Source organism: Bactrocera oleae, chromosome 6, assembly GCF_042242935.1.
Source record: "Bactrocera oleae isolate idBacOlea1 chromosome 6, idBacOlea1, whole genome shotgun sequence".
Classification (NCBI taxonomy): domain Eukaryota; kingdom Metazoa; phylum Arthropoda; class Insecta; order Diptera; family Tephritidae; genus Bactrocera; species Bactrocera oleae.
Window position 1 is genome coordinate 18,451,337 of NC_091540.1, and position 288,358 is coordinate 18,739,694.

At 34.2% G+C, this 288,358-nt stretch overlaps 5 protein-coding genes, 2 long non-coding RNA genes and 2 other non-coding genes across 12 annotated transcripts; 6 read left to right on the forward strand and 3 right to left on the reverse strand.

The window, feature by feature from the left end:
• Positions 1–23,117: 23,117 nt before the first annotated feature.
• Positions 23,118–24,780, forward strand: LOC106616272 (uncharacterized). The gene is made up of 2 exons (XM_014232848.3): positions 23,118–23,542; positions 23,615–24,780. The coding sequence occupies exons 1-2, from the start codon at positions 23,155–23,157 to the stop codon at positions 24,739–24,741; spliced, it is 1,515 nt and encodes a 504-aa protein (XP_014088323.2). The 5' UTR covers positions 23,118–23,154; the 3' UTR covers positions 24,742–24,780.
• LOC118680520 (uncharacterized) lies at positions 24,542–25,246 on the reverse strand. Its single transcript, XR_004976090.2, has 2 exons — positions 25,114–25,246; positions 24,542–25,051 (listed from the first exon to the last, which is right to left on the reverse strand). It is a non-coding gene; the product is annotated as an uncharacterized lncRNA (long non-coding RNA).
• Positions 25,247–28,977: 3,731 nt separating this feature from the next.
• LOC106616276 (uncharacterized) lies at positions 28,978–159,695 on the reverse strand. Of its 4 annotated transcripts, XM_014232855.3 has the most exons (9): positions 159,297–159,695; positions 99,644–99,704; positions 76,739–77,499; positions 73,437–73,524; positions 69,238–69,323; positions 62,663–62,770; positions 56,631–56,690; positions 35,146–35,217; positions 28,978–35,046 (listed from the first exon to the last, which is right to left on the reverse strand). In XM_014232855.3, the coding sequence occupies exons 3-9, from the start codon at positions 76,925–76,927 to the stop codon at positions 34,528–34,530; spliced, it is 1,122 nt and encodes a 373-aa protein (XP_014088330.2). In that variant the 5' UTR covers positions 76,928–77,499; positions 99,644–99,704; positions 159,297–159,695; the 3' UTR covers positions 28,978–34,527. The 4 variants fall into 4 exon arrangements, with proteins under 4 accessions (XP_014088330.2, XP_036216343.1, XP_036216344.1 ...); XM_036360450.2 differs by having other exon boundaries at positions 28,978–35,217; XM_036360451.2 differs by having other exon boundaries at positions 28,978–35,217; positions 158,843–159,695.
• On the forward strand, positions 44,222–51,048 carry LOC106616277 (uncharacterized). The gene is made up of 3 exons (XM_014232856.3): positions 44,222–44,711; positions 44,773–44,946; positions 50,458–51,048. The coding sequence occupies exons 1-3, from the start codon at positions 44,493–44,495 to the stop codon at positions 50,698–50,700; spliced, it is 636 nt and encodes a 211-aa protein (XP_014088331.1). The 5' UTR covers positions 44,222–44,492; the 3' UTR covers positions 50,701–51,048.
• LOC118680602 (U5 spliceosomal RNA) lies at positions 88,777–88,890 on the forward strand. Its single transcript, XR_004976183.2, has one exon. It is a non-coding gene; the product is annotated as a U5 spliceosomal RNA (small nuclear RNA).
• Positions 159,696–175,194: 15,499 nt separating the features above from the next.
• LOC106616274 (organic solute transporter alpha-like protein) lies at positions 175,195–212,839 on the forward strand. The gene is made up of 6 exons (XM_014232850.3): positions 175,195–175,636; positions 208,623–208,894; positions 208,953–209,434; positions 211,893–212,018; positions 212,097–212,223; positions 212,324–212,839. The coding sequence occupies exons 2-6, from the start codon at positions 208,717–208,719 to the stop codon at positions 212,416–212,418; spliced, it is 1,008 nt and encodes a 335-aa protein (XP_014088325.2). The 5' UTR covers positions 175,195–175,636; positions 208,623–208,716; the 3' UTR covers positions 212,419–212,839.
• TRNAM-CAU (transfer RNA methionine (anticodon CAU)) lies at positions 211,712–211,784 on the forward strand. The gene has a single exon. It is a non-coding gene; the product is annotated as a tRNA-Met (tRNA).
• A 38,196-nt stretch (positions 212,840–251,035) lies between the features above and the next one.
• LOC118680523 (uncharacterized) lies at positions 251,036–257,886 on the reverse strand. Its single transcript, XR_004976093.2, has 3 exons — positions 257,676–257,886; positions 251,796–253,447; positions 251,036–251,738 (listed from the first exon to the last, which is right to left on the reverse strand). It is a non-coding gene; the product is annotated as an uncharacterized lncRNA (long non-coding RNA).
• Positions 257,887–277,789: 19,903 nt separating this feature from the next.
• Positions 277,790–279,479, forward strand: LOC106616278 (uncharacterized). The gene has a single exon (XM_014232857.3). It carries the CDS (start codon positions 277,821–277,823, stop codon positions 279,276–279,278), a length of 1,458 nt encoding a protein of 485 aa, XP_014088332.2. The 5' UTR covers positions 277,790–277,820; the 3' UTR covers positions 279,279–279,479.
• Positions 279,480–288,358: the final 8,879 nt, after the last annotated feature.

The following is a 288,358-nucleotide window of genomic DNA, read 5'->3' on the forward strand; positions in this document are numbered from 1 at the left end:
GTTGATTAATAACGGTAATATGTATATAAATATTTAAAGGTGTGAAGATATAGGTGCATATTTCTACAAATATATATATTTGTTTTGTTGGGCGCAGCTGTTTGTTCGAAGCGAAATGTTGCTGATTATTGTTTACCGGGAAGTTTAATCACCAGAGGTGGGTACTGCGTCGAGAAGTGGGGGAAATTTGTACAAGTATATTATGTATACAGCAAGAACTTCATGAACAGCTGAAATGGCTAATTTAGAGAAAGTAGAGAGACAGTATACAGTATGCAGCTAGTCAGTAGACGAATCATCATTGCATTTTGGAAAATAAACAGCATGCACTAGGCCTACATAAAGTCAGAACTTAAATCCAGGTCAAATTAATGAATGAAAAGTCTAACTTGTTTCTCCCAGAGCTAAGCTTCAGTATATGTATGTTTCCCAGCGAGGTTTCCAGAATCTCAAAATATTTCCTGAAATCCTCGAGTTGGAAGCACTTCTAAAATTGATTTGAAAATAATTAATAATAATTAACACTATTACCGATCTCTTCCAGGTTCGTTCAGAAGATGTCACTAAGCTTTTATGAAAGCTTTCTAGCTTATTCTTCTGGCCGTATGAATATACAACCAATGTAAAAGTTGATGAATTAGAAATGTTTGGACCATCTTTCGAGAAATAGAAGATTCCACGTGAAGTATTTCATACACAAACTCGTGGCGCCAATCGCGCCACAATCGTCTTTTGGAGAACATGCCTGCCACTTTTAAACCATTCATGACATTGCGATAAACCAGTTCTCATCTTTTAATATCTCGTACAAAAGATTCTAGATTGCCACCATATACAATAATGTGGAAAAAACGATTATCGGAACGTACCAAATGGTGAAGACACCGGAAATGTACCTAGAGCATGATGGATGGTTATCCAAAGAGATCTCATGTGGTAAAGTAAGCTTTAGAGAGTGCTTATTTTAAGTTATTGTATTGAGGTGGAGTAAGCCACCTAACGAAGGATTACTATGTAAATGAAATGAAAAGAGTTAGTTTCAGAACCTTCAGAACTACTACTACGCTTTGTTTTCATTCTACTAACTGAGAAGCATTTAGTACATTTGGAATAGGCAATTTATATCAACACAGCCAAGATACTTAATTGATTTATGGAAAAAAATGCTCAATTGATGCTTTATAACTTCTTAAGAATACCTACGGTTCACTTTTAAAGCATTTTTTAAAATCAAATTCAGTTCCATTGATACCTGGAAAAATCAAATATCTAAAGCTTTTTCTTTTAGGTCAAAACAATGATACAGGTTTATCTTCCATATTTTCTTAAGTTTTACTACCATTTCAAAGTAACACTTCACTATACCATTGCATATACTCGTATGGCCTATTTTCATGAGGCTTTAGGGTTAAATTAATCCATCTGAGACTAGCAAAATTAGTAGAAAGAGAAATAAACATAAAACGGTGAGACATATATAAATGTGCTTTCTATGCAGGCAGTCGAGCAGGTGAGCAGGCAATGTCTACAACCGCAGGCAATTGCCAAGCCCTAACAACCGTTAGTTTCACCCGACGCCGGCTGTGTCATTAGCAAGCACTAGCCGAAGCGCAAAGTAGTCATGGCTGCCACCACGAGCTTACCAAGATGGAGCATAAATTGCGATTTACTTTTATAGGCAATTCGCCTGATTAAGTTTCGAATTTATGACGCTTTTGGTATGCATTAAGGAAATTTAATGAAATTAAGTGTGCTGCGCGAAAGTATGAATATGTACACACCGAGGAGGAAGGAAAAAAGATATGCTGCACAAATAAAGCACACTTAATAAAAACAGATATGTCGGGAAAAATGTGAGCGTAATAACTTTTGCATGATATTGCAAAGCCATCAATTCAATTGTGATAAAAGTTAATGAAGTGTCATTCACTTAAACGATTTAAGGCGCTTCAATATACATTCGAACGTATTTAAGTAATTCCCTGTGTGAGAATGCAGGAAATTCATGCGGAGTTTTTCAACTGTCAGCAGAAAGGAAAAATAGTAATTACTTGGAAAATAAGTGAGAATCATATTTATATCTACATATATTGTATATACCAATAAAATTTTTGAAAAAATTGGCGCAAATTTTTTAATGAAAGTTTCTTAAGAAGATTACGTATAAAAATTTAGAAGAAGCTGAAATTTTTTGAGGATGATCATCCCATCATATTATATATGACGCGGACCGACAAAAAAACTTCATTTTCACGAATTTTAATACAAAACTTTACTATCGCCTTCGGAATAGGCTGATACGACTTTCAGTGCCAGACAGGTAAAATTTTATGAGACGGTACATTTGAAATTTTTCTGTTGTACATTTCATCTCGTCTACAATTTTTTGTAATTCTATTCAAGTATTCCGTAAAACGACTCAAACGTGAAGATTTGTTCTTTGTCCGATCAGTGGCTAGTTCTTTAGGCTGATTACATGCTCGAAAGCCGATTTATGAATCGCGCTATACGCGGGTTGCCTTTTATATTCTGTGATTAGAGAACAAAAACAAATATTAACCATCGAGAAACGCTCTATTGATTTTTAAAATATTCTCCATTAAGATCTATACACTTTTTCATGCGTTTGAAGCAATGGTCGAAGCATTTGGCACTCTGTTGGAAATATCTCCAAAACATGCGTTCTGAACGTTTCAACCGCCTCTTCAGGTGTCGAAAAACCTTCACCTCTTAGTTTACTTTTTACGTACTGGAATAAAAGGAAGTCATTCGGTGCCAAGTGAAGACTATACGTGGATGACTGGTCAATTCAATGTTTGCAGTTCTCAAAAATGCAGTTATTTCAGTCGATGTGTGAGAGCTAGCATTGTCGTGATGAGGATGATCCATCTCCAACGGTTGGTTTTCCTAATTTCTTGAAAGACCTCTGACAATCATATAGTTATGCACCACTCAGAATTTACTACTCTGCGACGTTCGAGTGGCATGATTGCGACACGTCCAGTTTTTCCAAAAAGCAGGCAACGATGGATTGAATTAAGTTAATCCACCGCGAAATTTGCAAAAGTTATCGCGTGGGGCCGAGATGAATATTTTAAGTTACAGTAAACAGCACATATAACACTCGCATATCAGAATGTTCTGAGTATGTACATCATCAAAAATTAAAAATGTTGTGAGTTGCCAGACTGCAACACAAGGGTTTGCCACATCCCGACATATAAAAAGGCAACCTACGTAGCCTTATTGCGACTATGTTTCAGAAATCGTTCCATTTGAACCGGTTTAGTGCCATCGAAATTTTGAATACGATCTAGTACTATTTAAAAACAAAATTGAATAGAATAAATAGATTATTGATTTTGAGTTCATAAACTAGCTTGGTGATGACGACCAAACTGTTATAATTACTACAGTGTCGTGGCATTGACATCAAAATCTAACGAAAGACCTGAATTTATTTTAAACAATTTTTATTGTCAATTATTGTATATATATTTTTTTATCAAACTAAAAGGAATAGTACTTTCGAAATTGTAATTATCCTATCTGCAATCAATAATAACATACTTTATATATATACAAGTATATTTTTCTTCCAGCTTCGATTTGGACACACAACTAGTACCATATATGCTTGTATATATATATTGACCATAGTTAATAGGACACGCCAAAAACCATTTAGGATGACTATATAACCTATTAATTAACAAAATCAAATATGTCTACGAGAGATAAAGACTTGCTTCTCACACTTTTTTTCTTTCATATAATTGCAAAAGTTCAGCATCAGTTTTTCCGAACACAGCCAGTATTATATTATTGTTACGTGTACTATCACCTTTTGGATTGCATAGTCATCAATAATGACCTACTCACCAGAACTTATTTTACTACGAATTCGCATAATACTCAGTGGACTCAGCAAATTTCACATACAATATATAATATATACATATGTATATATACTTGTATATACATTTAGTATTTATTGCTTTTGTGTGAACTGGAGACTGAGAAGGAGACACTTCCTGCAGAAAATTGATAAAATAAGCAAAATTAAAGAAAAGCTGCAAAAGAAAAGATGAAAATGCTCATAGTATTTCTGCTTGTACTTATTATATTTCCCTGTCGGAAAAATATGCCTGGGAAAAATAGATTTGTAATACAAGGAAGTAAGAACTGACTCGCTGTGAAAAGCTTTTTACGAACTGGGTTTTCCTCGCGAAGAGTAAATAATGTCTACTAATGTCTGAATGGCGTCGCTCTGTCCATTAAGTTCACTGACAGCTGATATCCCGTAGCTTATCAATGATTTGAAGCTACACCTTAAATTTGAAAGTGGTATTTCGTTAATGTAAGTTCTATTTTCTTCAAATCAGCCATTGAGTTGTCAATATTTTGAAGACCTTTAAAGAATTACTGATTTACTGCAACCTAACAGTATAAAATAATTATAAGCCGGTTTGTTATTTCGCGCTTCATTTAGCTTCTATTCTTTTAAACAGAATAAGTGCTGACATCCGAAGACCTGAAAAGTATGTAGCTTCAGCTTCAGCCTTAATGAACAAGTGGAAAGGATCCAAGTGTGAAATATAATAAACAAACCAGTAAACCAGAAACATTACCAGATAAGATTTGGGTCTCCTCGATATGTATGCACCCCACAAGCAAAAAAGCAAAAGATTTTGAAAAAAGAAAAAAAATTAATATATACAATAAGGGTACTTTTTGCCAATGTATAAATATTCCAGTTACTGGAAAATTGAAACGTAATATTATTTTCTAAGAAAATAGTCATCATGGCTCGTATACCTTCCTAACTGTAGGTTACATGTTTATTGGACCATCCAGGTATTGCTCTTTTAAAATCGGTAGAGAATATTTGCGGAAATGATATTGAGCAGTAATGGAGTGATCAACGTTAAGACTAAAAAAATAAATTTATAGAAAAAGTGATATCTTAGAGTCAGAAAAACGGTAACCAAAAGTTCGATTAACACTCTAAATAGTGTTTCATTCTCAATAGTAACTATTTTGAATAATAAAATCAAATTTCAGTATTCGAAAAATTTAATTTAAAATTCGAAAAAATTTTCTGTTATTCAATTGACTAATTTACATTTATGCATATACCAGATATACTTTCTGTGCATGTAAATGGGTAGACAGCAACAATACTCATATAATGCAACGCTGTGCCCTACTAACCAAGCAGAAAATGAACGATGCGGCGCATGAATGGAAATGAAATGAACAATCAATTGCATTCATATGTTTTAAATTTATATGCAGATTTATGTATCTATATGTGTGTAAGTATGGTATCAAGTCATGCCACATTTGGGCCAAGCTTCTCTCCATCTTGTGGTATATAACTATTTTCTTTTCTTTCTTTTCAGAGTTCATGTCCACACAAGTGATTTTCAGACTCGTTTTAGATCTCAATTTGTTTTAAATTTGAAGGAAGAAATTTTTTTAACATGTTTTATAAGTTGAATAGCGAAAATTGAGCGACCTATTGTTGGGTAGTGTAATGTCAGCAACAAGAATGCTCGGCAACGTAGGCCGCTCGGTCTCTCTGTACGGAATTGCACTCTCACGCCGGATGACAATTGCTTTTATCGATACAAGTTGCAGCAACAACAAAAAGAAAGATTAAAAGAATATTGCAGTCATTTTAATTGATTTGCGACACGTGCAAGCAATAATTACTTTCAAGCTGCAATTAAACTTCAAGAAAGTAATTTATTTTCCAATAATTACAAGTGAAATGGAAAAATTAAAAATGTATTATGTTAAAATCTACCTTAATAAAAAAAAAAAACAGAAAAAAGTATTCTTCTTCTTTCTTACGAAAACTTCTAATAGCTCGCTGCCATCACTTGTCATATCAACATATCTATTTTATTTTGCAATTAAGCGAGTACAGCCGATGTCCAGACACAGCTGTGGTGTTTCTTTCACTAGTTTGCTACTTACTTAGTGTTGACACTTCAACAGCTTTTTCAATCATTTGCTAAGGTAGTTGAGCAAATAGACACATCGCCCAAACAATACTTATGATTTTCGTGAATATTTGGCTACTGGAAAATCTTTTTTAAGTCTCCAAAAGTCTCGATTAGGGAAATGTCCTAATAGAGTCTATCGCCTTGTTCGTCACTCACAGCACCAAAATTTGCCTGAAAGTATACCAGAAGAGAGTCCAGTATACGTATTTTTAAGGACATATTACCCCCGAAACTTTATATGACATTAAAAATTTATTTATCAAGTCTATGTCTATTTTCGATTTCTGGTTTCCTAGAGGATTTTGGACAACGTTCACAAAACATTTTGAGGCAAGTTTTTCTTGATCGTTCAGTTTTTCCTCAAAGCTCTTATCCTTAACCAGTTGCCGTATTTGTGGACTTACAAATATTTCCTCTTTAATTTTTGCCTTGTTAAGTTTTGAGAATTTCACTTTGAGATATACACACCTAGGATCCTGGTTATGTGGTCGATTTGGAAGCATTGGCACAGGCAGTTCGGCGCTATGTAGGATAGCCGACGACAAATTTGGATACTGAGTTGTGTTATGGCTTTTTTTTGAATTGATAGTAATGGCTTTTTTTTGAATCAAACAAAATAACATTCACTCACATGATTCTTTGGTTCGGTACATTTATGTGGAGCCCAAGATTTCTCTTGACTCCTCATAGGAAATCCAAAATAATTCAAATATTGCTGTTAAATTAATGACCTAAAATTACGACGCTGAGATTTAAAATTTAACTCTCTCCACACACATAACAAAAATTTTCGGTGACGTTAGAACACTTTCGTAGAATGTTTCCGATAGAACCTAACCTACATATATGTATATGATGTAAGTTAGACGAATGCAATAGTTATACAGTCGTATAAATTAAGTTATACGACAAGACACGTATTTGAGGTCAGAAATGAATAAGTAAAATAATACTGTAACGATGCCCTAGCCTCCATATTCGTCAGATATGGATCCGTGTGATGTTTTCCTATTTCCAAAAATGAAGCCTACCTTGAAGAGCAGTCATTTTACAAGCATAGATGACATTAAAAGCACATCGCTAAAAGAGACGAGTTTGAGAAGTGTTTCGAGGTATGGAAGAAGCGCTGTCATAAGTGCATATTATCGGACTATTTTGAAGGCGACAATATATTAATGAAATGACAAATTAATAAATGAATAAAACGAAAGTTCCCATCATTTTTTGAACACACCTCGTAAGCTACAAATTAATCTCTAAAATTTAATTTTGGTACAATGGATTAGGGAAGAGAGGAGTAAAATACTGTTTTGGAAAATGGTCGTGGTCCTATTGGGTTTTATGTATACAGCTCACAAACTGCAATGCCAATAATAGCCGAACTCGTTGATATTATTTCCCTCTAGCACTTGATCATGCAGCGTGAAAATGAGTGATAACGAATAATACCCACCCCCCATGCCAATTTCATGTTGCAAACTATTAAAAGTTCGAAATTTCTCTTAATAAGTACGTAAAACGCATGAACTGTTACCATAAAGACAGTACCGAAAAGTTGCATGTAAATAACAATGGACATGTCACTGCCCATATGGTGAAATTCCATATCTGAGCAACTGGCCAAAAAATATAATGCATAACATTGTCCACACATCCTCCCGCTACATTTTAAAAACGGCCGAAATCAGATTAAATCACGCCTACTTCTCCTATAAAATATTGAATTCCATGTGATGCTTTCACTTGGTATTTTATATATAAATGAGCAATGAAAGCGTTGTAATGAAACTTTGCAGAAATAATTTCATCAATTCGTATACCTCATGCCTAAAAACGGCTGACATTGAATAACAATTTTTCAAGGCCCCCAAACTTATTTTGAGATACATATCTCAACGAAATCGAAAGCAAATTATGTCTTAGCATTGTACTGAGTAAGCATTTTACTAGTTCTATATATCCGTTTCCGGCACAAAGTATTAATTCTACGTTGAGAGAAGCAAGTAAAGAAGGGCTAAGTTTGGGTGTAAGACAATATTTTATACTCTTGCAACTTGCAAAACCGGCTACCGTTATAATCAAAGTTCGAAAATCTTTCATTTTATTTCAATATATTCATTAGTGCTTGATTTGAATACTAAAAAGTAAGGACGTTCTAAGTTCGGGTGTAACCGAACATTTTACACACTCGCAACTTGCAAGGATCAAAGCCCGGAAATTACTTCAGGTATTGGCAAAATTTTATATTTATGGAAGTATTGATCTGAAGGTTTCATTTATTTATTTTATTATATGAATTTCAATTATATATCTTACACATTGACCGATAATTTCGGTAAAAAGTCAACTATAGATACTGAGGTCCACATATTCAGTACCCAGGTTTGTAATAGTGTAATGGGTTTTCATGAACAATTTGTGGATTTTCTTCTCACCTGATATGACAGTTGTGTTTAATTACGGGACCACTCAAATGAAAGTGAGCCTCATCGGAGAAGATGATTTTCTTAAAAATATCGTTATCCTTTCAAGTTGCTCCAATGCAAAATCAGAAAATTCGCAACGTTATATATGTACGATATGATATAATTATAGTGCTTATAATTGGCATATTAATATTTAATACTCTTTAATATTTACAATTTAGTCGACTATTTGATGTCCGGTTCCAATCGGAACTTACTTTCCGTAAGTGTTCAATATATTGTTTAATTTTTATTCTTTATACAACATGGTGCTACAGAGTATAATAGTTTTGTTTCCCTAATGGTACTATATATATATATATATGATCAGGATGACGAGACGAGTTGAATTTTGGTTGACTATCTGTCTGTCCGTCCATTTCTCTGTGCCAGCTGTAACTTGAGCCGTTATCTTCTGCAAAACAGAAAGGACGAGTTCGTAGATGGGCGTAATCGGACCGCTGCCACGCCTACAAAACGCCATTAAATAAAAATCTATAAAGTGCCATAACTAAGCACTTAATTGAAATATAGAAGTAGAATTTGCCCCAGGGGATCCTAGTAACAAGGGGCACCTGGGTACTGAAAATGGCCGTGGCCCCGCCCTCTAAGAGGTTTGATGTAATTATCTTTACCGACGCTGTAAAAATGGATAAAATCCGATGATAACTGCGCACAACGCCTACTTCTTATATAACACAATTTTATAATCCGTCGGATGCATTTACTTTTCAATATACAAATTAAGCACTAATGAATGTATCGGGATAAAACTTTGCACGGATACTGCCTTTGAAGTGTACCGGTCAATCTGTGAGATATTATAGAAACTGAGAGAGCATGTTTATCTGATATTGATATGACCTTGTGCCTAAAATGTGCTGAATCGGATTAATAACTCCATTAGTACCCATAATAGAAAAATTTTCGAATTTCCGGCAGACTTTATACCTCAAATATTGCGTGATTTATCTTAATCAATTTAACTTAACGGATAATATTAAACATAGTATAGTTTAATGCCGAAAATATGTGATATTGGTCTACTTATTACCCAAAGCCCCATAATAATATTCATTATTCTAATAAACCCTATGTTGAATATGTCGGTCAGTGTATGAGTTATATATTTATAAAATTAATTAGTTGAAGGAATTTCCCGGAATTTGATCTTTGAAAGTTGCAAGAGTCTGAAATGTTCGGTTATAGCGGAACTTAGCCCTTCCTTACTTGTTATATAATACTTTAACAATAATTATTCTTGAATAACTTTCGGGAGTAATGGGGATTATTTAAGTGGATGGTCGTTTATAACTTTTTACAATATGATCAATAAAAATTAAAAATGTGACCGTAAAGTGTATGAACTACTTAGTTTTACCCAAATTTTGCATAAATTGAAAATATGCCGTTCTGTAAGCTCCTCGCCGCCTCAGCAAATTATATTGTAGTTTAGCTTAGCTTTTTACACGAAACTCACATATGATATATCCCACCCCACTAGCCTGTCGAGCGTACAATGCTCTGTTTGCTGAAGCGTAAAATGGCTGATAATTGCAGGATACGCCGCCAAGGATGTGCTGCTCTAAGAAAAAAACGTAAGAGTTAACCGAAAAAGGCCGTAAGCAGCCAATGCTCGAGCTAGAAGAAAAGGTCAAAAAGTCAGTGAACGCTTGACTCATCGGTCTTCTCTTTACGTCACACACACAGACCTAAAAGGATTTGCTGGAAATTTGACATGCATTATGAATAAGACTAAGTAGTGTGCGCGAACGGACACTAAGCCACTGCTTGTGTAACAGTACATATGCATATACATCTCTACATAAGTGGAGTAGTGGATCTGCTGTATGTTTAGCTAGCTGATTGAAGATATGAAGCGCTTTTTTATTCAGCCCATTTTTACATACTTTTTGGAGCTTTCATTGATTTTTATGTTAAAGTAGCGAACCAGACTGTTGCTCATTGAACGTTTTCAGTAAGACAAAGGATAAAAGTATAATACGCCGGCTTAGGTAACATACTACTCAAGTGATACGGTAGAACAGTTATTATGCAAACGAGCCAAAATCCCATTGTTATAAAAACTTATGAGGAATTTAGGGCGTTCGTTAAAGCAATCAGCTCATAAGTAAATCCAGAAAGCAGAATAGAATTTTATTGATGTGTTTTGACATATTTACAATGTTGTTTAGAAAAAAAGTAAGCTGCGGTTGTTAAAAAATAAACTGTAGAATTTATGTGTGAAGTTGGATAACGGCGACACTTTGCTGAGGAATTCCTTTGATATTGTGAAGCTACAGTTAAAAGTTCAGCTTGCTGCTTTTGTTGAGTGCTTATGCATTCGGTTGTTCGAATTTGCCTTTGGAAGGAAAATTAGACATAGATGCTCTTCTTCGATAGTCTATACATAGGTATCCTGAAATGTGGAGGTTTCCGCTGCATCGGAAGTTTTATCGAGCTAAAATAATAAAGAGCATTTGAGCAATATTTTCCATCCAGTATATCATGGAAGTAAAGACTAAGGATAAATGGTGTAAAGTACGAGTTTATTTAAAATAAAATATGTATCTGTAAAATTGCATTGGGATCTGATAACCACTACAATTTTTTCAAATTAGCTTTACACCCGCCCTGCTCAACGGTACACAAATTTTATGCCGGTGGCATTACTGATACCTGCGAAATAATTAAATCTTGAAATCATAAATTATTTGGATTCAAATAAAAAAAATGTGGGTACTCCAAACGTAAATGTTACTCATCCGCTCTGACACACGATAAATTGCTTAAAAGTAAATCAACGTTTACTGGCGTTTCAAACTTTTTGGAAGCCTAAAACCAAACATTTGATTTTAATTTAAACCGTTATATGTTGGCTCATCGTTGCAGCTTGTGAAGTGTAAAATAAGCGCATTAAAACAACTCAGGTTTTAATTAAGTAAAAGTGGCGCAAAAACCGCCAACCAAATTAAGCGCTCGCGCTGTAAATTTAACAATTTGAGGCAAAAATTATATTCACACACACAAAAGCGAACAAATAAAAATGTCTGAGATTATTTGCACTTGAGCATTTTTTGTCCCATTTAGTTTTGCTGCTTTTTTGCCGTTAACATTTTCGCTATTCTACCGCTAATTTACATAGTTGTTCTTGTCATTTTTGGTTTGTGTACTTCTTTTTGGCAGTTATTGTGTCTCATAAGACTAAAAGAAAGATTGGAATAAACATGTGTTGAAAACTGTATCTCTGCTATGGGTTGTATTTAGTTGCATATATGTTTTTCTTTAGTGACTGAAAATTTATGCAAGATTTAATAAAAGCAGTCTTCTTTTTAACCTTGTCCTATCTTTATGTTAAACAAAAGTATGTAAAGTATAAAATTTTCAATTTTTAACTCTTGCAACATGTTGCCATAGAGTATAAAAGCTTTGCTCACCTAACGGTTGATTGTATCACCTAAAACTAATCGAGATAGATATAACGTTATATATATATAAATGAGCAAGATGACGAGACAAGTTGAAATCCGGGTGACTATCTGCCTATGAGTCCATCCGTCCGTGCAAGCTGTAACTTGAGTAAAAAATAATATATATGAAATTGCTTGGCACCATAAGAAGTCCGGTATTGTAGATAAGCGTAATCGGACCACTGCCACGTCTACAAAACGCCTTTGAACCTATAAAGTGCAATATATAAACTCCACAATTAGATACAAAAAAAATAAATAAAAACAAGTACGGAAGTTCTAAGTTGGGGTGCAACTGAACATTTCATACTCTCGCACCTTGCAAGGATCAAAGCCGGGAAATTACTTCAGGTATTGGCAAAATTTTATATTAAAGGAAGTATAGATCCGATCGCTTGAACAGTTTTGGTTCGATTTAGACAATTTAGTCACCAGGTGGCTCACTTTAAACGCATTATTTACAAGTTTTACCCCGTTACAATCATTAATGCTTGATTTGCATAGTGGAAAGTGAAAGAATCAGATGGAGTTTAAAATGGTATTATATGGCAAATAGGCGTGGTTGTAATCCGATTTCGCCCATTTTCGCAATATAACATAGAAATACAAAAAAATTAATTTTATGTGCCCAATTTGGTTGAATCGGATAAGCAGATCCCAATATGGGTTTTTACCTAAAATTAATTTTGAAGATTTTTTTTGAATAAAGTCAGCTCATACCATCCCAGAGATAAAATTTAATGTCTCTGGCGTGTTTAGTGCTTGATTTATCGCACTTTTAGTAGTTTTTAACAGTACTGTTATAAGGGGAGTGGACGGGGTTGTCACCCGATTTCACCCATTTTAACACTGTCGAAAGCATTTGTTCTCGGTTAATTTAATTATTATAGCTTTAGCAGTTTGGGAGATGTGCACATTAAACCTATTAGGGGGCGGGACCGTATTTTATCTTATTGTGGAGTAAAGTTATGGCAATTTATTTGTTTTTGATCAATGGCGTTTTGTGGGCGTGGCAGTGGTCCGACTAGGCCCATCTGCAATACCAACCGTCTTACGGTACGAAGAAACATGGGCATTAAGTTTTATAAAGATATCTCAATTTTTACTCAAGTTACAGCTTGCACAGACGGACGGACAGACAGTCACCCGGATTTCAACTCGTGTCTTCATCCTGATCATTTATATACTTTTATGTATAACCCTATATCTATTATACTCTGTAGCAACAGGTTGCGAGAGTATAAAAAGACATAGAGCTTCTGTATAAGGTATAAGTGGAGTTTGGTGACCAATATTGGAAAGAAACGTGGCCTTTCAAACACGATAACGGCTTTTTGGTAAGAAAAAACATTGATGTATTGGAATGTCAGCAGTAAATACGGATCTAAGTCCCATCAAATCTGTAGGCCGTTTTATCCATGTAAGTATAGTCCAATGGGACTCAATAACAACTATTATTGTAATTAAAAAGAGAAAACAAAAAATGAAAAGCAAATTTATGTTTGTCTTTATTGCAAAATTTAATTAGCTCGATTACATTTCGTATATATTCAGTAATAAATAACAATAAATTTCGCGCAAAATTTAAAACAATATGCTTTAGACCACCACATAACACATTTAATTTTGAAAAAATGCTTCTTCTTTATGATATCAGAATTCATAATAACTTTCTCTCACTTGTTTAGTAGAAGAGAAGCATATTCTAAACAGTAATAGCATCCTTCAACTTTTCCAACTATTTATCATATTATGTTAAACTTTTTTCTTTCATTATGCTAAATTGAGTGCATGGCAGTCATACATTGTTATAAAGCCAATCACGCATATCCTTACTGCCAGCACCACTGGCGAAAGGAGTCATGTATTTAAGAGGATAAGGCCGCTCATAGCTCAGGGCTTCATGCATATGCTGACGGCTCGTCGTCACGCAATGAATTTCCCATTACCTACTAAGTCAATACTTACATGTGTATTTGCATGCATTTTTCGCGTACGCACGAGCATACATATCCTGATTATCCTTAATCCAGCCACTCGTTCAGTGCGACGCATAAAATTCTTAGAAGCCTCGTTAGCATTTTGCTCAGTGAGAAATAATGTGCGAGCGCATAAAGAAAAAATATAAAAGGCGTATGAATCGTAAATGGCGTCAAAGTCGAATTGCAAGCTCTTGGCTTGGTGTGTGTGTGTGGTGGTTGAAGGACGAATGGATTTACAAATTGATGAAGCCTACGGGCGCTCTTCAGAAAATTTGCATCCTGTTACATAAGTATATATGTATGTTGAAATGTATTAAAAGTAAGGAAGCGCTACTTTCGAATGGAGCCTAATATTAGATTCATAGAATGGTTCATTAATTTTATTAAAATCACTCAAAAATTGGTAGTCATTATACTGAGTATATAGGGGCTAAAAGTGCTTGAATTATATACATATCTCTGGTTAAATAGTCTGAAGGGGACGTGGATGTATTCCAAATCCGCTCATTCACAGACTGCAACATAAGAGGGTAAAGAAAATGTCATGCACCAAACACCAGGATTCAAATTGATCAGGTATTTGCTGTGATATGGATTAACCTTAAACCTGAAGTGCCACGCGCCTTATGAGAGCTTATTGTATTTTCGTAATTTCATGAAATAGAAGATTTGAACCAAATTTTATCAAGACATCGATTCCTCACATATTCTGGTCTTTTGATATATATAACTTTATATCTATACAGTTTAATTTGTGATCGTACAAACAACTGTTAGACGAATAAAGCCCCTATACTCTGTGCAACATCTTGCGAGAGTACACAAATACGGTTAAGTACGCAAAGAGAAGTTGCGGCAAAGATAAAGTGTCGGATGCGCTGGTGACACGCGCTTCTCGTTTGGTGACTTTCATCGCGCAGCTTTCAATAATCGTGCACAAGCAAAGGACCGTTGCCTGCAAGTAGTCATTTATTTGCCTAGATCATGCAGTTGTTGAACGGCCAAAGTGCCAATACACGCCCAAACTCTGTGTGTGTGTACGTGTAGAAAGCTTACTTATAATCTTACCTTCTTGCAAGCATTATTCTACTTGTGGACCTTTGTACGCGACCGAGGCTGGCGATGCTGCCAATTTGTTGGTGATTGAACGGCTTACTCATAGAAAACGCGTCGCACAAAAGTGTTATGGCAAATGAAAACTTATGGCATGGGAAAACGACGTTATGCATGGATATTACAGGAAATGGAAATGAAAAGCGGATAACCAACGAAATCGCTTGTTGAATTGCGAATGTAAAAGGATATGATTGAAAAGGTGCATAATAACGCGAACATTCGAAAATCATGCCAAGTGATAAAGGATGTTTGAAATTACATTTACCGTATTCGCGAATGCGAAATATGATTTTTAAAGTCATTCTTATTGATTTTTGTAGAACTGCATTTTTTGGCAATATATCTTAAATTCATAATGTTTTAAATAAAAAAAAGTTATGAATAAATTTATTAAAATTTATTATTGTATACTTGTATATAATATCCACAGATAATCAGTTTAGATGATTTGAGTTGTCAATAATGTACTTTAAAGAGCAAACTGCTTATTTAGTTTAAAAAAAAAACAAAAAAAAAATGCTCAATATTAAGATATGAGAAATTAATTCAAATTCAATCAAATAATCTGATATATTTATGAAGTAAGGTAAAAATTTTAGGATGTTATAGTTGGCGAAGTTGTTTGTAGAAGGAAGACGAAGAGAATCGAGGTCACGTTTTTTGGCAACACAAAATACTTGCCTTAAATATTTCAAGTGTAAATTCTGTCGCAAGAATCAACCATGGAACCTAATCTAACTTTCCTTGGGATTTAAACCATATAAAATCAAAATACTAACGTCAGAAAAATGTTGCGATAAAAGATAAATAGAACTGTGTTAACATCTTGCTTGACGATTTCGCTCTCATGGTGATCCGAAAATCAAGTATACTTGAATAAACCTCCCAGCTCATCGCATTTACCGGAGCCCGAAATTGTATTATGATCTTTAAAAATTTGTATATGAAGTCGAATTAAGGTTACTTAATAAGGAAAAAGTATCTTTTGGGAAGATTAAATACTTGATTTGTCAGTTTGTATGCCAGCTTTATGCTACAGTGGTCCAATCTGACCACCTTGTTCGAAAATTTTGGTTTGTTTTGGACAATAAGCTATGGTTAAATTCGTGAAGATATCTTGTCAAATAAAAAATTTGTCCACACTTTTTTCAGAACTTTTTTTGTTTTGAGCGGTCAGCTATTATATATTATATAGCTATATTATATAGTTGTTGTCCGATATCTGCGGTTCCGACAAATGAGCGGCTTCATAAGATACGGACGTGTGCGAAGTTTTAAATCGATGTCACAAAACTTGAGGGGCTAGTTTCTAAATCAATTTATACATGTCGTTTAAGGGTATTTTCGACTTTCTTTTGGGTGTTATAAACTTTGTGGCGATAAACCTGGAAACATCTCTTATGACGCACCTCACCCCATTTTATATCGCCCCACATATCTTTCAAAGCTTATGGAAAAAAATTTTGCTAAGCATCTCAACAACATAGTTGAAGAGAGCAAGCTGTTGGCCATGCATCAGTTTGTAAAAAACACTCCACTATTGTTCAAGTGCATAGAATTACTCAAATTCTTGAAAGACCGTTTCAAGAACAAAAAGTTTGCTCGGCCGTCTTCCTCGACGTTTCCAAACCTTTTGATAGAGGTAGGTATTGGCTATCTATATTTAAGAAAATTCTTCATACAAGCAGGTGCTTAGCCCAGTTTGCGCTTTAACTCCGGAATTTAACTTTGGAAGTGCTCAAGTCCTAGCACTGTCGCACGAATCTAGCAATTTTTTCACAATCCATACTACTTTTTCGAAATTCACTGTGATCTATGCAGCTCTTCAGTTTATTTAAGTTTCAATTGGTGGCGGTTTTTGCCTTTGAAACTCCAGCTACAGTTGACCCATTAGATCGTCGAACAATGAATACATAAATTACATGTTCGATAAAGCTGCAAAAATATCGATAATCGGATCACTCGATAGTTTCTATAGTTTCAAAAAATACTATCGATACTTTTTCATCTTGAAATCTACATAGTTTCCAATGGTTTAAATTAAGAGATCTTGATTTTGTAAAATTATTTAATTATTCTGAAATAATCTTTGAATTTATTTATAAAACAAATCATGAATAATAACGGAAAAAGGAAAAATTAATTAAAATAATATTCGTTGATATGCACTATGAGTGAGTACAATTTGTGAAATTTAATAACAACCGCATGTTCACATAATATGCTTTCATTTCATAATTTTATTCTCCAAAACCGTTAGTACTAACTAAAACGGATGTTTATTTTACAATTTTTATTTTTCCACGGTTCTTAATTTTCCAGAAGTTTAAGCAAAATCGTAGCGGCGAAAATTCTGAGTTGCGCTGCAGGTATGAACGAGTGAGATTATGTGCAACGGGCATTTCAGAACACTAGAAATTATTACCTAATTGTAAATATTTTCGCAACATTTCTTCTAACGCATCTAATAAGTTATTAAATTGTACAAAATAGTTAAATTAGTAACATAATATATTGTATTATATTAAAAATATTCTGTATTTTTTAAATTTAATTTAATTTTAATGAAAAATGATTTTGAGGCTACCATGTTATCTAAAATTAGACTTCGCCCCTGCTATTACTAAACTATATCGTTATTTAGCTATATTAAGTGGAATTAGTTGGTAAGTCTAATTAAGGCATAAATCATCGATAGTCAAAATAAACTATCGATAATGAGACGAAAATAAAACTATCGATAGTCCCAACGACTGTTTTCCAGCTCTAGTTCGCGAATCTTGTTGATATTTTCCGAAATTAGGATTTCTTCATTTACATAAATTAGTTCACAAGATTTTCATGAATTATTCTTATATTACCACTTCCTTGATAACTAATTTGTTTCGAATAAAAAACGGTACAAATTGTATCAAAGTGATCACTTTGTTAAGTTGGAACTCTTATTATTGAGTACGACTCTACGTGATCCTGAATTTAATGCAGCTTCGAAAAGAAAATACCCATATTTCAGATATTTAGACCACCCGAGACAGAATTCAAATATTCTTAATGAGCACATTTGCTCATCTATACTACACATACAGTGATGTCTGAAAATAGTTGATACCAATAAGCACCAACATGCAATTTTCGCATTCGCTCATTCGTTTATTCACCATCAATTAATCATTTTGACTTTTCACACTTTCTTCTTCGTTGCATTTACTTAATTTGCACACTTAATGAACTTCCGTTTCTTTTACAGTTTTGTTTTTTATTTTTGCGCCTTTTAAATAATTTCTTTGACTTTCCAAGTAATTTCAACTCACAACTTTTCCACTGAAAGACCGCATATATTGATTGGCTTTACTCTCTCTCCCCATCGATATTGAAGGCAAATTTATTGTTGTTGTTGTTGACATTTTCCCCTTCACTTTGAGTTACCTAATTAAATTAATTATGCTCACAGTTGGTTTGACTTACTGGATCTCACCTCATTACTGAATTACAGTTACGGGTATTGTTGTTGCTGCATCGGTGGCTCTTCACGTGCCACTGCGACCGCATTTGCTGATTCGGCGTTTTAAATCGTTTAAGCGAACTCGTTCACTACAATTTCCGTATTGTTGTGTGTTCCTTCTCAGCTCCATGTTTGCGTTTTTGGGTTTATATAATTTATTTTTACTTTTTAAGTTTTTTTGCTTCGGCACCTGGGTTGCTCGTTGCCACTTCGAACATCATTAGTAGCGCCTAAGTAATGCTTCCCCATCGTTGTTGCTAATTTGAGCTCGACGTTTTCGTATCTTCTATCTCTTATTTCCTTTTCCACTGCTTTCTCAATCCTCTTAACAATTCATCAATTTTCGCAAATTATACAAAATCTGTTGCGGAGCTTACATTTTTTCACCATTCGCTTGTTGACCGTCAGCTAAAATTAATTTATTGCTGTTGCTACTTTTCCAAGGGGCTCCGCCATGTTCCGACAAATATTCTGTGTAGTTTCCTCCATCGTTCTCAATTAGTATTCCGATTGTTGCTGGCCTTTCGCATTTGATGAATTGCATTTTGGTCCTCTTCGAAGGTTTACTCAAAGTATTCTTTTTTCAAGTTTTCCGCGCTTGTAATTTACGTAGCACCATGTTTTTGCTGTGGCTCTACCTTTTTATCTAAACATTGTCCATTTTACTTTTCATTAATTAATGTCAATGTCCATTCCTTGACATATTGAGCGCCATTGCCGTTAACGCTGCCGAACAGCTGGCTCTTGGCCATATCACAGCGCCCCATTTCCTAATGCCAGAAACTGAGCAAATCATGGGAAGTTCATTTATAACCGTTTTTGCTGCGCCTCACTGTAATCTTCGCAATCTTCTGTCGCGCATCTGAAAATCCACTGCTTAAATCTTACCTGTTTTTCTCCCCACTTAGCCCGGCCGGTTAGATGCTATTACAAATTAATGTTAAAGTGGGTAATTGTTTACAAGTGGTACAGATTATAGGGCTGCAACACGACCTTAAACTAAATAGGTTATTGTTACTGGGAAAACATTTCCGCAGCATAATGAAGAATGCAAAAATATGTCTACCATATGGCATTATTTAATAGAAATTTTGTAATTACAGCAGGTTTGCTTATAAAGTGCTTTAAGTGTTTTTAAAAAAGGACTCCCGCTAGAAAAAATGAAAGAAATTGTGTGCCTAACATAGAATTTATTTATTTATTATATAGGTCATTGAATTGGAGGCTATCTATACGATTCTACACTATACATTTTGCAACAACATTTTGGAGAAATCCTAATTTATTGGAATCAATTAATTTGATTATTGGCAACGCTTCATGAAAACATATTCTTTTGCAACTCTTTTTAAAACCGTTTTGGTTAAAAACGTAAATTATAATAGTTAGCTAATATTATAAAATGTTTGTATTGTTTGATATACCAGTATATGTGTTATATATATGTATAGCTGGAGAAAGGGTTATATTATATATCTGTAAATGATTAGGATGACGAGACTAGTTAAATTCGGAATGTTCGTTCGCCCGCGAGTCTGTACAAGTATCTGTGGGCGATACCATCCATCGGACGATAACATCGCACATTCCTTATATAACGGTTATGTTGAAAACTACTAAAGGTGCGATAACTTTTTTTTTACAGTCTAAATAGTTCGGAAAGGATTTTTACTAGCAGCATCAAAATTTGACAATGAGCGTGGCACCGGCCACCTTTACGTGACAGTCTATATCTTAGGAACTACCTGACCAATTTCAACCAAACAGCGTCACATTACTCCGACATTCTTATGGTTAATTTTGAAATTGTCATCGGATTATAAACACGTTTACTCCTTTATATCACAATTTAAATTTATTATGATTCATCGCAATAAAACCTTTCAGAAATAACGCCTTTAAAGTGCGCCATTTCACATTAAAATCTGACTATATATATATACCATATATATGATGTATATCGCCTAATATGTGAGTTATCTCACTGGAAGGCAGAGACCGCCTCTTTCTAATAAAGGCTCTATGTGACTAAAATTAATAAAATCGGGCCAAAACTTTCCCCCGCTCGCGTATATTTAATATTATAAAAGGATTTTCAAGCCTACGGTTGACTTTATACCATACGCTCGTATGTATAACGGTCAGTCTGTGAGGTGATTAATGAAACTCAGAGAGCATGTTTTTCGGGTAATAATATGTCTTCATGCCAAAATGGGATAAAATCCTACCAACATTACCTCCAACTAACATATGAATTTTAAACTTGGCATTATATGTAAGATATCTTACCAAAATCAAATGAATACTAAAAACTTGTGAAATCGGGTTCAAGCTAGATGCAGTGATTTCCACTTTACCTAAACCATTTTTGTTGGTCAAAATGTGTAAAATTTTGATTAAATGGACTTATTTTTTTAAACGTAATTTGGTTGAGGGCTGCATATAAATCAAATTAATAAAGTATACTAAGGAAACTACTTGAGAATACGCTACTTTCGGGCTTTCAAGTCTAAAGAACTAACAAAATTCATATAAATATGAAATGGATTCAGAAGCCGAATTTTGAGGCGTCGACATACCCAGCCAGTGTCTGAAGTAGGGTTTGAAATCTAGAAAAGTTGCTGCATGGGTGGGAAACCTGAATTTCATTTAATGATTTGAAATGAATTTAATTTAGGGGAAAACACTTTTACCGATATGAGTGGTAATATTCTCTGAAGGAGGCCTGTTTAAAATTTACTGGACTGACTAATGGCTTTAAAATTGATTGGGCTTTCTTACTTACTTTCTTCTAAAAATTTTCATTATTTATCGATAAAGCTCGCAGTTGGTACGTATGGCACATTTGCTATTATGTTATCGAGTAATTTTTTCAGTTCTACTTATATTTATATACTATGTAAGTACAGAGGTACAAATATAAATGTTATGTGTATTTGTACGTATACTTCTAAAACAAAATATAGTGATACGTGTACAGTTGAAAAATATGTATGGATATATATTTCTGATGTTTATATATGTGATAGATAAAAAAAAGAAATAAATATATATTTTATAAGTGGTAGCTCAGGTAGTGTTATAAAAATCACAAAGCTTCTGTGTATATTAGTATGTAGGTACGTATATTTAGTAACGAAAATACTTCAACGATAACATAATTTAGTATTAAAAGATAATATTTTGCTTTATTCACTTGTATACAAATATACATATATATCAGCTGGCAGCCGTAGTTCTGCCTTAAGTAATGCAATTTATGTACAAGGTTTGTTCAAAAACTAACGGGAATTTACATTTTTTTAAACAAATTTTTATTCATTAATGTTCGTATTATGACTTACGCCAGCGATTCTTCCAATCGTCGAAACACTTCCTCACGAACAAGTTCTTTGATCCACTTCTGTTAACAAACGGAAATCGCCAAGTTCATAAAAACACATCTAAGCTTAGGGGCTGCTGCAGACATAGTATTTTTCCATGGGATACAAATCCATTCTTAAATTTGCCTACATTAATTTTTAACTGATTTTTTCCAAAATTTCAAAATCATCTTCATTTTATTTCTCTTATATACCTTCTGCTCAAATATAAACGAGACTTTATCCATAACTCGACAAGGACATAACATATGGCCATACTTTATTTAGCTTAGGTTGGCAGGACTGTTATATGTTTACATGTCAAATTATATATAGGTATATTCTATAAATACTAAAGCATTCAAATTTGGAATCATATAACATCAAATACGAGCCGTTTGGGATAGTCGGAAGAAAGCAGAGGCTCTCAAGTACTATTACAGATTAATCCAAATATCTTCTTTGCTGTGACATGAATCTATTGACGTAGCACAGATCTGAGACTTTACAAGACTATGCAGGTTGGTCACACTGACAACGTAGAAATCAGTTGTTCTCTTTTGTTTTCATTTGAGCAATGTTGCCAAATTTCGCGTATATCCCATGTTACGGACGGTAGAAGCGGTGGGGCGTGTTCATTTGCATTGCGCTCTCATAAGATAGGTCGTACCAGCTGATACGGGTGACGGTTTTGCGTCGGTCACTAACTGAAGCATAAGCGATAAATTACGCCTACATACATATATATACACCATCATAGAGTATTAATTTCGTTTGTTTATCAGAAAAGGTTAGATAATGCTAATAAACAAACCACCAAATGAGACAAAATCGAGCAAATAAGGCCGACAACTAATCACAGATATATTATAAACAATTCATTATATTATATTACTTTTTAAGTACGCCGAACTTATTCGACGCAAATTGCTTCGGCAATTAAAAAATGATAAACGAAACTGATAACAGAGCAAAAAGCTCAACTAAATTGGCAGAACTTGCGAAGTGTCGCAGAAAGAAATCGTTCAGAAATACTCTTCAGTAATATATGTCAAACGCTTAAAAAAAACCTCATATATTTATGGTCAAGATTTAATCAAAACAATAGATGTCAAAATTTTAGACCATTATTATCAGTGCAGCGGGAACACGGAGGAGAAGATATGGTTTTACCATTACTTGTCTACTTGGTATTTAAGACGAGTGCAAAGAGGCTTTGCTGACCAAACTCAAATTGGTTAAAATGAAGTTAGCTTCGACATTATTGCTGCTGGTCGCTGGCAGTTTCTGCCTCTTCCATGGATGTATAGCTAGTGTGATTGCTACACCACAGCATGTGAACGATGAGTCGAAGGCTGATGATCAGCTGTCAGAACCGATCGCACCAATTAGTGCGATAAATGAAGAAGATAAATTAGAGGGTCTTGAAACACTATTTGAACGCAACTTATATGTGGAGCCAATCAAAGGTGCTGATTACCAGTATATAAAGTCTGCGGCAGTTAGTGTTGATGAGAAGCCTGCTGAAGTTGAAGAAGATTATGTTGAACCCGAACCCATCAGTGAGGTGGAAGATGAGTTAGTTCAACCGGAAGCTGATGTAAATGGAAAGCCAGAAGGACGTGCTAACGGTAATAATAGGCATATTTCACAAATAGTAATTGCAGAACACTTATTTCCCTCCGTAATTTTTTTGTTTTTAGAGTGCAAAGTGACCATCCGTGGTGGTCTGCCTACCCCTCAGCCCATTTATTTGAAGAGCGGCTCCGAGGAATTCTATCCATACGACACCCGCGGTGTAATGGTTGTCGATTCAGGTAAAACTTTAGAGATGTGGTGCCCCGGAAAGTTTACCACAATTGATAAGACACTCCTTACCGCTTCTTGCGTTAGTGGTACCAACTTCAGAGTGGATGGTACTACGTACTCAGTTAAGGAATTGACTTGCAAATCTTGGCCGGGTTTCGTGGCTGAAAAGACCGGCGCTTCGTGCAATGGTGGCATTATGGTACGCGTTGGCTTCAAAATCTCGTCAAGACGTTTCGTCGAGCAGTATCAAGTTTGCTTCAATGAAGACGAAGAAGTTACACGTTATGTACATCACGATTTGAACCCTGGCAGCAATTACTATCAGACAGGAGTGGACCGTATCACCTTCCAGACTGGTGGTTTCTTTGATAGCAAAAATGTCGATAAACTGTACACTCAAGTCACACAGCAGGCGACTATCAACGCACATTTGGGCGGCGATGCCAGCAAATACTTCACAAGTAACAAGAATATTTACTTAGCACGCGGTCATATGGCCGCCAAGGCTGATTTTGATTATGGTAGCGAACAGCGTGCCACTTTCCTCTTTATCAACGTCGCTCCACAGTGGCAGGTCTTCAATGCCGGCAATTGGGCTCGCATCGAAGATGGTGTACGCGCAAAGGTTTCCAGTGCAAAGTGGTATGTTGATTGCTACACTGGTGTGTACGGTGTGACCACTTTGCCCAATAGCGACGGTGTGCAGACTCCACTGTACTTGTCATATGATAGTAACAATAACGGACAGATTCCCGTACCCAAACTGTATTTCCGTGTTATAATTGAGCGCAGTAGCCAAAAGGGTATTGTTTTCATTGGTGTAAATAATCCACATTTGACATTGAATGAAATCAAGAAGGACTATATCATTTGCAATGATATTAGCGACAGGGTTAACTATGTTAACTGGAAACGTACCGATATAACTGCTGGATATTCTTATGCTTGCGAGGTCTCTGATTTCAGAAGGAAAGTAACCCATCTGCCAACGCTTTCAGCGCCAGGTGGTTTGTTGTTGTAAATATGCAATTCGAGTGTTGTAAATAAAATATAAAGTATATATTTTTTTCGAATTTCTATAAAAGGTTCGCTGTATGTTCGAATTAGTTATTTATTGCAGGAATATTGTATTTTAAGAAAAAAAGGACGAAACTTTGTTTGTTGCCCATTTTGAAAGAATTTTTCTTTCCTTTCTTTGCTTCGTTCCATTTTCTTTACAAACTCCAGACAACGTGAGAGTCTTTCAGATGCAATTAATTTCTCATCAGGTGTTCCGCAAGGTAGTCAACTTGGCCAGATTCTGTTGTTGTTATTTATTAACGATATCCCTTCTGTAATAGAATACCCAAAAATTTTATTATGAACGGCGACGTAAAGCTGTTAAATCACATACTTCTACTGAAAAAGTGTATGTAGCAAACCGACATAAACAATTTGGTTGCTTGGTGTGATAGAAATTATTTGCCATTGAAATAAATCAATAAAATGTATGACGATGTGGTTTTCCCGTAGATCTGTGTACTCTTCTTCCTATATAATAAAAAACTATACAATAGAGCAAGTTTTAAACTTTACTGTAGGCTTTAAGCTTAATATAAGTTTTCATTTTTTTCCATGTTTTTGAAAGCAAAAGGTGTTCTTAGTTTTGCAATACGCTGGTCTAAATAATTTTGAGATCTGTATTCTACTAAAACTATTATACAACTCTGGTAAGGCCTTAGGCCTGTATTGGAATATAGCTCTGTGATATGGAGCCTTAGTCACCAAATCTATTCTGACAAGTTAGAAGCTGTTCAAAAACAAGTTTTACTTTTCCCCTGGGGTCATTTCCGATGGCATTCTAGGTTAAGCTTACCTCCATAGTTAAAGTTAATATCCCGGCTCGATGCACCTAAAACCCTTCCTACTCTGCTTCCATTATCTATACATTTTTCAAACATTCTATTGTTGTTCTATTAACCGCCTATCTGACCACAAAATTGTAAATTTTATTCTGAGTTTCTCAAACTGGAGACATTTAGCTTGACGTATGGTATTTAGTGTTAAAAACATTATTGTGCATATAAAGCAAAGGCATCCGTTCCAACTTTCTAACCATAGGTTTCCTCTCAAGGTAGAATTTTTCAATATGGTTTCCCTTAACGTTATACCATAAAAGTTGTCGATACGAGTAATAGCTCCAACGACTTTTACAGAATTGTCTCTCTACATACCTTTCTATGACTCTATTTAGTTCTCTCTATCTCATCTTTTTACTCTCTCTACATATCTTTCTCCATTTTTATTTTTCTCTTTTCATATCTCGCACTCAAGGGGCACTGCAATTAAACTATATTCCTTCAATATGGAGGGAAGTCAAGGTGATATATATACCAAAGGCTGGCAAAAGCTCACACATTAATCCAAAGGATTTTAGACCAATTAGTTTTTCATCATTTCTTTTAAAAACACTGGAGATACTAATAGAAATACATTTAAGGGACAAACTAAACCCAGGAAAAATGGCAGTTTCGTAGCATGCGTACTCTAAGGGTAAATCCACAGAAACGGCATTAAGCTCAGTGGTAACAGAGATTGAAAAGTCTCTGGAAATAAAAGAATACACCCTCGTAGCCTTCCTAGACATAGAAGGTGCCTTCAACAACATCCAGCCGAAGGCCATATTGAGCGCGCTTTAAGATCTGGACATCTCTGAGCCTCTCCGGAAATGAATTGAACAGATGCTCTTGGGCAGGTCAATTATTTCAACGTTGGGAGCTTCAACGATGCGCAGATCTGTCCAAAGGGGTACACCCCAAAGAGACGTGTTGTCCCCACTTCTCTGGATCCTGGCAATGAACAAAATGTTTATGGGTCTAGAAAGGAAGGGAGTACATGTTGTGGCCTACGGTGATGATGTGGCAGTCTCGGTTAGAGGCAAGTTCCCGGACACCCTCGCTAGCCTTATGCAGACAATATTAAACGATATTAATCGATGGGCCGTATCATGCGGACTGAATTTAAATGCTAGCAAGACAGAACTAGTATTGTTCACTAAGAAACACAGTACTCCAGCAATCACGCCGCCATTTTTAAATGGGACCAGGCTAACGATAGGAGCTAAAGCAAGCTACTTGGGACTAATTTTTGACAGGAAGCTTTCTTGGAAACAAAGCTTGGAAGTGAGGCTAAAGAAAGCAGCTACAGCGGTTTACATGTGTAAAAGAATGGTGGGGCCCAGATTGGGACTGACACCTCGGGTAGCTCACTGGCTGTACACAGCAATTGTAAGGCCGATCATGACTTACAGTATATTAGTATGGTGGCCAATTACAGAAAAGAAATATGCGATTAGAAGCATGGAAAGTATACAAAGAGCAGCCAGTATTTGCATCAGTGGAGCTCTCAGAACTACGACAAGCCAGGCACTCAACATAATTTTACACTTACTGCCAACAGATCTGTATTGCAAGCAAATGGCAGCGAAGTCAGCTCTGAGACTGAGGGAGTCCTCCCTATAAGTCGCCAGTAACAAGGGGCATTCTATGATACTCAGAAAGTTCCCGTTTCTTCCCATAACCACGGATTTTCCCAATCCTATGGAACTGAACCTAAATCCGGTCCTCAATATTGCCTTCCCCTCCAGAGAGGAGTGGGAAAGGGGCGTAGTGGACAAGGAAGCAGGGATAAGCTTCAATATGGATGGTTCCAAACTGGATAACCGAGTAGGCGGCGGTATCTTCTCGGCTAAACTAGATACCAAAATCGCCTTCCTGTTACCAGACCACTGCAGTGTCTTCCAAGCGGAGGTCACTGCAATTAAAGAAAGTCTTCTTGTACTAACAAGAAGTGTGATCACAACAAGAAATATATTTATATACACAGCCAGCCAGGCGGCTTTGAAATTTGATTTCGTCGAAGACAGTGAAAGAATGCCATGATCTTCTAGCGGATCTGTCATCCTATTTCACGGTAAATATGCAATGGGTCCCAGGACACAGTGACATCCCCGGGAACTGTGTAGCAGATGAACTAGCCAGAACAGGCACCACCCTACAACTAGATCCTGGTAAGAAGGACATAAATATGCTTCTGGCTACTTGTAGATACTTAATCGACAAACATGTCATAAACATAGCCGAGTGTCAGTATAATCAGTCCCTGACCTGCTCAACTAGCAGGCAAACGTGGCAAGAATGGAATATGATCCGCACATGCATAAGAACTCTAGTAGGAGTAGACTTGGCACGGCATATAACGACTATTGTAAAAGCTGTCAGGAAGTAGAAGAGGAGGAGACCATTAAACATCTTCTATGTGATTGCGCAGCTCTATATAGGAGAAGAATCCCAACCATCGGTCGTCGGTTTCCTGACGACGTCTCGGAGGTCGCACGGATAAAACTTTTCTTACTGGTGAAGTTCATCAGAAGTACGGTGTGGTTCAGAGAGGAGCCAATAGAGTGAGGGGACCACAGTCCCAGTGGTATCACAATGGGCCTCCTAAAGGCCTAGGTGTGTCGCATGACAGCCACTTTACCTACCTACCTACCTATCTCGCACTCTTTATGAAAGTATATCTTTTTTCTTCCTCAAATTCGACAATGCATTTAATAATACTTTTTTCTCGCAAGATTAAGTCCAAATAAGTTTACCAACTTTAATTTCCTTATTATAAAATAGTTTAGCTATGCATTAAGAGTTTGAAGTCAAAGTTGATTTTCGAAACGATAGCTCCGCATTGCTGGTTTAATTCAAAACGATTTCTTTACAAAAGCCACGTTGACTCGCATCTGTTAAAGATCTGTAATAAATATATTTTAACACTAACTTTAACCTATATTTAGGTGTTCTCTATTACCAAAAAATAAATATAAAATATATCAAAGTATGAATAGAGACTTCTAAAACTTCAATTTCGTTTATCTTGTGGAATTAGTTTCTAAAAATTTGTTTCGTCGTCTACTGTGGTTATTAGTTGTTGGTTCATTTAGCGACTATCTAGGTGATATCTCTGTTATGTCTATACAAAGAGTTGGAGCTAAATTTGCCGCAAGTGTTTGATTATTTGCAATTACTTATTCTTTTTCCAACTTAGGCATATATAATATAATATATAATATATTACTTATAAAGATAAGTGTCACTAACCACTTTACTTTGTCAGCAATGGTGGCAACTTTAGTGTTCTTTATCATAGCAAATTTTATCATCTTAAGCAAGTATTGTTGTAAATTGTTAGCGAAATTTCCACGTGATAATATAGACACTAAAACACGTTGTTTTAATAATATATGGTACATGTTTTATTTATTTCTATTAATGTTGCACTGTCTACACATTTTATTGCCATTTGATTATTGGGATTAAATATTTCTTGATTTATTTACAAAGCATTTGTCTTTTACTGTTGTTATTAACATTAGTATATGTTAATAATTTTTAATCAGACGCATATTCTGGTACTTATATAATTCTATTATATAAATATATATATATTTACATTTGAACGTCCTATTCGCAAAAACAAGATTTTGCTAAGAATAAGCCTCCCTACTCTTAAGCTATGGCTATTATACTTCTTTGATACAAATTCTCTTTTGCGCAAATTTTTTTAGCCTACTTATTAATTACTCTATTTATATTTTTTTACGTGTATTTATTTTTTTATTTATGTGGATGTACATATACCATATACTACCCACGATTATTTGCCGTTATGAAGACTTGAGTGGAAGAAAGGTATGCATGATTAGTTAGTATTAACTACAATAAAGTATTTTACTTTCATAAATTTATCTAAGGTAGAATTAATTGGAGTAAAATTGATTTAATTCACATTTTCAGATAGTTTAAAAAATTAGATATTTCTTTACAAAGCGATTTAATTACTGTGATTTCGTTAGCGAAATATAATAAAATTTTAAATAATTAATATTTTTTAAACCGAGAATAGGCAGATATTACCATGAGTACTAATTGCGAAACTCGAGTAGCCAAGGAATTGGTCAACGAAATTACAAAAACAACATCTTTAGATAGTAGTATAAGATTTTCTAGAGAGATAGCACTCAAAACAGCGGTCAAAATAAACGCATGGCTTTGAAATTTGTGTTCAGTATATTTTGATAAATTAACAAGCGAAGAGTGAAACAACTGCCTTTCTTTAGCGAAGAGTCATACGAGATGTGTTCAGAAAGCAACGTAGATTTACAAATTTCGCGAAGGGTTTTGGAAAGCCCATTAGTCGATGTGAAATTTTGTAACCGCCCTTTTCTTACCAAAAAGCCGCTCGTTTGTCGGAACTGGCGATATCGGACCATCATAGCATATAGCTGCCATACAAACTGGCCGATTAAAATCAAGTTCTTGTAAGGAATCTTAAAGGTATAACCCATCAAAATAGAAAAAAATTAACGAAGTTTTAAAAATTTCAAACTTGGTGTGTATTTGAAAATTTTGAGTAATCTTTATGAATATACTTGTAATAATAATACTTTTTAAATACTGTTTCAAACTTTTCTAACATTAGGGCATGTCTAATTGATAGAATACAAAAATCATTATTTTGTGGCCATTTTGAAAATTAAATTTAGCCACGGAATACTTTTTCGACCGCCGCGACACATATAATAGCAAAGCTTCAAAATGAAATCAAAGTAACTTAGCTTATAACTTAGTTTATATACAATTGAAGCTAACTAAATTTAGATTTCTAGTATGTATGACTATCTTCAAGTATTTTTTAGCCACTGCAACTGACTTAACATTTGTTATATGCTTTGAATTATATATTTTATATATAAACGTATAACATTATATTTACATATGTACATGCAAGTACAGCTATAAAGCTTTTGCTTAATTAATTATTACATAAGCTACAATTATAACTATAATATTACATGGTGTCAATGCTTATTTGTTTTTCTGCTATTGTCCTGCTAAAATACATTTTGGTTCTCCTTTTTTGAATCTCACATAAAGGTATGTACGCATGTATACGAGTATTTATTTATTGTGTCTTAATCTAGAAACTATTTTGTTTGATAACTTTTTCTGTTTTTTCTTAGTTTTGCGTCAACAATTCATAACGGTATAATAATGCTCAAAAAATAATAGTAATGTGACTCTCGATACTTTCGCTTGGTTTTGCTCGATTTCGTAGATTTCGTTCTTGCTTTGGTTCGCTATATATAACTAGAGCCATAAAAGCAAGCTGCTTGTAATCACCATTCTCGCTGCGCGATTTGACTGAGTTCAGCCCGACAACATTAAGCAGCTAAAGCTGCAAATTTTTTGAACACAGTAATACGGCTCATTGAAATTCATGCAACACTTTCGAATATCGGCAATTAAAGCGCTGCTTTTCGCCCTTACAAAAACAATCCACACAGCAGGATATAAGGTTATGACAAATAATTTCTTCCTCTCGCTTGTTGGCCGCAGCCAATATATCTACATACTAAAGCCCTTAATGGAGAGTTGGAGAGGGGGAAAGATTTGATGCAAGCATTTCCAGAGGTTAAAAGCTAATGATATAGTTTAAAAAACCATAAATTGGTAACTCCTCATATTTAAAGTGGTAAATTCCATATTAATTTATTATGATATAAATTGCATACACTTCACATATGTAAAGGTTTAACAAAAAGGTATACAACGATCCACTCGTTGAATAATCTTTAGATTTCATTTTGGAATAAGACAATACTTTGATAACCAGAAACAAATGGTGCAGAGATCAATGGATGTATTTATTCCCTTATTTGATTAATTTAACTCTTCAGTGTTATTAATTACTCTTTAATATACGGCCAGAAAACCACTCCCTGAAATTTAGTAACAGGTCACAGCCAATAAACACTTTTAGATTAGCTAATCTAACGTTTCGTTCAGCATAAGTATGAATTATGCTCAATTCAGCCACAATAAGGCAATGTTACCAGCTAATGGTTAAACTAAAAGGGAGTTTTTTTTTTATTTCAATAGAATGGCATGAGTGATGATTTGAAAAGCCACCAGGTAACGATGAACATTTTTAAAGGGGTTTATAAGTGGAAAACATTTTAGGATTGATTCCAACTTTGTTGACAACGGCAGCACTGCTTAAATGGAGATTTTAAAATATGTAAATTTTTTTGTGGACAACGAATGAAAGTTTAATAACGAAGAAATTCATTATAGCAAACACCTGAACAACTTGCTGGATAAGTATAGAACTCGTAATGATTTGGATACACCTTGACAAAGTGGAATAAGATTATTGGCCCTAGTTTAGGCGAGATTACTTCCAAATACATATTTTAAGGCTTTAATTTGCGTGCGAAAGATGGTGGTATTGCTATGTTTTCGAAATATCAAAAAAAGTTTGGATATATACATTATCATTGTTGAAATCATTTTGTGAAGTAATTTGGGTCGCAAAAACGTAGATCTGAACTTACGCCTTTTATTTCCTGATCTAAATATGGTTGCACTGAATTATTCCCAAATCTAAAAAGAAGATAAATCTTGGCGTGACTTTCTATTTTTACCGCTCTAAACATTCAACAACAAAACAAAGGTAAGATCTTACAAAAGATCTACTGAAGGAACCTTAAATAACACTTAACCAAGCAAAGCTTCTACCACAAGGCAATAATAGGATTCTTACTCCATTTTAGGCTTCTCGTTCATCACATACCATATATTTATATATAATATCGGTAATTATCAGCCATAAAACTGAAAATGGTTATATTGATATTGAGGTTAATTATACTGATTATAGTACAGAATGTAATTGTATGAAGGGGTTGTGTTTTACTTTTTATTACAGAAATATATTAAAAATAGAAATAAAAATGTAATTTTACACCATCAGAATATATTGCTTTTGTGCGTGTTTAGCAGGATTTTGCTTCATATTACCATTAAACTGTTAAAATAAGAACTTTCTTAACTCAACTCTACTTTAATAACTTAATATTTGCGGATTTATGTATATGAGCAAATAATATGTATGTATAACTGTGCGCAGTCCTGTAGTGTGGTATAAAACCAGTGCCAAGTAAAGCCATTAAAGTTGTGAGGGAAATCCGAAAAGCTTGCAGCGGAAGTAAGCAAAAGTTTGCCGTGTTGCCAATAGCCCTTAGCTTATCTTTTTTTAGTTATGAAATTTAATAATAGTTAGAAAACAAATAAGCTGTTTAGAAAATTACACTTTTACTTTAAGCTACGTTAAATAAGTGTTTAATTTTCGATATTTAAAAAATGTTGCGGCTAATAAAGCTTAAATTTACCTAATTTATTTTTTCACTTGTTTTGACTTAATATTTGTATGCTATCAAGTAGTAAATAGCATTTTGTAATTAAGCTTTCTGCCAGTTAAATACACAAAGCCTCTCGCCTAAGAGACCTACTTTCTAAAAACTCTTTGATTTATCCCAGGGAGATTAATTTGAATGACTCGAAAGATAGCTCTCTAAAAAAAATATAATAACATGTTTTGTTAAAGACTACAGATAGGAGAAGTATCAATAAAATAATAAAGTATCCGAAGGTTTTCAAGTCTGTAATTGCGCTTGATGTCGCAAAGGCTTCTTTATGAAACATTTTATTTTTGCGGCTATGCCCAACTAAAAAGCCTGCTTAGTTTTGTGTCTAAAGAGCTACTTAGACCTGCTGCTCTTTATCTAAAACTTCTGTAAATTACAGTTGTTTTCGGATTATAAAATTATTTGGTTAACTCAGATTTTCGCTAACTAAAAATATTAAAATGTGACTTGAATGTCGCCGAATAAATGCCCTAAAAAGTCGGTCGACACCGTTGACTTTGTTTCAGAGTAAGGGAAAGAAGTTTCGTGCACGAAACGGCAATTGGGTTAAAAATATTTGAGCGAACATTTCTGGTTTCTCAACTAAGAAACTACAATATATTACGTAGCATTACGAGTAGAGCATTAAGCGAACTTTTACTTGAACTCAACAGTTTGGTCCTTTTGTCCACTTTGCTCACATGTTCTGTCTGATACACTAAAAGACCTTTTATTTTCTTACACTACATGTTAGAACGGTCAGTTAATCTGACGAAAATTTAGGTTAGAGCTTTTAAGAAAGAGGGGACCAAGCAATATAGTAGAGGTCATTATAGGGCATCTTTGAGGTAGATTTCCATCAGAAATTTGGTAAAGTAGAGTTGGGAGAATGCATAGCATAATGATGAGACGCTATTGTATGATTTCCTAATACGGATCGCTCGGACGGAAAGTGATACCTATCCTTCATTGCAATTTGCCCAAATACCTCGTTTTAGTAAACAGCCGCAGGAACGTTACAGAACAGAGATAACCCAGAGTCAACCGGAGCTTTACTTGATTACTTTTATTAAGCCTATCAATTTCGGCCGAAGAATGGTAATTACAAGGTTATCCATGATTACAAATGTGTATAAGTATATCATGACTAAATGTAAGCTCGCCAACTTTTAAACTCATTAAATAAAGAACGCGCAACACATTTTACAGAAGTACCGAAACTTGTGCGTATATCTCAACTACTACCAGCAATATCATTATCGCTATATTCAAAGCGCTGTTGACTCGTCGTAATGGACATCGGCGCTGACGCTGAAGCTTGCGTTGCCACTTGCGTTGACCCCGCTGCTGTCGTCGTAACCATTGCTGCTGCCAAATTTGCAACTGTAATTGCTGCAATTCGGCCGCTTCGCCGTCGGCTGTCGCGATTGCCGGTTCATTATGCCCGACGCCGTCAGCTCTATCGCCGTTGCCGCTTCCATCGTTATTTCGCGCATTTCCAAAGCAACTACAAGCGCACGCCGGCCAATGTCAAACCGACGCCAACGACGATGTGCTATCATAAGCGACCAACAAGGAATCGTTCTCATCACTACCACTGCCCGCACTACGCTCCGACTCGTTGATCACCTCGAGTCGTGTCTGCGGCTGTGTGATTTTGTACTTATGATGCCGTTTGTTAATCAACACAGTGCGTATGTTGTTGTTGCGCGGTCGCGATGAGTGCGTGTGTACGTGCAGGTGTGACGGTCGCAGTGTGCGGTGGCACTGACGTTTCTGATGCATTGATATGGCGCCGAGCATCGTGCAATCGGAACTATCCTCATCGTCATCGTCATAGTAGTAATCATCATAATCGTAATCGTCATCGCCGCATTCCAGTTCTTCGTCATCGTCATCTTCATCGTAATCGTCGAAGTCGAAGAAGCAACAGCCGGTCGGTTTGCGCTCAACATCGGGTATGTAGTTGAGGCGACGCTGTTTGCTTTCGCTGCCGCCGTTACAGTGATGATATGCCGTCGTCGCTGCTGCCGACGAAGTGGTTTTTGCCTGCGATTGGTAATGGGAGGAGAGGTGATATGTGTGACTACTTGGTAAGCGTGTTTCGACTTGGTGAGAGTCGTTGCCGTTATATCTTAGTTCAATTACCTCAGGACCCTTCCATGTGATACCAGAACGTACCAAATTGTAGAATCGCAAAACGCCCCACATGGCGAGCACCTGCAAGGCAAAAATAAGTGAAAACCTCTTGAGATCTATTGAAAATATATATGCATTGAAAGTATAATGTTAATGTATTTATATGTATAGGTGAGTATATCCATTATTCTACACTTCAATTGAAAGAAGAGATCTGATTCGTCTTCGTCCTTAATTAATCAAATGTGTATGATTGTGCCGACAAAGTCAAAGTTCATTGGCCACATCGACACTATTTGTAAGTTTGACATCTCGGTTGTCATTTGTTGAAGCCCTATTGCTCTGTTCGATGACTTGCGGTACGTTAAATATCTTTAACCCATATTTCCAACTAATATCTTAATAGAATATATTTATAGAATTTTTAGAACTTATATTCCGCTCTAGTATGAAAATTCTCTTGAATAAGAGCTTAAATTTGACAGCTTGACGTCAAGAGCTGAACGGTAAAGAACTGTACACATGTACCAGATAGCATGTATAAATTATATAGTTTTAAGAAAAGCATATCCTTTGCGGTTTCATTATTCAACTTATGTAGGTACTATTGGGGACGATATGTCTATATCGATTATAATTTACCTTCAAACTTTCTAACTCCTTTTGTAGAACGGTATCACTTTCTCTGCTTCCAAATGGGCTTTCGCTTCGACGACTACTCCTAAAAATTTTTTCCAGCAAGTAGCTATTGTAGTCTGTGCGCAAGGTGTTGGGGCCAAATCCAGAGAATGAGCTGAATGACACATGGTGAATAAGTCATGAGTTAACGTGGCACATAGTTTACATAAAATTTTGAGTACCTAAAAATTCATGACCTATAGACTCATATATGTCCATTACGTTCCTCTAATATCTTGGTAAACGTGTTTTTCACATTTTGAATGCTTTTGAAATGTTCATTCAACTCATTTGGAGGTTAGGTTAATTTTGATATTGGTCAGACCGACATATCGGGACAATACATGTTAGAATAACGAAAATCATTATAAGTAGTATATGAGAGTTGGGGGGTAGTATGGACCCGATTTGATAAGTTTTTGCCAATACCACATACCGTTAACTAGACTAATGAAATGCTCCCAGGGCTCTTATAAAGTCTTCTCATACCATTTCGGGGGTAAAATTTCATGTCTCTGGCGTATTTAGTTACTGCTTTATAGGGCTTTACGTAGTTTTTAACAGTACCGTTATATGGGGAGTAAGAAGGTCCATCATCGGATTTCATCCATTTTCACACTATCGATAGCAGCGGTGCCACGCCTAATTTTTTTTAATTTTTAGTATACAGGTGTCCTTGCTACTAAGATCCCTTGTGCCAAATTACAGTTCTATATCTTAATTTAGTGCTTAGTGCTAACAATTTATAAATTTTCGGTTAATGGTGTTCTGTGGACACGGCAGCTGTTTGATTAGGCCCATCAACGAACTCGTCCTTACTTTTGTTTGCCAAAAAACATGTGTACTAAGTTTCATAATGATATCTCAATTTTTACTCAAATTACAGCTTACACAGAGAGATGGACGGACGGACAGACAGACAACCGGATTTCAATTCGTTTCGTCATACTGACTATTTATATATGTATAAATCTATATCTTTCTCGATGAGTTTTTGGTGATGCAACAACCGTTAGGAGAACAAAACCTTTTTTTTTTAAATTCTTTTAAATGATTTCAAGATTTATGTATGCTGTTATCTCTAAGTTTGGATAAAAATGTATGATGACCAAAAAGTCAAGGGCATTTATAACGCACGCTTATTTACTTCAATTTGGGCTAGAGTTGTTGTACATATATTTATATATATGAGTATTAACACCGTAATAATATATTGTCATACATACATATATCATCATTCATACAAATCATTAATCAATATAAAAATTACACCCTCTTTGCACAGTTGGTGAATATCACAGTAACAAACACAGTAAAGAACGATTAGTTATTTCATGACACTGTACATATATATTTGTACGAGTATGTTACATTAAATGTATCCATTCTTCTCCGATAGATTCGTATCTTGATACAATAAATAATCCCAATATTTGCGCAGTAAAGGGCAAATCACTAGTGGCTGCAACAGGTGCCGCTGGCATCAACTGCTGTCAACAACATAATTTTTCAAAGCAACAGCTTTTTCTTTTCTACAATTTTTTTCTTGAAATATCCTGTGTAACTGGGCTATGAGTATATTTATGTACATTCCTTATATATATGTTCATATGTGTCAGAGGTTTTCCTTTTATCTGTGATGACACGTGCGTGGCTTGGAATATGGCAACTACCTTGTAGGGAAAGTAGTCAGTTTTACAAGTGAGCGCTTATAAAGAATGACAATTAAAAAGGCATAGTACTGTTTTGTAATTTTTTAAATAAATTTATGAGACCGGTAGAACCGTGTGCCGTCCGTCTGCTAATAGAGACTTAGATACAACCAATAAAAGTCCTAAAAAAAAAGAAATGTTTGCCGGTCAATTTGTTTGACCATATAAGGATCTACATTTATTTTAAGAATTTAACTAGTGCACCTTTTTCCTACAGGGTATTTCCATAATCTTTGTGCATTTGAGCAAGCTGGTTTCTGTACATGTCAGCTACATTTTACGCCACACTACACAATATTCCACCGGAGCGTTCATTTCTGACCTCAGCCCATTTGCCGACTTGACATCACTCAACTAAATCTTACTGAATATATGTATAGGTAAGTGTGTGCGAAAGTGGATGTGTGCAAACGCAAATCCTCGTGACCAACAAAGCATTTCATAAGCAGCACCAGACATGCATAACTCCCAGTGGAAGGTAAATATGTACTTGTAGTACCGAAGAATGTGAGGCAGAGAAACAAGAGCGAAAGAATGGACGCGCTCATGCTTGATACATAAATAAAATAAAATACGGTGTACAGCAATGTATGCGGTACTTATGAATAAAAGTGGATATACAAATAAACCACAAGTGACCTATGACAATTGCATTTGTCCTAGTGCCGCGAGCGAAATCAACATTATTACGCGGAATGTGAGGTTAGGAATACGTATGAATTTCAAAGGCACCTGACCAAAAACCGCATATGAATCAAATGGAGAATTTACTATAGTGACACCAACAATGAATTTTCTTAGTTATTAATATTCTGAGCGTAGAACCTTTTCGGATTTCTTCTCAGCGTTATAGTTTTACCTCTCTTAACACATTTCTGCCCGATTTGCATTTATATATCCACGCAACAGTGGTCATATCTTGAAAGTTGCTGGCGATTTTGATTAGGTTTTTTTTTATAAATCATAAAGGAAAGATTTTATCCATTTTAGGCAAAAAGATACGCTGTTATAATGAAAAATACGCTCTATATTTTGCTAATATATGCGGTATAAAGTCAACTGGAAGCTCGAAAATCTTTATATTAGTTACATGGAGGCTAAGGGAAGTATTGACCCGGTTCAACCCACTTTTAACACAAGGGTATATTATTAACAATGAAACATTTTCTCAGAATTTCAATAACATATCTTACAGATTGACCGAATTTTCGGCAAGAAGTCAGCCATACGCATTTGGATCCGCATATTAGGTATGTGGGGACTTTAACAGGTATAGTCGTATTTTGACAATTTGCCAGCCACTGAAAAGTGAAAGAATCAGATGAAATTTATAAATGTGTTACATGAGAAGTAGGCGTGGTTGCAGTCAGATTGCGTGCAACAAACTTGGTTGAAATTGGTCGAGTAGGTCCGGAGATATGTGATTTCATATAAATGTGGGCGTTGCCATGCCCATCGTCAAATTTTGACCCCGGCTCCTATAATTAATATAATTTTATCATCGTAAGTGTAAAATTTAAAGTCTCCGAGTTTTTTATTTAAAGAGTTATCGCAATTTTTGTAGTATTAATCCAAACCGTTATATGCGAAGTAGGCGGGGTTATCAGCAGATTTCACCCATTTATACACTGTCGGTAGGGGTGCTAAAAATATTTGTCCTCTGGTTAATATAGCTTTAGCGGTTTAGGAGACATGCACATTAAACCTATTAGAAGACGAGGCTATGCACACTTTTTCAACAAATTTTAAACTGCAGATGCCCCTCCTTAATGCAATTAATTATACAGAACAACTGTCCTGTATCTTATGGTGGAGTAAGTTATGACAATATATTGGTATTGGAGAAATGGCGTTTGTGGGCGTGGCAGTGGTTCGATTACGACCATCTACAATATCCCCCTTCCTACGGTGCTAAGAAACTCGACTATTTTTTGATAATACAATCAACCGTTAGATTAACAAAGCTATTATACTTTGTGGTAACATGTTGCTAAAGTATACAAATGATTTTGTTTGCACGCCGTCCAGGTACATTATCGTCGCTCCAGCTGTCTACCTCCTCCAGCAGTTCCTTGAATGTTACAAACTTCCGTTTCTATACATTTTAAGAGTTTTTACAAAATGTCAACACCCGCAGTATTTCAAAATTGCCATTTCAATAGCATACACTTCGTAACACAGCTGATTTTGTTTGACACTTGACGATCAAAAAGTTGCCATAGAAATTAATTACAGGACGCGTTGCATTTAGAACCCTTATCATTGGGTGCTTTATAACCCATCGAATATCTCAGGTATGTAGAAAGTTACAAACCTGAAATTTCGCAAAGCACCTTCTATGGCCTATATAAACTTTCCCATACATTTTCGTACGGCGGGAGTACTTTTATCTTCTTTGAAATACTTTTCATATATTATATGTGCAATAAAGTTTTAAGATTTCCTTTTTTAAATGTTGGAAGAGATTTGCCGAATGGTTCTATAACCGTCGAAACAATTTTATTTCGAAAGTTGCGAACCCTCGAATCGGCTAACATCCAAGAAAGGAATTCACTAAAGGTAGCACCAAGGGATCGAAGTTTTTATTATTTGGTGTTTCTTGTGTGTTCCTACATTTAAATGTCATCAAGGACTTAATTCCGATCGTTTAGTTTGTATAGCAGATTTATGCTATATTGTTTAGATAACAACGGTATCGACAAATGAGCTTTTTGGGAAAAAAGTACGTGCACAAAATAGAAAATCGATAACTGAAAAACTGAGGGACTAGTTCGAGTATGTACAGACAGACTGACGGACATGCCTAAATCGACTCAGCTCATCACGCTAATCATTTATATATATAGTTATATATGTTATATGGTATCTGACGTTTCCTTCTGAGTGTTACAAACTTCGTGGCAAACTTAATATGCCCTGTTCAGGGTATAAAAGATCAACTGGGAAAATAACGAGCATCATAGTATACATAACTATATACTCGTACATAAGTTTATATATATGGAGTAGGTGTGAACCACTTCATCCAAATGAGCGACGAGTAACTGTATATTTAATAAAATTGCATTTGCATACGTAAACAACGTTGTTAAGCAGCCTGGGAATATACAAATGTACTATACGAGTATACTCGTATAAGAGCTGAGTACTCGTGTTACTACTAAGTAGTTATAAATGACAGCGTATACAAAAAAAGGATTTTTTATTTAAAAGTGTTACATTTAGAATATTTTATCATTCAGATTAGCGCAAAGTACTCCTTTCGGCAAGTATATAGAAAGAGTGGAAAATTTAGGTCATATTTAGTGAATTATTTAAAGAGTTGCCATGATAAAGTGACAAAAATAAAATTAAAGCTTCTTTTTGTTGAACCGCCGGCATTTTAGTTCACATTGCAACCACAGAAACAACAAAATATTTTTATATTTCACTTTTTTCCAACTTAATTTACTTGAATATCGTGGCTTCCTTCCATATTATTAAAGAAATGGATGAAATTTATGTATTTTATTAATTTTAGACACACACACAAACGTCAACAATAAAAAAAGTAAAGAGATACAGCTGATAGAATAGCAAACTCAAAAAACATACCACGCCGTGTTGTATTTGTCGTATTCCAATTTTGGATGGGAAACAACAACAGTGCTGGTATGACAGTCATAAGAAATAAGACAATATGACACTTTGTGAATACCCTAATTATTTTTGATGTCATTTATAGGCATGTTCATCAGAACCTCGTTTATGGCTGCTTGAATGGTTGGGATATCATCATAAAATGCTCCCTTGTGCATGTTGGTTTTCAGTTTCGGAAATAGAAAATAGTTGCAAATTTATTTTTTCCATCAAAAATTCGCTCACTTTTTTGGACATCATTTAAATAATGTGTAACAAAACGGACAGAGACCTTTCTTTTACCCAAATCTTCAGATAATATTCTCCAAATAATGTCTTTACTTGTATTTAATCCCACAGGCAAAATATCAGTTGGTGTTTTCGACAGCTGTTACTTCCCAATGTTCAACGTTTACAAATTGTAATAAGTAAGGAAGCGCTAAGTTCGCGTGTAACTGAACATTTTCTACTCTTGCAACTTGCAAGCATCAAAGCCGGCTACCGTTATATATCGAAGTTCGAAAATCTTTCTGTTAGGTATATGCGGGTTAAGAGATGTATTGATTTGATTCAATCCACTTTTGACATACAGACATAATATTTGCATATTATATAATATTTCGTGGTTGTAGTCCTATTTCGACCACTTTTGCACCGTAACATACACATGTGACGATAATGTTACTTAAATTTAAATTTGGTTAAAATAGGTCAAGTAGATCCCGAGATATGGGTGTTATCCAAAGGTAGGCGTTTCCACGCTCATTGTCCAATTTTTTTATTGACTCCTATAAAGCCTAATTGTACTAAAATTTAATGTCTCTGACTTGTTTATTTATTGAGTTATCGCACTTTAAGTAGTTTTTAATAAAACAATTATATGGCGAGATTTGCAGTCTCGGTATGAGTGCTAAAAAGATTTGTCCAAATTGAATTTGATTATTATTGCTGCAGTTTTGGAGATATGCCCATTAGAAGGCGTCACTCTCACATTTTAAAATTTTTGAAACTGCAGGTAGCTGCCTCTAATGCGATTCATTGTACCAAATAACAAATTTTGATCATATTGTGGAGCTTAGCTTTTTCGATTAAACACGTTTTGTGAGGAGTGATGATAATCCACAAGCTATTGTTGAGACGTTGTTACATCCTCAAAGAGTCAATGTTTGGTGTGCTCTATGGACAGAGGGAATCATTGGTCCATATTTCGTCAAAATTGAAGGTGGCCATAATATTACAGTCGATGGGGAACGCTATAGAGTCATGATTAATGACTTTTTCGTGCCTGAATTGAATTGAGGATGTTAATGTGGACGGCCTTTGGTTCCAACATGACGATGCTACATGTCATATAAAAACGAAACAATAAATTTACTGAAGGAAACTTTTGGTGAGCGGGTTCTCTCGCGTCGTACGCCTGTGACGCTGGCTCCAAGATCGTGGGAATTAACACCGTTGGACTATTTTTTGTGGGGCTATATGAAGTCGCTTGTCAACGCAGATAAGCTCGAGACGATTGACGGGTTGGAAAAGCATATTTGGCGCGTTTTTGCTGACATACGGCCCCAATTGCTGCAAAAAGGGGTCGAAAATTGGGTCACTTGCCCGAAATCATTTTTGAAACATAATCTTTATAATAGAGCTAGTTCCTTGGCCGTAACATTATATTATATGCATTGAATTTCAACTTGAAAATCACATGTCTTAAAATTCCCTTTAAAATACTAAAGTAACAATTTAGTAAAATTTCTAAGAAACATTTAAAGTTTGTGTAAACGAAATGTTGAAATAACTTAAATTGAGGAAGTCAAAGGGTCGCAATTACAGTTATATTTTCTATAACCTACTTTCGCATACCTGCGGCTGCGTACTTAAATCGTGCCAATGCTCCATACTTATACACATATGACTACCCACATATTCAGCCACATATTTTACCCTTTATTTTACCCCTAACCTTTACGATCGTTACTACTGCGATGCGATTCGTTTCTAATGGACTTTTGCTGTAATTAAAGAGTTTAATGCGCCGTTATTGACATTAGCTGTAGCCAAGCCGCCCACTTGGCGTCCTTGGGAGCCATTGTGACTTGTTCAAAAGCAAGCTAAGCGTGTGTTTGTGTGCGTATGTGCACTTGTATGTGCTGACATGAGTATTCGTTCTCTACGCCTACACATACACATGCGTTCTTACAGTAAAACATGCATGTTCAAGCAAATAAAGGTGCACATTGGTGAGCTAATGGCCATTCAGCAAATGGGTGTGGAATGAAAGTGGAAGCTAAACGCGAGAAAATGAATGGCATTTTGATGTTATTGCACATGAGTTTTTTCAAATACACTTTTCAACTTTTAGATTGTTGTTTTTGCTGTCATAGGCTACAGTTCAACAGCCCCGTAAACCTATAGCGCGTGTAACACTGCCCAAGGTTAAAATTCTGAATGGCTTTTAATGAATCTGAAATGTGTTTATGGATATCTAACAATGTAACGATTTAATTGAAGTATTCGAAAAGCTATAAAATGGGTGTACAAAAATTATAGCTCAAATATGTTGCAAATTCGTAAGTGTGTGTTCAATTTGGAAGCTCTAGTTGACTAAATTAGTCAAATTGAGCTTTCACGCGGTCTTTCATCTTTTGTGTCCTCGGGTAGATTTTTACATCTCATTATTTCAAGCATACAAGCTTTCGCTTTGTTCTGATGAAAGCTTTCTAAGCTTTCGAAACTGTCAATTGTCATTCCGATTTTCTTAAACTACAAACACAATAATATATTTATAGTAAAGCGTTCTCTATTTTCACATTTATTTTGGAATTTCGGACTTACATATAATGTATTATATTTGAATTTAATTTTCTATCTTCAATTTTATCATATCGGTTTTTATGGCATCCAATTAAAATAGATTAATATTTCTGGCTAAAACTAGGCTAAACTCTTATTCAATGTTTGGTCACATTTTGTTTCCATTACTGAGTCTGGCAACATCTTTTAGTACAAATATTGTTTATATTTTTCAGTTTTCTATTTTATTCTACTCCTCTTTTTCTCAAATTATCCATCACACAAAAATGTCAGCCATAAAATTTTTTGATTTGAAAAAATAGAAAGGCTTAAATTTTCTTCCAAATTGTTTATATAACGTCAATAATTAGTGCACAATATCAAGAAAAATAAAAGCAAAATTTTATCAAGTCATTGTTAATTCATATATATTTGCATTTTGTCCAGCTTGAAGAAAAAATTGTGAAATATTTGAAGAAATAGAAAAGCCGGTGTAACAGTTTTGAAAAGTTCTTATTTTTCAGATATTTCTTAGTCTTTCCGAAACACCTCCACAGCTCAATGTACAAATTTACACATTTCGACAAAAAGCTTTGTCGATTTCTGCGCCACAAATTCGATCTTGCCGTGGACGATTGCGATGTCTACTCAATTTGGCATTTTTGTCCAGGCGCTCGCTGGAGAGCGATCAAAAACTTTTTGCTGGAAAGTTCGCTGTGTCAAGCTGAGTGGTTTCCCGTCATCTATTGGGTGGTGCTGGCGATCAGCACGCTTGGATCGGTAAGTTTTAGAGGAAAGAGAGTGTTTTGAGAGATAAATTAAATTTAATCACTCTCGACAGTTCTATAGCCTTAGTGAGTTTACCAGCCTTTACTGGGGTGGACGCAAACGTGTTTCTATGTGGCGTTCGCGCAAATACTACGTCATACCCTATTCGGTGTTGCGCAAATGTCGCCTGGTTGGGTCTTTAGTGATGCTCAATGCATGGTTGCTACTTTGGTATGCAGTTATTAATGTAAGTATTGGGATTTGTATACATTTTTTATTTTTCTTGAAATCATAAGTCCATATGAGGTTAGTTGCGATGTTGCCGTCCGTAAAGGTGTTGGATGGAGTATTTATTTTATTAGGGATATGATATTGCTCAGGTATACTCGCGAAAATATAGTTTTCATTAATTTTATAAACACATAAACTCATACACTGACCGACATATTCGGCATAAAACTGTTAGAATAACGAAAAACATTATACGAGTATATATGATATGTAAGTTTGAGTAACTCGTGGACCAACTTCACATATTTTCAGCATTCAACTGTGGTATATCCAATATTATACGCTCATTTTGATTTTGCTAAGATGTCTTACATATTGACCGATATATACGGTATAACGGCAACACGACTTGAATGGAATCGGCCAAAAATACTCCCATTGCCTATATCAAAGTGAAATTTTATTTCTTTGCTTTATATAATTATAATTAGTAATGAAAAAATATTATTATAATTAATTAAAATCTTCAAACTCCTCTCTCACTATCTACGCCGGGTCTCGCCCATTGAAATATGTTTTGTAAAAAATATTAAATATTTTGCTTTGCTTTTTTATTTAAATTGATAAATGAAAAATAAAAAGTTCTAATGTTATTCAATTAACTCAAGAACTGATTTTAATAGAATCGACTTTTTTTGCAAAGTAATTTTCTTTATCAGAGGATCTGAGCAGTTGATTTTCGTTTAAATTGTTTATAGTCATTTTACGCAAACTTATTTGAAATTTTTTCAAGAACTTTGAATTTTGTTTTGTTGCTTTTATTCCATATTTCTTCAATTTTTTTAATTATAGATTCAAGTATTTTTAATAGATTTTTAACCATCAGATTCACTTCTGTGTTTTAGCTCGTTATACTCGTATACTTTTTTAGCTTAATCAGTAAATGAACCTTTTTTTATACACCGCATATCAGAAATATATAGGTGCATATACATAAAAGTTCACATTGATAGGATTTACCTGTATATGGTATATATATGTACATACAAATGTACGAAAAAAACCAAACGTTTGATGAAATTAACATATCGAAGAAAACACAAAAACAAAATATACACGTATGTTTGAACGTACACGTGCATACATACACACGCACATATAGGCAAGACAACATAAAACACAATAATAACACAGAGAGGGACAAAAGGTGGCAGCTGAATTAAATAATATAAACATAAAAATATTAATTAACATTAAAAAAACATGTTTCATTTGAGGGCAAAGCAGGGATCACAACTTTTTGTCTAACTCAAATCAATACATAAAGAACCAGCACTTCGCAGGTCATTGGTGAAACAATTATTTTAAAACAAAAGGTTATTACATAAAAAACACTTAGCTATATGGTCTATAGCTTTATTTTCAATATCCATCATACTTTAAACCAATTAAAAGCGATCTAGTATTAAAATTGTATTGTCAAAAGAGGCCCAAATTTAAGGCTCTGTTCACTGGTTGATTCTGGTGCGAAAAAATCCACAAATTGTTTATGAAAAACTATTCCATTCACCTAAATTGACAGCTTGGTGTGGTTTTTGGTCTGGTGGAATCATCGGTCCGTACTTCTTGCTAAATAAAGCTGATGACACCTTACATTACTGTAAATGGAGAGCGGTTTATATCAATGATAACCAACTTTTTCTGTCAGAGTTTTTTTTTCAACATGGAAAAAACTAAATATCGCGCGGTGATTAGATTCTTTGTTTTGAAAAGTTTCAAAGCAAAAGAAATTTATGAACGATTTTTAGAAGTGCATAAGGAGTCCTCTTCAAAACGCACCGTTTAATTTTGGGCGGGTGTTCAGCTCCGAAGCAGGTTATGACGATCAGCAAAGAAGGTTATGACGTTAGTTTTTTGGGATGCAAAAGGAATTTTGTTGAATGATTATCTGCAGAAAAGTAAAACAATCAACGCTGAATATCACTGCAGCCTTTTGGATAAGCTGGATGAAAAAATTCTTGAGAAAAGACCTGGTACGCAGCACAAAAAATCATTTTTCATCAAGACAATGCACCTGCTCACAAAGATGTTTTAGCAATGAAAAAATTCAACGAATTGCTTTAGCATACACCGTATTCACCAGATTTGGCTCCACGCAACTATTACTTCTTCAGAAACCTGAAACAATTCGTTCGTCGAAAGCGTTTTTTGTTGAATGAAGATGCTATTACAGTTGTAGACGGGTATTTTGCAGAGCTTAAAATTATATAATTAAATAAAAATTATTGGAGGATCATTGAAATAAGTAAAGTTAAGGATTTCGATATTTCGTACCAAAAACAGTATTTTTTCATTTCTAGCGCAGAAATTTTTCAACCAACCTACAAGTATATAACACAATTTTCAACATGCTTCATCTGTACCACTTTTTGACCAAAAATTTACCAAATAGGACCAAAACTATTCAAGCCTTCAGGCACCGAATTATTGACCACATTTCTTGTTGCGAACTTTTTATCTAAAATATTGATTTCGAACTTCCGGCAGTAATTTTAAAAGTTTGTGCAATCAGCCCAGATCTTTTCTGCCTCCAGTATACCCTTAACAAGGATTTCCGACTTTCCACCTGACTTTAAAGAATTTAGGTTGGTCAAATGTGTTATGTTTTAGTGAAATTAAGTGGAAAAGCTTTTTTGTGGTTTAGCGCTCAATCTCTAATGTAATGCATTTCGATTCACTGGATCACGTTTTTACATCACCTCTATGTATTAAATGTAGCCTCTTCGATTGAATTTATGTCAGCTGTGTCTTATTATGTGACGGGAAGTAATATATAGGTATAAAACTAATTTAGTCTATGACCCATAATATAAATAAAATAAAATACAAGTTTTAAATAAAGTTGTGCCAACATATTTGCCTGGCGTTGATGAATGAAATGTTCGGTTACACCCGGAGCTAGCTCTTCTTTACTTGTTTAATATTAAAATTGTATGCCCATTTCAATTTTTGAACATTTTTTCATAATGCGACATCACCTCCATTATTTTTTCATTTGCCAGTTTTGGAAAATTTCAAGAAATGTACATATATAACATACATACATATGTATTTACATCCAAATAAGAAGCAAAATAAATAATTAAGTTTGCAGGCAGAATAGCATTAATTCGCAAAAGTAGACCGAAGAGGTTTTACCTCCAGCTTTGCAAGAACTCAGTGATGAGGTCAGTCTATTATTCTTGTGAAGTGTTAATGGATGATTCGGCGTTCCATAAAATATATAAAAACAGCGTAATCCCATTTCTGGAATCGCTTGACATTGTCAAGACGTCTAATGATATATCATCTTGCTGCCTAATTATCATTCCAAACCCCATAGCTATATAGCCTAATATTTCGAATAATTTAAGCGGTTATGAATTTCGACCCTATTCAATATGAAAAGAATTTCAACAAGTCAACCAACCATGTGTATCTTCGCTCTAAAGTACAAAAAATTATAGGAATTTTAAATTTTATTTCTACTAGAGTACGCTTGGTTTGAGATTCCCCTTGTTTTGTTTCAAAAATTGACTGGATTTATACCAAACTATTATCACACAAAAATTTTCATTTTCGGCCACCTCCATATGTGTATATGAACGTAAATATTGAAACTCTTCTCCACATATGCACACATGACTTATATAGACCGCGATATGAATATTCATTTATTTGACATTTCAACTTGTCAAATGTCATTTGAATTGTAGAACGGAATGCAAATTTGTCAGCAATTTGCAGTCAGAAATGCCAGAACGCCAGCAGCTAACTACGGCACACACTGTTAGTATAGCTGTGACGGTAAGCGGAAAAATGTGTCTGCTTCCTGTTTAATGCCATCAGTGGAGCGCTGCATGTTGCATGCAGTGACGTGAATCACTTTGGACTTTTAACATGATTGATGCGCCTGAATAGTGGTAACATACATAGAAGCACATACTTGTATATAAATGAATATCCAAAAGCAACTCACGTGCGATACCTCTTCACCAACAGCATGCCACCTATCCAGTATATCCAACTAATCAATGACTATCTTCCGACTAAAACCGAGGGAAATAAACCAGATATGTCAAATTTGTGTATTTGTTAGGTATTTGGAAAAAATTTTCCGTTTTTTGTGTTTACTACTGAAAAATTGTTGGTGGATATTTGAAGCCACCGCTGATCTATTTCTGTGTTAAGGGGCAGCGCAAAAATATTCCGAGTTTTTGCAATTTGTCGAATATTTTTGCACAGTAGACCGAAGTTGGTGGCCTTTCCATTTTACTGCTTTTATAGTCGCCACTCACATCCTTACAACCGCGTTAAGTTCGGTTCATATTTATTAAAGGATTAATTATATATATATATTAATTATATACGTGTCAGTGCAATTCAATTTAACGGTACAGACAATACTGCAAGCTTACTTATGATGCGTCCTAAGAATTCGATAACGCCCACTTTCTGATGGGTTATCATACCTCAGCAACTGCTCCACCCATTTCAAGCAAATTTGATACATATTTATGATATTGTTTCAAAATGGGCGAAACCAGTCTAAATTTCCCGCGCACTTCACGTATGATACCATGTGAAACTTCTGCAGATATTTTCATTTTATAATAGATTAATCTAGCGTTAGAGATTATATCAGATTATAACCTAGTACAATTCATGTTTTTTAATTTTCCTTATTCAAAAATGGTTCAAATCGAGTAACGCATGATAATGCGCTCGGCAAAAGTGTTATTCAATAAATTGATTGCTTCGTTGACTGTATAGTCAACTATGTATATGTAGCGGCGTCTTGTTGGAACCAAAGGTCGTCCATAGCAAAATCCTTAATTCCATTCAGGAATGGCCACCTTTATTTTTGAAGAAATATGAACCAATGGCAAAAGTGAACTTTATCGCTGAACAAAATTTTCTTGTGAAAATCTGTTAAATATGGTAGTTGGGAATACATTTTCATGATTTGCAAACGTTGTTCCAGTAAGTCTGTTCATTATGATATGGTAAAGCAAACTGAGTATAAATCAAGCAAAAGCTGTCAAAAAGACCAACTCCGAAAAAAGTATTGCCTCAAACATAAAACTATACGTCTAAAAAAACACACATTATTATCTTGCATTTGTTGCCGAAAATGAGTGAAGTGGGTCCATAGACTATCTTAGCCTCATAAACACATACTAGTTATTGCATCAAATATAATATATCGTGCATCGTAATGTAATTAAAACGAGACTTGAAAATTATTAAAGTATCAAATTTTCAATTACACTGAGTTAGTCCCTTTTTACTTGTTTATAATATGGTTTTTTAATTCGTCTCGAACTAATATACTACACGTTGCCATGATTTTTTGAAATCTGCATAGTTCGGCTTTGACCGAACTTAACACCTCCTTTCTTACATTGAGTTATGTTGCCTTTTGCTATTTTTTATATTTTTCGCATTCATCACTCCATCTTCCGCATTTCTTTTTATCCCCGCACAGGTTTCGCCTGGTCACATGACGCCTTGGCTTACCATCAATATGTTTGTGTTGAGCTTTGAACTGATGGCTTGGCTGGTGGAGGTATTGGTTGGCGCCACTAAATTGGATCTGCACACACTCTTCACCTTTTGCCTTCCGGTCGCGAATTACTTGTTTGTGCGTTGTGTGCGCAATGTATTCCAGAATGCCATCGAAACGAACGATGTCGACGACTTGCGCCTGTGGAAGCGTGGCTTCAAGTGATTTCGTGGTGTTCTATTTATATCCCTACATACAAGTATATTTATACATATAGTCGGGGAAGCAGTGTTACCCCTGTTGATGGCATCCAGCGTATATTTGGTCGTTTTTCGTAACTGCATATTTTATTTTATTATTTGTATGTGTAACTGAGGAGGGTCTGTATGAAAATATTGTGAGCGCTTTTTGCATATTTTTGGTAATAAGTGTAAAAATTTTAATGAAATAAGTGAAGTGTTCAAGAGCGTTGCTCAAGTGGCAGCACTCCAAAGGTGGAGAGTATAAGTTCGTGGTTAATTTTCCGACTTGGATATTTTTCTGCCTTAAATACATGTGATCTTATACCAACTATTTCCTTCTAAATAACATTTTTAAAGAATTTACTTGAATTTGGAAATGGTTTTAAATTAACTGTTCTTAATATACATTGTGTTATCGGGTGTCATCTAGCCTATATATTGACAAGTATGATATCTTTTGCCATGAACACACTCAGAACGTTTGGATTTGCGTCCTATATTAGTGCTGAGTACAGTGTTTTTCCAAAGGTATCTTGGTGGTAAAAGTATTTTCCTGTGCTTACTTACAAGTAAAAAAGAGTTCAGTTCAGGTGTAACCGAACATTTTATACTCTCGCAACTTGAAAAGATCCATAATTAACTCTAATGAGATATAAACTCAATCAACAAGCTAAATTTAATACATTGGATATACGAAGTAAATATCAACCAAGGGATGGAAAGACCCAATTTCATTCTTGACCAATGAAAATCTTTATATATATGTAGTATATGGAAGCTTTGATTCATGGATCGATATAAATATAAAAATATTAGGTATATGGTGACTAGAGGAAGTATTGCCCTGACGTCATCCATTTTAGGCATGAGGATACTCTGTAAAACCATAAAACAGTCTTCTCAATCTTATGAAGTAATTTGTTCTTTTTATAGAAGTAAGGGAGCCAATCATAAAGAAATCCTGAAGAAAGAGAGTTATACCGGATACTGACGGCTTACAATTCGGAAACATATTCGAAGATACTTGCCTATAGACGTGCTATCCTAACAATCTTTTTATATAATTTTCGAGCTTTACTCAGTTGAAATAACAACGCAACTCCACGGATCGTTATCTAATAGAGCGATTCATTTAGTCTGCTTCAAAGTTTTTTGAAAGAATTTTGAGTATATCTTTATCGAGAATGCAAGTTGAGTGACTTCGAGCGTTGAGAGTACGTCGTGAGATCGTAAAAAAATTACTTCAAAAGTCGTACATCAATATCTTTTAAGGACAATAGCAATACCTTACTTTACACTTTACTGATTTTCGGATTTGGAAGAACCTAGGAGACAGAATCTTTCTGAAACATTAAAATATTTTGCAAGTTGAACGTCCAATAGAGTTCGGAAATAATTTACTTTTATGTATAAAACTTCTGACACCAACGTTTTACAAATCGACTCTTTCGCTATTACAATACAGCTGGAAAGTACGTTAATTTTATGCAGATGAATTTTATGGGACGCAAAGACATCGTGTTGATCAGACTTTTATACTCTTGCAACATGTTGCTACAGAGTATAACATTTTTGTTCACTTAACGGTTGTTTGTATCATGTAAAACTAATCGATATAGACGGGTTTTATGAATATAAATGATTAAGATGACGAGACGAGTTGAAATCCGGGTGGCTCTCTGTACGTCCGTCTGTGCGAGCTGTAACTTGATAAAAAATTCAGATATTTTAACGAAACTTGGTACATGTATTCCTTGATTAAAAAAGGGAGTTTGTAGATGGGCGTAATCAGAATCCTGTAATTAAGATATAAACCTGTAATTTGGTACAAGGGATCATAGTAGCAAGAGGCATATAGGTATAACAATTTTGAAAAACTGGGCGTCCTCTCTCCGTATAACGGTTTTATTAGCCAGAGCAGTATATTTTACACCTAAGATGATACCTACGTTACAGTGCGAAAATGGGCTGAATCGGACAAAGACCACGCTTACTTCCCATATATCACAATTTTAAATTCCACCTGATGCTTTGATTTTCGAGTATACAAATCAAGAACCAATCAATGTATCCGGATAAAACTTTGCACAAATATGTAGTGCCCTTGAGGGCCCTGAAAACCAATTTCTTCAATTAAAAACTTTTTCTAATTGATGGTAGTCTTGAGTTGGCTTAAAGCGTGTTAAAGTAGGTAGTCCGTCTAATTTTTAATAAAAAGTAAGATTCGTATAACGAGTGATATGATTTATGTACACGTGCTACCCGAGATATACCATATTACTATTACAATTAGGGATGATTCTACGATAAGTTAGTGTTAAAATTGTTGTTCGTTTGTTTCTGTGACTATGGATTATGACAGTGTCACCATAAGCTAACTTTTTAAAATATTTTATACTGATTCTAACCTAATGACCTGTCTATTATGCCCTTCCGTTATTATTTTAATTGCCGTTGTAAACATTTTAAACTAAAAAGCGACATTTAACAACAAATGTTACTGTAAGGAAAATCTACTCTGCTTCAGTTTCTAACCAAATTAAAAGTTGCAGCCAACTTGTATTGTCGAAAGGTTGTAAAAAGTTTAACTTGTTTATTTGCTCACTATCAGGCAACATATGTATGTACTAATGTTCATATGTACAGTCCAGTAACAGCATCCAACTTTTAACCTTGCAGGAGCTTCCTCCCTTTTTGAGTGGTTGGTCAGTTTGTTAAAACATTTGTAGTCATTTCGAAATAATACTAAACAGCATTTCATCCATCCTCTGTTGCACCATAAAGTGTGGTAGTGGTAGGTATCGAGGCATGGAAGCCACAAGCCTTAATAACGCTTAATGCAGGAAACATTGCTTGGTATTGTGGCAGAAAGGATTTAAAAATAGGAAACAAATGTTTTAAATTTGTGGTTGTAGTTTTTACTGTTGGTAACGAGTGTTACACACTTTTTTATTTCACACACTCAATGACCCATTGAGGGTTTTACGAAATTCGCTACTTTTGGCAACCGGAAATAGAGGAAACTCATAAATATCAGATTTATTATACATGAGAAGTGGAAATGATCCTATTCCTTTAATGAGAGAGGGGCATGGGCGCTGACACTTAGGAGGAAAGCTGGAATTCTTAATCAGCTGAAAACTTTCTAACAAAAAATGTTCTCCTTAAATCTTTTGGCGGTCTAGCCAAATTAACCCTTCTTTTGTTCTATTACGGCATCCCTGGTGTTTCTTGAAAGAACTTGATTTTGATTTGTCAGTTTGAATGGAGCTATATGCTATAGTCATCCGATATCGCCGTTTCCGACAGATGAAAAGTAGTTTCTTGGAGAGAAAAGCGCTATTGCAACATTTTAGATCGATATCTCAAAACTGAGGGAACTACTTGTAGTTCTTGTATATGTCTAAATCGACTCAGCTCGACTTTCTGATTATTCATATATGTATATATTTTATAGGGTTTCTGACGTTTCCTTCTGGGTGTTACAAACTTCTATACTCTTAATCCCAAACTTAATATACTCTGCAAAGGATATAAACATTTGTTGGTCGAACTAAAGTCCAGCCTATTTGCCCCATAGATCTCTTACCACTACTCAATGGATGATGACGTGCGTTCTCATACAAATTTGCGTAGTGAAGTCTCAGGAATACTCGTAAGACTCAATTTATTTCTGAGGGGTTATGACTTCTATTTAAATGTTATCTCTCGAGGTTCAACTTCTATATCTATAAGATAAAACATTTTATATATGATTGGATGTTGTTTCTGCTAGGATAGGTGTAGGAAGGTTAAGGGAAGTATTGACTCGATTTTACCCATTTTTGACACATGGGTATGCTGTTATATTCTTCTCAAATTTCAAAATTAAATTTCATAGACTAACCGATATGTTCGGTAAAAAATCAGGCCTAATGCACTGGGGCCCACATATTTGGTGTGTAGGTCCTTGAAAAGTTACTGTCTGCTTTCGAAAATTTTTGGATGCTAGATGAAATACTTTGAGAGCACTATTTGTGCAAAGTTTTGTTCAAATAACTAAATTGATGTTTGATTTGTATACGGTACTATAAATTGAAAAAGTCAGATGGACTTTAAAAATTTGTTATATGGGAAGTAGGCGTGGGGGGTGCCGCGCTTTTTGTTAAATTTTTATACGTGCTCCTATAAAGCTCTTCTATACCATCTAGTTTTAATGCTTGTGTCTTATTATACCCTGAACAGGATATATTCAGTTTGCCACTAAGTTTGTAACACCAAGAAGGAAACGTCGGAGACCCTATTAAATATATACATAAATGGTCAGCATGATGAGCTCAATTGGTTTAGCCATGTACGTCGGTCTGTCCGTTCCTCCGTTTATCCATCTGTATATATACGAAAACTAGTCCCTCAGTTTTTAAGATATCGATCTGAAATTTTGCACTTGTCCTTCTCTCACCACTATAGCATATAGCTGCCATACAAACTGAACAATCGAAAGAAAGTGCTTGATGGAAAACTCTTTCATTTGACGAGGCATCTTCACGAAATTAGATGGGAATTAAGTTATTGTAAGGAACGTTTGTATCTGTGAAGATGATCTGTGATCTTATTTAGTAAATTATTGCACCTTAAGTAGTTTTCAACATAACCTTTATATGGAGAGTGAGCGTGGTTATTTTCTGATTTCGCCTATTTTCAGAGAGTATGAAAGATACTTCTTGTCAACAAGTTTGGTAGATTTAGCTTAAACGATTTGGAATATATGTTCATTAAACCATTTACGGGGCGAGACCAACCCCAATTTTAAATAACTCTTGGCTTACCCGCGTCCCGCTCTATAGCGATCCCTTGTACCAAATTACAGTTTTATATCTTTATTTAGTGCTTACTTATGGAAATTTATATGTTTTCGCTTATGGGCGTGTTATAATGACTTTCCGGAAGCTCTGCAAAATACCCGTCTACAGCTGTAATAGCTTCTTCATTCGACGAAAAACGTTTCCCACGAAGAATTGTTTCAGGTTCCTCAAGAGGTAGTAGTTTTTTTGTGCTGCAAACTGTCTTTTTTTGCTGCAAGGTCTTTTCTCACGAATATTTTCATCCAGCTGATTCAAAAGGCTGCAATAATATTCAGCGTTGATTGTTTTACTTTTCTGCAGATAATCATTCAACAAAATTCCTTTTGCATCCCAAAAAACTAACGCCACAACATTCTTTGCTGATCGTTGTGACTTCACCTGCTTTGGAGCTGAACAACCAGCTTCAGGCCACTGTAAGCTCTCTGGTTTCAATTAGGAATCATGGTGGTAGATCCAAGTCTTATCCATAGTTATAAAACGACACAAGATATTGGTTTTATGCTGCTTAAAACGCTCCAAATTATGCGGATAAATTTGTTTTCGATCCAGTTTACCCCTTATACTCTTTTAGCAATTGTTCATAAATATCCTTTGGTTTTAAACCTTTCAAAACAAAGAATCATATCACTGCGCGATATTAGATTCTTTCCATAAAAAAAAATACTCCGACACGTCAACTTCAAATTACTTGCAAACAAAAAGTTTATTGACAAAATGACTTGTATCTTGGCAGGTTTTTTACGGCAGATGTACCAATTTGAGAAAACAAATTTGGAGCTAGTAGTGCTATTTCTTGATGAGCACTACCCACTTTTCAACCAAAATGTATGTACCCTCTGCTGAAACATTTTGCGAGAGTATAATAAATTTCGGTCGAAATTAAAATCATATGGTATTTACTTTTCCCTAAAAGAGGAAGAACATATTTTTGTTTTATAAGATCTATTACCTTTCGAAGTTAACGAAATGAAAATACAAAATGGAAGATGGTGAATAAAAGTTACTACTTCATTGACATGTTTGACTTTAAAATGTAGAATTATTATATTATTCATGCGTTCGTACTTACATTAATGACTGCGCGAAGTATGAAGAAGGCCACTTCCGCTTTGCACATTGCATCAAATTGCTAAAAAGAAGATTGGAAACAGCATAATCACTCTTAATAAATATTTTGTACCTAAAAATAAAATCAAGGTTTAGTTTCAAGGTTCACTTCAATGTTCAACTCAATCATGTATGTATGTTAAATCAAACAATTCATTGGTCTACAGTAATACGGCAACAAAAATGCTGAATACGGTGGCACTGATGGGCCTTCTTCAACGAGTTTCCAGTGATATTTACAGATAAAATTGTAGTTAGTTATTTAATAGAGAAGAGAAATACTTAGTAGTAAAATGACCGCCAACAAAAAACGATATCCATATTGATACTATTAATCAGATCAAATTACTCCTAAAAGCATACTCCTAAAGAAACCTAAGGCTATCAACACTAAACTCTGCAACAGTTGACATCCAAGTATAAAACTGGCGAGTAAATTTAAAAATTGAACATTTATTTAAGAAAAACTACACAAAAGTATTACTCAAGGTATTGCCTATCTGAAGCTATAATATCTTCCCATCTTTCTAGCAATTTGAGGATTCCATCCGATAAGAATAAATCACGCCGGTTTTTATACCCTGTTCTGATGTGAACATTAATCCATGAGGGAAATTCCGCATAGACCGGGAGTAATGGTATACAGAAGAAACAAGGTCTGGGCTATAAGACAGATGAGGCGAAATTCCACAACCGCTGTTTTCAAAATAGTTTTTAACCGCTCTTGCAACATGAGTCTGAGCTAGGTCAGGATGGAAAATTATTGCCTCATGTCTGGTCACGACGTTCGATGAGGTTCGCCTCCACCTCCTGGGTAACGTTAAATGACCTGCAGGATTCACAGCCGACTCCTACGGATTTTTGATCCTTTGACGGACATAGCTTGGACGATTAGATGGATCAGTTTGAACCCTGGGCTTGTGGTCGTGGTATTCTGTCACTTGAGTATGCAGGGGGGACACCGTGTAGAAATTACTGATGAGGATAGCGGCTGTGAGAAGTGTCCCTAAAAGCATGAATAGTAACAAACATGCAAGTACAAAAAAGCATGTTGGAACCGTCCGCGGTTAAACTGGTCGGTCTCTCGAGATGAGTTTTTATCGGTGGCGTTCCTCATTACGGGTTTCCCCCGATTTTAGAGGTTCATAATACAGCACGCTCTTCTGATTCTACGTAATAATGCATTATCTTGGCATCATGAATATTCGCCTTTTGCCGTAGATAGCCAGGTTTCAATATGATTTTTTGTATTTAGAGTTTTCGTATCCATTATTCTTCTCCAGTCACAATCCGGTTGAAAAACGACTTCTTTTTACAGTGTTCAAGCAGCATTTCTGACATGCAATATCGTCTTTCAACGTCTCTTGACTTCAATCCATATGGCACCTAATTTCCTTTCTTTTCAATGTCTTCGGCTGCTTTGGAATGTTTTGAAATGGCTGCTTGAGTGACCTCGAAAGATTCTGCGAGCTCTTCTTTTGCTTAGCAACAATCTTTATTAAGTAATGCTTCTTGTTTCTCATTTTTAAACTTCTTTGGCCATCTAGCCTTTCTTCATCTTCCAGACCAAAATCAACATTAAAATACTCTTGGCACGTGCGTTCAGTTAGAGCATATTCACCATAAACTTCTACTAAAATACGATGATTTTCGGCTGAGATTTTCAAAACTTAAAACTTCAATTAAAGTTTGATATATTTGAGTGAAAAAGAAATATTATTTTTCTTTACACTTTAAATGAATGACCTACGTGTATGCTGAAAAAGTAGCACAAGGCCTATAGCTTTCCAACACAAGTTCAAAATATTGAAACTATGGAATCATATTACGCCATCTTGTCAAGCCGCACGAACATTGCTATAGATTCTATGTTATACAAGTATGTTATACAAGTATGATCAATTCGCAGAAAAACCCTTTTTGTCCATTCTTCTCATCAATTGTTATAGATAAGCCAAAGTCTCTAACAAATTTTAAAAAGGCAAATTCGCACGACCTCGTTATCATGTTTGCTTCAAAACATATCGAAGCTTATACACATTATTCTTGCTTGACTGAACGAAAGAAACCCTACCCTACTGACCTAACGAACAGACAGTCGTAGTGAAAGTATGTCGGTAAAAACAAACAAGCCATGTCCCACAATAAGTAAGTTGAAAATATTGTACTTCATATTTATCCAAAAATGTCATTGAAAAAAAGTGGGATATTGTTAATTTGGCTTGTTAATGTCACTGACTAAACCTAGCTATTTTTTAATTCTATGAACCTTTTCTGATTAGGTCAATATTTTTTTTTCAAAACTAGCCGAAATAGCCTCACTTCGTTTGCTTTAGAATTCTGCCCTTCCTTAACCCTTTTACCATATCGTTTCATTTGTTCCATTAGCTTAAGCAAAGCACTTAGTAGCAGTTCCGTTCACTTCGTGTAAACACTTACTGACTCACAAACAACGATTTACTTGAACTTTTCACTTTCTTTGCATTAACACCAAAAATAACTACAACAAAGCAGGTATCAGTATAAAAACAAATTGAACTCGAACAAAAATGTGGAAATTCTGAGTTATGCAGTAAGTTCGCAAGCGACAACAACAACAATAACATGCGCAAACATAACAAACAGTCAATGCCGTGCACTCAATGCAAATTGTTGCAATGCCAGTGGAATACAGTTATTCGGTTGCAGCACCAGTATAAGAGACCGGAACAGAGAAACTTTGCACCAACTTTATGTATTTTAAAATGTTTAAAATTTTCAAGTGACTGAGTGGGTGGAAGGTAAAGTGGAATTCGAAAAACTGTATGTGCCACTACTTGCGGCTGTGACTGTGGGTGTGATTGAAGTCGAAAATTGTTTCTAAGAAACGGAAGAGTGTGACCCAAGGGGTTGCGCACTGTAGTTCCAGGGTTGACTCACAGAGTTGATAGGGACTAAGGTTGACGCACATCAACTGCAATCACAACATTATACAACAAATACGGCAGATAAAATAGAAAAATCCTGCAAAATGCATTTGAATTTCGCACATGAAAAACTTTAAAAATGGTTGACGGCAAATAACAGGTATACATACATACCATACATACTCAAAAGAAATTATGCGCGAACTTTACAGAAATATTGTGGAAGTGACAAAAACGGAAAATGCATGTCAAAAATACTGACAAATCCTGGAAAATTTTATAAAATAGTATGTGAAAATGTATTTTATTTATTGTTACCTGCGGAAGTTTTGTTATGGCGCTGCCAGAACACTGTTGTATACGTACATATGTTCAAAGACAACTTGGTTCAGCGACATACTTATACGAAATATGTGTGAAAAGCTGAGATGGACGACATGCACCTCAATGTCACAGAGGTCACTGCCTGCGGTCTTTAATATTGTTGGCAAAATTGTGTTTCGCCAATTTAAAAAATGCAAAAAATATATGTATGAATACCAGAAACTAGGTGAAAAAGCCAGAGTGACAAGTTTGTATTTGCACCAGAACGGGTATGTCAATAAAGTCAGACTCTCTTGCATACGCAAAATGATATTGATTTTGATTGGAAATTAAGCGATTCGAGAACTATAGCGACAAGTTCTAAAACACACATTTCTGATACCAAATTAATATAATACAATATAGGAGCCTTTTAGAGGTTTTTTAATTGTAAAAGCTCGTAAGTATTGACGAAAATCACATTCCGTCAACGGGTATATTAATTTTGCCACGAAAAAGGAAACGTCAGAGACCCTATAAAGTGTATATATAAATTATCAGTTTGACGAGCTGAGTAGATTTAACCAAGTCCGTCTGTCCCTCCGCCTGTCTGTATATATGCGAACTATTTAGTTCCTCAGTTTTTGTATTTTTCTCACCGTATTTTTCTCACCAAGAAACTATTTATTTGTCGGAACAGCCGATATTAAACCACTATAGCATATAGCTGCCATACAAACTGAACGATCGGAAGCAAGTGCTTGTATAGAAAGCTTTTTCATTTGACAAGATATCTTCAAGAAATTGTACACGGATTATGGCCTAAGGCTATGGTACAATCTCCGAAGAAACTGTTCTGATCAGATCACTGAAGCACATAGCTGCCATACGAACTGACTGATCAAAGTTCTTGTAAGGAATCTTTTGCATTTTTGAAGGGTATTATTAATGCAGGTTGTGAAAAATCAAAGCAAAGGAGTAACTTTAAATTAAAGTGTTAACACAGGGTGTATCGAGTTATAAATGTAATAATGTGGAAGTTTATGTGCCTTGGTAATTGCAATGTTGAAGGTATTGATACCACAAAAGAGCAAAAGAATTAAAATACTTTAATTTTTATTATTTAATTTTTCTTTTGCGATAATTTTTCAAATTTTTTGCTGAATTTTTCTTTGCATGTTGCATTCGTAGTTTTTTGCTACAAAAATTGTTAACTATTCGGCAAAAGAATACAATTATACGCACATTAAAATGAACAACAACTTGTAAAAAGATTTTAAGGCATGTAAATTTATTATTTATAGTGTCGTGCAAAGTGCTTTGTTTGTATGAGAAAAAATTTAAATTTAAAAAATTTGAAATATTCGTTGTCAGCAAGAATTTTAGTTTGCTATTTTAAATTACGGTAATTTAAAAATACTTCAAAGGAAACAATTCGAATATTTTGCACATATTACTAAACAATTTTATTTCGCTTTTTTGTTGAATGTAAATTACACATGCAGTTTACACATGCAATTGGTTTTACAAGAAACAATTTTTTTCCTGCGTTCATTCAGCAAAACTTTGTTGTAACGAAAAAGTACCTACGAGGTGTGTTCAAAAAATAACGATAATTTTCGTTCTTTGAAACAAACATTTATTCATTCATGTTGTCTCATTCAAAATAGTATTCATTCGTTATTATGCACCCATAAATCGCCAAGCACATAAAAACATGTCTAACCTAAGCTGCTGCTACAGAAAAAGTAAGGAAGTGCTAAGTTCGGGTGCAACCGAATATTTCATATTCTTACAACTTGCAAGGATCGAAGCCGGGGAAATATCTTCAGGTATTGGCAAAGCTTTATATTAAGAAATCTAATGAAGAGGTTCAACTATGGGGGATAAGGCAAGTTTTCGCCCGATTTGATAAATTTTAGGCACACAGATACACTGTTATTAGAAAAACAAGACTTCTCACTTTCATTAAAATAACTAGCACATTGGCCGATATATTTGGTTTCTTGTCCAAATTTTTTTTTCGCTCCACCCTAATATGGATCATTTACGGATATATAACCCTATAGCTAACTCGATTATTTTTAGGTGATACAAACAACCGTTGAACTTTCCAAACCCGCGAAATTTTTATTTTAAATTGGCGTAATTTTTTGGACGCACGTCTTATATATATTTCTCTACTGCTTCTTGGCATTTGCACTTTGCTTTGAATTTGTAATTCGCTTAAATCAGACTATAAAAAAAAACGAAAGAAAATATAATCTAAAACATGCAAATGTAACGGCGAATGGCGATTCAAATGCAATGCACGATAGAATCAAGGCCAAAAACATCAAGTACAACAAGAATTCTGCAATAATCAGCAAAACAAAGTGCAAGAAACCATTCACTTCCCTTCTACCCTTCACCCCTGCTACTTCAAAACCCACAGCACCACTTCACCGTTATCAGTTGAATAAGGAAATTTATGCAGTTTTTTTTTTGCACTCATAAAAATCGCTCCTGCTCGCTGGTTGAGAAGCCAGAAAGCCAGAGTACCCCCGCGAATTATTATTATGCAAATTTTTATTTTAAAATCTTCACTGCTTGTTAGCATCAAATTGTTGCATGAATTTGGTGTAGCTTGTTTGCACCGTGGGTTTCGGTCCTCCTCGTGCACATCCGCCGTTGGTCAATAAAAACGAATAAATGAATAAACCAATGAATGAACTCTATAAAAATTATGAATTGTGTTGCATACGTTAAGGCGTGTCAATTGTTGCAGCACCAGTGACTTACTGACCTTATTTACATGATCTCGTAAAACGTTGGAGTAGACCATGGCCACCGCTTCCAGCGCCATAAACGTGATGTAGCCAATTATCCATGGCACAATGAGACCGGGATTCTCCTGCAAGGAAACGGAAACGTGGCAATTTATTATAAAGTGAGCACAATAGTTGCTTACAAATATACATATCTTTATTATACTTTTGCAACATGTTGTTACAGAATGTAATAGTTTTTTCACGTCACAGTTGTTTGTGTCACCTAAAACTAATCGAGATAGATATAGGATTATATATATATATAAATGATCAGGATGAAGAGACGAGTTGAAATCCGAGTGACTGTCTGTCTGTCCGTCCGTCCCTCCGCACATCCATCCGTTAGGTAAAAATTGTTATATCATAATAAAACTTGCAAAAAAAAGAAGGACGAGTTCTTAGAAGGGCGTAATCGGACCACTGCCGCGTCGACACAACGCCATATTATTAAAAATAATATTTAATATTAAATATACATTTTATTTTTAAAAATATTAAGTTGTCATATTAATTAAAAAATAAATTATTTTTATTTGAAATTTTTATATTTTTATCCCATATTTTTTAATCGAAAAATTCGCAAACCTGGTCAGGACCTACTTGACCGATATCGACCAAATATGATACATCATATTAGTTTGACATTGTTTATGCTGCAGTGCGAAAATGTTCGAAATCGAACTACAACCACGCCTATCTACCATTTAACACAATTTTAAATCTAATTATTTTACTTTCCAGTATGCAATTCAGGCACCAATGAATGTATCAGGATAAAACTTTGCCCGAATAGTGCGCTTAAGGTAAGCCACCTTATGAACGAAATTGTCGAAATCGAACTACAACTGCTCAAGCCCTCAGGTACCGAATATGTGAACTCCAGCTCCCACAGCACACATTTTATCGAAAATATCGGTCAAGCTGTGATATATGTTATTGAAATTCGGAGCAAATTGTTTCCTGATAACTGTATGCCGGTGTGTCAAAAATGGGCCAGCCATCAAGGAACGATCGGAAAAGTGAACTTCACGCGGCGAACTAGCTTCGACTAAGACTAAGATTGTCCTTTTGACCGGAAAGAGATGGTGCACCATTTTTCGGGATTCACAAGGTGTTGTCTTCATCGACTAAAATCAAACCGATCATATGGTTCTATGTTATTGGACTGATACGAACTCCGAATTGCAAAAAATTGTCGCATTTGTCGAAGAAAGAATGAATATTTCCAAAATATTTATTGTCATGAAAATTGTAACACATAAATGATCAGCATGGCGTGCTGCATCAATTTAGTCATGTCCACCTGTCCGTTTGTCTGTTTATACGCCAACAAGTTCCTCGGTTTTTAATAAATCGATTTGAAATTTTGCACACGTCCTTTCCTCTCCAACAAGCTGCTCATTTGTCGGAACCGATATCGAACTTTAGCATATAGCGGACGTAGAAGCAAAACGATCAAAATCAAGTATTTTTATGGACCACTTTTTGAGAAACCTGTTATACCCTGAACAGGGTATATTAGGTTTGCCGCGGATGTTTGTAACACTCAATAGGAAACGTCGGAGACCCTACAAAATGTATATATGAGATAAATGATTAGCATGACGAGTTGAGTCGAGCCATTTCCGTCCGCCTGTCTCTATATACGCGAACTAGTAACTCAGGTTTTGAGATATCGATCTAAAATTTTGCGCATGATATTTTTCCTCCAAAAAGCTGCTCATTTGTCGAACCGCACATATCGGACCACCATAGCATATAGTTGCCATTCAAACTGAACGAACAAAATTAAATTATTGTATGCAAAACTTTTTTATTGGACGATATACCTTCATGAAATTCGGAACGATTAATTGTCCAAAGCAACGGTACGATATTGGAAGACATTTTCTAGATCAGACTACTATAGCATATAACTGGAATACAAACTGAACGATCAAATGCATGTCCTTGTATGGAAAAGTTTTTAATATGTTAAGATATCTGCACAAGATTTTGACTGAAGTTTTTTCTGTGCAGCCGAAGTTAAGTTCGAAGTTCTTGTTTCTTTTCTTTGTTTCTTTATTCTAAGACAGATATATACGAATAGCTTTAGTATATCGGCCTGAAGCAGCAACATCAGGATAGTGTTGCAGGTTTTAGTAAAAAAAAAGATTTTAAAGAATAGATAATCTTACATAAATATTATAATTTATTAAAATTTTTAGATTAAATGACTTAAGCTGCTTTGATATACATGGTGGCCATATTTCCCATGATTAGAAAAAACTTTTTTTTCTAAACATCCGATATTTGGTGTTCAATAATCTGCAAATGACACAAATAATTTAGAGAATATTTAAATTTGAGTAGCGGACAAGAAAACCTATTTTGCAAGAGACTCCAGATACGATTTATTGCAGCGACGCTGCAGTTTCATTTAATTAAGAATTAATGAAAAACCTCTAGTGAGGCAAAGTCGTGTTGAAAGACAGACTGCGCTCCTTAGTTTACGCGCGCACATACATATATCATTCCCCAATGCACACACATGAAAATAACACATACGATTATTTATACTCCGCCATTGTCTAACAGCAAATACGCATTTGGAAAAATGTTTATTCCGCTCCTTTACACCAGTCATTGCAGTGCGCACACTTACACAGCCGCACACATGTACGTACATATGTATGTATTAGCGTTTGCACGTTGCGCGTTGATAGCAAAGCAATGCGAGGCGACTTTTATTCATTTAATGATTAGCGCACATACACACACACATTCGCAGAGCTCACCGTGAATCTCGCAGTGACTCGCCGGCATTTAAATATGTGCACATGTATGCATGTGTGTGTATGTGCGCGCATCCTTAACAGCTTTGCTGTTTTCTCATCGTTTACTGGTTATTTTCGTTGGCTCGGTGGCTCAGTGGCTCGTTGACTGCTCGACTATTTGGTTTCCTGCGGATTGCTAATGTTATTGTTGATGCGTGTAAGTGCGCGCATGTATGTATGTGCCTGCGTGTGTGTCGGTAGCCAGCGGTGTAGCTTGTGTGTCTCAGTCTGATGGCGGCGGCTAAAGTGGCGTCTTGTTGATTTACTATACGTGAGCTGTGAGCATGAGTGCGTCTTCTACGAACACGGAAATGTACGCAACACAAGGCTCTAACTGCGCTAGCACGTAGGAATATTGTTACATACACATGCACAGGTACATTTGAATTAATAATTTATATCTACGCCTTTTTTGCTTTAAGACTAGTGCTGAACGTGTGCTGTGAGAATGTCAGCTAACGCACTCATGAAATCTAAAATTATTATAAATGTATTTTATGTCATGACAGGGTATATATGTACTTATGCATTCATATATACATACGTATGTATAGTAAAATATTATAGAATGCAGAAAAAAGCTTGAGAAGAATTTGCATAAATATTATTTAGTAGTAATAAATTTCTAAAAAAAAAATATAATTTTTAAATGAAAAATTAAAAAAATATTAACTTTGGTTGCACCAAATATCTTTTACAAATAAACATTTTAAGTACAAGAACTTGATTTTGTTGGGTTGGTTTGTATAGCCACAATGTGCTACAAAGGTTTTCATCTAAAACATTAGTTTAGATATAGTAGCATTGCCTTAAACAATAATCCATGACGAATCTCCTGAAGATATCTTGTAAAACGAAAGAGTTTTTCATACCAGAGCTTGATTCTGACCGTTCAGTTTCGATGGTGGCTATAAGTATTATAGTAATCCGCTTTGAACATTTTCTACCGACATTGCACCGTTGCCTTGGACAATAATCCATGCCGAATTTCTGGAAGATATCTCATGAAATGAAACAGTTTTTCATACAAGGACTTCATTTATAATTTGTAAAAATTACTGAATGATGAAATATGACCGTAATGCATACCTCAGCACTAGTATCTGATGATAATATTCTTAATTTACTCACACAATTTCAGTGATCAAGCCATCATTAGCACCAATGTTTCTTTCCCCATCATCCAAGAAGGCAATTCATATGCAAAGTAACTTTTTGACGAGCAAGGTTTTTGCTACGTCATGAGTCTCTTTTCCTTTGTAATTCGAAAGGATTTGTGATGTACGAGAAATAATATCCGTTAACGCATTATATGTTTACTCAGATTTAGTCGTGCATTAAACTAAAGGTCCTAGCAACACCAAATATCACCCTGGTTAGGTTAGAAATCGGTTCTTCTATAAAAGCCTGTAAGGATCTCACTTGGATGGCTGAGAGCTGCCGGTTCTTGGTGATACAGAAAACTCCTAAGCATTGTTCGTAAAGATATTCGTAAATCGACAAAGTGGTCTGGGCATGACATCGTATATCTCTCCTCTTTTGTCAAAAGTATTACTGCAAATCTTGGAAAAGGTGGTCAATTGAGCAGTAAATGCCAGGATGTTTCCAACTCAACTTCCTCCATACAACTTTGACAATTTGCGTCCGACAAGATTTTTGCGCTTACTGCATTTACGCCTATTGTACAATGACAAATATGAACTCCTGCGATTGTGGCAAGATCAGCCTTACTAAGTGCAAGTAATTCAGTGGATCTTCCCTGTTCTACTTTAGCCCAAAGGGTCTCGCAGTCGTACAGTAGCTAGTAGTTCACCATTGTGTTAGAACGCAATGGGAAAACAGATACTCAGTTCGCTGGCAATCGATGAACCTAGAATGGAATGATGAACTACACCAATTTTGAGACGACATTGTTGATTTTTTTAATATATATAAAATGTGTTGCAATGTTGATGTTGAATGTATATTTCATTTGATTAGATGCTGAGTTTCCAACTATAACAGTTCTCGCATGCGGAAGCAGTACGCGAAAGAAGTGTATAATAAAAATCTTTACTCGTTCAAAATGCAGCATTTTCTTAATCACCACACATGAGTTCCAATTTACAGACGCCTGTGATGAAAACATTCGGTTTTTATCTTTTGTTTACGTCGAAAGACCGCAAAACAACAACTTTTCAAAATATCATAGTCTATAGAAAAAAAAGTATAAAAAGAGTTTGCTGTAGTCAACTGAAATGTTTTACGGCAAAAATAACCATAAGTGAATGCTGAATACAATAATCCGAAACAGAAGAGCATACCCTGTACTCAATGGAAACAAGAAAGCCATGTTGTTACTTTAGATTGGATGTCACAATCAACAGACGCCATTCCAATAGAGAATGTTTGAGCTTTAATGAAAGCCAAAATATCAAAAAAAAAACATTATACAATTCATTCCGCTACTCCAATAGACCTGGAGGATTTACTTCCAAGTTGCCATTAAAGATGTGAGGCAATAATAGACAACGCCGCTATAAAAAAATAAACAAAGTATTTTCTATAATTGCAACATTATTCGCAATAATCGCTACAATTTGCACTGTACATATTTACGGTAAATAGTTCAAATATTGTATAATTTGTGATTTGAGATGTGTCGTTTTTGCGTTTAGTGCACAGTATACAGTCTTACTTTTATTACAAATTTCTCACAAAATCTGCTTTGCAAAATTTGCATTTTCGTTACCGTCAATAATCATCAACGTTGGCACTTCTTCATAACGAAAGTCATGGCAAAAGCAAAAATGCCAAAGTGTGACAAAATAAATAAAACGCCTTTAGTCACTTTGGTGCTTTTTAAAGTCATACCATATATGTACATATATGTGTGTGTATGTGTATTGGCAGCCATGTAATGCTCACATTTCATTTACGAACTGTTTGTGTTGTGTGAAAGCAAAAGTCATTCATGCAATTTGAATAGCAACATTTGGCATTGCTTTCACATTTTGGGAATTTTCGAAAATCATATAATATCATGTATTTGCTTAGCATACACATGTACACACACACACACACACATTAAATACACTACGCAGCAAACAGCAAAGCCTCATGCAAATTCGCTAGCGTGTGTGGATTAGTGTGACATATTTTGCATTTTGCATGTGTATGTGTGTTGGTCTGTTGACATTGGCATTCAAATAGACTGTCACGCATTTGGCGTTTGCTTGTGACTTTTAGCCAGCCCTTGCTCTTATTTTCTCTCTTATAGCTCACGTTCTTTGGCTTATTCCACATTTTTCTGTGTAGTTGTATTTGTATGTGTGAATGTATGGTATGTAGGAAATGTCCCCGAAGCTGTAAACATTTGCTTGTCTTTCCACATACAAACATATACGCACTCATTTGTAGCGATTATGTGTTGTTGTTGTTGGTAAGCGCGTGTGTGTTGTCTACATGTGTTCCGCTTTATTTGGTCTGATTTTAGGCGTGAAATTCGTGTGAACACACGCTTGTGCGCTGGAATAAATGGGTTATTGTGCTGGGCTTTTGGCGTACAAGAGTCTCAGGTAATTCAGCTGTTCGTTGATGTTGAAAAGTTCTCGGATTTGCTTACAAAATAAAAATTACTTGTTTATCTTAGAGGACTGAGCGCTAAAATGACGCTAGTAAATGCTTCTAGAAAACACTTCACAGTCAATATTATAACTTATACTGATTAAAGGAGCAGAAGCCTTCGCACTTACCTTATAAATTCCGAATATTAACATTACACTCAGCACTATCATGGACATTTGAGTGCCGATAATGGCGAAATAAGCTATTTGAACACCTGAAAAAAAAGAATTGGCAAAAATAGTATTATTTACTCAGAGGATTAATCTATCTATTTTATTTAATATTTTTTTCGAATAAAGAGATTTAATGTATTTTATGTCAATTGATTTTCAAAAAGATTTTATAGAAAGACGTATACATTGTATTAGATGATCGATGCTGATTTATTTAAATAATAATTGTTTGGAGTTGTCCATGCCATTTGTACGTATGCTTTTTTTTAAATATAGATCCCTCTAGTTGCAAGTATTTAAAGGGCACACCACATTAATTTCCAATACATTTTAAGTTGCAGCATTTTTAAGTGTGGTCGCTTAGTTCAATCAGTTTACTTTTAAAAGCTTTTATCGAAAGAGCATTTTTCAAATAAGCAATTCAATTGTAACTTGAAGAAAAATAATGCGGTGGCTTTGTTCTTTTGAATATGTTTCGCTTTACAATGACTTCCCACTTTTTAGATTGTATGAAAAATGTATTTATTTTGGAGCATAATTTAGCTTATATTTCAAAGTCTGTCATATTAATAATATATTTTTATTTTTTTCTAGGGAGCCACGGTGAAGATCGCAATCACTGGAGACCTCTTTTAGTGGAGGACCTTTTTATACTCTCGCAACCTGTTGCTACAGAGTATAATAGTTTTGTTCACCTAACGGTTGTTTGTATCACCTAACACTAATCGAGTTAGATATAGGGTTATATATATATAAATGATCAGGATGAAGAGACGAGTTGAAATCCGGGTGACTGTCTGTCCGTGAGACGGTTGGTATTGCAGATGGGCCAAATCGGACCACTGCCACGCCCACAAAACGCCATTAATCAAAAACAAATAACTTGCCATAACTAAGCTCCGCAATAAGATACAAGACTGTTATTTGGTACACAGGATCAAATTAGGGAGGGGCATCTGCAGTTAAACCTTTTTTTTAAAAAGTGGGCGTGGTCCCGCCTCTAATAGGTTTAATGTGCATATCTCCTAAACCGCTAATGCTATAATAACAAAATTAACTGAAAGCAAATGTTTTTAGCACTTCTATTGACGGTGTGAAAATAGTTGAAATCGGGTGGCAACTCCGCCCACTCCCCATAAAACGGTACTGTTAAAAACTACTAAAAGCCCGATAAATCAAGCATTAAACACGCCAGAGACATTAAATTTTATCTCTGATATGGTATAAATTGGCTTTATAGGAATCGCTTTCAAAATTGGTCAGTGGGCGTGGCACAGCCCACTTTTAGGTGAAAACCCATATCTTGAGATCTGCTCAACCGATTTCAACCAAATTCGGTGCATAACGTTCTTTTCATGTTTTTATGTCATAGTGTGAAAATGGGCGAAATCGGACTACAACCACGCTTACTTCCCATGTAACACCATTTTCAATTTCATCTGATCCTTTCACTTTCCACTATGCAAATCAGGTAACAATGATTATATCGGGGTAAAACTTTGCGTGAATAATGCAATTAAAGTATGCCACCTTGCGGCCAAAAATTGTTTAAATCGAACCAAAACTGTTCAAACCCCTAAGTACTAAATATGTGGACCCCAGTGCCTATAGTTGACCTTCTACCGAAAATATCAGTCAATCCACAAAGAAATCTCAAACGAGTATACCTTTTGACTTTGCGAGAGTATAAAATGTTCGGTTACATCCGAACTTAGCCCTTCCTTACTTGTTTTAATTTGAATTTTTCGCATGACTTCAATAACCTTCCTCGAAAAAGGCAACTTTTTCATCAATGCTTGGTATGTATTTTAAAGTAGAAAAGCCGTTCAATCTTCGTCGTTGTTCGTTACATTTCTTTAAATCAAACGACGAATCAAATTAGGAGCTGATTACATTTATCTGTAAGATGAGATTAGCGCAGATAATAATGTTAGACCTAATGACATAGGACAAATTTGTTATTTTGCCGTCTGCTTTTGTGAACAGTCTCCGTTACATATCTGCATGATTATACTAAAGACGCTTTCACTTATATACGAACTTACGGAAGGCTTAATCTCTTCATAAATTTTAACTGCAATTCTTCGTAGCAAGGTGGAACTAAAAAACTTATGCTTTCGTGGCATTGTTTGTTTTGATTAATTGTAAAATTTTTAAACGTAGTACAAATGAATTTTTTCAATTTTAAAATTGTTTACAAACAATTAAATCTGCCAAAGATATTTTTTGGATATGTAAAATATATATTTTTTTGTACTAATAAGTAGTCTATATTATTTTTTTATAATATGTTGTAAGTTTTTCCGGCGGTGCAAAATTGTGTAAATTTCGAGCATTTGACACTTGCGGGCAGGCTACAAACAGTTTACAGCGAAAGAATAATGGCTGTTATAAATGCACCCATAAAATACACCTGCAAAATTTACACATTTTAGCACTGGACGGAAAAACTTATAATAAAGGATACAAAAATTTGCTGGAATAATACTCCGGTTTAGTAAATAATTCCTTGAAGCCGCGAGTAAAGCTAGTAAAAAATATTTTATTGAAAGTTAAAATTTTTTTACGCGAATGGAGATTTATAAATGTTTGTTATGCGTATGGTTGAATACTAATTGCTTGTTTACTTGGTTAAAAGGGAAGTTGAAAAAATGCCTGGCTTTTGTACCTATTTTTTTCCTCCCTAGCTGTACAATTTCTCTTTCTATAGAACACTTGCGATGTACTTGGAAGATATGCCATTTCCATCGGCTGAAAGCTCACCGTTCGCAGTGTGAATGACCTAATGTTCCTTCTTTTCTAACAGCAGAACTCTATATACTTACTTTTTTCTAAATTTCAGAAACGGAAGTTGGATTTTAATTAAAAAATAAGTTCTTTAAAATTATCAACGAACGTGGAATAACTATCGAAAAATGGTAAAATAAGTGAGCAAATAGTAACTTCATTTGGTGGGAACAAAATTGGAAAATCTAAGACATTATCAACATACAGTAGAAATGCATACATATAGTATGATTAAAAAATAGAATGCTGAATAAAAACTTAACAGTTTGTGTATTAGTACCCTACTATGGCATCGGATGCCAAAAGAGAAGTATAACATACATCAGACCGATGGTCTAGCATTCCTTAGCGGCTTCAAATTTAGCTTAGAGCAGTGGTCTTTACACATATTTATAACGATCTGTAAGGAGCGATACATAATACTCATTTCTACTGAGTGGTATCCTTTGGACAAGTTAGAAATTTGGTGACACTAAATTAATTATAGGTGACTATTATCACGGGACATTTACAACTGCCATTTCTTTTTTAAAAAATGACAGAAAGCGGGGATCATGTCGGAATTGATGTAATATTATTTCTGAACTTGCACAGATTTCTTCCGGTCAAAATCAAGTCTCTCCGAAGTAATACGGTATTATTAACCTCCTCACCATTTAATGTTCTGACAAATCGACTATAATTTTTACATTTTTTATTTACAAAAAGTCTTAAAAAAATATTAAAAAGTTTCATAATACAATAATATTAAGTTGTTTCTTTAACAAAACTGCAAAACAGTGCAATTAAAGAGTTCCTTCGTAATTAAGACTGAAGTGTTAATGGTTTTGCTGTATTTATCGTTAAATCTGCTTAACCTCTCACTTATGTATAAAAAGAATCCTAGATAATAACAGTCACATCCAACTGGGGCGAAGCTTAGCAAGTTTATCAGCCGGCTGTCGGTCAAGTAATGCGGATATTACTTTACCAAAGGACAGTTCGTAAATGCCACATAAATTGACAATCGGCTTACACAACCTTAGGCGGCTGATGTTAAGCTGCCGCTTATCGCATCACTTGTGTGAGAATTGGAGCCTAAAAGACCAAAGGTTCTTAGTGAACAGGTATGTAATATTAAAAAGAGTATGTGTTTATACATATTAGGTATACGCGTATATGTATGTACAATATATGAATGTTCTTAATGTATATTTAAGAGCATAAAACTGCATTAAATTTTTTACTCCGTCAAATGATATGTAAATAAATATGTTTGCAAGGTCAGCCAGGTAATGAAATGAAGTGAATTTTAACATATTTAACACATTAAATTTGTATATACTAACAAATATTTATATAATATATATAACAATTCATATACTCACCATAGTAAACATCCTCCAATGACTCCACCTTGCGCATATTCACATTAATTCGCCAGGAGTAAATCAATACAATCAGTAGTGACATATTCTGCGAATGAAGAAACACAACAAAATAAATATTGACAGCTGTGTGTTGGAAATTGTCAATGCAATAAATAATTGCAGCGCATGATTAATGTACCATTAAAAGCACTCATGTCATAACAGCCATAAAAGTCACTCATACGCCCCACATGCACACTTTTTATCTCATTTTCTGTTCAAGGCACAAAACAGACAAAAGCGAGGGTGAAAAGAGCGCAGAAGTGAGCGGAAAAAATTTCAAAAATTTTATAACTCGCCGTTTTAATACACTTAATTAGTTTAATTGATGTCATTAATGTAATTAACGTATCACAATAAGCCGTAAATTATTGAACACACACACATACACGCTACATAGTAGTGCATATGCCTTTATGAGTACGAAAGTGTGCACATATAATATGTCTCTTTGTACAAGCGGCTACAACTGAGCAGGTCAGCACATAATGGCACATAACAGCGAAACGCCATTTATCTTGGTATTTTGTGGCATGAGAGGTGTAGGACGCTTCGCGACAAATGTGACGCGTGACTGAGTAATTGAAATATTTATTTAAAGTCGGTAGTCAAAGAATAATATAAAAGCCAAAGTGGTGGCATCTACAAGAGGTGAATTAGAGAATATTAGAAAGTACAGGACTTCTGTTTATACTGTTCCTATAATTTGAATTGATAAGAAGTTATTTTATTGTATATCAAAATTTTGATTTAAAATAGCTATTTAGCGCCGCTCATGCAATGGGTTTCTTGTAAAGGTTCCACAGGAGATATATGAGCTTATTTACATAAGGTAGAGTATGCACATAATCTAAGCCACGTGACTTTTCATGAGTAGCTTGAAACAACCAGGTTAAGAAGTCAAAGACAACTATTTCAAATATCACATATTGCTTTTGTACAGCTTCCATCTATGATAGATACAAATGGGCATTTGAAAAACGAGAAGAAATAGTCTATTCTATTGATCCCTATTGTATGCCAAAGGAACAAAGCAAAGTCTCATGATTTTATTACCAAACTCAATTGGAAAATTAGCATCGAAAAACGAATTAATAAAGCGTAGCTGTATGAGGTTAAATACCTATACTCTAATGTATACTGAAAAGACATATCAGTATTGAGTTGTGTCACAAGTTGATCGGTATTATTTTGGTCTGAAACGGTTTAATATTCTGACTAAGTAATATTAAAATATACTTATATCAAATATAACGCTTTCATAGAAAGTTGTGAGATGTTTTACCAGGTGTCAGCAAGCAGATAGTTGTCTTTGAAGGTTGGCAGGAAACCAAACTGGCTCCAAAATTCACAGAACCCAGATCTACTAAAAATTTAAATTATTCCGCAAGTATTCGGCCATACAATAAAAATTTATTTACACATTTTTCTATAATGATATTATAGAACCACAATATTGACTTTTGTGTGCGGCCCCAGTTTAGTTTTTCTGAAATGTCTCATAAATTTAAAGTCCAAACTACTGATTAATTTACACATAAAAACATAATATTATAATAATTAAAACCTTAATGAAAAGTTCAGTATTTTGACTTATTGGATTGCGAAATTGCCGTTATTGAGCGTTTGAATAGAGTTTCGAGAATAAGTCATCGAAACTTGAGACGACCATTGTATTAATGTTTGTTGCAACACTATTACCAGCACAGCCGGCTACATGTTTCAAAATGTTGGCTGTCAACTAATCAGTTTAGCACAAAGAGTTTATAATAGAAAAGTTATATAGTCTTGAAGGACAATAGACCGGAGCACTTCTTAATATGATTTGGTCACCAGAAAAGCATTCTAAAATATGATGGCTTAATGCTTGCCATTGAAATCATTTAGCAGATATAGAGCGGACTGTTACATCAGCTGAGGCATATTTACTATTTACCTATGGTGTTCATCATTTTTCATTTTTAGATGTGAGAGAACCTGGAGCCTTCTTTAAGAATTATTCGTACGCCAAATATGACAAACTGGTTAATCCAGAAATTCAATTAATCAATTTAAACTAAAATAAATATTCTGAAAAAATATTTAGCGCGGATTTAAAAGGCATCAGAAACGAAATAAACTTAGTAGTCGTTACACGCTCTACTTACTACGCCTTAAATAAATACGTCAAAATTATTCACATTTTAAAACAAAGCCCTCCGCAATATGCCTGCCATGTGATGTGTTTTAATAAAATCAAATATTTAATTATAAATAAAATATCAAAATTTACGTATAAAACGCTACAGTTCCATTGTTTTTCGCACACCCTCACATACATACGCGTGTACCATTGTGTTTGCCGCGCCATGTAAGCCTACAAAAAACAAAACACATACATATTTGTCAAATACCATTCATGCCACAAGCCACGTGCCACACGTATTAAAAGCGCACAAATTTAATTTAATTTTTAATGCCATTTACGCGCACTAGTCGGGCCAGCGGGGCGTATGCATGATTTTATTTCGCTGTTTGGCTCTTTGTGAGAAATTCTTTTTTGTTTCGCTTATTTGTGTTGCGGCACATTGACACGCAGAAATTTGTGCTTGCTAAGGTGACACCGATTTATGCTTTTAAGACGAGAAGTATATTTTAAGAGGGATATTATATATTTTTTAACTTATTTAAATCAAAGATTTTAGTACAAATCACAGCAAATGATTTAATCTTAATTATAGCAATTAATTATGTTATCCAGTCCTAACGTTTGAGGTTTCTAAAGGCTAACTGATCATGATACAAAACAAAGTATACTTATTATAAAAAAAAATATTTTTCTACGGATTTTGAAAAAAGTTAAATTGGCAGATATGATTGTTTGTCGAAAAACTTTAAAATCTAGCAAAACACTTCGTATACATTCTATATATTTAGTTACTTGTTTTTGTTAATGATGTTTGATATTTAATTAAGCAATTCAATACGAGCGAAGCCGGTGGTAAAGTTAGTATATGTATATTTAACTATTTATTATTAATGTAAGACATATCACATATAAAATATTCGACCCAACATTTTTTGCGTCGACCCTACTACAGCACTCACAGCACGTTAAGCTTAACGAAATTTTCAACATCCCTTTCATTCGCCCCTTTTCACATATCATTCAAGCGTGCTTAATTTCCTTACGTAGTTTCAGCTGTAATTCAGTTGAGTTTTTATTTTTTGCTCGTGCTGCGCTGCTTTTACTTTTGCATATGCTTTCAAATTATACTCACAATTGTGTAAATCGCACTTGTTAACGCCAAATTTTTCGCATGTAGCATGCGACAACATCCTGTCCCTGTTAGCGGTCCATATGGATACAATATCACCGATTTCATTTTCTCACCAGCGCCGACACCAACGCCGGTCGCCGCCGCCGCGGCCGCCACAACACACGTTTTATGTTTGGCTTTCATTTTCATATGTTGCTCACACTTTTGTTGTTGTTATTATTACTGTTATATTTTAATTTTTTTTTATTTTTTAGTGTCCTTGCTGTCGTTGGTGCGGATATTATGCAATAATAACGGTATTACGGTTGTAGCACGCACGTGTATTACACACCCTTTGCAGCCACTAATAGGTTTTGTGTTTCTGTTGTAATTGTTTTTGCATAACGCAGTTGGAAATAGTGTTGCTGCTAGAAATTTGTGAGCAGTAGCGGGTTTTAGCATGAATCATAAGCCGCAAAATTGCTGTTACTTTTATTTAAGTTTAGTTGTGCTGGTTTGTATTCATCTTAAATTCGCTTCAGTTCCCTTTTCCTTTCTATTTTATTTTATTTGTTCTGCTATATGACATGCTTTTGCAATTCAAAGCTGGCTTACCGCTATTCAGAAACTAAGTAGAGTTACGTATACGCTGTGTCATACCATACATATGATGGCAGTTGGTAGAGTCATATGTGTATGTGCGCGTTCGATATTCAGATCAGGCATATTTTCATGTTAAATTAATGCCAGTAGTTTTTCATAGTTGATAGCAGTTTTAATGACTGTAAATAGAAAAATTTAGAAATTTTAAAATAGTTTATATATCAGTGCCTTTAGCAAATAAAATTAATTTTCATACTAAGAGTTTAAATGTATAAATATAAAAAAAAATTCTGAATATAAAGTAACATCTAATACAACTTTCATGTAAATTTATTTAAGATTTATATATAACAATAATTGCGATTTTCACCGCTTTCTTATGATATTTGCTCTCCAAAGTTGCCTGTAGCAGAAGAATATTTAAGAATTTCAAATGATTTCTCTCAAACAAATAAATTTTGCATTTAGCAATAGCAAATAATTCACGAGAAACTGCAATAAACCAGATCTGCTGCCAACAGCCTCCATATCCACCAGCAGTTATCCAGCATTTCTCCGACGATTTCCAAAGCCTGCCACAGGCGTTGAGGCCACACTTATTACAATTATGTTTGCTTGTTACGACTTATACAAATGCAATAATAGCTGAATTATTTTCTATAAAATAAACAGAACGTGAATGAAAAAGGGCCGCAGCCGGTGTGTGCTTTCAATTTATATATATTATGAGTATTCCTGACTAATTCCGACTAAAAATATATATATTTATATATATTTGTATTAGTACATATGTATATATTAAGAACAAACAGTTTGCTTGGTATGTGTACAAGTAATTTAATGTCAAAAACTTTTGACCTTTGCTGTGCTCTTGATGAAATATTTATATTTCCCCGTCTTGTGTTTTTTCTTTGCAAACAAGCCTGGGGCTTAGCATTTTATTAGAGTTATGAAAAGTCTTCCTAGCTCAATGTTGTTATTTACTTTAAAATCTCAACAATTTATTGTTTTTGTAAAGGTTTTAAGACTGCTAGAACGTTTTAAAATACTTAGGCTTCAATACTGCAATTTTCTCTACTCATTGGCATCATAATTGAGCGCGTTTCTTTTAGGAAGCTCTCCAGCGATGCAATGTTTCAAGCAGATTATCAGCTAACAGTACTTCAACGATTAGAAATACTGCGAAAGTATCAACTTTTGCTCGGAGAACAAGCAAAATTTAAGACTTAACTGTGGAGGTCACTTTAAGAGCCTGTCGATTTGTTTGTCATAAGCTGTTGATGTTGTAGCGTAAAAAAGCAATATTTAAATAATTTTGTCGAATATACACAATTCGAAGAGAAGGAAATGTAATATAAATAATATGCCATAAAAAAGTAATCATCAATCATAATCAATATAATCGACTTGTTGGTCAAAATTGATAGTGCTAACTACTAAGGAGTAGTATCGACCCAACAACAATATAAGCAAACACATTTTTTTAACAGAAACGAAGAAAAGAATGGACGAACTCATATTCATATTGATTTACAAGAAAAAAATTGTATTTAGCTACTTAAGACATACCAGGTCAAAAAACCAAAATTTTAAATCGATTTCTAGAAATTATAAAACTAGATAGACCACTTCTCATTTAAGCAAAAACATATATTTTTGACAGACTCACGGAAAGTGAGGTTAGAATAATTTCTCGAAAAAAAGTATATTCATGAAATGTGATTATTGATGTATCATACTTTGAGCTCCATTTATAGATACCAGATATATAAAAAACGTGTAATAACTAAAGTTTTCAAACTTTTTTTTGATAATTCCCTAGACAATACTTATTCCAATATTTAACCTTTCCTTTAAAAGAGCACTTTTTCTTAGCTTTACTACTTACTTCAAAGCCTGATAATGGCACACTCTTACTAGAGATTCCAAACATTTACAGTTGCTGAATTCCACAACTCACTGCGGAAGTTCCATGTGTTCACACTTCAATTGGCATATTTGCACCCGAATGCGAAACACAAATAGCCACTAAGCTGCACCTTTGCGTCTTAGATTGAGCAACGCATTTTCTATGCAGATCACGAAGCTTTTCAATACGCCTTTATACACGCTTACACTTGCAGATTAACGCTATTAATTCAACCCCACTCAAATACACGTCTGAAATGAAACCCATGAAACATATGCTCTTGAGCCCCGCACGTTGTATAATTGGCCACACAGCTGCCACTTGCAACAATTTGTTTCGAATTCACCTGCGTTTGCTTTACCGAAAACTTGAAATTTTTACACCTTCGCTCGATAAGCTTTGAACTTTCCCACTTTCGCCGTGCGCCCACACACACACATACACGTAAGTACCAGGCGAATGTGGCACGTGTGAATATAGGTTAGGCGAACGTTGAGAATGCATGCATAACAAATTCAAAATATTTCTATAAGGTGTGTGTAGGCGTTATTGAGCATATTTGAATTTGAGTTTCCAATAAAAACTACAGATACACGTGACTGGTGAGCAAAAGACTTTTCGGCAAATTGCTTATACTAGTTATATACCTGTAAGCACATACTTACATACTTGTAGTACATATGTACATATGGTAGTATATTATAACGGGTGATCCAAGTAGAGATACTTTTTTCAATAGCCTTTTTTTAACATATCACGAGTGAGTCGTGTCAAGCTGTCATGTTATTTTGGTTCATTATTGTTTGGCCTTTCATCATGGAATTACTTACGCCTGAATAACGTTTACAAATCGTTCAACTGTATTATGAAAATTCAAGTTCTGTAAAAAATGTGTTCCGCGCGTTTTCAAGCCAAATTTTGTTCAGCGGTGAGGCCCATTTCTGGCTCAATGCGTATGTAAACAAGCAAAATTGCCGCATTTGGAACGCAGAGCAACCTGAAGAGCTTCAAGAGCTGCCATTTCATTCAGAAAAAATTACGGTTTGGTAAGGTTTGTGAGCCAGTGGAATATTGATCCATATTTCTTCAAAAATGATACCGGTGAGAACGTAACCGTCAATGGCGGCCGTTATCGCGCCATGATAGCAGACTATTTGGTGCTCGAAATTGTATCTCGTGTTCTTGGCGACATTTGGTTTCAACAAGACGGCGCCACTTCCCACCCACCGCATCAATCAATGGATTTTTTGAGTAAACACTTCGATGAGCAGATAATTTCAGATTTTTGCCGGTCGATTGGCCATCAAGATCGTATGATATCACATCGTTAGACTTTTTCTTGTGGGGATATGTAAAGCCTTGGAGCAAAACATCACGGGTGTCATTCGCTAGTTACCAGTTGGACTTGCGGCCAACATTTAAAAGAGATAATCTTCAAGAAATAACTGCCAAAGAATGTTCTTTCGTATGATAATAAACTTTCCAATTAAATTTGATTCTTTTCTTTATAAAAGTAGGGAACTTCCAAATGGATTACCCTTCATAAATATTGTATATGTATACTCATTCCATTTTGAGCTCCTGGTCTTACGGTTGACTGCGCAAATGGTGTTGGAAACGAACTGGTCAGACCATTGGCACTGACAGATAAATTGGTCATTTGCACATTGAAAGCTCTCAACTCTTTTTCAAATGCCAACAAACCGTAACGGTAACTAAAATTATTGTTGTAAATATGTAAGCTGTCGGAATGCTGTTGACAAATATAACGGTATCTGTATGGCCGATGAGCGTCGATAATATGGAGGCTTCCATAAGCTTCTACAAACATGTTTGTACCTTTATTCAAAAGCTATTTATTTATTTAGCAATTTAGTGAATATTTGCATTTCATTCCCCATTCGTTCTTCACAAATTAACAGTATTACCTTAACAGCTGCTATATTGGCTGCAGAGAATATGAACATTCATACATTTACGTATATACAATATAACAAGATTGACAAGTCCAGTATGAGTCTTAAAATAACATGTGACTAGTGGCGCATTTGATTTTTTGCAACAAATTTTTCCTTTTTGTACGAGCATGTATCCGAAAGATAACAAAAAGAGACTAATCATTTCTCACAATGGTAACGAAACGGACCAAACAATTAATATCCAATTAGACTCTAAAGATATTACTTTGGAACTATTGAAGTGGAGCACCTAGTGTAACATCGTGAAAAAACATCGATTTTTGGAAATTAAAAAAACTTCGGTATGGATTGTTTTGAAAGGGTATATTAATCCATGTTTCAAGAATACGCAGTGAAATTTATTAAAAAAAATATATATATAATATAAATATATATTATTATATATCAAAAAATTCCACGAAGATCGGATCATTTGTCTTCGAGTTATCACTGCAGCAAATTTGGAAAATTCTATTTCGAGAAAAACGCGTTTAAAGATAATCTGATAGAGGTAATTGAACTGAGTGAACTGAGCGGCTACCCTTTAGAAGGCTGTTACTCAAAAATTATTGGAGATATAAACTTTTTAGTAAGAACTAGGAGTTCCTTTAGGAGTGTTTCTTAACATCTAATTCTTATCAGTGTTGTGCAGTATGTGTTGAATACCTAATACATTTCCAATTCTAAACGAATGGAGAGTAGTCCGGCGCTATTCTCTTTAATGATCACTAGCACAATTTCTTGCAGAGTACACCAACATCCCATATATACAATGCCTACCCATAAGTGTATTAATGTAACTTTGTATTCCCCACTGCTTGAGTAATTACTGTTGCATGTTGTGACAAATTTAAATTTGAATTTCACTAAATAAATTGCGCAAATTGGCTGCAATTGTCAGAAAATAATATATGAATGTGTTTTAATGTAATTTGCAATTCGACGAAATTTAATCGAGCGTGTTCGACAATCTTCAGGGAAGCGTTGTGGTTTTAGCAAACTTTCTACTCATGTAAATACATACTTACTTATATACATTTTGTAATTTTTTCATACAGAAATATACTGGAAATATTTAATAAAAGTAAGTGAGAATTTATTTCGGAAGGATTCAACTCCTCGCATTTTGGAAAAATCATTCGAAAAGTTCATGCAATACACATATATAAATAAATTTCTTTTTATGCATTGAGGTTGCGAGAACTCCATCTTGGAGATATTTCCATATACTCAAAGTTAAAGTTTACAAGGTTACGCCACTCGCCTTGTTGTGACGTAGATAGAAGAAACGGATTGTCTCCAGACACAAGAAAAATAAAGCGCCAAAAAACAAACTTGCTCTTCATGTTAACGTTTTTAATAAGAAATTTTTTAACTTTTATAATTAAAATTTCACTAAAGAGAGCATGACTATATAGTTATATTTTATTTATTGTTAGCCTATAAGAAATCGATTAAAAACCTCATCTTTTTGTATTTTTTTTTTGTTTTTTGCTATAATGCAATCAAAAATGGCAAAATTCTTTTGGCTAAAAAATGCTTAATAATATAGCAGTTTCATTCCTTTCATTTCCGACCTTCGTAGCACTGAAAATCTTTGCATGATGTACAAAACTACATATATATAACTAAGACTCTAGCCAAAGCCTGAAACTTGCTAATGACCAATAAAAACGAGTAAGGAAGGGCTAAGTTCTGATGTAAACGAAGCAATACAAGGATCTAAGTCGGGGAAACATCATCATAGACGTGGTTGTTGTTCGATTTCGCCCATTTTCACAGTATCTAATAGTTAGCAGTTTTCAACAGAATCGTTATATGGGAAGTAGGCGTGGTTGTTATCTGATTTTATATATTTTCCAGTGTATGAAGAAGAGCTAAAGGAACTTTTTCTCAGTTAGTTTGGTTGAGTTAGGTTCAGCAATTTGGAAGACATATACATTTACCAAATGAGGGAGCAAAGCCGCGCCCTCTTTAAAAAACGTTTAGCTCAATAGTGCCACTTGCTGCTGTAATCTCTTGCTTCAAACTTTAGTTTTGTATAAACGATAAATGAGAAGCTTCTTCATAGGAAATGAATATGTGCTAAATTTCAGATCGATATCTTAGAAACTTGTCATCCAAATAAATGACGAGGTAGAAGTACTTAAAAATGTCTTAACATATTTTGTTGAAATAGCGCAGAATAGAATAGAACATTACCTGAAACTAAACGGAGTGTAAATTTTAATGCTCAATTTCAATTGTGGCAGCATTTTGCAACAACTTGATTAACCGGCACAATTTATGCTTTTAACTAGATTGCCAATTTAGCTGACTAAGGTTGTCATTGAATTTGACATAGTGTAAACTCCACATGATAAACTAACTGCAATAATAATATATATATTAATGGCAGTGAAGTATTTAAAAGTTACTTCTTGAACATAAAGATAAATTGATATTGACGTGCAGCCGTTTCTAAACTTGTGTGAAATTTCAACTGCAATAATGACAAAACTATGACACAAATGCGATCTTAATATTTTCTTTATTATAAAACTGACACTACCATACTTCGGATTAATTTCATTTTCAGTTTATTAATACAAATATATATTAACCAATAATACTGGCTTGAAACAAAATAACCTTCGTTCTCATAATTTTGTCAATCTAAGCGGACATGTGAGCATAGAAACTGACTATTGCTACAAGTATTTCTTTACTAATCGAAAGGAAAAATCTGGTCATTAAGAGTATAACTGTCTATATTTTGCATTGTGCATGTGGTTATTAAAATTTGAACTGAATACAACAATTTAATTAAATTTAACCAACACTCTTTATATATAGCAAATTAAACTTTGCACACTTAAAGACTATCGTTTGCTTTCAGAGGCATGCTGCTTCATTCGCCCTTATTGCAATTGTAAATACATATTGAAGTGGTATCTCTTTATCCCTCTTCATTCGGCTTGTAGATATTTAATTTGAAATTTTTGACTGTCTTTCTGAAAGATCACATGGCAATGGGGAATAATATTTGGCTGCAGAAAAGTTGGTCCGCAGACCGGCTGGACTGCGGTGCAGTAATATTTAATTATTTAAAATTGGTGAAATGAGTTTTTGTAAATTTATTTTTTGAGATTTCAAGAAATATTAATTTGGTTTTTAATATAATTATTCTTGCGCACTATAAAAAAGTGAACTAGCAATATTTTTTAGACAATAATTGAACCCACCTTTACTGCACCACTTCTCAGTCAAACTACTGGTAATATTTTAGTTGTCGTATGACAATATTCGTTTGACTATAACTCACATTTTATGACTTTAGGAGAGAGATTGAGAGAGACATTTACAATCTAACGGTATACACTTTTACAAGCCACTATATTACAGATGCATCATGCCACCCTCAATTGTATGTATGTACGTATGGTATGTATGGTAAGATATAGTAGCGCAAATGCAAACAGCGACACAGACTAGCAGAGTATAAAATGCAGCTTAACACCTTCCGTTCCCAAAAAGAAAACAATTCTTAAAACAACATTGCAATTCATACATTTTATGAGCTTTAGTATACGAGTATGAGGTGTGGCATGTACTCACATGTTGTTGTCAATATTTTACTGCTCCGTGGAATTTATGACATCAAATGCATTTGCAATAAAATGTTGCCGCACTGTGGGTGCAGTTGTAATAACTACTTCGAAGTTTTAAATATTATTTTTTCTTTGGAAAATTGGTATTTAAACTGCAATAAAGTATAGATAAAAATAAAATTTGAATTTTCAAAAAAAAAATGTTATTTATTTCAGAGCTTCATATATTTTCATTCTACATGGAAACTAATAAAGAAGCAAGAAATAAATTTACTAGAGATCCGGAATGAATTACTGAGCAATTCTGTTTAATTGGCATGGATTAGGATCTGAATTTAAGGCGTACTAAATTGCAACAATCCCAAACGCATTAAAATCGTATTCACTGCATCTATACTGTAGGGATATATAGAGATATTTTAAACTGCGTTCTATATAGCATTTAATTACCGGTTTTATAGCAGTGCTCGGCAGAATAGAAACTATGACTGTGAAGGTGGGCACGAAATTTAGAAACCGAGTGTGAAATCTGTTAACATATCGTATGGGAATTTCTCTCAGTCTTTCATTAAACGCACTTCTTTAAATTAATACCAACAGAATACCGTATTGTTTTAAAATAACATGCAACACAAATGCATTACATGTCACAAAAAAAAAAGAAACTTCAGAATTTTGAATATTATTATCGACTTTGTGGAAATTTAAGTTTATTATAAGAAAGGCTGGAAGCTTTCAATAGATATGCACTTGTTCTCTTAATGCTTGTGAAATAAAGACTTTTTGTCAGAAGAAGATAGAAAGTCTTGGTGGTCGCAGTCATCTACCTACAGCCTGAAAATGTATATAACATAATGAAATGTCTAACATGATATTCATGTATGATTCCTTTAAAAAAGGCTATATAGCTATGTATGTAGTATGTGTTATTAGGCGACTCTCTTCTATAGTTCACTATTTTTTACTCAATCTATCCAACGATTTTCTGGTCTCTCTCTCTTTTCGTCTTTAAACATCCGTTTAATACTCTGAGAGTTGAAGAATCTTATATAGTTGGACTACTTGTTCGCAACAGTTGTGTGTTGCTATCGCAAATCTACAGCAGTTTTTGAATCTGTATTTCTCGAAGTCTTTCATCTTTTCAAATGTTATCATTGTCTATATTAGGACTCACATGAGGAGAAACTACTGTTGAATTTTTTGCCGAGGAAAGTCTTTTATTTTGCATTAAGTACTCAGTTTAAAGTCGCAACCAATGAGATATATGTTGAATTTTTTCGATTTTTTTTTAAACAAACCATTTTTTTTTCAATTTGGAACTAGTTTTACTCAGTTTTTTTTAATGAAAATATCTCATTAGAAAGCTGAGAAAAAATCGTAAAGAGTCGGCTGGCTTGTTATTTTTATATTGTATAAAGGTACTTAGTTCAAAAGTTGAAATTCTGAAAATTCATCACTTCAAAATTTTTCATATCGAGTCGAAATAAAGAAATATGTCCAATAGTTTGCCTCAAAGAAAATGGTTTTTACGAAAAACAATTTTGAATGTAATTTTTGGATGGATTGACCCATATTCATACATAACCCTATATAAAACTCGATTATTTTTGGGTGATACAACCAACTGTAGGTAAACAAAACTATTATTCCCTGTAATTGACAGTTATAAAATTATTATATTTGTTGTAAATTTATGTAACCTTGAATGTCTATTTAGATAGGACTAATTTTTTTTTATGATGCTATTAGTGTATTGACTTCCTATAATTTCTTGAACAACTATATACATAAATACTATTCCTTTAATGACAAATCGAGCTTCAATAATTTTGTCCCAAAAGGGCACAAATCGTGTTGAGTATTATCTATAGATCATTGCCGTAGAGATGGCCATACATATACATATTTATATATATATTATATATTCTGGTCTGATATACATACACTACCTCACAAAGGTCTTTACTTGAGCATCTGGTTTAAATTTGCTGTTTAATATTTCCCCTGTCTGAAATAGTGTTTGTAATCAAATGGTTTGGTGCATCAAGAAAACCAAATACATAATAAATTAAGGAAAATTGTTCGAACACAACAAAAAAACTTATTTAGAAAACCGAAAACTTCTCACTTCTTACAAATATCAAGAAACTCTGTAACTACGAAAATTAATATGTCGTGAGCCAACTTTTGGAATTTTTGATACGATAATTATAGTCCCACATATGTACATATACCTTTATTAGGTGATGTATATGATATGTATAATTATACGCACACATACACAACTTTACTAACCGAACTATTGCCACATAGTGGTATTTACTTAGTGTATTAGGGTTAGGCGTGCCAACCAAAATTTTCCCTTATGTCAAGTCGTTGTCTATTTATGCCAACAACAATTTTCCCTTATGAACCATGTCAGCTCTTTACGTATTTATCAGAGTGTATATGCGAGATGTCCAATATTAATAATGACCTTTCTGTCAGAAGTAATAAAAAGTTGTCACGGTTGGATGTGTGTGTTCACATAGCATGAATCGAAGATATGCGAACTTAACAGTTTCTAATAAAGTAGTATAAATATATAATATATATAGATATGTATCTAACAAATACAGTAAATAATGTTTATAAGGATATAAGGAAAACATATACTCATAAGTGTGTATGTACCATATATATATGTACTAACATAAATATATAAACCTACCAGTACTAAAGGCATTAGTATGATGGATGCGTCAGTTAGACCGCCCGTTAAGCTTTAGTGGGCACGTGGTAGATTAGAGTGACGTGAGTCTGAGATATTATTTGGAGTTACATTGATTATTTAATCAAAACACAAAATAGACAAATGCATATAGCAGCACATAATGATGACAACTACAACAACCACTACAATACAAAGAACAATTCGACTGAGCAAAGTTGGCTTGGTTTTAATTTTTTGACAAGCTCGCCAGTTCTTTTTTTGTTGTTGTTTACACATCCTTGAACAGCACATTAAAACAAATGTTGCCATAAATGGACACGAAAAATTAAGTGTGTTTTTGTAAATGGGAATTCTTGGCAGTGTATTCCTAAACTAGGCAGATAATCACGGAAGCGGCCTGGGTTAAGCACATCTAATGAAGAATTGAAAAGGAAAACATCATAATGAACAGAATTATGTCAAAGTTGCCACTAGTTACTTGGTAAGTGGAAATTTAAGAGATGGACTTGTACGGCAGAAGGATGTAATACACGCTTTCAACGCTATTAAATAAATGTATTAATTGAGTAATTCTATAGCATTGAGTTATTGTCTTCAAAAAAGTTATGAACCTAATAACTCAGACTAAGCAAACTATTCGCACTTCATTTTACTGATATATCTCCCTTACTCTGTAATAGGCACGGTCTAGTAGAAGGAGGAAATTAATAATAACGGGTATATAAGTCTAAGAAGAAGTCTTAACCGATAACATTTGTTCACAAAAATTTTGTTGCAAGTTTTAACAAAAATGGAATTGACAAGGTTCATTTTATTTTGGTGAGTTGAAAATTTTTAGGTAAATTTCAAGTGCATTGTTTGATAGTTAAATGTTTTACCATTTTTATCCAAGGTTAATTAGCTGGATCTATCGACTTTTGGTAAAAAAATTGTTCTTTAAAAAATACAAACTTTTTAGTCTGTCGAATTTGTATAAATTATAATAATTACATATCAATACTGCCCAATTCATAAATATCAACTTTCTCTGCTTTTATGCTATCGTCTCCTTAGTACACTGTACTCACGCGAGTGTTGACCTGTTGTTGCTTCAGGTATACCGCTGTACGTTGGCAATGCTCAGCTAACAAAAACAACATATTGAGTGCAATTTACACACATGTATATTTGGTTGGGTAGGTTTCATAGCACAGCCAATGTTTTTTGTTTAGTATAATTTAGCTCTATAATTCACAACCGTTTTACGTTGGCGTGTTTACTAATAGCAAATGCATCCAGTATTTTAATTGCCCTGGCTTCTTTTCAGTTATCGAATAAATCTTTCGCCTTTTACTAAAGATTTCCGTGGAGAGGAGCACTTTAATGAGTCCAAAATAAATTTTTGAAAGGTTTGCGAGCCGATTTATGAATACCGTTTAATATTGAAAAGAAAGGATTTATTGGTTATAGTGGGGATGAAAACACTGTATAAAGAATCGATTTATATTCCGGTTTTCTATTTTTCGATCCTAAATGCCCTGGACCGATGCTGGCTGATGGCTTTAACTTTCTTTCTTTCACTTGACTTACATTGCATGTTGTCAAAACAATCAGCTGATTCGTAAATTGAAGAAATGAAGCGGGAAAAACACGTTTGCCACTAGTCAAATATCTCCCTTCCGCTTTTTTGTCTTTTGCGGCTATGTACAAAGCGCTACAGAGCTCGTATCTGGCAACACTATACATAATTTGAAAGGTCTTGACATAACCTACAAAACAACGCTATGCATGATTAGTTTGGATATTGCGTTCAACAGTTATAGACGTGTAAACATGGAGTTCACTAACGCCGAAATTCGCGCTATTTTAAAGTTTTCCTTCGTTAAAGGCAAATCCGCTAGAGAAACGTTCCGTGAGATTAATGGTGTTTTGGGGGATGGTACTCTATCACTTCGAACCGGGGAGGAATGATTTCGACGATTCAGAGCCGGTGAAAACGACACCATGGATAAGCCAGCCGGCGGAAGACCTGTGACGACAAATACCGATCAAATCATGGAATACATCGAGTTAGACCGGCATATGGCATCTCGTGACATCGCCCAGGAGATGGGAGTTAGTCACCAAACCATTTTGAACCATCTGCAGAAAGCTGGATACAAAAAAAAGTTCGATGTTTGGGTGCCGCATAATTTGACGCAAAAAAACCTTCTGGACCGAATCAACGCCTGCGATATGCTGCTGAAACGGAACGAACTCGTCCCATTCTTGAAGCGGATGGTGACTGGCGACGAAAAATGGATCACATACGACAATATCAAGCGAAAACGGTCGTGGTCGAAGGCCGGTGAATCGTCCCAAACAGTGGCCAAGCCGGGATTGACGGCCAGGAAGGTTTTGCTGTGTGTTTGGTGGGATTGGAAGGGAATTATCCACTATGAGCTGCTCCCATATGGCCAGACGCTTAATTCTACCATCTACTGCGAACAACTGGACCGCTTGAAGCAGGCGATCGAACAGAAGCGTCCAGAATTGGCCAACAGGAAGGGTGTAGTGTTCCACCAGGACAACGCCAGACCACACACTTCGTTGATGACTCGTCAGAAGCTACGGGAGCTCGGATGGGAGGTTTTATCGCATCCACCATATAGCCCGGACGGAGCGCCAAGTGATTACCACCTGTTCCTGTCCATGGCGAATGCCCTTGGTGGTGTGAAGTTGAACTCAAAAGAGGCTTGTGAAAAGTGGCTGTCCGAATTCTTCGCAAATAAGGAGGGGGGCTTCTACGAGGAAGGTATTATGAAGTTGCCGTCTAGATGGAAACAGATCATCGAACGAAACGGCGCATATTTTAACTAAATCCGATCACTGTAACACTTTTTATAAAGCATTGAATGAAGAGCAAAAAAGCGGAAGGGAGATATTTGACAACCTTATATATATTTTGCACACAACGCAATTAATCGAAAACTTATAAAACGCCACAACTAAGCACTAAATTTAGATGCATACAAGTATCTGTTATTTGGCACAGAAATTTGTATTGGAGAGGGGCATCTAAAGTTAAAAAAAATGTCGAAGGTGGGCGTGGCCCCGTCTCCTAATAAATTAAATGTTAATTTTTCTTAAACCCTTCAACTCTATAACCCAAATTTGCACAGAATAAATATTTTTGACATTTCCTTCGACAGTGTGAAAATGGATGCAATGGTATGATAACCCCGCCCACTCTCTATATAACGGTTTTGTTAAAAACTACTCAAAGTGCGATAAGTCAGTAACTATATGCGTCAGATACGTTGTCAAAATTGGATGATGGGCTTGGCACCGCCCACATTTAGGCGAAATAAGATATCTCCGGAACTACTTGATCAATTTCTACAAAATTTGGTACATAAAATTGTTTTAACAATCCCATCTCACAGTGAACAAATGAGCGAAACCGGACTACAACCTATCTAGCACAATTTTAAATTCCATATGATTTTTGCACTTTCCAGTATACAAATAGTGCTTTTGAGGTACACCATCTCAAATCCAAAAATTGTTAAAATCGGAGCATACCTGTTCAAGCCCCCAGTTACGGAATATGGGAACCACAGTGAATGGTTCTAACTTTTTACCGGAAATAACGGTCAATCTGCGAGATATATTATTAAAATTCAAAAAGTAATAGTATGCAAGTTCAAGTCAAAAATGGATTAAATCGGGTCAATACTTTCCAACTCGCGATATATCTTATCGAAATATTTTCAAACTTCCGGTTTACTTCATACCGCATATATCAGCTAATATTGAGCTATTTCAATAAAATTAAGTGGATGTATTATCCTTATAATGCTTTATCTTTGTGCCTAAAATGAGTAGAAGCGGGTGAAAACTTGCTCTACCCCTCATATAACAAATCACAACAACACACAATCTCTTAGATAGCTAATATAAGATTTTCAAACTATCTAGATATATGTGATATATATAGATATATGTGAATAAAGTTTGGTGCCGAAAATACTACCTATATTGATTTTCGTTATTCGACCAAACCTTATGCCGAATATGTCGTTCAATGTGTGTATGTTATTATATGTTTATAAAATTGCTTGAAAATGTGACCTCAAGTATATCTCAGCAATGTCAAAATTAATTCAAATAGCCCATCCCTTTCTCTGTCTCCAATATAGCCTGTATAATAATTGCCGACTTGCCACCTAACAAAATGTGTTATACATAAATAAAATTAAATGAATAAGTTTTCTTAAAAATTTCTTGGGAATGTGGATGAAATTAGTCTACAAGAAATAATAAGGAATTTCGATCCTCTGCATGACGTTTTCACATCAACTCATAATATACAATTTAGCTCCTTCAGTTGAGTTTATATCCAATATATCTCATTTGAAGATGATTTCAATACAATTTTCGCTGACGCGAAGTAAAATATAGTAATAAAAGTAAGTGAGTTATGACCCATAATATAAATTAGTAAAATACAAATTTGATTGTAATTCATTGAGGATTTCGTCGAATAATGAATGGTAATTTTTTAATATAAATTTTTACTAAAACCTGAGGGTATTTTCTTGGCTTGATCCTTGCAAGTTGCAAGAGTATAAAATGGTTCGGTTCCACCCGAACTTAGCCTTTCTTACTTGTTTTTCTTTAGCTTTATTCTCTCCTGCATGGTAGAGTAGTTGAAGGCGCAAAGAAAAAAGAATTGGCGCGTGTAACATGCCTATCAACCACCACGTATGTCGTATCCCTGACGTATGTACTCGCTTGAGGCAATGAAATAGTAATTTACTCGTTTGTTCACACATTACACCAACAACAACCGAAACACACAATCTCGCTCGCATATGCACATGCCCGTTCGTACAAATAAGGGCACACTTAATGATGTCTTGTTTTCGCTGACCGCTTTCGTCTTCTCTCCCGTGCTGTTTGAGAATGTCCGATATTTATTGTATTTCCTTTATTTTGTTCGCTTTTATGGTTTTTTTTTTTATATTTGACAATTATACGAGCAGCGGCGATTGTATAAATGTTCACACAGCTGGCCAGCTAGCTGCTTGGCTGGCTTCCTGCGAGCTTTAAAGAGAGATTATAAAAAGGGAAAATAAAAAGAAATAAAAGGAAATAAGTGCATGGCTTTTGGAATGTCAGCAAATGAAAATCTTATTTCGTTTGTAAATGAAAAATAAATTGGACGGCAAAGCTCTCGGACTTAACATAAAACTACTGACAGTACGCTTGGCTTTCTTGTTTGAAATTAAATTGCTTCAGTTAAAGAAATTGCCTAAAGCTTCTAAGGCACAAACCCAAAAAAAAAAAAAAATAGCGAAACTTGGCCTGAGCATTTTGGTAAGGTACAAATACAAAAAAAACAAAAATAGCGAAACTTGGCAAGAGCATTTTGATTATAATTTGTCGTGACGAAGTGTTATTTGTTTGCTTTGCTCTAAGATACTTATTTTAATTTAAAAAAAATTATTATTAAGACAGGCTTAAAATAGTCAAGTTTTTTTAGTAATTTATGGGAATTTATTTAAATCAGATTTTAAACTTTTAATGAGATTTCGATATTTTAGCCTTTAAATATGCACTTATTATAAGATAACGTGTTCCAATAGGACAACGGTGGGACACACACATCAATAGTGACTCGTCAGAAGTTCCGGCAACTTTGTTGAAAGCTTCTAAAGAATTCTTACCTTATAGTTCCCACCTTGCCCCATGTTTTTATTATCTGTTCCTGTCTATGCCGAATTATTTTACTGGTGCAAAATTCGCCTCAGAAGAAGCTTGGGAAAACTGATATTTACCTGGAAACAGGGACGAGTTTCATGAAAACGACATTTTCAAAGTATCTTTAACATATTGACATTGAGTTGTCGAAAAAAACGCTTCTTCAATTTAATATAAAAATAATGGATTTCATTTTACTTAACCTTGCATATTTATGTATATATATTTATACATAAATGTATCCATGTACCATATGCAAAAATACAAATATAGTATATGTATTATTAAGGTCATTGCTTAATAAAGTCCTCAATAAATGTGTACTCAGACTGTACCTTTATTAGTTTGAAATTTATTGAATTGAGTACAAAAATGCCCTCGCTCAAGTTGGCTTTATTGACAGCCAGCTCTCTCACTCTTCAGAGCACTTCAGCTGAGAATGTTTGAATTGCCTCCAAAGTAGCACTTAGCCACTTAAATTTCAATTTTCACAGCCAGTGGCCACTTAATATAATTGGTGTGATTATTGTGACTGTTTTCTCTATTATTTATTTCACTTTTTTTGCAGAACTTTTCAACGTCACATGCCAAGTATTTTTTTGTTGCACGCTATTAATTTATCATTAGTGAGCGAGCTGAGAGTTGTGGTGCCCGCTGGTGACATTCCACAAAAAGCCACAATTCTACTGAAAATATTACACTGGCATTGACGGCCAACTGGGCATTGTCATGTAAATCTTTTCAATCAGCTTGGGCCACAAAAATATGCCAAATAAATGTAATGTTGAAAAAATGGCGGATAATGTTGGAAATATGCTGCCACATAAATTTGTATAGGTTAGGCGGCCAAAAATTAAAAATAATAAACAATTGTTTATCTTCCTCCAAGGCTTTTCGCTGACACCAGCGGGTTTGCTAATTGAAGGCAGTCAACTAGAGTGGACACACTCAAAGGAGCTAAGAAAGCAAAAGGAATGAAAGTATGTATAGACGAAGAAAACAAGTTCGAAACAAAAACGCAGTCAACAGTGTTGTGTAAAGCATTAATTTAATGTTTAAAGAAAGTATGAATTCGATTCAAAAACTAAAAGAGAAAACGACCGCGGATTGAAAGAGTGTCCTAAATCTAGTATATTTGGCATGCAACAAGCGCACTGAGCTTAGCTAATTGAAAATTTGAAGAAATTCATTTAAAACTCACTGTTAGATGAAAGCTTTACAGAGATATTCGAGGGCGACCTGATAAGTACGTCACCTCACCGTCCGATGGTGACAACATCACCTTGTGAGCATCGACGAAACATGGCTCCACTGGTACATATCAACGGGATTCACCTGCCTACCACCTATTCCGAAGAAGATAAAGACTGCCCTATCGGCCAAAAATTAGATGACCACTCTTTTCTAGGATTCACAAGGTGTGATATATACCGAATACAAGTAGAAGGGCTCTACTATGCCGAAATATTAGGCGGATTCGATGCCGAGTTGCAGAATAACGAAAACCCATCCACCAACTTTTTTAGATTTAGCTCCGCGCGGCTTCTTTTAGTTTCAAATGCAATGATAGAGATTCACTGGGTCAAGTGAAACGGCGACTATGTCAAGAATAAATAGAATTATTTCTAAAAATTTTACTTTTTTTGTAGGCTAGTACTTATCGGTCCGTCCTCATATCTGTACGTAGTCCACTGAGTAGCACGAAAAGCGCAAATTGGTTGGCAAGCAAGTCAAGCAGCAGTTATGAAGTTGAAATTTAGCTGCAGGCAAGTTGTAAGATATACAAAAATATGGCAACGCACAGTCGGAGGATATGTAGTTCGAAATGATGAGCGCAGCACCAGTTGTAGTACCACTAGAAACCACACCTACCATCCAAAGCAAACTGGAACCGCATCATCAACATCAACTAGACTCGCCTCAAAGCTTACGAGTTGTCTACTGCTAGTAAGTAAATATATTTTATGAGTAAATGAAGGGGCAAACAAGCGCGCAAGTAAGTTTGCGATGCAAATTTAATTTTAACGAGCCAAACGAAAGAGCTGCCCCAACCACGGACCACTGGAAAAGACATAAAGATATATGAAAATATTTATGTAGAAGAAGATATGTGGACCTGTAGGTAAATGTACTGTTTAAGATTTTATAGGGTGGCTCATATTACTAAAAACTTAATGTGCTTGAAATTAGGAGTTTCTTATACAATTACTTCATTATATTATATACAACAGTATTTTCTTTACGAATTTTTCTCTTATTCTCTTTTAGCTTCTGCTCACATGTGCCCTTCTGCAGAACCTATATTTTCTAGATTTCTCTATATTAATTCAGTTCTCAATTCTACAGTCTAACCAAGTACTTACTGCATACCCAAACATTCGACTTCGTTGATTTTCAGCAGTATTAAGATTTTCCTATAACCTCGTAAAAAACTTGGTCTAAAGAACTGGGTTTTTGGTATATTTTTGAAATAAAATCCATTATATAACAAAGCTCTTATGAAAACTTATATATGTATAACTCGGCAAAGGCAAACAACGGATGAACTCTGACTTCAGAGCAAGCTCTTGAAGCATTTGAAAATTTTGAATTTGGCCTTGTCTTATAGGCTATAGGCAAGTGAAGATGGTAAAGAGAAAGTTCTACGACTATCGAGTTTAGAAATGATACTAAATCGGATTGATATCTGCCCTAGAACCATCAGCTCGGCTGAATTCACTGAAATTTTAAGGGAAATATTGAAGGAAATAGCATAAGAATATAGCTCAGGCAAGTTCTTCGTATCTAGTGGTAATGTTAATCAGCCGTGCTCAAAATATTTAGTTGACGAACCCATCCGGCAATAATGTCAAAAAAATGCTTCAACAACTTTATTTTCAGAATATCAAAAATCAAATGTTAATCAGTAAAAAAATGAATATTCTATGAATGACAAAATAAGTGAAACATAATCATTTTTTTAACGCCATTCCAACTGAACAACCATATAGGGAACTAGAAGACAATCCCTGGTGTGATCATCTTGAATATAATATTTTTCTTATAATGGGGCTAAGCACTCCTGATAATAAATATTTTAGTTTATTTCCTTTGTTGTTTTTGAAAATATAGAAGGTTTAAAGCCACCCATTATAGAGTAGAAATATTCAATCATAAATTTGAAGCATGTATTTTTAAAGGTAAGAAAACACGTTCCTTAAGCAATAGCTTAAGCTAGTGACCAGTATGCGGGATGAACAAGTGCTGCGCTCTCTCAACTGCTACCTTAAATAAAAATTATAGAATAAAACCATAAGGTAACTTCACTCACCATGCATCACCGGTTGCAACCAACAACCACAAAAAGTTTTGTGCAAATAGCAACGAAATTTGCCGAGAAATACACGAATATTGACATAGATGAAGAACTGAAAAGCAGCTGGAGAACGTAAATGCCCTGCTTGAGGTTATGCCACCAAAGTCGACTCGCTCCACTTGAAGCTACTTGCGCTTTAGACTCTTGAGTTTATATAGTCAATTTGTATGAATCTGCATTTTTACCTGCGACTTTAGACTTGTATATGCATATCTATATGCCAATATATACGAGATTCGTATATGACTTGTAGCTACAAACAGTTTGGAGAATTTCTAAGCAATGCCGCTTCCAGCTGGTTTCGGGCGAAGCAAATGCCAAAGGCTCTGACACTTGGCTGAATATCCGAATAACAGCTAAGCGCATTCTGGCTTGATTCTCGAGCGTGTGGTGGCTTATGCCTGTTGCTTTTATGTATTTGTTTTTGTGGTTTTTTGGTTTTCGGTTTCTACTCTACACAATTCAAACTAAATCAGAAAACTAGTGAATTAAATATTTATAACCTTTTGGTATTAAACCAAACAATTTCTCAAAATTTTTTTTTTTTTTTGATATTTAGTTGTAAGTAAAAAAGTAATTTCTTTGTTTATCGAGGTTAGCTTGCAAAATCGAAATATTTGCCTTCGAAGTTCGATTGATATGGAAAACATCATTATTAACATATGTATTATGCATCGTACACATTTTCCGCTTCTTTCAATTGCTTGTATATTTTATATTGCAATAAAATTTGAAAATTTTATATCGTTGTGAAGGTGATTCGTTGCGGGAGCTTTGGCTAACCTTTGATTACATATTTATTTTTCACGATGATAGTTGCTGGTTATGTGAAATTCCCTCGCCTTTCAGATGTCAAGAAAATGTAATGAAGTGAATGTAGTATTGGATGCCACGAATATTATAACTTGACGAGCTCTGTCAGCCCGTGGTCGGCTTCTGTAAAGACCGGAATGGAAACCCCGTTAAGAGGTACCCAGGGTAAACTCCAAATTTAAGTTGAGTTGAGACTCCAATGCTAAGCTGTTTAAGGCCTAGCTGCTAAATATGATTTGATTTGATGTATACATGGCCAATGATTGGAATATGAGTGTTCTCTGCCCTATTCACAAGAACGGAAATCCCGCAGTCTGCGCTAATTATAGGGAGATCAGCCTTACTAACATTGCATATAAGGTTCCTTCGATAGTATTGTGTGGAAGACTTAAACCTATAGTAAGTAAACTGATTGGATTTATCAGTTTGGATTTAGACCTGGCAAATCCACCATAGACCAGATTTTCAAAATACATCAAATTCTGGAGAAGACCCTTGACAAACAGATCGACATCCATCACCCTTTTGCTGATTTTAAAGCCGCTTTCGGAAACACCCTATTCGATGCCATATCTAAATTTGGTATCTTTGCGGAACTTATATTGTTATGCAAATTGCCGTTGTGCACAACCATCAGCTCCGTCAAAATTGGGAAAGCCTTCTCCGAGCCGTACCAGCGATATTTAAGACAGAGGGATTCCCTCTTGCGCGTCTACTTCAATACAGTGGCGCCGTTTACTCTAACAATACAATGCTACTAGGGATAATGATATTGACATCGTAGGCCTTAGCAACAGAGCTGTCAGCGCAGCCTTTTCTAGCTCCAGAAAAAGAAGCGAAAGAGATTGGCTTTGCGGTAGACTAGGGCAAGACAAAGTACCTGAAGATTTGAAAAAGTTAAGGGTGCTACTTTAGGATCAACAGGCAATTGAGAAGCAGATCTCTTTCTCGTCAAATAAAAATTTTGCTCTATAAGTCTCTCATTATGCTCGTCATATTATACAGCGCAGAAACATGAACGATGGACGAACGAACTGAGATAAGAAATCACTTGGAGCATTTGAGTTCTCCGCAATGTCTTTGGAGCTGTTCGCGTGAGCAATGAATACTGAAGAAGATGGAACCACGAACTCTAAGAGCTCTACGGTGACATGGATATAGTTAAGTGCATAAAAGTTCAACCACCAAGTACATAGTGACCTGTCTGCACTTCGGATGTACAACTGGCGGGACCTCGCAAAAGATTGAGGCAACTGGCGAAGTTATGTGTTCTCGGTCCAGACCGACCGACGGTTGTAGTTTCGTAGAAGAAGACGACGAAGAAGAGCACTGTGAAAATTTCATACTCATTGCCTTAGAATGTAATTATTCTCATACGTATATAAAGCTTGAAAATTGTTTGTCACTTGTTGCACTATCCTTCCCTTCTAGATGATTACAGAGATGATATGTATCGTATATTATTGTAGTTCTATATTGGAAAAAATTCAACTTCACATGTGACATTTCCGGTTAGTTCAGATAAATTGTTTTGTCAAATGCCTAAAGAAATTACTTGCTTTAATGTAAGGAGATTTGGTATATTGTTGCTTTCAAACTTTTCTTCTCAACATTACGCATACAAATGTCAGCCGAAACTCTCTGTGTGAATTAGAAAACAACAATGTGAATAAAATAAGTCAAACTGATTACAGGACAAAATCACTGACATAAGCATCATCATTATGTAACGGAGTCGCAAAAGACATATGATTATTGCCCTACTATTGCTTGGGGTGTTTGGCCAAATAATTAGCCAAAGCATGGAGGCAATTCATAACCATGAACTCACATATATTTAATGGTTGTTTTATTTGCTTCTTTGTAAGTAGACATTCGGGGCTCTGTTTGCCAGAATCCTGGCGGTCATCATGTTCGCCCAAATTGCCAAAGTATTTCCATTAAGTGCTGCTAATTTAGGCGATCTCTTCTATTCGACGGGTTGTGTTAGTTTCACTTGAGGCGCGCAAAGTTTGGCTTGACTTTTTAACTGCCTCAGGCAAAATACTGGCACGCTTTAACTATCAAAGGATAACGATGCAAATTTGGGAACTCGCCAAAAGCTTTAACTGTTGCTTTACATATCTATATATATTTGTATATGTATAAGTATAGATTTAGTACAATAAGTAAATGTAATGGCAAAGATAAGAGATCTAATATGGAAACCAGCAGCTTCTTATTGCAATCAAGAAAATTTATAATTAAATTTGTATACTTACTACCATATATAATATATTGCCATATAATTCTCAGTATGCCAGTGTATTTTCGTGCCGATTCCTAGAAAGCAAAAAATAATAATGCTTAATAGAGAATAGAATAGCTGATGTATCACGTATGTCTATATAAACAACAAAAAATATGATAAATTTAATTCTACTCAAACTTTAAGTACAGACTGTATCGCAAATAATTTAAATATTTTATATTACTTTTACATTTAATTTTTTTTAATTTTTCTTTCTTCCCATAGGTAGCAACTCTGGCACGAAATATGTTAAAATTAAACCCAGAATATATTATATATTATTCAGTTTTCAAAGATGGTTAGGTTAAAAGGTAGTTTAGTGGATCTCATATGTTCCGCACTAGTTCAGATGGATCTCGCACTCGCACAGGAGGTAATTGCCCAGCGCTAGAACGCAAGAGCGCAACAGAAATCGTTTCTAATCCGATGTAATCGTGGTAAGGATGCACTGTTTGGCGAGCAGTTTTTGCGTTTGCGTACTTCATTTAAATTAAAAAATTAAATTTTTAAATCCCGATGTTGGGACTAAAAATTAAAAACCTAATTTCCAATCACGAACGTTCGGAATTAAAATAGAAAATTTTATTTTTTAATTTGAATGAAGTACGCAAACGCATAAAAATTTTATTTTAAAACGATGATTATTTTCGATTCTTATTTACATATACATATGCTTTGGACTAAAAAATTTTTTTTTACAACTCGATTCGTCACTCTTTTCTTCGATATATTGGATAACTGAAGGCAGCAAATATCACAAGAATATTTTGTTAAATTTAAGCTGCTGAAATAAACAAGCTTAATGTTAGAAAACTTCAGATTATTTGGATGAAAAATTGAAGATAAACATTCCAGTTTTTTCAAGAATATAGTTACTTCCAAGAACGGAATCCTACTAATATTTTATTTTATAAATAAAAGTAATCTTCTGACTTATAACACAATTCTTTGGTATTTAAATTACAAACATTGTTTTCTAGAAATCCCTGGGACTTAGATAACAACGTTTTAGACGGTTAGATTAGTTAGTATATATATTTAGTTACTACATACACAGTTACTTGTATATATATGCTACACTTTTATACAAATATATATATATATATATACATATTACTCTAGGTATACAGATGAATGTGGATCTCTGACAAATAGCATATATAAACAAGTAAGGGCTAAGTTCGGGTGTAACCGAACATTTCATACTATTACAACTTGCAGGGAATAAATGCGGAGGAACACCTTCAGCTTTTGGCAAATCTTTATGGTACATCAAACACATGTTTGTTATGTGTATTTTTGGAATGTCTAATAGAAATGTTTAACACACCAAATTGGGTTGAAATCGGTTGAGAAGTTCCTGAGATATAAGATTTCACCTAAAGGTGGGCAGTGCCACGAACTTTGTCAATTTTTCACACCAGAACGTATTAAAGCTTTCTCTACCATCATGGTTGTGTAATTTAATGATTGTGGCTCATTTATTCATTTAGTTATCGCTCTTTTAGTAGTTTTTAACATAACCGTTATCTGGGGAATGGGCGTGGTTATTATCCGGTTTTTCCATTTTCTCAGAGTTTAAAGACGTGATAAAATGAGTTCTTCTCAACAAGTAATTTTGATATATCTTAAGCGGCTTGCAAGATATATATGCTAAATCATAGGCGAGGCCACAGTTTCGTATCTTAATTTGCGACTTATTTATGACATTTTAGAAGTTTTCGTTTAATGGCGATTTGTGGGCAAGGCAATAGTCCGATGCCGCCTATTTGCAATACCGACCTCTCTTGGATGACAAGGAATGTGCACCAAGTTTCAGCGAGATATCTCAATTTTTACTCAAGTTATTGCTTGCACGGACAGACAGACGAACGGACGGATGGACGGACAGTTACCCGGATTTCAACTCTTATCTCATCCTCATCATTTATGTACATATATATAACACGATATCTATCTTGATTAATTTGGGGTGGATACAAACACCCGTTAGGTGAACAAAACTATTATACTCTATAGCAACATGTTGCAAGAGTTTAAATATACAACAGCACTCAAGCCATACCACAGGCTTGAAGAATGATAGTCGCATGCACACACACACAAACCAACTTAATTATTGCCAACAACAACGCGGACGAGCCCAAGGCGAATAATGTTGACGCTCGTGGTGTCTAGGCTGCTAATGATAGCACGAATGTGGCAGCTGTGAATGGCGAGTTTTTGCTGATAGACAGACAGTCAGCTGATGGCCTTGAGAGTCTCTTCAACACTTGTCGCTCACGTTCTTCAAGCGCATGGCGACGATGATGGTTAACAAGACTTAGTTTAGTGACTTAGTTTGCTGTGAACATTGTGTTGCAAGGTACACGAGTTGAATGATAATTGTAATCAAGGTGAAATCATTGTTGAGGTCATATTGAAAGTGGAGAGTACAAAATAATACATCGTATGTATGTGTTTACATTTTGAGATTGGGTTTAGAGAAATAATATGGGGATATCAGTTAATTAATTTGTTATATGTTCCAACCTAACGGAGCGAATTTTATTATGCTTTCGAATTTTAAAGAGACCAATTAGTTAGGTGTCTACAGCGAACTTCGGGATAGAGAAAGAGTGAAATATGGTTGATAAAAGACTTTTATGAAGACAGTCTTCATGCAGAAAAATAGCAAAATGATGTTTATAAAACAAGTAAGAAAAAGCTGAGCTCAGGTGTAACCGAACATTTTATAGTCTCGTAATTTGCAAATTAAAAAACCTCACATATTAACAAATATATAAGGTGCAAAATCAAGCGGATTATTTGGTATATGGAGACTAGGGAAAGTATTTCCCAAACTTCATCCATTTTAGGCAAGAGAATACATTGTTATTAGAGAGAGATTTTTTTTTGAAGTTCATTAAGATTCCTTACATATTATTACATATAGGTATGCGTTATTAAGTCAACTGAAAGTTCGAAAATTATTGACCCGATTATGCAATTTTTAGCACAAGGGCATGCTGTCATCACAAAAATATTCTCCCCAAATTTCAATAGTAGAACCCACAAATTGATCGTTAAAAAAATAGCAGTAACCACTGGGCTTCACATATTTGGTGTGTGGGTCTTAAAAAAGTTAAAAGTTAAAACGACAATTTTGGGACGTTAGATGAAATGCCTTGAGGGCACTATTTGCGCAAAGTCTAATTCTGACAACTTCATTGATGCTTTATTTGTAACATATACTGTAAATTGAAAAAAAAACAGATAGAATATAGAAACTTGTTATGTCGGAAGAAGGCGTGGTTGATATCGGATTTCGTTCACTCCCACTTTTAATTTTAATTCTTAGCTTATTTTTAGCTTACAAGTGTTGCCCGCTACTGTGATCCCTTGTACCAAATTACAGTTTTGTATCTTACGGTAATTTTGTGCATAGTTAAGGCACTTAATATGTTTTCGTTTAGCGGCACTTTGTGGGCGTGGCAAAGGATCGATTCCGCCTGTTTACAATACCAACAATCCTTTGGTATCAGAAAACACGTGTAACAAGTTTCTTAAGATATCTTAATTTTTACTCAAATTTTTGCTTGCACAGACAGCCAAACGGACAGACAGACAGTTACTCGGATTTCAACTCGTCTTATTATCCTGATCATTTATATATACATAACCGTATATCTAACTCGATTAGTTTTAGGTGATACAAACAACCGTTAAGTGAACAAAACTATTATACTTCCTGTTGCACCTTCACCACCATTTTTATACATATAATATAGAAGTATAATAATATCTAGGAAACTAATTAAATTGATTAAAAATATATAAAATATTTTGGCTTTGTTTCATCGAAATTTTATTTCAAATAATAACCTTCAGTCGCAAAAGTTTATTTAGTAAAACAAGTGAACTGAATTCAACTGAGTGAGTTCAGCTCAGCCATATTTTCTTGCATTTATTTTCACTGCATTTTCATGCGTTGTCAGCGTCTTCAACTTTAGTTTTATTGCTTTCTCTGTGTCAAACGTTCGAAAACTTTCAGCATTTCTTATTTATTTGCGCTCCTTGCTACACAACAACAACAAGGACAAAAAACAGAAATAACGCAGCATAGTTGCTGCTTCTCAAATGTGGACTGCATGTGTCCGACAATGTCTGGTGCGCAGTTTGTCAACACAATTTTTACGACACTTGCCATCTTTTGTATGCGTTCAATGTTGCGTATACGTCGTGTAGCACCCACTCGAAATCAACAATGAAGCACAGATTCATCAACGAAATAACTATGAAAGCGAAATAGCAATGGCATTTTAAACATTAGCGCTCCTTGATACTTTCTTGAAATGTCGGTTAAATCGCTTTAAATATTGGATGACTTGTTGCATATCTGCAAGTGCTATTATTGCTAAATCGTTATGAGTTTTCAAGTTCAATAAGCAAAGCAATAAAAAGCAGCCACAAAAGTGCCATAAATACTTTTGTTTTGTAGCGCCAAAGTTTCACGAAAAAAGGAAAACCCAAAATTTAAAATAAATATAACTTTTGAGCGAGAGAGAATGTAATAAATAAGGCAGCTCAGCAAAGGAACAGCTTGCTCGATGGCTGTTGTGCGTTTGTATGCACGTCTAAAATTTTTTGTTCGCAATTTTGGATTTCAACTTTATGCTGCGGATATTGCAGAAGTTCTAAGTCAGCCGCAATAAAATTAGTGAGCGCACATGACTTAATAGAACTCATAAACTTTTAAATTTAAGCACGAAAAATGCGTTAAATGAATCATTTAAAGCATAGAAGTGATAATTTCTAGTAAAATTGTTTAAGGTAAGGTGAAGTGAAGGTGTAAGTGAAAGTAGGAGATAGGTTAAAAATAGATAACAATTTTGTAAATGAAAGCACTATTGCTCAATAATTAATGAAAATATTTATTCCTAATTTTTATTTCAAAACTAATTAAAAGGTTGCCACTTGTTTGATAGTTTTTATAAAAATATTAAATATTCAAACAAAATCTGCAGTAATGCAAGAAAGTTCACACCTAAAAATCTCCTGCCGTTGGTTGCCACCTGTTTGAAAATATGATTTATAAGATAAACGCATTAATACAAACTGACTGTGATATAGCAGACTTATGTTATTAATTAATATTTTTGAGTAAAATTACCACCTAATTTGATTATTTTGTACACTTAAGTGAACTTTTTTTATTAAATATTTTTGAAAAGCTTTACCAACTCTTTGCTGGTTTTGAGAAGATTTGCAAACATAATTAGGAACAAATTTTGTGCAAAGGTAAAAAAGGGTTACCATCTCTATAATAAAAATTGGATTGAAATAAAATTATCAAATGAATAATTTACAATGTTTGTGCCAAATGAAGCAGACTTCAGAAAAATGTGTTAGAAGAGCTACCACTTTATGAATTGAAATTATAAATGAAAAAACGGAATATTTTTTGTAAACAGTTACCAACTGATTGAGAAGCTTAATCCAAATCAATTAGTAGTATACATTTAATATTACGGTATTGGCATGGTGCTTTAAAAAATAGCTATTGGAAATATATTTGAAAAGAATAATACTCAAGTAAGTTATAAGTGAAATATTTAAATATGAGCATTATACTAAGCAGGTTAAGGAAATATTACTATTCAAATACATTTGTCATGGTCACGGACTGTCTTAGCAATTTAATTTAAAACAACTACGGAAGGGCTAAACTCGAGTGCAACCAATAAGTAAAGTGGTATATGAGATTTGCGTATATATTTTAATAAGAAGTAGGAGTTGCTTTAGTTATTTACATTCACAGTCTACCACCGAAGGGGATGTCTAAGCATACGAGCGCCTGCCATCGATATTTAATCAATTATGATTAGTATTTAGTGGATAAGGTTGGAATATAATGAAATAAATATGCCATTGATAAGTGACCTAAACTCTCTATTTAGCTGATTAACAGGTAAAGAGAATATTGGTTAAGTGTCAGACCGCATATTCCGAATGCTGCTTTACCTGAAGGTGCGCAAAGAAGAACTTTTAAGGAACTTGGAAAGTGTAGAATTGAATAGATTGTTAAGAGCTTGATATATTGCAGATATCAAACGACTATTTCCCACTCGGGCTCTGCCACTATTGACCTCATAAAACGGGCGACTTGTTTTTAGTTGGTGCATCAAATGTGTCAAATAGGTTCTTTGCTTAATTTTTAGACTCTGAATTAAAGAAAATTATTCCTCAACTGGAATTAAAGGGGATAGTTTAATTAGTATAATATTGTAATCAGATTCAGTGCTATTATCTGTTGAATCTTCATCATGCAAGTCCAAAATTTGTCTTTAAGGGGCGTGACAACCTATCTTCTTCCTGATGACCATTCCCTTGTGTTCATCTAGTGGATTTAACAAATTTAAATATTGATGTAAAATAAGCTTAACAAAGAGTTTCTAACTAATCGGATCGCTGAATAAACCTGAAGGAAGGTACTGAACTTCCGCTACAGGTTTAACAATTCGAACACCTTCTTCAGGTTGGGAGGTATTCATAAATATTTCTGCATTACTTGCTTCCGAAAGAGCTCAATACAGCAATACACTTCTTCTTTTGCAGATATTTCTGAGCTAGATATAAATCTGTGACCTACATATATGCTTTAGTTTTGTAATAGCTAACTAAATTAATGACATCAGGAAATGACTGAGGATCTTGAATGTCGATTTTGGGAGAGTTATTAAGCCAATACATGCCATGTACATGCAGGAACCTCTCTGTTGAAACTCCACTCTCCAGTAAAAGTTTACAACAAAATGCCGGCATTATCTTTAAAAAGCTTAAGGATTTGTTGATAGCGGTAGTCAAAATATCTTGCACAAGTAATCGTGTTCGACCGAATCAAGAGATATCTATCTTTGTGTGCCATTTTCAATGACCCCATACAGTATTTCGGAATTTCAGCTATAGTGTGCTGAATATTGTCTTCGAGCTCCTTGATTATTGCTGGTTTTTTGGCGTAAACCTTGATGCTGACATACCACAATCCACCAAACTGTAAATTTTTCGGGATGCAATTTCGTTCCCTGTACCACACGACAATTTGACTCAACCCAATTGACAACGACAATTTTTTATGTTGACGAAGCCATTAAGCCAGAAACGGGCCTCATCTGAGAAGATGATTTTTCGATGAACGTGAATTTGTGAACATTTTGGAGAACGTAAATTAGCACAATAATCCTGGACCATATCCAAAGGTTGTACCAAAATGAAATGTGACATGATGAAATGGAAAACCTTACTGAACACGAAATTTGACACAAATCGGTAAACAAACATGGCCGCCACGAGCTGTCAAAACTCTGAAGGTAAAAGTGCCGGGAAAATATTACTACCTGAGGTATTGTTATGGGAAGTCTGTTCCACATAAAGATATTGAACCAATCTGGTATCCTCGGCAGATGCAGCAAAATAGCTTCATCTTGGCTATTAAATCCTGAAATTCCGTTCTCATTAATATGTATATTGTGTTCATGATACAGAGTGGTATTCACTAAGAATTGCAAAGCTTCTTTAATCTTTGCGAGACATATTGTATCAGTCATATTATCATGACTATATTCCATACGCCTTCTTAGGAGAAAGGCATGAAAATTTGCACAGTTATTCGTTTATTCCTGCAGATGGTCCTAACGGAGGCCTGGGCGGGGTCCTTCTAGTTGTTAATAAGAATAGGTATATTGACAACAGCGAACTCTGCCCCTGGTACCCCAAAGGACGAATTGTCATTAAAGGTAATCTGGGCATTAGTAGTCGTTCTTGAATTGGGGTTAAATCTTTCAAACAATCTGGTATTTCAGGAAAACCTAACAAATAGTCTAACATATTTTTGGAATTTTTTTTTTGCTAGTTGCAGAGAAATTTAAGTTTTGATCTTCAGATGGACATTTTTGCATCAAAAGGAAGTCTGATGCAGCATTCAGATGACCTTGACCAATATTTTTATAATTTAGCTTGCGTACTTGGTGTGAAAATCATTATCCGCCACATTAAATTCATATTTCAGTCGGACCCTTCTTTAGATTTAAAAAATAAATGTCTTTGAAATCTATTAAGTCTCCATTATAATCAGTTTCTATAATATATTTAATCTCGTTAATCTCATTCTTTCCGGCTGAATTTCGTTTTCAATTTGCCTATTGACTAGATTGTCTCTATAAAGGCGGACCTGACTATGCAGATTACATCTCTGATTCAAAATTTCGTCCCTATCTGTAGCGTTGCTTTCTCCTTATTTCTGGTTTTCTATTTCTTCGTAATTAATCACGCATGAGCTTTATATTCCTATTCTGATGATTTTTTACGAAAAGTTTTCTATGTCTTCGAGTATCTCTACTTTGCTATTTTGAAAAAAGTTCAGGGATTTGACGTCTAGTCGTATTCTGAACAGTATTAATAGTTTGTACAACAAACTGTACGTCGGTGTTTTCCCGGCGTGACCTACTCACGGTAATTTAATATCTCTATCTTGCTCCTCTAAGCGAATTACTGGGATTTGACGTCTAGTCCTATGCTGTAGAGTATTTATAGATTTCAATCCTGAGCGTCTTCTATTTTCTAGACGACTTAGTGCAGTATATCTTTTACTTAGTCTAGGCATAATTAATTACTTATAAACGCTTACCAAAATAGATAAATTAATTATTTCCCCGATTTACAATAATTAGTCCACTCGCCCGGGCTTGGAAAGTATGCTCGTAAGTTCTGCTCTGTTTTCAGCTTACTTTAGCCTTTGTTATGGCTTTTTTCCTACCCGGCATTTAGCTGGTTTTTATACATACATATATATTTGAAATGATATATTAAACACAATATATGTAATAGTACATTACACCACAGTACTTGGTTATATGAAATAAAATTAATGGAAACAAATAATTATTTGACATAGACGGGTATACTTAGGTAGAAAATTTGGTGTCAATGAATTTACGGCTATCTCCCCCTATTGTTTTAAGAAGCATTCAACAATATTTGTAAAGCGGATTTTTCGGTTGAATACTTCGAGGGCAATTAAACAAATGACTAGTTTCTATTAATATATATGCTAATGTTATGTTTATTTAATAATATAGATAACGGTTTTATTATCTAAACCATTTTTTCATGAAAATCGGAAAAAATTTGTATATACATATACATCCATCAATTTACATGTATATACTTGTATGTATGTATTGTATCTGTTTTAGTTATCGAAGTTGCTTCACTACCTTCAGCTTAAAACCTGTAGGAAATTATTTTATAAAAACTTAAATTGCTTAGGGACATATCACATTTTGTCACAATTTCTGGAGTATATTACACATAACTTTTTCAATTATCTTTATTAAGATGTACATGGAGTTAATAAAAATCACGAAATTCATTACATTGGATATATAAGCGGATAAACGAAGGGTTCTCATCGGCAAATCTCATCGCGATAGCTCAATTTTAACTCGTTCGGAATTCACCTCGTCTTGTCATCCTGATCATTGATTTATTTATAACTCTATATGTATCTTGACTACTTTTATTTGTTACAAGCAACCGTTATGTCTTAAATATTGATATTAAACTCAATCAAGGGGCTAATGAAAAATGTGAGAAGAACATAACCCAACAAAAGATGGAAAATCTAAAAAATATAATAGATTAATGAAAATCATTATAAGTAGTATGTGGGAGCTGAGGTAATTCGTTGAACGTTACCGCACATTTTTGATATTAAACTATAGTGTATTTTCATTTAATTTTGATTAAAGGTATCTTACATATTGACACTTATATACGCTATCAAGCCAGCAGGAAGTTCAAAATTTTTATATAATTGTTTTTGTTATGTATGGTATATCGGGTATTTTGTCCCCAATTTATATAGAACACACAGATTGACAGATATGTTCGGTAAAAAGTAACCTATATGCACTGAGGTCCACATATGTGGTGTATGCGTCCTCAAAAAGTTTTAGTCCAATTTCGACGACTTTTGGGCGTCACATGAAAAACGTTAACGCCGCTATTTGTTCAAAGTTGTTCATATTCTGATTACTTTATTGATGTTTAAGTTATATACTGTAAAGTGAAAGAATCCGATTCAATTTAAAAGTCTGTTATATACCAAGTAGGCGTAGTTAACATCCGATTTCACCCATTTTCACAGCGTATAATAGAAATGTGTGGATAACCTCTTACCAAATTTGGTTGAAATATGGTCAAATAGTTCCGGAGATATAGGATTCCCCCTAAAGTTAAAAAATGCTAAAAATACTTATTCCCATCAAGTTTGGTTTGCCAACATTAAATTTTGTTTTAAAATTGGTAAAACTTTTACCGAAACCTTTCAATTGATGAAACAAGTTTATGGCGATGATTGCCTATCTCGTAGCAGAGTGCAGGAGTGGTTTCAACGTTTTCAAAGTAGTCGTAAGGACATAAATGAGAAATGAGCCGAAACCCAAAAAATCGCGCCTGGAGAAGTCAAAAGTGAATACAATGCTGATTTGTTTTTATAATTCCAAGGGTATTGTACACAAAGAATTTGTTCCACCCGGCCAAGCGTTTGGTGCGTCGTATTCGGCCTGAATATCGCGAAGATGGAAGTTGGCGTTTGTTGCACGATGATGCGCCGTCTCATCGATCGTCGCTTGTGGCCGATTATTTGACCAAAAATCACATTTTAACAATCAACCACTCCCCGTATTCACCTGATATGGCCGTGCGACTTCTACCTTTTCGGAAAAATGCATTTGCCGATGAAAGGTAAGCGTTATGCAGACCTGGAGGCCATTCAAAAGCCTTGCACCGGCATACTGGCGGCCATACCGGACAACGAGCTAAAACACTCGTTCGACATACTTTTGGACCGTGCCAAAAACCGTATTAAAGCAGAAGGAGACTATTTTGAATAAAATTAATTGATATTTTAAAAGTCCTGTTTACTTTGGAATGCACCTTGTATATATATTGTACATTTCCATATCTAACTCGATTAGTTATAGGTGATACAAACAACCGTTAAATTAATATGCTATCTGTTGCAACATGTGGCGAGGGTATACAAACAGTATAAAAATATTTAAATTGTACAATATTCCCGCCGAAACCAAAGGCTTTAATTTTATTTTTGAAATTTATTTTTATTAAATTTAATTCTTAATATCAAACTTTCATCCATCAATTCTGGTGTAAAATGAAGTTTTGTCGAAAATATTTTTGAAGAAACTTTTTTGTGACACAAATTGTTTGTATTAAATTATATCTATTATAAGTGTATCAAATTAAATTTGATTTTGAGGATTCTCTGATACACATAGAAATATTTGACTAATTGAAAAATAAAACTTAGCTTTAAAGCGTTACATGGGTTCCGCGGCTTAAAAAAACAAACACATTTTTTTATTATCTTACTTAATTTCATAATATCACTAGAATATTGTTCTAAAATCGCATTGATCCGAATAATGATTTCGGAGGTATAGCCTTGAAAAGTTGCGCGCTCGGGTTTAGCTATATAGTCACTTAAAACTTTAATCCCGTTTTTCTGGAAACTGAAAACACAAAAAGGTCGAGAAATTTTCAAACATATGTGCATTTTTTGTGAAAACGTCTGCAAATATACAATATTCACTTCTCTTTATTTTCCTTCGCCCAACACCTAGCTTATGGTCTTAATTGAAGCACATATTTTTATACTCTCGCAACCTGTTGCTACAGAGTATAATAGTTTTGTTCACCTAACGGTTGTTTGTATCACCTAAAACTAATCGAGTTAGATATAGGGTTATATATATATAAATGATCAGGATGAAGAGACGAGTTGAAATCCGGGTGACTGTCTGTCCGTCCGTCCGTCCGTGCAAGCTCTAACTTGAGTAAAAATTGAGATATCTTTATGAAACTTGGTAGACATGTTTCTTGGTACCGTGAGACGGTTGGTATTGCAGATGGGCGTAATCGGACCACTGCCACGCCCACAAAACGCCATTAATCAAAAACAAATAACTTGCCATAACTAAGCTCCGCAATAAAATACAAGACTGTTATTTGACACACAGGATCACATTAAGGAGGGGCATCTGCAGTTAAAACTTTTTTTTAAAAAGTGGGCGTGGTCCCGCCTCTAATAGGTTTAATGTGCATATCTCCTAAACCGCTAATGCTATAATAACAAAATTCACTAGAAGCAAATGTTTTTAGCACTTCTATTGACGGTGTGAAAATAGTTGAAATCGGGTGGCAACTCCGCCCACTCCCCATATAACGGTACTGTTAAAAACTACTAAAAGCGCGATAAATCAAGCACTAAACACGCCAGAGACATTAAATTTTATCTCTGAGATGGTATAAGATAACTTTATAGGAACCGCGTTCAAAATTAGACAGTGGGCGTGGCACAGCCCACTTTTAGGTGAAAACCCATATCTTGAGATCTGCTTAACCGATTCCAACCAAGTTCGTTAATTAATAATTAATTAACGTTCTTTTCATGTTTCTATGTTATATTGCGAAAATGGGCGAAATCGGACTACAACCACGCTTACTTCCCATGTAACACCATTTTCAATTCCATCTGATTCTTTCACTTTCCACTATGCAAATCAGGTAACAATGATTATATCGGAGTAAAACTTTGCGTGAATAATGCAATTAAAGTATGCCACCTTGCGGCCAAAAATTGTCTAAATCGAACAAAAACTGTTCAAGCCCCTAAGTACTAAATATGTGGACCCCAGTGCCTATAGTTGACCTTCTACCGAAAATATCAGTCAATCCACAAAGAAATCCCAAACGAGTATACCATTTGACTTTGCGAGAGTATAAAATGTTCGGTTACATCCGAACTTAGCCCTTCCTTACTTGTTTTCTTTTACTTTTTATGAATCTGTAAGAAGTTCTGCTGTCAACACATCTTTTTTTCCGAGGGACTGCAGGAAATGACCATTACTACAATGGCCGAGTTTTTAATATTTTTCTTTGACAATTTCACAAAGACTTTGTAAAATATTTTTTATATGAAAATTATTTTGAAGGACGAAACACATTTAAATGCTTAATGTATCTCTTTTTATGACATTTTTCTCTGTGCTCATTAAGTTTAGCGTGTATGACAAACATCAATCATCTCTAGATTTTCCATCTCTGTTGCGAGTAGCTCAACTCAAAAGAATCGGCCTTTTTTTGATACGCGTAGGCGAATAAGTTGGCAAAAGAGAGATAAAGTATTATATCAGGAAGAAATAAAAAAGTATTTTACACTTAGTAGAGTATTTTTCACGATACCATTTAATTCAACTAATGTTATATTTTGTGAGAAATTCTAACAAGAATCGTTAGTCTGAAACAACTAAACCATTCAGCGCGAAAAATTATAGCGAAATAAAAATTTACGCTCTATGCAAAATGATTTTTAATATATTGAAGTTCCCGCGTACCCTCAAATTTTTATCATCCACAAGCAAAAGTGAAAAATGCGTCGGTTGTGTCTGTGTTAAGTCCTTATCACCGTGAAAGTGCAATAAAAATTCCAAGCGCCTCAAATATTTCAGTGGGTGTGCAATAAAAACTGAAAGGGCGTGCCGTACTTAAAAATAGGTGGACATTTTCTACAATTTAGTGTTTTCGATGGCATTATAAGTTAACGCTGCTGTATTTATATACCTATATGCGTGCAACAAACATCAGACACTCACCAAAAAGCAGCGTTAACACTGGCGAGCCTGCGACAATCCAAACATAAGCAAGGACACGCTTTTACTTGTATTTTGATAAAAATGGTTTCTTTGCAGCGTCTTTATGTGCGCGAATGTGTCTTTCGAAGACTTTCGATTCAATCTTGCTTTTTTACTGCTGTTACTATCTAATAACAGGCATATGAAATAAAAAAAAAAAACAACTTTGAATCGCTTCGGGGATTGTCTCTTTGCGTTGGGCAATACTCCGTGTAGAATTTTGTGAACATACCTCGTCAAATAAAAAAGTTTTCCATACAAGGACGGGCTTTTGATAGATCAGTTTGTATGGAAGCTATATGCTATAGTGTTGCAACATCGGCGGTTCCGACAATTCAGCAGAAAAAAGGACGTCTGCAAATTTCAGATTCATATCTCAAAAAATTAGGGACATGTTTGAATATATACAGACCGACGGACAGACAGATGAACAAGGCTAAATCGGCTGACGCTTACCATTTTTCAGTGTTACAAATTTCGTGGCTTAATAAATATATCCTGTTCAGGTTATAAAAATGTTTTACGGGGCACAATAGCCATTAAAAACTTTCCATCGATTCACTTTAAACTTGGTATAAGGTGGCGCAACTAAAAGAAGAGTGTCAGTTATACTTTTCATACAACAAATTGGTGAATACATTTCGGCTGCTTACATGGATTCTCCTACCATTTCCGTCTTTTGTCTGGATGATATTCGAGGAGAAGGCTATACGTTTTCTAACAGCCCTCAAGATAAGATACTATGAGAAGACTTTTCATGACTTTTTATGAACCCTTCTTGCTGGTCGAAATAATATCACTTAAGTCATACTCTAATTTATATCGGGTTTTTCAGTATGGATCGTATGATTTCTATGTTGGCCATTTTTAATATTCATTACATACAATTATGTTACGACTTGATTTAGTAGAAAAAGTACTTGAAAATTGGGTTCATCACATTCGTTTCTGCAAAAGAAATCGTGGAGGCCATTTGAATCATGTTATATTCAGAACTTAATTGTATCGATTGTACTTCACATTAGATAAAAAGCATTTGAATTTCCTTACAAGACCTTAAAAAACGACAGCAGTCATTATGTAAGAACGTGCCTCTACTAGCACGTATAGATATATACAACGGATCTAAATGTGCCAAACGCGAACGAACGGGAAGCTCCCGCTGTTTTAGGGCATACGTGCTGTGCCGATTTGTTTAAATTTTACTTTTTTTTAGACTGTCGGCTTTGCCGCATCCGCTGACACTTTAAAGCCCGCGACACGATGACAAGCAGCGCTTACTAAGAGTTAAGCAAAACAACCGGGAGCCGAAAGTAAATTGCAGCGGCTTGAGAGAGACAGCGACAAAGTTTTGTGTGTATAAATTAGTGCTTAAAGTCCTGCGAACTCGAGTTGTGGCGGATTTAAAAGCATATGCAGCACACATACGCACACACATATTTGTTTATATGAATTTATAACAACTACATATGCTGCATGAGTAATTTTCCGCCCACTAAGCCGGCAGCTTAGCGGAACCTTTTGCTCGAAACAACTTTGCAAATTTGTTATTCTTCAATAAAACACCCACACAAGCAATCATATGTGTGTGTACACTCAAAAATATGCATAACACGCTCGTTATCCACCATTCTGCGCGTGTGTGTGTGTTTGTGTATGAATATGCATGGGTATGTGCGAAATTTTTTGCTTTCAGATTGTTCAGCGGGCTGCTTTCAGGTGTGCAGAAACTTTTCAAGCACTCGACAGCGCACACTAACACACACAAACCTACCCTGAGGTAAGTAACTACCAAAAAGCGCATAAAAATCGCATATTTTTTTTTTAAAATTGAGTTAAGCAGCGTACTTTGGTGGAATGCCAACAACAACAAGCGCATAAACCAGTGGAAAGTTATGAAGATTCCCGTGAGTTGCGCCAACAAATTTCGATGTATGCTGGTGTATGTTTGTATTTGTTGTTGTGTGCGTGCGTGCTCCACTGTTGCTTACTTGCTTATGCCACGGCCGCAAGTGTAACTAATACAGAACTGCCATGACATTGTTTTACTTTTCAAATAAATTATTTGCATTCGCCACGGCAAGCGTCTGTGGCATTGTCTGTCAGCGTGGCACTGTTGCAAGCGCTTATTTCCTATGGGTGTGCGTATATGTGTTTGTGTCTTCTGGTGTCTCGCTGTGTGTCATTTTGTTATTTTCTCATTCGTTTATTTTCTTTATCACGCATTTTTGGCTTTGTTGTTGGTTCTTTGCCGTCGTGATTGTTGAAAGTTTTCAATTACCTTGTGCTTACGTGTTGCGAACAATTTTTTTCGGTGGTAAACATACAACCCTGATTTATTATATTTCATATTTGCTTTAATAAAAGTTTCATTGTTTTACTTTTCGGTAAATTTTTATTTTCTGTATCATAAACATTTTATACAATAATAATATCCAATATTAAATTTTTAAGCAGATGGCACCCTTTTTCAAAAACATTTCCGGTAGAATTAGTTTATAATATTATTGAAATCCTTTTTGTAATCGTATTATAAAATTTCAATTGTATTATTAATTAAAAAGCTGGGAACTCTAAAAAATATTTTTAATAGAAGTATTTTAAAGATTGCTTAGTTTGACAGCAACATTGTAAACTGCGTTTATTTTATCTATTCTTTTCAATAAATTTCCCGTAAAAGTTTTCTTTAGTCCTTATTTTCATCAGTTAGACAAGTGACAACACTTCAAAAACATAGTATATTTTATCCGCTTGTTTCAATTAAACTCTACAACCAGGTTTGTATTGCAGTATCTCATGTATAACATCAATTTGCTTGATTTAAAAAACTTTGAAAGTGGCAACTCTTCAAAATAGTTCATCAAATTCATCAAAAGCCTTCTGATGCAGTTTTAGTTTCATATCAATACTGAGTCATTAATTTATCTTATACATTTTTTTTAATTAAACAATTGGGAAGGGTGGTAAACTTTTTCTCACAAAAAAATCTTCGTTAGTTTGTTGCTCATATTGTGGTATTTAATTTATAATACCAATTCAAATTTGCTATAATAAGCCTTCACAAATAAAAAGCTGTCCATACAAGAACTTGATTTTAATCGGTTAGTTGGTATGGCAGTTATTTATAAATTATTATCCCAGGCAACGGCATACTATACTATAACATGTAGCTACCATACAAATTGACCGATCAAAATCAAGTTACTGTATACTCGTAGAATCTTCTTTTATATTTGAGAAGGGTATTACAGCTACGGTGCAACCGAAGTTAACGTTTTATTTTGTTTTTTTTTTGCAAATCTCTACACAAAAGGCGAAAATTAATCAACTGAGAAGGTTTTGTATCGGATAATAAAGTAAACCACTTTAAAAAGAGATCTAAGTATTAATTACTGTGTTACTGATGAAATGAGACATCTGGTTATATAATTAGCGACCATGTTGAAGTAAATTGGTGAGTAATTTTTATGAATTTTATGTAGTTATTACCGCAAAAAAGTGGCCTCACACGTGTGTCGGCCCCGGTGTCCACATATTCTTAATCCGGCCCTGAGTGAACCATAAATCTATTTGCCTTCAAATCGGTCGAAACGTCGGGCAGCCCACCAAGCTTGAAACAGTCATGAAATTTGTTGCGTTTACGTTTTTTTAAATGCACCGCAATGACCTCAAGCTTTGATGTGTATAGCGAAAATTTTCTCTCTCTGGATCCTCGATGAGTTCAGAATTTACAGCATAGTGAATTATAGCGTAGAGCATAAGAAATTGAAGAATAAAAATCTTCGTCTCATGTTAATTATATTCAATTGATAAAACCCTAGAATATAATACCTAAATATATAATTTTATACTCTATAAGACAATAATAAACTCACACAAATTTGATCTAATAGATTAAAGGTCACAATTATTTCATAAATTTGACGTTCAATATAATAATTTTTAATAATGCCGTCAATGTTTTCAATAAAAAATATTAAATTTGCTTTTCCAGCGTTCCACAACTTTAAATTGAAATATAACATAATATATTATATATTTTTTTAGAAATTAAAGCAGGGATAAGTGTCAAAGTCATCATATTGTATGTGTTTAATATTTACATTCAGAATACTTTGAAAAACTTTCAATGGAAAAATTTTTAAAAATTGAAAAAATTGAATTTCAAAATTTTGATAAACTATGAAGTTGGATTGTTGTACGTTTTCGATTTGAAAGTTATAAACTGCTGAAAAATTGCTATAAATGTTAAAGGAAGTTTTCTATTGGGCTTACTTATTCTATATTCCTGTGTAAATATTTACTAAAAATTTATTATTTTGGAGAACTCAACTTTGTATAGTAGTTCAAACAAAATTTGCCTTTAAATATTTTAGATTTGTAAGAAAGGAACTTGCTTATTACACACTTCGGACACGTGATGAGACCCCTTCTTCAATTCAAGAAGTAAATTACACTGAGTAAAATAGACGTCATTTCTTTCTAACATAGAAAATATTAGATATATATAACTCTGATGAAAAAAACTCACATGAAAGCAGTATTTGAAAGGCCCTCATGGCGTTATTAAATTCCGCAGTAATTCGACATTGAATTTAGACTAACAAAAAAGCGGGCACAGCTGACGCAACAAGAAATCTGTATAGTATACATGTGCACCACCCTCTTATGAAAGTTTTATAAACAGTTAAGTTTTTGAAATGGCATTGTTGCGAAAGGTTGCGCAATAAAAACGTGCAGCAAGCAGCGCTATAAATTTATAAAGCACGCGCACACAGTCGGCAGTCAGCACAGGAAGGCAGTCAGACGGTGCGGAAGTTGGCACCGGAAGACGCTTGTCATTTGTATAGCGCAAACTTTGTGTCACTACTTTCAGTTCAATTCTCAAAAAAGCAGCCACCACCACTGTCAGTGCTGTTGACACGACACTATCAGCCAGCTGCGTTGGCGCCGAGGAAATCGCAGAAAAACTCCACCAACTTTTTGACAAGTCAAGTGCAAGTTGCATGCAGCGGCTAGAAGTTTTGTCCGCTCTCAAGTTCGTCTGCATACATGCAGGTGTTATGCGTGGCTGCTGGCGTGGAGCGGAAGGCGGTGCAACTAACGACAATTGCTTTTTAATGTGCGTCGTTTGCAGCAAGTGTTTCGTTTGTCCCTAAAGCCTGTTGCATTCTTCGGCCGCTGTGTACTTAGTTACTTGTTTACTCAACACTTTTTGCTTGACTGTATAGACTTTTGTGCAACAAATTTGAAGCAAAATTTTTATATTATGCAAAAGAAATTTAGCATTTAAGAGTTTTCTGCAAAGGAATTGGCAAAAGGCACTACGCTGCGTATACGCAACTTCGCCTCGATTGTGAAGTTCCGAAAATAAGTTTTATTTTCCTTGAAGTTTTGAAGCTACAATACAACATTTATTGCTTTATTTAACCGAATCTCAAATGACATAATGAGAATATTTTTATATATTTGTTGAAAATAAATATCTATATTCTATTCTCACAGAGCTTCTTTGTTTGGTGGAAATATGCTTCGCTCAAATAAAATTTTGCAAACAACTTATTTTCAAGTAGTGTTCACCTTTGTTTCTTTTTTTTAGGCCATAAGGTTTAAAATGCCTTCGCATAGAGATCGTCATCCTACGTGAGTGGTGTACCCACTAAAACACTCCCCCTTTCTATCATGGATTTTTTTTTCCTTGCCCCGGGACCGCTTTCGCATTACTTCAGTGCAAGGTTTCCAAGATGGAAACATAGCGGGTCAGTTTCTACTCTCCCTGTGTCCAGGGGATGCCTACTGGTTTGTAGTCAGCATCAGGCTGACTATCTTCTATTGACTGGAATTGGTCGGAGGGTCCGCGTCCATGTCCCTTTTCTTGATGCGTAGTACATGTTCCACGTATGAGCCAATTTGTTGCCAGTTTTCGACGCTAGCAATCATTTTCGCTATTAGGTTTTCCGTGTTTAGTTCTCCAACTTTGTTCTCTAGAGTTCTCCGAGCTTCATTCCATCGATGGCACTTAAAGAAGGTATGGTTTGCATCATCGAGTGGTTTGTCTCCGTAAATACATGCAGGGCTCTCGGCTTTACCCATGTTATACAGGTATTTTCGAAAATATCCGTGGCCGGAGAGCATCTGTGTTAGGTAGTAGTTCACCTCGCCGTGTTTTCTACTGTCCCATGTCTCTATATCTTTGATCAATTTGGCGGTCCATCTCCCTTTGCGCTCCCTTGTCCACCGATCTTGCCAAAATTCGATTATTTGCTTCCTTGCTTGTTGTATTGTTTGCATGTGTATTTCCGTTCCATTTTTCTTCCATAACCAGAGTTGTCTTCTCTCCTTTGCGAGTAGATCTATTGGGATTACGCAGCTTATCACTAGCACTGCGGAATCGGATACAGTGCGGTAAGCCGAGGCGACTCTCAGGGCTGCTGTTCTCTGCACCTTAGCAACTACGTTTCGTCTATGTTTCACATTTAATGTATCGGCCCACAGTTCACTACCATATAATAGCACTGACTGTGTTGTGTCTATGAGCAGTTTCCTTCTGCTTGCAAGCGGACCTCCGATGTTTGCCATAAGTCTTGAAAGCGACATGGTTATATTGGCTGACTTTTTAGCAGCGTGCTGAATTCGAGCCCAGTACGTCAGTTTGCTGTCCTACCTAGGTACTTTAGGGTTTTCGTCGTTTGTATGTTTTCTGAATGAACTTTCATATTCACTTCCAACGGGATATGTTTCCTAGTGAGCAGGATCAGCTCGGTTTTTTCTGCGGCTAGGCTAAGGCCGTGTGAGTCCAACCATGTCTGTGTTCGCAGCATGACTTGTGTAAGTTTGCGTCTGGCTATGTAGGTATTACGAGCTGTTATGACGGCAGCGATGTCGTCCGCGTACCCGGCGAGGTAGCAGTCGTCTGGCATTTCGACGTTTAAAATTCCGTCGTAGCTGACGTTCCATAGGTCCATAGGTAGAAAAAACCTCCGAAAGCTATTTAGTAGCAAACGGTTGTGAAAAGAGTGACACTTTTAGGGTGATTTTCCCATACTACCATGGTAGATCTCTCTTATTTGTTCAAACTGTTAGCAACGGTAATTTCCTTTCCAGCTGTGTGTTGTGCTTTCGGGCGCTTTGAAACAGGTTCACCAGTTGCAGTCCACTCAGATGACGATCCGGAGTGAAGCGATGGATCCAGGTTTCAGTCATTGTCACAAACGCGGCACCCACTTTGAACAGGGCTTTCTCATGGACAAATGCTCATACAATGTAAAGCCAATAAGTTCTTTTGAAATCCTTATGATGTCATCTATATCACACAACTTTACATTCCGATCAATCAGAACGATTTTGTGGATTTTTTTATGTTTTCTGGTGTTACAGCCTCATTTGGACACCCACTGTGTTTTGCATCATTGGGGTCTCTGTGATCACCACCAATAAAAGGAATGTCGTGAAATAGCTGTCTTTTGAAGGTTGATACTAATTGACAATGATGTGAGTTCAATAAAACTAGCGCCATTTATCTTATGTGTGAGGCCCGGGACTTTTCAGCCCTTCTGTTAAAAAAAAAAAAAAAGATTTTCATTCAGCTAACCATTTACTTTGGTATCTTGAGCGTTTGAGGGGCCTAAAGAGGGTGCCGTATTTATTGTTAAAAAAGCAAATTGTAATCCAAGGCTTATTTCTGAAATCTGGGTTCCAATGTGAAATTTAAAAAAGAATCAGATTCATATGAATCAATAACCACGTTTAATGATAAAATAATATGGTAAATAAAATAAGTTAGATAACTAGTAATACCGTGCTTTTGAGGGATAAATTCCTCACTCTGCAAGAGCAACGCCTTCGAATTCATATGAGTTGAACTGGCGAATTGTGGTAGGTAATATAATATATGTATGATTATTTGGCGTTATTAAAAAGCTGTCAGATTCTAATTATAGTATCTTTAGCAGAAGCGTCAAAGGTTCAGAAGGGTTATTTGTAATAAAATATATATAATCATGGACAACTTTCGATCAAATAAAGTTAATAAATATCGATTAAATAAAATACTAAACTAAAAAATTTATTCTTCGAAAGTTCAAAATATTACTTACTTTTAACCAAGAATTTAAAATTATAAATGTAATACTCAAATTAGTTTCAATCCATCTACTATTTTAATGCATTTTTAATATATCCTTAAGTAAAAACTTACATTTAAGTGCAAACAAATCAAATTACAAAATCTCTTGCGTCCAACTAACAAAGATCTTGTCGCATTAACTGACAGCACAACTGGCCAGGCGACTTAACTGCAGTTGAGTTGAATGACGGCAAATCACATGACACTGCATAAAACCAACACATTACCACATAATTTCATATAAGTGTATACCTATGTATGTGTATACGTGTGAGTGCGGTCTTTGTCTGTTTCGCAAATATCCTGTTAGCGCCCATCAAAATCCGCAAATCCATGGGTAAATGTCAACAGTTGGAAATGCTGTAATGCCCAGCACATAATTCTAAGCTATGAGCACACATATACTCATCTACAAACGCAAGTCGTCCAGTGTGTGCACCGGCAATTGCAGGATTGCAGCATGTTAGTTGTAATACTAACTACTAAATGTGTAGGTGGCAAGTGCTCAAATCGTGCAATGGTTCAAACTGTGCTCATTTCATGCAACAACAATGCTTATTGTTATAAATCAGAGTTAACGAACAGACAATGTTCCGACATATATACATATATGGGTAGGTAAGTGTGTTATAATCATGACTATACTCAGTGTTAAATTAATTACTGGTTATTAAGAAGAGATAACTTTAAGTCAACCGAGTATTAAATGCGCTTGCAATTTTTAGGAATTAAAGGTCCCACATGAATATCGATCCCTTTCGGAATCAAATCGTACTAAACTTAGGCAAACGTTTGTGTTAATCGAACTATCGATCGATTTATGAAGTTATAGATCAGCCCATGTTAGAGGAACCATTAAATTGAGTACAAGCGTGTTATTGTTATAGTTATATTATATTATTTGTTGATTTCGATTATTTTTGGTATCAAATTAGAGTATGCTCAAGGAAATATATTTATTTAATTTCTTTAAGGTTTTTTAAAGGATGCCATATGTATGGATGATATATGTATATACGATATGGAGTCAACCGGAAGGTCGCTAACCGTTATATTAGGGGTAAATGAAGGTCTGGACTAGTTTCATCTACTACAATAATCTAAAACATGCTCAAGAAAATATTTCCAAACTTTTAACCGATGTATTCTGTGTAAAGTTAACTATATAAAGTATATAGGCCTTCGGTAAATCAAATACGGATTGTACACACTTTCGGCATCAAACCACAGTTTATTTAAGATAATACAAGAATATTCATTTAGAATTTTTGAAATTGTGTTGAGATATCTTACATATCGACCGACATCTACATATCTTATGCAGTCAACGGGAAGTTCGAAAATCATTAAGTCTACTGAACCGAGTTTGTCCATTTTGCACAGCAGGACACATGTGTTTCAGGTAAAGATGTACGTTTATTAAGAAATGTCATAAAATTACTGATATATCCGATACATGAAGGTCCACATATTCGATATAAAAAGTATAGAAAATGTATAGTATATAATCAAATATATGTTTTGTTTAATTAATAGAAAAAGTATAAAACTTCTGTATTGTTATGATCCTATAATAAAATCTATTTATTATCTATAAAAAGTGATCATCTCTCGGCTTTAGTATTAGGGTATATCAGACAAACATATCCCTATAGTACACATGTTATAAGTATCTTCTTACCATCGTGTGTATGTCTTAACTACATTGTTTTTGTTATTTTACGAATAAGTCGGAAGAATGCTACCCCTTAGCCGGATATAAATACGGGTCCGTTTTGGTTATGTAGACCCGACTGCCATGATAACAATCGTATTCTACTGAACTGAAATCGATGTATCTATTTTATGCAAAACTTGAGTTGCCTGTTTTACTTGCTTTACATTTTACTTTTTATGCCTGCTGACCCCCCAGTTGATACTTTAAAGGTTTCCTTTGTATGTTTGCAAGTAATTGTATGTTGCGCGGTAAAGCGTGGAAAATGTTTGTTCCTAAGGTTAGTTTGAAAAGGTCAGAGACGCTTACCGTTACAACTGTACTTATTTAAAAGCTATTTTTAGTAGGAATTACCCAAAATATTGCTTTAATATGAGATAATTGGGTAAATCATATTCTTTTATAATATAATTGGGTACAATTTAGAAATATTACATTTGCATTTTATAAATGCCGGGTTAAAAAAAATAATTTAGAAAAAATGCGTTTTTTTCTAACTTCAGCGAATCAACAAAAAAAGCAAAGGAAAAAAATTAAAAAATAAAATAAATATTTCAGATGTAAATACAATTTTTTTTTGTTAATGGCTTATCCGTAACGGGCTGCCTTATATCTACAGACTAATGGAAAAATTAAATGATGAAGAGAAGTGTTGACGGCTAGTCTAACAACTAAAGGACTAACTAAAGGATCTCCGTGATATAATTTATTTCAACATTCACTGAAAAATAGTCATTTGATTATGAGCCTTTTTTGCTGACCCATTGGGATAACAACTAATTCATAAATATTCTCAAATCGAAACTTAGTAAAAACAAAAAAAAATTAAAATAGACATTTCAATTAGCGATAAAGGTGGTAAAAATTATAAGCGTGCGAACAGCTTAAAATTATCAAGCGGCATGTTCAAATGCGGCTCTTTCAACGTTTAGATTAAGTAGAAGAACCTTCAGTTCGAGTAAAACCAGAAAAATCTTTCCTCAACTCCACCAAACTAGGTTCATGACTTACCAATTCCCATCTCTCCAGTATTGCCACTCATATGATCAAAGTAAAATACTGTAACAGGCAACAATGTGAACTGGAAGCACTTCTCTAATCTGATTTAAATATACCATATTTTCCATACAACAACATGTGCCTGAATTTATGTAAATCCAGTTATCCCTTCAGTAAGAAATCATGTTTCATTTGCTATGAATTTAAAAAAATTTCATATGCGTATCTCGTTGGAATGCTCCCGATAGCGTTTTTTGTGACAAAGGGCTTTAAAGCTCACTTACTCCAAGCATTGAAATAAATTCATATAAAAGGCGAAATTTTTATGAGCACTTAACACTTATTTTGGAAGCCAAAGAAAGAAAAAGGAAGTGCGCTGCCAAAATGAGCTAAGAAAAATAATAAATAATTTACATGCCCGCTGAGAGCAACAAAGCAATTCACACAACCATAAGGAATAAACAAGAAACGTTTGTAAAAAGTCCCTAACAAAAGAATTTGGACGGGATAAATTTATTATGTTTAAATATAAGAATATCACTTATGACTAAAAAAAAATATATATCTCTGTTTATCGCGATATTACAAGTACACACCAACTCGTTATATATATATACATTTCACCACAATATTGTTAACCAACAATTCAAAAGCAATGAATAGGTAAGTCAAAAAAGCGAGACTCACTCGATATTGCATAAAAAAATTTATTTAAAAGAATAATGTCATTACGAAAATAAATTGCAGATTTCTACCAAAATTAAGTTTATGCATGCCATCATATAATATTAGTATTAATTATACGACATGGCGAAGAAACATTGACAAAAATATTTACAGTTTATTCATCGATTTCAATGTAAGGATTAAAGAATCCCTTCCATATACGCAGATAGATCACAGATTGTCCAATATATAAGGTAAAAAATCAAGCAGATGTTTGAAAATCGTTATAACATATTAGATATACGGGGATTGGGGGATGTATTGCCCTGATTTCATCCATTTTTAGCAAGAGAATACACTGAAATGCATTAATAGTTTTTACATATTGACCGACAGATGGGGCTTAAAGTTAGTTTAGTATTAGGTTTATAGGGCTAAGGAAAGTATTAACCCTAGTTTACCCATTTTTGACACAAGGGTATGTTAAATATTATTCCAGAATTTCTGTAGTAGAACTCACAGATTGACCGATATGTTAAATGAAAGATCAGCCATATACACTGGGGTTCACATATTTGATGGGGCATATTGGATCGTTAAAAAGATATAGTCCGACTTCGACAATTTTTGGGTTAAATAAATTGAGGGCATTATTTTTGTTATTTTCCAAATAATTCGGAAGAATGTTACCCCTTAGCCGGATATAAATACGGATTCGCCATCTCTCCGACCTTTCACGCTTCTTCTCTGCAAGGAGTCTGACACTCTCCCCCACTAAAACCACAGCGACCATTTTTACAAACTGGATGAAGGTCCAAATTCGACAATACTTGGGTTAAATACCTTGAGAGCATTTTTTGCGCAAAGATTAATTTTTGATTTATATACTATAAATGGAACAATTAAGATGGAATTTAAAAGTGTGTTACATGAAAAGTAGGCATGGTTGACATTTTCCCAGTGTATGATAAGAATGTTTAGGTAACTTCAGATACCAAATTTGGTTGGTTTTGGTGAAGTAATTCCTTAGGCATAGGATTTTACAGGTTTTATTGTACATCTGCTCCTATAAAGTATTATTTCTACTGGTTGTGAAATTTAATGCTTGTGGCGCACTTAGTCAGTGAATTATTGCACAGTAGTTTTTAATATAACCGTTATATAGGGAGTGAGCGTGGTTATTATCAGAATTTACCGAGTTAAGATTTCAGAGTGTAGGAAGTAGTATTAAAAGACTTCTTTTCAGCAAGTTTAGGTAAGTTAACTTCAGTGGTTTGGAGGATATGTACATTTAACAACTTACAAGGCGGTGCCACGCCCAATTTTAAACAAATTTTGGCCCACAGGTGTCCCTCGCTACTGTGACCTCCTGTACAAAATTACAAATTTGTTATTTAGTTTGAAGCTTAAATATGGAGCTTTATATGTTTACGCTTAACGGTAACTTCCAACAAGTAAGGAAGGTCTAAATTTGGGTGTAACCTGGTGCTGGCCAAATTGTATTTTAAAAACTGTTGCGAGAGAATATAACATTCATTGTTATATATATCATTATATTAAGTATATAAGTTTTTGACTAAGGTATAAACCAATTCCATTCATATTTGGCACTAAACCACATAATCTTTAGATTTGGTCTCTTAAATTTATTAAAATATCACACATAATGAACAACCTAAACGGTTCAAAGACAAGTGGGAAGTCGGAAGTCAAGGACATTTTTTGGTCATAAGGTAGCACACCTTAAGGACACTATTCGTGCAAAGTCTAATCTGAATACCTTAATTTGGTTCTTAATTTAAATACCAGAAAGTGGAAGAATATGATGGAAGTTAAAATGAAAAGAATCACCCATTTTCGCACTGTGATATAAGATAGTCAGCGTAATAATAGTACTTACCAAATTAGGTTGAAAACGGTCCAGCAGGTCCGGAGTTTTGACCTAAATGGCGGCGATGCCGGTCAAATTTTGACAGCGGCTCCTACTAACCCTCTTTTATGATCTCGAGTGAAAAATTTTATGTTTCCGCATTTATTTATTGCGCTTAAAGTAGTTTTTAACAGCACCGTTATATGAGGAGTAGGGGGGTTATCATTCGATTATTTATCATTTATATATATATGTATAAATCGATGTTTATCTCGATTAGTTTTAGGTGATACAAACAACCGTACCGTTAAGTGAACAAAACTATTATACTCTGCAGCAACATGGTGCGATAGTATAAAAACTGTTAAAAAACCTGTGCTAAATATTATATAAGATATTTAAATGAAAGAACTCAGTCAAGTTCTAATATACAATTAGTTATGGAAAGTAATATTATATTTATTGCAGAAGAATAACGGTTGTTCTATTAACATTGGATAAAACTAGTAAAGGTTTCCTGCTGTTGTATGGAGTTGTTGCTTCGAAAATGAATAATAACAGCTGTATCCTAATAAAAATTTGTGTTTTATAAATCCAGCTGGACTTAGATGAAAATACGAATGAATATACTATATAAATGCACTTTTCGATATTACAATATATATAAAGTTAACTATGGCAATCACTTCTATTTATTACTATTTTTACTAAACTTTAAAACTTTTATTTTTTATGAAATTATACTCACAAAAAAATTCAAAAGATTTAATAAAACAAGAAAAACCGTTAACTTCGGCATCACCGAATATATAATATATACCCTGCAACAGCTTTTTTGACAAACGAATAAGAATACAAAAATGAATTTTTTTTATATAATAAGAAAGAAATACATATGTATATTTTATGCAGATCTCTAATTTACTTTTTATCGGTCAGTTTGATTACAGCTATATGCTACAGTGGTCAGATCTGAACAATTCGTTTGGGATTGTAGCGTTGTCATGTATTTACAATAAATTTTGCGAAAACGTTTTGTCATATAAAGAAGTTTTCCATAGAAGGAGTTAATATTGGTCAGCTTGTGTGGCAGCTATGTTTATTCTACTTATATAGTGGTCCGATATCTGTCGTTCCGACAAATGAGCAGCTTCTTGGGGAAAAATTGATGTGTACAAAATTTCAGATCAATATCTCAAAAACTGAGGAACAAACTCACCTATATACAGAGAAACAGATTTATACATGCATATAGGTACTTTATAGGGTTTAACGTAAGAATTTCATTCTGGATGTTAGAAACTTCTTGGCAAACTTCATATACCCTGTTCAGTGTATAAAAGTGAAAATAAAAATATCAGCACCAAAATCTTATAATCATATTTGCAACCAATTTTTTTCGAACCTCAAATTATATATATGTATATACGTAGCTGTATTTTTATAGCAAAGCACTGCATTAATTTATTGTAGCACATTTACATTTTAATTACATTTGAATTTTTATTGGTTTGTTATTCGTTTATTTGTTTTTCTGCTGCTTTCGGCATTTTTCGCAATGATTTTACTGCTCAGGCTTGAATATGTGGTATAAATAAACAGAACAGATATATCACTTAAATAATTTGTTAATGTAAAATAATATATAACGCAGCACATTTCATTGGTCAATCAATCGTTAAATCAATCAATAATCCAACTGCTACCTTTTTTCGGTATATATAATATAATATATATGTAGTTATACACAGTATCCAACTTTCAAATGAAGAAATTGCTTGTCAAAATGCCGTGACTAATGATATAACTGTATTGCGCTTAAACACGCACTAATCGCCTTGGCAGCTTATTGCCTAGGCACTGCTAATACTCGTGAAAGTAAATTGAGCTAATATTTCTTGCGGGTTACTATTTCGGGCCTGCCTTTGGTCTATTATAATACATTTTTCCCCAAATTGTTCCAATGCTCGCTGGGCGCATCAAATCGCCTCAATATTTTATCTTATCAACTTGGCTTCGATGAATACATATGTATGTAGCTAAGCGCAGTAGTACTCATGTATGTGGGGGCGCGATAAGCAATTGACTTGAAGCAATTAATCGCAGTAACTACTAATGCCCAACAGCTGATTTTAAATAACTGTAAAATATGGAAAAGTTACGTCAGTTAGCACAAGCTTTTTTTGTAATTGCGAAGAATATTTCAATACTGTAAAACGTAACGGGCTTTATAATCTACATATATAATTAAATATCGGTAAAAACTTTTTCTTGCGTTTTAAAAAAAAATGGTTGTTCAGCAACAGAAAGAACAGTTTTCCGCTAGACTCGATTCTGGAACAAAATCCGAAGATTTTGACAATTACATTTTTATATAAAAAACTCTCACAAGATATAAACATTTTAATATCGATTACTTTTTTCAAAACTGATGTTTATTCCTAGAAAATATATACAAAAAAAAAATTGCGCATAAAAACGCCTTAGTCCTTCTCTAAAAAATCGTATTGAAAAATATTGTAAAAGTTTCAAGTCATTCATTGAGGAATTGATCTAGTTATGTTTACGGACGTGTTGAAAAAAATTTTCTAAAAAAACTCAATAATAACGGTTCTCGTGGCCACAAACGGCATTGAAACGTAGACCCTCGTTTCTCCCTCTAGGTAGATTTGAAACGAAAAAAATATATATTGTGTATATATCTTTTGTAAATATCTTTTAGTTCATCAATAGTTTAAAGGAAAGAAAACAAGAAGCAACCTAAAATTGAACTAACCTCATTCTCGCTTTCAAAATTCATTATGACATTTCCTCTATAGAGCCAGCTTAAGTGCTTCAAGGCTGCCAGAACGAGCTTGAAGAAAAGTGAAAGAAATCAAGAGGATACAAATCTTTTGAGCTTATTCATGGTTATGTAAGAAAATAGACCATATTCCTCAATACAACTATACAGAAATCATTGACTCATCAAATGGACCTCGTAAAAACTATATGTATGTTTGCACATGTAAATACTTATTTATCTTACCATTTATCTATTTAACATTAATGACGTCCACTTCCGATTTCATATCTAACTTTGTTGTGTTTATTGTTTTGTTCATTAGTTTTACACTGGCGTCAGCTATAAATCTGTTTAGCGCACATCTGCCACATTTTCAATACTTATGGTAAGCCAGAGGGACCGCAGTAGCCATATAAACATATATGTTGATTACGACTGTTCGCAGCAAAGGCAGAGGTTCGAAACACACTTACAAAAAGAGAAGGTGTACTTCTGGTTTGCGATCGTATTTACGCTACAGTTTAGCTAAGTTTTTGATAAATTAACCATTTGCTCGTGTGCCAAAAAATGCCCGACCCTCTCATATCACCACACATAACCAACAATAGTATTACACAGCTATTATTAAAATGGTGGCTATGCGATTAGTTGTAAATAATGTACCAAAACAAATAAGCAGAGTGTCCATGGTGCGCAGACGCTCGGGAACTCAAATCGTATTTCGGTAGCTGCCTCCAACGGTAAGGTCGTAAATTTTACTTAACGGTTTTCCATTGCCAAAATAACGGACTGTTTGTTACCTTAGTGTTTTGCTTACAGCGTCTTTGTGTATATATACACGTGTTTGTGTATGTGTGTGTGTGCAAATTAAAGATGCATTACTGCGAAATAATTCTTCCAGTTAAGCAGCTGTGTATAAGTTAATAATTAATGAGAAATGAAGGAATTGTAGAAAAAGTGCAGCGAAACAAAAAAGGAATTTAAACGAAAAGAAAATAGCATGAGACAAAATGCGTTTCGGTTTCGATTGAAGTAAAGCGTTTAAAATAACGCGAAATGTAGAATGAAAAGAGTTAAATCTTTAATTATAAGAAGGTAATAAATGGAAATAAGGTAATTACTTAATATTCAACTATTATATTTATTATTACATTTTTATGCCACAACTCATAAAAAAATTTTGAATTTGCTTAGTTTTTGTGCACTGAAATACAACACCATTCCGTAAAATACAAATTGCAGAATAATAATGGCTTGTTAATATCGGGCTAGGGCAGGTTAAGAGGTCGATCCTAACAGAGATCTACCGTCCGGCGATTTGATAGATTTAGCGTAACGAAATACAAATTTCGAACTGTCAAAATTTCGTAAAATTTGATTTGGCACCGATTCCTAAATATTCATTTGTGAAATCGATAGTGTCAAAATTGATTAAGTCGATATCAGTAAGCGACTGTGTTCTTCCGAACACATGCTAACTTAGCAGCATGTGTTTTCTAAAGCTATCGTGCATACTTTGGTCATTTTTGGAATTGGCGAAATAATATATTAAATTAACGTTTTCCCCTAGTTTTTTGTGTTTCTACAATATTAAGGTTTGTATTTATAGAAAATAAATGTTTTGCGGCCTGTGTATTTGTATTGTATTATTGTTTGTACCTAATAATCTTCTCATAACCTTGTGAGAATTTGTGAGAAAACTTCATCTTCTGTAGAGAAAAACTTTATGAAGCAGGGATTGGCTGGTAAAAAAAGTATAATTGTCAAAACGTATGATTCGTCCACTATTTAAATTGCCAATGATTAGCTGCCCTAGGCTGCCCTTACTATGATGTATATTTTTTTTAGCGATCGAGTCTGTTTGCAAGCAAGAAATGTTTTCGGATTGGCATGGGGAAAAAGCTGCGGCGAACAAATTAAAAGCAGTCAGCGATTTTGTTTTTTCAAGCGTTGTATAAAAATCCAATTGTACAATAGTAAATATACTTTGAAAATCGAACAGGGATAAGATGCGTTTTCAGAAAAACAACCAAGCTTGGTTTCCTATCCCCAGAGAAGAGTAGAAATGCTGGCAGAAAACAGAAAACCTTTACAGATTGCACCCTAAGTCGAAAGCAATACCTACTATGAGCTTGTTAAAGCAACATGTATAAGTTTGTACAAATCGGGAAAACGTAGTACATACGAAATTGTTTCAATTCACAGAGCCCGAATCAACTAAAAAAATTAAAAAAAGTCTTAATCAAGAGCTTTAAAATATACTGCAGAGAGTACTTTGGCACTTTATATTGATGGCGATTATACCAAGAGAACTCTACATATCGCCAAAGTTGTAGCAACCCAGAACTAACAATGGGTGATGAACATTTATTTTTTATATGTATTGTGCCACTTAAATTGGTTTATATAACTTCCAAGTATTCAACGTAATTGTGGCATGTGGCATCTGCAAGGCCACACCAAAACAGATGAACAATTTGGATGCCATTATAAGTATGCCGAAAAATATGCTGGATACGATGTTTTAAGTGCACTTTGCACATAGGTTATCGGCTGCCTATTAAAAAGTGGCAGGTTCGTGGTTCAGATAAATGTTTACTGAATAAAAGGAAGGCATAAAAGAAAAATTCAGGGTGAAAGAGCGGAAATACAGCTCGCCGATTTTTTGAAAATTCTGTTGTATCTGCTAGAATTACTGGTGTAAGCCACGAGTTAATAAAACGACTTGGAATCATGTTGCGTTGTATGGTCTCCGGATATTCCATAAACTTCCAAAGTTTCCGCGAATACGCATTAGGAACCTCAAAAATTTTCATCAGAGAAGATGCATGGTTCTATATGCCGAGCTCAGTACACAGAATTTTGATACATGGAGCTGATATCATAGAAAGTGTACTAGTTCCGATTGTCATGAGGATAAAGATTTGAGAAACTTTCGGCTTAATTATACTCGCAATAACTCGCGCAAAAATACAATGAAGGACCTAATGAGTTCATTGTTAATCTCTTCGGATCCATTCATTGAGCCAAAGTGGATCACATAGGTCCAGTAAAGCCTTTCTATTTGATAGGGAAGCTCAAAATCTCCTTTTGGACTTTCATGAAGAGTCTGAAAACTCCGATTCGGACAAAACAAATTTAATCAAAATTATTATTATTTTCGCCAAACAAACCAAAAAATAAGTAAAAAATTAAAAAAAAAAAGATTTAGTTTAAAAAAAATGTTTAAAAAAACGTTTTCATTTTGTACCTTTTGATGGTTGTTTACCATAAAAAATACAAAAAGCGTTAATTTCTGTTGAGTTTCAAGTTATTAATTTCGTTACGCTAAACCCATAAAATCGCTGACTCGCTTGGAGTAGTCCGCAGTGTACCAGAGATACCACTGAGAGCCGCTCTTGGAACACGTCCAAGCTTCTTAGCAAGTGTAGCCTTTTCGAGCGCTCTCCACCAAATGAATACATCATAGAACATTGTGAGCCTCCGAAAGAGGTTAGAGATGGTGAAAGAGGTCATGAATTTTAATTATATATCTTACACATTGACCGATATTTTCGGTAAAAAGTCAACTATGGGCACTGGGGTCCACATATTCAGTACCTAGGAGCTAAAACAGTTTTGGTTTGATTGGTGCCACGCCCGCTGTCTAAGTTTGCACGTGGCTCCAATAAAGCCATCTCATACCATAACAGTACTGTTATATGCGGAGTGGGCGGGGTTGTTACCCGACCGATTTCCTCCACTCACACTGTCTATAGACGTGCCGAAAACGCTTGCTCTCAGTGAATTTTGTTATTGTAGCTTTAGCGGTTTAGGAGATATACACATTGAATCTATTAGAGGGCGGGATCACGCCCCCTTTAAACTGCAGATGGCCCTCTCTAAGGTGATCCTCTATACCAAATAACAGTTTTGTATCTTAATGTGGAGCCTAGTTATGGAAATTTATTTGATTTTGATTAGTGGCGTTTTGTGGGCGTGGCAGTGGTCCTCACTTTTTTACCAAAGAACACGTGTGCCCCGTTCCATTCGGATATCTCAATTTTTATTCAAGTTACAGTGTGCACGGACAGACGGATGGACGGACAGACAGTCACCCTGATTTCAACTCGTCTCTTCATCCTGCTCATTTATAAACACATTACCCTATATCTAACTCGATTAGTTTTAGGTGATACAACCAACCGTTAGTTGAACAAAACTACTATAGTCTAAAGCAACGTGGTGTGAGTTATTATTGAATATTTTGAGTTCATATTTTATGTGCATATTTTTTAACCAAATAACACATTATCAGAAATGTGGTTACATAATTACGTAAATGATTAAATAAATGACAATTAATTGTGGGTTTATAAATATACACGATAAAATATATTAATTTACTCACGGCAAATATTTTATGATTTCATTCCATGTACATTAGGGTGAGCCAAATAAAACAAGCCTATCAAAATGGATGCATATTTCCTTTTTTTCATTTTGTCAAGCTTTTAAATATAACGTACGATGTTTTGAATGCATTTCTAAACTTTTTCCTTTAAGATAAATCCTTTATGAAATTTTAACCCGCTGTAAAAGATTTGAATCTTAGCGGTTTGTAATTTAAGAAAAAAAGATTTCTTTATGTGTTATTTAAAGGGGGAAACTTTGAATGATCACCGACATTTGTTAAAATATAAATTCTGCCTTGTCGAAATTTTTGTTCTTGGTATAAAGGTTAAATTTAACTCACTAATTCAAGAGGTCGGATGTTCTGGCTCACCTTAATGTACATACTCCTATCAATCTTTAAATCTTAAAAAAAAAAAACTAAGTAAGACAGGGCTTAAATCGTGTGTAATCGAATATTTTATACTCTTGCAAATTGCAAGAAGCAAATGCCCTTAGGTGCTGCCAAAACTTTATATTAAACAAGTAAGAAGGGGTTAATTTCGGATGTAATCACTTACCATCACCACTATACAATATAAGGAGTCAGCCGGAGAATCTAAATATCAGTTATATAGCGGTTAGGAGAAGTGTTAACCGGATTTTATCCATTTCATCCATTTTATACACAAAAACACGCTCACTCAATTTAATTAAGGTAACTCACATGTTTACCGATATTTGCGGGATAAAGTCAGCCGGAAACTCGAAAATCTTTATGTTAAGTATATGGGGGCTAAAGAAAGTATTGATCCGGTTCAATCCATTTTTGACATACATCCATTTTAACATTATCAGGAAAAGACTTTCTCCCAATTTCAATAATGTACTCCACAGATTGACGAAATATTTCGATAAAAAGTTCGCAATAGGAACTGGAGTCCACATATTCAGTAACTGGAGGCTTGGAAAGTGAAAGAATCAGTTAGGATTTAAAATTTTGTTTCCCATATAACAGGCACAAACAGACGGACGGACAGACAAACTGACAGACAGACCTCCGGATTTCAACTCGTCTCCTGATCATTTATATATTGAAAACTTTATATCTTGCTCGATTAGTTTTAGGTGATACAAACAACCGTTGGGTGAGCAGAACTACTATACTCTGACGCAACGTCGTGTGAGAGTAGAAAAATTTTCATCTGAATTAACTATTTAATAAAACAAAATAAATTTGAGCCGTATATGGTATTAATATTTGTTTTTGTGAAATCTTTTGTTCCATCTATTTTTATTTCTATGAATATTTTCCCTCTCGTTTTGTTTACAAAGGCACATTTTGCAAATTCTATTGGACGTGAGTTCATATTTTATGATGGCTTAATTTGTTGTTGTTGTCACGGCACGCACATTCATTAGTAATATGCCGAGTCCCATTTGCGACCACCAATTAGCGGAAAATTTCGCTCGTCAATAATAAAATTTCCGCAGAAAAACCGCAAATTTCGCACACAGAGGACACATGCGATAAACTAATTTCAAAAGTGATTTCTGGGGAATTAAAGCTAGAAAATTTGTACGAAGAATGCAAGAGTGTATACTTTTTCTACAAAAGTATTTAGTGCTCCAATATTACTTATGTTTTGCTGATTTAAAAAAAACAACAGGAACCCAATAGAAGCTTCGAGCGACCTTACTTGCACTCCTTTTTCTGAGTTAACGGTATGTCTAACGGTTTTTAAATTTTCTACTCCAGCACTTAGATTTGAGAATTAGCTGGATATTTTCTGATACTCAAATTATTGTGTCTACAAAATTATTAGTAGAAGCATTGAGAAACATTACCCGGAAGGTATCGATCAAAAAAATTTCCTGTATATCTCTTATCAGTCTCGAACGCCAGATATGCTTGAGTATCCAGATTCTTTAACTCAGTTTCACACTCGGTTTTTTATGTGTTCAATTATTGAAGAAGGAAGGAGATTTCATTTGTTTTAATATATATGACAAAACCCCCTACTCCGAATCGGTTTACAGAGTTTAAAGAAAATAAAAGTATTCATGTCTTATGTACAGATTTTTTTAAGAGTTTAACAAAATATCAGCTCTTTTATATACTAGATCTGCATGGCTTTCAGATTTATTTTCTCTCCTATATTACGGATTTCAAACAGAAAAATATAAAAAAACTTTTGAGATATCGTTGATATTTCCAGTCACTGGACCTAATACTATTCTCATGTTTTATAACATCTCATTTGGCCACGAATTAAATTTTACCGTTCACATTAACAATACCAAAGATGTTCCGATGGTTATGGACCGACAAACATAAGGAATTAGTAAGTATTATACTCCTAAATTTCTATCTACAACATTACTTAGACTATTCGTTGAATATTGTTCTATCTACAACATTACTTAGACTATTCGTTGAATATTGTTCAATAATTCGGTATCCAAGGTATAATATATGTAAAGTAAAAAGTTCGTTCGGTTTTTTATTGATGATGATGATTTTTTAAAAGATGATAACTTTGTGTACATTTGTCCGATTTAAGTCATATATGCGCCGTTTTGTTTGTAAACTTGTTGCCAACGAGATGTCAACTTCATTATACCCCTCTCGTAGAAGAATGCGTCCTATTGCCAAACAACTCGGAGAGCCAATTTTCACAGGCCTCTCTTGAGGCCAACTTCTCACCATTAAGCGCGTTCGCCATGGACAGAAAAAGATGGTAATCACTTGGTGCCAGGTCCGGACTATAAGGTGGGTGCATTAGAACCTCCCATCCGAGCTCCAGGAGCGAGTCACCAAAGACGTGTGTGGCCTGGCGTTTTCCTGATGGAACACAATTCGGCCTCTGTTGATCAAAGATGGCCTCTTCTGGATGAGTGCTGCCTTCAAGCGGTCTAGTTGTTGGCAGTAGAGGGCTCAATTGAGCGTTTGGCCATAGGGAAGCAGCTCGTAGTAAATGATTTCTTGCGAATCCCACCAAACACTCAGCAAAACCTTCCTGGCCGTCAATCAGGTCTTGGCCCCCATCTGAGCCGCTTCCCCGAGCTTTGACCACGACGGTTTGCGCTCGATGTTGTCATAAGTGACCCATTTTTCATCGCCAGTCACAATCCGCTTCAGAAACGGGTCGATTTTGTTGCGATTCTGCAGCGATTTGCAGATGGAAATTCGATCCATCATGTTTTTTGCGTTAATTCGTGTGACACCCAAACATCGAGCTTCTTTTTGAATCCAAGGGTATGCAAATGGTTCCAAACGGTTTTCTGCCTTATCCTTAGTTCCTCAGCAATTAAATAAGTGCTCACGTGACGGTCTGTTTCCACTATTTCCATGATTTTATCGCAATTTTCGACGACAGGCCTCCCGACGCGTGGTGCATCTTTGACATCGAAATTACTGGAACGGAACCTAGCAAATCACTTTTGTGCTACACGTTCGTTTACAGTATCGGGCCCATAAACTAAATTAATGTTTTCAGCCGCTTTGGCTGCTTTTTCGCTTTGATCGAAGAAAAATTGTAAAATATAGCGAATTTTCTCTTTGTTGGTGTCCATCTTTGACGAGCGCTCAAAACGAACTGAGTAAATCAATCGAAAAACTGTTAGGGACAAACTTTTAGCGCAAATAAACACGTTTTCAGCGCCGTGTAGTATGACATGATGCGACACGTAACACTAGTACTATGGACAATAACGCCATCTCTTAGATAAAAACCGAACGAAGTTTTTACTTGACCTAATATTAAGTTGGACAAGTTAGAGCCCGTTCAAAAGCAATTCAGTAATTTTTGTTGCTTAGTCCATAATATTTATACAATTGAAATTGGTCATATAAATTGGTAAAACAAAAAATAGTTTTCATACAAGAACTTGATTTTGATGGTTCAGTTTATATGGCAGATATATGGTATAGTGGTCCGATATCGGCAGCATCTTGGAAATAAAAGGACGTATGCAAAATTTCAAATCGGAATCTCATAAACTGAGGGGCTAGTACATACGTATATACACACGGTCAGATAGACAATTGTGGCTAAATACACTCAACTCGTCACGTTGATGATTTATATATTTATACCCTGAACAGGGTATATGAAGTTTGCCACAAAGTTTGTAACACCCAAAAAAAATGTCGGAAACCCTATGAAATATATTTTTTTAAGTAGCAGGAGTTGGGTCTGAGGTTTGCCTCAAAACACGGAACCGACAGCATTCAGATGACAATTATTGATCACCGAAGTATAAAATTGATTTACAATTTTCTAGTATTTACTACCAATAGGTATTTGAGCTGGCTAGAAAACAGCCACAATGATACTGCTCACGAGAAAACTCGTGACACAATTAATAATCGTAACTGTTTCAATGAAAAAGGACTAACTATGTTCATCAGTTTTGTTATAAAAGATAGTGCAATATCTGAACTTTGCTTCCACTTCTAGCACCACAACCATTATGAGGCAATTAAACCAGCGCCGATGACTCGTTGAAAATTTTATTTAAAAGTTACTTCCGCAAGGAAAAAAATGTAATATCCATAACAACAAACAATGTAGCCGTATGGTTTAATTACTGTCCATCAACTTTGAGCTTTTATTAACATAATTTGTGAGTTTCTATACCCTGAACAGGGTTCTAGGTATAAGTTTCCGCCCATCCGTCTGTATATATGCAAACTAGTCCCTCACTTTTTAAGATCTCGATCTGAAATTTTGCTCATCTGTCGCAACGGCCGATATTGGACAACTATAACATATAGCTGCTATACAAACTGAACGATCGGAGTCAAGTGCTAGTTTGGAAAGATTTTGAATTTGACGAGATGTCTTCAATAAATTTATCATGGGTTATTGTCTAAGGCAATGGTGGAATCTCTGATGAAATTGTTCAGATCGAGTCACTATATAAACCATACATAAGTCATACTAAATGACCAATCTATGTTTTTGATATGTGAATGTGAACGGTATTAAAGCTTCGGTGCAGCTGAGGTTAACGTTTTTTGTTGTTGTTGGCAGTGTTTTCTAAAGTGCCCGGTAGAAGTAATGAACTTTTTATTATAACGGTAAATTAAGCTAAAAGTTGCGCGAAATTAGTTAAGTTAAATTAAATTTGTTAAAAGCATACAAGTATATATGACCAGCAGCAGCTGCACCAGCATATTATAGTGAGCAATTTATGTAAAGCATTTCATCGCCAATAAAGTGCAGCGTGTGTACTTGCGCGCTCACTAAGGCGCATAAAAACAAGCACAACGAAATCGAAAAGAGCTTTTATGATAGCCATTCTTGCATATGCTGCTTTCTTTATACGCCTTATACACTTTATGGCGCAAAAGGCATCGAAAGTCTCTCGGAAGTCCTTCACTACTTTCATTTCCCACTTTAAGTTTCCGTTGCTACACTTCAATTTCTTTTAATTTTCTCTCTTTTTTCAGAATATCCTTTGCGTTGTCGCTTCAAAGTAGGTTTTGTGCGCTGATTTTTTTTCCCGACACTGCGCGCTGATTCATACACTATCCACCTGCCTGGTATTGCCCCACCTGTATTGCTGGTGGCACTAAAATCAACTTTTTCAAAACTCAAAACAATAAAAAGAGAAAACATCAAAACGCAGAAAAGCGTATCAAAAATAAAGTTAAATTACAATAACACCATTATTTAAGCAGCGTTTTCTTGTTGCCAGCAAACCTGGTTGCCATAATTCTGCATAGCTGCGGCAAATAATGAGTTACGAGAGGGTTTCGTTATAAAAAGTTCTTACTCAGTCTGTTTCGAATATTACCAAAGTTCATAATTATGAATATTTCTTTTTGTTGTGTTTTTTTTTGCAAATATGTTGGATACATACTAGTTAGATTTTCAAAATAAAAACTTAAAGTTAAATAAATAATATATTTCACATAAAATATTGACTTGTTCACAAATTAACCTATATATAATCGGCCCGGCAAAAACATGTCTCAAAAGGTACATTTATGAAAACGTAATACATTTAACCGGATTCGAGGTGGAGTTCTAAAATAGGCTAAAACAGATCATGGCTGATCAAACTGCCATTAGCCAATTTGACTTGGAAAAGCTTTCACAAGAGGTAGGTAATAGGATTGATACTCGGACCAAAGTTCCCCATCGATCCCACTTGAAAAGCTGTGGCCGCTGGTCCTTTAAGGTATGAGCTAACATTTATACAATCTTCTCCAAAAGATGAATAGCTCAAAAATGTTTTTAGTTATCGGTGTAGCCGTTCAGTTCAACCAGATTAATCAGTTTATATTCAGATCCGGTTTTTCTTAAAACAAAATTTTTATATTTTAGATATAAGGTTACATATAAGTTAAAATCAGGGTGACATTCTGTCTGTCTCTTTGTCCCACATAACGGTACTGCTTAAAAGTACTTAAAGTGCGATAAATCAATAACTAAATACGCCACAAATAGATGGTATGAGAGGACTCTATAAGTGCCGTGATCAAAATTGGATGATGGGCGTGGCACCGCCCACTTTAAGGTGAAATCACATATATCAGAACCTGCTCGACTGATTTCAACACAATTCAGCATATAACATTCTTCTAATATTCCTATGTTACGGTGCGAAAATGGGTTAAATCGAACTACTTACTTTCTTACTTCCTATATAATAATATTTTAAATTCCAACTGATTCTTTCATTTTCCAGTATGAAAATCCAGCACCAATAAATGTATCGGCATAAAACTTTGCACGAATAATGACTTTATATTATGCCACTTTGACCAAAAATTGTCCAAATCGAACCAAAACTGTTCAAACCCTTAGGTACCGAATATGTGGACCCCAGTACCTATAGTGACTTTTTACGCAAAATATCGGTGATTGTGTGAGATATATAATTGAAATTCAGAAAGGATCTTTTCTGATAATAGTATGTATATATATTTGCCTTAGTCTCCATAAATTTAGCGAAAATATTTTCAGAATTCCGGCCAACTTTATATCGGAAATATCGCATAGTATGTGAGTTATTTTAATGAAGTTGAGAGAGTTAGTATCACATACATATATCTTATTAAAAGGTGTATTAAATAGTATAAAATGTTCGGTTACACCCGAACTTAGCCCTTCCTTACTTGTTCTAATAGGCTTGAGTGATTTCTCGGAAACAAATACGAATAATCCGATCACTACCAAATTTGTTCTCTATACATCAGAAGATATCTTCACGAAATTTAAACGATTTACTGTACAGAATAACGCTACAACATTTGAAGAAACTTTTTAAATCTGATTCCTATATCATATAGCTTTCATGCAGGCTGTAACATACAATCAAAATAAAATTCTTGTATAGAAAGTTATTTATTTGTGAGGAGTCTTTTAGTCTCGGCGTTACTAAAGTGACACTTGGTGCGGGTTGCCTACTAATATTCTACTACTAAAACGTCCACAAGTCTCCAATCTGCTAAAGTGTGTTCCGTGTTTTGTTTAAAATTTAGAACTTTATGAATGTTTTTATTACATACTCAAATATTTTTCGATCATTAAAATTCCTAAAGATTAAATTTACATTTAATAAGTATATCGCTGTGAGTGATTTAGAATATTTTGTATATATTATATACTAATTAGTACATTGTTGGGATTGTTATTATGTTGTTCATGAATTTTACCCGATTTGTTATATATGTTTTTTGTTTTTGTTGAAATTAGTACAAGAAGATTGTTTTGTTATGTTTTTGTTAATGAATACAAATAAATTGTACCTGGTTTTATATATTTATTTTGGTTTTTGTTTAAGGTGATTATTTGGACTTACATTCTTAATGTAATTGCTATCCATGAAGTGTGCCTGATTTTATATTTTAAATATATTTCTTTTAGTTATATTTGTTATGAATAGTAGATTGATTTAGAACTATATACAAGCTTGTATATTATATGGGTGAATATAGGCCTTCTCGGGAACCGAACACTCAGAAAAGATCGGTAACGCGCCTACATTGCATACTCAGAGATGGTGAGGAAAAACAGTAAATATGCAATAAACTTTTGTTTCGAAAATATTTTTGGAAGTTCTAATTAATGTTTTGCATTACAAATACCTATTCACAAACGAGTTAATAAACTATATTCCTTTTATTTACATCATTATACAATGACGTCAAACCAATGAAAGTGGTCGTTATTTCGCTTTTTAATCCAAACAAGTAAATTACCAAATTATACTAAAACTATATTTGCGTTTGTCGATTAGGTCTGATATGCTAGCATATGAACAATTTGTATCAATTGTATCTTCGACATTAAATTGTTGTAAACTTTACGCTCAATTTGACGTAATGAAAACCGCGCAAGTCCATAAGTTTATTATGATCATGACATAAATAATAAGAAATTGTATTCATGAATATGTTAAATCAAGTTTTTGTCCATAATTCCGGTTCTTTTAATCGGACAACAAATTAACCCTGTAGTTTACTTTTTGAATATACCCCGAGGTTCCTGTGAAGAATATATTCTAGTAAAGCAAGACTTGAGTTTAATCGCACAACAAACAAACTATTTTTTTTTATAAATAAGTGTCACCTTTTGATATCTTATCACCATCTTTTGTTGGTTTTTAACAACAACTACAATAATATAATACATTTATTAAAAAAAAATACGGGATTTTTAAGTATAAGTAAATCCAATAATACATTTTCTTAAAAACTAAACGTTTGCTTGAAAATATTGCCTAAATATTTAATTTGGAGCGGGATCCTTAGTACCTAACTAACCATTAAGTAAACATGGCGATTAACACATACCTAAAAATGGTAAAATTACAAAATACAAATATACAAAACCACAATGGTCAACAAATGGCCACAGAGCTGTGTTAAATTACGCCGCATAATCCAAAGAAAATTGTTTATATATAGCGTATATAAGTTTACATATACTTGTATTTATGTATACTACAATGATTTCACCACACACATATATACATATATACTTCAACCATTGTTAGACATCTTCATATCACACGAAGATTAAATTAATTGAAATACAGACACAACACGCACACACACATACATGTGCATATATATTTTGTGGCAAACAGACAGACTTGCTATTAGGGAAATACAATCTGACCTTTGCACTACATTTGACCACAAGAATGCAGACATACACACAAACAAACACGCTTATATCTCTACAAGAACAGTGGCAGTCATCTGACCGGTAGTATGACAGTCACATTTATCAATTTCTTAAGAGCCTTGTGCAAAAGCTGATGTAAGCAAACGTATGTGTGTGAGTTTGCATCTCTCTTTAACACGTGGGTACTCGGAATTGATTCACTATACAGCTATGCTTCTTACTCTCATGTCTTTTTCTGAATCATTTAAAATTGTCAGTCATGACTGAAAAGCTATCACATGTGAACAATTCCTGTGCGCAGTAGATAATATAATTTTTAATAATATACAAAAATAGAAAAAGGAGTGTAACAAAAATATAATAAAACAAGTAAGGAAGGGCTAAGTTCGGATGTAACCGAAAATTTTATACTCTCGCAAAGTCAAATGGTATACTCGTTTGAGATTTCTTTGTGGATTGACTGATATTTTCGGTAGAAGGTCAACTATAGGCACTGGGGTCCACATATTTAGTACTTAGGGGTTTGAACAGTTTTGGTTCGATTTAGACAATTTTTGGCCGCAAGGTGGCATACTTTAATTGCATTATTCACGCAAAGTTTTACCCCGATATAATCATTGTTACCTGATTTGCATAGTGGAAAGTGAAAGAATCAGATGGAATTGAAAATGGTGTTACATGGGAAGTAAGCGTGGTTGTAGTCCGATTTCGCCCATTTTCGCACTATGACATAGAAACATGAAAAGAACGTTATGCACCGCATTTCACCTAAAAGTGGGCTGTGCCACGCCCACTGTCTAATTTTGAACGCGGTTCCTATAAAGTCATCTTATACCATCTCAGAGATAAAATTTATTTCTCTGGCGTGTTTAGTGCTTGATTTATCGCGCTTTTAGTAGTTTTTAACAGTACCGTTATATGGGGAGTGGGCGGAGTTGCCTCCCGATTTCAACTATTTTCACACCGTCAATAGAAGTGCTAAAAACATTTGCTCTAGTGAATTTTGTTATTATAGCATTAGCGGTTTAGGAGATATGCACATTAAACCTATTAGAGGCGGGACCACGCCCACTTTTTAAAAAAAAGTTTTAACTGCAGATGTCCGTTGTGATACCTCGTGAGCAAGCGGACGTGTCAGATGTGGTGATTTTTGTGGTGTTAACAATATTGTTTTAAATAATTTTAAATCTGGAGAGAAAACTTACTGCGTTATTGAAACAGTTTAAATTAATTATTTTAATGAAAATAAAAGTGTGAAATAGCATAAAAACAAAAAACAAGTTAACAAAAAATGTGCTTGCGTAAATAAGTACAGCAGCAACAACAACAGCGCAAGTGGTCTGAAAACAATACGTAGCGCAATTAATAGACTCAACTAGATGGATGTGCACACACAAGAAAAACAAAAACAAAAAAGCGGAGAATAATAATGAAAGCAGCAAAAAAGAACGAAGAAGTTGTGATTGGAAGAGACGGCGTAGAGCAAAGTGCGGTGAAAATTTCTGCAGCAAAATGCAAAAGTGCAAGCAAGAACAGGGACGAAGCTGCGCAGCTTGGTGATAAGTGTGACGAAACTTTTAAGTGTCATTCAAATATGAAACTTCCAAAAATTGTAATTTGCATTATATGTGAATGTGTTTATCACGAAGGTGACTTCAACAGATTTAAAAAAGGTTTTTACGTGGGTAAGCGATTGATTGTGTGTCCGAATCATGGTGATGTAAACATAACCTCATCCGACCACGCCACGCTGGATGAAAACTCAAAAAAAATAATAGCATATATAAAACAGCACGAAAAAGAAGATCTTAAGTTATGTTTGAGCAGCAGTGTAATGTTAGATACATCAAGCTCACAAGATCTTCTCAATAAAACAGTGAGAAACAATGAGGATGAACAGCTCCTGAATGCCAAGGTTGAAATTGAATTGCTACGTGATTTAAATCAAGAATTGAAATCTAAAAACAAATTATTAACTGAATTACTGGAAATAAATAAAGCAGAAGTAAACAAATGTAAGTCGTACGCGGAAATTTTAAAAGAGGATAAGAAAGAAAGAGTGTTTGAAAAAGTTCCAGCGATTGTAGTTAAGACCAAGAATAAAGAAACGGATAAAAACTATGCTCAACTAGTTAAAAAAAATATTTCTACTAACACAAGTGCTCAAATAAAAAATGTAATGACAACAAAATCGGGTGCAGTGATAGTTAAGTGTAAAAGCAAGCAAGATGTCTCAAGAACCAAAGACCTACTGACTGAAAAACTAGGTGAAGATTTTGAAGTGGTACAGGAGAAAATGAATGCTCCCAAAATCAAAATTTTTGATATAGAAAGTGACATGAGCAAGGAAGAACTAATTGATGATATTTGTAATAGAAACAGCTCCTATTTCGATGGTGACTTTAAAATTATAGCTGACTTTACTAATAGTAAGAACAAACGTAGCTTAATTCTTGAAGTGTCTTCTAACATTTATCTCAGTGCGATGTCCAATAAAGTTACCTATGTTGGCCATAAGAGCTGTCGTGTCTTTGATGTTTTTGACTTGAGTATGTGCTTTCAATGTGGCCGGACCAATCATAGCCGCAAAAAATGTAACAATGAATCAGCTTGTCTAATTTGTGCTGGAAAGCATGACACTAGAGAATGCACCAGCACCATAAAATCATGTATAAACTGTGTTTATTACAATAAACATTTTAATAAAAACAACCCCACTGATCATGCGGCAACGGATATCAGCGCATGCGCATACCTCAAATTCAAATACAACAACATTGTGAAATCAACAGACTATCCTACAATGCCTCAGATTCCGACTCACTATGGTAAAGTCCTTGAACCAAAGAGAGCATCAACTTAGAACATATAACATAATTTTCTCACCAAAAATGAAGAATAATAGTAATCAAGATTTGAATTGTATTATTGAGGATTCTGTAGATAATCTAGAATATCTAAACAAGAAGTTCGCTGTCAGTGACATTCTCATACTTCATATTAACATCAGAAGTCTCAATGCGAATTTTGAAAAACTTGAACTTTTGCTAAAAAGTCTTATATGTAAACCACTTGTTATAGTTTGTAGTGAAACGTGGAATTTAATTGAACATAAATTATATTCATTAAATGGTTATAGCATACATTATAATCAAAGCAGTATAAATAAGGCAGATGGAGTAATAATGTATGTCTCAAATGCTCTAAAACACTCCACATCCGTAGATACTATCGGGCGTTGCAATTTTCTCTCTACATGTATAAGTATTAACAATAATTTAAATTTAAAGGTAACTGGAATGTACAGATGTCATGACATCCCTAAGGATGAATTTATTAACAATTTAAAAATACACATGGATACTAATTCTAAGATTAAAAATCATATAATAGTTGGAGACTTCAATATAAATTTAAATGATGTAGACTATCAATCAGATCTACTACTATCAAGTGTTTTAGATATGAATTATGTACCGTTTTTTAATAATACTACCAGGCCTTATAGTGAGGATGGATCATATATAGATAATATGTTCGTTAAAACAAATATTCCCAACGTAAAATCAATTACGTATAAAAAAATGATCACTGATCATTATATTTTGTTTTTGTCATTAAATACGTATAAATTATTAAATCATAAAGAACCTAAGAATTATCTCAGTTATAAAATACTGGAAAAAAATAGTAAAAATGTACTTTGGGAAGACATATTAAATATACAGGATCCAAATATTGCTACTAATAGTCTCATAGCTAAAATACAAAATTTGATAAAAAATGCTCATGTAAAACCAAAATACAACAATCGTAAATTTAAACAGCGTAAAAATTGGGTTACGATGGGCATATGAAGTCATGTCGTACTAAAGAGAAGTTATATAATAAATGGAAAAAAAATAATGATAGTATAGAACTAAAAACAAAATGCAATACTTACTGCAAAAAAAACTGGACAAAGTTATAAAAATTGCTAAGTGTAATTATGAGAGTAATTTGATAAATAGTAAATCTAATTGTAGTAAAGACTTATGGAATTATGTAAATCATAAATTAGGCAAAAATGTAAAGGCATCTAAAGATATAGACTACTTAATCGAACATGATGTGAAGATCACTAACTCCGCGGAAATTGCTGATACTTTTGTAAATTGTTTTAGTAATGTGGGTATAGATTTAGCTGATAAAATGAAAAAAACAGATAACAGTACGGTTTATAATATAGAAAATAATGCTAAGTCAATTTTCTTTAAGCCAACTTATGAACAAGAAATTGAAATAGTAATTAGAAACCTAAAAGACAAAGCTGGGGGAGTTGATGGAATCAACACTAAAGTCTTAAAAATAATAAGTAAATTTATTAGTAAACCATTGGAATTTATCTTTAATAACTGTATGACTATAGGAATATGGCCAAATGGATTAAAATGTGCAGAAATCCTACCAATCCATAAATCAGGAGACAAATATAAAACTAATAACTATCGTCCAATATCCTTAATTTCTAATATAGCAAAAGTTTTTGAAAAAATTATACAAAAACGAATTTATAACTTCATAACAGACTCAAAAATTATTGCGAAAAACCAATATGGCTTCTTAAAAAATAAAGGCACTAAGGATGCAATTGTACCAATTACCAGTTTTATATACACTAATATTGATAAAAATAATTTAACAGTGATAGCTTTCCTGGATTTAGCAAAAGCTTTTGATACAGTAGATCACGCTTTATTGCTGGATAAATTATATAGATATGGAATCAGGTGAATCGCTGTTGATTTAATTCGGGACTACCTTAAAAACAGATATCAAATTGTTAAAGTTAACGGGGTAAAAAGCAAATCATGTAAAGTTCAAATAGGGGTGCCGCAAGGTACAATCTTGGGACCACTGCTTTTTCTTCTATATGTAAATGATATCTTTAAGGAACTACCTGAAAACTGTTTGGCAGCTTATGCAGATGATACAATAGTTAAATGTATAGGCAAATCTTGGGCGGAAGCTGAATCACAAATGAATGTGCAGTTAAGTTTAATAGGGAATTGGATGTGTAATAATTACTTAACTCTAAATGTTGGAATAACTAACTATATAACTTTCGGTTCATATAAAGACAGTATTCCAGAAAGTTTTGAGTTAAAAATTTATGATAAGACCATTAAAAGAACTGATAATAGTAAATACTTAGGTATATATTTTGATAGTCACATGAGATGGGAAATTCATATCAAAGAAGTCATAAAAAAAACTAGATATTTTCTATTTATATTCTCAAAGTTTAAAAATATAATGAACAAGAAAGCACTAAAAACAATTTATTACGCATTATTCGATAGTATAGTCAACTATGGAATTATTGCCTGGGGAGGTAGTTATAAGAATGTTACAAAATTGTTAATAAAAATACAAGATAAATTAATTAATCATTTATGTGATAAAAACGAGAGAACACCCGTACTGGGTATTAAAAAGAAGTTTATTTCTGAGTCACTATGTTATCATTATTCTGATTGTAGAGAGGTATTTAATGAATATAAAGGTAAGGCTAGAGCTAAACCGTTACAGTTACCAAAGATTAATAAAAATATATCTTACAAAGACTCGAAATATATAGCAATTAAATACTACAATATGTTACCGCTGAGTCTAAAGTTGTTAAATATTAAAAATAAAGCAAGCAAAACGAAAATAACTGAGTGGATTATAGACACTGATATTTAAAAATACTATGTTTTCTTTTGTTTTTCAATTATAAATGACATTTGTTACTAATACATTAGTACTTAATTATAATAAACTAATATTACCAGGCCTATGTACAGGTGTTTTGTAACACCTCTATAGGTGCATACTTTGTATGTAATATGTACTTTGTATCCTGGGATAAATAAATAAATTAATTAATTAATAAGATGCCCCTCCCTAATGTGATCCTGTGTACCAAATAACAGTCTTGTATCTTATTGCGGAGCTTAGGTATGGCAAGTTCTTTGTTTTTGATTAATGGCGTGGCAGTGGTCCGATTACGCCCATCTGCAATACCAACCGTCTCACGGTACCAAGAAACATGTCTACCAAGCTTCATAAAGATATCTTAATTTTTACTCAAGTTAGAGCTTGCACGGACGGACGGACGGACGGACAGACAGTCACCCGGATTTCAACTCGTCTCTTCATCCTGATCATTTATATATATATAACCCTATATCTAACTCGATTAGTTTTAGGTGATACAAACAACCGTTAGGTGAACAAAACTATTATACTCTGTAGCAACAGGTTGCGAGAGTATAATAATACATTATGAAAAAAAATTTTCACTTAATTCCATGCTTGCTCCTTTCAAAAGCTCTGCTGTACGTGTTTCTTCAGTTCATGAATATTTCGAAATTTAAAAGTGCCTAAATAAAAATGAAAATTAAGTAAAAATATAATTATATTTGAAACTTAATAATAACTTACGAACTTATGTATATTTATTTGAAAACTCCTTCGTTATTTATTTATTTTTTTAACACAAAAGTAGTTATTGCACAGGAGCACGCAACACTTTTGGTTTATTGCACGGAATAACAGCTACAGAAACTTCTATGGGTATGTATGCTGTCTCCTTGCGACGTATACAGAATTTGCTTTGTTCTTAAACATTGACAATCATTTTACTGTTCATTTGACTGTCAGTACTGACATAATAAATGTTAGTGTATTAGTGAACCCAGCAACATTTTCTTGTATAAATACGCGTTAGGTATTTAGATACTCAGTACAGTCATATGTAAATTTGTCGAATATCTCGTTTATTGCGGCATAGTGTGTGAACGTGTATCTATGCGCACACGTTGGCCCATTACCTTGAATTATTTAGACGGTTATGGCGCATCTGAATTTCCTGCGATAGCCAGCAGCGCTGCCACTACTAAATACATCCAACACATTTTAATGACAAAATAGATACACGTCCACTTACAAACATCCATACTCACACAAACATCCCTATATATAAACAAGCAGGCACACGTAGCCAAAGCCCAATAATTTGCAGATTATATTCATATAATGAAAATGGACGATAAAAGGTCATTTTTCGCAGAAAAAAAATTTACCAGCGCTAAATATATTAAATTAGTTGCCCAAAGAGAGCAGGCATTTCTACAAATGTATGTTCGACAGCGCTTATCACACAGAAATCATATTAATTATGGAGATAATGTTCATGTATAATACGTATGTGGTTATATTTGTGTGAAAATAATCTTGTAATATCAAAATATTCCATTAATAGCCTTAAGCAATTTGAATTTAATTTAAATATCTAGCCTAAAAGTATGCAATACTTTGCGTTTTGGGGCTATTTTCGGCATTCTACAATAGTTTAAATTTTACAAAAACTGCAAAGTACGCATATAAGAGGTTAGGCCAATTAAGAATTATGAAAATATACGAAAATAATTTTTGCTTAAAGTATACTTTTTAGGTTCAACTATCGCATATAACCCCTTCAAATTTTAATATCTGCATTATCTATTAACGTATCTACTTACAATTTTTTTGTTAATTCTTTTCGGTCAAAAATGTAAGCTTATTTGCACAACTGCGCCTTTTTGTGAGAAATAAGCGTTAAGCTACCAACGTACATACTTTATGAGCAAGTTTTATTTAGCTTGAGATCCCGTTTTTTATATTTTTTCAGATAGCACCTGTTCCCAGAATCAACGTTATCCTCGTCGTCGCTCTTGAAAATAATGATTCTGAATATAAGGCAATTTTTTTACAAAATGTCAATATATTTTTTTTTTATGAATTTAAATCCACGTTTATTGAAGCGTGGAAGAAAGGCAATTAAGATGCTACACTGGCCTAACCCCTTAAGAGAAAAACATCTTGCTTAAAATTGAATGTGTGTTATTTATTCTGAACTACTTACAACACATTAAGCTAAAAGAGATATCTGCTGATGTGTTACTTTTGAAGCGCCAATTTCACAAAAATTAAAATTTGTTTTACAGGTTTCTGACTGTAAGTATGCAGACTAGAGAAGCTTCTTCTCCAAATTGTATGTTCCCTAGTTATTCTTGTTAAATGAATTTTAAATCAATCAGTAAAGGAGTCAGCGAATTATATTACTGGTCGTGTCGATAAAAGCAGCTAACAGAAAACTCGTTTCTACTGTTTTATGATACATATCTACGCGTGCAGCACGTGGCACCGGTCTAACTTGAAATACGAAATAAATAATGAACACAACGATCCTTCCGATTAACCAACGCCCACGCAGAACGAAACAAAAATTTCAACAGATACATTTTTTATGATTTTAATTATTAAGGTATAGTAATAAAATTTGTTCACAAATATTTAAAATTGAACCAGAGAAATCAAATTTCTAAGAGTGAGAATTTGAATCAGGAATGTTTGTCGAAATGATTCGCTTAGGTCAAATGATATGCCAAGCGTTTCCCTACGACTAGCGAATGTAGGTGGATTTTTAAGTTTTAAACGAGCTTAAACTCAATAATTTTTATGCCTAGTTTATTAAAGGAAAACATGATCCCCAGAAATTAAAACATAATCCTGTAAGTACTTTTGTAGTAGGATTTTTAAACTTGAAATTTTGTATCTTAGGAGCACGCCCTGCAGTCAATCATATTACTATGAAGTTCTACTCTTGTATGAAATTTTAAGATTATACGCAGAATTATGGCCACATAGTGTATTTTTATACCCTAAAAAGGATATATTAAATTTCCCACAAAGTTTGTATATTAACACCCAGAAGGAAACGTCGGAGACGCTATAAAATATATACATAAATGATCAGCTTGATGAGCTGAGTTGATTTAGCCATGCCCGTATGTCTGTCCGCCTGTCCGTCTGTCTGTATATATTCACACTAGTCCCTTAGTTTTTAAGCTATCGATCTGAAATTTTGCACCTGTCCTTTTCTCATTAAGAAGCGCCTATTTGTCGGAACGGCCGATATCGGACCACTATAGCTACAGCTGCCATACAAACTGAACGATCGGAAACAAGTTCTTGTATGGAACCTCTGTATCTGTGAAGGGTATTACAGCTTCGGTGCAACCGAAGTTAACGATTTTTCTTGTTTACTAAGAATTTCTCACAAACTTAGTTAATATGCATTAGACATGCAAAGCATGTCCTGCATAAGTATTACATATCCCATATTTTCCCATGAAAAAGGAATTTTTCATACACACTATGCTTTATATAAGTAAATATGTACAAGTTGAGTAAATATATACAAGTCTTCAACTCATACATATTTTCTTCCCTCGTCTGTTTATGGGTTAGTAAAATATGTTTAGATTTTCCAGAAAAAATCCTCTGTCTTCTTACAATTTTTACACACTAGATGATTCGAATATATTTAATTTATACTTGTATGTGTATATATATTATATAAATTAAACGAAATGAAATGTAGTCATCGAAATAGAGAGTGGACAGTACAGGCGACATCAAAATGAGAAGATGGACTTCATTGTTAGACATTTTGGCCATTTTCTACTTATGCGTTCATTTGTAAGATACAAATAATACAGCCTTATTGGATTGTTGTGTTATTTTTTCCTTACTAGTTCCATGTGTATATATCTGTATGTATCTATTTTTCTGTCCCACATAATGAAGAGTGATATGTCTCACAAAGTTTAACAGATTGTAGTCACGTGTATGTATACGTATGTGAGTAAAAATTGTATATTTTTCTGAGTAATCGTTTGTTTGACCTTGGACAGATATGTGACCTGGCTTCTTTTCTTATCTGTGTGCTTAGTGGGATTACGGAAGGTTAATTTTGGCTACACCAAGCTGTAATATCCTTCAAAGATGCACTTATTATACGTATAGCAACTATATATATAACTAAATCTGAAAACGTAATCGACCCACGGTTTGCAATTTCTTTCTAGTCATGTTGTTTGATATAAACCACCATAAAATGGAATTAAGGATATTTAATAAAAACATTGTTTCTAAAGCTATTTATTTTGATTTTAACCGATCAGTTTAAATATCAGCGATGTGTTATAGTGGTCCGATCTGAACAATATGTATATACAAACGGACGACAGACGGACATGTAGAATTTGACCTCCAACGTTTCCTTCTGGGTATCACAAACTATATATAAAAATAAAAATAAATCTACATATTTCGTATACCATCTCTAATAATGTATATACAATTGGACAATTTTGTATTTGAATTGAAAGTCTTTTTTAATATCTTAGCTTAGTTTGAATATTTTCAAATTATTTAGACTATATGCTGAATATAATCTCAATCAAGTGAACATCTTTAATGATTTATATTTGACAGGGGTTTTCCATTACAATTTTGGCTTTCGTTAAACTTTACAATGGTTCGAGAATTGTCGATTCTCATTTGGCTTTTTAAAATAAGCAACAAAAGTAAGTCACGGGTGTAAAATTTGACGTCTACGTGGCCAGTCAATGCCACCACTCTTTAACACCAAATGTCAAAGGAATTTAATTTAAATTCAGAATTCTCATAATCGATTTCCGTCAACTTTCATTCTCGGATATGTTTTTTCGTTTTATAAATCTCAAATGGAGAGATTCCAAGAAATGCTAACTACATTTTAATATTGAAGTTTCTATAATTTTTTGTTTTATCTCAGCACTTTATAGCGATGAAACTTTTGCCTCATTATATGGCAACCTTTTATGTATAAATGCTCCATTACACCTTGCAAATTTTCTATTTCTAACTCAGAAGCAGTTTCTATTATTGACCTTAACAAAATTGACCGATTCGTAATAATTATAAGAAAAACTTATTTTAATTAAATAACTATTAAAAACGCTAAGTAAACATCCGCGAGTAATGCATTTTTTTTCTGGTTAGAAAACAACATTCTGAGATAACCTAACCTCTTAAATGTTAAGAAAAAACTTTGATCATTTTGACAGCGCTATCAGAAGAAAATAATCATTTTTGAGAAAAGAAAACGTTATCAAATTTGTAGATTACATCTCTTCTGTGTCTCTTCCATAAAAATTGCTGATACTATAAATTGGAAATTGTGTGTTTTTGTCCACAACTAGCATAGTTCTTTCGCAGACTTTGACTGTTATTCTTTGTAGTTACAGATGCATGAAAATGAAATTCGAAAATTAGCAAATATTAAGGGTAAGGTAGAGCTGTGAGTTGTGTGTAGGCCTAGAAAATGATGTCCTAAAAAAAAAATAATTAAAGAAAATAGTAAAGCGCTGGAAACTATGAAAAGAGAAGATCAGTCAGATGTATGTGATAAGAAAAACTTTATTTTGACAAATAATCACCCGTACAAAATGAACACCGATGTACATTAATTAATATAATCAACACATATCCTTCACATTAACAACAACACAAATAGCAGAACAGCCGCTTTTTGATTCGATCATCTGCAAATAGTGATTTTGATTCGAAGATCAAATCGCCATTTTGTGTTCGTCAACAGACAGTTAACCAACCTTCACTTATCCTTCGTTGTACATATATTACAACAAAGAATAAAAACAAGAAAAATGGTAACTTCGATTACACCGAACCTACCGACTAGTACGCATATATACAGGCAGACGGGCATAGCTAAATCGACTCAGCACGTCATGCTGATCATTTATAAATACATACTTTTATAATGTCTCCGAAGTTTCCTTCTGAGTGTTAATACACACTATCACAAATAATTTCATTTGGTAGCCTCTATGAAATGCTTCCACGCATTTCTCAGAGGAAACATTTTAATTTCGGTAATTCATAGGAAGCTTAGCAATACAATAAGATGGCTCAACAATGACATTGATCGATGAAGGTTCGCATCACTTTTGCGACCAGTATTTGACAACTGAAATGTGTTAATGATTTCTATAATATTTGTTAGTAGTCTCTTTAGTGTTAACGCGTAAATTTGGTAGAATAATATACCATACCATATGTCGTTCGAACGTCAACTCCTTCATGTCGAGGTTTGCCTCACATGCTAGCACTGGCAAAAAATAGTTACTATAACTTTCAATATAAATAAATTAATTTCTTCTTAAATAATGGTATAATTTTAATATTGAATAAATTGGTAGAGTTTTTGAACACACTTTTACCTCTCAATTAAACCTAGCCCTTCATATTACATATACCCTGAACTCTAAAACTTAATATATCAGTTTGCCACGAAGATTGTAAGACCCAGAAAGGAGCCATATGAGTCGATTTAGCCATATCCGTCTGTCTGTTTGTTTGTCCGTCTATTTGTTTGTCTGTCTGCCTGTATATACACGAACTGAAATTTTGCACTTGTTCTTTTTTCCCAAGAAGATGCTTATTTGTCGGAACTGCCGATAAGAATTAGCAAAACCTTTTCCATTGGACGAAAACCGATTACGTTTTAAAATTAAGTTACAACATGAAGGACAATGCTATAAGAAAGAAAAGCAAATGGATGAATTGAAAAGAAATTGTGATCCATGCTAACTTTAAGCGCGATAGTTTAGGGCCAGCCGTTTTTTTTCTCGAGTACAAACTCTAGACTGCAACAATCTCTCGAAGCTCGCGTTAATTTCAGAACGCGACTCTACACAACCACCCCCAAAAAACGTGTATGTGCTTGTGAGTGTGTGAGTGCAATTTCGTGCTCATTATCTGCTTAACTTTTACGCCAACTAGGCATGAAAATTTTCGGCCAAACAATCGTCCAGTGAGATTCTAACTGAAAAATAACTGCCATTGACCACAGAGTATAAGCCGGGAAGTGTAGCAAGGGAAAATAGTGCTGGTGGCGCAGCACTGTAGTGCATACACACACACATACACGCGCATGCAGGGGAATGTTGGTAATTGTAAACTGTCAGGTTGTTAACCTTCATGACTTTATAATTCGCATTGCGTACAAAAAATAATTTGCAGCTCTTCAGTATACGCAGAACTTCGGCGATTTGCAGGTGCGATTTAATATTGGCTTTGTACGCCGTTAAGTGGCCGAGGCACTGATGACAAAACGCGTCGACTTTATGTATTTGTGCGGTAACAGTGGCTTTTCTAATGAATAAGTAAAATTTTAATTATTAAATGTCGTGGGAATTGTAAAAGTTTATTCTGCCTAAGAGTCAGCTTCAATAAAGACAAGCGAACCTGCGCTGAGCTGTAAAGCAATACAGTTAATTGAAATAAATTTGCAAATGAATATTATTTAAATTTAAATTCTGGTTTATAAAAGGTGTGTGCGTTATCTGTGCTTACTATAAATGAAATATTAATGAATACCGCGAAGTGTCGTAATATATTATAAGTTAAATGTTGAATTTTTTCTCAAATACCTGGGAGTGTTCTCTAAAACTTATGTATGTATATAACTGTAAATTGCTTAATAAATTAAGCCAAGCATTAAATTAAAAATTAATTTGCAACCTACGGTAGCTTCAATTACAATTTCATAGAAACCAAAAATGGTACCATGCCGCGTATGAGTAATTCCACTTTATGCACTTATGAGGCTACAAAATTCTTAGAAATTTTCAAGAGCGTATGGCAATCAGCAGTTTTGTGTTAATAAAACAAATATAATAACTGCATTAATTACAATTAATCAACGGTTATAACAGCACTGCATTGTAATGACGTCACTGCTAATTTCGTGCTGCTATAATATATTGGTAAGTTAAAATTTAATAACCATATGTATGCGTTCTTTATTCATATTTTCTTTCATATTTATTGAAATTTTATTTACAATATGGCTTCAAACAAAATTGTATAAAATTGCATCAAAAATTGAAATTCCTACTCAATCCAGTTGAAATGTTACGCATACGCGATGGCACACCTTTAAGGAACGCACTCAAAGTGACAAGTTTAGCAAACGTGTTATAGTTTACTACATGTGTGCAACTAAAAAGTGTCATTTATAAATATATTTTAGTTTCGAAGTTTTAGAAAATTTAAAACTTTATTTATATTTTTAACATTTTAGATTATTAACAGAATATTAAGTATAGAATTAGTTGAGTAATAATGTAAAACATAGAATTCTATACCTATATTTAATGAACAATTTAGCGGAGTTAGTCACACTGAAATTTTTTAATAACCAATTTTTAACTAATTTCATGGGTGTAAGAATATTTTTGACTTTTTCGAAACTCCTTTAGTAAAAAGTTTCCGCAGGCTAGTTAGTAATATAAGGTGTTAATTCAGTATGTTTTTCATATATTCCCCTCGTTAAATCTTTTCTACACGTCATGACGTAGAGTACCGAAATAGTTGATTAAATAGAGCAGCACTTGATTATAAAGAACTCTGCCACTTTTTAATATATTTTGTCTTAATACCACCAAATGAAATGAAACTTTTAATGGTATTAAACATATTAATTGCTAAATTACTAACATAAAAAAGAGTCTTCATGCATATTCTTTATACTTTATATAGTATAAAATTCCCACATTTCTACAATATAATTTTCTTGTTCAGATGAATCCGTTTGGCTTATTGTCAGCATCCACTGCAGATTATTTCTTGACTATAAAGTCTGCCTTTGTAAAACTGTTTGTATGGGAATCTAAAAAGTGCAGACATTACAACTACTTGTCACCGTCGACCAAATATTGGCTCATTCATGCCTACACAAACTAATTAAGAAGTTAGTAGACTACTTACTTGTTTAGCACTTGTACTGGACATATTTGAGTGCGCACACCATAAACTCTTTTATCGTCCAAATATCTGTAGAGTACAATATCCTACGCATTCAGATCTTCATGTTAACATTTAATTTTCTAATATATTTTCTTAATATAACCACATCATTAGGGTCAAGGCCACGGATGCGCAAAATACCAAAATATTTATAATTGATTATGTATAAATCTATATATCTGGTCAGATTAGAGCTAAACTCAAATTATTTGTAACATATATTAATTTTAATCGTCGCAACTTGGCGCTTGATGTAATCTTACTTTTGATTGCTATTCAGTTCTTAAGTAATCTTACATTATTGTGAGTATTAAAACACTGGGGCCTAGAGAAACTTACATGATTCAAATTAGCTTTTTCATATGTATGTGTATAATTTCGGTTTTTTTTATTAGTGGTTTTCACTACACATACAGGGTGCTGCAACACATTTGAATTATTTTAGCATGGTCGAGTTTGCGGTGGTGAAATTTAAAGAATAATTTTCGAGGTAAAAGGTTTGTTAATAAGACTCTTCTGAAAATATATTGAATAATATTTGAGTTATTTAACTTTTTTCGATACTTAAACACTGCCAGTTTTATATCATATATATATATATTGACGGAGATTTTACCTATTTAAAAAAAAAAATATTCTAATAAATATCAGATATAAATTTTTACTCTAAAATTAAATAATTTTTCAGACTTAGGTCTTTAGTAATTGATTTGTAAGTTACCCTTTATACATTTAAACCAAGCAATGCTTTACTTTATTCTATCAGCGACATAAATTTAGTTAACTAAAATAGTATGCTCAATTTTATTACGCAAAAACTCAAAGTATAAAGACATTTGTTAATGAAAAACAGAGTAAGCTTAACGCCGGCATACCCACACATACATATATATAAATTTTCATAAATAGTAAAATAGCAAAGTTATAGCAAATTCAACTTAACACCAACATTCCGTGTGGCATTTGCATAAACCTCACACACACACATATGCATAACTAATTATACTCACAGAGCAACGTACGCAGCGGAGAGCAATATTGTTGTCACCAGCAAATATTTATTTATGCAGCCGCTGGCATACGGGATTAATTTCATAACTAGTTAAGCTGCAGTTGCTAATTTATTTATGGGCACAAGAGCATTGTGCAAATTGCAAACTAGAATCGATTTTTGTATTGAAAATAACGGTGTTTTTTTCATATATATTCTAGTAAACAAACAAGTTGCTTATGAGCCGCTATACCAACGACAATATTTCTACGAAACCGTTAAGCCGATTGGCGGTGGATTTGTTGCTTACAAACTAGTTTTCCCTCACTGGCTCACATTGGCTTTTGTTGCACACTTTGCTATTGTTAGTGTCGACAAATTTACCAATTTGCCTTCTTTTATAAATTCCCTTGTCTATTTGTTACATTTATTCGGTAAAAATAAATATATAACTCTTAATTTCATTGTATTACCTTCGGCTAAATTTGATCGAGACACAAATGAAACGAAATAAACCAAATTAAACCAAAACTTGGCGCAAACTTTGTTATTGGCCAATTCTATTACATTGACTTCCACGGAAATAAACGCACACGCAAACACACAAACTTGTTTGCTTCACTTTCGCCCTTGTATTTTGCCGGTCTCGTTTGACGCTCGCTTATATTTCTTGTAGTTGCTGTTGTCTTTTTTTCTCTTTAATTTATTTTCGTATATTTTTTGGAATTTCGCCTTTGCCACTGCTCTCAATAACACTGCTGCCACTCTCGGCCAACTTCACTGCCACTTCCGTTCTTAGCCAATCTACCAACACAGAGTAAAGGTAAGTGAAAAATATTTTGAAATTTCCAGCCACGCTCTGTTCGCATTGAATTGATAACGATGACTGAATCGCGTTTGGTCAAAAGGTTTAGTTTTATTCGCTGTTGCTGCACGCGTTTGTTGTAAGGATACTTTCGTCGAGCTTTTCGGCGCACGCAAAAGCTCTCCAGAAGCATTAGGGTTGACTACCTGGCTGACTAATAGGATGAATTGTATGAAGAGCGGCAATAAGAGAGTGTATAATGTGTTTAAGAGAGTACAATTTTGCAAACGCTAGACCAATTTAATTTGTTGAAGGATACTAACAATAACAATCAAAACAAGTGAGGAAAGGCTAAGTTCGGGTGTAACCGTACAATTTATACTCTCGCAAGATAAAGTGATATACGTGATTTTCGAATATATTGTAATTAAATTAAAAGCAGGAAGCATTGTATCCATTATTTACAATTACAGGCAAGAAGATATACTATTATTAGAAAGAGATTCTTTCGGAATCTCAATAAAATTTCTTACATAATGACCGATAGATGCGGTATAAAGCTAACCGGAAGTTTGAAAACATTAATATTTGGTATATGGGTGCTTCAATACTAAACCACACAGATTGATCACTGGTGTCCACATATCTGGTGTCAGAGTTCTTGAAAAGTTAAAGTCCGATTTCGACAATTTTTGGGCGTTATATTAAGTACCTTGAGGTCACTATTTGTGCAAAGTTTTACTCTGATAACTTCATTGATGTTTGATTTGTATATTGTAAAGTGAAACAATCAGATTCACCGAATTTGATTTAAATTGATTTAAATTGGTCCGGAATTGATTAGTAGGTCCGGAGATATGTGATTTTACCTAAAATGGGCGGTGACACGCCTATCGTCCAACTTTGACAACTGATTTTATAAAGTCTTCTAGTGCCTCCTTTTAACAAAGCCATAATATAGGGAGTGGGCGTGGTTATCATCCGATTTCACCAGTTTTGGGGCTGTCGCAAGAGGGGTCGAAATGATTCCTCCTGTGATAACTTGGGTCATATAGCTTAAGCGGTTTGGAAGATATATACATTAAACCTATTATGGGTTAGGCCACGCCTACTTTTATAAAATTTTCAAACCACTATTCCCCTTATTGTTGCGATTCGTTGCACCAAATAACAGTTTTTAATCTTAATTTGCGGTTTAGTTATGACAATTTATGGGTTATCGATTAATAGCGTTTTGTGGGCGCGGCCGTGGTCCGATTGCGATCAAATAAAAGCTCATCCTCCCTATTCGACCAAGGAATACGTGTACAATAGTTGTCTGACGATATCACAATTTTTACTCAAGTTACAGCTTGCACATACGGACGTACAGATAGACATCCGGATTTCAACTCGTCTCGTCATCCTGATCATTTACATATATATATATAAAAGCTATCTCGGTTAGTTTTAGGTAATACAAACAACCATCTGGTGAACAAAACTATTTTGCTCTGTAGCACCATGTAAGCAAAAGTATAATATCTGTAAACGCTGCAAAATTTTGTTGGTCAAATCTATTGATATTTACTAAGCTACTGAGTTGTTTTAACATGTTTTGAAACCAAATGTCTATACAACAGAATTCTAATCATACATCTCCTTTATTTATATACGTGTTTTTGTTCAAGCAAAATGAAACAGTTCATGGAAATGGATATCGATGGCTTTTGGCTAATTATGCCCGCCAGCAAATTAGTGAAATCAGACTATTGTATTTCTGTAATGAAAATTCCGTGGATGTTTGATGTTAAAAGGAGGTCTTCTGATTTCCTCTCTAACTACATTTTGTAGCATTATTTGAAGATCAATATGTACGCCAACAATGCTTGATCCATTAACGAGCGCAAGGCAAACATTCGTGCATAACACTATACCGTTGCTCGAAAAAGTAATGAGGAATGGCGCAAAAACGGTTTACTGTTATCCCGTACGTGACCACCTTACGTGCACAGATTAAATATTACGAAGATTGCTTTATATTTTGGTATTAGAGAATAAAACCACATATATATCATGCAATGTCGCTTTATTGGTTTTCAAAAAGTTTAAATTAATTGTCAAACACAGTTTTGCCACTCTGTTTGAGGTATCATAAAACATGTGTTCTGAACGCATCAGCCGCAGCTTCAGATTTCGAAAAACGTTGATTATGATATTGATAGTTTATCTTTTACGTACGAGAATAAAACTAAGTCATTCGGTTTCATGTCAGGACTATACGGTGGATGACTCATCGATGTTTCGAGTGCTCAAAAATGCAGTTGTTTTAATGATGTGTGAGAACTCGCATTATCGTGGAAAAAGTGATCCATCTTCGGCGTTAGGTTCTTCCGATTTCTTTAAAGACAACATCACGCCGAATTCCTCAAAAATATATGAATATTCTCTTGTGTCACTTAAACAATAAGACTTTTGATCTGTCTGAGGTTGTAAACACCAAATTTGGAAGAATAAAGTACGCAACATCAACTTCGGTATAAAACAGCAAGATGAGATATTTCTATCCCTAGGTTATTGTACTCTTGAACATAACTATTATGAATTAGCGTTCCAAAATTTTTTATATTTTTGCAACATGTTGCTACAGAGTACCATATAATAGGAATGCTAATGGTTGCTGGTATCACCTCAAACTAATCCAGTTAGATATAAGGTCATATGTACATATGTAAATGAGCAAATTGAGGCGACGAGTTGAAATCCGGGTAACTGTCTGAACGTCTGTGCATGCTTTAACTTGAGTAAAAATTGAGATATATTGATAAAATTTTGGTACCATAAGAAGGTTGGTATTTTAGATGGGCGTAATCGGACCACTGCACAGTGGTTTCGCCTATAGGCCAAAAAAAAAACGCATCATGTAAAAAAAAATATCGAATAAGTAAAAAAACCGAAGAAACCGAAATTTCGGGAAATCTAACGGAACTTTCTAAAAATAGCATTGAAATAGTTATCACCTATTAATTTTTAAAGCAGGTATACGTAGCGTGAATATTTCATAACAAAAGCGAAGTTCAAAGTGGTCAGGCGATTTTTTACGATTACGAATTAAAATTCCTTTTAATGCATCTTGAAGTTGAAGATATTTACTTTATGTTACAAAATTAACAAAACAAAATTATATCGATACTTTTTTTATCCCGTATTTTATGCATTTTACGTGAGTCTTTAATATGTTTATGCAAGGTTTTAGTTGTCTTCCACCCCGCTTCCCCTATTCATATCTTTTTTAGTGTATTTGAGTATGTATTAAGGTAGGAAAAAAGCTAAGTGTAGCTGCCCAAATTTCAATCAAAATAAAATTTGCCTTGAAAAGTCATTGCTTTGCCCTGTTGTTGTGCTGTATTTTAGTATATTTCAATAATCTTGATATATGTGCCGATATTATGAGAATTGATAAATATTTAATACTCAGAGCCTCAACTTTGTTTTATGTCAGATCTTCGGGCTACAAAATTAATTCAGTAAAATTTGGAGACTATGCTCTTGAAACTGCAAAGCAGTTGAGTGGCAAATAATCTTGGTTTTAACTCGCTACATCGGTTCATAAAATTTTACTTTACGGTTTTGAAGTTATAAAACATTCCTTGATTTCAATTGCAGAGCTTTCTGAAGAAGAGGAAAATTAAAGAATAAGGTTCCGATTACCACATACTCGTACATGGAAAAATGTATACTTTACTCCAAATACAGATATAATGAACAGATTGCTGTTAAGCACTGATCCCTTTATTATTGCGCAAGGAAAACTTCCTTATAACATCAAATTAACGCTACTAAAGTCAACTTTAGATTTACTTGATGTGATAATGTGAAAATCATTCGACAATAATGATGAAACAGTACAAACTTATAAAATTGTTGTTCGTTTTTGATATAATATAAGCATATTTTTTTAGGGTTATTTTTCTGTTATCACAACATTTTTTAGTACCACCAATAAAAGCTTTTTCTTTAAAGTGTGTATTTCACTTTTGTATTGAATTATTATAAGTTAAACCACGGCCAGTTTCCCTTAAAATAAAAATATATAAAAAATTGATGGATTCGTTACTGACTGTTACTATGGGAGCTATAGGATATAGTGGTCTCATCTAATATTATTTATGGTCGCCAATAAATTGACATAACAAAGCTCAATAGTAATATAAAAAAATATTATTTGGTACATCGAATCGCATTAGGCAGAGGCACCTGCGGTTTAAAAATTTTAAAATTAAACAAAAACGACAGTGTGAAAATGGGTGCAATCAGGTGATAACCCCGCCCACTCCCCATATAACGGTTTTGTTAACAACTATTAAAAGTGCGATAACTCAATAAATAAACAAGTCAAAAGCTTTGAATTTTACACATAGGATAGTACAATTAAGTTTTATAGGAGCCAATACAAAAATGGGACAATGGCAACGCCCACCATTGGATGAAACCCATATCTCGGAATCTAGTTGACCGATTTCACACAAATTTGATAAGTAACATTATCCTGACTTGTGTATGTTACAGCGCGAAAATGGGGGGATTATAACCCCGCCTACTTCCTACATAACACAAATTTAATATGTTATTATTATTATTTGTTATAAATATATTAAAATAAAACTTAGCAAACAGAGTGCCTTTATGATATGCCATATCAAGTTTAAAATTGTCACAATCGGTTCATAACTGTTCAAGCCCTTATATGCCGAAAATTTGGACCCCAGTGCATATGTATAAGTTATATAACTGGAGTTCGGAGAGAATCCTTTCCTGATAATATTATGTCTGTATGTAAAAAATGGATTAAATCGGGTCAATACTTCTCTTAGCCCCCATATAACTAATAGAAAGATTTTCGAACTTCGATTATTAACTGTAGTCGTCTTTGGTTTTTGCAAGTTGCAAGAGTATAAAATGTTCGGTTAACCCGAACTTAGCCCTTCCTTACTTGTTGGGTTTTAAAACAACTCAATCTCCAACGAGATATTCCTTTTGGACTAGTTATTCCTTATTTCTTCTTTAAGGATTCAAGATTACCCGCACAATTTTTTCAGAGTTTAAAAATATACGGCAGCTTAAGACAAGAGCTTTATTATATGTTACTCAACCTCCACACTGATGTTGAAAACCAGGAATAGCTAAAATAGCTAAAATTCTAAGCTTTAATATGTATTCTAATAATATCTACTCTCTCTGTATTATCTGTGCAATCGAATGACTTATCGATTCGCAACGATTTCACAAATCTCCACACCAAGATTTATCAAGTGGCATGTATAGTGTGAATAACTTGCAGCGAACGAATAAAAAATAAATAAAAAATGTCAATGTCAACCTGAACGGAGTGTTATGAAAGCATTTCCGCTCGTATGCACCGTTATATAGTTTAATGCAAGCGGAAATGGTGTCGCTCCTCAACGGCTACGGCTCATCAACTACAGTTATGTAAAAATAAACAAACAGTAGCTGACAAGCCAAGCAAATGTAACTCACGCAGAAAGTGGTGAAGGGGAGACTGAAATAAAATGAAGACAAGCAGCGGCAATGTGTGAAGGTATAAAATGGCGACGGGCGAAAGTGAAGCGAGATTAAAGTAGCAGCATGCAACACGACAAAGGGCTTCGGAAAACATGCATATGCAGAGGTCAAAGATGCAGTAGCGCAGGGGGCGCTTGCATAAACACACACGAGTGCGCTCGTGTGCACGCAAAAAGTAGATATTCAGTTGGTTATATGCAAAATATATATTTGCGTGTAGATATATAAGTGTGTGTGTGTGTGTATATGGAGCAATGCGAGAGCTTGAACTTCACTATTGGATACAAGAATAAAAGTGTACGGAACATCACGAAAGGTTGAGCTGCACATATAGTGCACCCACACATATACATCCATATGTGCTGATAGAATGGAAAAATATCGATTTGAATATTAGATGAGCTGACGGCGCCTGACACCGACACAACTCATCAGTTTGTTCATACGCCAATTGTGTGTGCCAGGAGCGACGGCTGAAAACTGAAGACAACAAAGGCGGCACAATAGCAAACCAACAACAAGACAAGAAGACAGTCAACAATTTTCTCTACCCCTCGATCACATCCACTTACCCGCTCTAACTGGATCCGCTTTCATTTGCAGCAAGTTTCAGTTCAATTCGACTATATTTGACTTGATGTGTATGTGTATCACATGTGCCTGTGGCGTTCGCGCAAATTGATTGCACCTTTATAACGACACCACAATACGTCCTCGGCTCTGAATTTTGCTACAGGCGTTTATTTGAAAGACGCTCAGCAAAAGACTAAAGACTTCGTAATCCAAGACCCCACATAACTTTGCATCAATTTGTTATTGAACTTGAAAGGTTACCTACATCGCTCGTTTGTTGGCAAACGAAAAAGTGAAGCGTATCGATTATGTGCGATATAAATTATGTATGAATGTCATGAGTTTGAGTTTGCTTTATTACTTCGATGGGCGCTATTTGATGGATTTGAAAGAGAATCCTTAAATTTTACACATATTATAAGCCTTCGTTAACAAGAGTATAGATATATAACTATTTGAAAAATTTATTTACAACCTATTTCTGTTGTATCCTCAATTTCTGATTGTAACGCATGATGTTAATCGATATAGTATACCAAGTTCTATGTAATATTTTATTTTAAAAATATCCCAAATTTTCATTTTTCGGTATTTTAATCGATTTATTTCATGAATAGGAATTCAAAGAGTTAAATGTATCTTTGACCTAATTTTCTTGATGGGGAACAATGACAGCAACAACCTTTTGTAACTCTTTAGTGCAAATGTAGTGCTCTTCGCTCAGGACATTGGGTTTACACGGGATACTAAAAAAAGTTCTTCAACAACTCGAGTTGGTTAATCGATAACTGGTTATCGAACGTAGACTGTGCAAAAATTCGATATTTTTAATCCCATCCACACAATAACCCTTTTGTTGTTTATTTCTGTTTAAATTGGCTTTTCCAGAAGCATTTGCAAAGAAGTATGAAGATGCATCGGTTATGATATCATCACTAGCGTGTGTTTTCGAGATAAGTGCAGATGAGTCAGAAAAGTCAGTTAACGCTTGGATACAAATCGATATACCGTAAAATTTCGGTAAACATAATAAACAAATGTTTAAAACTGTCTACAAGTTTTTCCATAAGTCGATTGTAAAAACTAATAATTTGTAAGAGCTCTAAGAACTCAACTTGCTTTGTCTTTGAGCTTGACTAAAACTTTACTTTATAGTAATAAAGTGAAATTTTATTTTAACAGGTTAGGAACGGATATACTTTCAGATGTTCGCAAGATATTAATTTAAAAATATTGCGAAAGAATTCAACATTCATTATTCGACGAAATCTTAAATGAATTACAATCAAATATGGAATTTTAATAAGTTATATTCTAGGTCCTAAGTACATATGGTAATTTTTATAACTATATTTTTCTTCTCTTCAGCGAAATTTTTTTTAAAATCACCCTTAAATGAGATATTTCTGACATAAACTCAACCAAAGAGGCTTAAATTAATATATTGATGAGTAAAACGTCAACCAAAAGATCGGTTTAATTTAATATATTAGGAACATGGGGTTTAAACCAAGGTCTACCATAGACCAACTTCATTCTTATTCAGCTCTAAGCAATTTATATATAATGGGTGTGGCACTCGGGGACTGCCTGGACTGGGGGACAGTAAAGCATTTTTATCAAGCAATTATAATTACTTATTTATGTTTTATGCAGTATTCTTTTTTCTTTGATATTAATTAAAATTACACTTTTTGAGCGTGGTAACCGATAAGAACACAAATTTGTTTATATAGGTAAATGGTAACTAAACTAATAAACATAAGTTCGAGACTTGATATCCTCTAAATATCTGGATCAATGGTGGTCCCATCTTTGGTGTGGATTCTTGTGGATCACTATTTATTTTCAAATTCATTTTTTCCGAAAAAAAGGTGCCAACCGCTCTGATATTTTTTCAGCGAAGTTGGTGTTGAAATCACCAGCCTACCTAATTTCAATTGTATAGTTCAAGTCAAACGAGATACTGTTTCAAAGGTGGGATTGTTGCTAATATTCTGGCTCCCAATATTTAATAATTTATTTTTTTATTAAATTCCATAGTTTTATTTACCATTCAAATAATTGTATCAAGTATTTAATTTTTATTTTTGAATCACCCTGATCTTCAATTGTTTGTCCCGCTTAAAATATGCAAAATTGCGCCTAAAAGTATGCAAACATTTTGCGCATTGTTTGTGATCGTGTTAGGTTTGTTTTCGTTACTGAATGTTTTGATTCAGTCCCCGCGCTCAAAGCCCGCGATAGAAGCTATGCATTAGTTAAATAAGATTTGATAGAATAACGGAAGTTATTATATGTAGTATAATATAATTTTACATTAAACTAAATTATATCCAATACAAGAATAATGCCACACGTGTGTCGAATTTTGTCTAAATGGGTCGAGTAGGTCCAGAAATATGTTATTTCAGTTTAATGTCGACGGTACCACTAACATCATTCAGTTTTGATACCGGCTTCTATATAGCACTCAAGTGCCATATTTTATGTAAAATTAAACGTCTCTGACACATTTAGTTATTGTTTTATCACACTTTTATGTATTGTAGTAGTGTTTAGTAGTATTCTCGTCTTCCTGTTGAAGTAGTTAGTAATACATCTTTGATTTCATACTCTTTATATTTCCATCTAATGTATCTCAATGCTTGCGGGGGGGTTGGTATAGTTGTACACTCTCGGGAGCCTTCCATGAGCTCAGTCTTCGTCTTCCAAGCAGAGGTGGCTGCCAGAAGTAAAAGTAGAACTACTGTTCTGGAGCGCAGCATCCTTTAAAATGGTGACTATCCACTCGGATAGTAGGACTACATAATAACCTTGAGTTCGCTGAGTGTGCGCTCAAGATTAGTGAAATCATTGCTAGACCCCTTCTCTCTGGCCAAAGCGATATTGAAAGAAACTGTAAGGCTGACGAGCTTGCTAGGACACGTACCTCAGTCTCAATAACTGCGGAATGAAAACGAGTAGGAGCCCCGTTGGCTTCTTGTGGTTCAATACTGGACTGTACTACTAGCAGCAGCTGTGCAATCGCAAGGTCCTTCTGACCTAGGGTAAATCGTAAGAGGTCTAGGGAACTCTTCGCTCTTTGCAAGGTTCGCTCTTTGCAACCTTTCAATGCTTGTAGGAGTTCTAACTGGACACTGTCCCATCGGGATTCAGGCAGTAAGGTTGCTAGCTGTATTAGCTGTTCAATCTCAACACTTCCTCCTCGCATGTCACGCTTTCGCCAGATCAAGGCAAAAAACCTTAGATCCCATATTTTTGGACACCCACGTAGCGGATGTAGAAATAAAACACCAAAGCAAATTTGTGATAGGTTCAACGCGTTTTTGCCGATATCTGCTATCCACCTCTAGGAGGACTGCACTTAACAGTCTGAGTGTGATCATCCGTCGAGGTATTAGCCATCTAACCTAAACTAACATAATCTCAACCCACAAGTTATGTCTGAGTACAAATAAAGCAATTTCATATTAAACTATAGGGTTGTGTATTAGTGTAGTGTCCTTCAAGTGTTTTCCCTTTATTTATACCAACCGACACAAGTCTCACTTAATTTTGTTAAAATAACTAACATGCCGAAAACATATAGTTGGTTATGGCCTCGAAGAAGAAAGATCCTCATATTCAATATATAGCGATTTGTTAAAAATATGAACTAATCTCATCCATTTTGAGAATCAGTTCACATCATATACTTATAAGACGTAATGTTCTCACCAAAATGTATTAAAACATCTCGAATATTAACTGAAAAGTATATACGGTATATAGTTTTGGAAGCCAAGAAATGGTAACGGAATAACCTCAGATTTATAAATAAGCAGCTTTACCGTCACTATAAAGAACTATTTCTTTCGCAAATGGCGAGATCTGCCTTAATGGAGTCTAAGTTATAGGAATTCGCTTAGCATTTGGGCCAATAACTGATTTTCGGCTTAAACAAATATTTTCTCGATTTGAACACGGCAAATGTAAAGGCAAACAAGAGTGTTAGATGAGTGGGGTTCGCTGGGTATGCAAAGAGGTGGTTCTGTCTGACTACTTCCTGTCTCCTACCCAGGAGTTTAACCTACTACTATATTCAGAACGAAGTTGCGACAGGGTCATTCTAAATTTTTTGGCGCAACTCAAACTCTTCAACTGGAATGTACGCCATTCACTCGAAGAGAGTCGGTGAAGTGTTGATGGCTCCACTGAGAACGGCAGTCAGTACGTGTCTAAACCTTGTTGCGTACGAATTCTGACGTCAATATTTTACAATAACCTGTGTATGAGGGGATGTATGATTTCCTCTGGTGGTTGAGGGAGTTTCGAAATATAGAAGTTAAACAGTACCGGGGAGAAGACACCACCCTGGAGAACTTCTGTTTAATTCTTCTCGGTAGTGACAGTTGTAAATCAATAGGGATTCTTCTTCCAAATTCTCATTTCCCTCAAGTGTGCGCTGTGCCATGGATACATACAAACTTTTACCCCAAAAAGCGGATACGATTGAGACACTTTTAATCCATTTCACGCTCAAGCAAATAATCATTAAGGCCCATAGCGGTTAAAACAGGATACCACAGCAACTGTAGTGCTACATAATGAGCATGACAAAGCATAACGCTAGCTTGAAACGCATAAAATGTGGAATGAATGGAATTGTCGAAAGTATCACAATAACTTCGTGTTGATTCGCTTCGTTAAACAAACGCAACGGTTATATGTACCAAGGGGATTTCATTTAGAGGCAAATTACATAACCAAATGAAACTGTGAAAATTTAAAATAAAAACAACAACAAACAAATGAAACGGAATCGTAAATACCAAAAATAAAATTGGGATAATGAAACTTACACAAAAAAGTATGCAGCAAAATATAATGAAAGCGAGTAAAAGTGTAACAAAACCCGTTTACCCAAATTGTCCAATGTTAACTCGACCCAAAATTTATGGCAACGTCGGCAATCACAGAAAAGATCCACTAGAAAATAGCGATATATGCTTTAGATCAAGCAAAATATGGTTCGCTAACTCTTACACCAAATTAAATTGTAGAATCGCTGACTTAAAATCGGACAAAAGACACATATACATACCAGTTGTTATATGCAAACGAAATAGACACGGTTAAAAAATTGTGAAGACAAAAGCGAAAATACCAAAAATAAAAACATCAAAGCAAAGCACATTGCAACAAGCACGAAAAAATGGCGTCCCAACTGTGCGCCAAACAGTATGTTGATGTACACTCACACATACACACACATACGTAAAAGCGTACACGCATGTGAGTCGCAAGCAAAAAAATAAAGCAAACATTTGAGAGAAAGTGATGAGCTGGCCGAAACAACTAACGGTATGCTGTCGTCGCAGAGATTTGCGCTCACTTATAAACAAATTAAGTTAATATACGCTTAAGCGATACTAAGCAAAAAGCTAGGCAGATGAGCGATAAAAAGCAAGTCGGCTGACTGATCACGAAAGAAAAATGCTTAAAACGAAATGAGTAATGAGTTTCTTAGGCCTTTAAGTGGACTAGGGATAAATTGTCATGTAATATGAGAGTGTGAATAAGGAGTGACTCGGATTATACTAAGCTAGAATATATATTTACAGAGATATATACACATTAATACAATTAGTAAGAAAACAGCTGTCTTGCGTATAAAAACTGGGAATGGAGTAATGGAAAATATTAAAAAGAAACTTCAATTAAATATTATAAATATTTATTAATAACTGAAATAATATCTAACATCAATTCCGCTTAAATTTGACCTAAGAATACTAGCGCTATACACGAGGGCTTTCAGAATAGTACGTAACCTATACAGGAAAAATTAATGTTTCGGAAAAAAGGCGATTTATTCCTGATCTTTTATATATACATAACTTTATATCTATCTCGATTAATTTTAGGTGATACAAATAACCGTTACCAAGTTCTTAGGTAGAAAACCAATTTCAATATTTTTTCTATGAACTATAACATTGCACCTCAAACTGTTTTATATTCTATAAGCGCTTCCACCCAGCGCCTAAAAATTTGTACGAATTAGTTAAGCGATATGAAATCCATGATTACAATTAATTAGGCATAAACAATTTTGAGCTTATTAATACCAACCGATATTTGAGTTTAAAGACTTATGCACTAAAGATATATAAAAACCCGTAAAGAAATATATATTATTTTTTATAGTTATGTAGCTAAAGTATTTGAAAACTGATGCATCTCTAAAAAGTTTGATTGAAGTCAAATCTTAAATGTCCAAAATGTAGATTATATTAAAGGTTTCCCTTTCCTGTCATAATCAATAAGCTACAGAACTGTATGTATGTATGTATTTTCATTTCTATAAACTTTTCAAGACACTATATATTTAATTTAAGCGATTATATGTTAAATATGTACATAAGTTTTGACGCACTTAAAAAAGCTCTATTATCTATTATATTGCGCTGCACTGTATTTTTCACACACAAAGCATTTTTTTGCATTAAAACATGTGAAATTGAATTCTTGTGTCACTTTATGTTATGCAAATGAGTTCTTTTAGTTTACTAAAAAATTCACTTTTTACAAAGAGGACACTTTTACAAAAGCAAACACATAAATATTAGAAACGTGTTTATTCTACTTTTTGGTGGGTATGGTATGCAGGCAGTTGAATTATTTGCCTTTAAAGATTGATTTGGGTCGCCCACAAGAATCGCTTAAAAGTCAGCCCTCTTTACATAAATGATGAAGTTGATAACAGAGCTGTCAGTGTGGATTTCGGTATGTAAACAATACAAGAGGCAAAATTATAAATCGCATTTATTTCATCTATTTTTCAAGGGTTTGGTTCGGAGAGTATAATCAAATAAAATTCATTTTACGGCAGTTTGAATTTTGTCCGTTATTTTAAATGTATTTGGTGGCAACAATAATTTTATTTTGCTTTCTCGCTAAAAACAAAATCGGTCAGACAAAAGCGCATTTGCCTATTGTGAGCGTTTTAGTTTTGATTGATTGACGTTTTTGCCATTACAGTTACACACTAATGCATATGTTAAACGAATGACTGACACATGGCAAAAGTGAATGATACGAAATAAGTGTTTGCCATTTTTTAGGTTAGGTGGATAGCGAATAATTGAATTTATCCTCAAACTGCTGTCGTCAAAATTGGATTTTAATTAATTCAGCTTACATTTATTTCTCCTTCTCAGGTTTTATTATCACACGCTTTATTTTTAAATTATGATTTCAATCCAATTTAAAATTGATCTAAAGTGACGAAATAATTTAAAGGACTTTCTAACTTATTTTGTGGTTTTCAACTTGTAATATTAACGATAAAGATTTTTAGTGTTAAGAAATAAAACAAGCTAATTAAATTAAACAAAACAAATTGTAAATGGCAAGAAAACAAGATTCTTAGTTTTTATTATTTTATTTAAAGTGGCAACTCTATTTTACGGTAATGAGGCTACAGAGTTAATTCCGTAATGCCTAATACCTTCACCTTATGTTTGGCAAGTTTTCGTAATATTTTTGGTTTAATTTTTTTTAAAGGTGGCAACTCCATACGAAAATATAATGAAATTATACCCAAATAAAGCGGATTTTTGAGTAAAGCCCTACATTTATGGATATTTTGTAGTATTTGCAGTTTTATTTTTTCGAAAGTTGGCAACTCTATTTTAATATATATCCTTAATAAATGTCCTTCGAATACTTGATCGAAAGTTTACATAGGGGGTTATGTTTTGACACATTTTATGTAATAAAAGTTTGATTTTATCAATGGGTGGCAACTAAGTATATTCCAATATTCAAAATTTGCTTTCTGTAATCATTTGTGTTTGTTATTGCGAAATTTAATTCCAGGAAACAACAAATTGGTTCGAGTGTAAACATTTAGATTCCTATGAGTCACATTTTGATCTAAGTACATCAAATGTCTATATAAGAAATAGAATTTGCGTTGTAACAAAGTAAAGCGTGATATGATGAAATGGCTAACATTACTATACACACTGAAAATTTGACACAAATCCGTAAACAAAAATGGCCGTCATGAGCTGTCAAATTCACGTCATCACTATTAGTAGACGCTGTATGGTATATATCCGATTTAAGTTGCTAAGATCTATTCATAAACATTAATCTCATAAAGTAAATTAAATCAATATTTTAAATATTAGCGGCGTTTGTGGTCCTTTGTGGTGCCAAAAAACTACTAGTCATTCAACAATAGGCCCATGAACCGAGGAAGCGCTTTGAGCCTATGATAAATCGGTTGAGGTAGCTTTTTTCGTTTCGTTCGAAGAGTAAGTGTTGAGATATTTGTACGTTGCTTTTTGTCGGACACATCTGATAATTGATGTAGTAGCACATTATGGTGTTAAAACCCCCACCACTACAACAATGTGAATCTTCTTGTAAGCAAATTGTTAAATGAACCTCTTTCATTGTACTTTGGGTCAAATGGATGTCGATATTATAATCGCTATGAATATAAGTCTATGATTTTGGTCAATTAAAAACACAAGTCCCTGCTCAGTCAGCTTTTCTGATTTTGCTCCAGAAAGTTCGCAAGAAGGCCACTTAGGCGGAGACTATCCTCTGTCAAGCTTTAGTAAAATTATATTAAGTTATTTCAGCCTTGTATAAGTCCAAACGAACCTGTATTGAATGCATGGTAGTTACTGGCAACCCATCGACAAAAAAAATGTAACTATACAAACGTTTATTACCCAACCCATCCGCTTTGTGAGCACTTTTTGCACGGAAAATTCAATATACATACTTATGCTTCTGCATGTCTTCGAAAATATTGATTTTTAGTGATTTTTACACATCTGATATAACATTACATTACGACCGTTACACAACCAGGCATACTTATACATACATATGTATTACTAAAGCGGCTGGCTGAGTTTTAACTAAAAACGTAAAAAATAATTAAACAAAAATGTTTACCTGCAACAAATAATATACATATAAGCAATTCAGCAGACTGTTAAAAGGTTCAAACGCAGCGATCCGATAAACGAACACACAAAATCATACAAAGCACACGAACTATCGAACTGCCAAATGCTACAACATCTCCAACATGTTGGTAAACAAACAATTACGGAAGCGGCAATACAATCAACACGCGATTTGGGGAGACGGCGAGGCAGCTCAAACATCCCATGTTGGAGCGATAAAGAGAGAGAGGGAGATTGAGTGGGGTATGGAGAGCGCAACGTTGAATGACAATGATCCAGAGCGCGGCGATCATTTGAAATAATTGAGCTTTGAAGGCACCACCGCTGCATGATCGACCTGCAAAGACAACTCAAAAATTGTCGAGCAAAAGTTTAGATGCGAAAAAATCGCACGTTACCAACTAGTAGAGCGTAAAAAAATCTCCCAGATGCTATGCAACGAATAAAGATTGCAGCCGACATGTAGTTCAGTTGCAAGCGATCGCGTGGGCAAAGCACATGTGTGCAAATGAGCGGGCGAGCAGCTGTGGCGGTAATCGTGTATTCATATAAATTTTTTGATGCTAATTCAAAAAGCGCAGCCGAGCAAGAGGCAAATATATTCCCGCAACAGGATATATTAGGTTTAATTGTCACGTGTACTGCAGTTGTTGTTATTAGTCCAAACATTGTTAGCTCGCCGCTGGCAAATTTTCACGTGTTCAAGTGAGGAAATTTCAGTTGCAATGTGAAGAGCTGAAATAAGTGAAATAAAAATGCAAAATAAAGTTATTGTGTAAGCTAAAAGCTATTGAGTAAAAGATACAACAACAGCTCCAACAATAGTTATGCAAGTTTTTTCTTGTAAAAATTTATGCAAAATTGAGAGCTAAGTTGCGAAAAGTTGAGATTTACCGTAAGTAAAGCGGAAATGTGTACAAATTTTTACGTTATAACTGCATATGCTAAAAATATATTGAATTCTAGCATTAAACAATAAGTAAAACTTTGACATATTTTATACTAGACTAGAATATTTTTAAGGTGAAACATTTTATTTTATAATCTGTCTTTAACTTAGCAATAAGTTAGTAATTCTATTTATTCCGCAACTGGTATAATAGTTCAACTATCACCGTTTTAACATGGATTTAAATTTTTTTTATATACTTATATACATATATTCAAAATTATGCAAAGGCGGTACTGACTGTCTAGAAATTTATTTCAAAGTGTTTAAAAAAATGTCAAACTGCAACTGAACTGAACAAGGTTAAAAGCTGGAAATATTTTTCGATGAAAGCTGACACCTTTTTCGAAATTGTAATTTAATGAGACTATTCAAATTTAAAATTATTATTGAAATATGGAAAAAAAACTGTGAAAGTTTATAGCTGAACAATTTTGTGTGGAGGGCTGCCACCTCTACTTAAATATAATTGCATGAAATTTGTTACTAATAATATAGTGAAAATTACGAAAATATTAATATCCAACTAAATAGTTTTTCGAAAGGTTACAGTTAAACATATATTTAGGGTAGCCACCAGTATAAAAATGTAACTGTGTAAAATTAATTGATTATTATATAAATTAATAATACAGCAGTATCAAAATAAAGAGATCCTCGAAAACTTAAAGTTGAATCTTTTTTTCTGAAGAAAGCTGTAACTTACTTAGAAAATGTAATGAGACTGGTAAAATTTTGAAGTATTAAAGTATGGGTTACTTTTCGAAGTGTGTTAAAAATCTTAACTACTGACAGTATTCATTGAAGAATAAAGCCACCTATTTAAAATAGATATTGTAAATGAAAAAAATTAATACCATAAATGTAAGAAGTATCAAAATAGTCGCATCAAAGTAAACAGGTTGGAGAAAGTTTACTGTTCAAAATATTTTTGTGACAAAGTTATCACCTTTTTAAATTCTTTTAACAACTAAATTGTTTAAATGAATATAATGCTACAATAAGGATAACAATCTAAAGAGCGTTATGTAAGTTAAATATATTTTTAAAAGAGTTGCCATTTGTTTGCATTTTTTTTTTATTCACTTAAACACCAAAATAAATGAAAATTTTCAAATAAGACACCACTCAATGGGGTTAAAAAATATGTATGAACGAAATATTTTTGAAAAGAGTTGCCAAGCCTTTCAACATATTTTTTCAATGAATTCCAAACTACAATATTGATATCAAATTTAAAGAATTTGAAAAATCATTGATGTGCATAAAAACTATTATCAATAAGCTCAGCAGTTTATGTATGACACAACAGTGATCACAAAAAAAAATGCAAAATATTGATCGAAACAATGAACCTAAACTTTTTTTGTTTGATTTGTAAAATCTTTAATATTTATAATATATATGGCATATAGTTAATAGTTACACAGTAACCTTTCTTTTAATTGTGTTCAATGGTACGACCCACCGCGAGAAATTTCATTTCCGCCACAATTCGTTTCACACAAAATTAATTCTTTTTTGCTGAAAATATACATATTAACAACCAGTTTTTGACAAAAATAAATTTACTGATTCATGCCATAAATGATAAAATTTGTTAAAACCTTTTCTTTTGTTTGCAGCATGAAACTCATTTTTACCAACATATTTCTTTTATGTGTATAGCCATAAAACATTATTTTTAATAAGTCAATAAATTGCTTGTTTATTTCAGCAAAAAAATTGCTGTTTGTCGCTAAATATTTTGTATGTTTTTAGCATAAATTTCTACTGATAAGTAGGCAAGTAGGTTTTTTTGATTTTTACAGCACACGCTGGCTAACTAAACCAAGTTGTAAGGCCCGAAAGACTTGATTTCTAACGGTTATAGTTAGTTTTGATTTCCTGTGCGAGTTTTTGTACCCTCATTCTATAAATATGTAAAAAGTCTTGTTGAGGTATATGAAGTTAAAAGCACTTATATTACAAATTATTTTTTCTTAAAACAAAAATTCGCTCACATATGCTTTACAAGAAATACTAGGAGGAAGCAATAAAAAAATTTTTGGCTGACACAGTTTTAAAACACATTTTCCACTAATCTCGTTTTAAGAACAGAATAATGCAGTGTAAGTAATTCCCACAAGTTATATATATATATATATATATTAATAACCATTTGGTTTATAGCTTAGATTTGGTTCATCTAGATCAGTTAATGTTAATTTATACGAAATATAAAATTAAGTTATGGCTATCACGAGTCAACTGTATGTGTTCTTATTTATTATAAATGCTCAATTAACCACATACATTCTTGTAATATTAAAAAAGATCTCGTTCATTGTTTACCTAAAGTTATTTTATTTATTTTTATTCAAACGCTTCAATTTAAATACTTACGTCATTATATTTTTTATAAAATTAAGTTTGGGAAAGTATATGTTGCAAAAAGTTATAATGGAGGTAATCTCAATTTGCTGTATTTCAGCAGCGTATGATAATATGACTCAGCATTTATGGAAACTTAACTAAAGCTGAAAATCAGACCGACTAATGGTTTGCATCCCACGGAAAACGTGTTGCTGGTTGTTTCTAGGTTTTTAAGTTCACTTAATAATGAAAAAAATTCTTTCATTTTTCACAAGTGTTGCCAAGAAGAGATTTAAGAAAGCTTATAGTTAAAAGTATGTGTGCCAGAGGTTGCCATCAGTTTGGAATTTTGAATACAATAAAATTTATTAAACTGCTCTAATATGGTAACTTAGCCTACCATATTTTGCCAAATGAAGGTTTTTCAGAAATTTTTGAGGTGTAGTATTAAGGTAATAGAATCGTCAGTGATATCATATAATTTCTATAATATTATATTATAGTCGAAATAATAAATAAAAGCTATTTTTAATATCCAAACATTTAATATCTGCCAAATTTAGGTTATGATACGTTAGGTTATATTGGCCGGCTGTCACGCCATACACCTACCTCACCTACATGTCCTTAGTAAAGTTAGATTCAGTTTTCAGTTTAATTTGGGCTAAAGTATTTGTCATAGAAGACGTCAACGCCTTTTTCAAACTTTAAGAGCGACTTGGTAACTTATTTTGATACTTCATTGTTCCTTAAAATTCCTAGATATCTTAGTTGAGTTCTAAATAAAGCTGGGCTGAAGCATAGGAGTTTCTGTATATATCATTATTTTTAATGCATATCCGGCTCGCATCACTATTTAGTAGTTAATTATTTTAAAGTACCTAACTCGAAGGATAACTCAACAAAAACGTTCAAATTTCACTTTCTTGAGAAACCCGTCATTTTTGAAATTATGTCTGTGATGACAAATGTCCGAATGTCATATTTAATCTATAATAATATTCTATAAGCGAAGGAGGCAACGTTGGTATCCGAGGAAAACTCCTTTCAACAAATTAAAAAGCCTGTTCTCAACCAACGAACTAAGCAAGTCACGTTGACTTGCAAGTAAATGAGTATCAGATTTTGCATTGCAATAACAGGAAATCCCCCGGTTTTTTAGCTTATTACAAATAATAGGTAAATTTGTTTGCAAACGCTCAAAATGAGATAAGTTTGTTAGTATGAGTTTATTTATCAGCGATTGTGTCTGACTAATTCAACAAAATCAATTAAAGAGTGTATATGGCAAAATAGTTTTAAATACCCTATATCACCAGACACCCTTTAGTACCTTTTAAAAATGCCTTAGTAACTAAATAAACAATCATATAGCTTTCTAAGGACGGATGTAGCAACTCTGAAATGCGACTATTTCAAGTTCAATGTAAGATAAACTTTAATGGTACTTATCTCTTCAAATCTCGAAAATATTTATACAGATTGATAAATGCACATACACTTAATTAAAGGTGTATAATATGTATAGGGTGGCTCACGAATTGTGCTACAAAAACAAACCGTAATAACTTTTTTTTTAATCAATACATTACATTGAATTTTCATTGTATAACATATTTTTTTTAATTTTTTATAACTAATAATTTTTAAAAATTATGAATCGTAAATGACCTTCATGCTCAACCACGCATTAATAACTAATTGGGAAATTATTCATTGCGGCCTGTTAGGTTGAAGTCGGGATTGCCTCAATTATCGATTTAATAGACAGCTTCAATTCAGTCAGATTTCTGGGTTTTGTTCTGGATGAAGTTCCGTCACATAAATTATTTCTGGATTTGATTCACTCCATATACGGCAGTTTTGCTTATTTACATTTCCGTTTAGATCAAAATGGACGGATATTAGATATAAAAATAATGACCGTTTGCTAACTCCAAGTTGCGCTGATAAGTTGGGAGTCCAAACTCTTGAATTTGCCTGAATTGATGATGCAACAGCCGCGATTATTTCTTCAAGATTCCAGATACCGCAAACATGTTTGCCAACCTCATAATTGACCATCTACTCCGGGAGTGCCGCCAAAATCCCCTCTGAATTCCCTTTGGACCGAAATGACGGAGTGCATGGTACCGCTGGACCAAACCCTCTCTTCCCAAGCATTCATTTTTAAAAAAACCTAAATAATAACCTGCCAAATAAAAGAAAAATAAATCGCATACTAACACAGAAAAAAGTTATTACGGTTTGTTTTTGTAGCACGATTCGTGGGCCACCCTGTACTTTTTTAGTCACACTCACAAAACGTTTGTTTCTAAAACGAGTTAAAAGTACAAACTTGCAAAATAAATTACGAAGCAATAATATTGACACGCGTTCGAAAAAATTAGCAAACACTACTTTGCAAATCATCATTTCAACGACTTGCATGCTAATTCGAATCAGTGTTTGGCACCATTCGGTGTCAACACAGATGCTTAACTTTATATGTATATATCCCTACATTATTTAAATAATTATTATTTGAATAGAAAAGTAGCCTAAGTTACATACACAAACTTTTAGGTTAATCGATTTAAGTTGATTTTGAGCTAACTGTTATATGAGACGTTCTTTACTACCCCAAATTAAGGATCGTTGAGAAAACTTTAAGCAAACAATATAAAAAATGTTTTTTGTCTTAATATTGTTTTCATTACTGATGCAACACCTGTATGAAAAAAACTCCCCCATGCTAGAAACCAAAGAAGTTTGTAAAACAAAAATTACTTTTAATAACCATTTGTTAGTACTTGATAAGAAGTAATAGAGCTGAATTTACTGTTTTTCAACTATTGCAGCTATCTATTTTTAAATGTATAGATTATTTTACGGATTTATTATACCCTGCAGGAAGCGTTGGAAACCCTATAAAAATATGTATATATAAATGATCAGCATGACGAGCTGAGCCGATTTAGCCATGTACATCTGTACTTCTGTATATACTAGTCCTTTAGTTTTTGAGATATCGATTTGAAATTTTGCACACATACTTTTCTCTCCAACAAGCTGCTTAACCGGAACCGCCGATATCGGACCACCATAGCATATAACTGCCACAGAAACTGAATGATCCAAATTAAGTTCTTGTAAGAAAACTGGCAACATATTAAAAGCCCGAAAGTTGGTCCAAATTTTTAAATTGTTTGGAATGTGAATAATTATCTATAGGTTAAATAGTCTAGTCTTGAACTTAAGATGACAAATTTTCGAACTCATCGAGACATAAGTGTAAAAAGTATTCTAAACTACTCTTATAATTAAAAACAATTTTTTACCGCATTTAAATTTTTATAGTCACATATGTATATAGGCATATATAAATATGCCTACATATATATATATAAGTATGTATAATATAATATTAGTGTGGTTTTCTGTGAGACACGTTTAGAATTCTAATAGCCTATTACATAAAGCAGGTGCTTTTTTTATTTTTCAATATAAGGTAGACATTTCTCAGAAAAAAAATTCAACTGACGTCAGAATGGTTGGGTTCCGAGTTATTTAAAAACATATATTTAATTATATATATTATTGTATATTTTTTTTATATACTCGGAAAGTCAAAAAATCATCACAACAGATAAAAAGCATGGAAAATTTAAGTGCGATTAACAAATTTACATTTTAGTGTGAGTTAGATTACAATTCCTGAAATTTCACACGTAGTTCCATACTTAGCATTAAAATACAAGTATGATTAAAAAAGGGGTGAGATTTATTATCTAACTACAAGCAATAACAAAATAACAATAAATAATTATGAAGCAATCTTTAAGCTTCTGCATGTATATGTTATGTATATTACTAGAAACCTTTTTTTTTTTGTCAAAGGCGACTTTTGCCTACAGTACAATGATTTGTAGACCTTACAGCGTGTAAGTATTTGAAAAGATTATGTAACCGAGGAAATTATTCTAACAAATTATTGTATATCACACATTATACATTTTATATATTATATATCGAAAATATTAAAAAATATTTGCTATAATCTTTTATTCATTATTTCTAACTAAAATTAACAATATTTTTATACTCTTTTAACATGTTGTTAAATTCAGATATCGTAATGATGCTTGATACAGATATTCCTTCCCAAAAACGGGAGGACGAGTTCGTAGTTCGCACTTTCTTCATAACATAGTTTTAAATTCTATCTGATTTTTTCACTTTCTAGTATACGAAGCAAGTACCAATGAATGTATCGGGCTAAAACTTTTCCCAAATATTGCGCTTAAAGTAGTCCACCTTATGACTAATGAGAATGTATCTTTGTCCCTAAAATGGATAAAATTGGGTGAAAACTTGTTCTAGTCCCTATATAACTAATATTATCGAACATCCGGATTACTTTTCTTAATATACATTTATCAAACTTCCGGTTGGCCTTATATCATACACATATATGATTTCCGACTTTCCACGTGACTTTAAACCGTTTGGGTTGGTCAAAATGTATGACATTTTAGTGAAATTAAACAATATATTAAATTTAGTGTCTTCGGTTGAGTTTATATAACATTTACCTCATTTGAAGAGGATTTTAATATAATTTGGCATACGCGAAGTAAAATATAGCAATAAAACTAAGTGAGTCTATGACTTACAATATAACTTAATAAAATACCAAATTTGATTGTTATCCATTCACGATTTCGTCGATGAATTTCTTCTCAACATTTTAATACTCTCACAACATGTTACTACAGAGTATAATAGTTTTGTTCACCTAATCGAGTTAGATATAGGGTTATATTAGGTAAAGTAAAAAGTTCGTTCGGCTTTTTATTGATTTTTCAAAAGATGATAACTTTGTGTACATTTGTCCGATTAAAGTCAAATATGCGCCGTTTTGTTCGCAAACTTGTTGCCAACGAGATGCCAACTTCATTATACCCCCCTCGTAGAAGACTACGTCCCTATTGCCAAAAAACTCGGAGAGCCAATTTTCACAGGCCTCTCTTGAGGCCAACTTCTCACCATTAAGCGCGTTCGCCAGTCCAGTTGTTGGCAGTAGAGGGCCGAATTGAGCGTTTGGCCATAGGGGAGCAGCTCGCAGTAGATGATTTCTTGCTCATCCACCAAAACACACAGCAAAACCTTCCTGGCCGTCAATCAGGTCTTGGCCACCATCTGGGCTGCTTCCCCGAGCTTTGACCACGACCGTTTGCGCTCGATGTTGTCATAAGTGACCCATTTTTCATTGCCAGTCACAATCCGCTTCAGAAACGGGTCGATTTTGTTGCGATTCTGCAGCGATTCGCAGATGAAAATTCGGTCCATCATGTTTTTTGCGTTAGTTCGTGTGACACCCAAACATCGAGCTCATTTTTGAATCCAAGGTTACGCAAATAGTTCCAAACGGTTTTCTGGCTTATCTTTAGTTCCTCAGAAATTAAATAAGTGCTCACGTGACGGTCTGTTTCAGGCCCCCCGACGCGTGGTACATCTTTGACATCGAAATTACCGGAACGGAACCTAGCAAATCACTTTTGTGCTACACGTTCGTTTACAGTATCGGGCCCATACACTAAATTAATGTTTTCAGCCGTTTTGGCTGCTTTTTCGCTTTGATCGAAGAAAAATTGTAAAATATAGCGAATTTTCTCTTTGTTGGTGTCCATCTTTGACGAGCGCTCACAACGAACTGAGTAAATCAATCAAAAAACTGTCAAAGACAAGCTTTTAGCGCAAATCAACACGTTTTCAACCCCGTATAATATGACATGATGCGACACGTAACACTAGTACTATGGACAATAACGCCATCTCTTAGATAAAAACCGAACGAACCTTTTACTTGACCTAATATATGTATATAAATGATTAGGATGAAGAGACTAGTTGAAATCCGGGTGAATGTCTGTCCGCCTGTACAAGCTGTAACTTCAGTAAAAATTAAGATATCTTTATGAAATTTGGTACACAATTTATTTGGACCGTAAGACGGTTGGTATTGCAGATGGGCGTAATCGGACCACTGCCACTCAGACAAAACGCCATTTATTGCATATCTCCTAAACCGCTAAGGCTATAATAACAAAATTCACTCAGAACAAATATTCTTAGCACTTCTATCAGTGTGAAAATAGAATCCCATTCCTATGAAATCTCCAACGAGTATACCGCTTGACCTTGCGAGAGTATAAAATGTTCAGTAGCATCTGAACTTGTCACTTACTAACTTGTTTAATATAAAGTTTTGCAAACACCTATATTTATTTCGCCAGCTTTGACCCTTGGAAGTTGCAAAAGTATAAAATGTTCGGTTACACACGAACTTAGCTCTTCCTTACTTGTTTGAAATAATATCTTTTACCATCTCAACCTTAACATAATTTAGCTTGTTTACATAATTTTCATAAATATATGCTTCTGGCTTTTCCGAGATCAAATTGCATTTTGACGAATTTTCGTTACTATTATCCATTGAGTGACCTTGTTATGAAAATGAATAGCAAAGAGAATAGAAGTGCAAGCAGAGCAAAATATTGCATTTTCTAAGAACAATCATGAGTTTCAGTTCAAAAATTATACTCTTACAAATAAATGCCGAATTTCCGTAGAAATTAGACGAATAAAAGCTTTTCTGTCTTAAACAAAATGATCAAAATTACGAGTTGAATAGAGATGCACACACGTTTGAAATCTTAGGCCATGGTCATGGTAATATCTAAAAATACTCGAACAAAAATTTCTGTATTTTATAATTTTGTTTTGCCATTAGGTCACATTTTATTCATTGTAAGAAAAAACAAGTTTTTTTGTTTTATATATATAACGATAAAACTAAGTACAATAGTTTGTCATAGTGGATGAAATGTGGATATAAGAGTATAATCGACAGTTCGGTGAATAATTATTTCCAGTTGAAATTCGTCCAATGCCCACGAAAACACAACAGTCTGTCGCCAAGGGTTCAGTCAGCGACTCATATGAAATTATTTTCATCAACTATTTCGATTATTGTAAAAAAATTAATAAGTAATATTACTGAGCGTGAAAGTAGGGCCAACTACTTAGGGTGCCTGCAGAGTGGACGCTGAAAGCCGAGCCGAGTGCAAAGCTGACGATTAAAATAAGCTTCAAAACTGTATGCGTATTTATACCCTGAACAGGGTATATTAATTTTGCCACGAAGTTTGTAACACCCAGAAGGAAACGTCGGAGACCATATAAAGTGATAAGAGTGTAAATGATCACCGCGACGAGCTGAGTTGATTTAGCCATGTCCGTCTGTCTGTGCCTTCGTCCGTCTGTCCGTCTGTATATATAAGGCAACAAATTATTCTCCACAGAAATTGGTCAGATCAGATCACAATATCATATAGCTGCCATACAAATTGAACGTTCGGAATCAAGTTCTTGTAAGGGCCCTTTGTTTTTGTGAAGGGTATTATAGCGTCGGCGCAGCCGAAGTTAACGTTTTTTCTTGTTTTATACAAAATCGCACAGGCACCGCAGAACGGAAGCTGACCGAAGCCGAGCGTAAAGCTGATCAATACGAGAAAACAGTTTTGAAGTAATTTAGCTGATTTTTGATTGATTGCATGTAATTTTGGAAAAATCAATATTAACATACGTAGAGTTTCTTTAGCCATGCTCTAGGAGATCAAAAAATTTAAATTATCATAATAGAATAATAATTGAAAATATATGGATAAAATTCAGCCTTATCAAGAATGTATTCAAATTTTTCGTTTTTTATTAACGTGTGTTCAAAAACGTTTGCTGATAACGTCTTAAATCTTTATACAAATGATGAATGGTTGTATTTATGGGATAAGGAACATGTACCAATATAATAGCAAAGTACGCGTGTAATTCTGCACTGAATCTCGCATCCACTCTGCGGTACCTGAAATCGATCAACGCTGATCGAAATCAGTTTTGCGCTCGACTCGGATTTCAGCGTCCACTCTGTAGGCACCCTTAGGCAAGCAACTCTTCTGCGATCTCTACTCGACCATTCCAAAGGTAAAAGAGGAGTTGATCCGTGATCCATATTGAATGTCACTGTTGTATGGCTGAGACTAAGGTGACGATTTCCTCAACTTTTTCGATGTTTTCGTCGTGAACAGAAATGAGCACTAAATAAATTTTGTAGGAACCCACAACCCAATTTAATGAACATACTTGGATTATCGATAAATTGTTAAATTCTTTAATATTGTAAATCTGACAAAATCTCTGACACATGAGTTTAAAATATAAAAAATAAAAGAAGTCCCCATCTTAACTAGAAAAACAACAGTTTAGGTCAATATATATTTTTTTTTATCTATACATATAATATTAGTGATTATTGTAATGAAATTGCACTGATAGCTTTGAGAACCAGCGTAAAAATTAACATCTTAGTTCACCATAGCTTCTATGTTAAATGATTATTTCAATGCACAGGTTTTTAATTGTTTTCTTTTCCATATAATTTTGTGATTTCTCTGTGAAGCTTGTGATAGTTCTTGCGGTTTTTAATTTACGATATGAGATATACTAAGTGTATAGTATGTTGTACCCTAAAATATTCCCGGGTAATCTATACATGCATAGAAAAAGTAGTTCACGTGGTGCATAGCGTAAAGTAACTACATTTCATGCAAAATGTGTAGTCCATTTAATAGTTGGGTGCCCAAGTGTTCCTACTATTGAAGTACTCCATAGAGTGCCACAAACTACTTTCGTGGGAACCTAATGTTTTGTAGTAGGAGAACGTTTTGTATATCCGTACGATGTTTGATTGTGTTATTATAACGTTGACTAAAACAAGAACAAAGATCGTGTGTCAACGAGCTGTTATGATGTAAAGACATAGGTTGATCCAATACTGCATTATATAAGAGTAGTAAGTAGCGTACTCCCTCAAATGATACAATAGTTTTTGCAGGGCAAGAGAAGATAATGTTTACTCTTCAAATAGCTGTTGGTGTTTCTTTACTGGTCAGCCTTGAAAATATTACATTCTTATAACATTCAAAGTCAAAATAAAATTTGATATTCCTTTCATATGAGCGAACATAATTTGAGTATATTTTTATGCAAAAAATTAGTAACATTACATTTATGTATATTCCAACAATTTTAAAAAATCAGAAAAACTAATCTCAATTGTGTTGATGTGTTGAATTCGATTTTAACATAGCTTTTTTTTCTAGCACATGGTACTTATATATGCAGAGAGCAGCTTATAATTTTATTGCTATACTATATGCCATACATTAGAGCGGGTTCATTTACAGGGAGAGGGATTTTATGCAAAATAGTCATAGACAAGAAAATAGCCATCTGTCTTTTCAAAATTGGTTGTATAGGAGATGAAGGTTATAGTTGTCCGATTTGCTTTATTTCCACAGTCGCTATTAAGTATATATTAGAGAACAGTTCTGCAAAATTAGGAGCTCTTAGCTTTTTAATTAAAGGCAGGCAGACGGAAAGTAAAATAACTGAATAATTGGTTGTATGGGAGATATGTGATATTAGTTGTCCGATCTGGCAGATTCCCACAAATGATTAATAGAATCTGAAAATGTACCATGAATTAAATTTCTTTCGGATATCACACAAACTGACGAAAAAGTTTTTATAATCCCGAAAACAAACTTCACTTAAAAAAATCGCTGGCTCGAAAGCTTTCCAATCATATTATCTTCAGCAAAGATGTTCAGAATGATCCGTAGAACATACCTACACGATTTAAAAAAAGATTGACCCGCTCTAATGTATATACCTCTTATGTTTGTGTTTTAGCAACATAGCCTCCGGTGCTATCACGTTTCGCCATTTGATACGCGCAGAGCAGAGTGCTAAAACGTGAGCTCAAATGCGAATAAACTCCAATGAGCGAATTTGCCAATTTGCGTTTGATTGATGTTTTGTATAGTTATGTATATAGATTTTTTTATTTACTTGACTTTGAATTTTTATATATGTATCTTTGCTAACAATTCTATTAAAATTTTAAATTCAATTTCTGGTCAACTTGCATGGCTAAAGACCAAAAAAATATAACAAAGGTGTCGTAGCTCAAAATATATTTTTATACCCTGAACAGGGCATACTAAGTTTGCCACGAAGTTGTAACACACAGAAGAAAACGTTGGAGACCCTATAAAATGAATATAAATGATCAGCGTGACGAGCTAAATTGATCTTGTCATGTCCATCTGTCCATCTGTCTGTATATACGCGAATTAGTCCCTCAGTTTATGAGATATCGCTCGGAAATTTTCACACATCCTTTTTACCCAAAAAGCTGCTTATACCTAACCATACAAATCGACCGATCAAAACAAACTTGGTGTACGGAAACTTTTTTATTTGTGAAAGGTATTCCCGCTTCGATACAACCGAAGTTAACGTTTTTTCTTGCTTATTATTTAGATTAACAAAATGAATATACATATATATTTACATACTAACATATTCGTTTACAGAGTCATAATTGTCAAGTATGCTACACATATATTTATTTCAATGATCAAAAAATCGATATAAGTCAGGCATATGTTTTTGTATTTATAAATAACATTAGTCCATTATTTGATAAAAAAAAATTTTGAAATGTATTTTAAACATTCATCCCACTTAAGGGAAATTGGCTTCAAGGTCTTCAACGTCAAGGCTTCGCTATTCACTTAATGGCCACTGATCTTCATAGATTTATGCATGTGTTTATTTTCACACAGTCAGATGCAATAGTGTAACGCATAATCACTATACGCTAGCAAACGAGTAGCAAAAGAATGGCAACACCATAAGCTCGACTATTTTATCAGAGTTCATAAATGTTAATTAAAAGCTGTTGTTGCAAAGCCAAAAAAGACTACATTGTGAATAATTACTAGGAATAGTTTGAAAATGTTCAAGCAACCGCAGCTAACTTCTCTTAAAATAGTTTAGTTCTAGCTATTGAACTTTCAAACATAGCACTCAATAAGAAAATGTTTACAGATGAGGAAGTTTTTTCCTTAAAACATAGTTCGTTGGTTAAATAATGAAAAAAATGTTTTCTGTCAAATAAGATGTATCGTCAAAGCGTGCAGGTTAGTAAAGTTCAGCTGCTAATATTTTAAACGTGCAATGCAGGATTTTTATAAACGAGCGAAGATGTATCGAAATCTAAACTGCATCATCGCAATAACATTATCTAGGAAATGTTATTTTTAATTCGTTAAAGTTTTTCAAGTACTTAAGCTAAATCATGCCATAAGCAACATATATATTATTGAAATTTATATAAAAATTATAATGTTTTGACAACCCTGTTTCAGATTCCTATCCAGTGTGTGTTGCAGTTCTCTATCAATTTTTAAATAATTTTTTATAGGCAGATGGCAACTCCGCAAAAGTTTTTTTTCTAAAAGTTTGTTAAAATGCTCACAAAACACCACTAGCAGCCACATTACAGTATTGCAACACATCATTTGATCTCAAATACCTTTACAGTCAGATGGCAACTCGGAAAAATATTCCTTTACTATAAAAGTTTTTATTAATTTTGAAATGTTTTCTTTTTTTGTCTTTTATGATAATTATTACTTTTCATAGGATGGCTCCCGCTTAAAAGTCTGAAGTTAACCCACAAAAAAAAGGGTAAATGTGAAATCAATTGGTTCCAAAAAATATGGCTGAATATTTTGACTCACTGTAGTACATACCAAGATTTGTATGCTTCAACGAAGGCGAAGCGCAATTGAATTCCCAACATATTTCATTTTGTTATTTTGAAGATTGACGCATTCAGTTGGAACTGCGATAACAAAACCTGAAAAACTATTTATGCAGAAAGACACTTACCAAAAATGTCATACCTATAACTGAAAAGAATAAAACCAAGACATAACAAAATTTAAAGAAAAACATAAGCACAAACCTATATTAAGCGCAAAACGCATATTTTTAAAAATCTTAGACAGCTCATCATTACTCTTTTGTTTTCACAATTTTTTGCTTTCTCGTAATTTTTATGTATCTACGAATACTAAGTGTAAGTGTCTTCGCCGTTTAATTTATACACATACGCAGATTTATTAGATTTTATTTTGGTATAGGTCCACATGCCAGTTCGGTGGGTCCGCGAGTAGTTCGTCGACAAAAATGCGCGTTTGCCGGCAACTTTTTCGAATTGAGTTTTTTTTTCGAAAAATTAAGACAAAATATTGACTATTAAATAGTAATAATAAAGGTCATAGATAGACTTTAAGCGATTTTAAAATAGATACTGGCCGATTAGCTGCCAACAAAATGTTTACGGTACACAAGGGGCACGTCTCTCGCTCTTCTCACATATATGTATATATGTACATATGTATACCATGTGTATGTATGAGCTGTGAAAATTTGATATTGAGCATGCTCCCATCGCATATTGATTTTATTATTTATTTTGTAAACAAAAGTGCCTCAATTTATTTTTATATTTTAATAAGCATCAAACGCCGACTTTATTTCAAAGGTAGAGGTCCCAAAATAAATTTAAAATAAACTGCTAAATAGCACCGATGCTTTATAATAAAAGCATTTTCGTCATTAATACGAATATAATCGACACATATTGCATGAAAGTGCTAACGATTGCACGCCAACATATTGCCGAAACACTCGCTCACGTACTGTTTTGGGGATATAATGCATACAGTTTTTACTTTTCGCTTATCACATATTTCCCAAAGCGCTCGCGATTTGTGAGAAAATCTAAAAGAAAGAATTATGCTTTGAAAAAACTTACTAAACTCTCGGCTACAATTAACAACTTAAGCAACAACAAACTGTGCACATATGCCCCCGTGTGTCTGCCTGTACGCACGAGCGACGCCGACAATGTCTGTTCACCTATAGGTCGTCGAGAACGACACATTGACCGTGACAAAAAAATTTACAAAGACGCCGCACTGCGCCTAGACTGCTTTGTTTAAATTTTCATACGCGCAAATTTGTCGATATGTATATTTTATTTATAATGAAAACAGTTGTTCGCATACCCTTGCTGTTGTAGTACAAGTTCAATAACAACCAAGAGCCAGCGTTGAGTATTTTGAAATTTTTAAACGATATTTGTTTATCGATTGTTATCAACTTAAAGTATCGATATTCTTAAATTTCGGTAACTTTTCCATTGAAAACGCGTAACGAGAATGTAAAAGTAGCGAGTGAAAATGAGAGTAACAGTAAATAAACAGGAAAAGTTTTTTTAACTTAGATTCTAAGCCTTAGAATAAAAAAAATTGACAAGTTCAACAGTTCACTGGCTAGTTTTACATATTTTTGACAGCTAACCAGTTTTAAAACACATTTTGTTATACTGTTTTAAAGTGCTGTGGATTTTCATTAAAATGATTTGCTACTTTGACATGATTTTGACAGTTGGCAGTTTTGCTATGTACGCCAATTCAAAATCCTCTCGGTTTATTACGCTCTTTAATTCCTTCACCGCAACACACTTTAAGTTATTGATTATTCTCTCAGTAAATAATTTAAAGTATTGAAAACAATTCGAAATGAAGAACACATTTGACATTACCCTCTGACACGGATCGAGAGAAGTATGAGCTGACTCGAAGAGGTACTCATTATAAAGTTTGAACATTGTACGCATTTCAATGTCAATCAACAATTGAAATCTCCATGAAAATGTAAGCCCACTTGAGGAATTGTCTCAGACCAAAATTTTATAGCAAAACTGTTGTGTAAGAAATAAAATATGTATCCGTAATAACTTGAGAACTTTTTGAAAGCTATCTCAACAAAATCTTACTTTTCTTAAAATAACAATATTTTTCACAAATCGCGATTTTCACGAAGTACAGAAGAGTGGAAATTGACACCCATTAAGTCTAAATTAACAACGCGGTAATCATAACCCAAGGTGAGTCACGAAGACAAACATGCCACTTTCTATGTTATTGTAAAAACTAAAGATAATCAGCGAGAACGTGTTCAAAAGAGAGCAACACGGATTTTGACAAATTTATGAAAATTAACTGCAATAATTCTATGCAGCTTCGTGGGTTTTCGTCACGATTACTGTTAACTGCTAATTAAATTAAACAAATATTCTAATTACACCAATTATACATACCTTATTTTTGTTGCTTTTATACCTCAATATAAAAATAAGACTAAAAAAAAGTTCTGCATTTGCTTTTATGTATAAAAGATAGAAAAATTCAATTTAATAAAAATATGTGCACAAAAATTTTACACCTAATAATTTTTTAAGAAATACCGATTATCTATTAGGATTCATTCTTACAATAGAAATTTTTAAATGGACTCAAATGTTTAAAAATGAACAATTTTTTTTTTTCTGTCATGTTCCATAAAATTAAACCCCAAATATGCTCCCCAATACTGTAGACTGGTCTCATTCATCTGGATGGTTCCATTATTTCTGCATGGATGTGTTCTCCTTGTTTTGCCGAATAAGTTCCCATATTAACATATCTTTAAATGTATCTAAAAGAGAGTGTAACTCGGTACTAGCTTACAATAAAACGTATTATATTTTGAAATAATTAATGTTATCAGAATAATCAATAATTATTACAAAAATACAGGAAATAATCTCACCATCCAGAATACATTTAAAAGAGTTACATGACACATGGGGAGCCCAATTTTTGTTCTGATTTTAAACAAGTATATTGAAGTAAGCTTCTTCGCAAATTTTTAAACTTTTAATCCCAGGATAAAACTACACTAACTATATATAAAGTATAACGTTAAGGAAAGAGTCAGAAATCAATTGGAAAAGAAATCAGAAAGAAATCATATGGGGTCTAAGGGTAGGTATGTATACACCGATCGGGCCCATTTTTGAAAGGGAGTTGGTAATACTTTAAGTGTTAAATGCTGGGGGATATGAAATTTCGTTTAAGGTAATTTTTTATACGTAAGCCCTTCATATCAATCTTACTACCGAGTTCAATAATATGATGAGCCATTTTTTGATCATTTCGTTACTTGTTCGCATGTTTTGCGAAGCTAAAAATCGTCCTATAAACAAATAGGCATCGACGTAGGTTTTATGCAGTTCTATTTCGTGATAAATAATTGAAACCCAAAGAGTTCGTTTGAAATTGAATATAGATTTTATTAAACTACAAGCCTCAAATAAATGACGTCAATATTCCATGAAAAATGTTAGTCTAGAGATCATATAAGAACTTAAAAGATTTGACTAAAAATATAGAAAAAAGCGGTTCTTAGAGATATTTGGTTAAAACTTCTTTTCCAGAGATAAAATGCAAACGAAATACGGTAAAAACATCCTTTTCAAATGTACAAAACTAGTCATGATAAAGAATAATTCGAAATTTATATGTTATTGTTTGTTTGCAACACACCCAAAAGAAAACGTCAGAGACTCTATATAATATATGTATATACAAGTATAAATGGTCAGCATGACGACCTCAGTCGATTTAGCCATATCCGCCTGGCTGTCTCTCTGTATATACGCGAATTAGTCCCTCGGTTATAGCTATCTGAAATTTTTCAAACGTCCTTTTTATCGGACGACTCTAGTATAAAGCTGACATACCAACTGAACGATCGTAATAAAGTGATTGTAGGGACAAATTTTTTTGTTAACGAGATATTTTCACGTAATTTATTGCTTAAGGCAATGATGTAATCGCCAAGAAATTATTTAGATCGGATGGCTATACCAAATAGTAGCTGCTATACAAACTGAACGATCGGAATCAGGTGCTTGTATCAAATTTGGCATGGAACTGATAATTTGTATTTATCAAGGGTATTGTGGCTGCGGTGCAACCGACGTTAACGTGTTTTCTTGTTATACTCTCGCAACCTGTTGCTACAGAGTATAATAGTTTTGTTCACGGTTGTTTGTATCACCCAAAACTAATCGAGTTAGATATAGGGTTATATATATATAAATGATCAGGATGAAGAGACGAGTTAAAATCCGGGTGACTGTCTGTCCGTCCGTCCGTCCGTGCAAGCTCTAACTTGAGTAAAAATTGAGATATCTTTATGAAACTTGGTAGACATGTTTCTTGGTACCGTGAGACGGTTGGTATTGCAGATGGGCGTAATCGGACCACTGCCACGCCCACAAAACGCCATTAATCAAAAACAAATAACTTGCCATAACTAAGCTCCGCAATAAGATACAAGACTGTTATTTGGTACACAGGATCACATTAGGGAGGGGCATCTGCAGTTAAAACTTTTTTTTTAAAAGTGGGCGTGGTCCCGCCTCTAATAGGTTTAATGTGCATATCTCCTAAACCCGTAATGCTGTAATAACAAAATTCACTAGAAGCTAATGTTTTTAGCACTTCTATTGACGGTGTGAAAATAGTTGAAATCGGGTGGCAACTTCGCCCACTCCCCATATAACGGTACTGTTAAAAACTACTAAAAGCGCGATAAATCAAGCACTAAACACGCCAGAGATATTAAATTTTATCTCTGAGATGGTATAAGATGACTTTATAGGAACCGCGTTCAAAATTAGACAGTGGGCGTGGCACAGCCCACTTTTAGGTGAAAACCCATATCTTGAGATCTGCTTAACCGATTTCAACCAAATTCGGTGCGTAACGTTCTTTTCATGTTTTTCTATGTTATAGTGCGAAAATGGGCGAAATCGGATTACAACCACGCCTATTTTCCATATGACACCATTTTAAATACCACTTGATTCTTTCCCTTTCCACTATGCAAATCAAGCAACAATGATTATATCGGGGTAAAACTTTGCGTGAATAATGCAATTAAAGTATGCCACCTTGTGGCCAAAAATTGTCTAAACCGAACCAAAACTGTTCAAACCCCTAAGTACTAAATATGTGGACCCCAGTGCCTATAGTTGACCTTCTACCGAAAATATCAGTCATTCCACAAAGAAATCTTAAACGAGTATACCATTTGACTTTGCGAGAGTATAAAATGTTCGGTTACATCCGAACTTAGCCCTTCCTTACTTGTTTTATATTATTATTGATTAGTAAAAAATAACGTAAAAGAAGAGCCTATTTACCGATTGGAATTGACTGTACTATAGATGCCTATAAAAACACAAACTTGCTCAAAATACAAAGTTCGATTCACAAAGCAATGTTTTTGCAAATAAAATTATTACGACTACAGCGAAAATGCGCGCCAAATAAGCTGAGAACCTTTTAACACAGCACTTGTGCATATATTTGTAAAAATATATACCACACTTATATCTAAATACATTTCTTCGTGTATCAATAAATATATACTTGTATGTATAATTCTGTATACATATTTGTCATCAAATTCGCTTTAAAACACTTTTCTTACACGTGTTGGCTGCATATTATGTGTATTTTATACAAATATTGACTTATATATACTTGTATGTATATATATATATATATAGGTAGTTACACAAAAATACATTTGGCAAACCTCAAAGTTCAAATTCGATTCATTCATGTAAAACTACAGAATTTCATGCTTTTCTGTATACTTATGTATGCCCAAATGTACATACATATGTACATATGTATGTTATATGCCAATAAGTTCAAGTTTTGCATGTCACTCAGCAACAGAATAATAATTCAACTCCCAAAAATGACAAACTAAAAAGCAATTTCTTACAACTAACTAGACTCCAAAAATAATTCTAAACAGTTTTCTGTGGTTAGGGGGGTTAGGGGTGACCATTTCGGCAATTACAGCACGAATAATTTGCGCTTTCTAGGAAACAACAAAGCGCAATTCTATTAGCGCACATTAATTGAGTTGCGAAGTTATTTGTCTGGAAGTTATAGAAACGCATTTCAATTAAAAATATGCACATTCATTGCTATAATATACAGTGTCATTCAAACTGTTAATTCCCCACTGTGCGATCGGAATGCGCCAGCGCTAAGCTCCCATGCGCTCGCAATCCGCTCACCGTCACTCAGCGCACTGATTATTTGTTGTGGCTCGTTGCTTTCTTTGCCGCTTTTCTGTTTCGCGATTATACATACTTATTTGCCAAACTCAGTTGTGTTGTACCGCTGCGTTTGGTCATAGACCCCTCTCCAGCGCCCCTTTCACTCTCTTTCTCTTACTGCATGCATTACTTTGTTCACCTAGCAGGTATTTCTTGTTAAAGCAAATTTGAATAACCTGCGTTACACAGAGATCATTCTGCTTCGGTCGCATTCAAGCGAATGCAATTTTTTCTGTTTTGATTTTCACTTTCGTTATGTTGATTACATTCGCCACCGCAAAGTTGTCGGCATTCTTGCGTGATCTGCACGTTTTTTGGTTATTACTGAGTCATACATATACACATATGTATTACATACATATTCATATGTGTATATGTAGTTATATTTTTGTGGGTATTTCTATAATTACCGTTGTCCAACGTCATTCATAACAACTCAGGTAATCACATGCTTTATTTCACCTGACTGAGTTTAGTGTTTTTGTATTGCGAAAAATTGCAATCAAAATAACTACACGACGAATACAACCTGCACATATAACTGTTAATGGGAATACTTGCGGTTTAGATGATGTACATAGGCTTTTGTATGAAGTATAATGCCATAAACTTGCTTTACTTTTATTTACAGCTCAAATTTTTTGGAATTATTTTCAATAAATTGATAGTTGTTTTCGTTCGTTTGAAGGAAATATTATCGTTTGCTAAAAGATAAAAAAAAAATAAAGAAGAAGTCCTTACAATTTCTTTGATTGTTCAGTTTGCACGGCAGCTATATGCTATAGGAGTTCAATATCCGCAAATGAGTGGCTTCTAAGTGAGAAAATGACGGGTGCAAAATTTTAGATCAATGAATCAAAAATTGAGGGACTAGATAGACGGACAAATGGACAGATAGACGGACTTGGCTAAATCGACTCAGCTATATAGCTCATTAATATACATATAGATATACCTTATAGGATCTCTGACGCTTCCTTTTAGGTTTTACAAACATCGTGGCAAATTTAATATACCCTGTTCAGGGTATAAAACCCGTTTAAGCAAAAATGCAATTATACGATATTTTCCGAGCAAATATGTTTTTTTGCTAGTTCTAAAGGCGGATCATTTTCAAAAAGTCTTAAGTCATATTCACACATCATTGAAGAGACAGTTTAGTTGCAGTACCAATCAGTCAAAACAGTAAAACTGATTTGAGAGGTTATAGATCCATTTATAGAAGTATAATATTTTACTCTCCAAAATAATGTTTACTGTATGATGTGCATAAAAGAGATTTATTACTTCTCTGTATCTCTCTATCTCCCCCTTTTTCTGACGATTTAAGGACCGCTCGACACTTTTAAAAATCTGATGTAATACATACATACGTGTAAATTCTAAAATTTGCGTGTTTTTATGTAACTTTAATGAATGTCTTTTTGCAACGTCTTCAATATATAATATTATTGCATGTCGTTCGTAGACGATTCCTAGCATATTGGAAGTAAATACAAATATTTCTATTACAAATTAAAATTATAATTGATAACCAGCAATTACTGCAGTCACATGCATCATCACCAATAAAAGTCGAACTTTAATAACATTGTAACCATAACCAATAACCCAGTGGGGAATTGTAATATGTAAGAATTATTTTGTTCTCTAAGTTGAAGCAAAAAAGAGAAAAGTCGAACTCCAAACAGTGAAGAAGAAATATGTTTCGTTTCTACAGTTGCTTTATTTATAAAAAGTAATGAAAATAAGCGACAGATGAATTGCTATAAAATGTTGAATCTATTCTATCAGTCTGGTATATAGCTAGTTTCGCACTACGGATTTTATGACCACCTCGAAACGAGTGGAAAATTGATGTAGTGTAGTTCAGTTTTTAACCATATTTGTAAAGGTATCGTTGGTAATATGGTGTTTAGTTCTATAAAAATTAATAAATGTATTTTAAACCTTCTTAGTATCGCATATATTGTGAGTACTATTGGACTACATTAAGCTTTACGGTCATAATTTTAACTATCCACTACATTGAATATTATTCTGTAGCTGAGCGGTTTTAGACCTCGACGCTTAACATTCTGTGAGTTATTTGGAATGAACCTTTCGTGTCGGTGAGGGTGGTGATGTTAATGGTTGAGTATACTATTGAAAGCATTGTACTAAAATACATCGACAACCATTACCACCTCAAAAAGCTACTTTGTTTTGTTTGCTAGTTTTTGAAATAGGTCGATCCACTGTATGATACTTATGAATAGTTACATGAATACTTATGCTGACACAGATGTGTTGCAATCAATGGTAGCATCAGTCAGATAGTTGAGTCAATTTGAATTAGAAAATTTAATGGAATGGAAGTCAATTATGCATTCAATTTGTTATAGATTTCACACTAATTTTGCAGCTGATTTTGTTTAAGCATCTGATATATGTATTTATAGTATGTAATTTTCCTTACAATAGCACACAGTTTCTATGTTTAAAATTATATCAATTTGAGAATTCTCTGAAACGCCAACAGACAGACATTTTTCATATATTTATGTTAATGAGCATACAAAAGATGCAAAGTTGCATTAGATTTTGTAAGAGACTTGTGTTATTGTGATTCCAAGAAGCTTTAAAAGCAAACTAATTTCACAGAAAACATACAAGGTTCTCATCAATAGAATCAAAGTCAAATCCAATTCGAATTAATTGTGCAATTAATGATAAATAAATAATAAATGAAGTGGCTTAGATAAGAATATAAGAGTTTAAGCTTTAAAATAATATATTTAATTTTAAAAAACTCTGTTGAATCATTCAAGTGTAATTTCAATAATATCAACGCAATTGAGTTAATTTTATTAGAAAAACGTTTTTACTTATTTATATTGAATTAATTTTAATACTTAATTATTTGTTAATTTTTATTGAACTTCTAAGTGTGAGCACATCTAACTGCTAGCAGCAATTAAGCTTTTTAATGCCAATATTTAAGCAAATACAAATATTTACTCGCTAATTTGATAACAATTTCCAACAAAAACAACTTTAAATTAGTTAAGTAAGTAGCTATGTTACCTGGGAAGGCGGATTTTTGGTCGTCGTTTTGCAAATTTTGTTATTGTGTGCCTATTAATTTGAACAAATACCTCACAAACATCTTTATCGTGTATATATTCACCGTTATATATGGTAGTTAGTTGTTGGGACTCTTGAGAGCATTGATGTTTGCAAAAAGTTTTTGCTTAATTATAATCAATTTAATTGCATACGATTTACAAAAATTATGTGTAGCAGACTAGCGCGTTAATTAGATACAATCGAGACTAAAAAATTGGACACACTACGAAACTTTATAACGAACAAAAGTTTTACATCCTCGAAAATGTATCATAATCAAAAGTATTAACAAATTTTTTAGTGAGCGCTTGAAAGTTGAATTTATTTTTCTAATTGCTGCTTAATTTATTACAGCCCCTAGTTCACTACCAACACCGTGTTTCGTGTTAATTATTGAAGGTCTAACTTATTACCCCAAAGAAGTTGTATTATTTTTACTGTTCTTAATGAAATGTCACATCCTTTGTACCAATTTTCTCAGGGCTGTAAATTTACATATAATATGGAGTAAAGATCTAGCTACAAAATACTGAAGTCAAGTCTAGTGCCGACAATTATGAAAACCATATGTTTACCGAGTGTAGATTCCAGCAATTATTTTAAACGAATTTGTTTAATATTAATACATTTTCGAAATGATCAAATGATTTTAAACTAAATTTCCTTTAATACAGAAAATATTGTATTGTAAATAACATAGAATATATAGATAAGAAATATCTTTTCTGAAAGCTTATTCTATAATATCTCGTTCTGACATTGCGACTATATCGTGAAATCTCTTTACGGCAAACCTGAGTGAAGTAGGTATACAAGGTACTTGTAGAAGGATGCCTAAGATGATTCCACTATTTCAAAATACCATATAAATATGTGTATATATTATATATTTATACTATAGTTATTAGCTTCATTAGTTTATAATATATATAGTTAGTTATAAGTTTGATTTTAGCAATTAGTGGAGACTCGGTAGCTTCCCAAATGTACTGAACATACACAGGATCAATCACTACTCACGAATTCTGGTTCCATGGTATCGAAATTGAAACGGAATTTATCCGGCCAAGGGCTATTATTTTGGCTTTAAACCTTGCTTATATGTTTGGTAAATAAACAAACATATGAATTGAGAAAAAAATTCACCGAGGTAGATTTTTAGGAAATTTTAGCTTACCCAAGAATTCACAAATCAAATTTTATCAAAAACGGTAAAAAAATATGCTGTTTTTTATTGACACCCGATCTTTTAGGTCTTATTTATGTAAATGGGCAACTTTGAATGCCTGCCGACACCTTTTAAAATTAAGCTAAACCTTTTTTCTTTCAGGGATATCTTTTTCATATATTCGATAATTTAGTTTTTGGCTTACCCTAATGTGACCCCATACAGACAATACATTAGCCTCGAGCCACAAATATAGAATTTCATTGGTCGTCTGAAGCTCAACTTGACTGTAAGGCTCCCATTGCTGAGAGGGGATAGCGAAATGTCTCTAAGTAATATTATATATAAGTACACTATTAGCTGGGCGGTCTCTTCGGTTCGGTTCTAGTGTAATTCTTTACCATTGCTTTCGTCTCCAGAATAGTTTCAGTATTACAGTAGTTAATCAATGCCAAATGAAATAATATTAGGTCAAGTAAAAAGTTCGTTCGGATTTTATCTAAGAGATGGCGTTATTGTCCATAGTACTAGTGTTACGTGCTGCATCATGTCATACTATACGGCGCTGAAAACGTGTTTATTCGCGCTAAAAGTTTGTTTTTGACAGTTTTTCGATTGATTTACTCAGTTCGTTGTGAGCGCTCGTCAAAGATGGAGACCAACAAAGAGAAAATTCGCAATATTTTACAATTTTTCTTCGATCAAAGCGAAAAAGCAGCCAAAACGGCTGAAAACATTAATTTAGTTTAAGGGCCCGATACTGTAAACCAACGTGTAGCACAAAAGTGATTTGCTAGGTTCCGTTCCGGTAATTTCGATGTCAAAGATGTACCACGCGTCGGGAGGCCTGTCGTCGAAAATTGCGATAAAATTATGGAAATAGTGGAAACAGACCATCACGTGAGCACTTATTTAATTTCTGAGGAACTAAAGATAAGCCAGAAAACCGTTTGGAACCATTTTCATAACCTTGGATTCAAAAAGGAGCTCGATGTTTGGGTGTCACACGAACTAACGCCACAAACATGATGGACCGAATTTCCATCTGCAAATCGCTGCTGAATCGCAACCAAATCGACCCGTTTCTGAAGCGGATTATGACTGGCGATGAAAAATGGGTCACTTATGACAACATCGAGCGCAAACGGTCGTTGTCAAAGCTCGAGGAAGCGGCCCAGATGGTGGCCAAGACCTGATTGACGGCCAGGAAGGTTTTGCTGTGTGTTTGGTGGATGGGCAAGGAATCATTTACTGCGAGCTGCTTCCCTATGGTCAAACGCTCAATTCGGCCCTCTACTGCCAACAACTGGACCGCTTGAAGGCAGCACTCATCCAGAATAGGCCATATTGGATCAACAGAGGCCGAATTGTGTTCCATCAAGACAACGCCAGGCCACACACGTCTTTGGTGACTCGCCAGAAGCTCCTGGAGCTCGGATGGGAGGTTCTAATGCACCCACCTTATAGTCCGGACCTGGCACCAAGTGATTACCATCTTTTCCTGTCCATGGCTTTTGCTTAATGGTGAGAAGTTGGCCTCAAGAGAGGCCTGTGAAAATTGGCTCTCCGAGTTTTTTGGCAATAGGGACGCAGTCTTCTACGGGAGGGGTATAATGAAGTTTGCATCTCGTTGGCAACAAGTTTACGAACAAAACGGCGCATATTTAAATCGGCCAAATGTACACAAAGTTATAATCTTTTAAAAAATCGATAAAAAACCGAACGAACTTTTTACTTTACCTAATATTTTGGAATGTTAGATAGTTTTTGCTAGGAAATTACTTGAAATTATAATAACGCTACTTTTAAGACCTGCAGATTATTGAAGGAAAAATATGTTAAAAAATTTAACACTTTTCAAAATCCGCCTATAAAAGTAAACCAATTGAAGCCTTGACCGAATCTACAAATTCCAATCTCTTGCAATCATTTAAATATTTTACACAGTTCGCGTACTACCTTTCTCGCGTGCATTCAAAACTTAGGCGCATTTATAGTAATTTCAAAGGTCACGCATTGCGCAACAAATCGCTAATTAAAAGTGCTGCCATTCCTTTTCATTTTATTGTATTTCCACATATAACAGTGGTTAACTACCACAAAAATCTTCCAAAATTTTACACAACTCGCGGTCACTCACTCGCTGGCGCTAACATAGATATTACATAAGTATGCTGCAAACAATAAGCGTTTTCATATAGTTTATAATTTTTTTCGTTCCCTTTGTAGCTTTTTTTCGCCCAATCGGCAGTGAACTGGTTTGCTTCAACGTCACACGCTGGCCAAAGTCGAACAACGGTGTTCAGTGACGTTTAATTGGCGCAAACCTTTATGGCAACTTAGCTGACATCTTTCAATTGACTTTTAATATTGCTTTTATTTTCAGCTAATTGCGACATTTTCTTTAAATGATGTTTTGAATTTTAGTTGATATCATAAAAGACATTTCTATCAAATGACCATGAATTTTATAATTTGAAGAACGTTTTTTCTTTTTAATTCGCTTTTGATGTTTCCATTCAACAGCTTAGACGCATTTCAGGGCTGACATATTGCCAAATGCTTAAATGCTTAAGTACTTGCTGCCGCTTGCATGTAAAACGCAATGACCAGTTTGCTCGGTCCATTTGCCCCGACATTTGTCACTGAAGTGACAACTACAAATAGCGGTAATTAATGAATATTGCCGACGCTTATGATTTCTATGCTTTTTTGCCTGCTTCTCCGCTTATCAAATGACAGCGCTTTAATGCCACTTGAGTGGCTATGATTACTGATAAGCGAAGAGGCAATGCCACCGCGTACCGGGGTTCTGCTGCCGATTATCTCTGCACCGGTTTTGACGGAATTTAAAATTATATAAAAAGTCGAAAAAAATTAAATCATTTACCATTCATTTGTTGGTGATGTTTACCTAAAAAAGTTAATGAGCAATTAACAAGTAATTTGTCCGTATCAGATTACCAACACATTTATGGAATTGATGGCACTTTTTGTCAGTCACTCACGTGAAATAATTGATTTTAAAACTTATTTTTATGTCATAATTACAGTTATTTAGCGCAAATTACTAATTATTTTTCAATTACATAATTTGGTAAGTGAACCAGTATTTTAATATAAGAATATTTTTGTAAGGCATGATTTTAAAATCACATGGGTGCAACGAAATAGTGTAACTAAACAAAATCCCGTCACAGGTTCAATTATTTTGAGATTACTAATGCAATATTTATCATACTGATAACTTTTCGATGTAATGCTCAAATGGTTTTAAGTAAACTAGTTAGAAGATTGCCACCCTTTTGAAATTTTTTAAAGTTAAATATCGTACAAGTTAAAAAAAATAATTTCAAGATCAAAGATCAGAGAGATGCTCAAAGTTCAGGCTATATGCTGTGAAGAGGTGCCATCTTTATAAATATTTCAATTCAATGAATTACTGTAACATGGACATCAAACTAAATAGGAATTCAATCTTTAGCATGATTTCTGTCTGATGTACAAATTTTCAACAAGTGAAGCTACCCTTTTGAAAAAATAGATATATATTGCACAATTTATTGAAGTAAATATATATTGTTATTAAATGAAAGGTAATTAATTTACACCGAAATATTTTCAGTAGCAGTAACCTCATAACAGTCATGTAATTTCTAGGATATAATCGCAGAAATAATGTATACAATCTGTTTTTACTGTTTTCAACTCTTTGTTTCTATAAAATGTATTCCTATTTTTATTGAATTCCATATTTAAAACAAACAAAAACAATTTTTACTTTTCGCCTTAGCGCATTTCCGATGGGATTCTAGGGTAAGTCTAACTCCATACACTATTCGTTTAAAACTTATTAATCTACCTACACTTTCTAGTCGTAGGGAAATGCTTGGCATAATATTCTTAATGAAAATTTTGAATGGAACAGTTTGCAATTCTTTTCTCCTGTCTGAAATTAAATTTAATATCCCGGTTCACCTTTCGAGGCAGTTTAGACCTTTACTGCTAAAATCCCGTAGATCGAATTCTCAACTAAACAAGCCATTCCGCCGTATATGTCATGATTTTAATTCTCATTCCAGCACATTTTACTTATCTGACTCACTTTTCAAAATTAAAAAGACTTTATTGTTTTCTCTTAATGAATGAAAATGTAACAACTTATTATATTGTAACAATAAATTTTAGCTGTTGAAATTTTTGTTTCTGTAGCTGAGCAGTTTTAAATCTCAACACTTAAAAAACTCTTTTGTCTTTTCTAACTCGGCTAATTCCGCACGTATGCGGATTGCGCCCCTCGCGTCGGTTGGGCGAGAGGAGGGTAATCGTTGGGTTATTATTATTATTATTGCTAGAGAAGTTGCACTTCAGTAGCACGATGTTATAGAGTTATAGACAATTTTTCCTTTATTTAAAAATAATTTTCTAATCACTCACTAAAAGTGGAAAAGCTGAATCTCTCAGTTTAATGTAATTATGCTGAGATATTTATCAAAGAAATATAACAGTTCCTTCCCTGGGTCCCTGGTACTTACTCTATATTAGCAGGTTGCGCTTCTTAACAAAATATATTATGATATTTTTTCTATTTACTTAAATTGAATTCCTGTTATAGTTGCTGTTCCTGTTATAGTCATAGAAAATTCACATTTCACAATGAGCTTAATCGGATTAATGGCAATCGAATGTCGTCATGTATAGTGAGGATAATTCTTGATATGTTTTGCAGATCTATAAGTTGAAGTTAATTTTATCAGTATATAAGCTATGCAAGATCCTAATCTCGCTTTTTTTGCATATACCATACATCCATTACGTTCAGATTTACAGATGGAGACAGGTCAACATTCCTTACATCATAGAATATATTATAGAATAATATATTTAGTATCGCCTTGATTTAGGTATATAGGGATATTTCATATTTGTGTGGTACAATACTCATTTTTTATTTATATAAACTTTTATTCCAAATACTCATTTTTAGTTTCATAAAAGATTGCCGTATTGACAGCTGTTTCCTGAATAAAAACTTGAGACAGTTCCGATAATATGGAACCGATTCTCATGCGATGGAGTCTTAAGCTCCTCCTTAATCCTTAAATGAACTCCAAGAACTAATAAATAAACGTTATACGTGAATTTCGGCTTAAAGTTTGAAATACATGGATGTATGAACTTCTAGATGGCGCCACTGTCCCTTTGTTAGTTGATATTTTTATTAAACATACAAAAAATTCAGAGTTCAACTCAGTGCAGGCACTCTGAAATACTTAGTATTATTTACATATATGTTATATGCACATATATTGAAAAATATTTCAAATCTTGTTTGAATAAATTTTGTAAGTTGAAGCTTAGTGTGGCTAAGGCTAAAATAAAATATTCACAAAATCTCTCTCGTCTTTGAAATATGGTGTGCATTTTTATGCACAGAAATAGACAAGTGTATATATAAATATGGTATAGTACATATGTATAGTACAGGCATGCATTATATTATCTCAAAAGCAATCAATGATCGATTGTCTCCCTTTTGTATGTACGAATGTATGTACATATGTTTAGCATAATCGATTCCACCGAAAACACTCTCACTCACGTTTGACATGCCGAGTACACCACAAACATCCTATTCATTGCATTTTAATGCTTGATAGAGTTCCATGGGATTTAAATTAAATTTATGCATCATATGGAAACTTGGAAGAATTGAGCATTATTTGTATTTCTAGAAATAAGTTTTATGTTGTCTTACTAAATTTGCTTGATTCGCAAAGAAAACTTTTAATCAAGTGCACTTGGAAGATAGAAGCATATGTACATATGTATGCATTTAAAATTATTTAATTCAAAGGCGTTGATTATTCTGAACATTGAAATAACTGTTATTATAGTTAAATATGTTTTGCTAAAACGATTTCTTTGAAAATCCACTTATTTCGTTGTGACAATTTAAACTTGCTTTGACATTTGATATAATATATAATATAATATTATATGTGGCTAACATAGATATAACTATTGCAACAAGGTCTACCCATGTTGTTAAAGCACTTAATGGAATAAATATTATTTCTAGTGTATTGTATCAACTCTTTTTACAAGCACTCACAGCTGAATGAATTCAGCAAATTTGTTTTGGAGAAGTGGCAAATGATATACTCCCATGTGTCATATCTATGGCCCTCAAAATGTAGTCGTTTACATATGGAGAACAGTGGCGGTCGGAAATATTGCATACGTCTGTGAAAATTATACTTATTACCGCGAAGTGAGTACACTTGACCTTCGTTTAGGTATTTATGTTATACTCGTAGCACGTATGGCAAAATAGCCGAACTAGTTCTAAAGAAAAGTACATCACTTAGGCAAAATTCGATATTATTATAACTATAGAGAACTATACACCGATTTTAATGATGCTTCAACTTTTCCAAGCTATTTTTACAAATCTACGATTTGCCTTTAGCTTTATAAATATAGGCCTCAGCTTCAATGATTACCTTGCATTGCTATTAAATTTATTTCCAGTGAAGATTCTCTTACGGTGTAAGAGAAAAATAAGTAGCTGGAAATAAGTCGTCTGGACAATACAGTGGATGCAGAAGGAATACGAAGTCCAACTCATGCAATTTTGTTATCGGTTTATTTGAATTGAATTCATGATATCGCGACACTCACTTTGCGCAGAGTATTTGCTTACCACAACATTACTGAACGACTCGCATATGTCCAAAACTACCTTTGATATCTTTCGAGTGTTAGTTTTCTTGATCAACCTCATTTTAAGGTCTTCCAAAGTAATTTTGTAGATTTTTTTTTGTTTTTGTCCGTAAATGCATCTTATTACTTGGATCCGGTAAATTTAACGATTTTCTCTCGATGCTAACCTTAAAAAACCTTACCTTTTTTATACCCTGAACAGGATATATAATATTATTAATAGTATTAAGTTTACCACGATGTTCATAACACCATAAAGAAACTTCAGAGACCTTATAAAGTATATATAAAAATGATCAGCGTGATGAGCTGGGTCGATTTAACCATCTCCGTCTGTCCGGCCGTCTGTCAGTATATATGCGAATTAGTCCCTCAATTTTTGAGATATCAATCTAAAATTCGAGAAGCTGCTCATTTGATGAAACGAGCGATATCGGACCATTATAAGATATAGCTGCCATACAAACTGAACGATCGGAATAAATTAATTGTATAGACAACTTTTCCATTTTAAGAGATACTTTCAATTAATTTGGCATGGATTATTTCTTAATGCAAAACTGCAGTCTTATTAACAGAAAAAAAATTCATATCTTCTATCTAATAATAAGAAAAAAAAAATGTGGAAAACGGTTGGCCTCAAGGGCCATCCCTGCAACTTCCCGCTAATTTCATACGCTAACGTTCAAATTTCGCTTTTTTCACTGCTTTTGAGCTCTTCGAAATTTTTCGTTTTCAATATCTCGCAAGTAAATCAACCGATTTCGACCCGGTTTGCGGCAAACGATGTGTTTTTCAAGGTTTAGAACTGATTAGTTTTTGGTGTTGATCGGTCAAGTCGTTTGGAGGAAATTGGAAAAAACGATTTTTGAGATTTCTCAAAATCTACTGGTCCGATTTGGTCCAAACTCTCACGAAATTCTAGTGCAATGAAACCCATTGGAATGCCGTTTAGTTTATTCAAATCGGTTGAGCCGTTTAAAAGTTATAAGAGGGTCACATACATCCACACACACACACATACATCCACACATACATACAGACATACGGACATCATCGTAGAAATGTTCGGGGAAGCTTCCTCGACCCTCAAAACGTCGAGATCTGTTGAGAACTCGATTTTTGCAAAATGGGGTGAAACCAATATCTTCCCGATTTTTAGAAAATTTTCAATTTTCTTAGCGGGAAGTTAATAAAAACCCGATAAATTTTAAAGCTCATACTTTGAGAGCCTTTTCAGAGTAACATTCCAAAGAAAAAAAAAACATTATATTTTTGACCCACCTTAGTGTACACATAGTATATATGAGTACTTGTAATTTTTATTTACTTAGGTGTATGGATTGAAGTACGCCTTTAATAACATGACACTCAAAAGGTATCCAATAAAAGAATATTTTTTCTGCAAACAAATTGTTGAAGAGCCTTTGTGTTTGTCCTGAGTGTTAAAAAATGTGATAAATTAATTTTAAAATGTTTTAAACTAAATGCTAGACTAATGTATTACAAGCATAGAGCAGTTTACCAACTCAATAGGCAATGAATATTTATAATTGTATATTTGTTCAACTCTCTTACAGCTTCATAAAACGCCTTAGTTAGGATTGGAGGTCCAGCGGAATAAATACACATTTGTTTTAGTGAAGTCAATAGAAGCGAAAACCTGTGTGAAAAATGTCCACAACCACAGAAGTATCCACAACAGCGATAGATTCCACTACGCCGTTCGCCGGCAGCAGTAATGGAGATCTACTAGCGTCGCCAGCATTAAATAGCGAAGAGTTCAACAATCTAACATACGATGATGAAAACGGAATATTCACACATCCCACATTAACAGAATACTACAATAGTGAGTAGTGCTAATATTTCTCTAACTAAAAAATAATTTTTTTCTCTTTCTCCCGTAGATCTCACTCCTTTCGTCACACTATGCATATTTGTCTCCGTCTTAACATTTATGCTCACCATTTCCATTTTTCTCACGACTTTGGCTAAACTTCGGCAACGTCTACGCAAGCCACTGCTCATTCCTTCTATAGCACTCGTGTCCTTGTACCCGCTCATCAGTCTTGCAGCGTTGCTCACACTACTCTTTCCGAAGCTATGGTTCACCTTTCACACTGTGATGCATCTTTCGTTTACGGTCGGCGCCGTCTTCTTCTATCAACTCTGTGGTCATTTTATTGGTTCTGAAACCAGCTTTATTAAAGAGACAGCGGGCATGGCTGTACCGATTAAGACGCCTCCATGTTGTTGCTGTTGCATATGTTTACCAGGCGTGACGCCCACAAGGGGGCGATTTGTGGTATTGCGGTGTCTCGTGTATCAAATGCCATTCGTACAAGGCAGCATAATGTTGGTATTGAATGGTATCTTCTATAATGATATGGTGAGTAACATGAACGTATATCGATTAAATACATATATACATATGTATGTAGTGGGATTGGGTTAACTCTACTTATATATAAGATTCATAGTCGGGGTTGCCTTTTATATTTCGGGATTAGACAAATATTAATAATCGAAAATCGTTTATTGCTTTTTAAATCCACTTCAATCTGTGTTTGAACCAATTGTCACGCACTTTTTCCACTCTGATTGAGGTATGTCCAAAACATCCGTTCTGAACGCATCAACCGCCTCTTTAGGTGTCGAAAAACGTTGACCTCTAAGTTTAATTTTTTACGTATGTGACTAAAAGTCATTTGGTGCCAAATAATGAATGTACGGTGGATGACTCCTCAAAACGATGTTTTGAGTTTTAGTCTATGTGTGAGAACTGGCTTTGACGTGATAAAGAGTTACGCATCTTCGGCGGTTGGTTTCTTGAAAGACAACTGACAAACAAATGAATGTGTACCACTCCGAATATACTGTTCTGCGTTGTTCTAGTGGTATGATTGCAACATGTCCAGCTTTTCCAAAAAAACAGGGAACCATTTGCTTGAAAGTGCTTTGTGCGCGAACGACTTTTGTTGGATTCGGCTCATCTAGAAACAACCATTCAGTCGACTGCTGTTTACTTTCAGGCTCATACGTGGAAATCTACCACTCATCACCTGTCACGATATCATAAACGTGTTTCGAAGCACCGTTATCGTATCTTTTAACATTTCTCTCGACGAACCACACAATTTCTGCGATTGACAAATTGTGTGGAATTTAACGTGAACAAATTTTATTTCAAATTTTTATGCCATATTACATGTATGCTGGTCCCACTCAAGCCTATAGTTGTCTCAATCTCACTATAGGTCACATGACGATCTTGCAATATCAGTTTGAACACGGCATCAATAGATTCCGGTCCACAACGGTTTTTGGACGACCTTAACGAAATTCGTCTTGGAGTGATCTACGACCTGTATGGAATTCACTATACCATCGATACACACGGGTAATTAATGGATCTTCATCGCTACAAATTTATTTAAGTTCATCGATGCACTGTTGTTGAATTAATCCTCGTGAAAAGTTTTCAGAAATAATCGTACGAAAATGCTCGCGTTTTAATTCCATTGTGTGCCCGAAATGAATATTTTAAGTTACTGTAAACAACACAATAGCGCTTCTATGTCAAAACATTCTAAGTATGTATTGTATTAATCCAAAAATTTCAGTTTTTAATTTTTATTAAAGCTGCGAATTGCCCGATTGCAACCGAAGTAGAAAAAGCAAGCTACGTAATATGGGCAATTTAAAAATTACACTTACTATCACTATTCTCATAAATCCACTAGTGAGGCACAACAATAAATTTAAAGACTAAAAACCTAGCTCGAATATAGCCAAATCTTGGAACTTACTTAGTTTTTTGTAAAATTTAAGTTGAGCATCGAGTCCAAAAAGTATATTTTTTTTTGCAATATAATTTAGTTCATATACTTTCCTCTGCTGCTTCTACCTCTATGTGACCAGCCTTAGTTAAAGTATCGGCTCTCTTTCTCTCGACTTACATCCCGAAGTCATGATTTGTAATGTTGATAGAACACTGAAGTAAATTAATCATTAATAGAAGAGCGCTCTGAGGAAAATGATGCATTTCTAAGAAAACTCCCAACGATGTCATTAGTTTCTCCATCAAGGAAACATTTGAAACTTTCAAATCTATTTTTAAATTGTTTATAATTCGGAGTCGGGTTGGGGCTATATATGTATATGTACTTAAATTAAGTTCATTAAATAAACTATTCTAAATGAGAAGCGTGAAAATTTGAAGCAAAAAGTGTATAAACGAAAAAAAAAAATAACACGATTATTATAAAACTAGTGGTTATAGCTAAATTACCAAAAAACGAGGTAATCATGCATACGTATGGTCCATAAAAATATAGTATTTAACTTACTTGTTATTAGGATTATAGTAAAATCCTATCTATGGTACAGAGCAATTAGAACTAGTAAAAACAGGCGCCACACCAATTGTTTGTTGTAGTAATTGTCTATCGCCAACAATTTAGGTAAATAATGCCGAAACCCAACAACAGCCACTAGCAATGCTGTAAATAAAAAAACAAATATGTACATTAGACTATTTAAATAATCCACAACAGCGTGTATTATTATTCTAACAATAACTGTTATTATTGGTCCTGCAAAAACAACAAAAAAGTGTTTTTGGTAGATGAGCATATAAAAGGCATTTGACAGCGACGATGATGTAGCCTCGGTGGCGCAGTAGGCAGCGCGTAAGTCTCATAATCTTAAGGTCGTGAGTTCGAGCCTCACCCGGGGCAGTAATTTTTTTTCGATTTTATTGGAAATATAATATATAATATTATTCTACAATAATAATTTTAACTACATAAGACTTGTTGAATGTTATTTACATTTTTCAATTCCAGGCATTATTCCACGATGTACAATACTATTTTCTACCATTCATCATTTCCTCCATTATACTCGGTTCATGGGGTCTAAATATACTAGTGCGTGTGGTGAATAATTTACATTCGGATTACAGTACAACGGTAAGTTAAGTTTTTGATGATTAAATTATATTTTCAAATGTAATAAATAACTGTAATTTTATTATTATTGCTGTTTAGAAAAAAATGTTCGCGCTACAGCTGATTTTGTTGCTATGCAAGATGCAGTATCTCATATTGGACAAGCAGTTGGATAAATTATTACTGGGAGGCGACTACCCGATGAATCATATTATCTATAAGCAGTGTAAGTTTTAACAATTTGGAAATCATTACAAAATATATACATACATACATGTATTATTAGAATACTATCTAATCATTACTATTCCTGCTTCCTTTTGCAGCCATCATTAACAGTTTGGTCTTGGTGGAAATGGTTTTGGTGTCTCTATTCGCTCAGAGCGCTTACAGAATTCCAGTTATAGTCGATGATAATTGAAGACATGCTGCTTAAACTAAATACTTAACTTTATAATTAATTACTAAAGTGATGTACTTAAATACGTACCTTTGTACTTATTTGGTCTTTAAAGTAGTGCTAATAAAATATAGTTTTTATTTTGTGAAAGTAGTCTTAATGTTATTAAATGTAAGTTCTAGTTAATGTTTAGTAAATTGTTACAGGCCAGGTAGCTTAAAAGTTAAATTTTAGCACGAATTTTTTGAAATAATAATTAACAAATTTCAGCACCATTAATTATATAAATGATAATGAAAAAAAATGTGATAAATAGATAATTTCAATATATTGTAATCTAAAATTAATTAGAACTTTTTATAAACATACTTAGATATTTAAATAGTGCATAATATATTAGAGTGAAACAAATTAAATAAATCTATAATTATCCATATACATACATAGCGTCTTACTCAAAAATATTTTAAAACAAGTAAGGAAGGGCTAAGTTCGGATGTAACCGAACATTTTATACTCTCGCAAAGTCAAATGGTATACTCGTTTGAGATTTCTTTGTGGATTGACTGATATTTTCGGTAGAAGGTCAACTATAGGCACTGGGGTCCACATATTTAGTACTTAGGGGTTTGAACAGTTTTGGTTCGATTTAGACAATTTTTGGCCGCAAGGTGGCATACTTTAAACTTATTATTCACGCAAAGTTTTACGCCAATATAATCATTATTGCATGATTTGCATAGTGGAAAGTGAAAGAATCAAGTGGTATTTAAAATGGTGTCACATGGAAAATAGGCGTGGTTGTAATCCGATTTCGCCCATTTTCGCACTATGACAAAGAAACATGAAAAGAACGTTACGCTCCGAATTTGGTTGAAATCGGTTGAGCAGATCTCAAGATATGGGTTTTCACCTAAAAGTGGGCTGTGCCACGCCCACTGACTAATTTTGAACGTGGTTCCTATAAAGCCAATTTATACCATCTCAGAGATAAAATTTAATGTCTCTGGCGTGTTTAGTGCTTGATTTATCGCGCTTTTAGTAGTTTTTAACAGTACCGTTATATGGGGAGTGGGCGGAGTTGCCACCCGATTTCAACTATTTTCACACCGTCAATAGAAGTGCTAAAAACATTTGCTTCTAGTGAATTTTGTTATTATAGCATAAGCGGTTTAGGAGATATGCACATTAAACCTTTTAGAGGCGGGACCACGCCCACTTTTAAAAAAAAAGTTTTAACTGCAGATGCCCCTCCTTAATGTGATCCTGTGTACCAAATAACAGTCTTGTATCTTATTGCGGAGCTTAGTTATGGCAAGTTATTTGTTTTTGATTAATGGCGTTTTGTGGGCGTGGCAGTGGTCCGAGTACGCCCATCTGCAATACCAACCATCTTACGGTACCAAGAAACATGTCTACCAAGTTTCATAAAGATATCTCAATTTTTACTCAAGTTAGAGCTTGCACGGACGGACGGACGGACAGACGGACGGACGGACAGACGGACGGACGGACAGACAGTCACCCGGATTTCAACTCGTCTCTTCATCCTGACCATTTATATATATATAACCCTATATCTAACTTGATTAGTTTTAGGTGATACAAACACCCGTTAGGTGAACAAAACTATTATACTCTGTAGCAACAGGTTGCGAGAGTATAAAAAGAGGTAACTTTTGAAATATTATGAGAAATCGTATTTACGGTGCAAACTGTGCCCTAGGTGGCTCAAAACAGCAATTATTGGTAAACCAAATATTATATATATGTACATAAATATGTAAATATCAATTACTTAATCAGAAAGAATCTCCTTTTCAGTACTTTTTTTTATAAATTATTCAAATAAAGAGTAGAGTTTGTTAAAGTCGTAATTTTATGAAAAAAATTAACAGTTCAAAGGAATAAATTATCAAAAGCACTGTATAATAATTGACTGTGTATTGCAATCGTTTTCGACAGATTGAGTCCCAAATAAAAAAGAAAATATTTAACTTCAAATTCGAAATTGACTTTTTTGAAAACATCATTATTAATTACAGTATTTAAGGTTCCACGAAATTAAAAAATATTGTACCATCAACGAGATTGAGAGGTTTCAATTGTGTATAACAGTTTTCTAATATTATATCACAGGTGCTATAAGAGCTTAAAAAATACTTGCTCACTTAAAACCTTATAATATTTGCCATATATGTTATATTTTCATGTCATGTTTTTTTTGGCATTTTATTGATTGTTAAAAAGCAATTAATCTTTGTTTTTGGGTTTAAATTCTAAAATTACTCAATTTTCAAAACAAAAAAAAAACATTTGCAGTTATTGACATTACAACACTCTTTAAGAAAAATTAATACTTTGTATGAGTAGTCTTTAACAAGCAGTCTTCAATGAGATTGAGGTCTAAACTCTGGTGCAGATCCGGCTGCACTATTTTCACGTTGTATAACAACCATTCCTTAACCACTAAAGCAAAATGCTATGGGTTGTTATCCTCAACATAGCAGTAATCACCATTTATATTGAGTCTAGCTGCTGACGGAGCGAAATTGTTTTTTAATATTACCAAATAGCCTATTCTTTTCATAATTGCTTTGATGGAAACAAGGTTATTGACGCGTAAACGTGTTAAATGAAATCCCTTTTTTCTTCGGTTAAGTTTGAAACACTCATAAAAGTAATAAAAAAGTGTTTACCTTCTGATACCAATCCATAATAAGCTTCACTTTTTTCTCAGTGTACCCATTTCACACACAATCTTAAGTTATATGTATGTACTCGTATTTTAAATGTATTATAACTGTGAAGAAATGTTCATGGAATTTTAAAGGAATACTTCATTAATTGATTAACCCTCCACTTCAAGTTAGCTTCTTAAGTACGAATTTTTGCAGAATTGCTTAGATATTAAATACAAAGGGTGCTTTTGAAGACATGTAAATTTTTATTTCAAATAATATAATATAATATGGGCAAGCTATCAACTTGTTTGCCATCTTTGTTGCAAGAAATTTTCAAACACAAAAAAAAATCTTTTATATTTGGAAAAATTAATCAAAATTTCCACTTGTAATTTAAATGTAATTTATAAATACACAATTCAATAAGTGAAATGTCTTTTCAAAGAATGCCCAATGTTAGCACTCAAACTGTTATAGATGAACAAATAAAAAATTATAATAAGCTAGAGAATCTAATCTGCATTTCTTTTGTCGATTTAATGTGGAAAGCTATAAAATAATGAGTTATCTTTTAAAGCATATTCGCACATGCATAAAAAACCAACTAAATTCTATATCACTTTCATAAACAAATTAAATTGCTTCACACTCGGCTGAGAATGAACATACAATTCGGTTGAGAGAGCATTTAAAAACATGCACTAAACCAAACGAATCAGGCTAATTATTAGAGTGAAAATTATATCGCGGAAAAACTTTTTTTACGAGAGAGTTTTGTTAGCGATCACTACACTAAAAAAAATAATTTTTAGAACACTTAATCCGATAAAATTGTATAAAAAAGTTTTTCAAAATAATTTTGGAAAAAAGTACAACTAAATTTAAAAAATCGCGACTCGGTAAATAAGTAAGCAGATTTTGTTATAAATTAATATATATTAAATATTATTTTCAACAAAAATGTTTTCTGCCACCCTCCCATTGATAATATTCTCTTTACTACATATTTTTCAAATAACCACCATGATCCTTTTGGTTTATTGGGTATACAAATCAACAATTCAAGTAATTCGCTGTTCATATCAAATATTTAGTTCCGCTTGCCTGCTTTTAGGCGCCCAAATGAATTTAAATGCTTCTCTGCGCACACAAAGACACTAATGACCTATTTTGCGCGGGAATTCAAAGTGGAAATGGAATTTTCAATCAATAAATCAAAGAGGGGATAAGCCCTAAAATGAGCAAGAATATGCACGCATAGTTGTTGAAATACTACAGACACACACATGCATAAGTTATTACACATATACATATACACATGTATTTAGTAGCGTGAATGGGATTGAAAATGCGTATTTGTTGCGAAAGCGATCGCTGGTTCGTTAAACACTTCTGGTTAAATAAGCAAAGGACCTATGCATGTGTGGCGGAGTATCAAGAAGGCTGAAAATCATTCAATTACTGAATTAAAAAAAAAACGATGCAGGATTTTAGATTGTTATAAATAAAAATATGAGGGGATTGCCATATATTAGAAAAGCATAAAATATATGAAAAATATAATGAAATATTTTAAAAACTTTAGGGCCGATAGAAAAATCTATCGACTGAAACGAAAACATGTCATACAACAAATTTCGTCAGGCTTCCAGGGTAGGTATTAATAAAATTTCGGTAAAATACAAGGAAAACCGTAGTTTTAAGTATATAAATATATATTTGTTGAACTATTAAAAAAATTGGTTTTGTATACCCGCTGAAGTCGTCGCCGATTGTGCCGTTCTTCCTTCCAAAGGCAACATAACAACAGTTTGGATTTTTTGTTTTGCCTGTCTCATGATTGCACCAACAGATAGTTAGTAAGTTCTTTAACTTTTTACAATCTGACTCAAATGATTAAGTGAAAATAGCTTATGATCTTTTTTGAATTGATTTAATTACTTTTGATACTACTGAACACATTTATAAAGTTTGTTTTTGTTTTATGGGGAGTAAAACTACTCCTTTTGGAAGAGTGTAGTCTAGCTTTGATGCCGGTTCAAAGGGGTAAGATCAATTTTTTTCTTCCATAGCAGGACTAACACTAAAATGCAACCCTGATGAACGATTGGACATATATATTTAAGCCCTCACCGTCAACTGTAAAGACGATATAAGATCGATGTAATGAACAAACAATCCACGTTTATGTCAAATGAACAAGCTGTCTGGATAACAGTAAAGCTAGAGGAAATGTGAATATGCTCGTAAATAGAAGAAGGCTGAGTTCGCTAAGAATACTTCGAGTAGCGTTCAAGCACTTGCAAACCTTACCGAATAACTCTGCTTTGCCTTTCCGATGTTATTGATTTTCTGGTGAATGTCTTCAAAGCAACTCTTATTTATGTGGCTCATGGTTGGCGGACGGACCATTCATTCGATTTTATGTTGTTTTGTGTTATGCTCCAGTATGCTGCTGCCAGGGAAAATAAAATCCGATATGGCTAAGAATAAGATTGTGTGCACAAACAATCGCCTAAACATTTGTGTGCGGCGAGGATAAAATGCGGCTTGCAATAAACTTGAATGCGACCAAATAAATCATAAATTTTTACGCAAACTCAATTTAGACCGACGTTCTTGTTTAAGTGCAGATATATATGAATACTAATTTCGTTAGTAAAAAATGAGTTACAGTCATACATATTCGTATATAAGGAAGGAACATCGACACTGCTACGCTCCTTTCTTTCAGCTAAAAATATTTGTATTCTGCGTTTGCTTTTGCTATTGCTTTCGAGTATATTTATTATTAAGATATCAGCGCTTTTATCAGCTTCTTTATCTTTCTATAGTAAAAGTATTGAGCGCTATAACAGGGTGTAAGCTTGTACATTTGTTTTCGACTTGCCTCATCAAATAATTGTTTTGAAGGTTTGAGCCTATTTAAGGTCTCTCTGCATATCTTATTTGAGTGTAGAAATGTGTTATTGAAATTCCAGTAGGTTTTATAAGAAAATACAAGGAAGTGCCGATGCTGCTTTGGCTAAATTTTAAAAGCGAAGGAAAATGTTGATTCACCATTATAGTCATAACACCATTAAAATTGGCCTTCCTAATTTCATTCACATAATAAAGTCAAAAGCGGAAATATTGGCATATGAGGGCTAAAAAATTATGAACCGATCAAATGTTTCTACTAAGATATGTTGAACAAGCTTTAATTATTTAGGGGATACCGCTAATGACCACGCCCATCTTCTATATTACGAATATATTCCAAGTAACTAAATTAATTACAAACTGTGCTATGAAATCTAAGAAATATCACTAGAAAAACTGAACCAATGGAGTGCTAAATGATACCGTCGTCTTCCGAATCGATCAGTTTTTATAATTGATTGAAGATAAATCTATCGAAACAAATCTTCGCACAAATAGTAAATTCACTTGTGACAATGATTATTTAGTTTAGTATCATAATGATTTTCGACCGTAAATTTCGTAAGGTGCTTCAAATATAGACAATTCCATAGAAAAACTAATTTATATCTGCTTATGTCGGTCCACTTTATCATATACAAACAAATTGAGCGATCAAAATCAAGTTCTTGTAGGTAAACTTCTTTATTTTTGTAGGGTATTCTACCTTTGGTGATGTCGAAGTTAAGGTTTCTTCTTGTTTTTATTTTTATTAAATCAAACTGACTACACTTAACAATTCTAAGGAAAAATAACTCAATTTAAATGACTAAGTATCAGGATTGACGATAAATGAATTCCAAGCAAGTCGAAAATAAGCAAACACCTCTCTCGTTCAGCAATTAATTTTCGCAATTAAACTTTAAGCGGAAGTATTTGAAGTAAATTACTACTAATTTAGATGACCGAACATTCGCAATCAAACTGCAAGTGAATTGTGGCAATGCGAAAGCATTCCGTGCAACCTCAGTGACAAGCCACCAATCAATCAAGGCAACCGCCGAAGAACTCAGCCTCCGCATGAAAGCCGACATGCCAATGGGACTAGCGCCGGCCAAGTGGCAAATAACCGCACGATGAAGCCGCAAATTGTGCAACGTACACACACACAAACGCAGGAGCAGCGAACAGCTGCTGCCGGCTCAATGTGGGGCAGATGCTCACCTATGTATGTGGCAAGCAGTGGCAAGCCTTTATACATGGCCGAGCAATGTTTTAATGACAACGGTATGCTCAAAGGCCCTGACCACTGGCTGGCTCGGTATGCAACGGGAAAATATTATTAAATGCTTTTACTAGCTTATGTATATATGTTATACATATACCTATGTGAGCTATGCATTGAGATAGTGTTGTTGTAATGTTAAAGTAGTTGCTGATATTTTTAAGCAGCTCGAGGGTATAAAAGCGTGTAAAAAGTGCCATTGAAAGCAATGTGCAACTTCAGTGAGCTTTACAGTGTGGCGGCGTGCAGTGAAGTGAGCGCATTTGTGTGGCAAGTGTGGGTGAAAGCGTGAGTGCATGTGTGTGTGCGTTAATAATGTGTTCTCCCTGGAGGCCAGCGTGTTTGTACACAAGCGCTGCAGCTGACCGCTTTGCAATTGATCGCTTTGGCATCCTTTTACACACCTCAACACACAACTGTTGATTGCCACTTGCATGTATGTATATATATGTGGTAGTCAGCTGCAGTAGCAATTTATTATGGTGCACCATTTTTTCCGATTTTTTTTGTTTTTTCTTTTCGTTGTGTACACTCAGGCGCATTAGTGTGTGTACATTTAATAGGTGTTTATATGTGTGTGCTACTTGTCGTTTACTCACTGAGCCATGAAATTGATTAAAATTACAAAAAACTTTCTACACAACTCTTAATATTTTATATGCATGGGTATGTGTCGTCATTTTGCGACTATTTGTGGCTTGTTTGCACATGCTTCATGGCAATAACATTTTTCTATAATGGCTTAATTGGAAAAATTTTTAACTTATACTTGCTATTTTTATCGAAAACAGTGGCTAATAAAAGTATTGTAACGATATTGCTTGTTTCACCGAACCAAACCGAAATATGCAGTTTAGCAGGTTAACAAAAAGAATATTTAATTTAAAGTTATATCTAAATTTTTTTTTTAGTAGCAAGGAGAGAATCGAGCACTCTTTTTGATACATTAAAAACACTGCAAAATAAAATTGAGAGCTGTTTTGATTTCATTTTTTCATGAAACGTCACGTTTTCCGACAATGTAGGTATCAAGATAGCATCTTCTGAGAATACACATAATTGCATAATAAAACAATTTCCAAATTACTTTGGAATTACTCGAGGGCGCTAATATAAAATTACTTGTCTTCCATTCATCAACCGTTGAGAGTTGCGAATCGAACAAATTATTCCGATGTTCAAACAAACGGACAGTACTTGTGATGCCACTTGTGCTCAGAGCACTCTGAGCAAGCAGCACATCAGACAGAAATCAGAGTTAAAGAAACTTGAGCACAAGCTAATGCTCGGGGTCAGGAAAATGCAATCCACTTTTCAGCGTCAATAAAACGCACTGCGTATGGTCACTCAGCGTGCCATTGAAACACCTGATGAAGCAAACGCTCGACGGCGAGAGCATACCCAGTTAATGGCTAATTAACGTGCTTCTGAGACAGTAGATGAGACAAATACTCGACGACTCGCAGTCGCTCAACGTCAAGCAGAGCGCCGGCCAATATTTAGCAGAAATTCTTGGGGTATTTGAAAAATGTGGATTTGAATATGACGTGTCATTGGATTACAATAGCCACAATGCAAATGTAATGAAGAAAGAACGGGAATGTATTGCTATAGGGGCAAAGTAGCCATTCCTATTTTAGAAGAAACTGTGGAACCCTTAAAAACATTATTTACAGGTGAAACTGATGAATCTCGAATCGAATCTCAGCCACAACTTTTACAGATGTATTTTATGGGAGATGATGACGCGGAGACTCACAGACAGTATCAAATCATCTTGGTCCATGAATTTAAGTCCGCTCTAGAGAATATGCCCAATAATAGTTGCAAGGTAGTCATTCACACAGAGCGCGTACCTGGCGGGCAGCCGCGCCGCAACATGGCACCGGCGGCCCACATCTCCGAGAAATATCGTGTTGTGGAAGTATGAAAGCTTAATACACCTCCTAGACGCCATTGCAGACGGCAATGTCAACCGAAATATTTTGCTATGGTTGTAAAATTACTGCCCGTAATAAAAGAATATTAGGGCAAGTTCCAGGTGAGGTGAGGACCTACATGTCAATAGACACCGTGATTACAGCTGACGACGCAACTATATGCCCTGTAAACTCCCTTGACCTTTCAGGGGTATTTAAAATTGGTGTGCCTGTCATATTGATGCGCCTAAACTGTGCAACGACACTAGGTTACGCATCATAGATCTGAGACACATCGTTCAGTTCACCATTCTTACTGAAGGGGCCAAAGTAGAGACGGTATTGATACACAGAATCCCTATGATACCCACAAACTTATCTTACTAACTTCTAGTTCAAACCATTACATTTTTGTTTAAAAATGGCTTTCTCTATCACAATAAATAAAAGCCAGGAACAAACTCTAAAAGTAGCCGGTATGCACCTGGGCACCCCTGCTTCTCTCTCGGATATTTGTTAGTGGGTTGCTTGCGTGTGCCGAAAGCAAGAAATATTTTTATTTACACAGAAAGCAATAAGTCTCACAAAGTTGTTTACCAGGATGCACTGCAATAATATGAGTTTTTGCTCTCTACGACCCAACAGAAAAAACAATTACATAAGCATAATTAACTCTCCCGATCTGTCAGTCATCAAATTTTGTAAATTGATCTTTCAAATGCTCAAATTTAAATTATTTTGCTTCTGAAAATGTGAATAGTAATTATTTTTACTGTTAATACACAATTTATTTTTCGTAATAAAGCGCGGGTAACAGCTACAAGTAGTTATTTAAAATTTGTATTTCAATAAGCCACCGCAGCCTTAGTTGATGATTTAGCTAAGTTATTGTCAATGCTTCATCTATCAAATATTAATTTAGCGTCAATAGAAATGTCGGTCTAAATTTTTCTTAATCGATTGTAAACATGACGCTGACACATATAAACATACACCCATACAAATATGCCAGTCATCACTTAACTAAATTAAATGTCACTCATACGCCCCATCCACGAAATGCTCGATTTGATTAATGAGGAACTGTTGAAACACATGAAATTTTGAATTATATTCACGCACATGCTTCACATTTCACTGGTGTGTAGTTGCTATTGCTTAGGGTTTTTCTTTTGTCTGGCTTGTCTATTGTGCGTCCCTGAAACTGCCGGGTAAGAAACCATAATCATTGATGGAGACTGCTTATTTGTCATTTACACGACATTGAGTTTTCATTTATCAAATAAAAAGCATTCACCGAAAAATTCCAAAAAATATATCACATACATTTCGAAGCAACACATTTTTGTCCAGACATCTTACACTGTGAAGGGAAGAAGGTTAATGTTGCCACGCTTTCCCTCATTTTATTAATCTGCCCTTTTTTCTCGTTTTGTGTGCAAAGTTATAAATATTTACGTATGGGCACCTGTGTATATGTGTTTTATTATTTGTTTGGCTATATACCTGTTGTTTTTTTCACCTGCTTACCATCTATTATACGTACAGTATGTGGAAAAATAATGATACCGCCTTTGCAAATGTTTTAAAAAGCCTCTAAAAGTGACCGTTAATAAACATTATATTTTCCATTCTTGATAAAATATACTTGTCTGAAGTGACTGATAACTCGAAATATGTACCAAAATTCTAAAAAGGTAGATCTATAGTTACAGATATAAAGACTTATTGAAATCAAATAGATCGCTGTTTTTTAACATAGATCCTATTACACATACATAAACACTTAAAACTCTGCATCAACAAAATAATAGAATCTTTCACTTGAGCTTGGGAAAATTAGAAAATTAAAGTTGGCTTTTCGCCCCTATTACAAATACTTAAATGGCGATGTAGAATATATTTTAAGAGCGACTCGCGCCCCTTGTTTTTGGGTTTGAGCTATGATATATCTCGCGTTGACGTCCTACCTTGTTAGAAATTCCTCTTTACTGTTTTCCTCTATTAGTCTAGAGAGAGATACGGGGGCACCTTTTTAAAATTTAAGGAGGCCTGGTTTGCGCACATGATGGCCCTGTAGCTTCTAAGGGTTTCCCAAGTATCAAACTGCGGATGGGAGTACATATCTTAAAACTAGACGCGACAGTATCTGACGTCGATCTCGACCCATTTATCCTATATAGTGATGGGTTAGGAGGAATTTCCTTCTATGACAATCACCTGCAAACTGTCTATGGCCACATCACTCAAGTGGTTTGTTATTGTTGTACTGTTCTGCTCTGTTTGGGTTTTTTCGCTTCATTCTGGGAACCTGCCTGTCTGCTAGTTTCGACAGTAGGTTCTGATTGTATATTTTCAGGGAACTTTCATATTCCTCCACTCTCTGATTTCGGGCTTTTTGTCAACTAAAGTGCCGGTTTTTTCTCACTTTATTCAAGGATTACTTCCTTTCCTTACGCTGATTTACTCCTTAAGCAGACAGTGCATTTTGATTGGTACTCAGGGCTCCTTTGGAGGTGGAGAGGTACATCCGGGAGCACTCTTAATCGTCTCCTGGCATGAGGCGAGGAGGATGTCTTCGTCAGACTCCGTTAGGGCTTCTGGATTCCTATATTCTGTTGTCAATGTCGTTGTTCCTGTCAAAGCGTTGGTCGTCAAGTCATTTGTTTTTGTTATTGTGTTCTCCCACGAGTCAGCTTGGGTTTGTAACTCGTCCGCAGAGCCGTTATGCGTTGAGAACGCATTTAATATCGCTAAAAGAGTGCTGACCCGTACTATATTATTCACTTCCCTCTTTCTTTCTAAAAAATAAAAGCTTTCAGTCTCTATATCTATTATGCATGGTGAAGAGACTTAAGGCTATTCCACACGTATTTTTAGATATGCCTCTATTGTTGGGGTATCCCATATTTATTTATTGCATCTTTACACAAATACGAAACTCTAATGCCGCCTGTTAATGCACAAGAAAGTGTCTTCTGTTAATAAAGCAATTTTGAGCTTAAACATACAATTGTAGTCAATTAGTGTAGGATTGCCGCCGAAGATCCTTAATGTTTGTTCACAGCGGCTCTCGTATTCCACCTATAGAAACCTGCTATTTTCACTCACTGTATATCTGGTTCGCATAAATGTATGTATGTTTATAATATGTCAACGCTGTATGTTTAAGATAAATTTTATGATTATTGGCATCATGTGGATTATATGCCGTTTGTTATGCCTGCTGATTGTAGCTTTTCTTCTCTGTCACTTGTGTTTTCGCATTTTTTTTGTCTCGGCAATAAGCTGTTGCACAATTACGTCAATATTTTTTTTTTCGTTTTGGTATTTATATCACAGCGACTTATATGTCTTCGCTATGTGCGTTTGAGCGTAACTGATTTTATGGTAAATTTCCTCTTAACGCTCAACTATAATTTATGGTCATTTACTCTATCATTTGGCAGCCAACGAACACACCCAAATTCACCCATCCAAACATATATTGTTAAACAGCAAAAATGTGCTTTAAGTTAAATGACTTCTCGCATGAGCGTAAAAACATAATCGGCTACGCGTTACTCCTTGTAAATCATGAAAATACGGTGAACCAAATATTTTTCGAATTTTCTTTTCAATTTGTGGAGCCATAAAGTCCTCTATGAGTAAATAAGTGTGTTTATGTATTAAGCACACATTTTCTTATATGTATTTGGCTTGTGTGCTTTTCAAGAAATAAATTTGGCAATGACTCATAAAAACCAGCGCCAAACAATGATTACATTTGATTTGAAGCAGTAGCGACAGCTTAAACCAAAGCTATACATACATACATACGTAAGAGTTTTCGAGGGTGTGTGTCAAAAATATTATTTTTAAGGTGGGATAGTATTGAGTTACACATTGTAATATTGAAAGTAAATTTAGTCCAATCTTAACTAGTGATTGTGCCCGCAGGTCACATGGCCACCTTATCGGTTGATAAAAATCACATTGTCGAATAGCATAAAAGTGATTTTTTGGGATGGTCTCTAATTTTATGATTATATTAATTTTTAAAAAATTAAGCAATGCATACGAATATTTTCCTTTTTCTGAGAACACCGCTAATATGTGACGAAAAGTATTACAGATATTAGCTGATTGTTCGACTATATCTACTTGGTTTCAGGCATAACAATGACGCTTAGCAACCATAAATACAACAGGTAAAGAAAAGGTAAGTTCGGGTGTAACCGAACATTTTATACTCTTGCATCTTGCAAGGAAAACGTCAATCACAGGGTGGAAATACCTTATATTACGGGTATGAGGTTTAGACCAGTTCCATTCATATTCAGTGGTAAACTTCATTTTTTTTTACCAACCTGTACGATTTAAAGTCAGGTGGAAAGTCGAAAATAATTATATATGCTAAATTGAGGACAGAGAAACAAAAGCAAAAAATAAAATTAGGCTAGCAAAAGAGAAAAAAGCCAAGCTTATAGAGGGTTCAAAGGCGAAAGCTCTAAAATATTATATAAAGATATAAAAAAATCAAATATATAACTCACATACTGAACGGCATATTCGTCATAAGGCTTGTTAGAATAACGAAAATCATTATATGTAGTATATGGGATTGCGGGTAATTGGTATATATGGTATAAGTCCAACGGGAAGTTAGAAAATTGTATATTAGTTATGTGGGGTCTAAGGAATTTATTGGCAATGTTTATTCGATTTTTGGCTATACCACATATTATTAACATGCCACATACTAATAATATGTTCCTTGAGTTTCATTAAGGTAAAGTCAGCCAGATTTTCGAAAATCGTATCGTCAACAAAATGTTCACAATAAGAACTGGGGATAAATTATTCAGTATATCGGGGCTTGAACAGTTGTAGTCCGATTTTGACAATTCTGAGAGGTTTAGGCATTATTTTTGCAAAGTTTTATCGTGATAATTTGTTGGTACTTTATCTGTATACAAGGTCTATTCTAGCACTGGAGCATAGGAATGTCAAGACAATATTATATACTAAATTTGGTCGATAATGCTCAAGTAGATCCTGATATAGGGCTTTTCACCTAAATTTATGCGGTACCACGACCATCGTGTAATAGTGACCCCGGCTTCTATAAAGCCCTCTCGTACCATCTCGGGTGTAAAATTTAATGTCTCTGGAGTATTTATTTACTAATTTATCGCCCTTTCAGTAGTTTTTAACAGAACCGTTATATGGGGAGTGGACGGGGTTATCATTCCATTTCATCCATTGTTACAGTGTCAGTAGGGGTGCTTAAGAGATTTGTCGTTTGTAGTTTGCACATTTGGCACGAAGAGCTCCTGAGGTGCATCAAGCTGCAAAGTAAGCCCATACCTGGTATAGACGACTGGCAGCTGATCGAGGAGGAGACACCCAACGAAGCCAGCAAACCAATATTTGTGGCCATATGTGTTGATAGGAGCTCTATCGTAAGCTGATAATAAAATCAGCTTCGGTATCCGCAAGACCAGGATGAAGGAATTTCAAGGCGACAAAGCGGCTGACGAAGACGACATGTCCTCTTCTGTGACGGCGCTAACCAGATGCTAAGGGATGTGGCAAAAAGAGACCAGCAAGATGCTCCAGAAACTTAGATGCGTGCAGATAAATCTGCAGCACTCAAAAAATGCTACTATCAATTTAAAAACCCTCTTATATGAGGAAAGCATCGGCATTAGTTTATTCCAAGAGCCCTGGGTGAAAGAGAACGTCGTCAATAGCAGTAGATGAAATAAAGGTATATCAAGGGCATGCCTTATCATAAAGAAATATGTAAACTTATTTCTCTATAACAACTAGCGGAGGTAGCTCTAACACAAACCCCAGGGGTGAGTCGCTGTTACAATAAATTTTAAATAGCAATTTAAGTATATGTAATAGGTGGATAAGCCAACATTCATTTTCCAAAGCTCGGTAAATTTTTCGGGTTGGAAGGAAGTCAACTACTTGCAAATACAGCAGTGCAATTAGGTCTCATAGTAAGTAGGAAGAAGGTTATATACGCCATAAACATCTTCTTGTCATTTAAAGTGGTGGGCTCTGATCGAATTATTCCCATAATGTTGCACAAGCTGAAGGAATCCATGATTCGAAAGTTTGAAAAGATATATAAGGCAAGCAACTATCTTACATACCAAGATCTGGAAAAGAGTCAAGATGATGTTCCTCTCAACACCGGGTAAAAGAACACACAATACATAATGCAACAAACCAATAAGCCTCACCCCTTCCATGCTGAAGGTTTAGAAAGGCTAATAGATATACATTGGCCAGCTTTAAAGAAACAATATAATATCAGGAAACTAAATAGAATACAAAGAGCAGCCTGAGCAGGGGTTACCGGGGCTGTTACGTCACGTCCGATCGAGGCGTTCAATATGCTCCTACATCAACGGCACATAGATGTGTTTAGCGGAATGTAGCAGCAAATGCCTATAATTTGGGTTGCCGATCACTGGAACATTTTCGGCAACGAAAAGGCGGACGAGTTGGCATAGTTAGGAGCCTCTTTAGATGGCCACTGGTAACGATCAAAAGAGAGCATTATACCGCAGATGGAAATCAATAAGAAGCTGCAAAATAAAAAAGAATATATGACCCAAGTATAACGGAAATAGAACCAAGGCCTTATTAAATAGATCCAGAAATAGTATATACAGTACTCATAACAGCAAACCTAGCATGGCCTCTATATCTCCCAAGTAACCGCTCCTTGGCGTTTTTTTTTTTTAAATTAAAATTAAATTAATAAAATAAAAATTTATATACATATAATAAATTTTATTGCAGCCTTAAGTCAAACTTAGATAATTTACATTAAAATCAAAAACTATAAGTGTAAGTCCTTCGAATATACTTTATTTTATCCAAACTGTAAGTCTTACATTATATTTGAGATTTGAGTGGAGTTCGTTCTTCAAAGCATTTAGCAAATTTTTTTAGCAAAGTTTATTTCTCATTCCTAAATCTTACAACAACATATGTACAACGAATGTAAATAGACATACATGCCCAGTACAGCAATCATAAAAAGACATAAAACTCGCCCTGGGGCCGACACTTAACCGCACACCAATTTCAACTTTATAGCAGAATTTTGAACAATAAAATACCTTCGTGGCTATAGCAATAAACGGCAGAGTTTATTGGAAGGCAAGCGCACAAAAAATAATTTGAAAATATAAGTCTTGCCTTTCTGCTTGTAAGTAACCCGCAAACGCTTTGATAAGCGCTTTGTTTCTCGACTACAATTACCACTACTTTTTAGTACTTTCTACATTCCATTTTACTTTCTGCTGTCGTCGCGCTCGTTCAGCTCCGCGCAGCATCTCTAATTACAGTTTAATTTCCTTGACGCCATAACGGAATCCTCAAGCAGTGAAAGAATAGGTTGTTAGCGCCAGCGAATAGACAAAGCGATTTTGTATAGCAAGCCCGGAGCTTAAATTGAAGATGTTTATGAAAAAATTATTTAAAAATGTTATTTACATATACATACACCTACTCATATTTATAGATGTAAGATCTCCATAAGAAAAGTATTTTGGAAAAGAAAAATCCTTGTTGGCGCCAAAACATGTGTTAGCAGCCATAAATTTACAAAGCAATAATCCAACGGCGCTGCAATTTATGCAATACAATTAATATCTACTCAAGACAGACCTACATAACTACATTTCCAACAAATATTTACCCAAATGCGAGTCACACTTGCTATCAAATTTTATTTCAAAAAATTCCTTTGTTCATAAAAAAATTGTTTATGCTCCACCAACTTTCCTGCTTCGCGTCTTTCCCCTACTCGCTGCCTTCATTTCGGTTTCGCTTGAAAACTTTCAAATTGTAAATCATAAAAACATGCTAAGAAGCGGCGCACTGAACTTGAACGACTTCATGCTGTTGCATAATTAAAAGGGTTAATGAAATTTATTTCGCAAATATTTATTTGAGTGTTTTATACGCGTTGTCTGCTTGTGCGAGCGCGCTTTTAGACTCAATGTAAAAAATAAATTAATACCGCTTAACAAAAAGAGTGCTCGTTAATTTTAAAAGATAAATTTCCACAGCTTTCAATTAACGGAATATTAAAGTGTGTGCTTTCAAATTTTTATTGAAGGAATTAATATTTTTCGAGTGTTGCTAGCCTAACGGTAGTTCTTGAAGGCCATTAACATTGCAAATCTATTTTTTTAGCACTAAAAATATTCTAAGCAATACCAGCTCATGGTAAGAAAGATAAAAGAAGGTCTTCTCATTTTTCTCAAATGGTTATACTTGTACACAAAATAGACGTAATATTTTTTAATTATCTTCTTTTTATTAGCACTACCACAGTGATTTTCCAAATTATTCGTGTTCAATCACAGGATTCATAAACGAAGATCACAAAATTTTGAGGCATTACCACTTCTTCGGCTCATTCAGCAGCTCTATCTTATGTCATAGCCCATCTTTCTGTGATGTCAACTATAAGCATGCGGAGACACTTCATGCGTTTACTCATCTTAGAGCTTTTTACTTCTCGATTGACTCAGCTTCAAGTAAGGAATAAACACGCTCTTTTATTTAGTGACATTAACCTGCACTTGCGGTACTTGAAATTTTGACTTTCGACATCTCATCTTCATACGACAAATATCACGGCCCATCACAACCACAGACGAAGATTGGGAAATGGTATCTCAAAAGGAAATCTTTGCCTTCCAAAGTTACATAAAAAGATAAAAGAGTATTTTTTAGACGTATACTTGTCAAATCACTCGTATAGGAACTTTTGGTGACCGAATAATATAAACATATGGGCCGCTTAATTCATATTATTTAAATCGTTAAACTATTATTTAAATCGTTAACTATGGATAAATGTTATAACGGGTGTTTTTTTCGAGGTATAGAACTTTAAGTTGACATTACTGTTCAAGTTGGCGACCGACTTAACAGGTGTCAAGTGATTTATTCTCAGTTTAGTTTTGCAATTCATCACAAATATGTGCTGAATACGTATCGCGCACTGGACGTGCCACAACCGATTTATTGAAAGACACGTTTGGCGTTTTGGACCTGTCAATTGGCCTCCAAGATCTTGGGACTTAACACCACTAGACTACTTTCTGTGGGGTTATGTAAAGTCATTGGTCTATGCGCATAAGCCACAAACACTCAACCATTTGGAAGACAACATTCTCCGTGTTAATGCCGATATACGGTCACAAATGTTGGAAAAAGTCATCGAAAATTTGACGTCCAGATTAGACATTCATCCGAGCCAGCCGTGGCGGTCATATGCCAGAATCCATATTTAACATATAATGCCACAAGATTATCTTTCGGATAAATAAAATGCATGTCAATCGAATAATCCATAGTTGTTTTATTGCAATTTAAAGTTTTATACCTCTAAAAAAATACCCTTTACATACTCGTAGGTATAAATTGTTGTTATTGGTGGGATGAAGTCGAATGTGGATAAGATGGTACGAAGTTGCATCTACTCAGTTTCGCCTATTTGTTCGAAATCTTATTCACATATCAGCGACACAAAATTTGAAAGCTAATTTAAATAATAAATTGTCCAATTAATTTATTTTCCTTAATTCGTTATAATGGGTATAGTAAAAGGAAATCCATTATTATTGCATTAACTCGATTTATTTAGCATAGTTAGAATGACCCGATTTAGGTCAAGTAAGTTTTTTAGACGTATTGTTTTCAATGAGGCAATACTTTCTCCGGAATTGGTCTTTTTGAGAGCTGTTACTTGATTTATTTTTAGTTTGGTTTGCCATCTCATAATTAACTTACTCCGGAACAACGTTTTCAAGTGGTGGAAATTGATTACCAAAATGTGTCCGGTTCGGTATCGCACAACGTTTACTCTAGTGGATAATGCGCACCCTCAGAGACGACGTACAGTGAGGACCAAAGTCGCTATTGCTACTGGAAGTAGCGTATCGGAAAAGACCCGAATGAGTCGATCCGCCATCGCGCGAAACACTTGGAGTTGTGCCCATCCTTTGTATAGTAAATTTTGCGGAATGGTCTTGGTTTGCGGGGCTACAATCAGTGCAGAACCCTGTAGAGCTATGACTAATGACTTTCTCGTCCCTGAATTCGAGGATGATGATATGAATTATCTTTGGTTCCAACATGGCTACAAGCCATACAGCCAACGAAACAATATATTTATTGAAGGAAACTTTTGGGGAGCGCGTTATCTGGCGCCGTGGGCCTGTAGTGGTCCAAGTCCAAGATGGTGCAATTTAACACCGCTGGATTATTTTTTGTGGTTTTATGTTAACTCACTTGTCTACGCAATTGCTTCAAAGAGGTTCAATTTTGTTGCAATTCAACATCGATGAGGAATCGAAATTCGATCTATGCATTTTTTTGCGTTAACTCGTGTGCCAATCGAAACACTGATTCAATGAAACCACGAACGTCATTCACACTCGGCTTAAGTTTTCACCTTTATTGAAAAAAAACTATAAAATATGCCGCGTTCATTTTTGACGCTTGCTCCAACAATACTCAGTCATACAATCACAAAACTGTCTAATGAGCCTTTTTACAGGTAGTACGAAATCTTTTCTTTCTAACGCTATATACTGCAACCCTTGTACAACGCGAGATACAGATTACTAACCAAGACATTAAATAAACATTGGTATCCTTTTTATTATTGGATATAATATGTATCTGTTAATTACATGCTGAGCATTACACGTCTAAATTTTTCACCCACACAGAAAAATCCTGCTTAAGTTGCAGAATTTATCTTAATCGCTTTAGCCATACTCTTCTGCAATTAAAGAGAGATTTGCGTCTTAGGAGATGAAGCAAATAATCTTACTAACAAATATTACTCAAACCAGCAGCGACCGATTATCCAATTTATTAATACCTAAAATACCTTCTGCAAATATATTTGACGCCTCAAGGTAACCCATGTGCGATAAAAGTAAATATTTATGCACAAAAACAAAACGTTAACACATCATTTCGGTAGAAACACATGCAAATATGTAACGCTTAGCCGACAGCCAAATGAATGGAGGCAGCATTATGGGCATCCATTGATCACTTAGGCGGCCATCAATCTTCAAGAGCAAACATTTACACCAACTTTATATAAATATGTATTGCTTTGTTGCGACCGCGCGTTGTGGCCTTCCTGTGGCCAGGCAGAGCTCAGCTGCACAAAGCTAATCAATTTACTCCACCACACCGAAAAACAATTTTAATATGAAATCGAACATTTGAGCGAGAGCTAGTTGGAGAGAGCAGCAAGGCATATGAGCAAGGTTATTTTTTGTAGATATGTATGTATGTAAATTAGGTGTGAAGGTCGAAATGAGACATGTCCTGACTAACAGCAACGAAATTCAAATAACAACAATGTTGATACTGTAAAGTGAGAACCAAGGATAACTGTAAAGTGAGAACCAAAGATATCGACATTACGCAACTCATATATATATATAGGTTTCTATCATATAATCCTATAAGCTGTATATATAGGTCTCACTCACTAATAAAGCTGAACTATAGCTTAAAAAAAAAAAGATACTTCTTAACTGTGCACCGTTAGAAAGCAATTAAAGCAATTTTGACCAAATCAGCAAACTACAATGCATTCACTTCTTCGATCAAGTTTACACCCACAACTACTATATACATAATAAGAAGGAGAATTGGATGGAGACCAACGAAAATTACAAACCTACTTTGGAAATAGTATAGGCCTACGCCGCAACTGGTCGGCCACACATACCAACAACAATGCTACAGAATGGACTTGGGCAGTGCGGTAGGTCATATTACCAATTTTGTGGTTCCTAGTATATTCAGATGTCCGTATATACTACAGTTATATTATGTACATATGTGTTTTTACGCGAGAGTGTTTAGCTCAAAACCTACAGTGGACCAAAATACATTAGGAATACGTAAATAATAAATCACTAAAGAATATAATTTTTCTCCTAAAGTTCGCTATTGAAAACTGTGGAGAGAGAGAATTCACAACAAAAAAAAATATTAAACAAGAAATGAAAATTAAACAAGAAAGAAAAGGAATTTTGCATGTCTGCACATAAAGTTTGTCAGCTTTTGACCAAACTTTATTTAAATCGAACCAAAACTGTTTAAGCCCCCACGTACCGAATATATGGCCCCAGTTTTTATATAATCAGCCAATCTGTTAGATATATTATACAAACTCAAATTCAATCCTTATCTGATAATAATATGCTCGTGTGCCAAAAATGAGTTGAGTCGGATCAAAACTTCCCTTCGTCCCCATATATCTAATAGAAAAATTGTCAAACTTCCGGCTGACTTAATAACGCAAGTGTGAGTTATCTTAATGAAATTGAAATATTTTCTTTTATATAATGTAAAATGGATAAAATCGCGCGAAAAGTGGCCCTAGCCGCCACATAACTAATATAAGGATTGTAAAACATCCGGTTGACGTTATTCCTCAAATATTGGTGATAGTATGACAGGTACCTTAATGAAACTCAAAGCGTATCTTTTTCCGTTAAGATATTAATATGTGGTAAAGGCAAAAATAGATAAAAGCGGATCAATACTATCCCTATCTCTCATATGCCTAATATATGATTTTCAAACTTCCGATTATCTTTATACCGTACATATAATGACTTTCGTTATTCTAACAAACTCTGTGCTGAATTAGTCGGTCGGTGCATGAGTTATATTCATAAAACTGTTTGAAAATATGTTCTTGAATATACCTGAGCATTGTCAAATGTTAGTGAAAACAGCACAGATCTTTACTGCTTCCAATATACCCTATATAAGGATTTCCGACTTCCCACCTGTTTTTAAACCGTTTAGGTTGGCCATTATGTGTGATAATTTAATAAACTTAAATGATTAAACCTTTCTTAAAATATGTGTGATTTAATGCTAAATATGAATGGAATTGGTTTAGACCTCATATCCTTACTATAATCAATTCCGAAACCCTGGTTGACGTTTTGCACATTAATTCAATATATTAAATTTAGCTTTTTCGGTCATGTCTTATGTCAGATATATCTTACTTGAAGATGATTATAAAATAATTTTCGCTGATGGGAAGTAAAATATAATTATAAGACTAATTCAATCTATGGCCAATTATAAAAGTTAATAAGATACAAATTTGATTGATTCAGTTTTGCCGAACAGTTGATTCTTTCGAAACAGTTTTTGAAATAAAATTTTACCAGCACAGGTAAGTATTCCCCCGGATTTGAGCACTGCAAGTTGTAAGAGTATGAAATTTTCTTCCCTCTTTTCTTGTTAATGTGAAGTTCTCTTGAGAGTAAATACTGATATAAATCAGAGCCCAGGTGAGGATATATTTGGGAATGCATAAATATTAGGTTGGCCGTTATTTCCCTTCCGCTTTTTTGTCTTTTGAATTTCGCGGCTATGTACAAAGCGCTACAGAGCTCGTATCTGGCAACACTATACATAATTTGAAAGGTCTTGACATAACCTACAAAACAACGCTATGCATGATTAGTTTGGATATTGCGTTCAACAGTTATAGACGTGTAAACATGGAGTTCACTAACGCCGAAATTCGCGCTATTTTAAAGTTTTCCTTCGTTAAAGGCAAATCCGCTAGAGAAACGTTCCGTGAGATTAATGGTGTTTTGGGGGATGGTACTCTATCACTTCGAACCGCGGAGGAATGGTTTCGACGATTCAGAGCCGGTGAAAACGACACCATGGATAAGCCAGCCGGCGGAAGACCTGTGACGACAAATACCGATCAAATCATGGAATACATCGAGTTAGACCGGCATATGGCATCTCGTGACATCGCCCAGGAGATGGGAGTTAGTCACCAAACCATTTTGAACCATCTGCAGAAGGCTGGATACAAAAAAAAGTTTGATGTTTGGGTGCCGCATAATTTGACGCAAAAAAACCTTCTGGACCGAATCAACGCCTGCGATATGCTGCTGAAACGGAACGAACTCGTCCCATTCTTGAAGCGGATAGTGACTGGCGACGAAAAATGGATCACATACGACAATATCAAGCGAAAACGGTCGTGGCCGAAGGCCGTTGAATCGTCCCAAACAGTGGCCAAGCCGGGATTGACGGCCAGGAAGGTTTTGCTGTGTGTTTGGTGGGATTGGAAGGGAATCATCCACTATGAGCTGCTCCCATATGGCCAGACGCTTAATTCTACCATCTACTGCGAACAACTGGACCGCTTGAAGCAGGCGATCGACGAGAAGCGTCCAGACTTGGCCAACAGGAAGGGTGTAGTGTTCCACCAGGACAACGCCAGACCACACACTTCGTTGATGACTCGTCAGAAGCTACGGGAGCTCGGATGGGAGGTTTTATCGCATCCACCATATAGCTCGCACGTAGCGCCAAGTGATTACCACCTGTTCCTGTCCATGGCGAATGCCCTTGGTGGTGTGAAGTTGAACTCAAAAGAGGCTTGTGAAAAGTGGCTGTCCGAATTCTACGCAAATAAGGAGGGGGGCTTCTACGAGGAAGGTATTATGAAGTTGCCGTCTAGATGGAAACAGATCATCGAACAAAACGGCGCATATTTTAACTAAATCCGATCAATGTAACACTTTTTATAAAGTATTGAATGAAGAGCAAAAAAGCGGAAGGGAAATAACGGCCAACCTTTATAATACTGTATGTGGCTTATAAAACTATAAGCAGTACTATTAGCCAAATACATTTATTTAATTTTTTTACTTTTGTTTAGTGGCACCAGGTTTCTGCTATCTGGCACCAAATACAAAAACAATTTTTATTTACTCTTTCAAAACATTTACAATATACAATACGTACAAGGTACAATTCAAAAGTTCCAGGACTTTTTAAACAACGTGGCTTCTAGTGGCGCCATCTGTCTGAAATTGTTATCCCTCAATTGCGTATTCTTCAGTGTTGTCGTATAAAATTTATATAACAGCTGACTTGAATAACAGTTGAGATATCGCGTTACATGTGACATTACATTTGTAGTGTCGGTCGGAAAATGAGCATCGAACAAAGAGCCAACATTAAGTTTTGTTTTAAACTTGGTAAAACTTTTACCAAAACTCATCAAATGATGAAACAAATTTATGGCGATAGCCGTATTCACGAGTGGTTTAAACGTTTTCAAGAGGGACGGGAGGACTTGGAAGACGACGAACGTTCGGCCCGGCCAAAAGATGTTGTGAACGAAAAAAACACGGAAATTGTGCGTGAATTCATTAAAAAAGAGCCAAGAGAAACCATTGCTTAAATATATGGAATCGGAATTATCAATATCCGCAGCGTCGATTTATCGTATTTTGACAGAAAATTTGAGCCTCAGAAAGGTTTGTGCTCGATTTGTCCCGCACACTTTGAAACAACACGAAAAAGACCTCAGAATCAGACCGATTTTTTTACAAAAATCGCATTCATATCATCAACCATTCACCCTATTCGCCTGATATGGCACCCTGCGATTTTTATTTGTTCGGAAAACTACATTTGGCCATGAAAGGAAACCGCTATGCTGACGTTAATGCCATCCAAAAGGCGACAACCGCCATCCTCAACGCTATACCGACAAATTACCTAAAAAAGGCGACCAATTAATTTTAAAAAAAAAAACAGTCCTGAAACTTTTGAATTGCACCTTTTAATAAAGGCATTAAAACTCAGCGAAGAAGTACCTATATTTTGTCGTGGGATGACGAGCTTTTGCGAAAAAACTATTTCTGGTTATACAACGAGTGGTAATTGCCAGAAGCAAAAGGAAAAAAGATAAAAAGAGCAAGAGAAAGAGAGTACGTGCATTAAAGCTTTAAATGCTGATGGACATAATAGGTATTGCCTAAATGGAGTGAATACCTGTCGATGAAACCTACCTTATTAAATGCCAACAATTAAAAACGGATCTCTGCTCAAATGGTTTCGGTAGCCATAGCATCGATGATTCGGACTATTTCGTTTGACTATCCAAACTATACTTGTAGTATAGTTCAATTAGATGTTTACAATCAAAATAAAATAAGAACAAGGTAATACTTGTAGTCTAATTTTGAGTAATTTTTTGTGGTACGAGGTGTGTTCAAAACATTTCGGGAGGTTTTTTATGTCGGTATACGAGTAAATGGCTCTGAATTACAATAACATTTTCAGCTGTATTCATTGCTTGCTTTGTTCGTAGCAGCCGCTAAGGTTAGAAGTAATTTAGTGAGATATGCAATTTTCGTTTGTTAAAAGAAAAGGATCAAAGAATTTTTCCGTTGGCCAAAAACAATAATCCATATTCGCCAGACATGGCTCAGTGTGAATTTTTCTTACTTCCAAAATAAAGAGAACCTTAAAGGCCCGTCGTTTTACAATCATGGAAGACTTTAAAAGCGCATCGCTAAAAACTAAAGGCTATCCCAAAAATCGAGTTTGAGAAGTGTTTCGACGATTGAAAGAAGTGCGACAACTCTTATGTAAATGTAAGTGTTTTAAAAAGAGAAAGGACACCTCGTATTTATCAAATTTTATATTCACTCTATTTATTAGATATGTCTTCCAGACCCTTATTTGTACAGCATATCGTTAAACAAATGTCAAAAATGTTCCCAGAAATCGTTTATATTAAACCACTGTGCATTCGTTGTCTCGCATATCAAAGCTGCTGATTGGGAAGAAATTGGGAAATTGAGAAATTTGCTAAACCACAAAATGTAGCAACGAAGACAAAATGGGAAATCGTGTCTAAGCACATGAAGATATATATACAGATGTACATACTAACACTAAGCTATCAACAGAAATGTTATTATAAAAATGCTATGATGCATGAAATATGTAAATGATACCAGAAGAACCACCTTGGTTTACGATTTTTAATTTCCGCAAATGAATTCAATTAAATTTCATGCCGTAGATTTAAATCCTGGGACAATTTATTTTGATTTATTTTTGAATGACTATTAACCATGTGCAGATGAGCAACAATCATGTTGAGAATTACATGACAAACAAATTTAAAGTTATTATTATTCTTATTTAAAGCTTTACCATACCATTACCGTACGTCTCATTATTGCCTTAGGCAGCTAGATGCTATAGTGAACAGATATTCGATGAAATTCGATTTTGGACGGTCTCCTCACATACTGGCGAGTTTTTTTTAACAAACAGAATATTTTTGGAATCATCTGACTGATTTTTTAGGTGACCACTCAATATAACGGTTTGCAAATAGAATCCGCGCTGCTAGGCATTTATTTGTTATGCTGTGTGTTGTTAAACTCTTATCCATTAATCGTCGGCTAACAGTTTGGGTAAGTGGATACAAACTCTTATCAACTAAACTAGATTAGAGAAAGCCAATTTATTAGTAGAAAGCAAGTAAGGAAAAGCTAAGTTCGGGTGTAACCGAGCATGTCATACCCATACAACAGCAAGGATCAAAGCAGGGGTATCCAAACTTCAGGTGTTGTCAAAACTTTATTTTCAAATTTGTATCTTATTGATTTATATTATCTGTCATAGATTAAATTATTTGTATACCTATATTTTACATTAAACTATAACATATTCAATATTATACGTTCAGTTAATTTTGCTAAAATATATTACATATTGAGCAATACAAGTATATACGGCATATAACCAAAGGAACTTTGAAAATCTTATATTAGAGGTATGGGATAAGGGGGTAGCAACGTTAAAAAACCAAAACAAATAATGATGACAAACTACAACTACAAGTTTGTTGGACATCATTAAGTCAATGACCTAATTGCGCCAATAATTCCAATTGCGTCAGAATGACTACAAATGCATTTTTGGCAACGCAAACACAAAGTATCAGCGACCCGTGTTTCATAATATCGCTGACACAACCTCCATATATGTATTCTCAACTTTCAAATTCATTTTCATTACCAATTCACATATTTAGCTAAGCAAGCATAATTGAAGAATATAAGCGAGTAATTGTAGTACAATGAAATAAAGTGTAACTATTAACATCAAACGAATGATTGTTTTTTTTGGTTCCCGCCAGTATTTTCGACCTAATTGTCACAGTCGGTTAAACAAATAATGTATCTAAAGATACATAAGAAAGGACAAAAACCAAAGTTATGCCCTAGTGTGACAACTATATCCTAAGTTATACAATAAAGGTGCTACAATCAAAATTTAGTACAAGTGGAAAAAACATTGCGAAGGAAAAATAACCAAAATTATATCATAGTGAGGAAAAGGAAAAAAGAAAGAATACAATAAATAAAGTATTTATAAATAAAAATAAAAAACCAAATTACCGAAATATATAGCAAAAAAATGGCCAACCAAGTCCCATTAACACAGCTAATAAAGGAAGCCGCAAGAATAAAACCGTATTATGGCATCAACAAGGAATACGATCTCTCAATCTTCTTGAGAGACTTAAACAGTTTATCTTCGAGAGACACATCTGGACCAAAATTTACGGAGAAGCGCTTCAAGATATCAGGACACTGGGTCCCTCTGTAAAATGGAATGAAATCAAAAACTTCGGAGTTAAAGAAACGTACCATGGCCTTTATAACCAAGCCATTCGTGTAAAATATACTAACGTACTCTAGCATATGAAAATATTATCATATTAATGACATCACCACAGGCAATTAAGGTCACTCTTAAAGTAGAAAAAATCGAAAAACTACGAAGGATCCAGAGAAATCTTTTTGGAAAACATAAATTTATATCATAATTACAACACAGTACTACACATCATAGACCTATTCGAGATAAAAAAATATCATAAACGCACAAGAATCAAATATTGAAATTTTAACACACAACGAAAACTACGATTTTCTGCATAATGAACTGAGCAAACTTATTTACAAAATGCAAACACTCGTAACACATAGAAACAAAAGACAACTCTTAGTACTTGTCAATATAGTAGGAACAGGAATGAATTGGTTATATGGCACAATGAATGACCAGGATAGAATGGAGATAGAGGAATATATTAAAGTACAATAGTAGACGAAAATAATCATAGAGCCATTTTAACTTAAATAGAAATATAGAAATAAATAACTTTTTCAATAAAACATTTACAGACACTAAAAACACGATACAAGACGGTAGAAAAAAAATTTAAGCTAGTATAAATGGACTAGACGTAGAAAATAGACGCTTGGAGAAACAACTCATTCATTTCGATTTACTGTTAAAAGTAAAAATCTTATAAGATAAAATTGTTCAATTACAAAATAATATTTCTGCTTCTAGGCTCAATATAATGTATGAAAATATTCTAACAAAAGAAGAAATTATAATACACGATATAGACATGTTCAAATTACAAAATATAAAGTTATACAGAGCGCAGTATAAAATTAATTTTTGTTATTCAAATAACTAATGAAATTATAAATGTTAGAAAATCAATGTTTACACCACTTCCTAATAATAAATCACCAGAGCTAGTGTTCAGTATAGAAGAAGTTGCAAATATAAATAATACAATACATACTATTCTTTTCAAGAAAATATATACTTGTATGTAAATAAACTAAAAGAAACAAACCCATGTAGTGCGTTCCAAAGTAAACAGTAAAAAAGTAACAAAGTAAACTCTCTAGAATCTCCTATCCTTTATCGACTTCCAGTAAAAATCTCATGACATTTCATCTATTACAATATTGAGGTTATTGCGTTTTAAGTGTCAGTATATTTTTATCATCGGTGCGAAAATGAGCTTCAAACAGAGAGCCAACATTAAATTTTGTTTTAAAATTGGTAAAACTTTTACCGAAACGTTTTAATTGATGAAACAAGTTTATGGCGATGATTGCCTATCCCGTAGCAGAGTGCACGAGTGGTTTCAACGTTTTCAAAGTGGTCGTGATTACAGAAATGACAAATGAGCCAAAACCCAAAAAATCGCGCCTGGAGAAGTCAAAAGTGAAGATAATGCAGATTTGTTTTTATGATTCCCAGGGTATTGTGTACAAAGAATTTGTTTCACCCGGCCAAAACGTTAATGCGGTATTCTACCTTGTAATTGCGTTTGGTGCGCCGTATTCGACGTGTTCGGCCCGAAATTCGGGAAGATGGAAGTTGGCGTTTGTTGCACGATAATGCGGTCGACCCTTTGGTGCCGATTATTTCACCAAAAATCACATTTTAACAATGAACCACTCCCCGTATTCACCTGATATGGCCGTGCGACTTCTATCTTTTCAGAAAAATGCGTTTGCCGATGAAAGAAAAGCATTATGCAGACGTGGAGGCCATTCAAAAGGCTTGCCCTGGGCATACTGGCGGCCATACCGGGCAACGAGCTAAAACACTCGTTCGACATGCTTTTGGCCGTGCAAAAAGCTGTATTAAAGCAAAAGGAGACTATTTTGAATAAAATTAATTGATTTTGCCGATAAAACCATTTGTTCTGCCTATATCAGGCCACAAATTAATAATTTTTAACAACTGCAATTTAAAAATTAATGAGAATTTTAAGAGAAATACGAGAATTCAATTGGAGGAACATTTCATAATAACTACTAACTTCAAAGTAAGTAACGTAAAAACCAGATTGACACTCGAGGAATTAATGGTGCAACAAATTTAAAATCTAAACAAAATAAAAGAATTGGATTATCACAGAACTACAATAATTTGTATACTTTAAATATTATATTTGTAAACAACTCATTTGATCAACGAGTGCAGTTACAACACAAAATATTTATGCACATATAATTTCTTAACTAAAGTATTTTTAGAAATACACCATACTATTAACGGAATAAAATGCTCCCTGAATTTCATTAAGGTACCATCACCAACATATACGTATGAAGCAAGGTCAACCGGATGTTTGCAAATTTTGATATTATTTACCATACATGAGGGCAGGGCAAGTTTCCAACCAATTTTACTCATTTTAGACAATTATCATTATTATTAAAAAAACACACCCACTTAATTTCATTAAGAAAGCTCACATTGGCTAACATATTATATAAATACGGTATAAAGTAAACCGGAAGTTCGAATATATTTCAATTAGGTATATGGAAGCTAAGGGAAGTGTTAATCGATTTTTGTCATCCATGCTATACCTCAAAGACACCATTTGTGCAAAAGCAGAAAGAAATAAATGACGGTCTAAAGTTATATTAATCGTTGACAAGCTTGCATTAACTCAGATGGAGCCTATTTCGAAGAGGAGAATGAAGAAAATATTCTTATTACAAAAGCCCGTGGCTAATTTACCGAGCTTGTAATACCACCAGAAAATATGATAAACATTGTAAACGAAACCCAAACTCTTTAATTTTAATGGTCTTAAATGCCTTAACTTGTCATCAAATAATCTAAAACCTCCACCAATATATAATATTTACCAATTTTCCCCAAGTGCTCCTTCTGTTTTAGGCATTTCCACACAAGTGACAAGCTGTTTATTTCAACGCAGATAATAGTTGTGGAAATGACCGTTGAGTAAACTGAAAGGGATAAAACGGAAATAAGCGTAGAAATGTGCAAAAACACTTTAACCAAAAAAAAAAATGATAAAAAATCTTGAAAAAAGTCGCCATGAAGCCACATAAACAAGCCAAGGTAGACATAGTATGTATGTTTAATATATTCGAGTATGTATGTTGTAAGGATAGTAGAGGAAATAAAAGTAGCAATGAAGTCGAAGGTGCGGTAGCTAAGTTGCAAATGGAAGCCACATTGAAGATGGAAAAGACACAAGCTAATGTAAAATTCAACACTTTCTTATTTATGCAAAGTCAGTGAATTTAAAAAATGTGTCTGTGAAGTGAAATATTGTCTTCACTCCTGCTCCTGCTTAAATGTGGTCAATAGAGAACAAAGAGATTATTCAAAGCATGTGTACTCCATATAGCTTAACATATCATACATATGGTACGTATGTACATATATGTAGAGGAGTAACCTTGTAGAAATAGTGTGAAACTTCGTTATTTTTATTTCCATTGATAGCAAGAATATCTAAAGTTAAGGTTCGGCCTCAAGTACTTCTCTTGAATTTATAGCATAAATAGCACAAAGGGAAGTCGGATTATTTGATTGACAGAAATAGGTCTCCATGGTTGTAACTTCTTTGTAAATAACAAGTTCAGTGCAGACGTTATATTCAAGTATTACTGAAATGGTTTCGAACCTACGCCTATATTTGTAGGGTTAAAACCAAACTAAGAAAAAACAGTAACTTCGGTTGCACTAGTTGCTATAGTACAATTCACAAATACAAAAGTTTGCACACAGAAACTAGCTTCTGATCGGCCAGTTTATGTGGCAGCTTTATGCTATAATATTCCGATTTGAACCATTTCAGAGATTATAATTAGTTAATTTTAAAGATATCTTGTCAAATAAAGCAGTTTTCCATACAAGAACTTGATTTTTAGCGGTCAGTTTGTATGATTATATGCTGTAGTGGTCCTTGGGGAGTAGATCATGAGTGAAAAATTCCAGATCAATATTTCAAAAACTGAAGGACTAGTTCACATATGTACAGACAGACGTACAATCGACTTAGCTCATCACGCTTATCATTTATATATAGATTTAATATGGTCTCAGACGTTTCGTTCTTGGTGTTACAAACTTCGTGGCAAACTTAATATACCCAGTTCAGGGCATAAAAAAGCATTGTTCTCATATGTTTCGGGCGATACTATAAATATTGTTACAGCTAAACGAACTAGAGAAAATGCATTGTGAAGGGATATCCTCAAACAATCTCTTCCGCTACTCGGAGCGTTTAGTGTTCTTTAAAAACTTGAGTTAGTGCCGAATTATTCATAAAATTAATTTTCCAAAAATCTTAATTTAAAATTAATTTTGTGTGCACATTATATTATATATATTCCTTAAAAAAATTAAAATTCTCGCAATACTACCCTGCTTTTAATGAAAGTTGCAGCAAACTCAACTCAATTGTCTCGGCCTTTATTGGAAGTATACCCACCTAAAATTATTATGTACTACGTATATGTATATAGTACAAGTATGCTCCACATATAAATTAATTTTTGAAAGTGGAAACCGAAAACTTTTATTAAAATTCAACAGTTGACTACTTTGGTTAAATCACTTTTCCAACTAATAATTTAGATGAATAAGTTATATGAAAATTAAGCAAAATCGGTAGAATGGTTTGATACTTTATTGGAAGTATATCCGCATATACTTTTGTACATATGTATATGCATGTATAGATATACCATATATAAATTTCAAAAATAGGTAGAAACACTGTATAAAAATAAATATTTTCCGAACTTCACTTTGGTACGCTGATAGGAGCCTTTTATGTGAATAAATAAGTATTTTAAGTGTTAGCTAAGTCTTTCAACAGTTTGCAACTTTGGTTTAAAAACTTTTACAATCATGTACCTAACTATAAGTTTTAAATAACTGTCATTTGTTATCTACTTATTTTGTATTTCTTTAGTAAAGTTAATTTAATTTTTCAAATATGTCCAAACTTTGCAAAAATTCTGTAAAATCAGTTCAGTGACTTTGAATTCCACAGGATACATACCTAGATACATATGTATATATATAAATTTAACTACTGTGTTTGAGCAATTGCTCAATATCTTATGCATTGTAATTGTGCTTCTCTGTAGAACATAAATTATAAAAATATATTCACAACCAAACTCAGAAGTCTCTCTAGTATACCTTGGCTTATGTATCTGTTTATTCTCAATATATTCATTACCAATCACTCACACCTGTTGACATATGTACAATTATACACATAAGTAACACTTAACTTTCATTGAGCCTATCAACTAATTTTATATTTATTTAGTTTTATATCTATTTCTACGAATATTTGTCCAATGTATGTCATTCTGTGTCATTTCTGACACACTCATTAATATTCATTGAGCTCTATATGCTATAGTTGTTGGTTGTCACATGGACAAGATGCCACAAATTCAACCGGCAATGCATATTCATGAGGCAGGCAATCCTTTGCGCCATGTTTAAGGCTAATACATATATTTATATATATACATACATTCTACGTATATACAAACATATTTACATTTGCACCTAGAAAAGTTGTAGTTGGGACACAGTTCTTGATAAATAATATTTACATATTCATATCTATATATACATATGTGTATGGCTTTGTATGATAGTATATGTCTATTTAAGAGTTTGACTTACGATTTTTATACCCTGAACAGGGTATATTAAGTTTGCCACGAATTTTGTAATCCCCAGAAGGAACGTTGGAGTCCCTATAAGATGTACCATATATGTAAATGGTCAGTATTACGAACTGAGTCGATCTGGCCATGTCCGACTGTCCGTCTATCTATGCGCGAACTAGTCCCTCAGTTGTGGAGACATCAATCTGAAATTTTGCCCACGTCCTTGTCTGTCCAAGAAGCTTCTCATTTTTGGGAACCGCCGATATCGGACTACTATAACATATAGCTGCCACATAAACTGACCTATCAAAAGCCAGTCCTTGTATGGAAAACTTTTTTATTTGACGAGATACCTTCAAGAAATATCGCACAGATTATTGTGTAAGGCAATGTTGCAATCTGCAAATAAATTGTTCTGATCGAGTCACTATGACATATAGCTGCCATACAAACTGAACCATCGAAGTCCAGTTCTTGTAAGGAACCTTTGTATTTGTGAAGGGTATTACAGCTTCGGTACATACAAAGTCAATGTTTTTTTTTTTGTTATTTGCATTGACATTATCCTATGCATATTTTAAATTAATTCCATTACTAGCGACACTAAAGTATATCAGTACATAAATTTTCTATTCTTCTGCTATTATTACAGACACATACTGTTATAGATATAAATAAATACAATATGGTGAAACAACTAACCTCTTACCTATTTTAATTTAGAATTCGCTTGCGAAATGCTCTTACACTAGTCCTTAAAGTCGCACACTCATTACAATTAATGGTCGTTTCAGAGAGTAGTGGTTCAATAAAACACCGGAAAGTCCGAACTTTACTCTACAATTATGCACATATTTCAAAAAGCCTCGGACTCATATTATTTTGACCAAAATTTTATAATAGACAACTTGTAAACCTTCAACATGTAAAATATTACAAGTGATTTTAATAGTTAGAGAAAGACACTTGCTGCAAGATATAACTAGTTGATTTCACTCTTGGGTATTGATCAATATAAATAGCAATTCTTATTGAAATTGACAAAATAATTAAAAAAGGATTTTTAAATAATACAATGTGTAATAAGTTGAAATTGTTTTATTATATATTCTATCAATTCGAGGTAATGAAATGAATACAAATTTAGATATCTAGAGTAACTCGAAAAGCACATTAAAATGGTGGCAAACATAAAGGTTAAATAAATAAAACATTCGTAATTCTATTATAATGACTAAGAGCCAAAAATTTGAATATTAGTGAAGTGATAATTGGATTTGTTTTCAAAGTAAGCTGAACGCGACATTTCAATAATTATTTCAGTGCAAAACTGTGTTTTCTGATAACATACATACATACTTAAGTAGTTCGAAAATGGAAATGAGGAAAAAAAAGTAACTTTAGATGCCTCGTCACTTTTTGTCTTTACTATTATTTTTTATGTTGTTATACTCTCTACAATTGCAAATCAGAAAAACGGGTTCGCTTGTATTTTTGAAATATACTTGTATATATTTAGAGAATTTAATGTTTTAAAAGGGATTCATTTTGAACATTAGGAAGGGCTAAGCTTGGGTGTAAACGAACACTTCACACTTTTGCAACTTGCTAGGACTACAGCAAAAGAAATGCTTTCAGATACTAACTACAGTTTATATAATATTAAAAAATGTTGCGAAGAAATTCAACGACGAAATCGCGAATGGATTACAATCAAATATGGTGTCTTATGAAATTATATTATAGGTCATAGACTCACTTAGATTTATTGCTATATATGTATATCTTCGCGTCAGATAAAATAATATTTAAATCATTTTTAAATAAGATATATCTGACAGAAACTCAACTAAAAAGGCTAAATTTAATATATTGAGTAGATTTGTAAAACGTCAACCAAGGGATCGCAATTTATTATATTATGGTCTGCACCAACTCCACACATGTTCAGATACGCATAATTTTTAAGAAAACTTGTCCACTTAATTTCATTTATTTATCACACATTTTGAAAGTCCTAAACGGTTTAAAGACAGGTGGAAAATCGGAAATCACTAAACCGGGTATATTGTGGACAGAGAAAGGCCTGGACTTGTTGCATTAATCCTTCGCATCGCACTGTGATGTAGGAATCTCAGAAGAATATTACGTACCGAATTTGATTAAAATTGGGCGAGTAGGTCCAGAGATATGGGTTTTAACCTGAATGTGGGCAGTCCCCTCGTCCAAATTTGACACCAACTCCTATTAAAGCCTTTTGTACCATCTTAGGTGTAAAATCTTATGTCTGTGGCGCATTTGTTTATAGATTTATCGCACTTTTAGTAGTTTTAACCAAATGTGAAGTGGGCTGGGTTACAATCCGAATTTACCCATTTTCACAGTGTTGGTAGGGATGCCAAAAAAGATTTGGTCTGAGTGAATTTGGTTATTACAGCTTGAATAGTTTAGTAGATATGTACATTATACTCATTAGAGCGCGGGGCCCACTTTTTCAAAGCTTCTCAGACATAGGTGCCCCTCCCTAATGTAATTCGTTTTACTAAATAACAGCCCTGTATCTTATTATGGAGCTTAGTTATGATAATTTAGAGGTTTTTTATAAAGGAGTTTTGTGGCAATGGGTCGATTACGTCCATCTGCGATACCACCCTCCTTGGATGCAGAATTTCATCAAAATATCTCAATTTTTACTCAAGTTATCGCTTGCAAAAGCAGACAGACAAAGAGTCACTCGGAATTCAATTCGTCTCGTCATCTTGAACATTTATATATACATAACTGCATATCCGTCTCGATTAGTTTTAGATGCTACAAACAACAGTTAGGTGAACAAAACTATTATACTCTGTATCAACATATTGCAAGAGTATAAAAATTGTGAATTCCCTTATTCGGATTTTTCTGTTAAAAATTGTCTGAAATCCAGACACAATATCTAGATAAATGCAGGTGATGATCGAAGGTCTACTCAAAATTTTGGTTTCTGATAAATATCGTCTTCCCAAAAAAGTATTTTTTGTGGATAAATTTACCATACACTTCAAAGTGACTTAAATTATTATCAAAAATTATGTAAGAGAGTCGTCTGAAAATTCCAAGCCGATCGTATGCAGAATGATGCAGAATTTTCTTCACCGACGCTTTTAAAGTTTTGGGAGCCGATTAAAAAGTTCTTACAATAGCGCTCATATCTCCGAAACAATTTGACGGATCGTGACATTCATTGGTTAATATAATCTTTTATTGCTTTGACTCCAGTTCTTGGTTGAGTTCTGGTGAGAGGACGTTTTGAAATATAGGTTGTGAGAAAAAAATTAGATTCATAAATTAATCAATATCTACGAACTTTGGTTCAATAATGAAGTTTAGTTAATAATGGTTCTGAAAATATAATAAACTAGAAGTTCACTCCATTTGCTATCCCACTTGAGGGAAGAGAAATTTGTAAGCTATGTAAGAAATTGTTCAGGCCATTTTTTTACATTATTGGCGTTTTAGTAAGGATTCCTAACTTTTTTGAAAATATAATGTTGCCTATGGAGAGAGTAAAGCTTCACCAACATGAAAGAATATATAAAATCCCTCAAGTAATTTCAGAGCCTATTCAATTCAAACAAACAATCAATTTTCTCTTTTTTTTTTTTAAATTATTATAGAAGTATTGGAGTGGCAACTAAGTAATTGCGGATTTTTTTAAAAAAATTCAAAACAATTTTTTGATGGAACTAAATAACTTTATTCTTTAATGTATTGCCCAATTTAATCAATGCCCTTTTGCCATCTTTCAGGCAACATATATGGTAATGCTTTGACTATAAACATTGTTTCTTATTTTATTAGGTCGTATTGTATTAATTGGTTGTTATAAATTTTATAGAGATACAATTTTCGAAAGCTGACTATTCTCCTAATAAAATATTTTTAAGTGACCATCGCCATATCGGCACTTACATTATGGTAACTTAAATACCACTTTATCAATTATGTTGGCTTGAATTTTTCAAATAGGTGGCAATATATTGGTGGTTTTTAAAACTAACCAGCTAGACGCCCATATTATAAATTTTCTTTTCTTCATATTTGTTTTTTGATTTATAATAAATGAATAAATAATATTTTTAAACAAGTGGCAAGACTTCTCACAAATATTTTTAATGGTAAGCCTTTTTAAATGTATTCAATTTATTTACCATGTTGTTTAAATTCCTAAATTTATTCAACTATAACCTGTTCTTCGTTCTTGTGTAGTATTTATTTGCACTATAAATATTTTTCCTCTAAATTTTCAAAAGTGTGTCAACTATGCTGAATAATTCAAAACTATATATACCATATTTCAGAATCACGGAGCTCTGTATAATTACACTGCGAGCAAGTAGAAATTTCGCTTTCAGCTTTTCCTTCTATCCAATCTTTTGATTACCGGGTCTCATCATACCATAACAAGGGCAATCTAAAAGTTGCCATGAATATTCTAGCACCATTCTCGAAAATTGTGGTATTTATAGTGTTTGTTTAATTAGCTATCTAAATGAGATAATTTTCTGGAAAAAGAGTTAGTTCTATACTGATTCCTATTAAGGATAGAATAATTTTATTTATGTATACATATAAGCGAGATATGAATTTTTCTATCTGATAACAAGAAAGAAATAGAAAACCGTTAGACAAAGAACTTTCCCGTTACAATTAAAAGCTTATACTTGGAGAGCCTTTCTTAGAGGTGCCTATCAAACAATTTTTCAGAGTTTTTTTTTTACCCACCCTAATATGCATACATATTTCAATACATGTAAAAGTTCGTAATACTGCGGTGACCGTGTTCTAAGCGAACCTTCACCGATAAGTATTTGCAGTCCATTTGCGTTGAGTACACAATAAATTGATTGTTTTCTTAAGTTTTTACGGGTTGCCACTTCGGCACTTCCTTTTCTGTGCGAAAAATCAGCCAATCATTGCTCTCTTTCCTTCAAGCACTCATCATCAACCGTTATTATTCTGATGGCAAGGCGATGATGTGGCAGTCTGAACATGCCTGGTCGTCATGCATGACTGTTGTACTTTGTTTATATATTTACACATACTTTCACGTTTTATACGTTTTATTGTGTCCGACTGCTTTTTTCATATGCCAAACCTTTTAAATGTTTAATTCATTCCATTTGTGGGTCTTTGTGTATTTTGGTTGTGAAAATATTTTGGCCAATTTTTGTATTCTTTTATTGGTATTTTTCTTGTTTGTCTGAGTTGGTCTTTCGTCAATTTTTTTGAGGTTTCCTTAAGATATAAATTGTTATTTTATTCATGCATGTGTTGTTTACCATACAAAATGGATTAGTTACGCCTAGGGAGACACATTGCTCATATGAGTACCCAATAGGAACAAATTAACAAACACAATTTTAACTGATCGAATATGGCATTAATACCACAAGGACTAATTATTCTGGACAATCGTACAATATTTTACCACCACGTAAAATGCCCACCTTTTTAAATGCACAAAATGATTTATATTTATTACTTAGTTATGTCATTTTATAAAGACGGGATATGTATGGATATACATAGATAAACTATATATATAATAAGTATATACATATATATAAGTATGGAATAAAAGCAATATAGCAAAAATAAGTAATGACTTAGTAAGAGATCATAACTGCCTAATGTTGAAGTTTTTTAAACGAGACTTTCAGTAAGTCAAATTCCATGCCAGTTGTAGTCAAACCAATGAAAATAGTTTTAATTTCATCTGAAAACAGTTTTCGCTCAAAATTATATGCTAATATAATTTATATATACAGTTTGTTTCCTTTTGAATCCGATCCTGAGCTGGTTCGACAATTATCACTCTAGGAAAGTCAATATCTCTAAAACAGCCTAATTCATTTTCCAGCAGGGTTATTGCCTGCTTAGGCCAAACAATATAAGTACATATTTGCATATTGTTATTCTTGTGATTTTCTACAGCTGTGCTACTTCTATGGACTTGAGGATATATATTTCATAGGATAGTATGATAAACACATATACGCAGCCCGAATCAGATTAACTAATGCGGGAAAGTGCTTACACTATTTTTCAAAATTATTTAGTATAGTTGACAAGATCGGCATATTCTCCAAATCGTTAAAATGCTATGATTAAAGTGTTGAGTATGTATTATGTATACATATGTAGTTCATACGTTGACTGTTTATGTATGTATATACTTCTTCTTTACCTATTTGTTTGGTACGATATTCTAATTTTGGTAGGTTATTTTACGGCACGATTCCAACAGTATTGGTCATAACATTTAGCTTACCTCAGTAGTTAGGAACTCTGGCTGAAGAAATTTTCTAAATGTATATGTTCAGTAGTTTTGTCAGTTTCAGATACTTACCATTTCTAGTCCGTACTTGTGAGATATTAACAAAGTTAGACAAACGGAACAAAGAAGAAGATATTGCCAGATTGTATACGAATAAAATCAGAAATTTTTATTCATAAGTGTGATCTTAACTGCAGTTTTATTTCAGACGTATTGTCTTTCTATTCCATTAATTTTCCGGATGTGTGTCAACCCTTAGTGGATTTGTTACTCGATTTATGAGCTCCTGAAATGACTGTAGATTATATGATGTAATTGGTCCTATCAAGTTAGTTTGAGTTTTTGCACAACTCTGGTTGCCATAGACGCCGTGTTCAAATAACTATTTGCATTATAACCGCTTTGTATCAAGGCAAGACTATCTTCACCTTTGGCTGATAATTTTTTAGCATGAGAAGGCTCAATGCCTTCAATTTGAGTTTGATATTAGATTGCAAGATCAAGCACTTTTGTTTTAGATGAAAATTAAAGAAATTTCTTTAAAAGATGAAGCTTTGTTGGGACTTGGAACCTTCGAATCGAAACCCCAGATGATATTTCCGCATAATCCACTACCGCCATTGATTATTGCACTGAAATAAATGCTCTTCCTTTGAGAACGTTTCCCTTTCTCTTCCATTTCTTTCTGTTGAATGCAATTTAAGCTATGCATACCTCATCTGCATCTAATTTTAATCTGGCTACCAATTTTCATTAGAAAAACAGACATAACCATTAAGAAATTTCACTCTCATTAATGCATTGCCGCTAAATTGCTCCCATAAACAAATACATATAAACTTTTAAATGTATATGTTCTCGCCTAGTCGCACTAGAAATTATCCCTGGGCCCATTTTGCGGTAACGTTTGTGGCATTGGCGCCGACTTTGAAGCGTAGCATTTCGTTAATTGCCGTAAAACTAATTTATGTGTCATCACATAGAATGATTACGTGCCGCTAACTCGCGCCACCACATCTCTTTAACTGCTGTGGCTGCATACCTACATACATACATACAGAGGTATTCAGGTATTTATAATATACGCGAGGAGACGTTCGTTAGTCGTGGTGTTACCGCGATTGCAGGCATGTCTAACGGTGTATAACGGAGCACTATAAACACATTTCCAAATGTGGTTGCTAGCAAGCGGTTTAGTTGAATCTGCCACGGCTATTATATGCAAGGGCGGTTCCATAAATACTTAGCTTACAAAAGAAAAATGGAAATTTCGATTTATTTTTCAATAAGTTGTATCGAGGTCTGTACAGTAAGCCTCAATGGCGGCGGTAGCATCCACATTCGACTTAAATTTCTTTCCGGCTAGTGACCCTTTTAAATTTGTAAACACAGGGCTAAATCTGAAGAGAACAGCGTATGTGGCAGCAATACTAATGGCCATTGCGACGGCGGTGGTGAGAGTCGGTACGTTGCCATGATGGAAAAGCATTTTTATCTCTCCGGCATATGGCGCCTTTTTTTTCTGCAATTCAGCTTGGAGTCAGCCCAATAATTGTTCTTCTCGCGGTAGTCGATGGAATTCACATCTTGTAAATCCCAGAAAACGATAGCAATCACTTTTTCAGCCGATAGAATATTCTTCGCCTTCTACGGAGTAAATTCGACAAAAGAAGTCCACTACTTGACGTGATCATGAACATGCTACAGACGGTTGTTTGTACCACCTAAAAATAATCGAGTTAGATATAGGGTTATATACATATAAATGATCAGGATGTGGTATCACCTCCCTTTAGAAGAAATTCTATATCTCAGAAACTATTTGACCGAAAATCAACAAAATTCGGTGTATGAGGTTCACCAAATATTTTTAATACATGCTGTGGCAAAATTGGATGACAACCACATAAATCTCTCATATAACAAACTTTTAAATTACATCTGATTCCTTCACTTTACACTATAAAAATAAAACATCAATAAAGGTTTCAGAGTAAAGCTTTGCGCAAATAGTACCCTCAAGGTATTTCATCTAACGTCAAAAACTTGTGGAAATCGAACTATAACTTATGCACTTCAGTACTTTGATATATTATATTTATGTGCTTCGCAAATACCTTCGTCAGTGCAGAAATTTTTTAAGCATTCTCTCCTCACTTGAATATTTTTAAGTGTTAATCAATATTTTAGCATAAGATTAAATTTTCACATAACTACATACATACAAACATATGAACATATTGCAGTGATGAAGATGTCTTGCAGCCACTTCTATCCGACAAGGTTACATATCGAGGTGCCTTTACACTGCGTGGAATGCGTCACGGCGTCATCAATTATCCTTCGCTTGCACTCATCATAAAAGTCGTAAGAATACACAACTACTTATTCGACACACATCCATACATACATTTTTAAGTGTATTCAAGCCCCACATCCACTGCTGGCACTCGAGTGGTTTTACACTAATAAATTCCAAAGTTGCCACATCGTTCTACTTCGACAGCGATAATAAAGTATTGTGGCCTTTCACGAGTTGCAAGTGCTGCGAGCACGTCGCTTTCGCAAATCTACGACATATGTATGTATGCATGTATATGTGGTATGTGTTCTTCGCACATTCCTAGTAGCTAGTATTTACGTTGCACTTTAGAGCGTTAAAATTTAAACAGCATGCAAATAAGTGCATTAACCAATTGAAATAGTTCTCAACTAAATTCCGTGCAGTTGCGAACACATTTGCAGCACATAACCCAAGGCGAAGCGGAAATTTTTGTGAAATAACTGAGCGCTTAAGACCTTTTTAGTTTCTCGTAACACTTGATCAAGCGAGATGAAACAATAAAAAAATCAAAGTATTATTTTATAAGTAGAAGTTCGTTACTACACTCAGAGAAACTGTGAGTTTAAATGTAAAAAAAGAAATGTTTAAAGCCCGAACAAACTGAAACTTAAACTGCGCTTCGGGAATGAAAAAATTCTCATAAAGAGAGTTGCTCGAAATTCATAGAACACTCAATTCTCGAATACTTGGCTTAATTAACGATGAAAAGCTTTTTCATAGACCGATCAAAATCAAGTTCTTGTAAGGAAAACTTGAACCAGTGAAAGGCATTAAGCTTTTTTTTTATTTCAATAGAGCAATTTATTTGATGGAACTAAATTTACCATTTGAAGTCACCGTGATGATATTTTCGTTCTTGTAAAGCAATTATACAAATGATGCTATATTTTAGAGTCTCGTACAAATGGTAAGTACTAACAGAGTAGTTTTGTTACATAATATATAAGAGATAAATTCCAATGAACCAAACAACAATAAAGAACGAAATGGAATATATATTTAAAGGTGTTAGCAGTACTTCTATTGAAATTCGAACTGTGTTATTTAGCATGAATTCTAGGTTCCAAAAGCTCGTGAATGTTTCTTGTTTTGAATAATATAATATTATGATTAAAAATTTGCAAGTAAAGTCCTCCAACCTATGTCAATTTCCCACCAATACTAAGAATTTAAATTTTTTAAAAAAATAGTATACTCGTACTTGTGCACACAATAGTCAAAACTGCAGTGAAATCGGTTATTGTTTGCATTTTTTTCTCTTTATTTGTTATTTCACCCGACTAAACGGATTATTTCAATAAATAAACTTTAACCACAATAACACAATTAAATTTAACCTCAATAGAAATATCGCACATGCTTATATACTTCACACTTGAACACGCCTGCTCTATTTGCTCACCACCCTCGAGTATTACAATACTTTGCGGTTGACAGAGCGTATGAGCAATTTTCGAAAATTTCTTTGCGATTGTTAAACGTTTGTACGGAATATTGTCTGTTTTTATCTGTATTTATTGAAAGACTAATAATCACCAGGGAAAAACAAAACTCAGTTGTCTGGAAATGTTTTCCATATTTTTGGTTTGTGGCAATGACAGTGATTTGGAAACTTAATAGCACGAAAGAAAGAAATATAAATAAATGCTTAATTGATTTCAGATTCCTTAAAGATATTTGTTTGTGGTCGTACTAATACATATATAAGTATATATTCCTGTTTGCATACGCTATGCTGTGAATTTGAAGGGTAAAATATTATAAATTGTTTAATTAATTTGGTAATTGCAAGAGAAAAATTATGAAAAAATTTGATTTTATTTGAAAAATTGAGTTCAGTAACATTATTGAGAAGTTGGTAGCTTTTTCCTACTTTTCCTCCTTAAACAATTTTTTATTTTTTAAGTATTTAAGCAAAATTTTCTACTGTTAGATACTCTTAAGCTAATGTCCATCAATGCAAAAAAAAATGTTTGCCATTTCTAGAAAGAACTAAAAATTCATTACATACATCTATTCTTATTTATACCAGTTTTTATCCTTAAATTTAAATTTGTTAATTTTGTATAATAAATAAAACAATCATCAATATTGTTTTGTCTCAAACCGGCTTGTTAAGAAAAAAATTATATACATTCCTTACATGCTGTTGATCTCACTAATATACCTGTATGTAATAATAATTTTTAACACGAAATCGCTATTTGGGAATTACACCAGATTATTAAGGAATATCAAATAAGTTTTCGCGAGAACAGCGAAAAATGTAAGTATTACGTTGGGGAACCTTAATATCTAACATATAATGTAGGTAATTGACTGTGCAACTACCGTCACACAATCGGTGGCCGGTTGGCCCCATTCACCGTCGCGCTTGATGTTCGGCTTCAATTCCTGCATAAGTTGAATTTTGTAAGCCCGCAAGTCTTGATTTTAGCCGGAACTTCCATAAAATGGATCTTCTTCCATATGCTACTACACAGCAGCAATAACGTCTTGTCTTGTGCGTGCCAAACCGATCCATGGTTGCTCGAATTACTGACTCTGCTGAGCAATTAAAAGGAACTGGACCATTATTTTGGTATTAAATTTGCACGGTTTGTAAATATTGCTCCTGAACAAGTCTGTCCATTACGAAATGGCAAACTAAACCAAGTATAAATAAAGTAACAACTGTCAAAAAGATCAACTCCGAAAAAAATATTGCCTCATTAAAAACTGCACGTCTATAAAAAACACCCGTTACATGGTCCACCAGAAAAATTAATTTCTGGCTGGAAAAAGATAAAAACAGAGAATTTTGCTATACTAAAAAAGTTTTCAAAAGCAAATGTTTAATCAGGATTGGATGGATTGAAATGGATGGCTTTCATTAGGTAAAAAGTTGGCCACAACATTTCTGAAGCTAGAGAAACTGATGGGAATCATTTAATACATTCACGCCAATAGTTTCACCTCCATTCGGCTCATCTTTAATAACAATCGTTGCAAATATATCTAACGAACTCGTTTTTATACTCATGCAACATGCTGCTACAGAGTATAATAGTTTTTTTCTCGTAACGGTTGTTTGTATCACCTAAAACTAATCGGGATACATATAGATGTGTATAAAAATATAAATGATCACGTTAACATGACAAGTTTAAATCCGGATATCTGTCTGTTTGTCCGTCCGTCCGTCCGTATAACTTGAGTAAATAATAAGAAATCGTACTAAAACTCGGTACCTGTGTTATTTAGCAAATTTATTTAGGTAGATATACGTAATGGAATCACTGCCATGCCCACAAAACGTCATTAGTCGAAAACTTATAAATTTGCATAACTAAGCCGCAAATTAAGATATAAAAATGTAATTTGCTACAAAAGTGCAACAATGAGGGCACCTGCGGTTTGAAAATAATGTACATCTCTTCCAAACCACTCAAGCTATTATATATATCATCTATTTGAACTGGTCATATCATTTTCATAGGTGAAATCGGATGATAACCACGCTAACTCCCAATATAACGGTGTTTGTAAAAACTACTACAAGTGATAGTGCTTTTTAGAAGCAGGTATCAGAATTGCGCGTGGCACCACTCACATTTAGGTAAACTCACATATCTCGAAATAACTCCAAGCCTTGCTCTCCAGCGAATTGAACAAACTATACCAGATCTCCAAACAAACGGGAAGAACTTGTGAGACCACACAGCTCTAACATGTCTTCTGAGACATGCGCAATAGTGGTATGATTCTTTCTCCGTGGAAAAAAAATGTTTCGCGATATTTTGGTTTTCTATAAATTACTATAATTGATTTTGAGTCTTATGTTTTAAAAATATAAAAGAGGAATTTTTATTTCCATTTGTCATTTGAATCATTCACAATAGTAAAAGTGATATAAAATATGCAAAACAAAACTTGGTAGCACGGAAGATAGCAGCTACATCACTTTAATGAGGTATCCGCATACTCCCTTGTACGAATTCAAGTCGATAACTTTGTTGTTGGTTTTACATGTAATTTTTTTGTCTAGACAGCAGAAGCGAGTCGAAGACAGCTTTTATTAAAATTTGCATAGAATCCTTTCCTGATATTAGTATGTCTGTGTGTCAAAATTTGGTTGAATCGGTCCCATATTTCTCCCTTAGCCCCCTTAGGCCTAATAGAAAGATTTTCGAACTTCCTGCTGACCTTGAGTTATCTTAATTAAATTGAGCGAGCGATTAATTAAATTGATAGATAAAGTAGCTAGCCATTCAAATAACAAATAACTGTCAACTAAGCAGCATTCCACAACATTATTGGGGATATATTTTCTCCCGATACATCAACAATAAGCAAGTTTTATAAGAGAATGCGAATTTAATCCATTATTAATACAGAACACCCTTTTTCCAAATAAACTATTTGCAAAATTGGTCGCTTTTTATATACATATGCATGTATATAAGTAGTATCGACAACTAATCACCAGCACTTAAACCATAGGCATTACGCATTTAAGTTTGACCCACTTACATACATTTACGCTCAAGCTTTGGTAGCATACAAAGTACGACAACAGTTTTGGCTGAAACTAGCGAAATTAAAGACCACCGAAGTCGCTTTATTTTAATCGAAAGGCATAAAATAATAATTTTTTTTCTTCCTTCCTACCTTTTTATTAACATTTCCCAAAAGAAATATTCAGTGGCATATTTGCATTTTTATATGTCCAATGTAACGCTAAAGAATAGCGGCATAACAGTAAACTTTCTACCAAGGCCAAATTTTCATATTAAAACGAGCGCATATTTTTCTATTCTTTCGAAGTTGTAGGTAGCGAACCTACAACTTTGGCACTAAATGCCATTATACCAAAGTCAAACACTTGCTTTTGCACACGCAGACATTCAATGGAAAACTTAAAATGTAATTTTGCATCCTTAAAAATGGGACTCCAACAATCGCCCAGCCGAGCCCAACGACGAATAAAATTACATATTGGCAGCAGCGAAAACTGAAATTTATGCAAACACTTACAACAGTTATGTCTGCTACAAGTGAGCGCCGGCAATTTTTCATGGGCGCCGAGACCCGTCCTACTAACAGTGCGAAAGAAAGGAGTTCCTTAGCTGCACGTTCGGTGGAGGTATCTGTAAAACAACGTGGCGTGCCGCATGTCCACGAAGCCAAAAAGCCACAGACATAAATGAATTTTTTTGGCAAATTTCCCTACGCCTCGTACCTCTTTTCACCCTAACATATTACTTCTTTTTGCCGACTTCTTTTGGGTGTTTGTGAACTTGTGCGTCGATGGCTTTCACTAATTTGCATATAATAACTGCCGTCGCGCCAGTCGGCACCACGTAATGATGTATACACAGCAGCAGCAGCTGAGCAAGAGCTTTATTGGGGAAGCAGCATCACCACCTGGTTCGATATGTCGATAATGATGCAAGAAGTTACTCTAAATACTTGTTGTGAAACAGCGAAATTGTCAATAAGGAAGAAAAGCAAGTAAGTTCGATATAAAAATTGAGACAACACTGGTAATACGGTTGTAATTTGGCAAAGCGAAAATATGAGTGTAATTATGCAGGACTATTTGTTCTAAACGATTGTTTATTCGATACCTCCGGTACCGGTTGGCAAAAGTGTGAGCTTGTCAACCCCCTGGGGGGTTCCATGCCAGGCTTAAACTAAAGAAAATATCAATATTTTCAGAAGTCTTTCCTAAATTGGGTTACTAACTTTAGTGATAACTTTATCTAGTATTTTTTATAGTTCTTACTGTTGTTCTATAACAAGTTACGGGATCTATCATATTGAATCAAGTTGTGAAGGCTTTTGTAAGGTCACCTAAGCCTCTACAGTTCTTATAAGAAAATAATTTCATAAAAATAAAACATTTTGCAATTTCTTAGCTGCTTGATTCTCTTCACAAAAAAAGGTATTGGAGGGTACACAAAACTCTAAACCGTCTCCGAATTGCAGCCGTATTTTAAAAAAAATGTTTTTCTGAGAGAATATACTCTTCTCCTTCGACTCTTTCGACTGTCAAAACATTGGTCGCACGTTAGGTTTTGATGCGCTACGTCCAGGTGCCTCGAAAACGGCCACCACGGAGGATAACCTCTCTTATAGGCAAACCGCCAATTTAGGTTGATCGGTTTAATACTTCCATTTGTTCAATAGCGGTTTATAGTGGCGATGTAATAGAAGAACTCGCCAAAACACTAAGTAAATACCTTTCGCAAAGACAACGTAGTTGGTTTTTAAAAAAACCCCTCCTCTGCATGCGACCCTGTTCAAGACGCTCTTGTTGAAATTATGTATACATCTGTACGCACTAAATTAAAAATATCCTTGCTACAATATGTATATATACATATATATTATATATGCGAGGCACGTGCCTTTTGACTTCAGCTATCACCTGTCTATCAACATTTATTGTCACTTCAATTTTGTTAAGAGTTTTTGAGATGTTCATATGGAAACTTTAATTAAAATGTTGCCTCTTGTATGTTAGTGACGCTGTCAACGTAAGAACTTTGCTTCCTTGCAACAAATTGCCAGCAGCAATATGAGTATCAAGATGACACTTGAAGCAGCGACACTGAAGCACTCGAATATGCCGAAGACTTCATCATAGTTTACAAATACAATCAGAATGTCAGCATGCGTGTGTGTGTTGGTGAATAGGAAAATGTGCATAATCCAATTAGACACTATAATAAATTGTTTGTACATATGTATTGTATATATGATTATATATCATTCAACTGTGCCTTGAGCATTATTTATAGCTAACTTCATCAGTGAAATTTTAGTTTGAATGAAATAAGAAATTTACAATTTCGATTTTATGGGATTATAAAGGGTGTATTTTTAGGGATATAAAAATTGTTTCTAGTTACAAGGCTGCTTGGAGCATCTCCACGGGATTGTTCGTACTATAAATGCGGTGATTTGCAGTTGCTCGCTAAGCCAGAAATATGTCTCACCACCCAAGAGAGTTTGACGACATTACCCGAGATCTTGGAATAAATATCCTCGTTTTTTAAATTTTGTTTCTGTGTAGGTCTCTACTTGAATCTAAAATAAATATCTTTATTTTGACAGCTATTCCTCTAAAATTTGTTCCTCCACAAAAAACACCCTTTATATAGTTTTACGTAGGTTAAGTAGTTTAACGTAAATAAAATTGGCTTTCTCGTTTTACTCATTTTCAACAATCTGTCGTAAAATGTACCAGCCAAGTGATTAAATTTTGCTAAAACTTTTGTTAATCTGATTTGTGTTTTGCTATTGGCGGGTTACAGTTAGTTTAATTATAAAAGTTGTTGCCGCATTGAGAGGAAAAGTTAGGTTTAAGCAATTAGCTTTGATGCTTAAATTGTGCTTTACAATAATAATTTAATTACACAATTTTTTGCGGCGTAATTTTTTAAACAAAAGCTTAGATAGTATCATATAATCGCTGATTAAAAGAAAATGTTTAATAAATTTTTAAAATGATGTAATAATTTTTTTAAACTTATTGTGAGATATTTTACAAATTATAGTTTTGAAATTACAAAAATATATTATAATAATATTCTGTTTTTAATAGTGTTGATCACTTACGAATTCGAAAAAATGCAACGAATAACATGCATATACATACCGATGGTAGCGTACTCGAGTAGCAAGTAAGGGTTCTCTCCCTTTGAGAGAATAAATACTCGTAAGACCATCTTACTCTCTATTGGTCAAAAGAAATTTTAGTACATCTGTCAAACACAGTATAACTGAGTTTACACAGTACAACTGATTATATGACAGAACAGAATAACACAGATCAACAAAAAAACATTGGAATCTGAACCAAAAACGTATCATCAACTCTGATTTCAATGATTTTATAAGAGGCTTAAATCTATCAAATAATAAAGCAGAGTTTTTGGCATCGCGATTAAAACAAAGAAATTTACAGAATTCTGATATTAAAATATCCCATCAAAGGAAACGGCATGAAAAATTTTCTTGTTTCTTCAGTAAGGAAAATGGACTCTGTTTTTGTCATGGCGCGACAGCTTTGTTTAAAGACATTGGTGTTCTTTGTCAAACAACTAAATGGCGCCTATCAATAAAAAGGTAAACAAAAAGTTTAAAAGTGGTTCTACTACACAATAGGACCAAATTTTTATTTATTCCATTGGCACATTCCCTGGATCTCAAAAAAAATTTCGACGGTAACAAGATGCTACTAACGGCAATTAAATATGTGGAATACAAGTGGGAAGTTATTGTAGACTTCAAGATAGCGCGACTTGACTGGAATACTAAATAATCCTGTTATCTTTGCCTCTGGAATAGTAGGAATAAGCCGCTACGTACCGATTGCGAAGTGGAAAAATTCAATATTAAATCGGAAGCAAAAAATTAAATAAAGGTCACCAAGGCATATTAAATTGGGTCTTATTAAACAATTTGTGTGAACTCTTAATCGTGAGTCCGAAGCTTTCAAATGTTTGAAGCATATTTTTCTGAAGCTTTCAGACGCTAAAATAAAATCTGGAATCTTTGAAGAAACTCAAAAAAAAATAAAATAGGGATTGTGATGTTTTCTCTAAGTTGCTTAGAGTTGAGGAGAAAAAATCTGAAACAGTTTTAAGGCAGTAGTACAGGGCTTCCTTGAAAACCAAAGAGCTGATCACTGACATCATTACTAATCTCTGCATCATCGGAGAGATGTAGAATGTCTATAAAGAAAAATAATAAGGAGAACGCTTCCATCAAGATATAATGAAATTTGAGAGACAAGGCCATTATACTCAAAAGTACATATCATGGGAGATAATAATCGGGTATAATAAGAGAAAATTTTACGGAACATGGCAAGAAAAGTAAAACTGTTAATTTTCAAACTTTAGAGTCTATTTAAAATGTCTCTTGTAGGAATAAATCCTAATTGGTTCTTTCTATTCGCACACATATTCCGGAAAGCCAACTGTATTCGAATATGTGTTAGCAGTAATGGCGTAATTTAATAGTTCCTTAAATGAATCAGTAAAACTTTTCCCTGTCATTAATTGCCAAACAACAACAGCCCATGTGAAGGAGTTTGAAAGCTTTCAGGGAATGTCATGAAATAGGAAATAAAACATCATTGGGCTACATACTTCCATGTGGGTGAGGTATCATTTCCAAAAGCATTTAAAAGTACCTTCAATGTTAAGATAAATAGGAAGCCAGAAGTTTATATTGAAGGAGCACACTATGTATGTAATCAAGTATGTAATTTCTACCGCAATATGTTTGAATGGGTAAATAGTGGTAGTAATTCAATTTTCTGAAGAAATAACAATTTTTCAAACTGAGAAGGCCTTAGTTACAATTAAATGAACCTTATTAATATAAGTATAATTTTATGGAGTATTCGCTTCCGCTTACACGTTAGAATTGGTAGTATACCATATATATATCATGATATATACAGGTTGATATAACCCATAAATCGGAGTAAGAATTAATATTAACTACAAATTTCATAATATTCAATTCGGAAGTTTCACCCATGTGAAGCAAATTTCGAAACTTGAGAATTTTATTTACAGATCTCATGTATTTCATTATAGTTGTAAGTCGAGTATTTTCAAGCAAATTACGAATTCATCAAGTTACTTAATGGCTGCCTTCGGTTCGCCAAATGTTGGAGAGTATATAAACTCAACCAAAAAGGCTAAACTTAATACATTGAGTTGATGTGCAAAACGTCAAGCAGACGATCGGAATTCATTATATTAAGAAAATAAAGTTTGGACCAAGCTCTCATCAAATTCATTCATATTCAGCGCTAAAGCACATAATTTTTAAGAAAGCTTCTCCACTTAAATTTATTAAAATATCACACATTTTGCAGTAAAAATTTGGGCTGTTTTCAATAACTTATATATATTATATAAATAACCTATGTATATTTAAGAACACATCTTAAAGCAATTTTATAAATATAATATATAACTCATAAGTTACACTGACCGATGCATTCAGCATACGGTTTGATAGAATAACGAAAATCATTATATGTGGGTTTCGGTAAATCGTTGGCCAATATCACATATTTTCGGCATTAATCTGCAGTATGTCCAATATAATAAGTTCAGTTAATTTTGTTAAGATGTCTTACATATTGACCGAAATATGCGGTATAAAGCCAATCGAAAGTTTGAAAATTCTATATTAGGTATATGAGAGATAGGGATAGTATTGAACCTGCTTTATCAATTTTTGCCATTACCACATATTATTAACTGAAAAATATGATCTCAAAGTTTCATTAAAATAACCTCACATACAATTACCAATATACGTGGCCTAAAGTCAACCGCATGTTTTAAAATCCTGATACTGGGCTCCACATATTCGGTACCTAAGGGTTTGCACAGTTTTGGTCCGATTTGGATAATTTTTGGTCATAAGCTGGGACACTTTAAGGCAGTATTGGTGCAAAGTTTTATCTTGGAACATTCCTTGGTGTTTGATTTGGAAATACTGGAAATTGAAAGGATCAGAGAGAATTTAAAATTGTGTTACATAGGAAGTAGGCGTGGTTGTACTACGCTTTCGCCCCCTGAAACATAGAAATGTCAAGATAGTATCATATAGCAAATTTGGTCGATATCGGTTGAATGGGTTCTAGGTTATGGTATCATCGTCCAAATATTACCCGCATCCTATAAAATTTACTCCTACCATCTCGGGAGTACAAGTACTTGTAAAATTTAATGCCTCTAGCATGTTTATTTATTGATTTATGGCGCTTGTCGTAGTTTTAACAGACCCGTTATATGGGGGGTGGGCGTGGTTACTATCTGATTTACCTATTTTCACGGTTTATAAAGAAATGCTAAACAGACTTCTTCTTAGCAAGTTTGCTTGATTTAGCTTCTGCGATTTGGCAGATATGTACATCTAATCATTTAGAGGGCGAGGCCACATCTACTTTTAAACTGTGTTTAGCCCACAGGTGTATCTCATTACTATGATCCCTTGTACAAAATTACAGTTTTCAATCTAAGTTTAGTGCTTGGTTATAAAACCGTATAGGTTTTCGTCTACTTGAAGTGGCAGCAGTCCGATTACGCCCATCTGCTTTGGCAACATGTCAGAGTACGAAGGAACATGTGTACCAAGTTTCATCAAAATATCTCAATTTTTACTGAAGTTATCGCTTGCATGGACGAACGGATAGACGGTCATCCTGATCATTTATATATATATTATATATAAAATTCCATATCTAACTCGATTAGTTTTTGGTGATGCAAACAACCATTAGGTGAACAAAACTCTTATAATTTGTGGCAACGTGCTGCGCGAGTATAAAACATGAAAAGTTAAACCACATGTATGTATTATGTTCGTCCGTTATTTTTGCATTATTTCGATTACTAGTAAACACTATTGTTACTGAGCTGCATCCCACGGCGTTAAATAAAAATTAACAATAGAAATGCATCCTTTGTCTTTCTACAATGTGTAGCTTGTGTTCCCCTCCCCAGTGGCGCATATTTGTTCAACTTACCTTTACCGCACGTAATTATGTAAAGCCATCGGTTGCACAAGCATTTGCATATGCAACATGCGACGTAATCACTGAAAGAAGCAAAGCAAAGAGCGACAACTTTTGCAAACTGGTCTAAAAATGCTCTTAAACCATTTGAAATTCCACGCATGCGTGATGATTCATTAAGAGTAAAAAAGAGAATAACAAGCGACTTTATTACAGAACCCTTCGCGGTTATTTGCAAAGCTGCTTTACTTTGTTATGAAAGCGTGTTGTTGAAGGTCAGTTGCATGAAATCGCGTTTGTTGTGCGCTCAAATGCAACAGGCTACTTTTTGTATATTTCTAATTACCATTTTATAACTAACTAACAGAATGCTTTCACTCAAATTATCAATTCAGTGAGGTTGAGCAGCAATTTATGCTTTGTGGGGTCATTGAAGTAATCACAGTTCGAATTCAGTGGTAAAGTAATTAAATGTATTAAAAGAAATTACGTAATTACTTAACTTGGCGCGTGTTACTCTAAAAGTTCAAAAGAACGTATTACCAAAGTTATGCTTATTAATGCAAAAATCGTTTACAGTTGACCAAGAACACAGTAGGATATGAAGTCTAAGGAAAGCACTCTGAAAACATCACAAATCTGCTTCGCCGCTTACGCGTATTTTTATTTACACTAGATCTATTGGATACATTTGGTATTTTATCTTACCGTCGGAACCCTGTTTGTGTAGTGAACAGTTAGAACACCCACAACTAGTGAACTTACTGGACCCCTTACAATTTACCCAGCTCAACCATTCTTCTAAACTATGAGAAGACAGCGATGCTGTTACCACTTCTTAATTCTTAATCAAACTGAAGTGCCTAAGCTCTAAAATTTCCGGCCTATTTCCAAAACTAGTCCAGTCATGAAGTAACGTGATGCTACTGATAGAGAGCCTAGGCATTCATTTACTAAACTCGAGCCCACGATCAGTGGCATGGCGGCTAGCATTGCCACTTTGTTATCATTTTGAATAGTGATAGATATAGTTGCTGAATCAGCTGTACTACAATAAATACTTCTCCATCAACGTTCCCTACTTGCTTCGACTTTCCTCCAGCGGCCTCTTTTCAGCCATACCTCGGTCATAGGTACGAGAGCATTGAAAATACCACCAGAGATAGTAGGCTTAGTGATAGATCGATCCAAGTAATCTGGAGTGAAGTCAAAGTGTGCAGGATTACCACCGGCAGTAGGCTGTTGACCTTCACTAAGAAGAGGTTTAGGAGCCGCTTTTAGGTAATTAAGAGTAGTATAGGGAGTAGATTAGTACCTCCTTTAGGTTGGTATGTAAATATTGAACAACTTTCACATTTAAATGAAAAAAAAAGTTGTTCAGTTGAGTTAAGGAGGGAGTAGGGTTAATTCGTGTCAAACAAAGCCAATTTTTATGATTTTTTTTATTGAAAAAACAATCAGTCTGATATCAAAAAATCAAAATTATGTCGTTAGATAATCGCTTAATAATGGTAACGCTGGGAAGGTTTTCGAAATTTCGTAATTTAAATTAATATTTTTGTAAACATTATGAAGGAAAAAACGGTGGTAAAATTGTATTGTAAAAACTTAAAAAATCTACCAGAGTTACTTCTTATATGTACTTGTAGAAATAATATTCAAAAGAGGAGGCCAACTTCGTAAACGTAAAATGTGGGAATCTGATGTTAAAGTAAAATATTATATAAGTTTGTAACACTTTTTCGACACTAAGCCAACTACTTGATTCACTTTCACAAAATGAACCTTACAACAAATCAACACGCTTCTGGGATAATTGCCGCACTTACGCTCGACATTAATGCAAACTAAAAACATAGTTGTTAGCGCGCAAGAAGAACAGTTACAACGTGCGAAAATTCTCCATATAACTTATAGCATCCACTTAAATACATATATGGGTGTTATATTTCGTTGTATATGTATGCGTGTGTGTGTGCACGTGCATTGAGAGCCGAAAGCTTACAATTTTCTTTTCATTAGTTGAGAATAACTTGGCACACGCACACAATCAGAAGTTCGAATTAAACTTCGTGTTGCGACTTTTGGCGCTGTCACCCCGCCCTTCCTACTACTTTCCTATCCTGGAAGGGTGGAGGTAGACTTCTTATCTCATTTCCAGCGCTTTTGAAATTCGCTATCATTTGTGCTTCTACGAAAACTTCTTAAGATTTCTTAACATATTTATTACCCCCAACCATACTTGGATGAAGCAATAACAACTTGTAAAGTGATTGTAGTCATTCTTAATGAAAGTGTTGAAAACATCGTATGAATACCTAAGCAATTAACGCGTACTACTCATTTCCACGAAATTTAGAATCGTTCGCAAACTCAGTGGCACACACACATGCAAACGGAAATATTTTCGTGTGAAGGCCACAGCCTGCAGGAAATCTCTGAAAGGTAAAGGAAATCAAAATTTTTGTATAGAGCGGGAATTATTACTTGTTACTTAGGAGTTTTATAATATTAATTCCTAAAACTAGTTCTCTAGCTGATAAGAGGGCAAATGTGAAAATGGTGTGAACTATCAAATGATCAGCTGTAATTATTGAAACAAACATGAATCAAAATAAAGAAAAATGTTATTGTTACAGTCCTTTAATATAATAGATAACCAAATGAGTAAAACAAAAAATGAAAACAAGTTTTGAAAGAATATTCAGAAATGTTTACAGAAATATAACTTTTAATATTACTCTCCTACTGTGAATAAATTTATGTCGTTTGAGAGTACTGCAGGTTTTTACCAGTTTAAGTTCGAAGCTCAAAAACAAAGCTGCATTTGCTTAAATATAATTAAAATAAACTTACAAATTCTCGTTAAACTAGAAGATATTCTCCGTACATAAAACAGATTATAAAAAAATCAAAAATTGATAAATTGGCGGCATTTGTTTAAAAAAAAGTTGAATTTTATCCCACATTTTGGTCGTTTTTGGCCTCACAAACTTATTGATTAGATCCAAAAGCCGATAGATCATTGTATGTAGCGTTATATACAGAACAGGCAGAAAAAAATTTCATGATCATCGGATCATTTGTCTTCGAGTTATCACTGCAACAAATTCGAAAAATGCTGTTTCAAGAAAAACGCCTTTAAAGTTAATCTAACGGAGCAGATTGAACTGAGCGGCTACACTTTATCTATAGTATTTTATTTTTAAAGGTATAAACTATCTAAAAATTAAAAAACGTTGAACTGAAATGCATGCTTTATTTAACTTATTTTGCCCTTAATTGTGTGACCACCAGTGTAAATCAAAAACCAAAAGCAAAGCTTCAAATTAATTTAAAGCTTTAGAAATTAAGGGATGATTTTCTTTCACGAAATATAATTAGTATGTATTCTAAATTTTTTAACTTTAATCTCAGTTCGATTATTGCCTAAATTTTGATTTTCGAAAAGTCAGATATTCATACAGATTAATTTACTAAGCATTTACTCTCAAAAGAGTTTTGGTCAACTTTATCTTTAGAGGAAAATAAGTTTAACCGGTTTATTTATAAATTTCGGTTTTTCTGATATTCTACCGTGATAGTCCTTTTTATAGATTCAACTATTGTTAATTTTTATTGGAATTTTTGACATTTTTTGCAAAATACGTTCTCCTTCTTATGCAACCCTATTCGAAAAAAATGCATATTCGCATAAATCAACAATAAATGTTAAATTCGGCTAAACCGAAGCTGTAATACCCTTCATAGGTGCATTTCTTTTAGCAACTATATGAATAACTAAATCTGAAATCGAAACCGGCCAATGATTTACATCCAACCATAAACGTTTAGTTTTTTCTAGCCACATTATTTAAAATATAAAAAATTTTGAAATCGTATTAGGGTTAGTTATTAAGCAAAAAATATCACTTATGAAGATCTTTATTTTGATTTGAAACGGCTATAGTGATACGATCTAAATAATTGTTCGGAAATTGTAACGTTGGCTTAGGCAATAAAGTTTTGCATACAAGGCCTTGATTTTGATCGATTAAAGCGTGGCAGCTATATGCTATATCTAGTAGTCCAATATCGATGGTTCCGACCTTTTTGGGATAAAAAGCAAGTACAAAATTTCAAATATCGATATTTTGGAAACTGAAGAACAATATCCGACGTTTCATTCTGGGTATTTCAACGTAGCAAACTTAATATACCCTGTTTAGGTTAAAATAAGATTCTCGGAGTTTTGTATCATATTATCTTGTGTCTAGATTTCCTTCGAAGAAACTAATTTTTTACGAGTTCTTAAATTTATTGATTTCCAATAGAAATATTTACTCGGCAACTACACATTTATTGGATTCTTGGCAAAGGTTTTTCTTTTACTTGTAAATCGCGTCTTCGTGGTATCCTAGCAATGGAGAAACCTAAAAATTTTAATCCGACTCCGACGGCTAATAGATTTTATGAGAATTTTGTTTCCAAAAATACATTCGAAAAGTTTTCATCGATTGTCGAGAGGTAAGCGATACTGGGCAAAGCCTTTTGAAGTTGCTCAAAACAAGAATCCAAACCATGTCCCAGTACGCCAATATCAGTATCAGATATTTAAGTAAATAGATATACATATTTATAGATATTTATGCTTAAATTTTTACAAAGATAAAAATAACAAAAAGAATGATATGAGTTTGGATGTGTTATGGGTTTTCCATTCGCATTTTGGAATGGTCTCAATAGTTCACTATTAACTTCAATTCATTTTTAAAATTTTAATGAGTTTACGTCTATAATTAGCTGTTAAAACTTTCTTCAAGTGATGATTGCAATTTAGCAATATTGTTTAGATATTAAAATTGGTTTAAATTTTTATGAGAAATTATTGCATTTTTCTAAAGTGTCACCTTAACTAATTCAGCAATTTTATTTCACAAAAGTCTTTTCAGAAACCTACAGGGAGGTGTATATTAAATGGTATAAAAATATCTGCTGATGAAGTTATTTTTCTGAGATTACTTAAACCTTACTGACAATTTTAATAACTTTCGCGAAAAAGCGGTATCTACAATAATAAAGCTGAACTTTCCGATGAATACTTATATACTTCAGGAAACTGATGATTTCATTAGCTGTACTCGACCAGCGTCCACACTTTTACTGTTTTCTTTTGTTACCATAATTCCTAAAACGAAAGAAACTTATTTATCAAAAGGAACCCTTTACAAATCTATAACACAACCAGTATCAAATAATTCCACTACCAAATAATTCCCTTTTACACTTGAAGTAATGAAATCACCTGAATTTTTTTCCGCAAAAGTGGCTATTCAAGAAGGAAGAGGCTACAGACAATTTCCACTGTAAAAATTAAATAAAATTAAGTTACTACCGCGTGGGTAATTAACGTTGAATAATATTGGGATAATGGTTTCTTAAAAATTAGATTAGCTAGAAAACTAATTTTGAATGAAAGAACCCTTTGAGCATCTCTTAGGCTTCTGAAAGACTAAGCATAAAGATTAAGTAATACATACAAGATGACATTTCCAAAGACTAACTGCGAGAATATCCTATGTCAATAAAATATCGAAAACTTAACAACGCTATATTTTTCTTCCTAGGTACCTCGCTATACGTGCTATTCGTTATTTTACTGCTTAAATGAGTTCACTTAAGTGTTGGTGTAATAATTTGCAGTTAAAATAGCGCTAAAACTAAGTACACATCTAGGATTAGATGCCATAAAATTTTCCTCGTATTTTCCACAATTTTAATTTACGCGCCAAAATTTCTAACGCATTCCGCACATCAACGAGGTGAGCACTTAAGCGGAGCTAAAGCAAACTACTCACATCTAGAAATTGGTTGAAAAAAATTAGTTTCCTTGGCAGACGGAGGAATTCGAATATGAAGAAACGGCTGTCACAGTCGACTAGTCAAGTAGCGAAATACACTGTAGCAGACAGACAACTTTTGCTGTAAACCGAAGCAAGATTTATGCCAGACAGCAGACAAAAACAAAATTAAATTTTAACGCAAATCAAGAGAAAGCCGTTGATATACAAGTATTTATGCATTGTGTGCGTGCGTAATTAGCTTTGGCGCATTCTAGGGTTGCCACAGGGTGTAGTGTTCAAGCGGGTGTGGGTTGGTGAGTTGATGTTTGGTATGCAAAGCAGGGAAGCTTTTATAAATATTCATCCCTTATTAGTAGTGATAATTTAATTTTAGGTTTGCTGCTAGCAGAAACCGATTTTCTTAACCAGTCGAAGTAAATGAATAACTTTCCAAGCGGTGATGACTTGGTGACATGAATGGTAGTTTATGCTCCGCAACAAAGCTGCATTGTTGCAAGTATTTTACGGAACTCTTCATATTCTACTTCTTGCCGCACTTGATTATATTCATTATAGTGTTTTGTTATTGTGGTTGTTGTGTTTCTCGGCATCTCTTCCTGGAGGAATATCATATTTGTAATTAGCACATTATCTTCAATCATTGCTTCTGCGTCTGTGGCAAGGACGCACAAAGCGTAGATGATTCAATTAGCGCACGAAAGCCGCACAAACGCGCGAACTTACATTCCAACGGTACAGACGAAAGCTATTTCGGCAAATGTGATGATTGGGAATTTGAAAATTTTAAAACTTGCCAGTTAATAATTTTTTACAAATTACGAACGAAATATAATTACCTAATATGTTTTGAATTCATTATAATTAAGCAATTGAAATATCTGATTATAGATCAATTTAAGTGAGTTCTAATGACTAAGTGGTTTTAAGAGGAAATGTTAATGAATCACAAATTACAGTCGGTGCAAATTGTTTACATTGTTTTTATAGTTAATAAACGGTGGCCACAGCGTATCTTTGCATTTGTGATATACTCCTTGACGCTCTCTGGTAAATGGGTTGTCGATTCGTAGGAATTTAATTTGCATTTTACTAAGCAATGCCAGCTACATGAAACCAACTAACCTTAACAACGCTCTAGAAGTCACACTATCCCAGTGATATATTTTGTTACCTTACCAGCGAACCGTGTCTTCCCACTTCCAAATAATTAAACACACCGCTTTATAATAGCTCTAATTTCAGACTCTACGTTAGGTCGGTTAAAGTCTCAAAAAGGATGCATGCTGTAAGATGTTGAGATTCTCCTTTGAACGAACATTCCTAGCACTTTTGACTATGTATTGTAAAATATAATATTTATATATTTGCTGCCGATGGATCACAATGTTAAGTGAGTCGAGTGACTGAGTTTTGTATCTTTACTATACACAAACAACACAATTCAGTATTTAATTCGGACCACACTCGGTCTAGTTCTTATTCATAAAAATCCTGGGCAGTCGATTTTCATAAGCTACTCTATAAGTGAATTTTTTCCCAGCAAAATAATCACTTGGTACCAAGTCCGGACTAAGAGGGGGATGCGTAGGAATCTTCCAACCGAGCTCAATTAGCTTCTAAGGATGTATGTGGACTGATTTTGTCTTGGTGGAGCACAATTAATCTTCTATTGGCCAAGGCTAACCGCTTCTGGACGATTGTTTCCTTCCGGCGGTGCAATTGTTGAAAGTGCAGATACGAATTAAGAGTTTGGCTGGGGAGCAGTTCATAGCACATGATTGGTAATCCCACGAAACGCATAACAATACCTCTCTAACCGTCAACCTTGGTTTGGGCATCGTTTGCCCCGGTTCACCGCGATTGGACCACGAGCGTTTTCGCTTGACGTTGCCGTAAGTGATGGAAATCGGATCCATGAGGTTTTAGATTAATTTGTTATCGAGCTTATTTTTCTATCTAGCCTTATTTAAATGGTTCCAAACAGTTTTTTGTGCAATATTCCCATGGGACTTTCGAAGTCTACTTGATTCAGGGCTAAAGCTAAATGACCTTTTGAAAATGGGAAAGAAATTGTACCGGACTCCAAATCGGGAGACCTAGGCGGATGTCGAGCAACTAATTCGTCTTACCGCAGATCTGCAACGATTTTGCCCTTCTTCAAGTAGTCAATGTAGATCAACCCTTGTGAATCTCAAAAAACGTATCCCCTTTCCTGATAATAGAACAGTCTTTCTTTTCTTTGGATCAGGTCCGGGAGGGTGAACTCCACTGTTTGAACTGTTTCTTGTCTCTGGTGTGTACCATTGGATCCACGTTCCGTCAGCACTCAAGCAACGATGTAAGAACCCAAACACTGCTGTGTAGTGTTTTCACGGTTGTTTTTGTGCGTATATACTTGTATTAAGAAATGTGCATGTTACTACCTTTCTGTTTGGAGTAAGTAAAGTGCGATATTAATGTCTTTATTTTCGGAAGTTCATATCAAGGACTCCTCAAATTGGCTTATACTTTTATCTTCCTTGCGACGAACATGCACATTTATACATATATACATACATAAAATTCTAAAATACTACGTACCCATTCAAAAATTAGCTACAAAATCCTTCAGAAAAACACTCGATTTTGTCCGCCAAAAAATATGCTACTTTATAGCTGACCGACATATCATCAGAGAAAAAGGAAGCGAAATAAAACGAAATCAACTGCAGTGCAACGGATTTAAACTGCTGTCGGAATATGTAGCTTTGGCGGGTGATGTTGTTGTCGTTGTTTCATTTGTTAGTGCTAAGCCAACAAGAAGAAGAGAAGCTTGGCATTTTTTGCGCCATTATTAAGCGACCAGCGCATGAGGTCTCGTCTGGTGGCAGTTTATCAAGCTGTCTTTCGAAAGACATTTGTAAAATAACAATAGACAACATAAGCCACTGTAAAAACAATAAAAAAAACGTCTGCTTGAGTACAAAAACAGCAGCAAAAGCTTAAACACCTAAAAGTATGCATTCTCAGCGAGCCACAATTGGTAATAGCGGTAAAAGGAATGCAAAAAAAATATATGAAAAAAGAGAAAATAGAAAATGGCCAATTTGTAAATCAGCGATATCCTGACTGGCACGCCATAATAAAAGGTAATATTTTTTGTTATTATACCTTGAACAGGGTATATTAAGTGTGCCACGAAGTTTGTAACACCCAGAAGGAAACGTCGGAGAGCATATTAAATATATATATATATATATATATATGTATATGACCAGCCTTACGAGTTGAGTCATTTTAGCCATGTTAGCCTGGCGGTATATACGCAATCTGAAATTTTGCACACATCCTTTTCTACCCAAGGAGCTGAACGTTTCTCGGCACCGTCGTTTATCAGACCACTATAGCATAGAGCTGTCATACAAACTGAACGATCAATATCAAGTTCTGTATGGAAACTTCTTTATATTTGAAAAATATTTTTTCTTTAATGCAACTGAAACTAACGCTTTTTCTTAGTTTTTTTAGATTTTCGAATTCAAGCTTCACCAACAACAATGTGAAATACAAACAGTTATACTAATATATATACCTAAATATCTACAGACTTACAAGGTGCGTTCCAAAGTAAACAGTAAAAAAGTAACAAAGTAAACTCTAGTGGCGCCATCTATATGTCGATTAGTGCGTTATAATCTACTATCCTTTATCGACTTCCAGTAAAAATTTCATGACATTTCATCTATGGGAAGGGAAGTTATTGCGGGCTTCGAACAAAGAGCCAACATTAAATTTTGTTTTAAAATTGGTAAAACTTTTACCGAAACCTTTCAATTGATGAAACAAGTTTATGGCGATGATTGACTATCCCGTAGCAGAGTGCACGAGTGGTTTCAACGTTTTCAAAGTGGTCGTGAGAACATAAATGAGAAATGAGCCGAACCCCAAAAAATCGCGCCTGGAGAAGTCAAAAGTGAAGACAATGCTGATTTGTTTTTATGATTCCAAGGGTATTGTCCACAAAGAATTTGCTCCACCCGGCCAAAACGTTAATGCGGTATTCTACCTTGTAGTTTTGAAGCGTTTGGTGCGCCGTATTCGACGTGTTCGGCCCGAATATCGCGAAGATGGAAGTTGGCGTTTGTTGCACGATAATGCGCCGTCTCATCGGTCGACCCTTTGGTGCCGCTTATTTGACCAAAAATCACATTTTAACAATCAACCACTCCCCGTATTCACCTGATATGACCGTGCGACTTCTACCTTTTCAGAAAAATGCGTTTGCCGATGAAAGAAAAGCATTATGCAGACGTGGAGGCCATTCAAAAGGCTTGCACCGGCATACTGGCGGCCATACCGGGCAACGAGCTAAAACACTCGTTCGACATGCTTTTGGACCATGCAAAAAGCTGTATTAAAGCAGAAGGAGACTATTTTGAATAAAATTAATTGATTTTGCCGATAAAACCATTTGTTCTGTCTTTTTTTTAAGTACTGTTTACTTTGGAACGCACCTTGTATAAATGATGTAAATTCAATCAGGTAATTATTCCACCAACTTTCATCATTCACCTAAAAATCATAAGCTCTCGCTTATACACAATCTCACCAATTCTTCTCTGCTATGTCTTCTATTGAATTAGTTTTTGTCAAAGTTTAAATGTGCTGATAAAATGTCTATTGAATGACTTATTGAAAATCTTTAATTTGTTTATAGCTTCTTTAAATTGAGATATTCACGTACATGACTCAGATACCATTTCTATTCATTTGTACTTTAGAGATAAGGGAGCACGTGTGCTGCTACCGGTCCTCTCAATAAATCATTTATAGCAAATAAAATAGCGGATAAATATAACATTTATATTTACCATAGAACAACAAGAAGCTATCGGTAGATGAAACACCTAAAGATAGCAGAAAGTTTCTGCCTACAAACACAGATAAGACCGCCACTGTTCTCTACGTATTGAGGTTTTTTTCGGTTGTTCATTGCTGTGAAAGATTAGCTTTAGTCTTAGATTTGCGAACAAAAATTTCACTATTTACAATAACTTTACTTCGCTACTATAACACTACTAGATACCTTCTTTTTAGTGCGGGTTTCGAAAAAAATTTGATCTGATCTATATGTTCTATAAGTTTCTGAAGGCTGCCATTCAAGTAATACAAATATATATTTTTCGTACATCTAGTCTTTTATGTACTTACTCAAATCGTTTTATTGCATATTCTACTAATCGTGAATTAAATATATTATAATATTATAGTAGAAGATTCTTACATTAAAAGAAATTAAGGCTGTTCCTAAAACAAAACAAGCAGTCAACATCGCTTCAATTCATTATTTATTATTATACCTACTTCCAAATTTCCTGCTTAAGTACAATAATATTATCATCGACCAAAAAAATTACTTTCTATTGCAATTAATTTATTATTATAAAGGTAAAACCAATCTTGTTTATTTTCCAAGTAATAAATGAGATAAAAGGTTTTGGTTTTCAATATATTAAAATAGAAATAAGAGAGCTAGACTCTGAACGTAGATTATCTATTTTGGCAATAAATTCAACTATATTAGAGACAATTTTCATCGAAATTGACAATTAACTGTAATAATGAAAATTAGTAACTTACCGTCCGATTTTACGCATTTTCAGCACTAAACTACAGTTCTTTATTCCAATTGAAAATTTGGCCATTCTATAGGATGTGTCGAAAACTAAATAAATTTTACATTCCTTAATATCACCCTGTAGCTCCTTTTATAAAGCTGGTTAGTCCATAGAACTATAAACGTATCTAAATATGAAATATGTTGAAGCCCTATTTTCGAAAAAAGTTATAAGAAACGTGTTTTGTAGCACTTAATATTACGCAGTGTCATATATGGTATATTCGTTAGTAGCGAATTTCTACCGGAAACAAAAATATCAGAATTGAAGACCTCTCTTCATTTCATTAAAGGAGCGGTAACCCCTGAAGCATGTTTCCCAATCTGAATGTGAACATAGAAATCTAAAGGTATTTAAAGTTAACGCTAATCAATGATTAATCTCTTACTAAGAATTTGTATACAAAAGTAATCGAATATATTTCTTCCCACTTAATGCGCTGCCAGCCAAAATCACAAATTTCCAGTAATTGAATTTTCTATAACAAATTATCAAGTGCAATTAAATTTTATACCTCTAGTCGATAGTAATGAAATCTCAATGAAGTAATAATTAATTTGATTAAAATTCAACAAAACTAACCGCCTTAGCTTATCAGTTACGAAGGCATATTTATGGCCTTAATTTGATAAGATTCCGCGTCAAACTCCGATGGTCTATAATTATTTAAATACCAAATACCTCTTAAGACATTAATAGTCTTACGCGAACTTCGAAATGTATTCGGGTGGAAAAGCAGTGCAGCTTACGTTATCGCTAGTTTGCTTGTTAGCCGCTGTAGAGGCAGGCATATTATATTCAAAAGAGCCTGCAGTGAAAAGTTTAATTCTAAATACTAAGGATGATGGACCCCGCACACCATATCGAACATCGTCCACGGCTGCTACATATTTCACACCTCCATTCATAAACGTAACTGATGGACCTACCGACGTAACCACGGACGGACCGTTCAGCAGCACAACACCACCACCAGAGATTAGTGCTGGCGTCGTGGTGCGCGGTGACTGTGCATTCGATCTGAATGGCGATCTCAATGATCCAGCACCGATTTTCACGCCACACAATCAACTTGAATGGCTAGTGCCGAACCCTGCAGGCATAGTCGAATTATCTAACGGCGCCTACATCGATATGTACTGCAACAAGTCATTTATAGCACCGTTTAGCAATAGCACCAAAGTCACAGCACAGTGTCTGCAAAATCAGTACTTCCTCGTCGATGGCCTGATTTATCCATTCTCCAATTTTAGCTGTACCAATTGGCCAGCGTATACGGCACGTCGCACCGGACGCCCCTGTAATGGCGGCACAGATCTCCTGGAAGTTGGCTTCGAACTTCCCACGGGTTTTCTACAAATCATGGATATTTGCCACGATGAAGTGAACGAGGTAACCCGTTATGTTCACCACAACCTAAATCCCTCCAGTGCTGGCTATCAGCATGGCGTCTCACGTCCAAGCTTCATTACCGGCGACTTTTATGCTGGCAAAAATGTGAATAATCTCTACACGAAGGTACAACAAAATCGAACTATCAGCAGAATACTCGGCATGGATGCATCGCAATTTTTCAATGACACTCTCGATGTGTATTTGGCGCGCGGTCACATGGCCGCCAAGGTGGACTTTATTTTTGGGGCGTCCCAAAAAGCGACGTTCTACTTCGTGAATGCGGCGCCGCAGTGGCAGATGTTCAACGGCCGCAATTGGGAACGTGTGGAGGACAGTGTGCGTCGATATGCAAGCGATAAGGCGTTGGATTTGGACTGCTATACCGGCATTTGGGGTGTTTCCACGCTGCCAGACGTAAATGGCATACAACGCGAATTGTACCTAGCTTTTGATGAGAACAATAATGGTCTGATACCTGTGCCTAAAATCTATTTCCGCGTTGTCATCGATCGTAAGACACGCAACGGCATTGTTTTAATAGGTGTCAATAACCCGCATGTGACACTGGAGGAAATCAAAAAAGACTATGTGATTTGCAAAGACGTGGGTAATCGTATCAAGTGGGTTAGCTGGGATAAAGAGAACCTCATGAATGGTTACTCATATGCCTGCGCCGTTGACGATTTCATATCGGTGGTAAAGGACTTACCGTTGGACGAATTGTACACAAGCGGTCTATTAGGTGTGGAAGAACTGATCATCGAAAATATACCACTTTAGAGCTAAAGCTCACGAAATTGGCGTTATTAAAAAGACCTTCCAAGGCAATAAGTGCAGGGCTTTAATAAATATTTTCGAAATTCTAAGCTACCAACAGCAATGTATTCGAGTGTTTCATGCATCCACTTCTAACTTTTAAATTTTGATAACGGCGCGTAATAAATCTACAAATTAGGATCCTACAGTAATAAATATCAAAAATTTATTGTCACACTTTATTGCCGGAAGAAGCACAGCATTGAATAATATTGGGAACTTCTTGAACACAGAATTTTTTTTTTCTTTGGTTGCCTGGCCTGACTCCTACTAACATAAACTTTAAGACCAGAAAACAGCATTACCGAAATCAATTAAGCCTTCCATCCTTCCATGTACAAATTAGTTTAATATGCCAGTGGTATTTTCAAGGAAGTATTTACCGAGGAATTTCTTGAGATTTCTTCGTGTATACTTTACTTCACAAGTAGGTGGAGCTAATGCTAGGTGCAGGTGCACCTATGAAACATTATTATTATGTGCCAACAGCTAAGTAATTAAGCTGTCCATAGATAAGTATTTATTTGCCGTTGTCGATTTTTCGTTTTAACCTCCGGATTAACCGTAAGATAGCGAACTTTATGGTTCCCAAAGCTCAATGTTGATATATTACTATGAGAAGTGACGTATCTACTTTGATAATATTTAATTTATACTGTTAATGATCACGAATGTTTGGCTGTTTTTCAGTTACTAGCAGTTAACATTATTAATAAATTTTCTTTACAAACAAGCTCACCACGGTGGGGTGAAAATATTTAGACTACAAAATAAAACCGCGTACTTCGTTATCTTGACGGACAGTTGATAAGGAATACAAAGTTTCAGTTCATTACTTTGTTTGGAGTGTGTCTTAAAGAAAATTACATTACTCGTGGTGGTAAGGTGAATACTATTTTTACAATAACTATGAAATTTTGACAGCTCACTGAAGATTGAATTTCTGTTGCAGGGGGATATAGTTTTAAAAATTTGATATATGAAAGTGTCGTTGATAACGCAGACATAGATTAACATAGATTAAATGTACAATACTTATAGTTCCCTTCGCTTATGGAGACTAGAAGGACTTCCGTTAAAATTCGTTCCTCAGATTCATAATGTTTCGAGCAAATTTATTAATGATATTTTTTATAACTTTTCTAAAATGATCCGGATATGCATACCACTCAGAGACGTGGCTACAGATATTATCTTAATGCTTTGTATACTTACGCAATAATTGTACCAGAGTTCACTGACGCAATAGCTGGCTAAAGAAGTTTGTCCTAATCCACATCTTTTCTGCAACTTTTAAAATAACGTCAAATCTTTCAAGATATTGTTATTCCACATAATTCGCTTCGGATTCTTCTTCATATACCGCCCAGCTTTTGGTGAATACCCATATATCAAGAAATGCTTGACCGCTATCGTAATTTGGTATATTATCTTGACATTCTTATATTTCAGTGCAAAAATGGGCGAAATCGGACTACATCCATGCCTACTTCCCATATAACACAATTTTAAATCTCATCTAATTCTTTTACTTTCCAGAATCCAAATGAAGCTCCAATGTATGTATCAGGATAAAATTTTGCACGAATAGTGCCTTGGAGGTGCGCCACATTACCCGAAAGTGTCCAAATCGGACTAAAACTATTCAAGCGCCAATATATTGAATATGTGGACCCCAGTTCCTACAGCTATATCCTACAGAGATATTTTATAGTAATTGAAAGAAACTTTTTTTCTGATATCAATATGTCTGTATGTCAAAAATTAAAATGACAGTTTTTTATTAAAGATACAATTAGCTCAGATTAAGGTCGTATTATCTTCGGGCAATCTAAGTTTATTTAAATGTTTCTTCCCACTTTTTATCTCAGCATTGAAACTAGTTTCCAAATTGCACCGAAACCTTTGTTTTAATATGGCTAATGAGAAATCTCGATAACATGAACTTCTATTCAATTCTCTCACGTTTCTTGAAAACTTATTAGTCTTATCGAACCGAGTTTGCATATGTTGAAAACTTCAGGTCTTATACTCTGTAGCACTTCAGATGTTCCATAAAGCAGTATACTCGATTTTAAATAATTTTCCCTTTTTATACTCTCGCACGGAGTACAATAGTTTTGTACATAGAACGATTGATCCTAACTAACTAATCGAGATAGATAGAGGGTTTTAAAAATCAAAGTGATCGGAATGAGAAGACGTATGGATTTCTGGATACATTTCCGTCCGTCTGTGCACATTGGTACACTTATTACCTAACACTCTGAGGAATTTCGTTTTGCCACTGTCACACCCACATAACGTCATTAATCAAGAAAATAGTTAGACCAAGATTTAAACTAAAAATTTAATTTGAGAGAGAAAAACTTAGTGGAGGGAGACCTTCGTTGGTCTAAAACTCAGCCCACTAAAAAGGTTATTTTAGCATTTTTTAAAAAATCTCAAAATTAATGAAAAATATCTTTTCTAGAATTGCTTGATACAATATAAAAATAAATATAATCAGTTAATAACCAGGCCCACTCATGATAAAAAGAAGAAAGAAATGTCAGAGACGCTAAAAAAAATATACATATATGTTCATTATTTTAGTCCGCATTAGCAATGTTCGTATATCCAACTGTCTGCCTATATATACGCAAAACAGTCCTTAGATGAAAACTCATGTTTCAACAATTATTATAAAGTTGTATCAAAATTTCAGTTAATGCTTTAAACTTGTGTAAACTTCTAAACTGTAAAATTGCAGTAATCATAGAGTTAATAGATAAATGATAAAAAAGTTCAACGGTAAACACACCATCAAATACATTTACTGTTTACCTTAAATTTGTGTTCATTGAATTGCTCATCTGCTTGCGCTTGTGTATGAGTAAACACATACAAATTTACGTGAAAATGCCAACAATGAAGTGACTTTGTGGCATTGTAACTACTAACTAATATGTTAGCAAGCCCTGCGCCAAACCGCTTTAGCAGCAGCCAAGCATTCAACTGAATGACAAATATTTGCATAGCAAAGGCAAACAACAAACAAACAATCGTGCAACAATGGAAATATTTGTAAATATTTTTACTGAATTCATTATTGTGCGCCAATTGGGTGCCGGTGCTCTTAATGAATTCATCAAGGCTAACAAAAAAAAGTATATATAAAAACAAAAATAAATTAAATAAAAAAATTCAAAAAAATAAAAATTGAAAATATGAAGAACATAAAAAACTAAAAAAGGAAAACAACAACTGCCACAAAAAGTAATTGCATTAAATATTGCATAAAATGCAGTGTTTCGTTAAATACTTGATATTCATTATAATAAATCGGATTTTATTTTTAAATTTGACAATCAATTGCGCAAATTAGAATAATTAATGCCACAATCAACTCATTAAAGTTGTCAACCATTAATGCCGTTTATCGCATTTCCCGCAGTCCCTACAAACCAAACCAGAAACCATTCTGAATTGTTCGAATCGGTTGACCTAATTGCAGAAATTCTCAACAGCGCTGCCGTCATGTTTTAATTAACTGTTAATTCGACCAATGATTCAACACATTTATTATCTGCCAATTGTACACGCTCGCATACAAGTATAATTAGTGTGACATATAGGCCTCTACCTACATATCGGGCATATTATAGCAATTCTCATTTGATATGAAAATTGATGGATTATCTGTCCGGTTGTCGGTTTCAAAACAAATCCACTTGTGTCCGCCACAATCAAGCGTAATTTATAACGGCATACACGCACATATATGTCAATTAACTCAGGCTGTTTGCATAGAAGCAATATCGCAGCGAAATTAACATGTTTACAATGGTTGTATGTATACACATACAGTATGTAGCAAGCAGTGACCATCGGTGCGTATGAGTGACCTTGGCATTGTAGGTACACAAAGCATTTGTTCATTCCATTCGGGCAAGCGGTTCATATTTTTGGCAAGTAGCACACGTGCAGTCGGATATTTTAACCTATCCATACCATCAGGAGGGCAAATACACCTATCTTCGATCTATACATGAATTAATGAACATCTTTATTATTTGCCTTCAAAATAGGCTCCTGAGCCAATACTTTATAGTAGTATACTAACGAATAATACAATTTTTCATATTCTTTTATTAAGCCTCGGCTGACAAGGCCGTCAACGCCTTTAATGAATTTTGGTTTTTTCCGTTTCGGACATTTTTTTTTTGGCACAGATTTAGCCCTTTTCGCGTCATACCCACAACATTAACCAAAATGGATTGAGTTATTCAGTAATAGATTTTTAGATCCCCTGCTATCTCTCTGATGCCAACACAACGATTCCAAGCACTGTGTATTTTTCTTTTTCGGTGTAATCGTCATTAGCAAAAGTGGATGGACGACTGACATGAGGCAAGTTTTCGATGACTTCACAACCTTCACTGAATTCTTCGTGCTACTCAAATACCTATGTTAGTAATAAATAAATCAAATATAGCAACATGTTACTATAGAGTATTACATTTTTGTTCCTGCACCTAAATTAAAACTTTCGGTTGAATTTATTGTACTTTTATGTATGAACATCCATCAATAAGTAAGATGTCTTAACAAATTTAAGATAACGTATAATAGATATAGCTTATATCCAAAAATGCGTATGTGATATTTCAATAAAATTTAGTAGATTCCTTAAAAATAATGTAGTTTAGTGTTGAATATGAATCGACTTGGTTTAGACCTTGGTTTAACCAATATATTAAGTTTAACTTCTGTTAAATTTTATCTTAAATCTCGTTTGAGTTATTTGGGTTGATTTAAAAATAAATATTTCGGACACGAAGCAACATATATTAATGAAATTAAGTAAATCTGTGACTTTAAGTATATTGATTGAAATCCATTTGGTTTCTTCGAATAGTGAATTTTGAATACTTATGCAACATTTTAACACTTTTGCCACATGTTGCAATAGAATATAATAGTTTGGTTCACTTAACGGTTGCTTGTATCACCTAAAACTAATTGAGATAGATATAGAAAAGATCAGGATGACGAGACGAGTTGAAACTTATCTTGATGAAACTTAGTACACATTTTCTTTGTCACGCCCACAATACGCAATTAATAGTTAATACATTACAAGACTGTTATTTTGTAAAACGAATTCTATTAGCGAGGGGCATCTTTGGTTAGAAAAATTTTTAAAAGTAAATATGCCTTAAATCAATAACTAAATACATCAAAGGTATTAAATTGCACATCCGGTGTGGCACAAGGGGGCGTTATATTAGCCGATGTCAAAATTGGACAATGTGCGAAGTACCGCCCGCTTCTAGGTGAAATCCTATATCGCAGAAACTACTTGACGAATTTGAACCAAATTTGGTGTGTGAAGTTATTCAATTATTACTAATTGACTATAGAAATGGACGATATCGATCACGCCTACTTCCCATATAACAAACTCTAAAATTCCATATTTTTTTCACTTTACAGTACACAAATCAAACATCAATGAAGTTATTAGCGAAGTTAAAACTTTGTTCAAATAGTGCCGTCAAGAACATATCGGTCAGTCAGTGAGATATATTGAAATTCGGGGTAAATATTTTTGTGATAACAGCATCCTCTTGTGCTAAAAATGGGTAAAATCGAGCAATTACTTCCCTTAGCCCTCATAAAATAATACTATATAATACAGTACTTTATACCGCATCTATGGGTAAATACTAAAAAATCTTAAATAACCTCAGAAAGAATCTCTTTTTTCATAACCTTTTGCCTAAATTCGATGAAATAAAGGCAATACTTCTTCTAGTCCACATATACCTAATATACAGATTTTCAAATATCCGCTTGATTTTACACCTTATATATTAGTCAAACTGTGAGGTTTCTTAATAAAATTAAAAGCATCTATTTCTGGTATGTCGTAATACCCAAACTGGGTGAAATAAGTCAAAATATTCCCTAGCGCCCATATACCTTATATAATATATTTATAAGAAAATGTATAAAAATGATACAAGAATTTCAAACTCCCGGTTGGCTTTATACCTTATATGTACGAGTATATCGATCAATATGTAAGATATTTTAGCAAAATTTAATAAGATATTATACTCTTATATAATACAGTTTATTTAAAATATTTGAAATTGGTCTAGGAATTACCCCAACTCCCATCAAAAATGATTTTCTTTAGTGCAGAATGAAATTGGGACTTCCAATCCTTTTGTTGACTTTTTTCCCATAGACCCCATATACTAAATGTAGCACCTTTGATTGAGTTTATATTATATCACATACATATAAATTGAGTTAATAGTATAAGGTGTTCGGTTACACCCGAACGTACCCCTGCCCTACTGGTTTGTAGATAATTGTATGTTCTGCAAAGTCCTAGTACATTATTACACTCTCGCAACCTGTTGCTACAGAGTATAATAGTTTTGTTCACCTAACGGTTGTTTGTATCACCTAAAACTAATTGAGTTAGATATAGGGTTATATATATATAAATGATCAGGATGAAGAGACGAGTTGAAATCCGGGTGACTGTCTGTCCGTCCGTCCGTCCGTGCAAGCTCTAACTTGAGTAAAAATTGAGATATCTTTATGAAACTTAGTAGACATGTTTCTTGGTACCGTGAGACAGTTGGTATTGCAGATGGGCGTAATCGGACCACTGCCACGCCCACAAAACGCCATTAATCAAAAACAAATAACTTGCCATAACTAAGCTCCGCAATAAGATACAAGACTGTTATTTGGTACACAGGATCACATTAGGGAGGGGCATCTGCAGTTAGAACTTTTTTTTTAAAAATGGGCGTGGTCCCGCCTCTAATAGGTTTAATGTGCATATCTCCTAAACCGCTAATGCTATAATAACAAAATTCACTAGAAGCTAATGTTTTTAGCACTTCTATTGACGGTGTGAAAATAGTTGAAATCGGGTGGCAACTCCGCCCACTCCCCATATAACGGTACTGTTAAAAACTACTAAAAGCGCGATAAATCAAGCACTAAACACGCCAGAGACATTAAATTTTATCTCTGAGATGGTATAAATTGGCTTTATAGGAACCGCGTTCAAAATTAGTCAGTGGGCGTGGCACAGCCCACTTTTAGGTGAAAACCCATATCTTGAGATCTGCTCAACCGATTTCAACCAAATTCGGTGCATAACGTTCTTTTCATGTTTGTATGTCATAGTGCGAAAATGGGCGAAATCGGACTACAACCACGCTTACTTCCCATGTAACACCATTTTCAATTCCATCTGATTCTTTCATTTTCCACTATGCAAATCAGGTAACAATGATTATATCGGGGTAAAACTTTGCGTGAATAATGCAATTAAAGTATGCCACCTTGCGGCCAAAAATTGTCTAAATCGAACCAAAACTGTTCAAACCCCTAAGTACTAAATATGTGGACCCCAGTGCCTATAGTTGACCTTCTACCGAAAATATCAGTCAATCCACAAAGAAATCTCAAACGAGTATACCATTTGACTTTGCGAGAGTATAAAATGTTCGGTTACATCCGAACTTAGCCCTTCCTTACTTGTTTTTTACTATAATCAATAGTATTCGCAGCGCACGCTATGTAAGGAATTTTTTTAAATATAATTTAGCCTTTGTTCACCGGAGAGAGTGTAACTTCCCAACGGGGTAGAAAAATTCAAATACGTCAACTAGATAATTTCGGAGCCTATTAAATAAAAACAAACAATCAAATCAATCTGCAAATCCATTTACAACAATGAATTATGTAATTTGCTCATGCCCGCGGCTCTTTAACACTTTCGTTAATTGTTTAATCACACCCAATTTTGTCTCCCACATGAATTTTATTAGGTGTTAGCCAATAAACCGCTAATATTTGTCTATTTATTTTGAAGGTTTTTAGCATTCAATTGTTGTTTTTTATCCTCTAATATTCTTTTATATATTTTATGAATAATTGAGAACAACTTATGCGCGGTATGCAAATTAATTGACAATTTGAATAAATTACGAGTACAATACACAATGCATTCCTATTTAATTAATTTCACATGAACACAGATAACGATAAATAGAAATTGATTATGCATACTTCATATATTGAGATAGGCGAATTAGTTGTATGCAATTTAAAATATTGCTTGTGACATGTGAATTGACGGCATTTATACCCACACAAACATACGGAATGTGCACACTACAATGTTTTTTTAAACGGGCGGCATTACTGCAAATATATGCAAAATATTTATTTAATGTTAAAAATATAGTAAATAATCCAGCATTTTTTGCCGTTATAATTTATTCAAAATTCATAATTGCTGTTAGAGAATATCAAAGATATAAAGGGTGTGACAATTTGAGAACCGCTGAACTATAGTATTTACTACTTCTGACATATTTTCCTCCACAACCATTTACGAAAGCTAAAATTAATAGTATCAGGACGTAACAGTATATTTATAATCATTAAAATACTTATTACCATCGACTCTAAGCGTCATAACATCAATTTCGATGATTACCGTGAAAAAGTAATATATTCGGAGTCGAAAATTAAAGCTTAAAAAAAGAGGTCAAAGAAAACGTGGTATGACAGTACACTTTTAAGCGTGTTCCTTAAAAGTCGATTATTTTTATGCTTCTCTAAATAGCGAAAAATTTTCTTAAAGTATTAATTTTGTTTTTATAGCGGAATAAGACATTGTCCAAATATTGGCCGACTTTTGGAGGGTAAAAATTCGTATCCGCCTCATTTAGATAGAAACGGCTGTCTTAATAGTGAGGCGACAGAAGATCCAGAAAATTCGTTGGGAGGTTCAATGCATTCACCTTATATTTCGGACCTGGCACCAAGTGTTAACCACCTGTTCCTGTCTGTGGGGTTTAATTTTGCTGGTGAAAAATTTGCCTCAAGAGCAGCTTGTGAAAATCGACTGTAACAACAAGTTATCGAACAGTACACATTTGACCTAAATCAGAGCATTCTAACTATGCTAAAATCAATTTTATGCAAAAATCATGGATATATTTTTACTTGACCTTATA

Coding starts and splice junctions, on each gene's coding strand:
- LOC106616272 (XM_014232848.3), top strand. CDS start 23,155: ATGAAGTTAGCTTCGACATTATTGCTGCTGGTCGCTGGCAGTTTCTGC. Junction 23,543..23,614: donor GCCAGAAGGACGTGCTAACG/GTAATAATAGGC, acceptor TTTTGTTTTTAG/AGTGCAAAGTGACCATCCGT.
- LOC106616277 (XM_014232856.3), top strand. CDS start 44,493: ATGTACAAATTTACACATTTCGACAAAAAGCTTTGTCGATTTCTGCGC. Junction 44,712..44,772: donor CGATCAGCACGCTTGGATCG/GTAAGTTTTAGA, acceptor CACTCTCGACAG/TTCTATAGCCTTAGTGAGTT. Junction 44,947..50,457: donor TTTGGTATGCAGTTATTAAT/GTAAGTATTGGG, acceptor ATCCCCGCACAG/GTTTCGCCTGGTCACATGAC.
- LOC106616276 (XM_036360450.2), bottom strand. CDS start 76,927: ATGAAAATGAAAGCCAAACATAAAACGTGTGTTGTGGCGGCCGCGGCG. Junction 69,324..73,436: donor ATTGGAGGATGTTTACTATG/GTGAGTATATGA, acceptor CTTTTTTTTCAG/GTGTTCAAATAGCTTATTTC. Junction 56,691..62,662: donor TACGAGATCATGTAAATAAG/GTCAGTAAGTCA, acceptor TCTTCTTTTTAG/CAATTTGATGCAATGTGCAA.
- LOC106616274 (XM_014232850.3), top strand. CDS start 208,717: ATGTCCACAACCACAGAAGTATCCACAACAGCGATAGATTCCACTACG. Junction 208,895..208,952: donor ATTAACAGAATACTACAATA/GTGAGTAGTGCT, acceptor TTTCTCCCGTAG/ATCTCACTCCTTTCGTCACA. Junction 212,224..212,323: donor TCATATTATCTATAAGCAGT/GTAAGTTTTAAC, acceptor TTCCTTTTGCAG/CCATCATTAACAGTTTGGTC.
- LOC106616278 (XM_014232857.3), top strand. CDS start 277,821: ATGTATTCGGGTGGAAAAGCAGTGCAGCTTACGTTATCGCTAGTTTGC.